This window comes from Elgaria multicarinata, chromosome 1, assembly GCF_023053635.1.
Source record: "Elgaria multicarinata webbii isolate HBS135686 ecotype San Diego chromosome 1, rElgMul1.1.pri, whole genome shotgun sequence".
In the NCBI taxonomy this organism is placed as follows: Eukaryota; Metazoa; Chordata; class Lepidosauria; order Squamata; family Anguidae; genus Elgaria; species Elgaria multicarinata.
The window spans coordinates 120,729,304-121,017,661 of record NC_086171.1 but is presented as its reverse complement, the minus strand read 5'-3'; the positions used below and the strand labels follow the sequence as shown (position 1 = coordinate 121,017,661).

The following is a 288,358-nucleotide window of genomic DNA, read 5'->3' as shown; positions in this document are numbered from 1 at the left end:
CTGTGGTTCTTCGAGTGGTCATCTGTGCAGTCACACATATGGGCTCTGCGCCTGCGCGAAGCCCCACTTCGGGAATCTTCTATAGCTAAGAGGCATTTTGGGCGGGAACCCCTCCCCCTCTACTGCACATATGCAGGGGGGTCCCCACCCAGATTCCCTCAGTTCTTCTGAGACCAGAAGGCCTCGTCTGAGGAATTTTGACACCTTTAGGTGTATCTGAAAAACTACTTGATAAAGCATTAGTAATACTTAATGGACACCAAGAGGGGAGTATGGTGGGTGGGTTGTGTGACTGCACAGATGACCACTCGAAGAACCACAGTTACAGGTAAGCAACCTGACCTTCTTCGTGGTCTCTGTGCATCACACATATGGGCGATTAGCAAGCTTTTACTCACCGGAGGAGGGTTGGTGTCCTTAGGTGAATACAGATGACAATACTGCTCTGCCAAACAAGCAGTCAGCTCTCGACCTGACATCCAGTTTATAATGTGACATGAACGTCATTGGTCGGGCTCATGTTGCTGCCTTGCATATCTCTGGGATGGTGATGCCACGATGGAAGGCAGATGATGTAGAGACAGCTCTGGTGGAATGCCCCTTGATGGATTTTGGGGGTTCCAATTTTTGCAGCTGATAGGCTAGAGTAATGGACTGGACCAGCCAGGAGGAGAGTCTCTGAGATGATACAGGCTGGCCTTTTTTGCCCTTTCCATGACAAACGAATAAACGTTGTGACTTCCGAAAAGGAGCAGTACGATCTTTGTAAAACGCTAAAGCTCTCCTCACATCTAGTGAGTGAAGAGTTCTCTCCAGTGCAGTGGAAGGAGATGGAAAGAATGCTGGTAGGACAATGTCTTGGTTGACATGGAACGCAGACACCACCTTAGGTAGGAATTGGATATGTGGACGGAGCACCACCTTGTCGTAATGAAAAACGAGGTATGGTTCGTCTATTCTCAGAGCACAGAGTTCGCTTGCTCACTTTGCGGATGTAATTGCTACTAAAAATGAGACCTTCAGTGTCAAAAGACGTAAGTCTGTTGTTGCGAGTGGTTCGAAAGGTGGCCCTGATAGAGCGTGCAGTACTACTGATAAGCTCCACGAAGGTGAAAAAAGTCTAACTGGTGGGTTTAAGTTAAGAAACATTTAACTGTTGGGTGTGAAAAAACCCTGAAACCATCAATGCAATCATGGGAATAAGAGATTGCTGCCAGATACACTTTTAAGGAAGAAACTTTCAGGCCCCTGTCAACTAGAAACAATAAAATGACAGGATCTGATTAACTGAACAAGTTTTAGGAGGGAAATGTTTTTCCAATGCAAAGGAATTGAATGCAGCCCACTTCTTATTATAGTTCAATCTTGTAGACGGTTTTAGTGCCGCATCTAGGACTGTCTTTATCTTGGTTGCTAGGTTGACTTCCGATATTGAGGGATCAGCCTCCATGCTGTCATGTGGAGCGTATGTAAATCTGGGTGATGTACTTGGCCCTGGTGCTGGAAGAGAAGGTCCCTCCTCATAGGCAGCTTTGCATAGAGACCTCGTGCCCTGTTCAGCAGTGTCGTGAACCAATTCTGCCTGGGCCACCAGGGTGTCAGAATTATGCAGTTTGCGTTGTCTTGGATTATTTTGGCTAGTACCCTTGTTATTAGGGGGAACGGAGGGAATATGTATAGGAAGGAGTGGTTCCATTTGTAGAGGAACGCGTCTCCTAGCGATCCGTTTCCTATCCCTGCCCTGCTGCAGAACAGGTTGCAAACTGTGTTCTCTTCCGTTGCGAAAAGGTCTATTCTTGGTTTCCCCCAGATCCGGAAGATTTCTACGATGATCGTGGGGTGGATTCTCCATTCGTGGACTACTGATGCATGCCTGCTGAGGGTGTCTGCTAGTTGGTTGTCCTGTCCGGCTATATGGACTGCCGTGATGAATATCCGACGTCGAGAGCACCATTCCCATATATGGATGGTAAGTTTTATCAGCGGTGGGGATTTTGTTCCCCCCTGCTTGTTGAGATAAAAGACTACTGTTGTGTTGTCTGACGTTATTTGAATATGTTGGTTGGATATTTCTGTCTCGAACGCTCTGAGGGCTTTCTGCACTGCTAGTAGCTCGAGATAGTTGATGTGTCTTGTCCTTTCTTTTGTTGTCCAGGTTCCTTGTACTGTCAGGGAGCCGAGGTGGGCTACCCAACCGTCGAGGGAGGCATCTGTTGTAATTGACCTGGTTGGAGTGGAGGGTTGGAAGGGCACCCCTCTTGTTAGATTTTGGTTGTTTGTCCACCATTTCAAGGATTTCATGACATTTGGTGGCAAGGTCAGGATAGTACGCCTGGCGTTGTTGATGGAATTGAATCGTTTGTTGAACCACATCTGCAGGGTTCTCATCTTGAGTCTCGCAAACGGCACCACCATGGTGGTTGATGCCATCAAACCTAACAGTCTTTGTATTGTATAAGCAGTTATGGTATGCTGTCTCATCACTTGGTCTGTTAGCGTTGTTATGACACCTGATCTCTCCACAGGCAGGTATGCCTTGGTAGTGTTTGAATTTAGGATAGCTCCTATATACTTTATTGCCCTGGTTGGAGAGAGAACTGATTTTTCTGTATTTATTAGGAGACCTAGTCGAGATAAGAGGTCCTGGACATAGCGAATATGACATTGGAGGGTTTTCTTTGATTCTGCTACCAACAGCCAGTTGTCTATATAGGGGTGGATCTGAATACCCTGGTTCCTGAGGTGGGCACAGACTGCTGCAATACACTTTGTGAAGACTCTTGGTACTGTCGATAGACCAAAAGGTAGTACTCGATACTGGAAGGCTTGATTGCCGATGATGAATCGGAGGTAACGCTGACTGTCGTGATGGATAGCTATATGGAAATAGGCGTCCTTTAGGTCGATGGATGCAAACCAAGAGTGCCTTGTGAGCAGTGGTAGTATATTGGGGAGGGAGACCATCCGAAACTTTCTTGGCGTAATGTAAAAATTTACATCCCTTAGATCTAAAATGGGACGAACTCCTCCGTCGCTCTTTGGGAGTAAAACCCCCGGTTTAGTTGCTGTTTCGGTACTGGCTGAATGGCTCCCTTTTTAAAAAGTGAGTGGACTTCCTCTTGTAGTGGTGATGATGGTGACGTTATTCTTTGGTGCCCTGTTGGTGGTAGGGAGTCGAATTCTATTTTGTAGCCCCCTCGATTATCGATAGGACCCATTTGTCTGATGTTATCTGGGACCATGCCTCGAATGATGTTGAGAGGCGGTTTCCGAAGGGGGGTTTCCTGATGCGGGGAAGGGTTAAGTCAAAGACGCCGGTTTTGTTGGTAGTCTGGCTTTCGGCATTGAAATTTTTGCTTTGAGGCAGGAAATTGTCTCTTTCCTTGTTGCAGTGCTGGTAGCTGCCTAGGTTGTTGCCTGTCGGGCTGATATCGTGGTACATTGGGTCCAGATCTGTACCACTTCCTCAGCTTGTAGTACTGTCCTTGTTGTCCTGCTCCAATTCCCATCTTCCTGGCAGTCATCCTCGCTTTATGCACAGTATCCATTGCCTCATCGGTAGTCGAATTGAAGAGGCCTACGCCGTCGAACGGGAGACTTTCTATGCACGTCCTGGCTTCCTGCGAAAGACTTGCAGATCTGAGCCAGGCGTGCCTACGTAAGGCCACTGAGCCGACCATTGTTTTCGCCCCGCAATCTGACTGATGTTTAGCCGTTGCGATTTGTTGGCATGCCATGCATGTAGCTTCAGCGTGAAACACTCTAGCCAGCTCTCTGTGGTCCTCTCCTAAGTTCTCATATAGGGACATCATCTTTTCCCAAAGAAAAAGCTGGTACCTTGACATTGTAGCCTGGTAGTTGGCTATCTTTAGACTTAAAGCGGCTGTGGAATAAAGTCTGCGTCCCATCAGGTCTAAACGCCTGCCTTCTCTATCAACTGGTGCTGTGTGCACCCTTTGGGAGCGTCCTTGGGCTGACTCGACTATTATTGAGTTTGGTTGGGGGTGCATGAAATTCCGCGTCCTTTTTGAAAACTCTATACATATTATCGAGCCGCTTTGAGGAAGGTTGGAGTGTTGCGGGGTCCTTCCAGTGCTCCTTAACAGTTTTAGCCAATGTCGGGAGGAAAGGTATGGCTACCGGCGTTGTAGCTTCTGTGTATATAGCTTCAAATACCGGGTCAGTTAGTTTCTCTAAATCCTGGCTTGTTTCAATGCCTAGGGATTGCGCCATTCTCTGTACAATGTCGGCGAAGTGTCCCAGTCCTTCTGATGGTGAGACGGCTCCTTGCGACTCGACTATCGAGTCGGGTGATGGTAGAGATGGTGCTACTGATGCTATCGATATTGAATCAGAGCAGTAGTCTTCCACCGATTGTGGAGAAGATGGAATTTGAACAGTTTGAATCTCCATTTGCTGAGTTGCTATAGGTTGTGACTGTCTTGCCATATTCTCATGTTGTGTCGTCGCTTGATTTGAGAGTACGGCCACCGTTGGTTCGGGCGCCGATAATGACGCCGAAGGTCGACGTCGAGTCGGAGAGCTTCGATATTGGTCATCAAGCTTGCCCCAGTCTGCATAATGGTATGAATGCCTAGGGGGCAATGACCACTGCGAGTCCCTTTCCCAGTCTCTTAACGGAGACCTGGACCGATGTTGTGCTCGATAATAAGGGTAAGATGCACGATATCGAGAGTCAAATGATCGGACCGATTCTGGAGATTGCTGGCAGCTTGATATACGGTCTCGATATTCGGGTCCACGCCGGTCTGAGACAGGTAAATCGATCGATGGTGGGGCGATCGTTTGGTCTGTCGGCAGTGGAAGCAGGTCCGTGTTACGGGCCGATGATGAGTCCCTGATTTCTCCCTCCGATAACGAAGTTGTCGTTATGGGGTTGATCATCGGAACAGATTGGGTAGTTAACCGACAGGGTGTCGGCTGTGGTTCCAATATAGATGGCTGCAACGATGTCGACGGTCGTCTCTCGATATCGTGGCCCTGAGTTTTAGGCTTCTTCTTATGTTTCGTCTTGTCAGAAGACTTAGGTGTTCTTGCCTTTTTGGACAGCGTTTTGGCTACTGAGGTAGCTAAGGTACGCCCTGGCGTAGCAGGGGTGTCTTGTCGGGGCTGGTCAGCTCGACTCGTTGTCGGCTGGACGGGAGCTGGAGGCACGATTGGCTGTTCTTGTGCCATGGCAGATTTGTCCACTGCTCTAAGTGCCCTTTCCCACAGCTCAGCCCTTAGTTTGTCTGCTCTGTGGCACCTCGTCAGCTTGGAGAAAGCCTGACAATGGGGGCAGACGTCCACTTTGTGCCCTTCTCCTAGGCAGATCACACAAAAGTTGTGTCCGTCGGAAGGTGGTAGTTTCGTGCCACAGCGGGCACACTTTTTAAACAGGGCCTTGGGGCCCATGCGGACCAGGTTGAGAGGGAAAGATATTTGAGGTAAAGTATGAAAGAAATAACTTTTTTTTTTTAGAAGGAAACAGAGCAAGGAAGATAAAAAGAAGAAGAAGAGGAAGAAAAACAAAGTTCTTAGCTATATATTTTGTATAGACGGAAGCGTTCTTGACGAGGCTGTCGCTAAGACGGTCCAAGAAGAACTGAGGGAATCTGGGCAGGAACCCCCCTGCATATGCACAGTAGAGGGGGAGGGGTTCCCGCCCAAAATGCCTCTTAGCTATAGAAGATTCCCGAAGCGGGGCTTCGCGCAGGCGCAGAGCCCATATGTGTGATGCACAGAGACCACGAAGAAGAATGCCCCAGATAGGCCCTGCTAGGAGTACTTCTTGACTCCAGTGTAAATGCGTCCACTCCACATGGATATAAGGAGCCAGGTGCTGCTTCCCTTCGGTTCACCAAATAGTAAGTATTGAAGGAAATCTGAGTTGCTGCTTCTCTTATTGAAGGGGGCTGGGGAGGAGGAAAACCACAGAAAACCACGGATGGTCCCTCAAAAATGCTGCTGCTTCCGTACTCTGTTTTAAAAATCCCCCACCCTCAACTATACATATTCCTTTGATTTTAAATATTAAGTGTGGCCTGCACAAAATACCCAGAGACACTAAAATGAGGAATGGGGAAAGAAGTGAAACCTTTCCGTCTTTTACTTCTCCTTCCCACCCACGCTCCTTCCCCCTTATCTGGTAAATGAGATCAGTTTGTTTATCATTTGCTCCCTCAGGAACCATGGGCATTGGGCACATATTGGATATGCATTCAAATCTGTATTGCAGGGTGGTGGATATGATCTACTCATACTGCTTTGCTTTCAGTGGGATGAACTTTTGGAGGTACATTCATGTGTGTGCACAGCAGGGGTACAGAACTTAAGGGCCAGGTGCCAAATCTGGCATTCCAGGATTCCCCAGAAGGCCACGGCCCCATCCACAGGCCCCAATCCCCTTCCTCCAACCACTGATCATTCAGTGGTTTCTCCCTGGCATACAGACTGGGAATGCACATTCAACTGCACATCCCACTGAAAGCAGTGCAGAGAAGGTAGACCACATCTAATTTCAGATGAATAATAATAATAATAATAATTTCTTACCCGCCTCTCGATTTTGATCAAGGCGGGGAACAACAGTAAATATAAAATACATAAAACTCAATTAAGAACATAATATACATTGTTAAAACATCCTAAAAACATTCTAAAAACATCCTAAAATTCCACTGGATAGGCCTGCCGGAAAAGATCAGTCTTGATAGCTTTCTTGAATGCTAATAGACTGTCAAGTTGATGAGTCTCCTCTGCCGGGCCATTCCACAGTCTGGAAGCAGCAGAAGAGAAGGTCTTCTGGGTAATACCCGTCAGCCTAACTTTGACTGACTAAAGTAGATTCTTCCCAGAGGACCTGAGTGTGTAGGGCAGATCGTATGGGAGAAGGCGATCTCACAGGTAGCCTGGACCCAAACCATGTAGGGCTTTAAAAGTGATAACCAGCACTTTATACTTCATCCAGAAACTAATTGGCAGCCAATAAAGAGATTTTAAAACTGGTGTAATGTGGTCACCCCTAGGTGTACTGGTGACCAGCCTGGCTGCCATATTTTCAACTAGTTGAAGTTTCTGGACTAGGCACTTTTTACATGTGTATCCAGTATATTCCTGGTGCCTGATGCAGAATACTATATCTTACTGTCTCTAACTGTCTTCCTGTCAGCTCAGACTCTCTATATAAAGAGCTACATTTCTCCAGCTCCTCCCACTCTCACACAGCCAACTAATCCAAGCATGGAGCAGGGGGTTGGACTCAATGGCCTTGTAGGCCCCTTCCAACTCTGCTATTCTATGATTTTATGATTCTCCCATCCTCCAATCAGCACTCAGGCATTCAACCCCCCCCCTTACGTACCCAACCTGTGAATACAAATGGTAAGTACATTGAGTTACTTCCTCAAACTTTATGCCTAATATAACCAATAACCTTGCAAATATATACATTTACGGCATATAAGGCAGCAGAAGATCACAGTGACCCTCAGTTTTGCTTCTATATCTAACAAGCACTTTCAGTGAGGATTGTTTTTTTAGAGCAGAGAAAATACAATATTTAATTGTGAAGGCGAAAGACACAGCTTTTTTCATGGGTGTATTCTGATTTATCACAGTGCCACCTAGAGGTTATGCAGTGGAAAAGCAGGAAAGAAAATGCTCTTGTGCAGTGCTCTGCAACGGAATAGGTATGTAGACACGGTGGATTATCAGCCTCATATAGAAAAGCTCATAGATAGATAGTGAAGAACAGCAGGATATAAATTTAAATAAGAGATAGATTATGATAGATAGATAAATAGATGGATAGATGCTATGATGGATGGATAAGCAGGCACATGTCCAGTGGTGCTGATGGCCAGATTTACATTTCAATCTTTCAGAGCTTCCTCTTATGCCGGCAGGCGTGAAAGGTCACTTCTGAGCAAAGGAAAGACATTGTCTGTTTGAAAACCAGCATCTTCTGTTATAAAGGCCCTTGAGTCCCTGAAGATATTTGCACTGGATGCAACACCCATGGAATAATAAACAGCTCGGAAGTTCCCAGGGCAGGGGACAGAATGGCAAAAATTTGGACTATTTCCATGTTTTTCTCTTCTCTTTGTAGTTCCAGCTGAGAAGTTCCCTAAAAGATGTCGCTCACTTTCTGCTTCCCTGCTCCGTTCCCTCAATTCTAACGCTTGCCTTCTTGGGCTGTTTCAGACATGCAGAGCAAAGGCAGGCCAACCACTGAGCCAGCCCTGCTGTCCTAGTGTACCTGCATGATATGCTTGTCTGCAGTAAAATATATTTGCTACATTCACCCTTCACATTTTAGAGCACTTTAAAGCAGGGCTGGAGGCCAAATCCAGGTCTCCTCTTATCCCGATCTGGCCCTCTGGGATTCCCTAGAAGGCAACACCCTCTTCCCCTTCCTCCCAACCAAGGATCAGTAAAGGCTTTAAGCCACAATATGCAGGTATTTTTGGCCTCACCCCCTTTTACCTTTAGTCCTGCTCACCACTGGAATTTGGTGTCCACACAGCTTCTCTGAAACTGAATTTGGCTCTTCAGCTCAAAGAGGTGCTTTAAAATACCACATGAGTTCACCTAGTTCATATGCCTTGATTTCAGAAACACTAGACGTGGAGGTGTTAGTCCCGTGAAGGGGATCACTGTGTAGAAAGGGGGGTAGTGGGTCCATGCTGCTGGCTTCTCCCCTTCATATGGGATTCTCCTGTCTCGATACCTGCACTTTAGGTGTGGACATCGGATCTTGGGAAGCCTAGAAAAGCTTAGCCATTTGAGGAAGGCCCATAAGGCTAAGTCTGGGGTAATAAAGCATGTTTTGCAGTACCAGGTTCAACCACTGACATGTCCACATAGGGCTGAGGTAGACTCCTGTCTCACACCCAAATGCAAAATAGTGGCTCCTAGGTTAGGGTGACCATATGAAAAGGAGGACAGGGCTCCTGTTTCTTAACAGTTGTATTGAAAAGGAAATTTCCGCAGGAAGCAATCTACACTAGTACATGAAACGTTTTTACAGTCATTGAACGTTTTGTTTTTGAATGATTTAAAACGTAGCAGTTTTTAAAACGTTTGCTTACTTTTCTCTTTCCGTGGGAATGCATTTCTTTTGGTCACACTAAGAAAACAAATCCATTTGTTCTCCCCCCACCCCCATCTGCCAATTTCCCCTCCCACTTCCTCTTCTCTCCACCAGCAAACAAACCAGGAAGTAGCCTCTCAAAACTGAAACTAAAAAAAGGCTGCAAAAAAGAGGCTAAAAACAACAACAGCTCCAAGTTTGGGCACGGAAATTACATAAACATGCCCCCAGGAATGTGATTGGCTAATTAAGAATTACAGGAAACCCATTTAATACGATAAAATCGGCCACATCATACCAAATAGAACGACTTATTTCAGAGAAGTTCAAAATAAAAAACAGAGAACAGACAACAATAAAATGTCTCAAACTGAACGTCATGTGGCGAAATACTACCAAATCCACACGTAAAAACGGTAAGACACGTTTTAACTTGACTAGTGTAGATCCCCTCCAGGTGTCATTTGTATATATGGGGAACCTGGTGAAATTTCCTCTTCATCACAACAGTTAAAGCTGCAGGTGCCCTGCCCTCTTTTAAATCTGGTCACTCTAGTACAGCTCCTGCAGCTTTAACTGTTGTGATGAAGAGGAAATTTCACCAGGTTTTCCATATATACAAATGACACCTGCTGAAATTCGCTTTTCTATGCAACTGTTAAAGATACAGGAGCTCTGTCCTCCTTCTCATATGGTCACCCTATCCTAGGTAGACCAAGGTGCAAAATATTGGCTCAGGAAGGCAGGATATAGAATCATGGAACAAGGTGCCTCTGAACATATTCTTGGCTCAGGATGGGATGGCCAGTTATGAATCACCCCAAAGGAGGAAATGCATCACTGAAAAACAAGACAATGATTTGCCGATGTGAAGGTTTGAGGCCTTCTGAGGCAAGGTAATAAAGACAGGCCTTAGAGGCCTGGGTTTTTTCTGTTGGAAGGGGGTATTTCTGAGAAGAATAGTTTCATTTCTCCAGTTAAGATTCATTCCCTGGTTGTTTCATTTCCCCAGTTAAGTTCCATTTCTTTGAAGTGGGAACCGTTCAGACCAGGGCTGAAGAAAGACCAGAGCATATAGAAGGAGCAGAAAGTGCAGCTTGAAGAAAACTAGATGCAGCTTAGGGTAAAAGAACTTGTGTCTTTGCAACTTTTATTTTCTTTTAATGCCTTTTGTATCACTCAGCTGTATTGACTAAATACCTTTAGTTATAAGTTGTTTGTTTTATTTTACTAGTAAACTGTTGTTAAATCTAAAGTGTCTGGAGTATCACTCACCCCACGTCTACAGCCTAAACCCCACATAACTGGGATGGGGAAGGTAAAAAGAAGGAAAGTGGGATTCTTAAGGAGACAAGAGATCCTTAGGGAGTTGCTCAGGAGGTCCAGGTCATAGAAAGAACCCTGACAGCCTGAAATGTGTATTTTCTAATTAATGTGTAAGCAAATTTAGGGAAAAAATTATAATTTAAATAGAAATAAAGCAAATCTCAAGATAGTGCAGAAGACTGTCACCAGGTGACCATGTGCTCACCTGTTCAATCTGCTATCCAAGTGCTAACTTCTTTATCTTTAAACTGAAATTGGATGGGACAGTTCTTCAAACAGAGGACTGTCCCCTGTAAAAGAGGACACATGACCACCCTAATAGGAATTTGTTTTCAGTAGCAGGACTGGAACTTGCATACCAATCCTTGGCTGGCTATTTACTTGTCCCAACATCTTTGTTTCAATTTCCTTGCTTATGGCAATGTTTTGAATCTATCTGTGGCAATTGCAGAAACGCCCCATTTCTCTACTGTACTTTCAGTGACCACTGATCATGAGGATGCTGGCTGTTTTTATGTTCTAGGTGGCCACAGTTGGTGAGCATCAGGGACAGCCCATGTGTCTGCAAATGAGCTAGCTATTCTTTGGATACCTCCTCTACAGTCCTACAGCCTGCAGTTTGGGTCAATCACTGAATTTTGCCATGTTCTCAGTCTGTCCGGTTTATTTGTTGGACTGGGTGATTTGGCTCAAGATGTGTATCCATACCACCTTTTATCTCCGTCCTTCCAATTGCTGGGTTCTTGGTTTTATTTCCTCATTAGCAGTAAGTCAGAGTTTCTTTTTGAATATTTTTTGTTCTCCTCTGTAGTTTCTTGATATATACAATGTGGCATTTTTAGAAACCTAAAAGTCAATTTATTCCGTACTTATAGTAGGAATTTATGCTATACTTATAGTAATAAAAAACAGTCTTAATGCGGGATTGCATGCACACACACACACAGAATCTCATAGTGCAAAATGTATAAACTGTCAGTCTCCAAAGAGTGGTGATTTGGGGCAGGAGCCAACATTGCCACGGCTCTAGCAGAAACAAACGCTAGCACAATGGGAAGCTAGCACTTGCTAGCAGAGCTAGAAGCTAGCCCAAATTAGCACTTTCATAATGGGACAACTCAGTAGAGCTCATGGAAGGGAGCTTTGTAGACTTGCCCCATTTGAAAGTACTTATTTGGGCTACCTCCTGGGGTCATGCTAGCAAGCACTAGCCCCCTGTCGCGCTAGTGCTTTGCCACTGATCTCTGCTAGCGCAGCATGTTTAGCAATGACAAAGCATTGGATACTGCCCAGTATGGGGTCATACATGATATTTTTGCTGGTGGAATAGTACTTGCATCCCATCTTTGGGACGGGGCAAACTAGAATTCAAAAGAAATAAACCTGGTCTTTTCCAACGTCCATTTGTCTCACTTCGATGTGAGAAGTCTCTGCTGAATGGTGTCCAGTATAACTTCTCATCAGATTAATAATACCTGCTTCTTGTTTTGAATCCTAGCTCCTCTTCATGTTTAGGGTTCAAGAATTGTAATTTACTTTTGTTTGGCAGGAGAGAACTTGCATCCTTCACATTGGGGGCCTGAAAAATGGGTCAGGTAATGGTGCGGACCTTAAAAACAGAAGATGTGACTTAGTGCAGACAGAGCTTAATTTTCAAAGTGTTGCTTAGGTTGAACTATGACACAGAGAAATATGGGAAAATATAGCCAGTGACCTCCTATCTATATTCTGCATCTGGCTGTCAAGCCCCTGGAACACAGATGCTCTGGGTAGCAATTACAGATCAGAAATATGAGGAATGATACCATATCATTCACCAGTGACACTTTCCTGCTCTCTCTGGCTCTTCTGACATTATGGAATTGAACCTTTAACTAAAACTCAGCTGAACACGTTCAGCAGTCCTAAAAATCATCTCTCTTTCCCAACAATTGTTGCCAATGCCTTTGTGAAAATGTTAACTTATACACTGTACTTTCTCTCAGTGAGGTCATCACACAGCCAGATCCTATTGGTTATGTGACATTGTGAGATCATCCCATTCACTATGTGATCCTTGACTGGTGGGATCACCCATGTGATTAATCTAGAAAGGGGGAAGCAGCAGCATCTGAAGGGAAATGATGACACTGAAATGGCAACATGAACAAGCAGCCCCCAATGGCACGAAACAGGACTGAATGCAATCTAATGATTGATATTACGTACTATAGTAAGACTAGCCATACTATATTGTCTGACTTCCTATATTATTACAGCAGCCTTCCCTTCCTATATTATTACAGCAGTCTTCCAGATGTGTTGGACTACAACTCACATAATCTTGTCCACTAACCATGCTGATTGGGGCTGGTGGGAGTTTAGTCCAACACATTGGGAGGACACCAGTTTGGGGAAGGCTGCCATAGAGGAAGCTGCATCCTGAGGGGTAATGCGGCCAAATTCTGAACAGAAGCGGAGGCAGCCAAGATTGACCTAAGATGGCCAGAGGGCTGTCTTCATGGTGCCGAGTTGGTGCTGCTCCTCCGCCAAACCCCTCAGTATCACTGGTGCGGGGTGGCAATGAGCAGTACAGATTAAGAGAGGCAGTGTGGGATTTCTGGCAGCCATTAGGCTCACTGGCTGCTCTCTGCCTGGGTGGATGGTGACCAATCAGAGGTTGCCATCCGCCCGGCCATGCCTCCGCTGCAACTCCAGAGTGAGGCTAGATGGCAGATATGATGAATTGCTGTTTCGCCAACTTGAAGCTAATAAATTCTTAGCCGGGGCAAAAGAGAATTCCTGTAGAAGGCAGGCGTCGGATAATTAAAAGGAGATTTGGACTTGCCATCTCCAGCCAACACCCCTACGGCTTCTGCTCGTACATGGTGACTCTTAATGATGGTATATCTGAGGAAATAGCACGAAACGGGATGCTAATCCGGACTCCTGTTATTTTTGTTGTCATTGTAATGTTTGTGAAGTCATTTTTGACTCCCTGTTCTACGTTGTTTGATTGAACCACTTTATAATTGACGTTACTGATTTGTTTGATTGAACTGCCTTATAATCGTTGTTATTATAAAATGTCACTGTTTTGAAATTTGATATAAATATTGTTTGATTCAACTATTATGCGGTTGTGTGCCTAGGGGCAATCCTTACCAACTTGTGATTACCAACTGCAGCCTTCGTGTTTATTAAATATGCCGTAGTCACCTTGCTCTGGAGAAAAAAAGTCAGTAATTCCCTGACATTTTCCCTCTGCAGCTTTGCCAGAAAAACCCAGGGTGGGTGCACGGTGGCTGCTGCATCGTATAATCAATGCAGTGCCACCGTGCACTCACCCTGGGGCTTTCCGTGCGCCCCCAGATCTCAGATAAGCAAGAATGACAGAATCCGTACCCCAGGAGGTGCAGAATATCAGGTGCAGGGGGCAAATCTGCTCTGCCTGGAGTCCCAGCACAGCCTTCTGGGACTTCCTCAATGGCCCCTCCCCCTTCCCATGGCCCCTTCCCCTTTGCCCAATCACCAATCGTGTTTTCCAAGCTTTTGTGAAGTTTCCCCCTCATTCTGAAAGGTTGAAATGCCTCTCCTAAGGCTCAGTTACTGGCAGTAAGATCTTTAAGCTAAAATGTGCTGTCATGGTTGCGTTTTTGACCCCTCTATTTTTGGCTTTGGCCCTGCCCACAGCCCCCAAGTGCTTCTCCGAAATGGAATTTGGCTCCCAGGCTGAAAGAGGGTCAAGACCCCCTGCCATACCCTGAAAATGTTCCAGGCCACGGCAGAGGGCAAGGTTGTGGCCTCACCATCAAAATGTCACCCCCCCTCTGGAACACCCCCCCCTCCGTGTGTTCAGGAGGCAGAAAATGTGACATCTTTCAAACACCTCCTAAAAATGCACCTTTCCCCTGGGCTGTAATGTAAACTAATCATGCTGCTCCAGTTTGCTGCTCCTCAAACAGCTTTTACCACAGGTTTTTTTTAGTGTCATGCTTTTAATGTGGTATTTTTAATGTTGTGTTTTGAATATTATATCTAAATGTATTTTCATATTGGGAGGGATTTTAATATATTCAGTGGTATATAAATACCACAAATAAATAAATAAAGAAAGAAAGAAAGAAAGAAAGAAAGAAAGAAAGTTGGGTGCCAGCAGGTTGGCTCAGCTTACAGAGCTATGGACTCTGCAGAGACCTAGGAGAAAGCCTTGACGCTGTGCTTTGAAGAGAAGAGGGTGCAGCTAGTGTAGATGGGGAAGTAAAGACGGACTGGGAGGGGGTGTGAAACATGCTCCTCTTGGTTGTTATTACTTCTTTATTTTACTCCATAGCAAATCCAGGGAGGGAAGGAAGGAAGGAAGGGAAAAAAGGCCGTGCTCTGCCATTCTATCCCCTTGGTTTCATTGGGCCCATCCGCCAACTCGTTAATAGCGCTATCTTATACATGTCTCCTCAAAGGTAAGCCACACTGAGTTCAATGGGACTTACTCCAAGGTAAGTGGGTATAGGACTGTAGCCTACTTAACACATCAGTCATGAACTGACTAGGTGGCAATAGGCAAGCCCCTCTCTCTCTCTCTCTCTCTCTCTCTCTCTCTCTCTCTCTTTCTCTCAGGCCCAGAGCTCCATTTGTCATATGGAGATAATAATATTGATCTCCCTTGCAGGATTGTCATTAAGCATTACTAAGGAAATCTACATGAAATATGTTGAACACTGAAAAATGAGATACATGCAAAGTATTTATTTGTTCATTTCTGTTATACATATTCTTACCTGTATCATGGTTCCCTCTCCACTTTTCCTTCACCATACACACAAGAGCAAGGCTTTAGGTCAAATGGAACACCAGTGGCACAAGAACGAAAGGGACTCAGCAGGTCCTGGCTCCTGCAAGCAGCTGCCAGGCTCCTCCTTTGTGAGCCCTTCATGTCCCATTTAGGGCAGGAATGGTGAGTGGAGGGAATTCCCATGTTATCTCTGACTGTGATCGGAGATAACAAAGGGGCTCCTCTATGTGCTGTTCACTTCCATCACAGGTCAGAGCAAACACGGGGATTCCTCTCCCCTCCCAGGAAATGAGGGTTAGGGAAGGGGAGGGTGGTTCCTGTAGAGGGTGCCCAATCCTTCATGGACTGGATTGGGAACTTCTTTGGGCCTGATTATGTCCACTGGCTGGAAGTTCCCTGTTCCTGCTTTAGGATATAGGTTAGTTTTTCCTCATTGCTTTATTTCTGCTAGAAATCCCACTATATAAATCCATCTAGACCCTGCCATTTGTGCTTACCATAAAATTCTCTTTTATTTCTAAATTTGCAATCAAGTACTACAGAAAATCCTGTTTTGGCAACAGTCCCATCGTTTTTGAGCTTTAAACGCCCCCCCCTCAAGCATCAACTTTATCCCATTTTGATTTGAACTGCCCCCAAAGTCACCGTACAGAATTGGATCTCAACCCGTTAAAGGTTGATGGAGGGGAAAAAAACTAGATCAGTGCAACCGAGTGGTGATGAAAAGTATAGGGTCTTTTCTTCTCCTACATTTCCCCCCCTTTTAACAGTAAAGTAGTCCTGTTGATGTTGCCACAAACTGAAGACAATTATTCTTTAATGGCATGTATTTGCTAGACCGGGACAGGAATAGGATTCATAGCCTATTTCACTCAATTACTGCTCCCAGCAATATTCGTACCAGGATATTGCTTTACTGGCACTAAAGCAAACCGAAATAAGATTGGGTTGTTTGAAAGGTGGATGGTAAAGGGGAGGGGGAATGGTTATTAGCTGCTTCTTTTTTTAAAACCCATAAACTGACAGCATAATGCTTTCTATCCAAAACCCTGCTTCACAAACCAGTTAAGCTGGAGTGCTTGGATTTTACTGGATAGGTATTTAATCATAAACATTGGCTTTGGTGTTTCTGCCTGTCACAGAGGGTGTAAGATGACACAGGGAAGCTGGAATCCTGTCATGTTTTGTGAAGCCACACTTGTACATGTCCTCTGGAGTCAGAGCTGCGCAACATGTTAACCACCAAACTGAAAGAAGACCACGGCCCACTAACTGTAATTTATTATGACAGTCAGGTGCTTGACAACACCAGTGGCATTACGAGGTGTGGAATTTGGGCCCCACAACTAGGGCTCTATTGCTTCCACTCAGGGCTGGGCCTGGGATAAATAGGACCCTGGGTGAGGGGTGCTTTTGGAGCCTTGCCCGCCATGCTCAGTTTTGCAGGACCACCCAGAGGATTTCTGGGTCCTGGTGCAGGGGTGATGTCCCTCGAGAACAACACTGATCAAAACCTTGATCTCTCAGCCACTGTGCTACAGTTTGCACTAGCCAAAATTCGAAAAGCCACGTTCTGAGCAGTAGCAGTGTGCTATGCAGCACAGCAGAGCTATCGCATGTTTTCCTTCTCATTTTTTTTTTTTTGGTAGCAGTTCCTATCTTTTAGTGAGCATTCTTTGTTTTAGAACATCCATGATTTTATCTTTAAAAATAATAAAGAAAAGATAGAAATAAAAAAGGTATCCGACTGACCTCTTACGACTTATAGCTTTATTTTATTATTATTTCTATAGTGCTTATAGTGTTTACATAATGTTTGCCTCAAAGTGAAAAAGAAATATGCTTTAAAGCTAATTGAAGGAAGATAATTGTTGTAGTTAGTTCCCACAAGAACCTGTTGAACCTTGAAAGGAAGGTTACAGATGCTTGCTTTTTGCAGACAGTAAAAACACACACCCCGAGCCACTGAACTCTGCTAGGCACCTGGTTCCTGCCCAGGTTCCCCCCTCTCCAGTTTCTACCTCAGAAACTGAGAAGCCAACCCCTCAGGAACACCTGCTTTCACTTGAATCAGTTGTCCCCACTGACACCCAAGCTTCAGCCCTTTCTCTCTCTTACTCTGGGTTCCAGAGAAATCCAATATATCTTATTGCTGCCCTCAACCCAGTACAAGTAATGTAACAAGGGGCGGATCTACACTAGTGTGTATTACGTCTTTTCCTACCACTGGTAACGTTTTAATTTGAGTCGTTTTTAAATGTCAAGGGGCACACTCCAGTAATGTTGCATTACTAACCTTGTGCTTTCCTGGTATTCATTGATTAGAGCAGGATACACTGTTTGTTTGATCGCTGTAGCTTGGTATTTCTCATCGTCGCTCGTCTCTTTGCTCCGCCCACTTCTGGATCTCCCGGCTTTGCCTCCTCCCTCATTTCCTATGTAGAACACGAGGACAAACGCAGGAAAAGCTGTTGTTTTAGGTGCTGAAAGGAAGTATACCTGCCCCCAGGAAAGCGATTGGCTGTCCATCGACGTTTCAAAACTCAGTGACATAAAACAATTACACCGTAAGGGGGGCACATACGAAGACTTGCAATGCTATTTAAACGTAACAATGGAAGAAGTACAACGAAAGAAGGAAGGTAAATACAACGACGATAAAACGTCAGAAACATCGCGTCATGTTTCTGTGATCGAAACCCTTCCTTAACGTTTTAAACCATAAGTGTAGATCCCACCAGGGAAATAGATTTACTAATGGTAGCATAATAAGTCAGTCAACATGTGGAAATTTTGTTTTTGAAAAAAACAAAAACAAATAAAGATTTATTTAAAATTCAAAGAGATGTATATTATTAATATTAATAAATGTTTGGTCCTAAATTCTCTATTTGGGGGCTAGGGTCCAGCACCTTGAATATCTCCTTTAAGAGTTCTAACTGAAACCCAGAGCAGATTTAAGCCCCACTGACATCACAGCCACCAGCCTCCACTGCTCCTCTGCCCTTACTGAATATCTCAGGAGGAATCCCTGATGAGCTTATTAGAAAAAATCTCTCTCTATATATTACTCAGTTAGGAGTTATATGTGACATATAGAAAGATAGCAGAGACAGAATATACTTGACCAGATGATATATACACATTAAAGTGTTTCTTTATGTTGAGTTTGAAGAAAATAGTAACAACAAATAATGAGAGACTACAAAACACAGTCTACCCTTTCCTTAATACCGACAACACACACCATAGAACAGCAGTTAACTGCCTTTTTCAACTGCAATGGAACAGAGCAGAAAACCCCCTCCCACCTTATACTGTTAGAATGTCTAGAATCAGACTATGCTTAACGTAATATTTCTAACAGTTCTAAGGAACTAAGGGAATCTCTGTCACACAGGTTGCAAACCTTGGGTTATGCGACTTCCTTCAGATGCTTGATTACAAGTTGGTTCAGTCTTGGGCCGGATCTACACTACTGCTTTAAAGTGCTCTAAAGCGCTTTATAACAGTTTTGAAAATGGTATATGGAGTGTGTCCTGGGCCCCAACACTTGTCAAAACTGTTATAAAATGCTTTCAAGCAGCAGTGCCTTGGTCTACAGCTGCAGCAGAATTGTTAGAAAACATGTTCTTTCTCTTGTGGGCAAGACTGATTGAAGCCCCAAGGAATCAGCCAGCATGCAAGAGTGGAGGCAAAACATAGATTTATTTAACTGCTTGCAAGCACGGTGCGGGGGGAGCAAGTAGCAGACCAGCAATAGACGCGGGGCACGGTCACCTTTTATACCTTGGAGTAAACAAAACTCTGGTGGTCAGTATTTTTCTACTTTCACACTTTTCTACTTTCTCATCTAGCTCAACATGTTTCTTTTCTTCATGCCTTGTTTCTTAGTCTATGCTGCTGACTTGTCGTTCTTCCATGAAGAACAATAGATCTATTCTATGTATGTGTCTTCTCTGCTACGTGCCTTCCTCGCTTAGAGCTAATGGCGTTACTCTGGCTCTTGCAGTTCCCTCCTTAGCTTTTCTCATTCTTTAAGCTGTGCATATTGCCCTGTATCTTGTTGTTGCAACTCCATATATGTGGCAAGCATTTGTCTATGTGTAAAGCTTTCTTGCATATGTTTTATAAGCGCCATTAAACAAGGTAAACAACATGGTACTACTAAACAAGCTATTAGCATTACAGCAATTACCATAACAATTCCTCTTAACCATATAACATTCGGCAGCCAAGATGTTAACCAACTTGTGTCCCATCTGGCAGAATGAGGTGGTACAGTTCCAAGGAGGGCCAGAATCTCTTCTCAATCATCCCAGAGTGCAGGACACAGAATAATGGGCTCAAGTTACAGGAAGCCAGATTCCAGCTGGACATCAGGAAAAACATCCTGATTGTTAGAGCAGTATGACAATGGAACCAGTTACCTAGGGAGGTTGTGGGCTCTCCCACACTAGAGGCCTTCAAGAGGCAGCTGGACAGCCATCTGTCAGATATGCTTTAAGGTGGATTCCTGCATCGAGGAGGGGGTTGGACTCGATGGCCTAAAGGCCCCTTCCAACTCTACTATTCTATGATACTATGAACATGAGAGAATCAATTATAGAGCTTCACGCTGCAGGAGGGGGATGAATAACTTTTTTGAATGTTCCCTAGTGTAAACGAAACCTTTGCAAATAGGAAATGAACGCAGCAAGAAGCAGGCTAGCATAGAACCTTTCTCCCTTGTATCTTATGTTGTTGCTTTTAGTTGTAGGGAATTTTTCATAGGAGGGGTGCATTCTAAAATGACATCCCTAATTGCAGTCCATAATTGTACAGTCCTCGCGGTCACCTCAGGAATCTCTCCCCTCGCTCTGTTGCATGCCCAGACCAAGCCCCTTGTTTAACCTGATTGTAGATCACATATACATTTGTGGAAGGAATAGGCTGCCTCCAACAACACCGCTTGAAAGCTCTTGTGCAATGTCAAACTCATTAAACTGCACGGAAATGGCTTTTCATGTATTTCCAAACACAGATGTGTTTTTTTTAGATTAAGAACAGATTAATCCCATTTGTTCTTAAGCACTGCAGAAACTCTTGGGTAACAAACAAACAAACAAACCCTACTTCTGCTATGATTTACATTAATTTCCGCTGTAGAGATTGTACACATTGGTGTCTTACTGTTCAGAAAACAATGCTTCCTTCCTAGATGAAAGATGCAAATTAGATGTTATCAGCATTACACGCTGATAGCATAACGCACTCCCCTGAAAAGCCTGTAGCTCTCCAATGAGATTATTATGGTTAATCATATATTCAAAACTCAGATGTCCAGCAATATAAGCAGCAGGAGATAATAAAGACTGTGTAAATCTTTTATGCTACATCATTGCCTGAAACTGGAATAAGCTAAGGCCTTTGCTAGACCAGGCTATATCCCGGGGTGATACCTGGGATCATCCCTGTGCGTCCAGATGACGCACAGGGGATCCCGAGCTTGGGCAGGGATCAACCCTGCCTGGCCCTGGGATATAGCCTACCCCTTTGGGCCCGCTTTTTCCCACGGTCTTGGGCTGAGCCCGAGACCACGAGTATGTGGCCCGTTTTTGTGGCTTTTCCTGGCTCCATGTGAGAAAAGCTGCAGAGCCGGGAGCTGCGCATGGGGCGCAAGGGGGGGGGGAGTGGGGAAACCCTTTAAAAAGAAAAAAAACCCCACTTACCTTGGTGCACGAGCGTTTGTACACTTTGTTCCTTTTTAAAAAAATGGCGGACGCGATGGGTCTCTCCTTGAGCTCGTCGCGCCTGACGTGTAGACTAGGGCGACATCCCACGATACTTGCATCGTGGGGTCTCCCCTCGTCCGGCGCGGATTTACTGGTAGGTCTAGGAAAGACCTTAGAGGCTACTGGAGTTGGTGAGAGTGTGCCATTGATAACAGTACAGCCAGAATCAAGTATCTATTTTATCTGGAGCAAGTTTAATTTCCAAAAGATGGCCTTCCAAGTAGTATGCCACAATTATCTGGGATCATTCTCTTCCCATTTCCGCAACTCAGCTTAACTGATATTAGCCAATGTATGCAATTATGCTATTGATTGCAGATGTTCACTATGCTTAGTTAACTATCTGACAGAATTGCTATGGCATTGTACCAGTGATACTTTATGCAGATGCTAACATCCATAAAAGATCATTTGCTTAATATTAAAATAGATAGCAACCTGGTTTGCACATAATGCTGACCCATGGTTTATTTATTTATTTAGCCCCAACCAGGGTTTATCTGGCAACATTTTCTCAGTCCCTGGGATATTTCTTTCCCTCCTCTTTCGCCCTCCCCCTCCCTCAATCCCAAACACTTTGTCATAATAGTAGTGGCATAAAAAACAGCTGGTTTTTCTTTCTTTTTTCTTTTAATTATTCTTCTCCAGCATCTCCATACTCTGACGAAACAACCCATGGTTCTGGGTTCACACATAATGATAGTCCATGGTTTATATAACCAAGAGTTTACAACCCAACAACGGACCATGGGTTCTCTTTCTGAGTTGTTTGTAGCTAACAACCATAGTTTGCTAGCATGGCTGGGTTCACACATCACAACAATTCAGAATTTAACAACCTATCAGTTAAATAAACCATGTGCAAACCAGGTTAATCTCTTAAGCGGTCTGGCATTTAATTGGGTAGACCTCATTATCTTTGAATTATGCATCTCTAAATGCATTCTACTGCTCTATATAGTTTACATAAATAAAGTAATTTAAGCATGTGATCCAACCACATTTAACCACCTCTAAGACCCATAACTACTTTAGGGCTCCATTGGCTATAGAACAATGACATCTATCTATCTATCTATCTATCTATCTATCTATCTATCTATCTATCTATCTTGAACTGTTTTGAACTGTGGTGTTGGAGAAAAATTCTGAGAGTGCCTTGGACTGCAAGAAGATAAAACCAGTCCATACTCCAGGAAATAAAGCCAGACTGCTCACTTGAGGGAATGACATTAAAGGCAAAACTGAAGTACCTTGGCCACATAATGAGAAGACAGGATACCCTGGCGAAGATGCTGATGCTAGGGAAAGTGGAAGAGGGGAAAGGAAGAGGGGCCGACCAAGGGCAAGATGGATGGATGATATTCTGGAGGTGATGGACTCGACCTTAGGGGAGCTAGGGGTGGCGCTGGCCGATAGAAAACTCTGGTGTGGGCTGGTCCATGAAGTCACGAAGAGTCGGAAGCAACTTAACAAATAAATATCATCTAATACAGAGGTGCAGAACTTCAGGACTGAGAGCCAAATCCACCTTATATGGGCTCCAAATCTAGCCTTCTGTTGTTCCCCAATGGCCAAGCCCCCTTCCCCCTGGCTCGACCTCCTTTCCCCCCACTGCTTATTGTTTGATGGCTTCCTAGTTTTCATAGAATCCTAGAATACTAGAGTTGGAAGGGGCCTACAAGGCCATCGAGTCCAACCCCCTGCTCAATGCAGGAATCCACCTTAAAGCATACCTGACAGATGGCTGTCCAGCTACCTCCTGAATGCCCCTAGTGTGGGAGAGCCCACCACTTCCCTAGGTAACTGGTTCCATTGTCGTACTGCTCTAACAGTCAGGACGTTTTCACTGATGTCCAGCTGGAATCTGGCTTCCTGTAACTTGAGCCCATTATTCTGTGTCCTGCACTCTGGGATGATCGAGAAGAGATCCTGGCCCTCCTCTGTGTGACAACCTTTTAAATATTTGAAGACTGCTATCATGTCTCCCCTCAGTCTTCTCTTCTCCAGGCTAAACATGCCCAGTTCTTTCAGCCTCTCCTCATAGGGCTTTGTTTCCAGCCCCCTGATCATCCTAGTTGCCCTTCTCTGAACTCCCTCCAGCTTGTCTGCATCCTACTTGAAGTGTGGTGCCCAGAACTGGACACAGTACTCAAGATGAGGCCTCACCAGTGCCAAATAGAGGGGAACCAGTACCTCACATGATTTGGAAGCGATACTTCTATTAATGCAGCCCAAAATAGCATTTGCTTTTTTTGCAGCCACATCACACTGTTGGCTCATATTCAGCTTGTGATCTACAACAATTTCAAGATCCTTCCCGCTTGTAGTATCACTGAGCCAATTATCCCCCATCTTGTAACTGTGCATTTGGTTTATTTTTCCCCTAGGTGTAGAATTTGGCATTTATCCCTATTAAATTTAATTCTGTTGTTTTCAGCCCAGCACTCTGGCCTATCAAGATCCCTTTGAAGTTTGTTTTTGAAGTTTGTTTCTGTCTTCTGTCTTTAAAGCAAACAGTTTGGTACAGAACTTTAAAAAAATCATCTTAAAAAATAAAACACATTTATTAGTACAAGGGGAAGCATGACGTTAACAGCAGTATTCAACAATAGCAATGTCTATTAGCAAAAGATTCTTCTGCCAGCAGGTCCAGGTTGAAGTCTAAAGGAGTCTAGCTGGGGTAGTCAAAGCTTTGCTGAAAGCTAGGGGAGTGTCCAAACACATTCAAAATAACAAATTAGTCTCTTTAGCAAAGGAAGAAAAAATAGAGTGCAAAGTTGGCTGGGAAAGAAAACAGCAAGCCCCCACACCCATCTTTCTGCTGGCAAACAAACTTTCCAGTGGAAACAGCTCTTTAACTGACAAAATGAAAGCCTCTCATAGGCAACAGGAATGGTGGCGGGGGGGGGGAGTTTTTCAGGCAGACATCCATCTTCTTCAGGAGGCAGCTAGCAGGTGGCAAACAGCAGAGCTTAAAAGCAGACTTTGTAAATCCAGGCAAAAAAGGAATTCACTGACACTTGTGAAGTAATTTACGTAGATCTCGGTGTTTTTGGAGAATGCCACTGTGATCTCTTTTCCAATTCAAGCGGGACTCCCAGCTTACAGGCTGTCTTGCAGGTTGTAGGAGAACTGGTTGCCACAGTGTGTGTGTGTGTGTGTGTGTGTGTGTGTGTGTGTGTGTGTGTGTAGGATCATACTGTCTTCCCTCCGGCATTCACACATGCTGGCAAACTGACATGGGACACTCAGTCAGTGACACTTCTATTCATGGAAATCTCATAGTGGAAAGCTTAATGGTTACACACTTCCCAAAATACTTAAAGCTGATTGATAGGGAAAAATTCCTGATACGCTCCTTTAGGCAATCTCAAAGGGGAATTCTTGAAAGGGTTAACAAACCATCCCAAGGGAGCTAGCCTAAGCGCAGCCACACGTTGGTAACTCAGGGGACATGGACAAAGTCTAAAGAAGATCGCGGGGTGGGTACAGGCATAAGAACTCCCATGCTTCTGCTTTAGCACTGGGAACTCCCTGCTATCTGAGCCCAGCAGAGGAAAAGTCCAGCAGTCAACCCCAGCCTGCTGAACGCTGAGCTGACTTCAAACACACAATCCACAGCAAACACGAGGTCAAATCTATGAAAAGCCTCATAGTACTTTTCATGGCACAGTCCTTAGAAATCCAAAGTCCAAATAGAAGAGAATCCATGTGCAGAGTACTTTCAAAATCCCAAACAATGATGGATCCAAACAGGGAGGGATTTTGGGCCATGAGTCGAAAGATGTTCCTAGCAAAGGCACCTTGCCTTTGCTCCAGCTTATGAAGGTAGGTATGGTCTGTTCACAACCACTTGACAGACAGGGGCTCAGCCCATAACTCATGCCCATGTCCAAACAGGGCAGCACTGCTCAGCCCATGAAGATGATGCTACAATCTGAGTGATTCCTTCAACAAGGGCCCTCACCTTTCAAATACACACTATCAGTTCCCAAGAGAAGTCTAACAGCTTCAAGGCTGAGACACTCCTGTGAGAACTCTGACAGAGACAAGCTTGCACAGATGTTCCAAACTAGTTCTAATTTAAATTAGGGATGTGCTCCGCTTCTAATCGGACCGGAGAAGCAGTAGCGGAGCGGGGGGCTTCGCCTGCCCTTAAGGCGGAGGCGAAGAGGATTGGGGGGCCGGCGGAGCGTGGCGAAGAGGATCGAGGTGAAGGCGGATCCTTCGCCTCGATCCGGAGCTCCGCCGGAAAGGTAAGTGGGGTTTACCGGGCCCTGCTGCTGTCGCTGTCGCCCATGCGGCGACAGCAGCAGGGCCCGGTAACGCCCCCCGCCCTCCTCTCCCTTACCTGCCTCCGTCCGCGGTCTGTCAGCGTCTCCAATTGAGCCCGTGGTTCCAGCAGGAAGTCTGGGCCGCATAGTAAGGCCCCCCTCCCCCTTCGTCCCTTACCGGGCTCTGCCGCCGTCGATGGCGGCAGGGCCCGGTAACCCCCCCTATGGGGGGGGACAGGAGCTCCGATCCGGATCCGGAGCTCCGAGCGGAGCGGAGTGGGCACAGGCTGAGTGGGGGCGGGGCGGATCCGAAAATGGCGGATCTTAAAGTGAAGCGGAGTGGGGGGTCTGTGCACACCCCTAATTAAAATCTTCCTACAGCCAGCAAAGCCTCTGGCCTTGCTGAACCTCTATACTGACAAGGCAATCCTGCCCCTTCAGCTTGTACTTCACTTTTAACTAGGGGGGTGGTCATAGACCCACTTTTGGGAGAAGACTGATTGAAAGTAGGAATTGAGCACTTCTGACTTTACTTTGTCATCTGTTATCAATTTGCCATCCTTGTTGAGTAGTTGAACCACCATTTCTTTCCTCTGTCTTGTACTATGCACATACCTGAAGAAAACTTTTTTGTTGCTTTTAGCATCCATCTCTAGCCTCAGCTCATTCTCAGCTTTAGCTTTCCTGACCCCATTCCTTCACTTCTGTGCTACATGTCTGTACTCTTCTTTTGTAGCTTGCCCTGTGTTCCACTTCCTATAGGTGTCTTTTTTGTTTTCAGGTCATCTCCAAGCTTTTTGTGGAACCACTTTGGTTTCTTCTGTTGTCTTCTATCTTTTTTCCTTGTTGGAATTGTTTGTAATTTTGCCTTTAAAATGTCTGTTTTCAAAAACTCTCACCCATTTCGTACTCCTTTTCCCATTAGAGCCACTTGCCATGGGACCTTATCATATTGAGTTTATTAAAATCAGCTTTCCTAAAATCCAGAGTACGCGTATGGCTACACTCATACTCAAGAACTCAAGTATGACATGATCGCTTTCCCCCAGAGTTCCCGTAACTGCCACTTTATCCAATAAATAATCCCTATTGGTCAGTATCAAGTCAAGGATAGCTGATCCTCAAGTTCCTTCCACCACTTATCAGCCACACATACTAGGAATTTCTTGGAGGGGCCACTTTTGGCAGAATTTATCTCTTAACAGATATCGGGGTAATTGAAGTCCCCCATTACTACTACTTTTGCATGGCTGTTTCCCATTCTAAAAGGCCGAATTGCCTCTCTCAAGGCTTAGTTGTTGGCAGGCAGAGTTTTAGGGCTTTGCTGCATTTTAAAAACACACACGCTGCCTTACCATGACTATCTGCATCCGCTTTCTTTCTTGGATGTGATCGGCAGCATCATGTGGACAGCCATGTGGTTTGAAATTAAATACTTCCTCTGTCTGCTTGCTCCATGTGCTTAATTGACTTGACTGATATAGCGCCACCTGGTGGTGTAATTATAACACAATGCCGAGATTACACACCGGGAGATTTCCCGGATAGTCCCACATTATCTCTGGGTTTTTTAAACCCACAATTTCCAGGGGATGGTATGGGAGGGTCCTTGGATGCTGATATCATGAAATGAACCCACAAATGTCCGAGACTGGCCAATCATGAGCATACTATAAAGAGCTCATTTAGAGAAGCTCTTAAGCTACAAGATGCTGGTGTTTTTAGTATTTTGGTCCTACCACATTTTGCCTTCAGTCCCACCCACCACTGCAATGCGGCTCCCAAGAGATTCTCTGAAGTTGAATTTGTCCCTTGGACAGAAACACCCCTGATCTAAAATAATTGTTTTCTGGGGGTGGGGGTGGGGAATTAAGTATGTGCTTAACCTACCTCTTAAAACCACTGGACACAGAACTTGCCTAACTTAGCAGCTAGCCTAAGGCTATCCAGTGAGTGCATGGCTGAAGTAACAACTGCATCTCATGCTCTTCTTTAATTGCTATGCTACACCAGCTCTTCATACTAAGCCTCTACTGTGCAGGGCTTCTTTTAAACATCCATTTTATGTTAGTGGCTGTAATACTAATGACATACTTAACCAAACACTAAAATGGTTATAGGTCACAGTTATAATATCATTTAGAGGGAGTTATTGCCACCAGTGGTCCAAGAATAGCGCCATGTACACAAATGCTACTGGTGCTATGATTACATTTTTTTGCTGTTGACGTCTCCAAGTGCCCATGAGTTTGAGTGGTGGTAATCTTAATGCTTTGCATCTGGTAGATTTATAACTCCCATCAATTACTTCAGTACAAGTTTACACACAACCAATGGGGGAAAATACCACTGATATACTCTTACCCACTGTAGATATTTGATCATATATTGGAGTTCAAGAAGGAAATCACAAAGGGCCAAGTCAGCTGCTCCATGTTTTGTTTTGCTTTGATCCGCTATATCCCAGAAATATCCCATTGCTTTATGCAATGGCAGTCTGACCACCACATTAGGGGGCTGTCTACACACCCGGTCTACCCCATGGTGGCTGTGCAGTGGCGCTGTGTAGTTTATACTATGCAGCTGCCAACTCACACCCACCTTGGGCTTTTCCTCTGAAAGTGCGCACTTAAAAAACCACTCACTTACTGCTACTTTTTCATTTACTCCGAGGTTACCACATTCTTTGCTCATCTGTTGGCGGTGACCTCACTTTGTATCGAGGCTGGGGGCATTCTGGAAGTAGATTGAGGCCCAAGTTAAGTCAGGGGGATGTGCAGGAAGGCCACTGGCGTTGCCAGAAAGTCCTTCTGCTGTGGGGATTTGACTCTCCCCCCTCGCAGCTGTGATGCTACGGGGTTTTGAAGGAACAAGCAGCAAAGTGATGCCATGAAGACACCCCTAAATCTCATCTCTTCTGTGCTTCTGCAGATGCTTATCTTGATCTAACATCAAGAATAGCCAAGTGGGAGATGTCCCTTCTGCACTCTCAGTACAGCCGCTCTTTCTGTTCCCCTGTTTCCATTTATAATTGTGTACTTATATAGGAGTTTCACCCAGCACGTGCCAAACATTACCAGAGTATCTCTCCAGATCAAGAAATTCAAGATTCCAGCTCCTCGTTGCCAAAACAAAGACACATTGACTGGCAGAATTTATTTCCACATCAGGTAGACCAATAAGAAATGGCATAATATGCTTTGAGTTCCCCAAAGGAGGGAAACCAGGGAGGTGATCCATTAGCCTCATGCACTGACATTCATCTTAACAAGTGGGGTCTGAAATACTCCTATGGAAGGCCAATTGGGTATGATGCTTGCTGCCCACAGCACTGCCTTTATGTGGTTATTGCCATAGTGAAAAGTTTCTGAACCCATGCACAGGCTCAGCTGTGTGCAATGTCTGCATCAGGCCAGTATTCTGGCCCAGTTGCTTAAGCGATGCGCTGTTACCTGTCTGCCTTTATTTACAGTACAGTTCTGAGAACATGCATATTCCATAACATGATGTGTCAGTTTAGAATACTAAAAAACAGTACCTTTTTTGGGATTGTTCACAGAAGAAGTTCACAATTATGGGACCATAGACATTTCCGTGAAGGGGGGAGTTTGCATGTCACAAGTCAAGCTCCTCTATGAATAAAGGCTTTTCAGTGATGCTCTATGCAGCCAGAATCATGTCTAAACTGACTTGGGTTGTGTGTGTTGCGGGGGGATAGGGTTGGCACAGGTCTTATACCCTTCTTTTTTGGGGGGGAAGATGATATCAGTTTATGTGGGAGTGTTGATGCCTTTTGCTTTATTGTGAAGATATTATAAAGTTTTCATTTTGGAAATGAAGGTTGCTTGTAAGTATGAAAAATGAAGAAAGGATGAACCATGGGCAGGGCCGGTGCCAGACTATTTTGCGCCCTAGGCAAGGTGAGCTACTTTCATCCACCCAACCCCAAAATGCCAACTTTGATTTTTAAGAACATATGTTTCCTGGAAAAAATAAGAAGCACAAAACTTGAAACTGCTAAATTTATTTTAAAGTGCAAGAAATACGTCATGCCAGTTATAGCAAACAAATTGCAAAGGAACGTCTATTGGTCTAAAATGCATTATTTAATAGGAATATCACCTCCAAGTCATCCACCCTAACTCACACATGCACACACACACACACACACTCAGCATCACTCACTCCAAACAAAGACACACATGAACACATGCATTCACTCAAAGACCCCATGCACCCCATTCACCCATACATCCTCTCTCTCTCTCTCTCTCTCTCTCTCTCTTCCGGGTGCGTTCTGGAAGTCCGAACATGGAGCCAGCCCCCCACCCCTCCAGCGTCCCTGGCTTCGCTTCAGCTGGGCGGGTGCGGGGCGCCATCTCGCCCACCCAGGCCCAGCTGAATCCTCAGGCCGGGCCGGCTCACAGCCAACGCGCGTGAGTGCTGTGCTGCGCCCGGCACCCCTCTTAGCTTGGCGCTCTAGGCGGCTACCTGAGTGGCCTCTATGGTAGCACCAGCCCTGACTGTGGGCCTAATCTGGCCTGCAGGGCACCCCAGTCCGGCCTGGGCAACCTGTTAGGGTTCCTCTAGGAATGGGGCTTAGGCTTCAAGCCCACACCCTGGAGGAATCCCCTTGGAAGGAACAGCCTGCTGTTATCTCCAGGAGATAACAGTGGGGATTCCCCTGTTGGCATGCCCCACCAGTGGAATTCCTCCTGTTATCTCCAGTTGGAGATAGTAGCAGGAATGTAGTCCCTGGACAATGGGACTTGCCTGTGCAGGGAAGAGAGCTCAGTCTCCCCTGCACAGGCAAACTACAGTGCCCCCCCCTCCGCATCTCTGTTGCTGTCTCCAATCCCCGATCAGACATAGCAACAGGAATGTGGGGCAGTCCCTTTCTCCAGGCTGTTCTGGCACAAAGAAAAAAATAAACGTGGAGAGTGACATCAGGGTCGGGGCCACACCCCATGGTATCATTTATTTATTTATTTATTACATTTTTATACCGCCCAATAGCCGAAGCTCTCTGGGCGGTTTACAAAAATTAAAAACCATGAAGAGCATAAAAACAACCAACAAATTTAAAACACACATACAAAATACAATATAAAAAGCGCAACCAGAAGAAAACCACACAGCAAAAATTAATAGGTTAAAATATGAGATGAAAACAGCAAAGTTTAAATTTAAGTTAAATTAGGTGTTAAAATACTGAGAAAATAAAAAGGTCTTCAGCTGGCGATGGAAAGAAAACAATGTAGGTGCCAAGTGACCTCTCTGGGGAGCTTGTTCCACAACCAGGGTGCCACAGCAGAGAAAGCCCTCCTCCTAGTAGCCACCTGGCCTGTGGTAGGCCTAGTGGTGGGCAAGTTACTCTCCCCCCCTGCAAAACATTTCTGCACCCCTACTTTACCACCTTGCATGCTCTCTCAGAGGCAGAAGTGAATGCAGCATATTGAGTAGGAATGTGCTTGTTCACTTGTTAGCAAATATCTTGGGAGGGGGTGCACCCTCACATATGTTTGAGTCAGAGCTGGGCCAGAGCTTCTGAGAGAGGGAGAGAGATTGAGAGAGGGGGAGAGATAGAGACTATTGAATGGATTAATTTTGTGTAGCATTCCAGATCCAGAAAACTATTAATGAATTTGAGAATAGTAGGAGGTGAAACTCTAATTGTCGTGAGTGGGCAGATGACTGTTCTGTATGTATCTGTGATGAAGTGCATTTATCCTTCTGTTGTGTACTTAGCCATTTCTCCTGTTCACTAGATAATGGCATGGATTTACTTTAAGCTACTCTAATGTGAGTTTTAAGGCATTCTTAGTAGTGACTCAAATTGCTTCTTGGAATATAATGTACCAATTCGGGGAGGCTATATTGAACCGCATGGCCTTCTTGCCCTTTCTTGTCTTGCTTCAGTGATTGTCAGTCTGCTGGGCAGTAATATACTTAAAATGGCCTGATAATCACACACCAGCCAGCATCAGCATGAGAGAGCAAGTCAGTTGCAATATATATATATACTGACCAAAGCATTTTGCTTTTCTTGCGGAATAGGTAAGAAATTATGGGAAATGAGGCCAAAAAAATCAAGAAATGAATGCAATTTAGGGTTTTGTTCAGAAATGTTTAGAAGCGAAAATGGGAGAGAGCACAGCTCAATCGTAGATCCCAGGCTCCGTCTCCCAGAACCCAGGGGTGCTCGAGCTCATCAAAATTCTCCAAATATCACTTCAACTCTCCCTTTGACTTGCTCTCATTCTCGTTTGCAACCTGTTTTCTTTTTTTGGGGGGGGGGGCGTTGTTTGAAGGGAGAAAGTGCACAGTTCAAATGGAAAATGTGTGCATTTTTCAGACGTGTGCATTTTCCTAAAGGATGAAAATGCAGATTTTTAAAAGTGCATTTTTTAAAGTGTGCATTTTAGAAACTGTGCAGTTTAAAAATTGGGTGTTTTTAAAATTACGCCCTTTGCCTTCATTGACAAGAGGCTTTTCTACATTAGGCTTTTAACCCACCACTTGACTGAGGCTTCTGCTTCTGGATTCTTTGTGGGATTAAGATTGACTCCTTTACACATTCCCCCCCCCCCCCGGGGTTTCTTTCTCTATCTTTCTCTATTTTCCATTGCACAATCACTAGGTGGCGCTGTGGTATAGCAGAATTGCACAAATACATTGCGTTTTCATGCTACCATTCATGGAAATACCAGGATTTCTTCATTAGAAACCCATACCCCCTCTGCTAAAATGGTTCCAATGGACAGGAGAGGCCCAGGAGGAGGAGGAGGAAGAGAAGGTTATGTAAAGCACCAGCAAACTACTGTGAGTGAGGAATCATGAGTGCACAAGCACGAAAATGTGAAATGTCTAAAGTATACATTTTTAAAAGTGCATTTCCTAGTGTGTACATTTTTAAAAGTGTGCATTTTGCAGACACCAACACATTTGTGGTTGCAAATGGTACATTTTCAAGTGATTTGCAACTGAACAGATATTCTAGTACATCCCTCCTTAAAAACATCAGGTAGCAGGAAAGATGCCTCTGTGGGATCATGGACAGCTGCTATCAGTCAGAGGAGACACAATTGGGCTAGAAGGGCCAACAGACTCACCTGGTAGTGGGCAGCTTCCTACGTACTTATGGCAGGGGTGTGGAAGCTCTTTCAGCCCAAGGGCTGAAAGCTCTTGACAGCCAGATTCCAGTAGTGGGTGGGGTTGAAGGCAAAGGGGGTGGTTCCAAAAAATACCAGCATATTTTAGGTTAAAGCTCTTACTGCCAGTCACTAAGCCTTAGGAGAGGCATTTCGACCTTTTAGAATGGAGAAAAACTGCACAAAAACCAGGAAACCCCCAAATGATGGATGGTTGGGGAAAAGGGAGTGGGCTCAGGGAAAGGCACATGGCTACCTGGCAACCCCCAGAAGATGGTTCTGGCCCTTGGGCCTGGGGGTTCTACACTGCGGACCTATAGATTATTATGCTTTTCATGGTTTTAACTTTTGTGAACCGCTCAGAGAGCTTCGGCTATTGGCGGCATAAAAATGTAATAATTAATTAATTAAACTAACTGAATTTTGTTGTTAGATCCAAACCTAGAACTGTAGCTAGTTTAAATGATATTTATTTGAACAAGCCAGGCTCAGAAAACATATGCTGATTTTGGTTTGTTCCAATTAACTATAGTTTGTTGTCAGACTTGATGAACTGCAGTTAGTTTAAACCCTGAAGTGGAAACTTCTGATCTCTTCCCCATGACTGCACCATGGGATGTAGGCTCACTCCGGGTCATTCACATAGCATGTGATTTTCTGTAGGGCTGCTTGAAGAGTTCAGTCTTTGTGAATTCTGACATGATTAGACCACCATCATCATCATTTTATTATGCGGTCACAGACCAAATAGAAACAACCATAAAATCACAATCATTAATTTAAAACCATAAATTCACAATATTAATTTAAAACCATAAAATCACAGTCATTAATTCATTATACGAACAGGCTAAAAGACTTATTAAGATATACACATATTTTAAATATGTAAGCATAGTTAGAACACCTGGTACAAAAGATAAACAACAACAGCATGGGATAGAAGTTACAATTAGGATGAAGTCGATTTATGAGACCTTTGTACGAAGAAGAGAAACTTAGCCACTGACTCTATTGTTAACTTGTTTGTACCTGCCAAAAAGTATTCCAAATACTGTTTGGATGGCCTTCCAGGGCATTTTCTCATAAGAGGGCCAAGAAATCTATTTCACTCCTCCCTGTGGAAGCTATATTCGGAAAAAAACGTGCTCTAATGTTTCAACTGCTTTGTCACCACAGGGACACAAGCGATCCTCATATGGGATGCCCTGATAATGCCCTTCCAAGATTGCAGAAGAAAGGCAGTTAAATCTAGCCCTTGCAAAAGCATGTTGGTACTTGGGGATGGTCAATAGACCTTATCCATGCATCATGAGCAGGATCTACACTATTCATTACACCGTTGTTTAAGTGCATTGTTATGTCCTCCCTTGCTACGTTACAAAATGCAACTTGAGCCCAGTCAATCGAAATACCTTTTCTTCTATCGTTTTACCCGGACACACTCTTCTTTAGAACGTTCTTCATTATGCTCATACCGGCTCTGAAGTAAACCTCCTTCTTCCGGTGACTCTGAGCTAGACCTGCTGGGATAAGCCGGCAGGGAGGCGGGGCGACGCGTAGGGACGAGGGAAGCCCTGCAGCGTCTTAAAGGGGCCACGTGCGCCGCAAAAAATAAGCGGTTTTTTTAAAAAATTAAGCCTCTGTCCCCTCTTTCACCGCCCTCCCTCCCCCTCCCCCTCCCCCTCGTTGCGTTGTGCCAGCTCTCCCTCCCCTAGAAAAGCCCTCACTTGTCCTAATCAGGAAGCAAAGACCATGGTCACGAGACATGACTTTGAAAGACAGCATTGAATACAATGAAAGGTTGGGGCACATTGTTAGTTTTAAAACGATTTTAACAGAAAGTGGAACGGTTTTAAAAGTCAGAAGAAACGTAACAACAACAGCATCACATGACTGCTGACGTCATTTCTGCCAACTTGTTACGTTTCATCTAGACAAGTGTAGACGGGCTCATGGACTAATGTACAACCAGAAGGTAGCTATCCATCAGGTGATGCACTTTTCTAAATGTCGTCGTGCATTTGTTAGCATGGACATTGTATGAAAATTATATTTTCAGAAAAAATACACATAGAACTGCATTTTGAGAGAAAATACTTTAAAATATGTATTTAGATGCAAATTTTTGTACAGATTTTTTTTTTATAAAATCACATTTTAAAGCAAAAAATAGGACTGAAGGGTCTTACAAGTGAACACGTGTGAAAGTGACATGGACTGGAAGTTAAATCATCCCCAGTTTAGCATTGTATCCAATCTGGGCTAATGTGAACAATACCAGACAGCCTAACCAGACAAACTGGACTTGAAAATCTGGATTTAAGTATAAAAGTTCTAGAATCTGGAGCTAAGCATATTAACTTACCTTTGTGCATACTGGATATAAACAGGTTTTACAAGTAGATTTACAAGCTATTTACCTGTAGTACATGGAAGACAAGGTGATATCCTTGTAATAGTTTGTTAAAGATTCAACTCCCTTTCTCTTGCCTTTCCTTAAGGGAAGACATTTATCCCGAGGTTTGCAGCTATTCCCATTATACGAGTATCTAACTTTTCATTCAGTTATGCAAACTAAGAAGGGATGAATAAACATTATCTATGAATGAAAAAGATATTTTGCATTATCGTATTAGGCATGGAGGAGGCATAAAACGTTCCTATAATTATTGTTGGCATCTGTGGAATTATAGGAAGGATGAAAATGGGAGGAAATGAGAAAGTACTGAATAGAGAGTTTCCTGGGGGGTTTAAAAACAGTGATTATGAATGCTTCTAACCCTTAAATAAAAATAAATTGGTATATAATCTTACAGTTAAAAGTTTCCCTCCCCTCTGTGAAACAGACAAATGAAAGGTCTAAATTAATGAAACTGTCATGTAATTTGGAGATTTTGAATGTTTACACCCTTTTTAGAAAAACAATTCTTGGCAGACATCTGAGTATAAACACGTTCAAATTGCTGAACTATTTTTTTAATTCTTTGACAGACTTTGAATTAATTGGATGCCATTAAATTGTGAGAACTAGAAATGTTGATCGCAGAGTTTCCTAGTCCAGATTTGTTTTCCATTTTTATTTTTACAAATGGTCAAGAATAATCTTTAATTCAATGGGATGAAGGTGAAGAAAGGATGCGAATAGCTTTAGAGAGATTATTCTGTAAGGATAACTGCATTTAGTGTGGCTAAATTGATGTTACACTTGTGAAAAGATTGAGACCATATTACACGATCAATAATTAGTTGAGGGCCAGAACCATTAATTTATTGAATGAGTAGCTCAATAAACTATAGCTCTGTTGATAATTTGGAAACCATTTTTCTAGGCATGTGCTGTGAATTCAGGGCACACTTGTTTATTTTGATTAAGTTATTTTGATCCTGGTGATCTAAACTGCCAGGTCCAGACTGAAACATATTTGGTGGATATGCACTTGTGTAGTATTTGTAGGGAGGGAAGAATATTGTTAATAAAATTAAAAGGGAGCCAGTGTGGTGTAGTGGCTAGTGTGACTGGGAGTCGGGAGATCAGAGTTCTAGTCTCCACTCAGCCATGGAAGCTCACTGGGTGACTTTGGGCTCTCAGCCCAGCCTACCTCAAAAGGTTGTTATTGTTGTTAGGATAAAATGGAGAGGAGGAGGATTATATATGCCACCTTGGGTTCCTTGGAGGAAAACAAGTGGGACATAAATGTAATAAATGAATAAATTTAATAAATAAAATTAGCTGTTAACGTATGTGGACAATGTGGTACCAAATGGGATGGCGGGGGCAGTCAAAATAGCAAGTATTAAACCGTTGAGTCGGATCTAGACTTTGCATCCTGCAAATGAAAAGTTGCCTTCAAGCCCTGGAAACTTTCTGATCCAGTGGAGGAAATCCAATGCAGAATGGGGGAGGAGCCCCCTATTCCCCCTCCCCTATCTGCTTGGATTTCTGATTTTTGCTTCTTTTTAAATTTTGTTTTAACTGTTTTATTCTGTTTTTATTTTCATTTTACCTTGTACACCGCTCCGATATTTTTTAATGGGGAGCGGTATATAAATATTCTAAATAATAAATAAATAAATAAATAAATAAACAATGCTTTCCACTGGTGGGATTTTTCTGTGTGAAAGAGTTTTTCTGCATGAGACATGCTTAGGATTCCTCCCTCACAGTAATTTGCGGGTGCTTTAGAAAATATTGTTATCTGCCATAATTTTCAACAATTTTTGCAGTTTTTAATCGTCGTCGTCATCATCATCATCATCAGGGTAAGTTGGTATTTGGGGGAGTGGCTGAATGAAACTCTAGTATACTTGAGCAATTCTGCTGTACCACAGTGCCACCTAGAGTCTATGTAGCAGAACATTTAGAAAGGCAGAGAAGGAAAAAACCTGGGGTGGGGGAAACCTATGTAGAGGATCAGAACTTAAGAATCTGGAAGCAGAAGTAAAGTGGCGGATTAAAAGCCTCATCTAGAAAAGCTTGAACTTTCGGCATGAGATGCTAATGCTGGCAGAAGGAAACTCTGGATGATTCACTACATTAATTTCTGTAGGTAGCCAACTACGGAAACAGTCAAAATGTGTCTTGGTTGAGTAGGGTTTAGGAAAATTTGCCATCCCCTATATATATATGATAAAAGATGATAGGGGAAAGGGATAGCCAGTTTGGATTCTTTCTTGAAACTGTGGAAACTCTGTAGCAATTGCAGTGTAATTAAAGTTAAACTGCAAGGAAAACTGAAACAAATATTAGCTGCTGTATGTTTGAAACCCCTTGGGCTTTGAATGGCACTCTTGGGAAAAAAGCCTAAAGGGGAGGGACCCTAAACAACCAATCAAGACTAAACATGCTTAGTGGGCACAAAATGCGAAGTGTCTATGGGGAGGGAGAATGGAATGGAGTATCTTTGAAAAGGGCTTGGCTGGCTAGAACTCTGAATTCAACTCTGAACTTTATTGAATAACATTGTTGGATACCTTCTGTCCTCTGTAGAGATGGGGAGAACTTTGTTCAGTTCGCATTTTAATACCAAACTTACCTAATTTTGCACTTTCAAACCAATACACAAACTAAAAGTTATCCTTGAAATTTGCAATTCTCTGAATTTTGCAGTGGAGTTTTCCATTAAAAAAAGAAAAGAAAAAAGCATACCAAAAGCATATATTAGGGGAAGTCCAATTTTCCAAATATAATGCATTTTAACATTAATTTCACTTAAAAATAACATTGAAATGCATTATATCAGGATGATTGCTTGCAAAAAGTGTAAATTAATCAAAATGGCAAAGAAATATACACTTACAAGGAGAAATGTGCATAAAAATGCAACACCTATTTTCATGTAGATTTTAGGGGGGGAAAAATCTCTTAAAGTTCGGAATGAACCAAATTTAAGATTGGAAAAATTCTCCCAGTTTAGGACAATCCAAACTTAAGACTGAAGATGTCAGCCAATTTGGGAGAAATCAAATTGAAGATTGGAAAAACAAGAAACTCAGGCCATAGCTAGACCTAAGGTTTCTCCCTGGATCGTCCAGGGGTCAAACCTGTTCATCTAGGTGACACACAGGGGATCCAGTGCTCAGGCAGGGGTGAACCCTGGATGATCCTGGGATAAACCTTAGGTCTAGCTGTGGCCTCAGAGAAACAAAAATGGAAAGATTTATTCATGTTTGGTGGGGAGCGGTATGTGAAGATTTCCACCTGTGCTTTGGTTTTGTGACAGACTAGCTGATGGGAAAGATCCAGATCTGATGGAGTAGCCCAGAATAGGAGCAAGATGAAATCTGCAAGAACCAAGTCAATTTCTGCAGAAATGTGTAGCCAGCAAAAGGCAACCAGCGAGACAGTGTACACATCAATTTATATCTCCCATTTAAAATCATAGGGCTTTACAGTGTGTAATTTTGGCTGGCTTGAACAAGGGATAATGTTCCGGCACTCTGAGAATACACCTTGAGGCTGCTGCCCTTGATGGGTGCCTCTTTGTTGTAGTTTGTGCCAATTCTTTCCTTGATGCTTTTACCCTTTCAAATCAGCAGCAGGGCCGCCCCAGTCAATGGCCTTAAGCAAAAGAGGAAAAGAATCAAAAGGTGCTGCTAACACATTCATTGTGCAAATCCAAAGCAGTTCAAAGCACAGATGCTCTGTCTCTTTCCCTGAGGAAGTGTCTGCATGGCTTGAAATGTGTTGGATTTATTTTGACACTTCGGTGGCATCTTTGGGATTCTTTTCCTCTTGTGTTGGAATGCTCTCTCATGTGAAAACCCACAAGCTCCCTGAAATCAGAAAACTAGGATCTCAGGAAGAGAGGCTCCCTCCTTTCTTTTCAGTACTGTTTTCTAAGTCTGCAATCCTACGTAGGAGTAAGTCCCATTGAATTCATGGGGGCTCACTTCTGGCTAACATGTATTGTACAGGATTGCACTGGGTCATTAATTAATTTATTTTTTACTCAGGAGGAGGAATGAGGGGTGGGTGGGTTCAAAAGTATGCCTTAGCTAGACCTAAGGTTTATCCAGGGATCGTCCCAGGGTCACCCCTGTTCATGTAAATGACACACATGATATCCCAGGAGCAGGCAGGGATGACCCCGGGATAAACCTTAGGTCTAGCTAAGTCCTAAATATATATAGGGCTCTGTCATATACTCTGCACCAAACACACACACAAAAACAAATTTCAGAACCTGGATAATCAAAATTCTGTTCCAAGAAAAGTGGTACAAATTACAAGATTTTCTTACTTTGCACAACGTGCTATGCGATGCTATATAATTTATTTTTCTTAGGGAACAGCCAGAAACTATGCAAGGCACTGATGCCCCTACCTTCCCGCCCCAAGAAGTATTATTTAACAGCCGTTAAGGTTTCTTGGATTTCGTAAACAATTATTTGTTTACCTGTGGATTCAATGAATAAGTAGAAAATTTTAAGACTGGAGAAAGAGGGGAACTTGGAATTCTGTAATTATAGAGCAAGGGAAAATATGGTTACTTATTTTTACAGTGGAGAAAATCAGAAGTCCATCTTAATTTTATATGTTTTCTTTGGGGGGGTTTCTGTGTGTGTGCGTGTGTGTGCTTTTTTTAGTCTTCTTTTGAATTATATGTTCGCTAGTTGGTTGTGAAACTAATAAAAAGATTAAAATGGATAACTGCTAGAAACTTGATTGTTGTTTTTAACACCACCTCCAACAACAAAAACAATATCTTTCTGAGATGCTCAGGAAGTTGAATCCGGTACGTAGTATCACATTTTGTGCTTTTTGCGTGTCCTTGGACCAAACTGTGCCATACACTCAGCCCTGTCTATATCCTTTAATCTAGCCGAATAAGAGAAGGACAAAGACACCTTCACCTCTCTTACAGCTATGAAGAATCTCTGTCTGAATATGTGTGTATTGTACAACATCTTTATATTGAAGAAAACAATTTGCAGTGGCAGACTAGATTTGCAGGAAAATCCAGTTAATTAGAAATGGATTTCCTTTAGATAAAATAGTGGCTGAAGCAGGATTTTCCTGTGACATGTACCATTATAATTGAAGCTTAGTTCCCAAAGTATCAAAAGAGTTAAAATATATTCTTTTTCAGTTTGATTGTTTACAGAGACTGCAGAAACTTTTCTTTAATGTCCCAGTATAATGTTTAAATGTATGATCTAGAAATTGAAGAAAAGGTACCTTTTCTCTTATGTACACAGCCCGAATATATCTTTTATTCTATTGATGGAATATGACAGCTAATGGTCTCTACTTCTTCCCCCCTACCCTACCCCTCCAAATAGTTTTTCAAAACAACTTATAAATCACAGCACGTATATTTTTGTGATGTGAAGTTTCTGTTCTCATTTTGGTTTAGAGGAGACAAAAATAGAGATAGACCAAAGTGTGTTCTCCCCCCGCCTCTATTCTTAATAAATTAAATTTTACTTCATTTCTTCCAATTCACCCTTGGAAAAATCTATGGGCACTTTTTCTCATAAATGTTTTATAAGGATACACAATGGCAAAGTACATTTATGGGAAGCGATGCTATATAGGCCTTTAAAACATAGACCTGGTTTGGGGAGAAAAGTCAGGTTTTCTATAATCACAGTCAGAAATGATTTTTCTCTTCTTAATTAAAATTTACTATACCTTCCTAGATAGTAATTAAAAGAACAACAACTAGATGCCCCACAAAACCAATTTACTATACGAATAGCACATATAAAAAAATCAGAGCTGATGGCTACACTGACTAAAATCCTTACTAGCATTCAGGAGTACTAGCACTTATCTTTTAATTTCTTTCTTAATGATAACTAAAATTTCCTTGCATATTGTCTCAGATATTGTAGGTCTTTAATAGGCCTGAGCTAAAATGGAGGTGGAGCATCTTTTGTGGGGTGAAAAAACATCATCCACGCGAAACTGCCTCCTATTTCAGTGATAACTTTGGGGACTCGCAAAACAAGGTAAACATTCAGAGGTAAACTCTATTTAGAGTGAGAACAAGAAATGTTGCCGTCACTCTGAACCATCTTTGTGATCCAAACCACCTAGGATTACATCATGGAAAAGCTGCTCCTATGTGACGGCAGTTGTGTGTGAAGGGTTTATTGCGTATAAGCGTAAGAATACACTTTTACGCTGCCAAATAAAATGGTTTACTAGGAAGTAAGTCCCGATGAGATCAGTGTGGTTGACTTCACATGCGTAGGACTGGGCTTCTAGTTGCACATTTCAACATTCATCTCCCCAAACTTTTTAACACAGTTTGATCCTGCTAAAGTTCTTCTGTAAGGCATTAACATGAACTTTTATGAAAAGCAGCTTTGTCAATATCCTCTTGACACGGGAAGCTTAAGGCGAACTTTTTAAAGAATCAGCAAGTTATTTTGCTGGTAACGGATGAACTGAGGAGGATAGCTTAGGGTTCTTTCCCCAAGCATAATCCCTTATAGCATTATTTCTATCTATATATGCACAGAGCTACTGATGACTGAGTGAAAATAGGATTTAACGGGATTTAGTGACACTTTAAATAAAAGGCTTGAACTTAATGCAAGAATTCTAGAGGGAATGTCTTTCCAAAAGACATTTCCAGCAAGCATTTACACTTGGAGTATCTGGCATACAAAATAAAATAAAAATAAAGAGTGGCCTGCCTGCAGGCTGAGAAGACAAAACCCAGAAATGTATTCTACAAATTAATTGTCATGTCTACCTTTGTAAAAGAGCAGGTTCTGAATTCAGAGTAAGCATGTGAGGGTGTGCTTACGTGCCTTCATCCTTTGAAGTGTCTTCTCTCTCTCTCTCTCTCTCCTGTTATTGACTTGTTAAAATATGTTCCATGAATGTACGCTTAAAGGACCTGACAAAGCAAAATATAATTAACCATTATTTAGGTCAGTTGTCAAGAAGGGTAAAATGCCTGTAAGGTGTAGGAGGTTTGTAAGCCACAAAGGACTAGTTTCCCAGAAGCCTTTATACTTAACTCTAAACCAGTATCCAGGCAACTGTATTCTGCACCAACTGAAGTTGCGGAACCATCTCCAAAGGCAGTAGTGCACCCTGGAAGTCACTAGAGCATGAATAACCTAGGCCATGTCCTTCTTCTCCAGATAGGGTTGCAACTGGCATACCAACCTAACCTGGTAAAAAGTACTCTGGGACACCGCCACTGTCTGAGCTTCTGCCATTAGTATCAAGTCCCGGGTCAGAGCCAGGGTGCACTTGGTCATCCAAGTGGGAGTGCAAACCCATCTAAGACCAGATGTAATCTAGGGTGGCCATATGAAAAGGAGGACAGGGCTCCTGTATCTTTAACAGTTGTATTGAAAAGGGAATTTCAGCAGGTGTCATTTGTATATATGGAGAACCTGGTGAAATTTCCTCTTCATCACAGCAGTTAAAGCTGCAGGAGCTATACTAGATTTAAAAGAGGGCAGGGCACCTGCAGCTTTAACTATTGTGATGAACAGTCATCTACTAGGGTGACTAAGGTTGATTCCGGCTCCAAACCAAGGTTGAAGCTGGATAAGAATGGATCCAAATAAGTACGAATTTCTCTGTGTGGGGAAAAATACGTAGCTCGCGTGGGACCAAGATGGAATGACCTTAGCAGTGGAAAAACTAGAACCTCAATAATACTGTGCTTGATAGATTCACTCATTCCTAAATGAGGATGGGTGTCATAAGAACATAAAAAGACCCATGCTGGATACGGCCAACAGCCCATCTAGTCCAGCATTCTATTCACACAGTGGCCAACCAGCTGCCCACAGGAAACCCACAAGAAGAACATGAGTCCAATGGCATCCTCCTCCAACCCATGTTCCCCAGCAACTGGCATACATAGACATAATGCCTCTGATACTAGAGGTAGCATATATCCATCAGGACTAGTAGCCATTGATTGCCTTCTCCTCTAGGAGTTTGTCTAACTCCCTTTTAAAGCCACCCAGATTGGTGGCCATCACTACATCTTGTGGTAAAGCATGGAGATTTAAATGTGAAATGTATGATTATGGCCATGCCCGAAGAAAGAAATCTCTTCCAATAATTCTTTGTGACCATGTGATGGCCATGCCCGAAGAAGCTTCATTTGTCTAATATTTGTGTGTCAAGATGCAGTTAACGGCACAGGAGCAGGACCAGTAAGACAGCTGGCAATCCTAGTTTCAGATCAAGGGACGGGAATTTCAGAATCGTGGGCAAAATCTCTCTGTTCAACTCAGCGACTCATACATTTCCCCAAATTAACTGCAGGTATTTAAATCTCCATGCTTTACAGCTTTTCCCTGCCTAGTTACCAACCAGAATATAATGTATCTTTCTGCTCAAAAGACAAATGGCTTGTTTGCCGCACTAAGTGTTTGTAATCGTGATGCATGCCATGCTTGTAAATAAGAGTTACTGACAGGAGGGAAGCTGGCCTTTAATTATCCCAAGTAGGTTATTTGGCTGAGAAATTTCAAAAGCTTAACCACTAATGACTTATGTGGAAAGGCCAAACAGTGAGAAAGTGATTAACTATTGAAATCTTGCCCTCATAATCAAAAAGGCAGACCATAAAATAACCATTTACTTTGAAATCAGACGCATCCGGCTTTTGAAAAACTCTAGGCAATGAACGGCTCTTCAATAAAAGGTCCTGCACAAAAAGCCCACTCCACTTGAAGAGGCAGTGTTGCTACCCACTAATTGGAGAAGAGGTCACCATGTCGTTTTTGTTTTTAATCTTTGGGGTGCTTCCTCTTCTGTTTTGAAGGCTGAGTGGGATGATAATGGGAGATAGAAAACGCCAACGGCTGGTTTCCATGGTAGTGGTCTGTGGGTTTCCAGGCACCTGATACTTGGGGCACAGTTCTTTTCTGGATTAATACTGCAAAATGACTTTATAGGACATTCAAACTGATATATATATATATAGTAGTTTCTCATTCAGCTTCTGGACGGATAGACAAGCATCCTGTGGGATAACCCAATTAACATTCCTTCCTGGTGGCCTGCTTTCCTCTTTGCCCAGTCAATCGGGGTCCAGAGATGGGACTGGGCTCCCTGATCAGAAGGTGATACTTCAAAGGATTCACCCTACAGCAGGGGTGCAGACTGTCAGGCACGGGGCCAAATCCGGCCCTCCTTGAGTCCCATTCTGACCCTCTGGGGTTCTAAAAGTGGCCACTCCCCCTTCCCCTGGCTCCGCCCCTTCCCTCCCGCTCCAAACCACCACTAGTATGATTTCCCAACTATTGTGCCATTGCCCCCCCCCCCCACATTCTAAAAGGTTAAAATGCCTCCCTTAAGGCTAAGCTACTGCTGGTATGAGCTTTCAACTGTAGGCAATGCCCTTCATCCCCAGACAGCATTGCCAATGGTGTTTGTAGTCCAAAACTTTTGGAGGGCCCTGAGTTGGGAAAGGTGGCCTTACACCTGCCAGCTATGATGGTGGGTGCATCAGAGCATTCTGCTGTGTCACTTTTCTCTCTTTCAAGGTTATCACCGCCCATGTATCAGCAGAGGGGGAGGGGGGAGGGGTTCTCTCCCTGTTCTGAGGGGCACCCAGCATAACAAATTACCTTTTCAACTTGTTGAGAATCCCCTCTCTGCCTGTTGAGGCTGATGCTAATAGCTGCAAGATGCCAGTCCATCAGAAATATGTATGAGCACATCTGGGACAGAAACACACAGGGGAGGGCCAGAGGCTGACGGAGTGTTGGGGTTCATATGGTACATTGTGTGAAATGATTAGTTTCATCCAACTTGACTGTTTAATTTGCAACGAACAACATCTCCACAGGGCCTCCTGGTCTGGTTCAGGACTGTGGTGCATATAGGGAGGGTTTAGTTTTTAGTTTTGTTTTTTTTTAAAAAAAAACTTTTATGGCACAATCCTATTCATGTTTAGACCAAAAAAATCCTACAACCCTAGGTTGACCATATGAAAAGGAGGACAGGGCTCCTGTATCTTTAACAGTTGCATAGAAATTTCAGCAGGTGTCATTTGTATATATGGCGAATCTGGTGAAATTTCCTCTTCATCACAACAGTTAAAGCTGGTAGGTGCCCTGCCCTCTTTTAAATATGTTCACTCTAGCTTTAACTGTTGTAATGAAGAGGGAATTTCACCAGGTTCTCCATATATACAAATGACACCTGCTGAAATTCCCTTTTCTATGCAACTGTTAAAGATACAGGAGCCCTATCCTCCTTTTCACCCTAAACTGTCTCTAATGTTGTTCTGAAACCACTGCTTTGGCAAAGAAATCCTGAAAATGACCAGAGCTTTGGGGAAATGTTCTACTCTTAATTTGAACAATGAAAAAAAAAGACATATTAGTTGAATTCAGGCTTAATCATACTTAGAGTAGACCCATTGAAAACAATGGGACAAGTCCCCACTCCACCATGATGCTCACTGGGTGACTTTGGGCCACTGGGCCAGTCACTAATTAAGGACAATAGATTACTAATTTCCTAGGCATGCTGAACATGAAGCAATAAAATGGGGGTGAACCTGGAAGAAGGAAGTATCTTATTAAAGGCACAGAAGCCCTTAAAAATCTCAGTGACACTTCATCCATACCCATACAGGCTAATACTGTAATTACTTTTTATTCCATCCCCTCCAAATCAGTAAAGATCAGATCGGGGGGGGGGGAACACAGGACAGAACTGAAAACACTGGAGCAGAACAATCTGGCAACAAGATAGTCTGAATTCTAAAGGAAAAAAATGATTGAACCAAGGATTGTTATATCAGAGAAAAGGGTAATGTAGACGCAACTGGAGGTGGCAGAAATCAAAAGGGAAAAAATGAAAGCAAAGATTCTTAAAGTCAAATTCCACATCATGTTTCAGGTTCTGTTCCCGATAGATACATATAGATCTGATGGTTTCATCATTAAATCTTTTCTCTCCCTTTTTGGCCTTCATTTAATAGGAATAATTAATCTTTTACCAAATAGTTCTTTAAACTACAAGGATCAGAATGGTGAAGCTTAGTTTATTAGCTGTTGATTCATTAGAATCAGGTATTTGCTTTGTTTGGATGTGGACCACCTGTGTTTACTATTGACTGAAGCACTTGATCCCAACACTAGCCAGGAAGACCAAAATGAACCACTCCGGCAGCTCACTGGAGTTAGAAAAGATCACAGGCAAGCATGCCAGTGAGTCCAATTTACATAAATGTATGCAGATGTATGCTAATTGAAATGAGTTATTTGGCAGGCCACAGGAATACCAGTTTAGCAGCAAATGAGCAAGGAATCCCCAGAGAATACAAACTAGAATAAAATTATGCAATAGCTGCTTTTAATTTTTGGGAGAATAGGTTTGATATGGCCACTTGCTCGTTTATCAAAATTGTCACTGTGATTCATGGGCTTTGTTTCCCATCCTCCTAATCTACTGGCAGGTCAGATGATGACCATTTGCTGCCTAAGCCATGAATAGAGCTACAACTACCGCATGTATGTTGGGGAAAGCAAGCTGAATCTTTGGCACACAATCACAGGAACCGGTCACTTTTGGGATCTGTATGGATATTGATTATGTTTGCATGCAGAAGAAATTTAGAGTGTCTCTACATTAAGAAAAACTCCTGCACTGTTACCATTTCTTCTTCTTCTGGATCTTTCCATGTTGACTACGGCTCCTTTAGGCAATGATCAACCGTGACCACATGATTTGTAATTGAAAACTTACGCTTTTGGCAATGGTCCATAAAGTTAAATGAAACCATCCCACCTAGTGGCCAACGACATCCCATGATAATTTTAAATAGTGCATTATCTCTGATTTTTTTAAAAGTGAGATTACTGGGGGAAGGTGCGGGAGACATCCTGGAGGTTGATGGTACCATATAAAGGACTCCCAAATGTCTATGAGTGGCCAATCATGAGTGTGCAATAAATCACTCATGTAGAGAAGCTCTTAGGGTTGCTACTGCGCAACACAGACAACGGCAATGAGCCCTGAAGTTCTCCCATTAAATTGGGTGGAAGATAAGTCATGGCTTCATAGTGCCCACTCCCCAACCCCAATTTTGTTGTCTGGGTTCTTCCTGGCATGCCCTGCCTGGCAAGACTTCACATATGCCACTCAGTGGATGAGGGAAGGATAAGCTGAAAAGAGTGGATGGTGATAGGCATTTTGCTAATGGATTTGGGGCCCTCCAAGTCTTGGGGCATAATCACAGGCATGTTTAGTTTTAAGCCAGCAGTATATTACATGTATGTATCTCCCCTTCCTTAGGAGCAGGGAAGTAGCAGTGAGAGGGGAATACATAACCCATTTCTTGCCCAGCACTTTTCTGCTTCAAACAGCTCTCCCCTTTGCCTTTGCCATCTGCACGGGGTTCCAAAGGCAGGTCTCCCTTTTCAAATACGTGTTTAGGATGGGAATGGGAAATGTGAGGCTCTCCCGATATTGAGGACTGCAACTCCCACCACCCACCACAATGGGTTATGCTGGGTGTGAGTATTTATTTATTGTTAAAATTCATAATTTAAATTAAATCAAAAATGCAAATTATAATATTTGTATGGGACCATCGTTTAGTGGTAGAGCACTTGGCATGTAGAAGGTCCCAGGTTTGCTCCCTGGCATCTCAAGGAAGGGCAAGAAAAAACTCCTGCCGAAAGCCCTGGGGAGCTGCTGCCAGTCAGTGTCGACAGTACTGGGCTAGATGGACCTGTGGCCTGATTCTCTATAAGGTCGCTTCCTATGTTTCCTATGCTTCCTATGTTTTCCTAGGTGTCCCTAAAACAAAAAAGGGGGGTGAGACTGCAAACACCACCACTAATAGCAGAAACATAACAAAAATGCTGCCTATGGCAGATGGGAATTGCAGTCCAGCAACATCTGGAGCACCAGATGTTACCCACCCCCAGTTTAGAACCATAAAGTGTTGAGAGATCAAAGCACTGATAGGAAAAAGGAGGAGAAGCCTAACAATGGCTACTAGTCCTGATGGCTATGTGCTGCCTCCAGTACTGAGGCAGTATGTTTATGTACACCAGTTGCTGGGGAACATGGGCAGCGGTTTTTTCTTGTGAGCAGCTGGTAGGCCGCTGTGTGAACAGAATGCTGGACCAGGGAGGGGCATGTCCACATGTCGTACTGAGGCTGCTTCCATGCGGCCCCAGTGCGACCCCAAAGCGATCGTGTAGCTTGCCTGTAAAAGAGACAAGGAAGAGGTGTCCTTGCCGCCGGCGCCACCCACCTCCCTCCTCGACGGCCGGGACGGAGAGCTCGGTGGAAGAAGGCGGGGTGGAGAGAAGCTCTCCACCCCGCCTTCTTCTGCCGAGCTCTCCGAGCCGGCCGGCGAGGAGGGAGGTGGGTGGCGCCGGCGGCAAGGACGCCTCTTCCTCGTCTCTTTTACCGGCAAGTTACATGATCGTTTTCAGGGTGCACTGGGGCCGCATGGAAGCGCCCTGAGAACGACGTGTGGACGTGCCCCAGATGGATCCAGCAGAGCTCCTCTCAAGTCCTTAAAAAAGTAGCTGGTAAGGAAACAGTTAACTGCCCCTCCCTTCCCCCCTCCCTTTGAAAATTGTCTGCTTCTGGACTAAAGCTGAATTGTATTTTATCCTCTTGACTATTTGTATTGTTCACTGCCAGTCTGTTTCCATTTCAAAGTGCTGGTATTAACTTCCAAAGCCATTAATGGCTTGGGGACAGGCTACTGAAGGGTCAGCTCCTCCGATATATACCTGCCTGGACCCTAAAATCACCTCCGGAGGCTGTCCTCCAGGTGGCCCCACCAAATCAAGTGAAGGGAGGGGCTACTGAGTAGAGGGCCTTTTCCACGGTGGCATATGCCTGTCCCAGACAGGTTCACCTGGTGCAAATGTTCTGGTCTTTTGGGCAGCAGATGAAGCCCTTATTTTTCTAGGCATTTTAGACTGTCAGCTCCTTACAGATCTTTTAAAATCTGCTTTTGTATTTTAAATATTTACACTGCTGCTGGTTTTCACTTTTGTTTTAAACTACACACACAAACACACACACAGTCTTTCTCATGTTTTATCGTGCTGTATTTTATGGTTTTATTTGCTGAGAACTGCCCAGAGAGATTGGGCTATTGAGCAGTATAGAAAGGTAATCAATAATACATAAATAAACTTCATTTACTCCACTAGCACAGAAGACAAGCATAAGCTGTTGCAGACTAAAGCTGCAATCCTAGGCACATTTACTGGGGTGAAAGCACCCTTGGACTCAGTAGGACATACCTCTCAGCCTGCATGGCTGATAGTTCCTTATGTCTGATATTCATTGGTGCCTAGTCGATGCACCCTTTAAATCCTGGTCTTCTGGATACGTCATATCTCAGATGTGTAGACTTACCCCTCCAGCCCCATGTGTCTAAGGCAAATCTAGGTTTGCAATTCATCTCTTTAGTTCCTTGGCCATTTCTCAGTCTGAGCCTTCAGCTCTCTAACATGTGTTTACATCTGGGCTAATTAACCGGCTATCCAAGTGACAGGACCATAACTCTCTCACTGGGCTATGCCTTGCCCCATACAAAGTAGCTTTATTTCCCTAATGGTACCAGCTTGCCAAAAGGCAGGGAGGTGCAAATCCATGGTCAATAATAGAGTGCCAAAGCAGATAATGGAGTAGAAAATGGTTTCAAAAGGGCCGACAGTTTTTGAGCTGCATCCAGCCCCTCCATTGGAGGAAATGCTACAAAAATGAACGATAACACGAAAGTCATTAAAAAAAATGCAAAACGAAACCTTTAATGACCACACAAAAGGGCAATGGGCCTATCTATCAAAAGCTTCCAGAAGGAATCAAAACTCGATCTTGGTCATTGTTCTGCTTCAAAACAAAGAAAAGGTTAGCAACTGTATCTGGAGTCTTTATTTATTTAAAGAGGTTTTACCCTGCACTTTACAGAAAAAAGATCTCAGGGCAGCTCACAGTGATAAGTTAGTCCTTGCCCTCAAGCTTACAATCTAAGTGACATAACACGAAAGGAAAGGGGATTCGGAAGGAGGAGGAAAAAGGCAAACGTAGGTGCTAGTTCTTATTACAAAGTTCTTATACCAATTCTTGCTGACAGGGAAGGGCCACTTGGAAATGGTTCTCCGGAAATTCTTATATCTTCTCTTAACCTTAACTGACAGTTGCCTTGGGATGGCAGAGCTGAAGGACAGCAGATTCTGGCCTCATCCATCAGCCAGGGGATCAAAGGCCACTGGGAAGCTGCACCTCCCAAGAACATGTTAGCTGGGGGATTCAGCTTTTCAATGGACCTTGGTCTCCTGGCTGATGGATGAAGCCGGAATGTGCTGTCATTCAGCTCTGCCATCCCAGGATGAAGAGAAGGTATAAGAATGTCTGGGGAACACACAGACACATTTTTTGGAATGGGAAAAAGTTTTAAGGGCAGAGCATTTTTGTAAAAAAATTGAAAAGGAACTTTCTTATAACAGATCAGGCTACTAGGCCATCTAGCCCGGTATGGCTTACTCTGGCTGGCAATGGCTCGTTGTGCTCGGGCAGAGAGAGGTCCTTAACAAAGACCCTGTTCAGATGACATGCTAAGCCATGATGGTTAAGCATTTTGAGCTAAACATTCTGGGTTAGCGTGTCAAGTGAACCATGACATAATGTGTCGGGTGACTCATTCCTAGCCATGGTGGCTACATAACCACAGTTTAAACAAGCTCACTAACCATTTGCTGCCAAAGGGTTAGCGGCCTAACCATGGCTTAGTGTGTTGTCTGAACAGACCTATCACCTGCTAACTATGGATGCTGGCATGGGGAGGGCCCCTCCACTAGCAACCAGGATGCCCTTGTGCAGCTGTTCTGCCTTTTCCTCCTTAACAGATTTTCTGCTCTAAGGAAAAAGTTGGAAGAAGCGGTGGGAAAACACAGGAGGGTCACGAATAGAAGGAGATGAGATCTGGACCCCGTATATATTTCGGTGAATGAAGTCAGGTGATGGTGCCATAAAAGCCTCACCCAGAAGGGCCCACAAGGCCTTTTAATTGGATATGCCAGGGATTGAACCTGGCACCTTCATCATTCAGGGTACGTGTACTTCCACTGAGCTAAAGTCTCTCCCCACTTACGCAAAAGTATATGCCTTGATACAGATTTCAAGCCGCTTCAGTATCTCTCATGAGATTCCATAAATTGGCATTCAGGTCAATGCCAACAAGCAGAGGAATAATATCTATTCGCCTATTTAAAATGTTGGTGATACATTAACTATCCTAATTGGCGTGACCCATTTTCTCAGAGTACAGTGATGATCCGAACCCACCAGCAGCTATCAATGGAATCGTTTCGAGATTCTACGGCGCCTTTCATTTTAACCCTGCTATCGATCCAATAGTGTTTTCTTCCCCTCTTCCAAACTGTTCTAGATATAGATTTTCTCAGTGCTGCATTGACAGTGCTGAAGCGGCAGGTGTTACACATTGATTTTGGTAAAGCCCTTCATTGTGAGCTCAGCAGCTGCAATGTTCTTTACTGCGAAATGAATCGCTCATGCTGAAGTAAATTCAGTGGTTTCTTTACGTACAGTCCTACCATTAAGGCAACATCCTTTACCCCTTAGTCCAGAGCAGTCACCCTGAGTTTAATGGCACTTTGTGAGGTTAAGAAACGTAGTCATTCCCAAGAGTTCAGTGGGTAGCTTGCTGTACAAAGCAAGAACTTGGATTTATTGGCTGTAAATCAAAGTTTCTGAAAAACTGCTGCAGGTTAAGACAAGGAGCATAGCTAGATGAGGGGGGTTGAAAGGGGTGATCTTGCAATTTTATTATTGCAAGATCGTCCCTTTCGTCTACACGCAGCGCGTGACGTCCCAGGAGGAAGAGGACGGTGTGCCCGCCATTTTGGTTTTTTTTTTTTAAAGGGAAATGAGCGCATGAGTGCTCAAACAAAATTATACGTTTTTTTTTTTAAAAAAAATCCTCCTGCTCCCCCCTCCCCCATGGGCACAGAACTCCAGTCAGCTTCTGTGAATAGAATGGGGAGGGGGTGCTATCTTGTCCGTTTGCCTCAGGCAGCAAAATGTTTTGGGCCAGTCCTGATTATGTGGGAAGTTCCCACGTCAACACAGCATATGGCAGAGCTAGGGATGGCAGCGCTAATATGGACATTTCTTGCGTGATCCACCCATCTCATATGATTAAGTTTTAAAGATGTGTCAACTACAACGCACTAGTAACCAGGCCTGGTGTCATCATCCAGCATGGTGGGGCAAATGCTGGTTCCCCTCCCACCCCCAGCCTACTGGGGTTGACACACTAATTACTCTTTTTTTCTTTTCTTTCTTTCTTGTTTTTTTTGGGGGGCACCATCCAGTGCTGATTAGAGATGTGCCATCATTATTGCCCCACAATTATTGCCCCTGAGGCATTCTGGAGTAATGAAGGTGGTGGTGGCTCTTGTCACTTTGCCCAGTGCTTCCCTTTTCAGCACTAAGCTAAATGCCTCCACCAATGCCTGCACTGGGAAGCTTACTGGAGGTGCAGCAGCAGTGGGGTCTGGGTAGTAGTGTTCAGCCTGATGCTGTGAAGGGAACCCTTCATTATTATTTCCCTGGAGGGGGCCACCAGGCCGGTGCTTGGACATTTTGGAGGGCACCTTGCCCACCTCAAACCTGGCATTGACCCCGCCAGTCACATATGAACTAGCTCTAAGTCTCCGTGGTGAAGAGGACATCACTGATGAAAACAGCCTGAAATGTTCATCTTGGCCAGATACCACCTGCTAATTAAAGCAACTCATTTGCAGCAGTGCTCCATTCGTCTCCAAACCAAAGCAGTGTAACAGAGTTGTCCGGAGCTAGACACAAATTAAGAGAAAAATGAATTGGGAGTCACCCACACCTGTTCAGTATGCAGCACCGTGGCTTTGATATGAAAGAAGAGAAGGAGAAATGCAGGTAAAATGGAAAGTGCTGGGGGATTAAAGAACAAGATGTTTCTTGACTGAATTGGAAAGGAGCGGGGAAATGATATAGCCTGCAGCTTCTTGTTTATAGAGTCTGCTGGTGACACATGGCTGCAGTCTACGAGGTGACTGCATGCAATTCCCCATCCTTCTGTATTTTCAGAATGCCAATTAATGTGGACTGTGGAGGAAGTCATTAATGAGCAGTGAGAAATCCATAGCCAGTTCAGCCATACTTAATGGGCATCACTGTGTCAACACATCTGGCTATTTTGTAAAATGCTTCCTCATTACAAGATGCTGGAGATTTTTTTTTTTTTAAACACTCCTTCTTCAAATGCAGGAAATAACATGCATTGTGTTTGATGGATACAACATTAGGAATTCATAACATGCAACTTAGGTTATGATCCTGAACATGCTTACTGGGCATAAGCTCCATTTAATACAGTGGAACTACTTACTTTTGTGTAAACTTGCTTAAGGGTGCACCGTCCAATTGCTTTCATTAGCCCTCTTCAAGTATCCAGTTTGAATTCATGAAGGGGCAGCTTGTACTGCATGGGGCTAGCCCCACACCTTCATAATGATGGCTGCTCTGGCCATGCTCCCCAGCTGATACATGATTGTCTGAAGGGGGCTGCAATCTACAAGTTTTTCTCCGTGGGGATTGGAAGCCTGATTGACCAGACTGTGTCAATCATTCACTAGCTGGGAAGCAAGGCTGTTGCGTGTCTCGTTTTTGAGGGGGCGCAAATAGCCCTGCATATTTCTGTTTACCTCTTCACCTATTCAGTCGCCACAGATACTGTATGCCTGGTAGGACTAGTGTCTTTCTTTGACCATGATTGAAACTTTCTCCAACTAAAATCCTTCTACACTGTCTCCAAAAAATCTTTCACCAAATAAATCCCTGTACACTGTCACCTGGGATGCCCAGTTTTATTAAAATGAAGAGTACTGAATCATGAAAGAAGAGCAAAATGTCTTGGTTTGTGTGAATCCTGATCCTTCCAGTCCACACCTTCTGACATACTGACACTGGACACCCAAATCAAGGAGTCTTCTTTATTGCAGGAAATCCCACAGCAAAAGATTGATGGTTACACTCTTCAGAAAAATAATAATAATAATAATAATAATAATAATAATAATAATAATAATAATAATAACCCGCCTCTCCCTCCAGATCGAGGCGGGCTACAACACAAATGCAAACACCATAAAATAAATATAATTAAAACATTTAAAACTAATACATTAATAAAATAGCTGATGGTCAGGAGCTATAGGCTCTGTCAAAAGCTAAAATTACAGCCATGACAGAGATCCCTCCAGCAGGTTTCCCCATTGAAATCTCTGAGGCTCAAAACATAGGGGAAAGGGCTAAAGATTCCTGGGGTCATCCTTCTCAGGCAATCGAGGACATGTGTCAGTAACCTGAATGACTCCTGGGAGTCAGCCTTCCCAGGCAAGCAAAGACATGAAACCCTACAAACAGCACAAAGAACAGGAATGATTCCTGGGGTTAACCTTTCTAGGCAATCAAAGGCAACCAATCCATTCACAAGGAGACTTCATCCAACTTTGATCCTTTGTTGGGATCTCTGCCCTACGTGGGTGAGGCCTATTAAGTCCAAGAGTAAGTCCACACAAGCAGAGAGTTCTATGCCATAGCTTTCGCCTCAGTAACTCTAGCTGCTTGAGTGCAGATAGAGGAAAGTCCTAGAGTCAAGATCAAACCCAGCTTGAAGGCATTCTGGGCTGATAACAAGGAAGACACACAATCCACAGCAAGTTGAGAGTTCAAAGCCTGTGTAAAACATCACAGTACTTTTCATGGGAAGTCCTTAGCAATCTAAAGTTCCAAGTAGGAGAGTCCATGTGCAGAGTGCCTCCAGAGCCACAGACGATGATGGATCCAAACAGAGAGGGCTTCAGGCAATGCAGATGAGATGTTTGTAGCAAAGGCTCCTCACCTTTGTCTCAAGGGAAAGACATGACTGTAAGACACCTCCTCCAGACCACTTGGCAGACAAGGGCTTTTGGCCTTGCAGCAAGACTCCTGTCCAAACGGGGTGCTACTGCTCAGCCCTCCAGCGATGATGCTTCAACCGGGGTGACCCTTCTCCAGCCCCAACCTCAAATCTGTCAGGTTCTCACAGTCCCGCCCCCTCCCTTGTGTGCCCTGATTGGCCTCCTCCATCCCCTTTCTCCTCCTCGCTGGCATCATCAATCTAACTGCATGACTCCACACAGATTTGCTGAGCAGGGCTGTCTGACATCCCGCTGATGGAGGGGCTGCCCTGCCTGTTCAGCACGGAGAAAATTAATTGCTATTAAAGCTTGAGCTTTGAGCTTTTTTAAAGTTTCAATTTTTTCCTGCACATCTACATTGCTCAAGCTTCAGTTTAAAACAAAACTGAGAAAAATCAGTCTGGTAGACCTCGAGTAATAAGCCTTACACTACCGTATTCTTATATAAAATTGAGATATTGCAGAATTTCCTGGGATATTTTTCCCATATCCTTTACTGCTTAAAATTGGTACATTTATTAGTACTAAGCAAATTACGATTACTGGAAGGTTATGTGATTCATGATGTTTTGGGAATACTTAGAGTCTTGCTCATCCTCTTTGAAGTGAGAGGCAGGCTGGTCTTTTTTTCCAATTTACTGAAGCCTGATGAAAGTAAGTATTGAAGGCTGCTAGCTTGGTTCAGTAATTTATCTCTGTTGCTTTCTTGGCCACTGCTTAAGAACCCTAAGGTGCGTGTGTGTATAATAAAATTATACCCCTACTACTACTACTACTAGACCTGCTGGATCAGTTCCTTCTGGAACAGCATCCTGCATCTCACAGTGGGACCATCATGACTGAGAGCTTTTGACAGATAGACATACATCGCACATGAATATGTCTAATCCACTTTTAAAGCCACCCAAACCAGTGGCCATCACCACCTCTTGTGGTAGTGAGTCAATAAATTAATGATGTGTACTTTTATTTTGTCTAACCAGAATATACTTCTAATCAACTTCATTGGATGACTATGAATTCTAGTTATTTGGAGAGAAGAAGAAAAACTATCCCCACCCCCTGAAAAAAGGCACACAATTGTTTGATGGCTTCCCAGCTTTTGTGGCTTCTACCCATTCTCAAAGGTTGAAATGTATCTCCTAGTGCTGAGATCCAAACTTACTGTACATGTTACACTAACACAGTGTAACATGTACACACTAACACACAGCATATAGCTGACGCTTTAAAAAAATCTTTTTACTCTTGTGTAACCATGCATCGCCTCAATTCAGATCAGGACTATGGCAGTCCATGAGGGAAGGGTTAAAACTCCCTCCTCTTGCCCATTTTTTCTCTGAAATCCATCCCCACAGAGAGAAGTTAAAAAATAAAATAAAAAGTATCCATTGGAGAGAATGGATGCTCCCTCCTTTCCTTTTTTCCTTAAAAAAAGGCATCTTCTCCAGGTTTGGGTGGAAAGGAGATTTCAGGAAAAAGTGGCTGGGGTGAAGGTTTAACCCTCCCAACTTGGAGTGCCATGGTCCCAATCCAAACTGGGGCTGTGCATGCTTACACGAGAGTTAAATGTAAGGCAAGTCTCAGCTACATAGTACGTGATTAGTGTAGTGTTTAGACTGGCCCTTATAGTTACTGGCACTCTTTAAGCTAAAATACGCTGGTCTCTTTGAAACGTTGGCTCTGGCCCTTTTTGCCATCAGCCCCACCGACCATTGAAATGTGGCCTCCAAGAGCTTCTCCAAAATTGAATTCAACCCTGAATTCAGGATGAAAAAGATTCACCACCCTTGCTATATGTGAAAGATGGGTTATCTATGTATTTTGTACTTTGTTCTGTACAGCCAAGTACAAAAAGTGAAAATTGGGTTTGTGTGTACTGTGTGTCTCCTCACCTTCTAAAACTGAGCTATGAATACATACTTTCTACCAAATTGTATGTTAAATTGACACGTTCATCTTTGACCGAACTTTCTAATTACTGGCATGCAGTTCGAAAGTATCTATAGCTTATTGTTCCCCTATTTTGTATTGTGAATGCTCTACCAGTTTTGTAGCATGCGGTTTCATTTTATTTTGTATTTCCAGGGGGATGGGGTGGGTAATTTTATAAAACCATAAAAAAAAACCCACCTAGCAAGCTTTGTAATTTGTCCATTGTTTAAGTACATGCACCTCCATGTGGTGAAACCACACATTTCAGGCATTTCCTGCCAAAAATTTGTGGCTGTGCCTCCGTTTCATACATTGTGGCTCGAATAAAAGCTTTAACACTGACAGAACGCTTTTATCCTCTCGCATAAGAATGACAGTGTAGCCTCACCCTACGACTCAGTTCAGCAGGGTTTGCAGAATCAATCCAATGTCCTCAGATGGCAGACTCTGCTCAGAAGTCGGTTTGTGGTCGTGTGTTTTCTCTAAGCAGCAGAGAATGAATTAATGCCGGTTTCCTCCAGAATGTTTCGTGTCCTTTCAAGTGGGTCCGTGACAGTGACGCTTCCAAGCAACCATTAATCAATACTGTTCTCCAAGGTTGCAATAAGGCTGGTTTGCTTGGATGAGGCACGTCTGAATAATTGGGTTGTCTGCGTGACATGACACAGAAGTCTGACTTAACAAGAGAGAGAGAGAGAGAGAGAGAGAGAGAGAGAGAGAGAGAGAGAGAGAGGTGAGTGTGTGTGTGTGTGTGTGTGTCTGGAGAGGCTTTGACAGGCTCCTGTCCAGCAAAGTTGTGTGAGACAAGAGAAGGAGTGATTGGCAATGGAATCCTATGCAAGTCTCCTGTTTATTTCATTTCATTTCTATGCCATCCAATAGCCAAAACCTTCTGGGCAGTTCAGAACAATTTGCAAAATTAAAATACACCATAAATGTACAAAATATGTTTAAATATACAAAACTGAAAAACAATTTAAACAGCTAAAAACAACGGCAATAAAATACTAGAGCTGTTCAAAGAGCTGGCATAAATGCCTCGTCGTATGCCATTAAATGCCTGGGAGTAAAGGACAGTGTTAACCTGGCACTGAAAAGATGACAGTGCTGGTGCCAGGTGGGCCTTGGTTCAATGGGACTCACTTCCAAATGGATTGCAGCCTGATATTATTTGTCTAAAGCAGAGATGAGGCACTTGTGGTCCTCTAGATGTTTCTGGCCTACAACACACCCATCAGCCCTAGGCAGCACATCCAATGGTGAGGCATGATGGGAGTTGTAGGCCAAGAGAGACTATGAGCTTTATCACACCAGCGTTATACTGTGCAATCACTGAGAATTGCGTGCAAAGAACTCAGAAGTTTTCCACCTTATAATCTCCTTTGATTGTGAAGTACTCCCATGCATCCTGCCTTAATTGTGCTATAAAGCCAAAAGACTCGCTGTATTTAGCCACTACTTTTTGAGTGTATCTTCCAAGCCGCTGCTGGGGTACAGGAGCAGGATTTTAAAGAAATGCTTACATCTGTGTAAGCTTTAAAGATAAAGACACCAAAATTGGCACAGTAATAGATATTAGGGAGAGCTTTAAGCATACCAAATTTGAACTAGATTGGGTCAGCTGTTGATTTTTTATGATTTTTTTTACATTTCCCCCCTTAAACTCACTTCCTGGTATGCAAAGGATCGCTACCGCCCGGTAGTAAAAACAATAACAACAACAACAACGATGAAAGCTTCATGCTATGGGGATAATTCAAGGGAAGCAGGTACGTGGGATGAAGCTTTACATGGGTCTCAATAGGCCAAGGCATAATTAGAACAATCCACAAATGAAGCAAATGCAATGTTGAAAGCAATAAAGTAATATAAGCAGTCATTTATCATGCCAATAGTGACATCAATCCCATGACCCCTAGACAGCATCTGAGGGGCCACAGAATGTTGCAGCTCTTCTCCTTCCTGGCTAGAGATGGAGCTCCAGTGACAGGGGAAGACGTCCGATCGTGGATCTCTCAGCCTCCCAGCTGCCCTGGAAAGCTCTGCTAACCTCAGAAGGGGAGGCAGTGGAAGTTTTGGGTGTGTGGAGGAGAGAGGATGTGGATCTGCTGGATCCACAGGATTCTCAGTTCCCCTCCCCACTCAGTTCCCCTCCCCAATGGCAGGGAGTTAGACAGATTCAGAGGTCTGAATAATTTAAAATGCATTTAAGGAGGAATGGGAGGTAGAAAAGTTTGTCATCCTTCCACCCCACAAGAGACTTGCCAACTGGGCATAAGGTAGATTGGAGCTCTCAGTTGAATGGGCATCTAATCCACAGGATTGCACCTGAAACCACTGCTGGTAGCCCTTGTTGGTAGCCCCATTTCCATTTTTGTTGATTAGTCCAAAGGGACATCTCCTGGAACCAAAGGAGTATCAGTGTTCAAGATCTAATTAGATAGTTACTTAAGTTCCCAGAGAAATGTTTCAGATCCAGTGCAGTTGGTGTGTCAATCAGACCAGGGCTGGGAGGGACCCATGGTCAACCGCCCCCCTCTTGCCACAACGTTGCCTGCATGACTATAGGTCAGTCACCATTTCTCAGTGAAACCTAATGCATGGGGTTATTGCAAGGATAAAATATGGGGAAATACTCACCATGTATGTCCCTTCGAGATCCTCAGAGGAAAGATGAGATATACTTATCAGAAATACAGAACTATATAATCACAATTTGTATTGTTTAACTAGCTGATATACCCGGCATGGCTCGGGCCCCTGAAAAATGTTTATTTAAAAAATAAGATACATGAATTCGAGGTAATTTTTTTGATTCCAATTCATGCTGTGCTGAGTGTGTGTGTGTGTGTGTGTGTGTGTGTGTGTGTGTGTGTGTATCTGGGTGCATGGCTATTTGGGCCCGCACGTGAGGGACCATTTCATTTGTGTGGAGGAAGGAGGAAGAAGGCAGGCAGAGCTTCCGCTCCATGCCCCAAACAACACTCCGGCCCGACCATAGGATCCTCCTCAGGGGCACTCCTACCTGCTCGAAGCTGCCATCCAAAGCCCAGCACTGTGTCACGGGAAGCCTGAGTGAAGCGGGTTTTACTACCTGGTGCAGTTTCCGCAGGCCATGGCATGTAAACGGGCATGTTGGGGGCTGCTGACTTTAGCCCCTGCTAACTGCTCCAGGGCGGCGAACAGCAGAGCCACGTCCCATGCAGGAGCAGAGGGAAGTAGATCTTAGTGGACGCCGGCAGCTCTGTCCAAGACATGCTGGGATGTGTAGCTGTTAAAGAGATCTCGTGAGATCGGCCACATGGCCGAGTGCAATCCCTCAAGATATGTGAAATGACTACACCTCCCAGCATTTCTTCAGAGTTGCTGGGAGTTGTAGGCATGCTGGGAGTTGTAGGCATCAACCTAGGATTTGTTTTTAATCAGTTAAAATTAGTTAAACCACAGAGATTCTTGTTTTTGAATTTTTTGGGTACATTGAACATAAAGACTTTTCAACACCCCCAATTTTAAGGCTGTAGCTCATCTGGAAGTGGATAAACATTTCTGGACATAAAAACCCACAAACATACTTTCAGCTTTATAGGTAGAGATACCATGAAGCCAATTTTTCACACGTAATGACTGCGTTTTGTGGTATTTCTAATTCAAGAGATTCGTAATAGTCACAACCAAGGCCTTAGCTAGACCTACCTAATAGTCCACGATGGAGGAGAGATCTCGCGTTGCAATTAATGCGAGATCCCTTCTCCATTTACATGTGAGGTGCAATGACCTCAGGAAGAGAGGCGTCACGCCTGCCATTTTTTTTTAATTTTTAAAGGAAGAGGAGCGCATGAATGCTCATGCGCTAAAGGTAGGTGCTTTTTTTAAAAAAAACCATTTCCCTGCTCCCCCCACCCTACCCCTGATGGGTGCAGCTGCTCCTGGCTCTGTGTGAATAATTGCGCGGAGCCGAGTCAAACCGTGGCAATGGGCCACATGTGACCATGGAAAAACTGGGCCCAATGGGGAGGTCTCTATCCTGGGGCAAGGGAGGAATGATCCCTTCCTGATCCCGGGATCCCCTGTGCATCATGTGGACATACAGGGACGATCCCGGGGTTCACCCCATGATAAAGCCTGGTCTAGCTAAGGCCCAAGTTCCATGTAGAGATGCCATAGTTCAGTTCCCTGGAACTGGGTGGTTTAATTTGCATATTGTCCAAAATGCTGGCTGATTATGCAAATTGTACTCTGACTTTGCATGGAATATGTACCTTTTGAGTTAATAAACATTTAAAAATGCCTTGCATCTGCATGGATCTTAAGTCTGCAGGGTTGGATCCAGAATCTGCCTTCCATAGGGCTCCACTCCCAAAAGTGTCTGTTGCCCAATTTTGGGGGTTCCCCCTTCTCCCTGTACTGCAGCTCAGCCCATTCATCATCATCCCCAACCCTCTGCATACCATTTTTAGAGGGCTGGATGGGCTGCCATGGGGAGGAGGAAGCGGGGAAGTCCACTCTCACTTGCGCAGGTTTATTTATTTATTATATTTCTACCTCTTCCACTATAATCAAGGCTTTCTGGATGGTGGCATGTGCTTAAACCTCATGATGGCTAACCTGTCCTATTACTTTCACTGGGACATAAACCTTGATGTTTACTCTACAGTAAGTCCCCTGAATTCCATGGATGTAATCCCAAGGAGGTGTACAAGCAACCTTTGCTAGACTGGAACCTCTTGTTCCATTGTTGCTGAAGTTTCCAGGGAAGGAAGCGCTGTGGCCCCATCCTGTGACATTGTTGGACTGGAGGCAGGATTCCAGGAGAGGAAAAAAAATGGTAACTAGCTCAGGTGAAAGATGATTCTAATCTAATTTTGTGCTGCCAAGGGAACAAAATATTTCCTAAAAAAAAAATTAAATAAAAGAGACTGGAGGGAAAAGTCCTCTTAAATCTGCCTTAAATCATTCCTATAGACCAGCCAGTGAAATACATTCATTGTTGCTTCCAGGCAGTTTTACAGGCATTGCTAGAGCTAAATTTTACATAACTGGGAAAATAAATTAAGTCCTCCTCCAAGCGATGCTCCCCTTGTGTTATAAATCTCTGTTGTGGTTTCTAATTCTATCCTGAGAAGCCCCACATTAAAATTCATTTGGCAAGATAAGCTGGGCAAGAGCAGGTGTGAGCGGCGATCAAGAAGATTAATACAAAAAAAAAAAGCAGAGAAAGAAAACTAATGAAAATCAAAAGCGAGACTTGGTGCCTGGTTTTAGGAGACACGGTGTGGGAGAAACTAGGGCCATGATTTATTTAAAGAGCTAAGTGAATTGGAAGGAGTTATAAAAGTGCTGATTGTACAGCAGGGTGCATTTTGGTTTCAGGTCACTTAAGTACATACTTCTTCAGTAAAACATTTGAGGTCATATCTACACTACAGACTTAAAAACTGGTTTAACAGTACCCCCCTCTCTTCCCATAAACCTTGGGAATTATAGTTCTGTGAACTGGGTGGGGGATATCTTTGATTTTGAATTCTTAGTTCTTACCAAACTATAATTCCCAAAGTTCTTTGCAGCGTAGGGTAGTCGTAAAAGTTAAATATAAGTTTGTAGCTCAGATGGCATCTGAAAGTAAATGTGGTCTTGCTTGCGGAAATGCTTTGGTGGTGCAGAGGGTGACCATATGGAAAGGAGGACAGGGCTCCTGTATCTTTAACAATTGTATAGAAAAGGGGATTTCAGCAGGTGTTATTTGTATGCATGCAGCACTGGGTGAAATTCCCTCTTCACAACAGTTAAAGCTGCAGGAGCCCTGCCCTCTTTTGTATCTGGTCACTCTAGCTATACTCTTTGTGAACGATGGCCAGGCACAAGGGACCATTTCTCAAACTGAAGAGATAGCTGGCAAATTTGACTTTTATATGGACATGAATAATTTCTAGCACTTTAAGGCTGTGATCCTCAACATATTAAACTAGAAGCAAGTTTCCCTTAAATCATCTCTTAGGAAATGTATTTAGCATTTAAGGTAGAAGGCTTTTTTCATGGGAAAAATACTGAAATCATAGAATGTTAAGGAGCTAGAATAATATATTTCTAATCTAATGCTCTACTCTCTGGTGGGATTGCCCATTCCTAACAATCTAACTGTGGGGATTAAGGAGATGTTCACCTCAGTCTTTCTTTATTATATCTCCCATTACCAGGTGGTGCTGAGGATATAAATAGGGGCTATCAAAGCAGGACATATGTCCTTTGAATTTCTACATTGAAGGGCTGTCTTAGGCCTTAGCTAGATACGGCTTTAGTACGGGGTGAACCCTGGGATCGTTTCTGTGCGTCCACATGATGCACAGGGGATCCTGGGATCAGGGAGGGATCATCCCTTCCTTGCTCCGGGATAGAGCCCTCCCCTTTGGGCCCACTTTTCCACGGGCTGAGCCGGAGACTGTGGAACATGTGGCCCGTTGCCGTGGTTTGACCCAGCTCTGCTGCGCCCATCGGGGGTAGAGTGAGGGGAGTGGGGAAATTAAGTTAAATAATAATAAAAAAGACCTAACTTAAGCGCACGAGGGTTCGTGCGCTGCTTCTCCTTTTAAAAAAAAAAGGTGGGTGCGACGCCTCTCTTCCTGAGGTTGTTGCGCCTCACATGTAAACGGAGGAGGGATCTCACGTTAATTGCAACACGAGATCTTCCCTCCTCTATCCTGGATTATAAGGTAGGTCTAGCTAAGGCCTTAGAAAACGGTTTGGAAGCTTGAGCTAGTACAGAATGCAGTGTTGAGTTGTGAAGTAACTTTGAACTGGAGATAGTTACCCTTAAAAATATTTAAAACAATAGCCAGAATGATTCAGGGCTAACTCTGCCATTGGGCAGAATGAGGAGACTGCCTGAGGCAGCTGAGTTTGGGTGTCATGAAAGGCCAGCAAATTGTTAGTTACACTGCTGTATTTATCTTGGTTGTGCTTTTATATTGTATTTTATATTATGGTTTTATACTGTTGTTTTATACTTTGAATTGTCTTAATTTTGTAAACCGCCCAGAGAGCTTCGGCTATTGGGCGACATAGAAATTCAATAAATAAATAAATAATTTTTGTTGCTTTTTTTTACTTCGAGGGAGAGGTGCTTGTGTGATATTCTGCCACAGGTACCAAAATAACTAGGCCAGGCTTGGGTGCTATGCACTTAAACTTGGGTGGTGGGTGAGTGGGCTGCAGCGGGCAGGGCATTTGCTTTCTGTCCTCAGGCAGCAAAATGTATTGGGTGGGCCTGCAAATTGGTTGTTTTCCCCCCACTTTGAACAGCATTCCCCCAACTCCATCCCATATCAAAAACTGTTATTGAAAAGCCCCCTTAATGTCAATTTGTTATGAGGTACGGAAAACTGCAGTTTGAGATAAAGAAGGCTGGAGCTTTCCCGGGGGCAGGAACTTGTGTTATTCTTTGGATACTGGCCCCAACTCTGCCATGAGGCAGCCACTCCTTTGTGACAGGAATCTCATCTAGTCAAAAATCATTCCCATTTCTCCAAAATCACTTTCAAATGTTGCCTTCCTTCCCTGATCATATTATCCCGTTACGAACTGAGTTTTTCATACAAGGTTTATATGAACAATTCCGTTCCTAATGGAATAATCCTAAATCTGCGATGACTTAATTAGTGCAAAATAATTCTACGTTATTATACATTAATTGAATCGCTCAAGTAAATAAATGATCCTATCACATTCATTAAGGAAGTTACAATTCCTGCAGAGGAACACCTAATCAAACATTAATTGGAACTGTTTATTATGAAGTGATTTAATCCAATGGTTGAAAACAGTTTAATTCAATTGAAAACAATTAAGTTCATTAATTCAATGTGCTAATAAATCATTTAATTGAATTATAGCTTTTAATAGGAGAATGATCACTGTTCATTCAAGGTATGTCTATCTTTATAAAATTGACAACTGTCTATCATATTGCTTAAGCAGGTATTCAATTACTCGTTAATAAATTACAGATCAAATGGTAACCACATGGAAAGGAGGACAGGGCTCCTGTATCTTTAACAGCTGTATTGAAAGGGGATTTCAGCAGGTGTCATTTGTATGCATGCAACAAGTGGTGAAATGTCATCTCCATCACAATAGTTAAAGCTGCAGGAGCAATATTAGAGTGACCAGATACAAAAGATGGCAGGGCTCCTGCAGCTTTAACTGTTGTGATGAAGAGGGAATTTCACCAGGTGCAGCATGCATACAAATGACACCTGCTGAAATTCCCTTTTCTATGCAACTGTTAAAGATACAGGAGCCCTGTCCTCCTTTTCATATGGTAACCCTATCAAAATACAAAACATATTCCCCAGAAAAGGTATTCAGTTCATTGAGTTTTGAAGGTTATGGGCATTAGCGGAATGAATATCAGGTGCAACAGGAACTAGAGGTTCCTGGGAGGAAAATGGAAATGTGGAGCAACACTGATTTCCAGATAAAGGTAGGTTGGGGTGTAGCTCAAAGAAGAGAGTTCCGCTGATTTTGCCCATCCTGGAAATGAACATTATTGCTTGTTTCCATGCTTATTTTCAGAACTTCAGCCTGTTTTGTTAGCACAAAAGAACTGGTGGAGATGCAGCGGCAGTTTAGAATTCTGCCCAATGGGTTGGATCCAGACTTAATTCATTAAACAAAAACCCTATGGTTTACAAAGCAACGTTAAAGCTCTACTGTTTTCAACAGAGCAACAACAAAAAAAAGGGAAATTTGGAGTTAAGGCTCACAAGCTTTAACACCACATCCTCCTGAAGGAGGCAGCAAGTGCAAGTGAAATTCTCATCACATAAGTAGTGGGGGGTGCTTGTGCAGCTCTATCTCTGGGGCGGTAGAGCATTGGTGGGTGTGTAAGCATCCCATTGGATTCTGCCCCGTGATGTTCATTAATATCCAAAGAGCCATCCAGCCTGTGTTGGCTGTGCATGCGTCAACAAGAAATCTCCCATGAATTGTTCACCTGCTCTTTGTTCCTAGCTTCTCTTTTGTAGGAATAGCAATTATCTAGTGTTCTGTCTGAAATAGTGATTGTGGCATGAACTTGATTACACTTGTGGATCTGGGCTACTGAGCTGAATGGCATTTAGCAGCACCAGGCTGGCCTGGAAATAAATATTCTCTGAAGAGAGAAGCAATCAAGGATTAAGACAGTATAGTGTTACACTGCTCCACTCAACCCTTTGGGGAATTGATTATTGTCTTCAGTTTGGAGTGACTTTAGTGTCAAGAAGATTCAGGAAGCATCTCTTCCAATGGTTGGCTTGGCATGCCATGACAGATGACATCTGTGGAACAACAACGATAATCCAGAGTATCTCAAGCAAGAACTGCCAAAAGGACTTACGCTAAGAGTTGGCACAGAGAGAGCATTTCCATTTCATGAAGAGAATTTACAAATGTGATCCCTGTAATAGATATTTGGCTTTGAATTCCCATTGACACTTGGGTGCTTTTATATTGTTGTGAATTATTGACTCCCCAAATATGAGGAGAATGTTTCTAGGGCTACATATGCATGTGTAGAGGGGGAAAGAAAACATTTGGGTGGGAAGATGTAAACTTCCCCTGCACATGCTTACATGAAGGTAAAAAAGTAGTTAGGATCACCTGCACATTACATATTTATTGTACTGTGTGTAGTCTTAACCTTAGTTTCCAGCCTAAATTCACAGATCTGGGTCTCATTTTAAAGGCCTAAAGAGTGTGGGTCCAAAACATTTAATGGACTGTCTTCTTCCACATGAGATTCTACACAGTGAGAAGAAGTAATGAGGCTATACTAGGGCTCCCATTATTGAGGGAGGCATAATTGTCATCTAAAAGAAGTATTGCCATCTCAGAATATCTGCTGGATCCACACCCTTGACCCATTTAGAGTGCAATTCCATAAAGATGTAACTGGGAGTAAGCCCCCCACTGCACTCAATGGGACTTACTTCAAAGTAGACATGTGTGGGCTTGCCCTGTTAGAAATGTAGTTAATTGTTTTTTTTAACTTCAATAGGTCTTTTGAATGGTTGTAGCCTCTAGTTTTTATGTTGTCTTGACTTGAAGTTTTAATGCATTTTATTCTATTGACATTTTTGAACCAGGAATTCAGAAAGATCAAGGGAAACCAGCTGAAAATTGGACCTGTGCTTGAATTATAGGTGAAAGGTGGTAGTGATGGGGTCTTAGTAGAATCCACAAGCCCCATCTTTTGGTTCCTCCCAAATTAGAGTCAAATTATGCCCTTGTAGACTTCTAAAAACAGCTGCAGGGCCGTCTCAAAAGGTACCTGCCACGTGTCCCCTGCTCCCCAACCCCATAATTCAAGTGTTTTAATGGGGTTTCCCCATAGACATTTGCCACTGAAGCCAACAGTCAAATACATCTCCTTGTCCCCAACCCAAATCTGTATTCTAGTCCATTCTGTAACCATTTGAAAAGACATAAAATAGAATGAATAAATCACATTAATATTGCAGTAGTGAGAATGCCCCCAACAGGTGAAAGTGTTTGAATTCTGCAGCACAGTCCCACTTGCCAATGAAAGGTCAGAATCTTCAAAGGCATTGGTCTACTGGCTGCTGATGTCACAATGGTCTTTCACTCTGCATTGATAGAGTCTTTTAATGCCTTGGGGAAGTGCCATTTGGAAGGCTCCCTCCCAAGCAAAATGTCAGAGGTTTCCCAAACAGTCGATGGTTACCTTCCCCTCCCACTCAGCTTACTGATGTGATCGCTCTCTTCTGCATTGATGAAGCAGTGTTCAGGAAGTCAGAGGATCTATCTCACAACCATCTGGAAGATTCTGATTCTGATTTCCTTCATGCTTATTATATGCAATAGACACATCTTGAGATCAAAGGGGTGCGGGGGCACTCTCATTACTGTAATGTCAGGTACAACTCTGTTATGCATCACCATGTCATGCACGGATCTGCCTTCAGGCTGGTTTATCACTTAAATTCCTTGCTCATGATTATGTATCCTGGCTGCCTGGCAACTGAATGTGGGCACTGACTCCATTGAACAGCCCTGGAAAAATCTGCCTCCCCAGAGTACATGAGTACATTGCAGAACTGCGGAAGGGAGCTGCTACATTTCAAATCTAATTTGCATGTCTGCATTCAAAATTTATATAATGCTCACCATTGTGAAAGATGTAAGAACATAAGAAGAGCCTTGCTGGATCACGCTAAGTGTCCATCTACTCCAACATTCTATTCACACAGTGGCCAACCAGCTGTTGACCTGGAACCCACAAGCAGGACACAAGTGCAACAGCACCCTCCCACCCATGTTCCCCAGCAACTGGTGCACATAGGCCTACTGCCTCTGATACTGAAGGCAGCACATAGCTATCAGAACCAGTAGTCATTGATAGCCATTTCCTCCAGGACACATCATATGGGTATGCTTAATGTTAGAACACTGATTATTTCTCCCTAACTGGCCCTGCCAGGCACCACTTTCCATGCCTCCTCAAGCCTGCCAACACTTGAACAAGCAGTTGGGCCTTCATCGGACATAGGCTTCTTTTACTCTTCTGTGGGATGCTTGAGGGACAATAATGGATGTGTTGGAAGTTTAGTCCACTTGATAATATATCTGAAAGAAAGGTTGCTACAGTGTATGAATGCTTGCTGACTTTAACTAAGACATGCTTGTGTAAATGAACCAGCCTTTCCAAAGGCTGGCTAGGACAAGTCGAGATGTGTGGCCCTACACATCTGGAGGAATCAGGTCAGGCAAGGCTGAAATAAAAGAACTGAAACATGTCATTTTTATCCTCCACCCCCACTGGCCAACCTAATTGATACTTAGAGGGCTACATCAAGACGATTTCTTAGAGATATTGCTTCCATTTAAGAAGAACAGCGTAAAATGTTTGTAGACCAACATGTGTACATTTCTTGCAGACAACATTCCTCATTATTTATTTATTTATTTATTATTTTATTACATTTATATACCGCCCCACAGCTGAAGCTCTCTGGGCGGTTTACAACAATTTTTCTATGTAGAAGTGATATGTTCGGGGGAAAAGGGACATGTGTGAAGTGAACCTTGGAGAATTGGATGCTCCTAGGCCTCATCTATGCCAAGCTGGATATTGCATTATGAAAGCGGTATATAAAAGGCAGGAGCCACACTACTGCTTTATAGTGGTATTGAAGTGCACTGACAACTGTTGGGGCCCATTGACACAGACCATAGACCGCTTTCATACTGCTATATCCTGCTTAGTGTGGCTCCTGCCTTTTATATACCACTTTCATAGTGCAATATCCTGCCGGGTGTAGATGAGGCCCTAGTAGGAGGAGAGGGAAAGAAATCATGGCTACCCATTCCATTCTGATTTGGGGGAAAAAACCTGTTGGCTGTGTAGCTTCCTGCCAGCACTGCTCAACCCCCTGCTCTTTTTCCTGCCTCCTAGAAGATGACGTCTTACTGTCCTTTATGGGGCAGGGGACTCCTCCATGCAAAGCCTATGCTGCTGCTAAGGTCTGTGTGCAGATAGCAGTGCAACAGAAACCGTGTGGGCGAAAGCAAAACACTTTTCAGCAAAGCAAAAGCAGCAGAGGCAGAGCTTCTGCCCTCAGTGGTTTGTTTCAGGGAACGAGTGAGCCCTTGCTCACTGCTACCGATGGGAAGTCTATTCGAGTGATGCTCCTGCTGAGATGGGGAGACTGACCTCTGCCCTTAGGTCTGATGGGAATGGCATGACCATAGGCCAAAGCTGGCCCGCCATGTTTCCAGGGTAGGGCCTACTCCTCACTGTTGTCAGTGCTTCCTCCCTCCCACTGGAAAATGAAAAGGTGTAACTAGTAACAACCCAAGAAACCAACATTTCTTTTCCGTCTGTGCTTTCTATTTTGTTGTCTTGTGCTGTTCTTCCTCACTGCTTCAGGCAACTTCAACCCCCAACCCTCTTCTCTGCCATTTTGCAAGTCTTTTCTCTTTCTCACATTTGTTGTGCTTACCCCACCTTCATTCCCCCCCCAATAAAGTTCATTTCTTTCCCTAGGTTATTTGCATTTTGCAAAGCTCCGATGGCTTAGAATATAAAGCTATCTTTCTGGAGAAGAGACCGAGTTACATCTGGACAGAAAGAAGGGGAAGGTAGAGCAGGAAGAGCCCAGAACCAGCAGTCACCTGGTGGTGGAAGTAGCTTGATGCATCATGTTTTGGCATTCACTTGCTTGTACCATGTACACCACCACCATCAACTCCAGCTAGACCAAGATGTCATAGTTAGGGGAGCAAGCTCTTGCCCTGTTTTGCTTGGGCCACAACTCATGAGCTCCTAAGCTCATGCAAGCTGTCGCTCTTCTGCTGCTGCACACTGCCAAACTGGATCCTTCTATATATACCATGTTTCCCCCCAGCTGGGAGCCTGCCAGCCATTCCCCCTAACCCAAGAAACCTATCACTGTTAGGCACAGTCCAGAGGTTGTGGGCCTACCCAGCAACACAAATAAGATTTTATCCTGCTCGTTGGTATCACATTTAAAAGGTTTCTAGCCTATATATGAAGTTTGCATGTCAGCAATCCTTGATGAGCCAGCTAGTGGAAATGTTTAAATATGTCAATGACCATACAGAGATGCTATATTCAGAAGGGCTTTTGGGTGGCACCGTGTGTATGTCCATCATTGTGGCTAAATTTGTTTTAAGACTAGTCCCTCAGGGCAAAATTTTAAAGAGACCACCCTTTTGGTTTTCATGGTGTTGTTGACAAGAACTCAGTTTGGGCACAGACAAATATGGTGGGCATTCAGGAAAGTAATTTTAGTACTCTGTTCTTAAAGGCAGCTCTGACAAGAGGGGGACGTCCAAGACCATAATCGTGCAAAGTGATCAATCAAACTACATAAACCTGGAAGTGAAGACCTTGATGACTGTAGATTTTTTATATCCACGCCATTCCAAAATGGACCCATAATCAGACCTGTGATTAAACTTCAATTATATTTTATAAAAAATAGTTGACTTTCACAGAAGTGAAGAGATACAATTGCACAATGGTGGACACAATGGTATAAATACAGATCATTGAGAAATTACTTGCGAGAGGTTTAAAAACAGACTGTACAGCACCGCATCTGAAATTGTGTAACAGCCAATGGAATTTAACGTTTTTCACCCCTAAAGAAATCAAACTCTTAAATATTTGACTTTGGAACAGTGTTTTTGAAATAAAAACAACAACACCCAAAGAATATTGATGCACATTCTGTTTCAGATTATTGTCCAAATGTATTTCGATGTTGAGCAGTCAGACATTTTTATTTTTTAAAAAATGATGTATGGTAGAAAAAGACATTCATGCAGTTAAGCCACCATTAGTCTCTGACTCTAATATAAGGCAGATCAATAATCTTTTTAAATTTGTTTAAAACAATGTCTTTAGCCACTGAAATCAACTTGAGTGCTATCCATGACAAAGTCATGGCAGGCCTTGTGTAGAGTTAAGAAAGATACCTGCAATTCCAACCAGGTCATGTTAAACAAAGGCTCTGCCATATTTGGAATACATTATACGGTAGAAAAAGCTTCCCCACCCCCCTTAATTCTTACTGGAAAAAAGAACTTAAAAGAAACCCGGCAGGATGCTTTTGAGTTCAGCACAAAATGACACTGCTTTTGGGTGGCCCAAATAATGTTGGACCAACGTTTATGTGTCATCTTCTGTCTTAATTATGTGGAAAAGAGTGACGTTGAACAGGACTTGGTGTCCATTATTCCAGGCATACAGAGCGCGATCTCTGGCATTGTAGTCAAGCATGGATATATGAAAGTACTGATTATGAAAGGGGATGTCTGTGTATTCATACGTGGAGGTTTTTGTGGAATATGAGTAGTAGACCTTGGCTCCGGTTAAGTGTGAATTGGTGACGTACAAGGTGCCACAGATCATGAAGGATTCCCCAGCACTTCTCTTTGGGTATCCAGTGCTCCAGCTTTTCATCACTTCTAATGTATCCGGATTCAGCTGACTGATGACGATGTTTCCCGCATTCTGATTGGTTGCGTATACGGCCCACAAGCCAATTTCGTCTGCCATCAGGTCGATATCTGAGAAGCCGCCCCAGGTGTATGGGTAGACATTGTGAAAGCCCGCATACTCCAGGCTACGCTGAGCAAGCACCCGTCCGGTATCAAAGCTGTACTTGATGATAATGTTGCTCTGGTATTTGTTGAAGTAGAGAGAACCATTGTAGACCACGTGGTTGGTGCCTGCCCATTTGAAAGGGAGGTTGTATGTCCTTGACTCAGCACCACTGACAAAGTCTGCTATGGATTTGTATTCACGGACAATTTTGTTGTTGGTGTAGCTGTCCATGTACCAAACCTAAAAGCAAAACAAAAGGAAAATCAAACGTGATCTGCTCACGCTCAAGGATGAATATGGAAAGTTGCTCAACCACACACAAGGCCTGCAATTCCATAGACCAGCCTTCCCCAACCTGGTGCCCTCCTGACATGCTAGATACAACTCCCATTATCCCTAGCAAGCATGACCTTTGATGGGATGATGGAAATTGTAGTTCATAGAATCATAGACTAGTAGAGTTGGAAGGGGCCTATAAGGCCATCCCCCTGATCAATGCAGGAATCCACCCTAAAGCATACCTGACAGATGGTTGTCCAGCTGCCTCTTGAAGGTCTCTAGTGTGGGAGAGCCCCCAACCTCCCTAGGTAACTGGTTCCATTGTCGTACTGCTCTAACAGGAAGTTTTTTCTGATGTCCAGCCAGAATCTGGCTTCCTGTAACTTGAGGTCATTATTCTGTGTCCTGCACTCTGGGATGATCGAGAAGAGATCCTGGCCTTCCTCTGTGTATTCAATACTTGAATACTTCCTCTTCAAGTATTTGAAGAGTGCTATCATGTCTCCCCTCAACCTTCTCTTCTTCAGGCTAAACATGCCCAGTTGTTTCAGTTTCTCTTCATAGGGCTTTGTTTCCAGACCCCTGATCTTCCTGGTTGCCCTCCTCTGAACCCACTCCAGCTTGTCTGCATCCTTCTTGAAGTGTGGTGCCCAGAACTGGACACAGTACTCAAGATGAAGCCTAACCAGGGCCAACTAGAGAGGAACCAGTACCGCACGCGATTTGGAAGCTATACTTCTATTAATGCAGCCCCAAATAACATTTGCTTTTTTTGCAGCCACATCACACTGTTGGCTCATATTTAGCTTGTGATCTACAACAATTCCAAGATCCTTCTTGTTTGTAGTATTGCTGAGCCAAGTATCCCCCATCTTGTAACGGTGCATCTGGTTTCTATTTCCTACATTTAGAACTTGGCATTTATCCCTATTAAATTTCATTCTGTTGTTTTCAGCCCAGCACTCCAGCCTATCAAGATCAGTGGGGAGGGCAACAGCTCTGTTTCAGAGTACAAGCTTTGCATGCAGAAGCCTGAAGACACCTCCAGTCAGAAGGATCTCAGGTAGTTGATACTCAGAAAGACCTTTGCTGAGGACTTGGGAAGTCACTGCCGGTCAATGTAAACAGTACTTCAAGATGGACTCATGTCCTGACTCAGTATAATGTAACATCCCAGGTCTGTATGTTTATGTATTTTAAACATTTTTTAAAAACTCGTTTTATTCTCTTTAGAATTTCAGTGTTCACTGACCAACCAGGAGAAATAACAGAAGCCACATACTCTGTTGTTTTTCTCTGATGCTAATGGATCTGTCATCCAAGCTCCGAAGCGGGTTCCAGATGTCTTGACTGTAATAGGCCCAGTGATTTTCATCAACTTGCCACATGCTGAAATGATAAGATAACGAAGTAATTTTGTGGAAATCCTCAACAAACCGTCTCAAATGCTGAATGCACTCTTCTCCCAGCTATAAGTGGGGGTACCGAATATAGGAGGGGGGAAAACCATTAAAAAAAGGGTGATGTAGTCCCTTTGCTTTTTGTCCCAGTCAAAAGAAAAGGGAGTTCACTAAGCTTCTTTAACCAGAAGTAAGTTTATCTGAACACTGTCACGACGCAAACAAAACGTGTCGTAAGAAATAGAGGCATCTCACCCTTTAATGCAGGGGTGCAGAGCCTCAGGCCTGGAGGACAAATCTTGCTCTGTGGGGTTCCTCAGATGACCACGCCCCCTTCATGTGACCCCACCCTGCTCTCCCAACCACCAATCATTGGATGGTTTCCTGGCTTTTGTATTGTCCCCTTCCCCCATCCCTGCCTGCCATTCTGAAGGGTTGAAACTCTTCTCTGAAGGCTTAGTGACTGACAGAGCTTTAAACTAAAAAAATGCTGGGCGTTTTTGGAAAGTTGGTTCCTCCCCATTTTGCCTTGAGAGCTCCTCTGAAATTAAATTCAGCCCTCAGGCCGAAAGAGGTGCAACACGTTTGCTTTAATGGTACATGTCTCCTAATAATAAAAAAGTAAACAATTCTTTGGGTTTGGATCCAGTTTTAGTCCTACTTACAGTAGACCCATTGAAATAAATGGGACTTAACGAACTTAAGTCCAATGGTTTTCAGTGGAGGCCTTGCTAGACCTACCCATGTAGGAGGAGGGGCCAGGCTGCGGTAGTAGTAGCACGGCCTGTAGGCCCCATCCACACGTAAGACACGACGGGGCTGAGGGAAGCCCCGTCGCGTCCTCCATTTTTTTCCTTAAAGGGCCATGTGCGCAGGAGCGCACCAACGGAACAGTAAGTGTTTTTTTTAAAAAAATAAAGGGTTCCCCGCTCCCCCCGCCCCTGATTTACCCCCCACAATGCCTGATGCCCCCCTGCCTGCTCGCTCGCCCGTTCTCCCCCCGCTCGCCATGCCCATCCCCGCTTGCCATGCCCATCCTCAGTCCCCGCTTGCCATGCCCTGTCCCCGTCCGCCATACCCGTCCCCGCTCACCATGTCCGTCGCCCATCCCCGCTTGCCATGCCCTGTCCCCATCTGCCATGCCCGTCCCCGTTCTTCTTCCCCCCGTCCGCCATGCCCGTCCCCATTCTTCTTCCCCCCCGTCCGCCATGCCCTGTCCCTGTCCGCCATGCCCTTCCCCGTTCTTCTTCCCTCCCCCATCTCTCCTGCCGGGTCCGCTCTTTCCCCATGTCCCCATCTCCCCCCCATGATTCCCCCCCCGGCCCGATGGGCACAGCACTCCTATGGAATGCTGTGCCCAGTGCGTGGCTTCTCCCAGCTACTCGCAAGTAAGTGAGCAGCCGGGAAAAGCCACGGAAGTCGCTAGACCTTCCGCAGCCCCGGCCTCAGCCCAGGGCTGTGGAAAAGCCGGGCCATAAGTGGATCCGCTTATCCCGGGTCAAGGGAGGACTTAGCCCGGCCTGACCCCGGGATCCCCTGTGTGTCATCTGGATGCATAGCAGGGAGCCCGGGCCTCACACCGGGCTAACTCCTCGTCTAGCAATGGCCTGGGTCTACCTTAAGAACAACTACGTCTGGATCCAACCCTTTGTTTTTTAAAGAGCATGTTGGGTGAGTGATTAGCTATTTTGCTGGGTAACGCTGTTGGTTCTTTGCTGTTCAAATTGGAAGTTTTTGAAACATTGCCTTATTTTATTGCTGTTTAATTATGCATTAGGGTTTTATCTCGCTGCTGGCTATACACCTTGAGGATCCTTATGGACCAAAAGGCAGGGTATAAATATCATAAATAAATAAAATTCAAATGAAAATTTATGTATTTGTATGTGATGCCTGAGTACAAAGGCTCCCTAACTGGGAAGCCTTTGCTGTACTCCTGCAGCTTGTCCTCTTCTATGCTACTCAGTTTGTACTGCAAAATATGTTTCTGGCCTCCAGAACCCTGGCTGAAGAATAGAACAGACCCTATCCTGAAATCAGAAAAGCCAGCCATGCCTGCTGTAGGCAATGAAAGGGATACTGAAGAAAGTATAACAGACATTTTCCATTTGCAGAATTCACATCTCAAGAAGAAGAGGAAGACAACGCTGCCTCAATAATTTGCATTGATTGTTATGTTCAGCTGCCAAATAAACTCCCAAATAACTTACGCTTCAAGGGTCTGTCTTTCGAGTTCTGTTTTCGAGTCATGGTATGACTCTTGCTAATCCCACTCGTGTCATGTCTGCAGAGACTTGGAAAGGCCTCGTCTGTTTGCAGGGATGGATTGGGAAGCCTTTTCCTGCCTGAGAGGGAACCAAGGAAGAATGCCCCTCTTTTGCTGCCGTTACAGGTCTTAACTTCCCCTAAAATGTTTGTCTCTGGTTCAGATTAAATGTGGCTGACTTCTAAGAATATGCAATTTGGAACAGGGACTAAATGTTAACCACACTTACTTGGTAGTGGAGGCTGGTGACTCTGATGCTAGTGAAGTGGTGAATCTGCTCCGGGTTTCAGTCAGAACTAGTCAGAACTCTAAAGGAGCTATCCAAGGGTGTTTGGTTCTTGTATAGCTCTTTTAGGGTTCTGACTGGAGTTAACTGAAACCAGGAGCGGATTCGCTCCCCACTCATGTAGGAGCCACCAGCCTCTACTACTACTTAGGAATGTCTGAGGAATTTTATCTTATATTATGATTTTATCCTGTACATGTTGACTTCATCCTGGACTAATGTCATTATCTACTGGCTTTCACACTTCTTGCATGCTCTGATGCCATTCTTGGCTCAAAATCATTTCAACATACATGTTAAGATGTGGATTTTGAGAGAAAATGTGTTTAAAAGTACGCATTTTTGAGAGAGAATACATTTAAAATATGTATTTAAGGGCATGCTCAAAAGGATATTTTCATGCAAGTTTCTTTTTTAATCGCAGGTGAATGTATATACAGAATGGAATGGAGTGATGGTATTTTAACACCTAAATTTAAACTTTGCTATTTTAATTCTGTATTTTAATCCTATATCAATTTTTGCTGTGTGGTTTTATCCTGGTTGTGTTTTTTATATTGTAGTTTGTATTTGGGTTTTTAGATTGTTGGATGTTTTATTATGTTCTTAATGGTTTTAATTTTTGTGAACCGCCCAGAGAGCTTCGGCTATTGGGCGGTATAAAAATGTAATAAATAAATAAATAAACCAAAAAAAAGTGAGATGGGCTGAAAATACACGGATTTCTCTTTCCCTAGAGTCAAAGGCTGCTCTATATTTTTGATAAAATGATAAATGCTACAGTGTATATTTTAAAAAGCATTTGTTGTAATTTCTTAAATTCTTTATACCTCTATAGACACATTGAAATCAATGAGATGTAAGTTAGTCATGACTAATGTATGTAACTAACCTGGGTCCAATTGATTTCAGTGGGTTTACCCTATGTCTGACTAAGTCTGGATCCAACCCTAGCAGTGCAGGACAAACAGGAAAAAAAACTAGTTGCCCTTTTTCTTTGTAAGATAAGGGGTTTTGGGCATGCACATCAGGTAGACAAGCCTATTCATCAGTTAATACATTCAATGCAGAATACAAATCAACTGGATATATAGGAATTTATATATCATCTGCCCCTTGCCTCCCAAAATAGCACCCCAAACACGACATTTTAAAATAATGCATTTATGGTTTTCTTTTGCAGGAAACTTTTTTTAACCCACCTTATTTTCATGAAAGACACTGGAATTCTATTGGGTAAAGTTTATGGGGTTGAATGGTTCATGGATGGTAAATAGAGAAATCTCAGCGAGACATGCAGATGAATATAGATGCCGATAAATGCAAGAATTGTGCCATTGTTTTAGAAATCTAGCAAATCAACTAAGTAGGTCAGGTTGAAGAAAAACAGGATAGCGTGTGTGATTTTGATTGCATTGGCCCAGTTATGACTTCATTTCTTAACCTTAAGTTACTGGTAATGAACGCACTGTATCAACTGAGTCTATTTCATTCAGTTATAATGGGACAAATGCTCTGATAAGCTGCCTTAAGGCATTCAATCCATTGCCAGGGAAAATGGATATAATGCAAATGCATATGAAATGAAATGAATAAACACTAAAGCCTGTGGACTACATAGGAGGTATCTACGTGCCACAGGACTTAAGTGTGCCTCCCCCTCCCTTCCTCAGAAACATCTAGCACTACAGAATCATGTGGTGGGATGTCATCGTATGGGAAGTTAATGAAGTTGAGCAGAGACAGGCAAAACTGTAGCACGGTCATGCATTTTGTGGTACTAGATGTGGGGAGGGTGGGAAGAGGAGAAGATTCTACTTTGGTGGCAACTACACAACCTCCATAATATTTAGTTCTAGCCAGATCCTGAGGAATTAAGAGAGCAAACTGAGTATGTTTAATGACCAACCCTAGCTGAAGACCCAGGAATGGGTGAGATAACTAGGGGCATGGCTAGACGGAGCGATATCCTGGGGATCGCCCTGGGATCATCCCTGTGCATCCATATACGCAACATTACATTTCCGGAAAACCCCAAACTGCCATTTTTAAACAAAATGGCGGCTTGCTAAGGGGATTGGCGGTCCCTTGGTGCTTGCTCGGCCAACCAGCCGCTTGCACGGTGCAGCAAGTGGGGACATGTGGTGGCAGTGGCTCGGTGAGAACCCAGCAAGAATGGACAGAGTTGAGTCCACCCATCTCTAAAGCCAGTCAATTAATTCTTCATCCAATCTAAAAAAATAATAATTCTTGAATTAATTTGCACCCTGCACCAGTTCATCTCAAACCAATGGGAAACTTTCCTCCCAAAGCTCTATTGCAACATTGGGAGAGATTTTTTTTTGGGGGGGGGGAGAGGGGGTGCTGCAGCCTGTGGGGAGGATCGAGTTCCCTCCCTAGCTGCAATCCCCCATACGAAATTGCCCCCTGCGTGGCAATTAAGCTAAGAACAAAAGCTTCCATTGGCACCAATGGACACTCAGGGCTGCAGCCCCATTGACCTCAGGCCTAACAATGCCCCTGCAGCCCAATAAACACACTCCTTGCATTTCGAATTTAGCAGACAAGTGCCACACTTTTGAAGCTGCCTTCTTGATGGGCCCTGCCAGGATGCTTCTTCTACAACGGAGTTTAGAAAAGCATTCTCCTATGTAGTAGGGGATAGGAGGCCTGTTCTTACTAAATGCTTTGGTTGACATCAACCGGGGTGGTGGTGGTGGTGGGGACCAGAAAAGAAAGTGAATGTGATTAATGAGCCTTCACAGCTATCCAGTTTCCAACAGCTGCACCCCGCTGCATTTGCATGCAGGAAAGGCCTCGGAACGACACGGTGGGCCCTGAAGCATGTCTTCGCGTGAGTGGCGAGCATGATGGATCAGGCTGTACAATTTTGAGCCACTTAAGCCCCCACAGGAAACTGCCGGAAGGGGAAATTACTCCGAGAATAACACACATCAACTGGCCCCGTAAGTACTGACCTTGGGAACAGAGCGAGCGAGATTCTGCACTGATGGATGGCTCAGGCAGCAACCGTAAGATCAGGGCAGGGAAGTACCAGAGGAAAGACAGACCTCCATCTGGTCATCACTGAAATCCTCCCCCAGGATTGACTTCTTCCTCAGAGGTTACACAACCAGTAATCCATGTCAATTATCTTCTTTCCCCATTATTGCTTTCATTGAATAGCCAATCAAAGTGACTTAGGAGTAGTGCTGTACCAAATGTTCTAAAAGGGGACTTCTCCATAGGGTTGGGGTGGGGCAAAGAAACCTGTGGGCTAACAAAATTCTCTATCATCTATCTATCTATCTATCTATCTATCTATCTATCTATCTATCTCATCTATCATCTATGTAAGCACTCTCCTACCCCTAAAATGTATAACAGTCAGTAGCAGAAGCTTTTCTTCCACTACCCCTTCCTTTAAACTGGTTTTGCCACTGCAGGAAAATGATGGCAGCGCCCCTACTCCAATTCATTTGTGCCACCATCAGGGACCATTTTGCTCTTTCTCATCATTGCTACCACTTGTATGCTTGCCAGTGAGCATCTCCTCCTCCTCGTTCTCACCACCACTGTTGTCTGGTCCAGAGCAAGAGCCAAGTGAATGAGCAGGTTGCCATGGTGAAGAGGAAGAGCTAGGCCAGAGGACTCTCTTCTTTGGGCCCCTGCTGGGGTTTGGCCCTTGGCAGGTGGCCTACCCTGCCTACCCTTGACACCAGCCCTAGTCCTGCCCTACAATATATTGGTGAAGGAGACTATATATTATGACGTAGAGTCCTTCCAGATGTACTGCTAGAAAAGACATGGCTGCCCCCATTGCACTACTGGAATGAACACTATGGGCGTTACTAGACGAGGCTCTAGCGCGCGTTACCTTCCGCAGTCACGTCGAGGCTTCCAGATGACGTTCACGAGGATCCGCCGTTATCCCGCGGTGAAGCCTCTTTCTCCCGACTTTAAAAAAGTGAGTTTTAGGGCGCCTTTTCCTGCTGTCCCGCGGTAATTCGGAGTACGTGTGGGAGGATGTGAGGTCACTGCGGTCGGCACTGGTCAGGAAAAGGCGTGCTAAGGGGGAGTGGCCAGCGGCTTCGGTCAAGCCGCCTCCGCCATTTGCGCGCAGTCCGCCAGCTGGGGCAGCGCGGCGGAGCGGCTTTTTTTTTTTATTTCCCCAGTGACAGTTTGCGCAGGACCGGAGGACCGGAAAAGTGGCTGGTGACTCCTTGCGGTGGGCAGCTACCGTGGCCGCATAATGGCGGTGCTGTACGCTGCCTGTTAGTGTGGGTACCAGGCTGGCAGAGGGCAGAGCTGTTTGTGGGCTGCTGCCATGGCTACGGCCAGATGTGGGTTGGCTCCTTGGGATGGGGCAGAGGGCACAGAGGCGATCATCGCCGCCGACACCTCAGAGGCATGATGGGAGATGTAGGCACAGAGTGGCCATGCAGACGATTGACCTCGGGTCATATGACACCCGCCACGACCCCCATCAGGAAGTGAGCGCATCAATGTTGACCCTCAACAGCACCAGCAGCACTTCAGCTGGCACTGGCACTGCCGCCGCTGCCGCCGCCAGGGCCGGCGGCGGCATCGCTGACGGCTGCGCAAGTTTGCGGTCTTTCGGACGTGCGCAAACCGTGCAGCGAGCGAAAAAAAAAGCCGCGGCAATCAGGCCGGTGTGGCTGCGCAACCGTTCTCGCGGCGGCAGCAGCACAACCGGCGCAAACTTCCGCCACAAATCGAAGGCAGGTGTGGAGCATGAGGCGTCACGGCTGAACGGGAAAAGCCGCTTTCACCGCTCCTCAACGACGGAACACCCGGTAGGTCTAGCAACGCCCTATGTTATGATGGAGCATCCTTCAGCTGAGGCACCATGAGGCAGGATGGCTCCAGACTGGAAGAGGAGCAGTGTCGTCACTGCTTGCCTTTAAGGAAGGGGGAAGAAAAGAAGAAAACTCTCTGCTACTCACTACGGCAAATGCAAGTCCTCTGCCCACAAAAAGAATTTCGACTGCCTAACACAGAAAATTCAGGAAGTACCGCTGGAGCCCCTGTTGGCTGCTGCCCTGCTGTGGCAATGCTGCAGCAGTCAGAGACCATGTGGCAAGGTAGAAGGGCAGCTGCTGTGGCGGCCTGGCAATGATGGGACGGCAAAGGGTGGCTGCAGTGGCCTGGTGGTAATGCAGGGAGGGAAGGCTGGCCTCTTTTACAAAGGACAGTCCCCCATTTGAAGGCCTAGTTTGAAGGTGTCCTCTATTCGAAGGGCTGTCCCGTCCAAGTCTGTTTAAAGATAAAGAACCACCAGAAGGAAGAGCTAAAGGGCCTTGAAGTGGCCCACCTGGGCAGCAGACTGAGCAAGGCACACAGGTCACCTGGTCAGTCTTCCGCACTATGGTAAGAGCTACCGTATTTCTATTTAAATTATAATAATTAATGCCTAAATGTGCATATATACACACAAATTAGCTCATGGAAATGTTATGCAAAATGGTGTCCTCTTTTTTTGGGTGATTCACAAGTGGCAAAGCTAGGGGAGAATGAGGACTGGCCCAGTGGTGATTCAAGCCAATCCACTGCCTCAGGCAAGCGTCCCACCCTGCCTTTGGGGAGCGCTGGCCCTGTTTCCTCTGTTGGTTGGCACATATTGTAGCTATTTTTATCTGTAGAATAACTGTTAATATTTGCAATTTTTTTTTTGCTTTTAGCATAATAGAAGAAAGGAAGGAAGAAAAGAAGCCAGTGGAACATGTTAGTTGTCAGTGACTACATTAAGTGCCATCGCTTGCAATGGAAATTGCTCACCACTGGTGTTAGCTGAATTGGAACCAACGTTCTATCTTTTATTAACCTGTCAGTTTACATTAGTTTTGAGCTGATTTTTTAAAATGAGGCATAGTAGTTAACGAAACAAGCCAGATAGTGGAAGTGACTTCACGTTTCCCTCTGTGGAAACAGCAAAACTACTCAGTCCTGAAATTGTTCTGCATGTGGATAGTACTCCCTGAGAGGTAATGGTCAAGTGTGAGGTGTGAAATCCCTGGTGCCTGAATATTTATCTCAGCCATGAATTCATTAGGTGGCATTTCACAGGGCTGGTGTCAATACCTGGCATTCTTGGGCAGCTGACAGGGTACCAGCATTCTGCCAGGGTCATCTACTAATTCCTGCCCTGAGGGGCCTCTTAATCCTCCCCCCCCCCCAGTTTGATGCTCTGAGTAGCACCAGGGTCCTAGACTGTGCTACATTTTTCATTTCCCACAATGCTCCTGGTCTAGCATTGCTCTAGAGTATTGTGGGGAATTTAAATGACGGCCAGACCCAGCAACCCAGTGCTGCTTGTGGTGCTGCCATCAGAGCCAGGTAAACCTGCCAGGGTCCCATGATAGTGGAAAGGACCCACCAGCGGACACATCACCCAGGTGCTTTTCAAATCTCGAGCTGGCCCTGTGGAAAGTTGCTGTTTCCTCAGGCCTCCTCTGCAGTGTACTGTATGAACAACGTAGCCTGCCTTATTGGAAGATTACTGGTTGCCTTTGAGGAGATATCTGACAGCTAAGTAGGATGAAGAAAACCATGTCTCAGTTCCCCTGGGTAACAAATAGAAAGAGAAGGCTTTAAAGGCAGTAGAAGGCTGCCATCTTGGCAGGGGTGATGGCAACAGAGGAGATGAAGGGATCCTCCCCTTGCCACCCCCCTGTCACCCCTGAAATGAACTGCAAACCTGAGTAACTGTGAATGCATTAGGGCATCCATGGCTTTTCTTCTGGTGCTTGCTGAAAACACCTCTTTGAATGGTACTAATAAGCGCCTCTTAACAACGTTTCAATAGCGAAGGATTGTCAGTAAGACAAATGTCTCCTCTACCTGCGTCTATTAGGGCTATAATGCAGGACGTGCAGCTACGGCTTGAAAAAGATCAGTGTGGGCCATAAAAGCCATCTGCCTGGATACATTTTCCACAACAGTGGCGATGGCAGGCGTTCACCGGAGCCAGGGCTGAGCTTCGCAATGCGTTTAAATGCCAGCTCAGGCTTAAGAGCACGCAGGGTAGGAATGTGCTGGCATTTCATTCCCCTACTAAAGCAGGGAAGTTCCTGTGAGCATCTTCGCCAGACCCTGCTAGAATATAGAATAGAAACTACTTTTTCTACATGGTGCTCCGATCCCTGGGGGACCTAACTAGGTTTGTGCAGCTCCCTCATTTTCACAGCAGGAGGAACAGAAGCACAAGGTTTAACACTGAAATTTACTGAAGGCTCAGGCAGTGCTGTCAGGCCCAGCATCTGCTCAATGTTTTCATCCCCGACAGCATATATCTCAGCCTTCCCCAACCTGGTGCCCTCCAGTTGTGTTGCACTGCAATTCCCATAATTCCCAGCCAGTATGGCCAATGGTCCAACACATCTGGCGGGCACCAGGTTGGGGAAGGCTGATGTACATGATAGCTATTCTAGATACCAGAGTGATTGCCTCATAGTTGCAGTTCTTATGTGTGAACATGCATTAGCACGCATACAGCTTCTTTTGTCAATTCTGCATAATCTATTACCTATTTATCCCATTTGTAATCAGGATGTTGAGAGATATTTTTTTTTTGTCTCTGCCTTCATGTCGCTTTCGTCAATGCAATGGCATGCGAGTAAGTATTTGTAGTGACAAGAGAAACCAAAAAAAAGGATTTCACTCAGAGAATTCCTTTCCTGTACTTCTGCCCTTCATCTCTGTGCTATTGATAGTATCAAACGGAGGTGCTAGGGGATTAATTATTTAAAAAGATAGCTGAATTTAGATGTCATATTTAATGTCTGATTCAGTATATTGCCTCCAGGAAACCTGACATGTATGATATTGGGAAATTCTCTTTGTCTATATAAAAATGTTCGTTTAGCAGCCCAGTTTGCTGGAATAGCACTTGGTAAGAGAGTGACAATCTATAAGTCTGGGTGTGGATAATTTTTGTATTTCCTGTTTTTGATTGAATGGTTTGCTTATGATTTAATTGAGTTCTGTTTAAAGATGCTTGGGGCTTTGCTAGACCTGCTGGCTTATCCCGGCAGGGAGGTGGGGCCAAGGCGGGCTAACATTAGCGCGCGCCACCCAGGGTTCCACACGCCGGACGCACAGGGACGACGCAAGCCCTGCAGCGTCCGCCATTTTTTTTTTAGTTTAAAGGGGCTGCGTGCGGCCCGAAGACTCCGGAGAAGGTAAGGGTTTTTTTTAAAATGGGGGGGGGAAGGATGGCAAGGGGGGATGGCAAGGGGGGAGGGCGGGTGAGAGAGCGCCGCGCGCCGCCGCCTGAGCAAGCAGGCGAGCGGCGCTTGCCCAGGCAAGGCCTGGCATGGGGTGGCATTGCCCGGGCAAGCGCCGCTCGCCTGCTTGCTCGGGCGGCGGCGCGCGGCGCTCTCTCACCTGCCCTCCCCCCTTGCCATCCCCCCTTGCCATCCTTCCCCCTGCCCCTCTCTCCCCCCCCCCGGGCTGATGGGCACAGCGCTCGTATGAGTGCTGTGCCAGGTCCGCAGCTTTTCGTGGCTACTCGCGAGTAAGCCGCGGACCTTCCCAGACGGTGCGCCATAAGCGACTTTGCTTATGGCGCGTTGGAGGAGGCCTCAGTGCGGCCTGGGCCCGGATTCCCCTGTGCGTCATCTGGACGCACAGCAGGGAAACCGGGTCTCAAGGCGCGCTAAGGCCTCGTCTAGCAAGGCCCTTGGTTGACAGGAATAAGGGATGAAAGTTTGTGATCTTCTTCTTCTTCATCTTCATCATCATCAATTGCTTTGGAAGCAAATTATTATTCACTTGTATTTTTGTGAATTTAGTACACATATCACCCACCCCTGTTAATTATTTTACTAGGTACTTTGAACTGTTAAAAACTGCACTCCCTTTTATCTTGGATGTGTTCTATCCATACGCGACATGTGTTCAAAAGTGGGAGAGCCTACATTGATGTGAGAGAGCCCTTCTTTGGAAATAATGAGTACCCCTTTAAATACTAGATGACTGAGAATGAAGATAGCTCAGACTGCAGTCCTATAAACATGCGTGCTTCGAAGTAAGGTCCACGAGAATCAGTAAGAGTTATTTTAGCATAAAGGAGTTTAGAGCCATAATTTACAGCCCACGGATTTGAAGCAATCCTTTTGATTTTTATAGAGCTACTCTGGTATATAGGCGCTGTGGATTGCAAATATCTTGAGTGCGTTTTAGAGTAGAAAGGCAACATGTAGGTTTCTCAAATGTTTACAAATGAAGGAAACACATTGAAGGACTGGGTCACAAACAGCTAATACAGAAATAATTAGAATTACGCTGATTTACAGATGTTTCCGGCATTATAAGATTTGCTGACAAGTGCAGTCACAGAGTCCTTATACTTGAGCGTACACCTTGTATTCACCCCACAACTGCTGATGAAAACAGAAATGGAAAAACATTAACTAAGGGCGCAGCGTAGTTGGCTGGGGAATGCTGGGAGTTACAGGACTTTTTCTGTCTGAACAGGCATAGGATTGCACCCGAAATAATGTTATGTTTATCTCTATTTTCTCAGAAAGCAATCCTACCTACAGTGAAGTGAGGGTGGGTTGAGGGAGATACACTGGCAGAGCATCCGCCAGATCCACTGCCCTGTTGTTTTGCAGTGGCCAGGCCACGAGGTGCGGTTGTAGCTGGCCAGGGTGGAAATTGCAGGGGCAGTTATTTCGTTTATCCTCCCATTGACTACAGCACCCCAAGCTGGCATAGCATCTCATCGATTCCATGGTTGTGTTGAGGGAGCAGTGGATGTAGTCCATCCCCCGCAAAACTAGGGTGACCGTATGGAAAAGAGGACCGGGCTCCTGTATCTTTAACAGTTGTATAGAAAAGGGAATTTCAGCAGGTGTCACTTGTATGCCTGCAGCACTTGGTGAAATTCCCCCTTCATCACAATACTAAAGTTGCAGGAGCCCTGCCATCTTTCACTCTAGTATATTTCACTCTGTCACTCTAGTATAGCTCCTGCAGCTTTAACTGTTGTGATGAAGAGGGAATTTCATTAGGTGAAATGCAAACGATATGATGGTTTTATGATGGTTTTAATTTTTGTGAACCGCCCAGAGAGCTTCGGCTATTGGGCGGTATAAAAATGTAATAAATAAATAAATAAATAAATAAACGATACCTGCTGAAATTTCCTTTTCTATACAACTATTAAAGATCAGGATCCCTGTCCTCCTTTCCATATGGTCACCCTACCCAAAACACCTGGAATATTCCATCAGTGTACTAGGGGTTTAAGTAACATCCCACGAGCAGACCTCCATCATTGTTGATGGAACAGCATACATACTGCTTCCAGGGCCCTCCAGCCAGCCTCTCAGACTGAGCCCTCGAATAATTGTTTAAATATATAATTCCTTTGACCTCCATGCTGCACTGAATGCACTATTTAATGTTTCACTATATCACATACATACATACATACATATGAACTGGAAGATGCAAGGCACTTACACATTTAAAGTGATATGATACCTACTATGTGGAGAGTTAGTCTTTGAAATTATGATCCTCTACCCAGCAGACATAACCACTGTCACCATTTACAGCACAGGTTGGTAAGCTGGTGGCCTCCAGATGTGAGACTACAAACTCCATCATCCCTGACAATTGCCCATGCTTACTGGGGCTAATGGGAGTTAGAGTCCAACAACAAAGGAAGGCCACCAGTTCCCCACTTCTGGTCTAAAGCCTATAGTGTACATTATTAAGCTGAAAGAGGAGAATCAAAACTCTCAGATTTTCCAAGGGGCTACTGAGTCCAAATTCACTTCAGCGTCTGAGGCCTTAGCTAGACCTAAGGTTTATCCCGGGATCATCCCGGGGTTGTCCCTGCCTGCTCCCGGGATGTCCTGTGTGTCATTTACATGAACAGGGATGACCCCGGGACGATCACGGGATAAACCTTAGGTCTAGCTAAGGCCTGATTCAGTACATTTTTAAATATCAGATTTTTATTTTATTGTACCTGGTACATTTATATCCTGCCTTTCTTCCAACATGTTTCTCCAGGTGGCAAATTTATACATGGCCAAAATGGCCTAGATGCTGCCATAATATCCCTCCCTTCTGGTTTGGCTTCATGTTGCCTAAATAACACATGGAAGGTTAGATCCCTTCCCACCAAACCTCTAACATTGATATTTCGATGATAATGTGATTCAGGGAAAACCCATGTGATTTGACTTTCTGTATGCCACAGAGGCATCATGGAACTAGACCGGAGATGGAGGTGGGAACACTGTTTTGTTGGCTACCAATATGAATATATCCCCAGCCTGCTGTGTAGGCAACAACCCCAGTCCTTCAGGACAAAGTCTGTGGGCATAAGGAGAGCCATTAGGAGGACAATACACTTGAGGCTGTTCCTTTTTTTATCATCTGCACCTAGGAAAACCTGGAGTGGTAAATTCCAGATGGTTGGAAACGCCATCAAACTTGTATGCAAGAAAATAAATGTGGCATGAAACTGTGAACTTACTCAGTTTTTTCATGCAGTCTCGTAGCCTGGTTTCCAAGCTGAGCACGCGCTGGTGTAGTTCCTCATAATCGTAGGCACCAATTTCCTCTTGGATCCCAGTGAGGACTGAAGACAGATTTCTAATTTCCTCTTTGAACTGGGTGATTAACTTGGCATCAGTTTTGTACTGTTCCAGAACTGGAATGAGTGGCAGGAGCTCATCCATCTTTTCCTTCAATTCCTATGGAAAAAAAAGCAGCGAATGTGCATTAGGGAAGCATAAAAATCTTTTGCCCTCTAAATTCTCTAATAAGATCCTTTTAGACTTATTATAAAATCTACTCCTAAAATCCTCATTGATCTTGGTATCAAAACTATGATTAATGTCCCAAGAGAGATTTGAGAAGCTGAAGATGAATGGCTTGAAGCTTTGGATAAAGCATATGCAGTGCTGAGTTTTGATTGTTCCTAAAAATAAATCATTTTCTTTTAAACCAAACCTTTCTCAGTACTAGAATAAAATAACCAGTTGTTTTTTTTAAAAAAAGAAGTTCTGATCAGAAACAGACCATTTAGTCCACACAATGGCTGAACACTAATAATAATAATAATAATAATAATAATAATAATAATAATAATTTATTTCTTACCCGCCTTTCCCTTTGGATCGAGGCAGGGAACAACATTAGTACAAGAATCAACACATCTTTAAAATTCTTTATTTTACATTGATCTGGGTAGGCCTACTGGAAAAGGCTAGTCTTCAAATCTGTCTTAAAATCACAGAGAGAGTTAATTTTACATATCTCCTCCAGCAGGCTGTTCCACAATCTGGGGGAAATCTATACATTCAAGTTATGTTGTTGTTGTTGTTGTTGTTGTTGTTGTTGTTGTTACTGTTACAGAATCACCTTTCCAAAAAGACTACCCCTTTCCATTCCACAAATGGGGTTGGATCCAGACTGAGTCATAACTAGACCCATAGAAATCAGTGGGACTAAAACTAGTCATGACCAACCAAGTTCCATTGATTTTACTGTAGGTATGACTAATCTGGATTAAACCCATGCTCAAAGGTTTGGTGAGGAGGAAGGAGATCCTTGTCCGCATGAGACTCTCTAGAACTAGGCCAGTGATTTTATAATTTTTGCCTTAAGTTTAACTTTACCCTTAACAGGTTGTATCTATCATTCTACCAAAAGACAACTAATATTAGGAGGGTACTAGTACCTCTGAAATTGCTCATAAGGCTTTTCCCCTGAGGATTTAGTTTGTTGGGTACAGTCCTCCTCCACCTGGAAAGTGATTCTATAACAATTCTCCTAGTGCTTGAAGCTACTTTTCCTGTGTTTCTGAACCTTCCATTTAATGAGTTTCATCTATCATGTGGTGAGTCAGTCTTCTGTTTTTGAAGGTTGAAATATTTTCTGTTTCTGCATAATCTGAGGACTTTGTCATCCTCAATTTCCATCCTCCAAGCTGAAATCCTGAAGAAGTGTGTTATGAACCTCCACCTACTTCCCATGCCTTAGGAACGGCAAGTGAGGTTTCTTCTCAGGGTAGCACATTTTGTGGATGCAAGATTAGAATCCATTAGGTCAGGGGTGGGCAATTTATGGCCCTCCAGATGCTTGGCTTACAACTCCCATCAGCCTAACCAGCATAGAGGGAAGATGGGAATTATAGGTCAAAATATCTGGAGGGCCACAAGTTGCCCAACCTGTATTGGAAGAAAGGCCTTTTCAGTAGCTGCTCCAGTATTGTAAAATGCCATAAAAGGTATGTTTAGAACTGTCAACATCCTTCTCAAAACTCTATCAGCAGTAGCATTTTTAATTGCATTTAGTTTTAAGCATGTGGGTAGTATTTCATATTGGGGTATTTGAGACCCACAAGAAGAGCGAAGAGTACAGGAAGAAAGCATTGTAATACAGTTGCCAATAAAGTTTGCTGAAAGTGAAGTTTTGCGGAGAAGTGGAAGATTCACAGTGAAACATCTCAAGAATTTCAAAAGAAGCAAAACAAGAAAAAAAAAAGGAATCTGTATATCACTAGCAACATTTCTCAGCCCACCCATCCCTAACTTATCCCATCCCTGACATCAAATTGTGTTACAGCTAAAGGTTGACGGAAGTGCTTAGGTTCTGGCTGAGGAGAAAGAGTGGAGGACTTCTAAGAGAACCTAAAAATAAGAATTTCAATAAGTCTAGCATCTCTGTGAGTGGTTGAGCAGCAGCACAGAGCTCCTCATATCTCTAGTACATTAAGAAAAGATCTTGGCGTTCAAGTACTCAGAGAGAAAATGGAATGGGCAGCTCTTCTGGGTAGGAGGGAAATGCAGAGGGATAAAAAGAACACCAAAATCCATGCATTGCTTATGGACTGATGACAGGGCCAGCCCAGGCATTAGGCAAAGTGAGGCAGCAGATGCTAGAAAGCGTGTGGGGAAAAAGAGAGGTGTGTGTCTGCATCCTGCCCTGCATCCCCCAAACTGAGATGAACAACTTTGAGGGTGTGTCCATCCAAGGGCAATTCCCCACCCTACTCCCAAGCATCTAAATGGCAGATGGATTTCATTGTAAGCAAGGGTAAAATGATGTACATTGGGACAAAAAAACCCAACTTCAAGTATAGCCTGATGGGATCTGAGCTAGCAGTGACTGACCAAGAAACAAATCTTGGGGTTGTGGTGGACAGTTTGATGAAAATGTCAACAGAGGCCTTAGCTAGACCTAAGGTTTATCCCGGTATCATCCTGGGGTCATCCCTGTTCATGTAAATGACACACAGGGGATCCCGGGAGCTGGCAGAGACGACCCCGGGATGACCCCAGGAAAAACCTTAGGTCTAGCTAAGGCCCCAGTGTGCAGCTGCTATATATATATATATATATATATATATATATATATATATATAAGGCAAACTCCATGTTAGGCATAATTAGAAAAGGAATTGAGTATAAAACTGCCAATACCATACTGTCTTGGAATTGTTTAGCTTGGAAAAAGGAGGCTAAGGGGAAGTCATGGTAGAGGTGTACAAAATGTGTGGAGAATGTGGATAGTGAAATGTTTTTCTCTCTCTCTCATAATACTAGAACCCGGGGTCATCCCATGAAGCTGATTGGGAATCCTAGGAGTTGTAGGCCTTCTTTCTATCTAAACATGCATAGGATTGCACTAAATGGGTTAATTCAGAGAATTGAAGCTGATTTCCTTCTAGTGGCCTTAGCTAGACCTAAGGTTTATCCTGGGATTGTCCCGGGGTCATCCCTGTTCATGTAAATGACACACAGGATATCCTGGGCGCAGGCAGAGATGACCCCGGGATAAACCTTAGGTCTAGCTAAGGCCACTGATTACAGCAGGAGTAAATAAAGGGCCCTGTCTGTATGGATTAGTCATAAGGTGATGATGGCATTTGTCATGTACTCCTTTGTAGCCAAGGTTCACTACATCTTACAATACATAGCTTCAATCGTTCTAACTGTGAAGCTTCACCTTGGATGATTAGAGTATCCCCATGATGTTAAGAGAAAGGAGCAGATATTGCAAAATCAGATTTATGCTCACTGAAGAGGTTTATCCTTGGAGGGGTTTTGTTAACACTCCACCATATTGTGTAATGATAGTCGTGACAATGTTTTAATAAAAGGCGCATTTAAATTAATTATATTTACTACTTTACCATAATGAAATTTGAATATTTTAAAAAATTCAGCAGGGAAATATTAACTCCAGGGGTGGTGGGAGGAGGGAAATCCATAGGCAATGTTGAAATGCATGTATTACACATGCCTAATTTAAACAGATGGAAATTGCATTGTTAAATTACATGCGGAAATGTTATTACCATAAACGCATTAGAGTAACCTGAGTTCCCTTTGTAGCTCTCGTATGTAATTTTATACTCATGAGAAAAAAATCCATTTACTGTAGATGCCCAGAAATCTTGGAACAAGAGCAGTTTGGAAAGGATGAGCTGAGGGAAAATTTTATTAGAAACAACACTATAAACTCACACAGACCTTTGCAAATAGACATTAAATCTGCTTTCTGTTCCAGAGATCTTAATTTATGGATGCAAGGGCCATGACGACATAAGCCAATGAGATTCCTTTCAGTGTTGGTTTCAATATACTTGCATGACTTTTGTACAGACAAAAGGAAAAAAATACAGATTTGTATCTAAGTTCTTTGATACCATTTTCTGAAGCAAAGTTATGGCATTCCCATACTTTGTTTTTCCCACAACATGAAAAATATGGACAATATGTATACATGAACACCAATCTTTAATCACCCACGTACATGTGGCTACTATCAACCATGCAATCAAGGAGAAGATGAAGTTGAAACTTTTGAAAAGCAAATTGTCGTTGTTTCAAGGAAGTGTGATGTAGTATTAATGGGGGATTTCAATTACACCAATATCTCTTGGGAGACAAATACTGCCAAAAGTGGCCCTTCCAGGAACTTTCTGACATGTATGGCTGATAACTTCCTCCTACAGAAAGTAGAGGAAGAAACTAGAGGATTGGCTATCCGTGACTTGATACTGACTAATAGAGATGAGCTAGTGGATAAAGTGGCAGTTACGGGAACTCTGGGGGAAAGCGACCATGTCATATTTGAGTTCTTCATTTTAAAAGAAACAAAAGCTGAGTATAGCCATATGCGTACTCTGGATTTTAGGAAAGCCGATTTTAATAAACTCAGAACAATGAAAAGTTGTCTCAAACCCATGGCAAGTGACCCTAATAAGAAAAGGAGATGGGTGAGGATTTTTTTAAAAAGGAGATTTTAAAGGCACAATTACAAACAATTCCAACAAGGAAAAAAAGATAGAAGACAACAGAAGAAACCAATGTGGCTCCACAAAAAGCTTAGAGATGACCTGAAAACAAAAAGGACACCTATACGAAGTGGAACACAGGGCAAGCTGCAAAAGAAGAGTACAGACAGGTAGCACACAAGTGCAAGAATGGTGTCAGAAAGGCTAAAGCTGAGAATGAGCTGAGGGATACTAAAAGCAACAAAAAAAGCTTTCTTCAGGTATGTGTATAGTAAAAGACAGAGGAAAGAAATGGTGGTTCAACTACTCAATGAGAACGGCAAATTGATAATAGATGACAAAGAAAAGGCAGAAATGCTCAATTCCTACTTTGGCTCAGTCTTCTTCCAAAAGCGGATCTATGACCCCCCGGTAAAAGCGAAGTACAAGTACAAGTTGAAGGGGCAGGATTGCAGCTTGAGATTGATAAACAAATGGTCAAGGGACATCTAATTTCTTTGAATGAGTTCAAATCTCCTGGGCCTGATGAACTGCATCCAAGAGTAATAAAGGAGTTGGCAGAAGAATTCAGAACCACTGTCTATTATCTTTGCAAAATCATAGAAGATGGGTGAAGTACCGGATGACTGGAGGAGGGCTAATGTTGTCCCTATCTTCAGAAAGGGCAAAAAAGGAGGAACCTGGGAACTACAGCCCGGTTAGTCTGACATCAATTCTGGGGAAATTTTTGGAGCAGATTATTAGTGATTACTAGAAGCCAGCATTGATTTGTCAAGAACAAATCCTGCCAGACTAATCTGATCTCATTTTTGGATCAGTTAACTTCCCTTGTGGACTGTGAGAATGCTGTGGACAAAATATAGCTGGACTTCAGCAAAGCTTTTGACAAAGTGCCTGTGGCGTTACCCACATTTCTATTCCCTTAGGTATGTCTGATGCGTATGTCTAGAGAGTACGGAATATTGGACTGAGTGGGTGTGGCTGGTGATGCTGTGGAAACGGGGAAGGAATATATATATATATATATATATATATATATGGGAGCTAAGTGGTCTGAGGTGTTTGGTTGGTGATTGGGTTTAAAGGGTAGACGTGTGTGATTTCTTGTCAGGAGTTGTGCGAGGAATGAGTGAAAATAAGAACATAAGGACTAAGGATTGTTATTCTTAGATTTGTTGCTGGCAGTATTCTTAAGAATAGGCAGGATTTGAATAGAATTTGAAGAAACTAAGAACTGTAAACAACAATCAACATTTTCTTTATTTTGCTACCAAAACCACATGTCAGGTTGTGTCTCCTGCTCTATTGGTTCATAAATAAACACATTAGATTAAACCTTCAGCCTGCTATATTCACAGAAAAGCCTTTTCCAAATCCCCTTACCTTTTCCCTCTGCTATAAGGGAAAGGTTATACTTTTCTTTTTACCCCTTCCTCAGGTATTTAAGTGGTGGTGCTTAGCCTGAGGGAGGTGTGCGTGTCAAAGCCTTGCGTGTGAGGTGATGGCGTCACAGTGCCCCATGACATTCTGATTAGCAAACTAGCTAAAAGTGGGCTAGATGGAACAACTATTAGGTGGATCCACTGTTGGCTATAGAATCAGACTCAAAGAGTTCTTATCAATGGAACCTTCTCAAACTGGGGGGAGCTAATGTATGGGGGTACTGCAGGGCTTAGTCCTGGGTCCAGTGCTCTTCAACATTTTTATTAATGATTTGGATGAGGAGGTGCAGGGAATGCTTCTCAAATTTGACACAAAATTGGGTGGGATAGCTAATACTCTGGAAGACATAAACAAACTTCAAAGTGATCTTGATAGGCTGGAGTGCAGGGATGAAAACAACAGAATGAAATTTAATAGGGAATATGCCAAGTCCTACACCTGAGAAAAAGAAACCAAAGGCACAGTTACAAGATGGGGGATACTTGGCTCAGAAATACTACAAGTGAGAAGGATCCTGGAATTGTTGTAGATCACAAACTGAATATGAGCCAACAGTGTGATGTGGCTGCAGAAAAAGCAAATGCTATTTTCGGTTGCATTAACAGAAGTATCACTTCCAAACCATGTGAGGCACTGGTTCCCCTGTATTCGGCACTGGTTAGGCCTCATCTTGAGTACTGCATCCAGTTCTGAGCACCACACTTCAAGAAGGATGCAGACAAGAGGAGGGCAACAAGGATGATCAGGGGTCTGGAAACAAAGCTCTATGAGGAGAGACTGAAAGAATTGGGCAAGTTTAGCCTTGAGAAGAGAAGATTGAGGGGAGACACGATAACACTCTTCAAGTATTTGAAAGGTTGTCACACAGAGGAGGGCCACGATCTCTTCTCAATCATCCCAGAGTGCAGGACACAGAATAATGGGCTGAAGTTACAGGAAGCCAGATTCCAGCTGGACATCAGGAAAAACTTCCTGACTGTTATGACTGTTAGTCATAGGGAACCAATGTCAAGGGAACCAATTACCCAGGGTGATTGGTCAAGGGAACCTTGATTAGTCAAGGGAACCAATTACCCAGGGTGGTTGTGGGCTCTCCCACCCTAGAAGCATTTAAGAAGCAGCTAGACAGCCATCTGTCAGGTATGCTTTAAGGATGATTCCTGCATTGAACAGGGGGTTGGACTCGATGGCCTTATAGGCGCCTCCCAACTCTACTTTTCTATGATTCTGCGATTCTATGAAATTTGGGAGAGCCAACTCAATTGTTTCATTTGCCTGATGCAGCATGCATCAGTAAAGGAAGACTAGATCATTAATGTTGAAAAGGGTATTATTCTTTGAGTGGCGTCTTGAATTACGATAGTTTAAAAAACAGGGCCTTACTAGTCAAGGCTAGAGACGAGAAATGTATTCATAAAAGAAGCAGGTGTAGGAGATTGTACCTGGGCCTTTTTTGCATTCAAAGCTTTGTCCCTGCCACTGACCAATAAACCACCTCCCGCCCCCCTGCCCATTCTGTCATCTTTGCGCATGAAGTTCATGGTCTGAATTCTGGCGGAGGAGTGTTCTGAAAGAAAGCAGCACAGTCTATTATTCTGACCTTTGAAATTACTGAGGGATGCCTTGCATCCTTTTAAAATGCCGGCCGAACGATTGTATCAAATCTGTAGGGCTGGCCAATCCAAATATCAAGCCTCTAAAAGGTTACAGTGTCGGAACACGCTGTTGCTTTTGACAGCTCATATCGAACTGCTGGACGCTGACCTTACGCCCAGCCGACGAAAAGTGGAATGACAATACAAAATACATGAATGGCATGAGACACGTTTGTCATGATGGTCAATGATGATGAAAATCATTGCTGAGTTGGAATCTAGTCCAATTATCTACCCTGCCATGGGGATAACCTTTATTGACACTACCTGAGCCTTTCTTGACCGGTCAGAAAGGGAGGCTTTCGCCTGGCCAGACAGCTCGTTCCATTTCCAAATCGCTCTGATCTGTAGGTTAGACCAGGGGTAGGTGACATGTGTGGTCCCCAGTGGTTATTAGACAACTCCCATCAGCCCTCACCTATACTGTGCTGGGAAGAGCTGTGCTGGCAAAGGCTGATGGGAACTGTGGTCCAACAAGAAAGGCTCAGGTTAGTTAATCATGACCATGTCTTTAGCAGGGGAGATAAGTGGCACAGAAAGTAGGAGAGGAGCTTGGGCTTCTCTCAAAAAGGCAGGCTGCTTTGACTGACCATCGAGACCGTGGGCATACAAAAGGTGGCCCACCTTTCTGTTAGCGATGCTTAGAATCCAGCAGGGTGCCTCACTAATTCTGTTCTGCAAGTGGCCCTCACCGCTTGTGCAATAGTGATTTAACACTTTCCGGGCAGCCTGAAACGAGAGGAAATGCTCATTTCTGGAAGGAGGCAGGTCAGAACTCACACAAGGGAGCCCTGCCAACCTGTTCTTCCAGCAATGAAGGAGCTTCGCCTAGGAAGCACAAAATCTCCCTTGCATAAGTGGTGCGTCCCACTTGCACATTAGAACTGGCAGGACCCCCTCACTTGCAGAAGAGAATCAGCAGGGTGGAAAGGATTGGCGGGAGCATAAATACCCCGTTGGATTCTGCCCTCAGACTCTATGGCAAAGTTATAGCAGGAAGGGTTTTCTTTGGTTGAGAACACATGTGCTCAGAATAATAACAGATTTGAGCCACTATGGGGCCACATCAAATCCTATTGGCTGCTTTGTGCCATCTGACCCCTGCTGAGATAGTAACGACAACATCATTCTCTGGGCCTTGGCACTAGTGGCACCTGAGTGTTGCAGAGGGTAGGCCAGAAGCTCCCCTTTCTGCCAACTGTCATAGCAGTGTAGCGAGTGAGGCAGCTGGGTGTGTTGGCCTCCCAGAATCCCTGGCTCAAGCTCTCTTGCTTAAGAATGAGCAGATTGCCTGTGTTCCAATCCTTTATTGTTCTGCAGGTTCACTCTGCCCTGTATTCCACCCCTTGGTGGTAACAGGAGACTTTATAAAATCTATTCCCAAACTGGAGGATGTGCTACCAATTTGCTCCCACTTCCATTCTTTTAGGGCGTTGCTAGACGTACCGGGTGTTCCGTCGTTGAGGAGCGGTGAAAGCGGCTTTTCCCGTTCAGCCGTGACGCCTCATCATCCACACCTGCCTTCGATTTGTGGCGGAAGTTTGCGCCGGTTGTGCTGCTGCCGCCGCGAGAACGGTTGCGCAGCCACACCGGCCTGATTGCCGCGGCTTTTTTTTTCGCTCGCTGCACGGTTTGCGCACGTCCGAAAGACCGCAAACTTGCGCAGCCGTCAGCGATGCCGCCGCCGGCCCTGGCGGCGGCAGCGGCGGCAGTGCCAGTGCCAGCCGAAGTGCTGCTGGTGCTGTTGAGGGTCAACATTGATGCGCTCACTTCCTGATGGGGGTCGTGGCGGGTGTCATATGACCCGAGGTCAATCGTCTGCATGGCCACTCTGTGCCTACATCTCCCATCATGCCTCTGAGGTGTCGGCGGCGATGATCGCCTCTGTGCCCTCTGCCCCATCCCAAGGAGCCAACCCACATCTGGCCGTAGCCATGGCAGCAGCCCACAAACAGCTCTGCCCTCTGCCAGCCTGGTACCCACACTAACAGGCAGCGTACAGCACCGCCATTATGCGGCCACGGTAGCTGCCCACCGCAAGGAGTCACCAGCCACTTTTCCGGTCCTCCGTTCCTGCGCAAACTGTCACTGGGGAAATAAAAAAAAAAGCCGCTCCGCCGCGCTGCCCCAGCTGGCGGACTGCGCGCAAATGGCGGAGGCGGCTTGACCGAAGCCGCTGACCACTCCCCCTTAGCACGCCTTTTCCTGCCCAGTGCGGACCGCAGTGACCTCACATCCTCCCACACGTACTCCGAATTACCGCGGGACAGCAGGAAAAGGCGCCCTAAAACTCACTTTTTTAAAGTCGGGAGAAAGAGGCTTCACCGCGGGATAACGGCGGATCCTCGTGAACGTCATCTGGAAGCCTCGACGTGACTGCGGAAGGTAACGCGCGCTAGAGCCTCGTCTAGTAACGCCCTTAGTGCATTTGCATCTCTCTCTCTCCCTGACAACTTCTTGATGAGTATGTATACATTGATAAAGCACTCCCATCCCACCCCACCCCCAAAAGAAAAAAAAAACAATATGGAAAGTTATCATATGTGGTTTTGCTTCAGGATACTTTTTGTGTAGTGTTTTTACTAATGCTGGCATTAGTTCCTGCGCATTAGTAAAACACCACACAAAAAGAATCTTAGAATCACAGGATCCAGTTTTAGTCATGCTTAGGGCAGACCCATTGAAAGAAACGGTCCTGATTAACTAACTTAAGTTGCATTGATTGAACTGGGTCTACTCCTAGTATGATTAAGTCTGAATCCAGGGATCTCAAAGGTAATTTAGCCGAAACCCCGGCCAATGAAGGGAATCCGGCACTACAGCCTCTGCTTAAAAAGCTCCAGAGAAGCAATCATATATACAGTCACAATGAGACTGGTTGTGTTGTTTTTTTTGCAGTGATATGTCAATGGGCACATATGGATTGATAAGCGGGGCAGTATCTCATTGGGGCTTAATTCTGATATCTGTAGGCTTGCAGTGTTAACCACATCCCTTCATTTTGCATCCCTTCCTTTTCATCTCGGTGCTCAAATTAGAAACCAACACCACCGCCAAAACCTTCAGTACTCCTAATTAAAGCAACATGATCCGCTCTTCTTATAAGCTGTTCCATCTTGGATAGTGAAAAATGTCATTCGAGTTTAAGAGGACATGGTGCCTTGTTCTTTTCTTATTCATTCTGCTGGGTGCTTCATTTATCACATCCAGAGCTCGGCTGCATATAAATCTCCTGGTGGGAACTCCACCGTGGACGCGGGCAAAAACAGGACGCGGTTTTCGCGATGACATTTTTCCATTGTTGCAGTAATTAACGGTCACTTCCCATCACAGCGAAACCGCACAGTGAGAGGGACGACTGCAGTGGAAACAAGGGCTCATTATACGCCTACTGACAAGCATTTGAAGTCGATGGCTTAGGCAGCCACACGTTACTCCTCAGAAGCAGATCGCTTCTGGCTGCCATTCAAAGCAATCACTAAAATATATACATACATATACATATATATAAAAATCAAATCTTACTTGAAAATGCTTTGTCATTAGAGTCTTCCGGTCATCTTCAATTTGCCGGAACTTGGCCTTTAGCCCTTTCATTTGCGTTTCCATTCTTAAAACGTACTGGAAATCTCTCTGAGTCCGTAGGTTTAAAACTTCAATGGACTGAGACATATTCTGAACCTGTCAAAGAACACACACAGAGCACATGCTCATTTTTAAATCTCTCTCTCTCTCTTTCTCATATAGAAATGCAATTCAAAGATAGAGTGATATGCTGGCATGTATCAGTACTTGGATCGTTAGACTTTTTTTCTTTTTTTAAAAAAACAACAGCTCTTCAAAGCGATGAGCTCTCAAATGTACAAGAACAGAGAATTGGAAATGCATCCTAGATCCCACTCTTGTCTTGGTGCATGTGCAACCTCTCCAAAGCTAATGAGATCGTGGCAATATAGAATTTGACTCGATGCCTTTATCCGTCGTACAACACCCTGGCAAAGAACGTATCATTACAACTCAGCCAAGATGCTTCAAGAGGAGCATTGCTTCTGAGGCACAGCCGCATATTCATGCACATGGGCATACAATGCAGTGGCAGCCTGTCCCAAGGAGGCCACGTTCATTTTTGTCAAAACCGTCTCTTAAGAGCTGCTCTATACCTTATATTTTTAAAAAAGGTAAGATGTCTTAAGAAAAAGTCAACCTGAGTGCAACGAATCTGTGCTTTTATACATAGGTCAAACCCACACACGGCGAATCCATAATGTATAAAGTGGCCCTCCTGGGTGTGCACCAAATGCTTGCTAGTTGGTTTTTACCAGCACAACACCATTAGTGCTAGTGGATAGACACCATTGGATACTGGTCTTCATTTTGTTCCTGGCATCTTCTCGTGACTCTGCATTATTGCCATAGTTACTTAGAGCTTTAGATACATGCAGCTCATTGAGGAGTGCCAGGAACTATGCTCGGAAGAGTGGGGCAGCCCCACAGCTCTAGACACAATGCTCTCTGCACTGCATTCAGCAGGCCAACAGCCTTCTTCATTTATTTTGAAGGGGCAAAATCCACATGCTTCATTTTTTTTTTCATGCAGAGAGGGATATCTCTGAAGTATTTCCCAACTAAATCCCCCCCAACCTGCAGGCATGCCTAGAGAATTAACAGAGATTGGTTTAAATACCAAGCCATCATTTTCACCAAAGAATTGGCACACACATCTCTGTAGACATCTGAACCCCACTTTTCCATGTTCAGAGAAGAGGCCATTCTGGAACTCAGATGACTGCAATGAATGAGTCTGGTCCTAGGGGAAACCTCTTCCCTCTGTGGACCTGGATCTATTCTGTCAGAGGACAGGCTGCTCTCAGCCCAGTCAAACCGGCTTGGAAACTAGAACGTTTTATCAAATACACAGTGTGGGTAAAATTAGCACTTTGGTCTAGGTAGCAGAATGTTCCCATAAAGCTGGGATGAGCAATCTTGGAGGGTCTGGAGGCCAATTTCCCTCCACTCTGGAACCCAATTTGGGCTCCCCACCCCATCAAAATTGCTATGGTGCAAATAGCAATGGCAAAAAGACCATTCTCCCCCTTTAAAACAAGACACACACCCAGACTGCACCTTGTTTTAAGGCATAATAGTGCTCCCTATGTGTGGACGTGCATTAACATTTACATTACAATTTGTTACCCCCATGCCTTGATTTAAAGTGCAAAACTTGCTTCTTCTTCTTTTTTTGGCCACTGCTGCCCTGCTGAAATCCGGTAACAATTTTGGAGGTGGCGGCAACTTGGAGTGGTGGTGAGGGTCATAAAAGGGCTGGGGGATGCATGTTGTCCACCACTGCCATAAGGTACCGGGGATGGAGTAACAGAGATGAGGCCAAGTCTTTTCAAGTTAATGGACGGCTTATTGATAAAGCAAAATAGAAGAGAACTTGCCAGGCAAATTACTGAAAGCTTTCCCAGAAAACACGAGGGATGAGTGTGTGAGAGGGGGAAGAGTGAGGAGAAAGATGAGGTGGTCATAAGCCAAAGGCAGCTTGGAGTACTGGAAGCCAGAGTTACTGATAAAAGAGAGAAAGAAAGTGAAGGAAGATTGAGAGCATTTCTACCGGAGGCTTTTATTGCATGTTTGTGACTGGTCACTCACAGAAGTTTGTGGGTCCTTTACATGACATTGTCAGCCTCCAGAATGTCTCCCATGCCTTTTGAGTTTTATTCCACTTTAAAAAAGATTGGAGATAAAGCGATAAGTAAGGTTAATGTGAGATATCAGCAGTGCAAAATGACGCTGTTGCACTGTAATTCAGCAATTAAATGGTGCTGTGTAATGAAACAGATAGAACAGTGCTGAGAAAGGAAGTTTTCAATTCAATTCAATTCACATGTCCACCATGCAAAGAGGCCCATTGTAATCCCAAAAAGAAACCGGAAGCAGAAAGCCCCAGTAAGGATGTGGGATTCCAGCCTCATGAGATGAACCTCTGAGATATTTTACGTGCCTTTCCTTTTATGATCTGCAAGAAGCACATCAGAGGGAGGGGTAGGGATGCTAGCAATGTTAGGGTAAATTCAAAATTGAGACAAAAGCCAGCATTCAGGAGGCCACTGCAAGGTCGGATTGTGGAATCCGAGGGTACAAGCAGGTACCCAAAGCAGGGCTTACAGGAGCACATCAGACAGAGCCCAGAAAAGGGGACACAGTGGACGCCTTGGCCAGAATCTTCAGGGAAGAGGGAGAACTGTGAGCAAAGTGAATGCCATCAGGAACTCTACCAAGTGGAGAGGAAGGAAGAAGACTAAAGAATTGAGAAGTGCAGGACCAGTTATACTTTAGGGAAAAACAAAACAAAACAGGATGACTTCTGAAAGTGTGATTTTTCAGGGAAACCAATGGGGATGGAGATTGTACTTTTATAAATAGCAGGGCACTTGGCTTAGGATGGGTGTGTGTTCGATGCTAGTTGGAGGTCACGCAAGCCTCAGGGCTCTCAAAAGCCAATTAATAAGTTGCAAGGTATGATCTTGATTGCATTAGGATACAGGGACATTTGGGATTTTGTGTGCCCAAGAGCTCCTTTAGCCCAAAGCATGGAAAGCCAAGATGCTCCCTTGTCTTGCCCATATCAGTGGAGACTGGTCTTGCAAACACACACTCTCCTGGCTTGCCAGCCCTTGCAGCTAGAGACAAGATGGAGGCCTAAGAGGCAGGTTGAATGTGCGGGGACAAAATGGAGATGAGCTGGTGCTCTTGGGAAACAGAATTGTAGTTTGGTGATGCTGCTGAGCATTCTCTGTTGGGGACCCATAGTCCCTCACCAAGCTACAGTTCTCAGGATTCCCTGAGAAGAAGGAACATGCCTGTTCAACCCAACCACACCTTTTGAGTCATTGAGCCTCTTCTCCATGCATACAATAAAACTGTGGATGGTGAGAGGCCCTGCTCCTTGCAAACCATGTTTTGAAATGGTGGTGACCAGTCAAGAAAGAGATCTTGGGGTGGTGGTGAAGGACAGCTTGGTGAAAATGTCATCCAGTGTGCGGCCACTATAAAGAAGGCAAACTCCATGTTAGGCGTTATTAGAAAAGGAATTGAGAATCAAACTGCCAGTATCGTACTGCCTTTTTACAAACCTGTGGTGCGACCACACTTGGAGTACTGTGTGTACAGTTCTGGTCACCACACCATAGAAAAGATTGTAGAGATGGAAAGGGTCCAAAAAGGGCAACTAAAATGATCAAGGGGCTGGAGCATCTCCCCTTTCAGGGAAAGTTACAACAGCTGGGATTGTTTAGCTTTGAATAAAGGGGGTGGGAAGGGAAGACGTGGTAGAGGTGTACAGTATGATGCATGGTGTGGAGAATGTGGATAGGGAGACATTTTTCTCCCTCTCCCATAATACTAGAACCAGGGGGTCATCCCATGAAGCTGATTGGTGGGAGATTCAAGACCGAAAAAAGGAAGTTCTTCACACAGCACATACTTAAGCTATGGAATTCACTACCACAAGATATGGTGATGGTCACTAGTTTGGAATGCTTTAAAAGGGGGTTGGATAAATTCTTGGTTACTAGTCCTGATGGCTATGTGCTGCCTCCAGTATCAGGCCGTGGGCCTGTGTGCGCCACTTTCTGGGAGGGAGGAGCATGGGTGGCAGGGTAATGTTGCACTGTGTCCTGCTTGTGGGTCCCTGGTCAACAGCTGGTTGGCCACCATGTGAACAGAGTACTGGACTGGATGGATCCTTGGGCTGATCCAGCACGGCTCTTCTTATGTTCTTAAATGAATATCTGTAATGGGTAGCTATAAGTCTCAGCATACAGGTTGGATCCGGGATCTACCTTCTGTGAGATGAAGGGCTTCCTGTGAGTGGAGTCTGTGCTCTCACAGAAGGCAGATTCCAGTCCAACCCAAGCCCTTCTGCATTGTGAGGTAGAACTCATGGGCTGCTGGCAAAATGGCCACCCCATGTCACATTCACCCCACCCCCAGCCCGCTAATTAGGCAGACTTACCTGCGCTGTGCCATCACCATGTCATGCATTTCTCCCACCCCCATTCTGCATCACTGACTTTTGCTGACAGAGAGGGCCGCTGAAGTACAGGGAACGAATACCGTCATCCAGATCTACCCCTCTTGTCATATTGATATGACCCCATCATGGTGGCGCCAAATCCTTCTTGCGCATTTCATATCTCGTAGTTCATACAAGAACGCCTCTTGCGGTATTTTGAAAAAATGCAGCCGAACAGGTGGGGAGTGATGCTAGAAAAATGGAATGCAGAATGGGTCATGTGTCCCAGTGGTTATCAGTACACTTCAATGTCGATAAAAAGCACTAGTGTAGATGAGCCAAAGTGACGAGGGCAGAATTTGAGACCGGCCTGTGGTCTCAGTTCTGCCCTGGCTCTTGATTCATGGGAGTGTTTTTTGCCAAATAAATAAAGAAAAAGACCTTTTTTTCCCTTTCTTTTTTACAGTTTCCTGCTACACTCATTTAAATGTCAGCACTTTGGAGAATGGATGGTGGTGATATTTGTTCAAGGAAGGGGTGGGGGCTGTGCTGCTGTTTTCTGCAAGTAGTTAAAAATACGGTCTCCAGGCTTGAGCGCCCTCCGACTGAAATAAAAGGAGAAACATGCAATAAATGCCAGGTGCCTGGGCAATGCTGGTGACTTCCACCTGTCCTTTCCCAATGGTCCTTCCTCCTTCTCTGCTGGAAGACCAGGGGCCAAATCAGACATTACTTTAATCCTGTGACTACTAGCAACATCTTTCCCTCCTTTTAACTCTGGAGTAGGCACTGGACCCCCGGATCTGGGAGTCCAGTTCCTACTCTAACGTGGGGGTGTTTAGAGGGGAGGATTTTAAGATCTGAATTGGGTTCGCTATGCCTACTCCAGAGTAAAAAATGAAAAACAACGTAGGTGCTAGACAGAGATGTTTGCTTTGGCCCTGGCTTGCTGGGATGTCAACTAGAAAGAGCAGAGCCTTGATGCCCACATGAACATCCTTCTGTGATGCTTTGATGCCAGCACTTATTTGTGCTATTTGGAATTTGGCTTCATGTGAGCAAATGGTAATTTTGCTTGTTGGGTGCTCCACGCTGAAATGCAGCATAGCTCCAGAGCTTGGATGATGGAGAAAACAACAAAGGAAAACTGTTACTTTCATGACTTCCTTGTGAGCTTCCAGTGGCATCTGGCCAGTGGTGCTGTGAAGGGTGGAACACAAGGGAGTGCAGCTCTAGGACTTTGTTCAGAGTAGGAGCAATGACATCATCTTCAGCAGTGCCAGGGTAATTGACGGATCCTCCTTGCTCTGGCAAGTGAATGAGGTGATAACAAGGCTTTCAAGTTTGCCTATCATTTATGGCAGAGTAGTACACAGAAAGTCAGGGGATGAGGGAAAATAACCCAAAAGTGGCTGGCTCTTTCTTTCCTTTCCTTTAATGGGATTCCTATTTCACACCAGCAGTTTAAATGGTAGCACATCTTTGTAAAACAGTTTCTAGTGAAAAGCAGAAGTTTGCATTTTAGCTGGTTGAAAATCTTTTTTTTTTTTTTTAAAGCCGTGTCCACTTTTTGCAAGTTGAATCAATGCAGCCAGAAGAAGCATGGCTGAATTCAATGGAGCTTGCCCCGAGGTAACTATGGAAAGGATGGCAGTCGTACCCTGTAAACTTAATTGAATTGTGAGATTTTATTAGTGTTTTTTTTGTTTTGGATGGCTGTGTTTTATGATGGCCATTTAAAGCTGCTTTGAATATAAGTAATAGAAAAGCTGTTTTTGCGTGTAAGGGTGTATGTATCTATCTATAGTCCCATTCAGGCACTAAAGAATAAGGGAAACTCCTAACATGAGTGGTGAGTGGAGCCCTCCCCTAATGTCCGTGCGTACAGGGTGGATGTCTACAGGGAGTGAAGGCCCCAACCCTACAGCCGTTTGTAGATATATGCATCAATGTTATGGGAGGGACTGCATGATCTACATGTTATCAGTGGGTGGGGCTACTTGGCATGGTCCCATGCACCACTCAAGTAGTGAGTTCTCCTTATAGTTTATTGCCTGAATAGGACTTATCTCTATATGTCTAAATGTCTGAATTGGGCTTTTACTGGTATATGTCCACTTCTAAATTTAGCATTTCACCGCTGCATCTGGCTGGTTCCTGGACTACATGGAACTCTGGCCCGATTCAAAAAAGCCATTTTTTAAACTTTTTATGGATATGCCAGTCTTCCCTTGCCTGGTGCCCCTTATGTTGGATTACTGCCCAGATGTGGTGTAGTCCACCACATCTGGACTGCACCAGGCTGGGGGTAAATCATCTGAGCCCTAAGGGATGGGATGGGGTGGAAATGAAAAGGAACCCTGTGGAGTTGCACAATCGTTTAATCTTCCCTCACCTCACTTCTGGTTTGAAAAAGATGGTAACGCTGGTATTTCATCAGAATGCAGATTTGCTACTTAGCGAGCTCTTCGCACGTTCTGAGAAAGTGCTTGTAATAATAGCAAATCCACATTTTTTATTATCCCTGTCGCTATGGAAGTCGAGAGCAAATAAAATACCCTCAGAAGTGTGACAAAATCAGGACTGTTTGTTTTGCCCTGGTTGCATTTGCTCTGAATCTGTAATAAGTCTCAATGCATGGATTTATAGAAGCAGAAGCAGAAAAAGGAATTTCCTCAATGTGATTCAATTTAAATAGTTTTTACTGTACTGAATATTATCCAGGCTTGATTTTTATGAGTGAAAATACTACTTAGACCGGTGTGTGTGTGTGTGTGGGAAGAGTTCCTGAACAGACACTTTTTCCAGTATTCAAGACATTGACCTGTTTCACATGACTAAACAACTCACCATTGGTAGCCAGGCATGTTGGGTTGTCATGTTGTTGGTGGCTTAATCTTCAGGAACAAAAATAAGAACCCATGACTTGTTTTAGGGTTGATACCCATAATGGCTTGTTGTGTCATCTGAATATGGCAGGGCGATTTTATCTTGGATTGCTAGAGAGCTGTCGGGCAAAAAACTCTGCAACTCATTGTGATTTTGCTTGTATGCCCAAACAGCCCTTTGGAGGGACTGTCACTTGTTCATCACATGCCCCACCCAGTACTTGGGGTACACAAATGGGGCTGTATTTATTTAACTTCCCCTCACCCAGTGTTTCCAAATGTGCAAGAGCACAGATTTGGGTGTCTGATATGTGTAGCCTTGCCTAGTCAATTTCCTTGTATGTTTCAGCTGTCAACAAGCACTGAGAAAGCAAAAACATGTGAATGTAGTAGGTGCAGCAAAGTGGTAATGGAAACCATCCACTATTACTTCTCAGTGTTCTCCTCCCTTTCAACACTCTGCCAAGACTCCGCCAAGCCCAGAAAGGGGAGCTACTGGTTCCCCTCCTTTTTGGATTAGTTACTACAATTGTGCAAATTTTCCCTCCGTTTTTTGGCCCCTAAAGGTCTCTTCAGACAGGGTGGGGAGGGGGGTGGAATCATATTTCCTTACTGTTGTTCTCTTCTTGGTTCTCTTCCTTGTTTGAAATGAGCTCAATTACACAGAGAAGAGAGCAGCAACCCTGTGGCCTGCACATTTCAATGGGACAGCGCCCTCTAATGGGCATTTTATAGTGCAACCTCAGAAGGGTTTAGTGTCAGAAGGGTGACACTAAAACTGAGAAAAGGAGCGGGTGACATGCAAGTATTACTACTCATGCAGGAGGCTGACTGCATCGTCAAAATGACCCCGCGAACATCCGTGAGTAGCCAGTAAAGCGCATGCTATAAATTGCTCGTTTAAAGCAGCTCTTGATTTGTGGAAACAAAATGCTCAATGAGCCTGATCCAGCAGCCTTCTACTTATGCTTCTAAGTTCCGGGGAGTAACCTACTTTATTCCAATAGGGCTTCTCTCGAGTAAGTGGTATGTGGGTTAGATACACTTATGGGCAGCTTTTGTGCTGTGGAAGTTCCCCCAGAGCCTTGAAAGCATTTTATGCAAGAGTATAAAATGGTAGAGCCCTTTTGTCTGTAAACCAACAGGCTCAGGATGGGAGCAACTGCAGACATATCCCCTGTTATCTTAGGACTGAAGGAGGTCCCCTCCCCCACACCACTATCCATGGCTCATGAATTCTTTCATGCTGAAAGACGGATTGCTTTTATTTCTGAATGCCTCCTCCAACAGCCAAGCCAATGAAAGATGGGAGACTTCTAGGAACAGTGACACACACACACACACACACCAGCGGTACAGAAAAGGCTTGAGGCAATGTGCTCCTATTATGCAGGATAGTGAAAGACGTTCTGCCAGATATTGAATTCGATTTATCCTGGTTTGCACTCTTATTGTGATGTCTTAGCATTTGTTCACACATATCTGCACCTTGCTGGCTGTTTCTGCATTTGATTGCTGTACATTTTAATGATGACTGGCCTCAAATCACAACCCGTCTGGAGAGCATAGGTGTGCACAGCTCATTTCATTAGGGTGTGCACCTTAAAGGCCCCGATTGGAGCAGTGGGGGTGAGAAAGCAAATTTTGGGGGGCTCCTGGAAAGTGTGTAGTTCCCCCAGGGATGCTAATGGCAGCCACCATTAGCATGCCTGGGGGAATTATGAACTTTCCGGAAGCTCCAGAAAGCGCTTTCCCATCCTCTTTAAAAGCTGCGATTCAAGCAGTGGCGGGCATGGTGTGGAAAAGTGGAGGTGGACCCAGGAACATTAGGGTATGCTTGGGCACACCCAGCACACCCTGTGCGCATGCCTATGCTGGAGAGCCAGGTGAAGGTTTCCCTGATCTTGGGAGAAATCCCAGGGCATCAAAACAAAGGCTATATTTAAAGTGGATCACATCCCTTTATTCTGGATGGGTTCTTTTAGATGAGTTATTTAAACTAAAATAACTAGCACCCCTACCTATAATCAGGAAGCATTTCGAATCATATTTTCTGTAGACACGGCCCCTCCACAGGAATAATGCATCTCTTGAAAATGAAGCAATGCATTCTTTTTTTACAACATTTATACTGCCCTGGTCACAAATACAACAGGCTGTCTGAAGTGCACTCGCACATAGCTAATTCGCACAAGGTGATGGAGGCTGAGTCCCTAAATGGAGGCTCTTTTGCAAATTGATCTCCAGGCGCGTTTACTTTTAGCACGACGTTGCTACACTAACGGGCAGCTATTAAGCCAAATCCAGTCCTCAGGGATGCCGTTTGGCTGTCCAAATGCTCAGCGTCAGAAACGAGTGAAAGATGAGGATGAGCAGCATCTGTAGAGACAGAACCTGGGAGCAGGGTTTTTCTTTCATGGGGATGGAGGATAGGATTTTATACCACTCTCCTTTACTCCAGGGGAGCGGAACTTCAGGCTCTGGGGAGAAATCCAGCCACCCGGAGGGTCCCCAAAAGCCCATGGCCCCTTCCGCCCTCTTTCCCTGAATCACCAATTTTGGGGTGGGTTCCATGGCTTTTGTGCAGCCCCCCTCCCCATTCCAAAGGGTCAAAATGCCTCTCCAAAGCTTAGGGCTCATCTACACCAAGCAGGATATTCCACTATAGAAGTGGTATGAAAGCGGTATATAAAAGGCAGGAGCCACACTACTGCTTTATAGCGGTATTGAAGTGGACTGACAACTGTTGTGGTTATATCCTGCTTTGTGTAGTTGTGTCATGGGCCCCAACAGTTGTCAGTGCACTTTGGTACCACTGTAAAGCCTTAGTGTAGATCCTGCTGTGCACTTCAATAGCGCTATAAAGCAGTAGTGTAGCTCTTGCCTTTTATATACCACTTCCTTAGTGGAATATCCTGCTTGGTGTAGATGAGCCCGTAGTTACAGGCAGAAAGTGTTTCAAGCTAAAATATTGTAGTATTTTTTATTTTTTTGGGGGGGTCTACGACCCTTTTGTAGGGCCCCACCCACTGTGGAATGCGGCCCCCGAGTGCTTCTGCAAAATGGGATTTGGCCCTTGGGCCAAAAGTGGTTCTGCACCCCTGCTTTACTCCAGCAAAGCTAGTTGTTCAGCACTGTTCTCAGTGCCTGGGTGCCCTGGAAGCTGTAAGCAGCAAGCAGAGTAAAAGAAGGGAAGGCCTGGACTGCTGGGGCTCCCTTGGGGATTCAGCCTCATATATGCATTCCCCACCCGCTTCCTCTATTATTACACAGCATATCTGTGCAATTCCACCAAGCAAACAAAACACTACCAGCAAATGTATATTTGTCACTGAATGCTTTGGGATATACATCTGTGTTTAATATTCCAGCATGTTTTCACAGGCTCTGGGGAGGAGAAGCAGCAACTCTTTTATGGCAAACGTCGCTAAGTTGTTGATGCTACAGTTGCTAAACAAGTGCTACTTTGGGTTTGCTTTTGTTTTGTTTTGCATTTTTATTTCATTTCGCTTTTCCTACGAGAGAAGCAATATCTTACTAATTTGGTGCATGGGAGAGAATCCCTGTGTGCAGCAGGATTCATGTCTGTTCATTTAAGGAGAAACCGAGAAATGGGGAAGAAAAATGGAATTTATATACGGCACGTACAGCCCTGGCATGAATTGCTTTATCTTTCTTGAAAGCTGCTGATGCGGTTCAATAGTCTGAGCCTCTAGATCTTCAGCAGATTGGGATAAAACTGTAGCCGGGATTTTCAAGCTACCGGCTGAATTGAACCGCGACACGTACCTTTTAGATTCTGCCTAGATCAGTCTTCCCTGCTCTTGCACCCTCCAGATGCATTGGACTACAACTCACATCATCCCCAACAGCATGCTTGCTGCCTGGGGATGATAGGAGTTGTAGGTCAACACATCTGGAAGGTGCCAGGTTGACGTTTGACCTTCAACTGGTCAATGAAACAAGGCCTTCCCTTATAATAGGACAAAGGCTGTTAATGATGGAGAGAAGGCCGTAGGTACGCCATCTTTGAACACGGCAAATTATGGACAGTTCAGTCACTTACCACGTCATGCCAGCACGACTGCACAAGTATAATAATGGCAGACGGATGGCTTGAATTAGCCAATGCTGCCCCCAAAGCAAAGCAATTCCTCCACAGAGGAGCACAATCCCCCTTGTGACTGTTTGAATCATCGTTCTAGCCCTGTGCATCTTGGTTGGAAGGGAGCAACCCTGGATCAGGGAGTCATGCAAAGGCTCAACATGCAGCCTCCTCTGAAGGCTAATTTTTTTGGTAACATCTCTGCCATGCCCCATCACTTTCGCGTCAAGGCCAGTTCTGAATGACCTCCTCCTTCTCAGACTGTATTGCCATCCTAAGCACCTAGAGCGGGTGTGGGCAACTCGTAGCTCCCTAGATGTTTTGGCTTACAACTCCCATCAGCCCTAGCTAGCATAGCTAACAGTGAGGGATTATGGGAATTGTAGGCCAAAGTATCTGGAGGGCCACAAGTTGCCCACCCCTGACCTACAAGATTCAAAGGAGATCAATGGACACTGAATGACCCCAACGCCCCGGACCACCCATTCAGGGGAAGATACAGGTTCTAAATTGCAACCAGATTGGTCCCACCTGCAACTCCAGAACCTCCACGATCTCAATTTCAGGAGCAGAGGCAGCGGTGAATCTGAACAGGAGCCCACAACTGAAGAAACAGTGCTTCCCATCCCTGAGCCCTGCTTGGGTTGAGAGGTTGACTCCAGGCACGAGGAGTGAGACAGCAGGGCCCGTGATAAAGCGGTTCAATTGGTGCCCAGCCGTTGTTGCTGCAACCTCCCGTTCAGCTCAGCCTTCAGCAATTGCTTGTCTGGACAGCTCCCCTGCTCACATGAAAACCTTGCTGGACTCCCTGAGAAGCCAGCGATCTGAGACACACCAGCCCCGGTGGTGGGAATGGCGCTCTCTCCCCATTAGCAGAGACAGGTCTGATTGGAAGCACACAAGGTCAGACCGATGAATCATTCTGAGGTGCAGCAGGCTTCTGTATGGGTGGGTAATTGGGGCACAGAATGTGCCTTTAATGATTTAATAAATTCATTTCCTACAGCACAGCGACAGTTCTTTCATGGCACAAAGTACAACTGTATAGCATTGAATACCGTCGTTTTATTTTTGATGATTAAAACTAGAGCTGAAAACTGGTCACCAATGCCTAATCATCATTAGAGTCCTTTATTATTCCACATAACAACTGTTTCTACTATGACGCATAAAACTACGTACATTACAAAGCTACAAAACATATTCGCAGTGCCATCCTACAGCCGTATCTACTCAAGAGTAAGCCCTAGTGAATACCACAGGTCTTACGCCTATGTCAGTGTTTATAGGATTGCACCATAGCAATAATAATAATAATAATAATAATAATAATAATAATAATAATAATGTTTTTCCGCTGCTTCCAGGAGCGCTTTCTCATTAACACTTGTTTGGAAGACTGAAGGCATCACTAATTGCAGTTCATGCGGAAACGCAAATTCTGCCTTCACAGAAATTACAGTCAGACTTCGTCCACAATACATTTTCTGCTTCTTATTATCCAGCACACTTGGGGAAGCATTCATTGCCACACTGCATATTATTAAAAAGAGAAAGTGGCTAAGTAAAATTGGTTTTGAATGGGAAATAAACATATGATTTAAAAGAGAGAAAGCAAGAGAAAGAAATGTTTCCAGGGGCACCTTAATGGCCAAAGCAAAGAAAGGCATCATACACGCTCACCTTCTCTAGCAGTTGTCTAAGCTGCCGGCTTTTGGCATCCCTGGAGCAGAGATTTTGTTCTGGTGCAACCACAGTGCAAATGCATCGCCCGTCAGGGTCCTGGGCAGAGCTGTAGACTTGCCACCCTTCTTTGGGACTAATTTGAGTCTGTGAACAAAAGAATGAGGGACAATAATCAAGAGACACTGAACAGAGAAAGAAAATGGGGTTCTAAAGACAAACAACTATTTTGCAAAATTTTCATAAGAACATAAGAAGAGCAGTGCGGAATCAGACAGAAGGCTTAGCCAGTCCAGTGTTCTGCTCCCAGAATGGCTGCCCAGATACCCCCATGGGAAGCCCACGAGCACGATAGGAGGCCTTGTGTTTCTGGGGAACCCAAGCAGGGAGGGAGCTGTAGCGAAATGGCATTCAGAGGCACGAGGCCTCCTATACTGGAGGTAGCATATAGCCATCGTGACTGACAGCTGTATCCTCCATGAATCATGAAAAAATTCATGGCACCGAAATGTATGAAGATGTACAGGTTTTTGTAAATGTAAACTCCATTATAACAAATTGCTCTTGGAAAGACATATGTCAGTGACATATTGCACTTCCTCGGTGAGTTCAGTGAATATGTAAAAGCGGAGCAGAATTGTTCCTGCTGGTGACGGCCTTTCTTCACTAGACCCTCTGGCTGTGCCCCCCCCACCCCACCCTGTGTACAAAGGGGGCAATACTATGCGTGTTTAGACAGAAAAAAGTCCTACAACTCCCAGAATGCCCCAGCCACTTGGGTGAGCTGGGAGTTGTAGGACTATTGGTGGCTCTTTCCATGCATTCAGCTGAACACATGAACATCGGGGTGTGTGGCCAGAGGGTGTACCAAACTCAGGGCCATGGCTAGCAGGTACAGAGTTGTGCTCCTCCCCCACATCAGTGGTGCGGCTCACAGCCATAGCCCCACCCCCTTGTCCACACCTGTGAAGAACATGCCGAAGGCTTTTCTGAAAAAGGCCTACTCTCTTCCTTCAAAGGGAGAGACAGTGTGGTGTAGTGGTTAAGATGGCTGGACTTGGACCAGGGTGGTCTCTGTTCATGTCACATCCACGCTCAGCCATCCTGATTGCTTGGACTGTTCACTATTCGTCCACCTATCCTAAATCACAGGGTTGTTCGGTATTTTAGGATACTTTTAGTATGCTTTTAGGATGTTTTTTTAACAGTGTATAAAATGTTTTTAATCAGCATTTATGTATTTTATGCTTGCTGTTGTTCCCCGCCTCGATCCAACTGGAGAGGCAGGTAAGAAATAAATTATTATTATTATTGAAAAAAGTAGGCAAACCACCTACTTAGAAATGTGGGATATACGGTAATTGCAATGAAGGAAAAAAAGAATTTCCCTCTTGCTTAACCCGTGCTTGCCATTCCCAGCCACAGCAAAGTCTAAGTACACTTACAGTCAGTTGCTCACACACAATTTTTTGTTTTCCTTGTTTCTCCCTTTGCCCCTAATTTCAAACCTGAGTTTGTAAATTCCTTGGGGGCAGGGACCTGTCTCCTGATGAATTAATGGACAGTTGCAGTGTTATCTTTTGATTGCAGATTTATTTTCTGTTTTGATTGTATTGATTGTTGTTTTACTTGTTTTATTTTTTGTAAGCAACGTTGAAATTATTCATAAAAGGAAATCTATTAGTGTTTTAAACAAACAAACAAACAAACAGTCTACTTCACAACTCCTCCTATTATCAGCCATTATCGCCCACTTTCTGAATTTTTCTTTCACATGTAGCCCCTGCTTAATCGGCCTTTGAAAATTAGGGGACAAAACATCCGTTGTATGAAAGGCATGTCCCTCCCAGGGCAAAATGAAGGCCACCAAAGTTTTTGCATGGAGTTCCACAGGCGATTCAAAAGTAGTTAATCCACTTAATTTCCCTCCTTACAGATGTGCCTTCTGCTTTGCCTGGGACAAAGAACATATACATCTGCCTCGGTCTGGATGAGTAAAAGAAAAAAGAAAGTGAAATAAAATAAATAAATAAATAAATAAATAAATGCAGGGTTTCTGAGGGCGGCACACTCTGACTCATATTAGAAGAGATCCTTGAAATGACTCACTGATCTATGAAAGAGGCTTCCCTCATTTCCCCCCCTTGAAGTTGCATTACATAACATTCTGCCTTTTAACAAACAGGGAGGGAGGGAGAGAGAGAGAGAGAGAGAGAGAGAGAGAGACAGACAGACAGACAGACTCCACATAGAAACTTAGGAGGTTGCTTTCTATCAAATGAGACTAGCTGGGAATCATAGGCATTGGAGTTCCTCACACATGGAAGTCAACAGGTTGGGCAAGCACGGTACAGGGCACCACTGATCTAGATGGCTCAATTTTTAGAGCGCACATCTGCCTCAGCTTAGCTGGCCACCCTTCCCCAATGCCGTCCAGATGTGTTTGACTGTATCTCCCTTGAAGACATCTGGAGAGCACCAGGTTGGGATGGGGTGGGCTATAATGACTCATCGTGTCTCTTCAGGGTCTCAGGTGATGAAATATTCCTGTCTTTCCTCTTACCTGCTATCTGATTCTTTTCTAAAACCAAAAGAGGGATGCCAGGGATTGAAGCTGAGAGCCTCTGCATGCAGATCAAATGCTCTCTTGAACGTGGTCCCTCTATCAGAGGAAGTTGATGACCACAGAAAGCCCAGAAGAGAGATTTGGCCTGAAGGAGTGAAGCTGCAAAGCTTGGATGCAGAATGGAAATGTCTGTCCCCGCCACCCTCCACAACAGCTGTCAAAAGAAAAGTAAGCAATTCTCCTTTGTGTCTTCATTTTTCTCACGAGGTCAGAGGCCCCCATCCGGCAAAAGAGATCTGCATGCAGAACGCTTATTCACGGCCTGTTTAGGTGGGTGCTGATGTGCTTCCCCCACCTCCGCATTAGCTGTTGCATCATGTCAGCAGCAGTGAGGAGGACGAGGTAGCTCCACATGGGAAGTGACTCACCTGTTCCTCTGGGCCAAGACTACCCTGCCCATCTGTCTCTCTATAATATGCACATATACAGAGACAAGGCACTGGAAGTCACTGTTGAGAGAAAAGATGCAACAGCGAGGAGGAGAAGCAGCAGCCTGGGCCAGGAAGTTCCAGCGATTGGCGATGGTCCCCCTACTGCACTTTAGGCCATAGCATGTGCCTGATTATGCCAACCCTAAAGCTGGATAGGGCAGCTATGCATTTTGTAGTTTCCACAGGTCAAATAGGCATATCAGCATCTGGATATGGACAAGCCCAAATATGGACAATGAAGATCTGCCTCGTTTGCCTGTGTACGCATGCACAGCCCAGTCTCCCAAACTGCAATGACGGGTGGAGTAACAGTTACCCTCAGTAGTTGGCATTAACACGGCTAGGGGCTGCAGGCACTTGTCATCTTGTGCCACCCTTCCCCAGTGGCCTGGTGAACATAACTGGAGGCCACACGCCTTGCACAAGGCTACCCCTGCCTGCAGCCTTTGACTGACACTGGTGGGAGCTCACATATACCCACCCGAGAGGCGAGGTGCACCTCTTTCTAAACACAGAAAAGATCTCACGGGTGTCCTCTTTTCTGAAGCTACTGCATGAGTGCCATTCATTTCTCACAGGTAATCCTATTCAGGAAAAGGCTGGACCCATTCCCAGACGTGAAAAAACGCAAGAAAGACAGCATAGGTTACAGCCTACCAACTTCCTATCAACTTCCACGATTTGTGGCAGCAATACTTAATACAACAAAACTCCTGGTATGAATCTACCTGTATGATTGTCACCTGTGGCCCTCCTCTGAGGGAGGTTTGGAGGATGGAACAAGGAAGAGGGCCTCTTCGGTGGTGCCCCCCTGATTGTGGAATGTTCTTACCACTAAGGTCTACCTGGTGCCAACATTGTCATCATTTTGGGGCCAAATTAAGACTTTCCTCTATCCTAAGAATTTGACAGCTTTTTAAGGGGGCCTGGGATATTTTTGTATGTAAATACTATTATTATTTTTGAGATCTTTTGCTATAGGGTGATATAGAAATGTAATAAATGAATGAATGAACTTCACACCCACTCCCCCCCGCCCACAACGGCATAACAGCATACCCCTCAAACCAAACTCGCCACTACATAGGGCAAAGATAGATACACATCCAGTCCCTCCAATAATCAATTTCACCCAAAAGCACAATAAACAAAGCACACGTCTGCTAAAAGTGAGCTCTAAAGTTACACAGAAGCCTTTTTTCTCACATAGGAACTCAATCCATTTTTTTAAAAAACAAAAAAGGGAGCGATGGTATTGACATCTGGAGTTAACCAGGTAGAGCTTTCATTTCCTTTAACATAAAGGAGAAGAGGAGGTTCAAAAGATGTGTGTGTGTGTACAATCAGTGGCTGGCAGGCAGCCTGGCTTTTCTGCAGGAATCATCTTACACAAACCCCCCAGAAAACAAGGCAGCAAGAGCTTTGAACAAGATATGGAGGGGTGGGGTGGGATACATTGAGGAATCAGAAAGAAATGAGACTGCCAGGCATTTTTCCACCTTCAGTACCATTCAAGCCTCACAGGAATTTGTGAGGTAAACAATAGATATTGCAAAACAGACTTGCCATTAGTAGAGATGAAAATAGATTTGGGTAGCATGCTAAATTAGTCAGTATGTGTCCAATTCAAATGTCTTTCTTAGGCTAGATATAGCAGTGTGTGTTGAATGGTGTGTGTGTGTGTGTGTGTGTGTGTGTGTGTGTGTGTGTGTGTAGTGGGTGGGTAGCCTCCTGTGGGAGTAGAATGGATACTACTTTACATTGCAGTGCTAGTCACATCTTTAAATGTTCCTCTACATTAAAAGCAAAAAAGAAAAGAAAAAAAGAGCACACCTCCCTTCTAACAGAAAACTAGCTCAGTACCGAAGGGCCCTTTAGCCCTGAAGGAGCAGTTATCTACTTGCAGGGAGTTTTTACATGGGGGAACATTCCAGGGCTACTGGACACGCAAAGGGGCTAACAAGACCACATAAGCTAGCCCTGCTCCATACGAATGTGCTTGCCATGCGCCCACTGATGCATGATCACTGCATACATGTAGGACCCTATGTCAGCCCTATGTAGGGTGACCATATGAAAAGGAGGACAGGGCTCCTGTATCTTTAATAGTTGTATTGAAAAGGGAATTTCAGCAGGTGTCATTTGTATATATGGGAACCCGGTGAAATGTCCTCTTCATCACACCAGTTAAAGCTGTAGGCGCCCTGCTGTCTTTTAAATCTGGTCACTCTAGTATAGCTCCTGCAGCTTTAACTGCTGTGATGAAGAGGGAATTTCACCAGGTTCTCCATATATACAAATGATACCTGCTGAAATTCTCTTTTCTATGCAACTGTTAAAGATACAGGAGCCCTGTCCTCCTTTTCATATGGTCACCCTAGCCCTATGTGAATCCAGCTGTACTTGTATAGGCCTCCTTCAGACTATCGTAGTCTGAGTGTGGCCAGTACTGAGCTAGCCCACTGTCAGTTCCCATGTTTGGGTACCAATGGGCATTGAACACTTGAGTAGGGCTTAGCTGGTGTTTGCATTATATCTCAGTGCTTCTAGAACATATAATCTAATCAGTCAAGCCTATATGGTCAATATGGCCTTACGAACCCGTGTTTCCTTGTAGCAGGTAGTTCTGGCCTGACTCAACAGCAGAGAAGTGTAATTGACAAGGCAGCGTTTGCCTTTACTTCCAAAGCCAGTCCTGCAAAATCCCTTTGTGAGCCCTGAACTCTATCAAGAGGGAAATGGCAAGAGGTTCATTCTACAACCTTTGCTGGGAGGCTTTAGGGACTTCATGTAGAAGCAAAGAGAAAAGTGTTCTGTGAATGAACTAGCATGGTTCTGGGACAAACTTTGTCAGTTTCACCTTTATTCATCTGCTTACTACAAAATGACTATTCATATTCCCTGGTGCCTCTGCCTGTGCATGTGTGTGGGTGAGGATGTTTATAGGTTAAAACATACCTTTTTATGCTCAACCAATAGGATCCAGACTAAATTAATTGAATTTAAGATTGGACAGAAAGTGGGGATTTTCCTGCTGGCATGCAGGGGAGCACCCACTCTTATGTCCAATCAAACAGTGGAGATGCTCTCTGAGAGGATTCATCCAGGGGGTGTGGCTTGAAAGACAAGCTCCACCCCCTGGATGAATGCTGCGAGGCTCCCCTGTGTGGAGTGGGGTTACCCACTTGCAATCTGGCCCACTGGTCAGAGGTTCTGCATTCTTGGCATAAGTGATGATTAACAGAGACTTTAGTGTATATCACCTCCAAAGATGTTGACGGTGTCATTTGGAAAAACAGAAGAAACTCTTTCCACAGAGAAAAAAGCTAACTCATAAGAAATAATCAAGTGAATTATAAAATAATAATATTAATAATAATAATAATGATGATGATGCATTTTATTAAAATGGTAAAGTCAAGAGAACTGCATATTTTGAATGTCAGACATACAAATCACAATTCTTGGACCTTGTTTTTAATACACTGTCTGACTCAATAGAAGCTGCAACTTTTAAGCCTTTGCCTTTACTTCCATAGCTTACTTCCATAGCCCAAAGATACTACCATAGCAAAATATTTAAGGGGAAAAAAATCCCTAAGAGGGAGAAACAATCTCCAAAACATCCCAAAGAGGAATGAGCAGGCTCAGGGGTCACAGAACACTGAGGGCTCATCTACACCAACAGGATATTCCACTATGGAAGTGGTATGAAAGCGGTATATGAAAGGCAGGAGCCACACAACTGCTTTATAGTGGTATTGAAGTCCATTGACAACTGTTGGGCCCCACTGACAAATACCATATACTGCTTTCATACCACTTTCACAGTGGAATATCCTGCTTCATGTAGATGTGTCATGGGCCCCAACAGTTGATAGTGCACTTCAGTACCATTATAAAACAGTAGATCCTGCAGTGCACTTCAATACTGCTATAAAGCTGTAGTGTGGCTCCTGCCTTTTATATACTGCTTTCATACCACTTTCATAGTGGAATATCCTGCTTGGTGTAGATGAGCTCTGAGAGTCTGTTGAGATCCAGAGAAGTAAAAAAATATGGGGGGGGGAGAGAATGGGAGTATCCTGGAAGAGGGCATGGCTAGATTGCTGCCTTTAACACCTTAAGGAAGCAATAGAGTATCTTAGAAAGGGGCATGTCTGGCTGGCACATTGAACAGAAGCATTTCACACTACAACATTTTGTTGCAGGTCCCAGGACACTAACAAAATAAGACTGTCTCAGAGCATTCCAATGAATTTTCAATTTTCTGAAAGCCATGCTTGATATCCAAGGTTTAAAAGCTAACACATACAATGCTTTTGTCACAAAACCCAGGCACACTTAAGAAAGACATCCAAAACATATCATGCATGACAACTGCACTACCACCAATTTCATTGTCTGTGTCAAGAAGGGCTATAGTTTCGCCAGTAACAAAACTGAATCCTGGAAAAGGTCTACACCCCACCAGAGAAAGGTGCAGCAGCGAGGGAAGATATCTGGATCTTCCATGAAAAGGAGCACGAACGGTGCATTTGCCGTTTAGAACGATCCACCAGAGAAAGACTTGCCTTAAGGCCAGCTCAAAAAGTTTTAGAGCTGAATTATTCGAGGTCTGCAATGTTCTTCTGTCCATTGTATTTATTATCGTAAAGGTAGAGGGGATCTGATTTAATAGGAACAATAAAAGCAAAGCAAAACAGAGCCGGAAAGACCAATTTTGACTGGTTGTGAATAGCTGGAAGCATTGTAAGCTGGAACGAGTCCGGCTTATTCAAAGAGATGACGGCTTGTAACGCAAGTCTGATCTGGGTCAGCGTTTGATACCTGTGTTTCCTTACGTCCTATTCCATAAAACTGACGGCACGGAGTACGCCCAGAAGCCAAATGTAGCTCACTGGTGCTTGACAGTTCCACCTCTCCAGACTCCCCTGCTACCTTTGCAGTCCCAAGCAAGGCAATGTTTTATTTTGAAATGATTGTTGCTGTATTTATATTATTTTAATGTCTTTTATTGTATTTGCTTGTTTTATTATGTATGTTGCCTTGAGCACTTCAGCTATAGAGCAAATCATACGTTGAATAATAATCACACAATGAAATAACAATAATAACCAGGTGGTTATTATCTAGCCAGGGTGAGCATCCAAGATGAACACAAAAAAGGAGCCCAGTCTCAGGATGTTATAAACGAATTTATTGGAGAAGAGTCTGACGGGTTTTGGCTTCTCACTGTTTATTAGGGCCCGATCTACACCAAGCAGGATATAACACTTTAAAAACGTTATGAAAATGGTATATGTAATGTGTCCTGGGCCTGAACAGTTGTCATAACCATTATAAACTGTCATAAGCAGTAGTGTAGATCCTGCCTCAGCCTTCTTCAAGGGACTGTAACAATACATATACAAAACATGAATGAGACAACACAGAACTAAGGGAAAAAATCAATTAGAAAAGCACACTGCAAGTAAGGCCTGTGCATATGTTTTAAATAGTATGAAACAGTTAAAATATTACATACTCACCCGTAACTATTTCTGCAGAAATTATTAGCAACAAATTGTCTTGTAATGGCGACTAAAAGGGATGTGTTGAAGGTTAGGTTTTTTTAAATATTGTTAGACAAGTTTTTTTCTTAGACAAGAAGAAGGGCTAAAGAAAAGCAAGAGCCTGAAACACATCAGGATTTTCTCCAATAAATTCATTTATAGCATTCTGAGACTATTCTCTTTTTGGGGGTTTATCTTGCCAGTGTACATGGCTGCTGCTGCATTGCATTCCTCTTTGGAAGTCACAAGTTGTGCAGGGCTATTCTAATATTTAAGTTAAATATAAGAAATAGCAAAGTGGTTCTGTTTAGGGTAGGGTGACCATATGAAAAGGAGGACAGGGCTCCTGTAACTTTAACAGTTGCATAGAAAAGGGAATTTCAGCAGGTGTCATTTGTATATATGGAGAACCTGGTGAAATTCCCTCTTCATTATTAATATTATTATTATTATTTATTTATATAGCACCATCAATGTACATGGTGCTGTACAGAGTAAAACAGTAAATATCAAGACAGCAGTTAAAGTGCAGGAGCTATACTAGACTGACCAGATTTAAAAGAGGGCAGGGCACCTGCAGCTTTAACTGTTGCAATGAAGAGGGAATTTCACCAGGTTCCCATATATACAAATGACACCTGCTGAAATTCCCTTTTCAATACAACTGTTAAAGATACAGGAGCCCTGTCCTCCTTTTCATATGGTCACCCTAGTTTAGGGTGGCCATTTATGAGTCACTAAAACAGAGGAATGCATCAGTTAAAAAAAAAAGACAGAGGACATCGTTTTTGTATAAAATAGGCATAACATATGCATATGCTAATTTATATCTCTAGATGCAAATGTAGAAATATTTATTACAAGTGAAATAGAAATACAGTATATATACAGTATTTCACTGCATGGAAGACTGTGGGCCTACCTGTTCAGTCAGCTCTCCAGGTGCTAACTGTGGATGGGCAACAGTTCTTATATTTCTTTATCTTTAAACCAGAATTGGACTGAACAGCCTTTCAAGCAGAGGACTGTCCTTTGTAAAAGAGGACACCTGCTCACCCCTGTTGGGGAGCCTGTGCTACAAAATTTTGGCTCCATTTTCTTGGGATTTACACAGAGTCAAGAGAATTCATCTTGTTTTAGCGAGACCAGAAATCAGCAGTGTCCTAAGTCATCCAAACACCTTGAGGTGTCTATGGTACTATTAATTTTGCAGAATTTATTGTGCTTTGGCTAGCCATATTTATTTATTTATTTTTATTTTATTACATTTATGTACCGCCCCACAGCCGAAGCTCTCTAGGCGGTTTACAACAATTAAAAATAGTAAACATTAAAAGTATACAAAATTTAAAAACCATCAAAAACATAAAAAACAGTATAAAAACAACAGTATCCATTTAAAAACATAGAGAGAAGGAGCTACACAGATGGCTGATGTCTCCTCCCTTCATAACTATAACTTGGAATGTGTATTTAGAAGCCCTTTTTGGTTTCTGAGTTTCCATGAGGAATCTTGTCTTTACTCCTACACGAGCAAAATAATAATAATAATAATCCACTTTTAAAAACTATCTGGAACTCTCCAAATTCAGGAGAAGTGCTATTTTGGAAGTGTGAATATAAGCAGCACTGAAAGAATGTAAAAGCCTTTCACGCATTCCATTTTGAAGATGTACACTGAAGAGGTTGCTTATTTATTCATGACGTTGGGATGCTGCCCCAAAACATAGAAAAATCTCTGAACAGCTTACAGTAAACACACACTCACTCAATCAAACACACACACACAGAATACAAAAGAAGATATAAGACCATCACATCAAAAGCAGCATAAATATATGTCGTTATAACAGAAGCTGAAGATGAGGTGTCCAGCAGCTCTGTGAGTAGGATTATACTGGATCAGTTTCAGTTGGTGAGTACTGAGGATGTGGACAAGCTGCTTGGACGAGTAAGGAGGACAACCTGTCCTCTCGATCCCTGTCCTTCTTGGCTGGTCGCCCAGGGAGGAGATGCAGTTAGACTACAACTACAAAATATGATTAATGCATCTCTCAAGGAGGGGAGTTTTCCATCATGTTTAAAAGAAGCAGTGGTACGGCCTCTTCTAAAAAAGCCCTCCCTGGATCCCCTGGTCCTTAATAATTACAGACCGGTATCAAATCTTCCATTTTGGGGCAAGGTGATTGAGAGGGCAGTTGCCTTCCAACTCCAAGCAGTCTTGGATGATACAGATTTTCTAGACCCATTTCAAACCGGCTTTAGGGCAGGATACGGAGTTGAGACAGCTATGGTCACCTTAGTGGATGATCTCCGCATGAGTATTGACAGGGGGAGTGTATCCCTGCTGGTACTTTTGGACTTTCAGCAGCTTTCGATACCATCGACCATGGTATCCTTCTGGAATGCCTGGGGGGTTTGGGAATCGGGGGCGCTGTGCTGCAATGGTTCCGGTCCTACCTCTCAGGTAGATTCCAGATGGTGATGCTTGGGGATAGTTGCTCCTCAAAAAAGGAGCTGTTGTATGGCGTACCACAAGGTGCCATCCTCTCCCCAATGTTGTTTAACATCTACATGAAACCGCTGGGAGAGATCATCTGGAGGCATGGGGTGGGGTGCTATCAGTATGCTGATGACACCCAAATATATTTCTCTATGCCTTCAATAACAGCATCAGCTATGGATAGTGTGTCACCTCTGAATGAATGCTTGGAGGCGGTAATGGGCTGGATGAGGAAAAACAAACTGAAGCTGAATCCAGACGAAACAGAGGTGCTTGCTGTCAAGGGCTCTGACCTAGGTTTGGAGGTGTGTCAACCGGTTCTGGATGGGGCTACACTCCCCCTGAAAGACTGTGTTCGCAGTTTGGGGGTGCTCCTGGATTCGTCACTCCAAATGACAGCCCAGATAGATGCGACGGCCAGGAGTGCCTACTATCAGCTTTGGCTGATACGCCAGCTGCACCCCTTCTTAGAGTCAGAAGACCTAAAGTTGGTTGTGCACATGCTGGTAACCTCAAGGCTTGACTTCTGCAATGCGCTCTACATAGGGCTACCATTGTACCTAGTTCGGAAACTTCAACTAGTTCAAAATATGGCAGCCAGGTTGGTCACCAGTACATCTAGGGGTGAGCATATTACCTCAACATTAAAACCACTCCACTAGCTGCCGATTAGTTTTCGGGCAAAGTACAAAGTGTTGGTCATTACTTTTAAAGCCCTAAATGGTTTGGGTCCAGGTTACCTGCGGGATCGCCTTCTCCCATGTAGTCCGCCCTGCACACTCAGGTCCTCTGGGAAGAATTTACTCCAGTCAGCCAAGACTAGGCTGACATCAGTTTCCCAGAGGACCTTTTCTTCTGTCGCCCCCAGATTGTGGAATGGCCTGCCAGAGGAGATTCGTAATATTAACTCCCTCTGTGATTTTAAGGCAGCTTTGAAGACTAGCCTTTTCCGGCAGGCCTACCCAGATTAATGTAAAATCAAGAATTTTAAAGATGTGTTGATTCCTGTACTAATGTTGTTCCCCGCCGCGATCCAAAGGGAGAGGCGGGTAATAAATAACATTATTATTATTATTATTATTATTATTATTATTATTAAATACAAGAAACAGCACTCACAGTATTTAGTTCCTTAAGGCTTAAATCCAGCATTTTACACTGGTACCAGAAATGGACCGGGAGCCAGGGCAGCTGATGAATGGTTAATTTATTCAGACCCTTGTAGCAGACCTGTTTTGGGACAACTGCAGCTTCATCACTGTTTTTAAAAGTAGCCCCACCCAAAATGCAACAGAAATGCATGCATCATACAGACAAACTGATCAGGAAGCCCTGATTCGCTGCAATTCCTTGTCAAGAGGAGATGTGGTGGCAATCTTGGGTTTGCCACCAAATATTGACCCTGTTCAGAGGACACACTAAGCCATGGTTTGGCTGCTAACCCCTTTGCAGCAAATGGTTAGTGAGCCTGGTTATGTAGCCACCATGGTTAGGAATGGTTCACACAACATGCTGGGCCTGTTCAGACAATACGCTAAGTCATGGTTAGGCCGCTAACCCTTTCACAGCAAGTGGTTAGTGAGCATGTTTGAACCATGGTTATGTAGCCACCATGGTTAGGAATGGTTCGCACGACACGGTAAAACCATTAAAATACATTATATAAAGTATAAAATGATTCACACAAAGAAAACAGCACACACAACAACATATACCTAAAACAATTAAAAACCATCAGCCAAAGATGACCCAAGTCCTAATTTATAACTCCGCGTGTGCTGCAAAATGCTTGAGAGAAGAGGGCAGTTTTAACCTGTCATGAAAAGTTGACAATGTTGGCGCCAGGGAGATCATTCCATAAGTGAGGAGCCACAACCGAGAAGGCCCTCTCTCTTGTTGCCTCCCTCTGAGCCTCTCTTGGAGGAGGTTCCTGGAGGAGGGCCTTCGATGCAGAGTGTAGTGTATGGGTTGGTTCATTCTGGGAGAGGCATTCTATCAAGTACTGTGGTCCTGAGTTGGGTAAGTCAAATCCAGCACCTTGATTCAGACTCTCTCGTGTCTGGACCACTTCCTGAGCAATGTGCAACCTTTGAAATGTGGGTTGTTTATTTATGACTTTTATGTATCACCTTTCTGCCAAAGCACTTAAAGGCAGTTTACATTTTATAATAACAGTAATGGATTACAAGTTTGCTGTGTGGCTGGCAAGGCCAAGCCATGGAATGGAAAGGTGGTTCTCAGAGAAAAATACAGGAGGAATAGGTAAATAATGAATAACTCTGCTGCAGATGTAAGGAAATTCTGCTACTGGAAAACAGATTTGTTTTTCATTCCTACAGGTCTAAGGTACACTAGGGTGAGCATAAGGAAAGAAGGACAGGACTCCTGTATCTCAACAATTTATTATTACAATTCACTGGGAAAACTCAGGGCAGAAAAATGTCGATTAGAGGAAAGGAAATAAATGCAGTTTAACAGAGAATTATCCCTGATTACTGCTGGTCTAGGGTGACCATATGGAAAGGAGGACAGAGCTCTTGTATCTTTAACAGTTGTATAGAAAAGGGAATTTCAGCAGGTGTCATTTGTATATATGCAGAACCTGGTGAAATTCCTCTTCATCACAACAGTTAAAGCTGCAGGAGCCCTGCCCTCTTTTGTTATCTGTTGTGTTGAAGAGGGAATTTCACCAGGTGCTGTATGCCTACAAATGACACCTGCTGAAATTCCCTTTATATACAACTGTTAAAGATACAGGAACCCTGTCCTCCTTTCCATATTGGAGTGAAAAAAACAAGCCGAAGGCAGGGGCGGAAAAGGGTTTAATGAAAGATACATGTTTTGGACAGAAAACGTCCTTCCTCAGGGCTTATTCAATAGGGGTGTGCACGGACCCCCCGCTCCGCTTCACTTGCAGATCCGCCATTTTTCGGAGCGGGTCGCTCCGCCCCGCCCCCGCTCCGCCCACTTCCGCTCCGCTCCGCTCGGAGCTCCGGATCCGGATCCGGAGCTCCGTTTTTGCCCCCCCATAGGGTTGCATTGAAAGCTAAAAAAGTAAACAACTTTTTTTCCGTTGAAGTTAGAAACCTCACGTTTGGCACCATGACACCTCATGGGCGTATACACACACACGCCAAGTTTCAAGGCAATCCCATCATCCCCTGATTTTTGGCGAATTTTTGAAAATCGGGCACCCCATTCACACCCCTTGGGATAGCTCCGTCAATTTGCATGTTAGAAACCTCAAACTCGGCACCAGGGCAGCTTATCCATGTGTCCACATGCACGCCAAGTCGCAAGCAAATCCCATCATCCCCTGATTTTTGGCATGGCTTAACTCACCCCAAATTGTCCCATTCTACAACTACGTCAATTTGCACGTTAGAAACCTCAAACTCAGCACCATGATAGCTTATCCACGTGTCCACATGCACGCCAAGTTTCAAGGCAATCCCATCATCCCCTGATTTTTGGGGAATTTATGAAAATCGGGCACCCCATTCACACCCCTTGGGATAGCTCCGTCAATTTGCATGTTAGAAACCTCAAACTCGGCACCATGAGAGCTTATCCATGTGTCCACATGCACGCCAAGTTGCAAGCAAATCCCATCATCCCCTGATTTTTGGCGCGGCTTAAACTTTTTAACTCACCCCAAATCAAGTCCCATTCTACAACTACGTCAATTTGCACGTTAGAAACCTATCCTTTGGTCCCATGACAGCTTACCCATGTGTCCCCATGGACACCAAGTTTCAAGGCAATCCCATCATCCCCTGATGTTAGGGGAACTTTTGAAATTTGAACACTCCAGTATGTCAGGGATTTAAAGTTGCAATTGCAGACAGCTCAATGGGGCCAGTTCCAAGGCAATCCCAACATGCCACGAGATAACCCTAAATCTTCTGGCACGTTTGAAAAAGGGATTATTGAATTTGATAAAGTCTAAGTGAGCGCAGGAAGGACTTCTCCCCTTAGTCAAAGCAAGACACATACACCATCGCTGCAAGGCGGGAAGGGGAGAAGGGAGGGAAAGCAGGCAGGCAGCATGCATTGTAGTGCCGCAAGGATGGCTTGAGCACTAACGCATAGCAAACCAACCCATAAGTGGGCGCAAAGTGAGGCAAAGATGGCTGGTTCTTTCTTTCTAAGCCAGCAGTTACGCCTTGAGGGGCACAGAGGAGGACGATTGGGAGCAAACCAGGCACCAGGCGGGCAGAGAGGCAGGCAGAGTAGGCGAGGAGTCAGTCCTGGCAGATGCCCCACCACAGCAGCACCCCGGGGGAGGCGGGCAGACAGGCAGGCAGGCATGGGTTGGCGGGCCCAGAAAAGCTGGTACCTTGCACAAGTAAGCCATAGATCTGTGGGGGAGTCAGTCCCAGCAGATCCAGCTACCTCACAAGGATGGCTCCCAGGCAGGCGGGCAGGCGCCTCCACTGTAGTGGCTGTGCTCAACTCGGCGGGCGCACTACAAGACGAGTTGAAGTGAGAGCTCACTTCTCAGGAAACGTAGTGGCTGTGCTACGGGAGATCGGTGGACTGCTGGAGCTTAGCTTTTTCTCTGAGGGGAAGTCCATGAGTTGAAGTGACAGCTTGCTTCTCAAAGACAGGGTTACAGCGGAAGAGGGGTGGGACGAGACCGGGGAGACAAGCTCGACCAGTGACTACTACTAATCCCCACATCCTGGAGGACCACAGCATCCCACACAAAGTGGCTGTGGTGAAGTCAATGGCTGTCATGAGTCGAAGTGAGTGCTGACTTCTCAGGAGGAAACTTAAACTGTCCCTAGTATGCACTAAGTGGCTGTGCTATGGGAGTTCGGTGGACTGTTGGAGTACCAGCCGCAATTGGGGAAGTGAATGAGTTTCAGTGAAAGGTTGCTTCTCAAAATCAGCACACAGATCAAGGACTCCATTTGATCCCCGAGCTATCTAAAGGGTGACCCGTGGACTGCTGGAGTTTTCCTCCGGTTCCCGGTGGCTGGGATGGGTCTCGGCTTCTCAAAGCCATGGCACTGCTGCATATGCAGTGCAGCTTCTCGAAAGAGAGCTGTCCCACGGAAAAACGGTGCATTACTGGAGCTTAGCTTTTTCTCAAAGGGGAAGTCAATGAGTTGAAGTGAAAGGTTGCTTCGGAAGTCTATGGCTTTCATGAGTTTCAGTGACAGCTTGCTTCTCAAAGAGGGCGTTACAGCGGAAGAGGGGTGGGACGAGACCAGGGAGAGGAGCTCGACCAGCTGCTGCGACTAATCCTCACCCACATCCTGGAGGACCACAGCATCCGCAGTAGTGGCTGTGGTGAAGTCAATGGCTGTCATGAGTTGAAGTGAGTGCTCACTTCTCAGGAGGAAACTTAAACTGTCCCTATGCACTAAGTGGCTGTGCTATGGGAGTTCGGTGGACTACTGGAGTACCAGCCGCAATTGGGGAAGTGAATGAGTTTCAGTGAAAGGTTGCTTCTCAAAATCAGCACACTGATCGGGTCACCCAGAGGTCCACAGCCTCTACGTAGTGGCTGTGCTGAAGTCAATGACTTCCATGAGTTTAAGTGAAAGGTTGCTTCTCAAAGGCGAGGACTTGCCTGTTTCATTTTCGCAGCGAGACAGGCAGCTGCAGTAACACTCACAACCACACACACAAGGACAGCTTTTGCACAGAGGCTCATGAGTTCAAGTGACAGCTTACTTCTCAAAACCATACTTCGGGATCAGGGAGTACGTCTTCCACTCCCAGGGCACTCCAAAGGGCGACCCGTGGACTGCTGGACTTTACCTCCCTCAGTTGGGGAAGTGAATGATGAGTTTAAGTGAAAGCTTGCTTCTCAAAGACGGGTTACAGCAGAAGGGGAAGAGGAAGAGGATGAGACTGAGGAGAGAGAGGTTGCTTCGGAAGTCTATGGCTTTCATGAGTTTCATGAGTTGAAGTGAGTGCTCACTTCTCAGGAAAATTAAACTGTCCGTACACACTAAGTGGCTGTTCTATGGGCGATCGGTCGACTGCTGGAGTACCTCCCACACATAGGGGAAGTCCATGAGTCGAAGTGAAAGCTCACTTCTCAGATAACTTGAATTGCGAGACTGGGGAGAGACGCTCGGCCAGCTGCTGCAACTAATCCTCCTCACCCACATCCTGGTGGAACAAAGCATCCACCGAGAAGTGGCTGTGGTGAAGTCAATGGCTGTCATGAGTCGAAGTGAAAGCTCACTTCTCAGGAGGAAACTTAAACTGTCCCTATGCACTAAGTGGCTGTGATATGGGCGTTCGGTGGACTGTTGGAGTACCAGCCGCAATTGGGGAAGTCCATGAGTTGAAGTGAGTGCTCACTTCTCAGGAAAATTAAACTGTCCGTACACACAAAGTGGCTGTGGTATGGGCGATCGGTGGACACCTGGAGTACCACCCGCACATAGGGGAAGTCCATGAGTTGAAGTGACAGCTTGCTTCTCAGGAGGAAACTTAAACTGTCCCTACGCACTAAGTGGCTGTGCTATGGGCGATCGGTCGACTACTGGAGTACCACCCGCACATAGGGGAAGTCCATGAGTTGAAGTGACAGCTTGCTTCTCAAAGACAGGGTTACAGCGGAAGAGGGGTGGGACGAGACCGGGGAGAGAAGCTCGACCAGCGACTGTTACTTATCCCCACATCCTGGAGGACCACAGCATCCACAGTAGTGGCTGTGGTGAAGTCAATGGCTGTCATGAGTTGAAGTGAGTGCTCACTTCTCAGGAGGAAACTTAAACTGTCCCTGTGCAGTCAGTGGTTGGGGAGAGAGGCACGGCCAGCTGTGCCTCCACCGTAGGGGCTGTGCTCAAGTGTCTGAACTTGAAGTCGAAGTGAGAGCTCAAAATTGCTCCATATGAGACTGGGGAGAGAAGCTCGACCAGCGACTGCTACTTATCCCCACATCCTGGAGGACCACAGCATCCGCAGTAGTGGCTGTGGTGAAGTCAATGGCTGTCATGAGTTGAAGTGAGTGCTCAATTCTCAGGAGGAAACTTAAACTGTCCCTATGCAGTCAGTAGTTGGGGAGAGAGGCACGGCCAGCTGCTGCAACTAATCCTCCTCACCCACATCGTGGTGGAACAAAGTATCCACCAGGAAGTGGCTGTGGTAAAGTCAACGGCTGTCATGAGTCGAAGTGAGTGCTCACTTCTCAGGAGGAAACTTAAACTGTCCCTGTGCAGTCAGTGGTTGGGGAGAGAGGCACGGCCAGCTGTGCCTCCACCGTAGGGGCTGTGCTCAAGTGTCTGAACTTGAAGTCGAAGTGAGAGCTCAAAATTGCTCCATATGAGACTGGGGAGAGAAGCTCGACCAGCGACTGCTACTTATCCCCACATCCTGGAGGACCACAGCATCCGCAGTAGTGGCTGTGGTGAAGTCAATGGCTGTCATGAGTTGAAGTGAGTGCTCACTTCTCAGGAGGAAACTTAAACTGTCCCTGTGCAGTCAGTGGTTGGGGAGAGAGGCACGGCCAGCTGTGCCTCCACCGTAGGGGCTGTGCTCAAGTGTCTGAACTTGAAGTCGAAGTGAGAGCTCAAAATTGCTCCATATGAGACTGGGGAGAGAAGCTCGACCAGCGACTGCTACTTATCCCCACATCCTGGAGGACCACAGCATCCGCAGTAGTGGCTGTGGTGAAGTCAATGGCTGTCATGAGTTGAAGTGAGTGCTCACTTCTCAGGAGGAAACTTAAACTGTCCCTATGCACTAAGTGGCTGTGCTATGGGCGTTCGGTGGACTGTTGGAGTACCAGCCGCAATTGGGGAAGTGAATGAGTTTCAGTGAAAGGTTGCTTCTCAAAATCAGCACACAGATCAAGGACTCCATTTGATCCCCGAGCTATCTAAAGGGCGACCCGTGGACTGCTGGAGTGTAACCTCCCTCACCCTCAATTGGGGAAGTGAATGAGTTTCAGTGAAAGGTTGCTTCTCAAAATCAGCACACTGATGGAGTCACCCAGAGGTCCACAGCCTCTATGTAGTGGCTGTGCTGAAGTCAATGACTTCCATGAGTTCAAGTGAAAGGTTGCTTCTCAAAGGCGAGGACTCGCCTGTTTGCTTCTCAAAAAACCATACTTCTGGATCAGGGAGTACGTCTTCCACTCCCAGGGCACTCCAAAGGGCGACCCGTGGACTGCTGGAGAGAGGCAGCCTGGCTAGTGGTGGTGGTGGTGCCAGGCATTGCCTTGCCCCCTGCTTGCACCTCACCTAAACGTGCAGTCAATCATGGACAAACGGTTGTAAACCGCCCAGAGAGCTTTGGCTGTGGGGCGGTATATAAATGTAATTAATTAAATAAATAAATAAATAAATAAATAAATAAATGGAGTCTTTTGGAACTGGGTGGAAAACTATCCGGATGAGTTGACTAAGCTGTACCGGACGCCACAGAAATGAAATGAACTCAAGTGCGGTGCTTTGCCCTCACAGTCAGTCACACACACGCACGGTGACAAACTCTGCCTAGTGCCTACAGAGAAAAAACCAGCCTGCCTGAACTGTAGTGTGCCTGCCAACCCAAGGAGGGGTGGAATTAAAGGGAGCCTGCCTGTCACTCCCACGAGGGCTTGAGGGTGGGGTATCCCAGCAGGGGGAGATTGCCCTTCAGAAAGACCAGCTGCTCCACCAAGTCCGGCTCCAAGCGAGAGCGGTGAGGGGTCACTATGTCGCCCGCCATAGAGAACACCCTCTCGCTTGGAACACTGGTGGGTGGGCAGCTGAGTCGATCCATGGCCACCCGCGCCAGGTCCGGCCAAATCTGAAAACGGGATGACCAGTAGGCCAGGGGGTCCATGGAGGAGTCCTCGATGGGCTCTGACAGGTAACGCTGCACGGTGGTTGCAGCGTCATCCTGGCTGGTGGCTGGGGAGGGTCTCTGCCCAAACACGGTGTGCAGAGCCTCTTCCCAATACCCCTCGCCTGTGCTGCTGCTGGGAGGGATGCAGGTGAGGCTGCTGCTGGTGCTGCTGGTGCTGCTGCGGGGAGGGGTGGCCTGCTCCTCTGCCTCACTCTGCCCCACCCTCTTGGCCCATGCCGCCCGCACTTCGCCCACCAGCGTTTCCACCCAGTGCTGCCTGCTATTTGGCCCACAAAGCCCATCCTTCACACGAGGGTCGCACATGGCTGCCAACATGTGGACCCTGTCGGTTTGGATGGGCTCCAGCCTCCGCGTCACGCCGTCCCTCAGCCTAGTCACCGCTTCGCGGACCTCGGGCTCGAAGCGCCTGCCGGTGACGGGATCCCTGTACTCCAGAAAGTCGCCCATCTGTTTCTGGAGATGCCTGCATACAGGGATCACCTGGCTGAGGAGGGCAGAGCTTTTGCTCAGGGTCTCGGTGGCGTTCAGGAACGGCTTGAGGACCGCCACCAGCTGGGACATGGCGTCCCACTGCTGCTTGCCCAGGTGGTGGACGCCCATGTCCCTGACCCTGAACAAGTCGTGGATGGCACGCTGTTGCTCCACCATCCGCTCCAGCATCAGGTAGGTGGAGTTCCAGCGTGTCACCACATCCTGCACTAGCCTGTGCTGCGGGAGATTCAACTCCTCCTGCTTCTCCCGCAGCAAGCGACTGCCCTTGACGCTGTGGTGGAAATGGCCTGCCACCTTTCTGCAGCTCTCCAGGAGGTTACGGATCCCGGACAGGGGACCGAGGTTGGGCTTGCTGCTGCCCATCCCAAGGCCATCCCTCACCACCAGGTTCAAGACGTGCGCGATGCAGCGGACGCCCTCGAATCCGCCGTCGCGCACCGCCTTCACCATGTTGGCTCCCCCGTCCGTGACCATGTAACCGCGGGTGACCTTCTGCCCAGCTAGCCACCCATCCACCATGCGGTTCATGGCCTCCGTAATCTCCCCTGCCGTGTGGGACTGGTCCATCACTTGCGTGTGGAGGAGGGCCCAGCAGTAGCCCTCCTTGCCAGTCCCTGTAGTGCTGGATCCTTCCTGCCCCACGGCTGCCCACCAGTGTGCCGTCAGGGACAGGTAAGCGTGCACTCCGCCCTCGCTGGACCAAATGTCCGAGGTGAAGTGCACCATCCGTGCCTCTGCCTGGCACAGACGACCCAGCACTAACTCCCTGCAGGAACGGTACAGGGAAGGCACCACCCGCCTGCTCAGGGTGGTGCGACACGGCAGCTTGTAGTATGGCACCACAAGCGCCATCAGCCTCTTGAAGCCTGCGTTGTCGACGAGGCTGAATGGCTGGTCGTCCAACGCCACCATCTCACCGATTGACGTGGTGATCTGGGAGGGCGTTGGAAAACGCCATCTTGTGGTTCCATACTTCCCCCACCCCATTTCCGGCAGGGTTGCCTGCCTAACCCTTGTGGGGATGGGAGATGGAGAGCTGAGACTGGAAGTGCCAGCAGCAGCAGCAGCAGCAGCAGCAGCAGCAGCCGCCGCCTTCGGCTTTCCCCTGGAACCAGTCGCCTTGCCCGCCTCTTTCCCCAGCAAGACCGACTGGTGCTGCCTCTTAAGATGCATCTTCATGCTGCTGGTTCCATAATGCCCTGTCGATGAACCCCTGCTTAGGCTGAGTTTGCAGTGGCGACAGACAGCAAAGCGGGGATCCGCTCCCAACTCAAAGTGGTCCCACACGATGCTTGTCTTTCGTTTCCGTGGTGACACCACCAATTGCCCGCCTGAGCTCTCTGGTGTTGCCACAGAAACAGGGGTGTGGGATGAGACTGGGGAGAGAGCCTCGGCCTGCTGCTGCTCCTCCTCAGCCCCCACATCCTGGAGGCCCACCGCCTCCTCCTCCTCCTCCCCCCCCTCCACTGTGCTGAGGACCTCGTCTAGGTCCATCATCGGGCTCGTGGGCTGAAAGGAGAATGAAGGAGTTGGGGATACTCCTCCTCCTCTAATGGCACTGCTGCCACGTGCCTCTTGCAAACGGGCACTTTTCCCATTCCCACCCTCAAAAAGAGAACGCCGGGCACAAGTTGCAGAAGAGAGTGGCTCTGCCTGCTGCTTGTCCTGCTTCTGTTTTGGAGCAGTCAGCCAAGGAGTTGCCCGTTTGAGTTTCACAGGAGGAGAGGAAGCCTGCTTACTGCTGGCAGACTGAGCCTTGCTGCTTTCAGCACGCCTGCTTCCTCTTTTCATGATGACTAACAAAATATTAATACTACTAATACTATGTATAAGGTACTACTAAGAATATGTATAAGAAGATATAATATGTTTAAATGTAGGGAAATGGGACAAGAACAATAAAATATACTACTACTAATATGTATGAGAATATACTAATATATATATATATATCTACTACTAAGAATATCTACAAGAATATAATAATATGTTTAAGAATATTACTAATAAATGTAGGGAAATGGGACAAGAAATGGGACAACCACTACTATAACAAGAACAAAATATGAATACTACTACTACTAATATGTATGAGAATGTATACTAATAGACTACTAAGACTATGTCAAAGAATATAATATAATATGTTTAAGAATAGGGAAATGGTGTGCGTATGCTTTCCCCAAAATGCTCAATCTGTGGCTGCCTGTTGAACTTGACAAAAGCAGCCCACTCCGTCGAAGTTACACAGAGAAGAAAAAGAGAATCCAATTTTTTTGGTATATTTGGTATATAGAAGATAGAAGGAAACACAATCAGGATTTAAGAGAGGGGAGGGGGGAAAAGAACCAACCACTACTATAATATGTATGAGAATGTATACTAATAGACTACTAAGACTATGTCAAAGAATATAATAATAATATGTTTAAGAATAGGGAAATGGTGTGCGTATGCTTTCCCCAAAATGCTCAATCTGTGGCTGCCTGTTGAACTTGACAAAAGCAGCCCACTCCGTCGAAGTTACACAGAGAAGAAAAAGAGAATCCAATTTTTTTGGTATATTTGGTATATAGAAGATAGAAGGAAACACAATCAGGATTTAAGAGAGGGGAGGGGGGAAAAGAACCAACCACTACTATAAGAAGAACAAAATATGAATACTAATATAATATGTATGAGAATATATACTAATGGACTATGTGAAAGAATATAATAAAATATGTTTAAGAATATAAATGTAGGGAAATGGGACAAAAACTGTGTGTATGCTTTCAAAAGAAAGCTTTCACAAAAGCAGAACAGTCAGGCTTTAATACAGGGAAGGGGGGGGCAACCAACCCAACCACACACTCCAAAATTCAAAAATAAAGTTTATATTAAATCAAAGTAAGGGGAAAACACAGGGCAAACTAAGCTACAAGTCAGAAAGAAGCAAACAAACACACACACGCGCCAAACTAAACCTATATTAAATTAATCTATCTCCAAAGCAGGAGCACTAGCTAAGTAAGTGTTCCCTCCACGAACGCCAACCCACAAAGAGACACAAAACAGAAAGTTCTCAGGGTGGGTCTGCCTTAGTCCCCCCTCCAACGCTGGGATTGGAGGAGGATGCTTTCTGAGGAGATCAATTCTCATCAGGATTGGGAGTTGAATGTGCCTGTCATCGCTTCCAAAAAAATAAAAAAAAAAAAATAAAAAAAACCCAAACCCCGATTTTTAAAAAAATATTGCACGTGAACCACAGCACGCAGAAAGTTGAGAGTGGTCTCAAAATGACCCCCATCCACGACTCTCTGTGCACAAGAATTTTCAGAACGATAGCTTAAACCCCCCCCCAGTTATCCCCGATTCTTTCCCTCAATGCAATCCTATGGGCGAAAAGCCGAAACGGAGCCCCGCGGTTGACCCGATTTTTAAAAAAATATTGCACGTGAACCACAGCACGCAGAAAGTTGAGAGTGGTCTCAAAATGACCCCCATCCACGACTCTCTGTGCACAAGAATTTTCAGAACGATAGCTTAAACCCCCCCCCAGTTATCCCCGATTCTTTCCCTCAATGCAATCCTATGGGCGAAAAGCCGAAACGCAGTTTGAGCCCCGCGGTTGACCCGATTTTTAAAAAAATATTGCACGTGAACCACAGCACGCAGAGAGGTGAGAGTGGTCTCAAAATGACCCCCATCCACGACTCTCTGTGCACAAGAATTTCCAGAACGATAGCTTCAAAAACAACGTAGTTATGCGCGATTATTTGCCGCAATGCAATCCTATGGCGAAATGTTTTCAAGATGGCGACCGGAGCGCTCCGCCTGAACTCGGAGCTCCGAAAAATGGTCGCTTCTCTTCGCCTTGCTTCTAGGGGGTCCGCGGTCCGCTCCTACTCCGCCTCTGGGTAAGGCGGAGCAGGCCAATCCGCTACTGCTTCTACGCTCCTAATCGGAGCGGAGCACATCCCTATTATTCAACAAGGTTTTTGCAGTTGTCTGCTGCAAAAACCTTGTTGAATAAGCCCTGAGGAAGGACGTTTTCTGTCCAAAACACGTAGGCATCCTTCATTAAACCCTTTTCTATATAAACATTTTGCAAGATTATCCTTGGTTCCGCCCCTGCCTTCGGCTTGTTTTTTCACTCCCTCATGGAGTTTCCCTTCTCTTCCTGCATCTCCTTTCCATATGGTCACCCTATGCTACACTTATATTGCTTAGCAATAAGCTAGTTGCTGTTTGGCCTGGGAAGTATGGGTACAAATCCTTGCTCAGCTTTAGACTCATTGTTTTGAATCTTTGGTTATCTTTAGGCTTCAGTACCCAGTTTGAAAACTGGGCACAACATTGATCTCCTTTATTTATTTATTTATTTATTTCATTTTCATACCGCCCAATAGCTGAAGCTCTCTGGGCGGTTCACAAAAATTAAAACCACAATAAAACAACCAACAGGTTAAAAGCACAATTACAAAATACAGTATAAAAAGCACAACCAGGATAAAACCACACAGCAAAATTGATAAAAGATTAAAATACAGAGTTAAAACAGTAAGATTTAAATTTAAGTTAAAATTAAGTGTTAAAATATTGAGAGAATAAAAAGGTCTTCAGCTGGTGACGAAAGCAGTACAGTGTAGGCGCCAGGCGAATTATCCTTACAATTCTAAGGATAAATGAGATCAGGAATTGATGCTACCCACCTTGAGGCTTAGAGATAGGGCAAGTGACAAATGTAAGTATTTATCATGGTGATGCTCACTCAATCTACATCTCACAACGATTATTCATTTTTTATAGGGCCATCTATACAGGAGGCTAACATAAGCAAATCAGGAAAAGTCCCCGCCCCAGGGGGCTTACTGTCTCTATTTGGATAGTGAGAGGGACAAATCTGCACAGAGGGGGAAAGGGGGTGAAAATGCAGAACGTTTCCCTGAGCCTGAAGGAGATCAAGTGTAGATGTGAGATGAGCCTAGAAGAGTCCTCACCATCTCGCACTCTAAATTTGTGCTATTCTAAAAGTAATCACTAGACGATGTTTTCAAATAAGTTCCCCATTCATTTGATGCATATTTAGCACAAAGAAAATTCCTTAGGCACCATGGAAGGTATTGTGATTGGCTATGCAGGCTTAAATGATTGATGATATTAGGCTATATTTAGGCCAACGTGTTTTAGTGCCTTCCAGTTCCTTTTTTCTTTGTAAATATTATTTACAGCCTCTTTTATGATTTTAGAAGGGAATCTGTTCATAAGAGAAATGGCACAGCAACAAAACAGGTAAAGGAGGATAAAGAAGTGTACACAGTTGTGCTGCAACAATGCCTCCTCTCCTTTGCATCTGTTATTTAATCCCAATTTCAGGCAAATGCTACCTCCCACCCCTTGAAGCATCAAGGCCAAACAAAAGCTGCCAACTTGACCCTTACAAATGCAGGCTTACTGTTGGCAGGAAGGGGGGGGGGAATGGAGGAAGCTGCAAGGAGAAAAGGATGCCTGAGACACAAAAATAAACATAAGCCTCAACACTTCATGTGCGAGACGGATGGGGACACCAAGTTATGAAACAGACAGCCTCCTCCTCTCGTGAAGATTGTAAGCTAAAACTGACAGCAAGGAAGGCCACAGAGGAAGAGGAAGGAGAGACAAAGGGATGAAAGGGAAGAAAGGCAGTTGCACCTCGGCTTGGTTAGGGTTAGAGCTGAGTGGACTTTCCCTTGACCTCAGCTTCTGTCCAATTATTTCAGAAATGCGTGGTTATTTCCTCACAAATTGGAGTAATCTCCGTTTATTTTCTGAGCCAATCTGACATTTGGAAAATAAGCTCAGCCTTCCACGATCTCCGAAAGCCTCTCCCTACCAGCCCCTGGAAATACCTTCGCCCTAAGACAGGGGTGGGCAACATACGCCCCTCCAGATGTTTGGGTCTACATGTCCCAACAGCTCTAGCCCGCACAGCCAATGAGAGTGGCAGGCCAAAACATCTGGAGGGCCCCAAGTTGCCCAACCCAGCCTTAAAGACTTACTGGCCAGTCGTGGGAACACCATTATCATGTGACAACATGGAGCACACCAGAGAAGGAGGGAAGGGACAATACTCCTCTGTCCCTACAGGGGGCTTTTGGGAATCGGGAAGTTGATGGGGTTGATATTTTGGTGACTAGGGAAAGGACGTGGACAGGGTGGGAAGGAAGATGGGAATACTTTTTGGGCTCAGATTTTAATCCATGTTGGAGAAGAATTTAGGGACTCTTCAATCTTGCTTCTCCTTGGAGGGGAGCATTACAAGCCCCTCCCAAAGCTCTTGTCTGGATGTGGCAAGTCAGAACTGACAATTAGAATTGAGAAAAGAGCCTCATGGAAAAGGTGGATTTTGAGGAGGGATTTGAAAGAAGGAAACCATCATAGCACCAAGTCCATGTTTGCATTCTTATTCTTGTTCTCAAATTTGTGAGGTGCCTTCAGGAGCCTGCCCTGGTGCTTTACAGAGGAAGGTCCCTGCACCAGGAACCTATAAATATAGCCTGAGGGATGTGGTATGAGAGTAGGGTGACCATATGAAAAGGAGGACAGGGCTCCTGTATCTTTAACAGTTGTATTGAAAAGGGAATTTCAGCAGGTGTCATTTGTATATATGGGGAACCTGGTGAAATACCCTCTTCATCACAACAGTTAAAGCTGCAGGTGCCCTGCCCTCCTTTAAATTTGGTCACTCTAGTATAGCTCCTGCACCTTTAACTGTGGTGATGAAGAGGGAATTTCACCAGGTTCTCCATATGTACAAACGACACCTGCTGAAATTCTCTTTTCTATGCAACTGTTAAAGATACAGGAGCCCTGTCCTCCTTTTCATGTGGTCACCCCATATGAGAGGGAAACAGCAGAGAAAAGGAAGAAAGAGAGGGAAGAGGAACAAAATGCTAAAAGTGGAGAGTGAGGAGAGGAGTGAGAGAGATCCGGGTAACATGATGAAAGGGGGTGAGTGGAGCTACATTTATGCTGGCTTTGTTTCAATTTCAGATGACTACTGAGGGTTCGGTACCAGGGCTATAGTCAAAAGTATTACCGTCATCTGATCACAAGTAGCATCTTTTTAGCTTCCTTGTTGCTCAGGTCTCTAAGGAGCACAGTTGACATTTTCCTGCACAGGCCCCATGGAATTGAATGGGGGCCATGCAAGAACATGACCGTCCCTTCATTTCAATTGGTGCACAGTAAATGTATGATAGCTGCTTTTTCCTTTTTCCGGCTAGAGCTTCAGATTCCTTCACCTTCAATACGACCAGCAAATGGAAAGGGAAAAACGGAGATATTTCTTCAGCTCAGCTGGGGAAAGAAAGGAAAGCAGGCTTTTTGTTCTGCCTTTTTTAATGCAATATGTGCAGCAAAGCACCCGAAAGGGTACAAACCTTTACAACAAGATGAATCTTTGCTTCTCCCGATATCTGTTACTTTCAGTTTAGCCGAGACGGATTTGTAATCAGCTTTCAGTTTAGCCGAGACGGATTTGTAATCAGCACTTAGTTTTCTTGTGCATTAGAATCACAGGCCCATAAGTTGTCTGGAGTAAATACTGACAAGACACTATTCTCTTCACCTCTATCTGCAATATGGAGGAACCATAATATTGGCCTACCTTATGTGGCTGTTGCAGGAATTAGAGATAATATAGGAGAAGGGCTTCCAATGTGCTGTAGAAATGCTGTGAGCACAGATTATTTATAGGTACTTCTGGGTATCAAGCACAGGGGCCCTGAAACATAAGTATACCCCTGCACCTGTTCTTAAAGTATGTTCTATACCTTTTTGGTAGTTTGTAGTAAGACATGAAGGCCAGACTGCTGTCTTTTTCCTCTGCCTTCTTTTACCCCTGGTGCCCCTCTCTTGTTTTACCGGCACTGCCAACCACTCTTCATTGGGGAATCCAGGTAAATCTGCTGAATTTATTGATTTATTAATCACACTTGTGTCATATTGTGCATTCTATTACTATGCAGCTTTTACAAATGGTGCCACTTCTGTCCCTTCCTTCAGCCTCTTCCCCTCAATCTTAAGTAAACCCAATTAATTTTCCATCTTAACAAAAATGAAAGCTGTAGTCAAATATTTTAAAAAATGGGGGTGGGGGAGAAAAAAGCATGCTATATACTCCCAATCCTTAATCAGATACAGCTCTACTGAAGTCAAAAGAGCTATGCTAGGGTGACCATATGACAAGGAGGACAGGGTTCCTGTATCTTTAACAGTTGCATAGAAAAGGGAATTTCAGCAGGTGTCATTTGTATATACAGAGAACCTGGTGAAATGCCCTCTTCATCACAACAGTTAAAGCTGAAGGAGCTATACTAGAGTGACCAGATTTAAAAGAGGGCAGGGCACCTGCAGCTTTAACTGTTGTGATGAAAAGGGAATTTCACCAGGATCCCCATATATACAAATGACACCTGCTGAAATTCCCTTTTCAATACAACCGTTAATGATACAGGAGCCCTGTCCTCCTTTTCATATGGTCACCCTAGCTATGCAAGTTCACCCTAGGTGAAGACCAGATCTTTCCTGGGTCACTTTTGGTCAAGCTATAGATACATGGTTCAAATAAACCCTGAACTTCAGTACCTACAAAGGTTGGGTGGTATTGAGTTGTATTTCTGAAAAATATGCAGGACCATCTTGCCTCTCTCTACCCATCTTCCCTTCATTAAACACTACATTAGAAGGTCCTTAAAAACAGCAAAACAAGCAGTCCAGAGAAACAGCACTAAAAGCTAACTGCTGTAATTATCTTCTCCTGTCCACAGGCTATCAGCAAATTCAACATTGATCCGTAAATTAAATCACATGTTTAGCTTTCCAGCGAAATTTAGCACCGGGCTGCTCTTGCCTCAATATTTGATTGCAATCACAGTGAACGTAGCAGAGGTATGCAGGAAGGAATCCTCACGGAGATTTCGTTAAGTGCTTGCTCTTCAAACTTTCATTAGCTCTCTTTCATCAAATGATATGGCAGAGGACCCAGAATTCACCCGTTCTTCCACTGAGCTATTAAGCCAATATTAAGACCACAGAATGAGACAAGAGCAATTTGGAACTGGCTGCTTTCACATTGAGCAAGGTTTACTGGCACACATCGTATATGAACAGCAAAGAGTCATAATAATGGGAGATTAAATCCATTAAGAAAAGTAGCAGGACATCTCTCTAGCCAGTAATATAGGAATAATAATGGGCTTTTTTTTCCTTAAACAGATTGCTTGCAAGTTTGTTGTGTTGGGTCTTTTTGCCACCCTGAAAAAAAACACCTCTTACTTTTAATTGTTATTCTGTAATATTTAAATGTTGCATTGAAAAGTGATTCAAGGGAGAAAAAGAAATGATTCTGCTGTGCTGCATTTGATAGATTTTATAAGAAAAGAAAACGACAACAGGAAAATAAACCTGTCTAATCTATTTTCCTCTGGATAACCACAGCAAGATTTTTTGGGGAATAAGCATCCTGCAAAATGGGGGGGGGAACCTACCAAAAGAAACAAGAAAACCTTAAATATTTTAATACTTTCCTGCCATAACAGTTTTTGTAGACAAGTATTCTGAAGTCCGCTTAAAAATCATCTCCTGCAGCTAGTCTGCAAAGATTCTTTCTGCAGTTATAGGGACTTGTTTGCAACATGCAATAGTTAAGTATTAAACCTCCCCTCCCCATCCAAGGCTCTTAAACAGATTTACAAGGATGTAAACTTCAACATCATAGACTTCGTGATCTCCTCAAGAAAAATATTAGCAGAATGTTCCCCCTCCCACCCCTGCCCTGACCCCATATGAAAGCTTTCAAGAGAATGAAGTTACTTACTAGAGTATTAGAAGTGGACAGCCTTGTGGTGTTTAGTCCTACCAGTGATGGGAGCGTTTGGGACATCCAGTTAGAGATCATTGCCATGGTACTAAGGACAGCACCAAGCTTGAGCAGTGGAGGACTCATTGCTGTGGAGGCTAATGAGTTTTCATAGTGACTGATTATCATCCTAGTGCAGGCAGGCAGGGAGAGGCGTGCCTGCAGCTCACAACATCCACAGCATGAAAGGGGATCAGCCTCCCCAGATTTAATCATCCACTAAAACACACATCCAGACAGCCTCCAAGCCTCCCCCCCTCCCAGCAGAGCTTCTAAGTCTTCTCTCTTACCACCACATGCTGAAGCACGCTGCCCACAGATACGCAATCCTTTTATGTGCCTGTGATTATTGCAGCTTTTTTTTTCTGTGGAGGGAAGGAGAGACGGGAGGGAGATGGAGGTGGGGTGGGGGGAAACCGACAGCAGAAGGTTCTAAGGAATCTGTAAGAATCTAGTTACAGTGGGAGATGATCCAATGAATCAACCAGTGGGAGATGATCCAATGGATAATGAAGCATCACCTGCCAGGGACGGGCAGAGCAAAGCTAACCTGCTATACTTAGCTGGTGGGCAGGCAACAGAACCGCATCCCCCAACCTCTGGATGTTTTGGATTACAATGCCCAGCATCCCTGGCCACTGATGGCTGAAAGAGAAAGGGAACCCTAGATAACTAGTAAGCAAAAAAGCCAAAAGGCAAGGGGAGGAACCAGGAGTGTGTCCAAAAGGATTTATTATTGGCAATAATAAATCCTTTGGGACACACTCCTGGTTCCACCCCTTGCCTTTTGGCTTTTTTGCTCACCCACTGATGGCTTAGGCTGATGTAGTCCAAACCCTTTGGAGGGCACCAGGTTGGGGGAGGCTGGGACAGAGCCTCTTCCAATTCAATGTCTGGATGGACATATAAACTATAGGAGGCAGGGGGGAGGGAGGAAGTGAGTTGCCCAAACTCCCAGCATTGCTCCAACTCAGCCTGAGCCATGGGACGCTCAGACTAGCTAGACTAGCGGCACACCCCTATTTCTAAGGCTTAGGCCCGAAACAGTAGCATTAACCAAGAAGATTCTGGATTTTACTCTGTTTTAGCAGCATTAATCAAGAAGACGACTCTGGATTTTAGAACGAAGCTCACAGACAACCAACTTTAAGAAGTAGTGAGTTTACTGGGGAAGGGGAAAGGGGGAGACTGTAGTTGAAGGCAAAAATAAGAAAGCTACCTAAAGCAGCCTCTATGTATCTAAGCACAGGTCTTCCAACAGGACAGGCCCCCAAAAAGAGATACTACAGCGAAAGCAAGACAGACAAAGACTGTGAGCAGCTGTAACACACCTCTGGCTATATGCTCAAGCTTCTGGCAAATCTAAGATGATCCCGGTTAGCCAATCACAGCCTGGCTAGAATAATTTTCTCAGGCCCCTAAAGGGAGATGAGAATTCTTACAGGAATGGAGCCGAGATCACTCAATCCAATGAACTAGGCCTTGTTCTGAGCTTCGGCCTGGAGACATCATGAGATGTACACATAGGTGGTTTACCCCTTACAAGCAGCCCCAGCCTTTGCCGAACGGGAGCTTACAGACTGCTAGAATGCAAAAAAGAAAATGGCGTTCTGGACAGGTGGCTGTGGGTTTCAGAGGACCATCGTTATCAAAAGTTGCCTTGAATGATACTGCACTATCCTTTCAGGACACTTGGGAATTGGCCCCATTGAATTCTGGGGGTCTTGCTTCCAAGTGATTTCCGTCTGTAATTTCAGGTTTCACCCATGTGCAATCCATAATGGAAGGGAGAGAACAGATGCAGTGGATTCTTTCCTGCTGCATAACTGCTGTACAACTAAATCTTACTGAATCCCACACTTCTGACAGTTGAAAACTAGCAAGTCAAGCTCCTATCTGTACTGCATTTAAATACAGGTATATACAAGTTGCAAATACAGGCAAAGTCAGCTGCTAAGGCTTCTGCTCTACGTGTGATGTGACAGCATTACAGGGCAATCCTCTTCATGTTTATTCAGAAGTAAGTCCCACTGCGTTCATTGGCACTGACTCCCAGATAAGCGAGTTTAGGATTTTTTGGCCTCAATTTCTAAATGTATGGCTGGCATCCAGGAAAGCAGGTTATCTTTATTCTTCACCCTCTACAGAAATGAAGGCCCTTTCTACACCATAAGGGTGTAGATGAACACAGGGGAGACGATCCTGGACTTACCTGCTTCCGGGATCGTTGCCCTGCATCCAAATGGCTGTGCGACATCCTGAATGTTGCACGCATCACAGCCACCATTTTAAAAAAAGAATTCCTCCAGTCCCAGCTCCTTCCCTCTACTGACCTCCACTACTCGGGGGGGAGGGGAGGGGAGGAGGGAAGAAGCCAGGATGGGTGCCCATGTGTCCTACAGTCTCGGGAAAACCCCGAGACCACAGGGAGAATCGGGTTTTCTCACGAGTTGTTTATCCCTGGGGAAACCCATGCTCATCCCCCCTTGCCCCCGGGAGCCCCTCTGCATCATTTGGGTACACAGAGACTCAAACGTGACCAGCCTGGATTTTCAGGCTGGTGTAGAAACAGCCGACGGCTCAGTACATGGAACTGCTTGCCCACATATCCTTTCCCTCTTACTTTTCCCTCCCTGTTGAAATTTATACTGTAATCCTCTCTTGTATCTGGCCACTCTACTATAGCTCCTGCAGTTTTTAACTGTTGTGATGAAGAGTGAATTTCACCGGGTGCTGCATGCATCCAAATGACACCTGCTGGAATTCCCTTTTCTATATAACTGTTAAAGATACAGGAGCCCAGTCCTCCCTTTAATCTGGTCACCCTAGACCAGCAGTAATCACAGAGAATTCTCAGTTAAACTGCACTTATTCCCTTCCTGCAATCCACATTTTTCTGTCCTGAGTTTTCCCAGTGAGTTGTAATAATAAATAGCTGAGAGTGTTTTTTTTTAAAAAAAGAAGGGCTGTTGTTCTCATATATACAATAGTGGCCATGGGCAACTAGTCGCACAGGACAGTTGGTGGCCCTTGAACATAAGAATCCTGCTGGATCAGTCTGAAGGTCTTTCTAGTCCTTCATTCTGCTTCTGCAGTGACCAGCCAGATGCCTCTTGGAAAGCCCACAAGCTCTTGCTGCAGTTATACCCCCCTGAACGTAGCCAGAGATACATCCAATCAATTCAGCAAGGCTTGGATGAATGTAGCAGTTTGTATAGCAGATACGATGCACACCGGAAACTGCATCAGCAAAATGCATGGAAGGATGTTTCCCCCTGCACATGGCTGTTTATGCATGTAGATCTCTCCTGCTGGAGTAGGACATTCGTTCTCAAGAGCAATGGGGTCAGATGTTGCTCATGGTAGTTGGAGATTGGATGCTGAACAAAGCAGGAATGCATTGTGCGTGTGTCAAATGTGCTATTTCCAAAGAGAATTTTTGAAAATAGCAAAGACAGACAGACAGACAGACAGACAGACAGACAGGCAAGATTTGGCACAGCCCTACTAGTCAGACCCTCTGTTTGTGCTCCAAATGCTAGCCAAGCTCCTCTTTCCCCCAATGCATATCAAATTATTTCAAGCAACCTCTCTGATTTAACTAAGAGGTACGTGGGCGTTGGTTCAACCGGCTGTATAATTTGATGAGGGAATGGAGCCTTGAACACATGTATACAAAAGAGATCCCTTGCTCCCAAATATTGAATTCTCTTTGGGAAATACCTTATGTGGTAGAGTATTATTTTGCTGAAAAATATACAATTCCCTGGCTAAGTCTTAGTCCACTGGCAAATGAAGAAAGCCATAATTCTATTTGAAATGTGTAGCTCAACTCCATGGAATATAAACAAGTTGCAGAGATACTAGAGATACTATTCATGGTTTAATTTGTTTTTAGCTGTATATATTGTTTTATACTGTATGCTTTTATCTGTATGCCACCTTGAGATCCTAATGATATTGGGTGGGATACAAATGTTTTAAATAAGTAAATATGTTAAATAGGATAAGATTCTAAACTAATAGCGCTTAGAAGAAGTTTTCAATGAGGTGAGATTTGCTCTTCAAGTCAATGGACAGAAATGGTACATCTCTAATGTATACAGACTTCCATTTGCCAAACAATAACTTATCACAGTGCACACATACCTGTTTTCTAAGCTATCACTCTGGTCTAGTCCACAACATACAGCAGAGGAGACAGCAAAACTGTTTCTGGGTTAAACCACTTCCAACTGCAGGTGGGGGAATCACATAATCGAATATTTCCCTGTTTAGAGAGCCAATGTGGGCAAGTGGTTAGAATGCTGGACTGGGACAGGAGATCCAGGTTCTAGTTCCCACTTGGTGACTTTGGGCCAGTCACTGACTCTTAGCCTAACCTACCTCACAGGGTTGTTATGAGGTAGGGTGACCAACTGTCAGGATTTCCCCGGATTTGTCCTGGTTTTTGTTCTTTCCATGGTGTCAGGGGGGATTTTCTATAATTTTCAATAATGTCCTGGAATGACACACCTTCCCCTTTAAGGCTGCCATTAGCATGGCAGGAGGGAATGACATGCTTTCTTGAGGCACATCATTCCCCCACCCCGAGCTCCAATTGAGGTCTTAAAGGGGAAAGTGGGTCATTCGTGGACATTATAGAAAAGGCCCCAATTGGAGTGGATGGTGGTGGTGCAGAATGAAATCCTTTCCCCTCCTCCACTCCAACTGGGTTCTTTAAGGTGGCGGGGGAATAACGTACTTTCTGCAGGACTCAGAAAGCTGCTTCCCCACACACACACACTAGGTGTCCTCTTTTTTGGTTTCCCAAATATGGTCACCCTATTATGAGGATAAAATGGAGAGGATGATGATCATGTAAGCCACCTGGGGTCCCTTCAAAGAAAAAAAGTGGGGGATATAAATGTAATAATAAATAAAAATATATAAATGTATTTTATAAATCTCCCTAAATCTATAAATCTAGGTATCAAGGAGAAAGGTACTAGCCTAGCCTTCTCACGGATAGGATAGCTTTGTATGTACCGCGATTTTTAGTTTGTTTATCTGTTATCGTTTAGCTAGAGAAGAACATTCATTCATGTGACAACTCTCCCCCTGAGGTGTAGTCTGGAATGGTACAACCTAGGAACAGTTTAAGCATTTCATTTGTGCTCAGTATTTTGCTAAGGGTGAGGAGAATTTCATTTATTCATTTCATTTGTACCCCCACCTTTCTATCAAGAAAATGGTATTCAAGATGGCTGACAACTAAAAAATAAAATAAAATAAAAAATTGAGAAAAAACAATAATAAAATACATTAAAAACACAATTAAAAACACAACAGTACAATAAAAGCAGCACCCAACCCAACAGACAAGCTTACATGCCTAAGGCCTGCTTATTTTTTTTTTAAAAAAGTCTTTAACTGCTGCTGGAAAGACAGCTGAGAGGAAGCCAACTTAGCCTCCCTCAGCAGGGAGTTCCACAGAATTTTGCTGCACATCAGTTGCAGATGTCCGGTAAAAATGTGTAGCAAGATGGTCTTTCATACCTAACTTCTGATTTTACACCATTCATTGCTCATGTTTTATGTAACTAGGGCAGGCAGGCAACTGGCCCAAAATATGGCTATCCGTGGCATCTTGCCAAGTGGATAAGGAAAATGTGATCACATATCACCTCTGTTCAGATGACATTCTAAGCCATGGTGGTTAAGCATTTTGAAATAAACATTATGACTTAGCGGCGTAGTTCAGAAGATACTTTAAACCACAGCTTCAACCATGGTGAATAATGCAAAAAACCATATTCACCATAGTTTAAGGTGTCTTCTGAACAGGGCCAATGTGTCATGTGAACCATGATGTAGTATGTCATTTGAACCATTCCTAACCATGGTGGATGTTTACCCACAGTTTAAGCAGGCTCACTAACCATTCGCTGCAAAAGGGTTACTGGCCTAACCATGGCTTAGCATGTTGTCTGAACAGGCCCACTGAGTACAGTTGTATGATTAAAATGGGTGTTTGGATCCATGCTATGATGGTATCTAACCAGGGCTGGCATTGACTCTTGGCATCCTTGGACAACTATCGCCCTCCCTTCTCCCTAACACTTTGGCAGAGCCAACCATTGATATAGGGTGACCGTATGAAAAGGAGGACAGGGCTCCTGTATCTTTAACAGTTTAAATCTGGTCACTCTAGTATAGCTCCTGCAGCTTTAACTGTGGTGATGAAGAGGGAATTTCACCAGGTTCTCCATATATACAAATGACACCTGCTGAAATTCCCTTTTCTATGCAACTGTTAAAAATACAGGAGCCCTGTCCTCCTTTTCATATGGTCACTCTAATTGATACCTACCTTGGGTCCCCCTTCAGAGCAGCACCAGGTAGCCCAGAGAAGCACCAGGTACCAGAGTCTAGTTGCCTTCCTAATTTCCCATCTTGTTCCCAACATAGCATTGTTTAAGGGCAACCCAGCACCATCCATATAGCTTGGACTACAATGCCCATCATCCCCAGCCAGCATGGAAATAGAACACAGATCTCCCAAGTTCTGGCTTGACATTCTAACCACTACACCATGCTTTATGTCCTCCCTCGCTATGTTTCTGGTGCCTTCAATAAGCTAAGGGCACACAAAGCCCATTTCTGCACCCACCCAAAAATGCAGGCTGGTCACGGCAAATCCCTGTGTGTCCAACTGATGCACAGCGACTCCCAGGAGGAAGGTTGGACAAGAATGGGTTTTCCCCAGGGATAAGTACTCCCTGGTAAAATCTGATTCTTCCTGCGGTCTTGGAATTGTCCAGAGTCCACAGGAGGTGTGGCCTTCTGTTCCCTCCTCCCACAAGTAGCAGGGGTTAGTAGAGGGAAGGAATCGAGCCAGGAGGAATTGGGGGTGGGGGGTAGCGGGGTCCGGGCTTTTTTTTAAAAAAACTCACTGTTTGTTGGAGCACACCTGTGCTCAGTGCCTTTAAAAAAATAAATAGAAAAAATGGCAGCCTTGACACGCTCCTTCCTCTTGGGATGTCGCACCCACATTTAGACTAAAGGGAGGATATTGTGACATCCTCCCCCCTCCCTCCCTCTACACTGGGCTGGTGTAGAAATGGCCAAAGAGACAGGGGAAATCATGGGACACTTCAAGATAGAGGTAGAAATACTTCTCCTTTGTAATCCACAAACCCCATAACCCTAGCACAGTTTCCCTTTAGACTACTAGTATTCATTTATTTAAAAATATTTGTATCCTGCCTTACTGCTCAATGAGCCTTCAATGGAGGCAGCATGAGCAATTAAACACAAGATCCTAAAGTCCAGCTAGAAAACCAACCAACCCCCCTCCCCAATAAATAAACAAGCAATAAAAACAGACAGGCGAAGAGCAGTGAAAACGTATCAGCAATGAAATGCTTCGTATATAAAACCAGTGATGGGCGAGACACCCCTGGCTCGTGTCAGATTGGTTTGGAGATAGGCCAAGCAGCTTTCTTGACATTTGGGAAGTACCTTGGGTTCTTTCTGAGCCAACCTGAATTAGCCCTTCAAATCCCCAAATCCCCATCCTCCTAATCGTTTTCCCTCCATCAATCCAAGAACACCCTCTTTTTCTCCTTCCTGCCTGTCCGCTTATTGCGCTGGAGTGGTACTGGCACTCTAACAGTGGCCGCAAACATGCATCAGGTGACAGGGGATGAGGAAGGACCAAGCTAGGCCAAAGCAAACCTTGGGAAATACAGTTTAGCTTTTGGGAAAACTACATTTCCCAACGGGGCTACTTAAGCCTGACCTTGCGTACTGGGTGTCCCAAGTGTGGGCAGAGACCTCCCTCTTTTCCTTCCCTCTCCCTTTAGCTTGTTACCACCGTTGGAACTGGAGAGCTGCTTGTCAGAGAAAGGGGGATTGATGGATCAGCGGAGGCTGAGTTGGTGGTACAGACATTGGGTTAGGCTGAGTGAGTGAGAGGGGAATTCTTGTCCTTCTTACCCTGTTTCAAGCCTGGGCTCCCTCTTCTGATCCTGGGAGTACAGGCTTCAGTGAATGAAACTATTTTCACTGGGCACTGGAATGATAACACACATCATTCTGGAGAGGATATAAGACCGTAAGAAGAGCCCTGCTGAATCAGACCAAATACATATCTAGCCCAGCATTCGGTCCACAGTGGCCAAACAGCTGGCCATGGAGAACCCACAAGCAGGACATGAGTGCAACAGCTCATGTTCCCCAGCAATTGGTGTCCTCAGGCATACTGCCTCTGATAGTGGAAGTAGTATATAGACATCAGGACTAGCAGCCATTGATAGCCTTCTCCTCCGTGTATTGGTATGCCACAAGCAGGCCACTGCAACCCCAATGGGCCTGTCCTCACCACTAGCCATCCTAACTTTTGATGGCAAAAGCACCAGGAGAAGATGAGCAAGGCTTAGGCTGGTTCAGAGTGGAGTTGGCAGTCCCGTCAGACACCCCATTTCCAATCCATTCAAAGCTTTCTAAATCAAAAATACCAACTTGAATTGTCCCCCTGATCAAATTGGAAACCGATGAAACTCTTTTAATACCGGAAGAACATTTCCTGCATGGTGAGTGCAACCAAATACCATGACTGCCATGTTCTGGAAATGTCTGGGGTCAAGAAAGAATGAAACGGATTTGAACATCACTTGAAATCTAAGACTTGGGCCCTTTTACACCATGGATTTTTCCCGGGTAGTCCCTGGGAAATAATGCACAGGGGACGACCCCTCCATTTTCCCGGGATAACCGAGACCTCGGTTATCCTGATTCTACCTGTGGTCCCGGGATGATCCTGAGGACCGTGAGTGGTGTGGGCACCTGTCCTGGCTTCTTCCTTCCTCCCAGCGAGTAGCGGGGGTCAGCAGAGGGAAGGAGCCAGGCTGGGGGTGTCCAGGGACATCGAGGGGGGAGCGATGTCAGGGCTTTTTTTTTTTAACTCACGTTCCACTGGAGCGCAATTGCACTCCTGGCTCCTGCCTCTTTTTTTAAAAAAGTCAGGTGCGATAGGTGCTATGTCCCTCTTCCTTTTCGGGACGTCGTGCTTCCATTTGGATTCCCAGGGAGGATCGTGGAAACAGGTAATTCTGTGATCCTCCCCCTCCCTCCCTCTTAGTTGTAGAAAGGGCCTTGGTGGAGGCGGGGGTGCCTTCTTCCACAATGAATTTGGCCTGGAGGACTCCGAGGTTCTACGTTAGCTCGGAATATATCACCCAAGGGTATGTTCTGCTAGTCCTCTGGAGAGAGCAGCTATTTTGACATTACCCAGAGTCAGAATACTTCAAAATCTGCTCTGCCACAGACTCCCTCAATGGTCTCTGTAGAAAAGCTAACCTCATAAAATTTGGGAGAAGCAGCACATCTAACTGTGTCTGAATGCCGGGAGGATTAATTAGTCAGTGTTTGTAAAGACTATTGAAGATGAAAAGAGCCATATATCAGTACTAACCCGGGGCGATATGAGTGGTGTGAAGCCAAATTCAAATCCTGCCTTCTTTTGTCATGCATTTGTTTCAGTTGGGGAGGTTTAAAAAGTTGCCTGAACTTATCTCTCTTGTTTTTTGCTTAAAAAACTCTCCCAGCTACTTTGCTCACTCCATCTGACAAAGGATTTATGGTGAGCCACACAACCTCCCTCTAAGGGGAGATGGAAAACTGGCAGCACTACAATAAGGAAAAATGCCTGAACATGTTAAACTATATTAAATTTCCTTACCTACCTACCTCTCTCTCTGTCTCATAGCTAAGCCAAATAAATAACGGTGAGTTGTTGCTGCAATACACAAAGTGAGCTTTAATAACTTGCTAGTGTTGTTGACATGCATCTGCCTATTTTTTTTTTTAACCTGTCATTGTTTCTGCTCAGTGATCCAGGTGGAAATTTCCACATGGGCAGAATAAAGAAAGCCTAGCTAAGGTCTGGTGGATTCTCAAGCAGACTTTGAATTACAAGAGGCTGGGTTTTGCTTTCTCGATAAAGCAACTGGCTCTTTTAAACCTTCAGAGACGATATTCAAAGGACACACCATGCATCGAAAATCAATTACATCCACACAAGCCACAGCAAAAGAGCACCTCTCTCTTTGTTCAGATGCAAGACAAACATATTCAGTGTAGCAGTATCTGCTCCAGTCAGTGACCTATGCAATAGTGACTGTGGCAGAAAGTGTGTGTATGTGGGTAAGTGTTTGGGGTGGATCCATCTTCATTTTCATGTGATAAGCACAGGTAACTACACCATTGTTTCCCCCCCCCCCCCAGGGTCACTCTAGAGTTGTCCCTGTGCATTCAAATGATGAGCAGGGGATCCCAGGGTCAACTGGGGAAACCCCAGGAAAACGGAAAACAAAGATGTCCTGGTTTTTCTGTGGTCCCGGGACTATCCTGGGACCTTGGGAGATGTGTGGGTGCCTGCCCCTGCTTTGTCCCTCCTCCTCGTTAGTAAACGGGCATGGGGCACAGAGCTCTTCAGGCGCTTCATGCCCATTGGCAGTAGGAGGGGAGCGGGGTCAGGTTTTTAAAAAAGACTTACATTTTTGTTAGGAGTTCAATTGCACTCATCTCCCCTATTTTAAAAAAAAAACGTAAAAAAATGGCGGCCGTGACATCCCTCCTTCCTCCTGGGATGTCGCATGCACATATGGATCCAGGGGGAGGATCTCATGAGCAGAATATCATGGGATCCTCCCCCCTCCCTCCCGGAAGGCTGGGAGATGTAGGAAGGTTGCAGTTGTAGGACTGCAACCTTGAGCAGCTCATTAGATACCGTACAGTTCACCTGCATCAATCCTAGTTGAACAACCACCCTGAGCAAAATATCCTACTCCAACCATCTTCCATCCTTCTCTTCCCGCCACCCCAGTCAACATTCCAGTTCTTCAAAACAAAAACAAACCAAGGTACCGTATTTCTTCGATTCTAAGATGCACTTTCCCCCCTAAACAGCTCTAGAAATGGGGTGCGCCTTAGAATCGATGGCGTCTTAGAATTGAAGAAATACGGTAATAATCGCCTCTAACCCTTCCCCGCACAGCAACATACATTCGCAAGAGAGATAAAAGGAAGAAAAAAGGGGAGCGGCTTAATCCTTAGCCCCCGCCTCAGGGCAATCACAGCAAGCAAGCAACGGTTTGTTGGTGTGGGGTTAAGCACACACCACTTCCCGCGTCCTGTGGAGAAAAAGGGTGGTGGTGGGGAGACAGCAGCAGCAACCATCTACCGCCCTTTGTGCCCTGCCTGCTCTGTCTCGCCTGCGAATTGCACTGACCTTCCCAGCTCACCGGAGCCGGCGCGAGACGGGAAGCAAGAGAGCAAAAGCCTGGCGCGAGGCCCCAGCCAAATGGGCGGGGCGCGAACCCTCCAGCAACCCAGAATTGGAGAGAGAGAGAGAGAGATCGGATGGGATCGCAAAACAAAACACACACACACACAAATCCTGTCTAGGTAGAAATAGCGGAGGAGGCCACGAGATGAGGAGCCGCTCTCGCCTCTTTCCAAGAGAGGGGGCGGGAGAGGGTCTTGAGCACGTGACGGTCCTCGGATGGCGCCTATTGCTCTGCGCTCCAGCCGCTCTCCCCACCCCGCGCACAATCGTGCAGGGGCAGGCTCGGCGCTTTTGGGAGAGATTAGCGCGGGGAAATTGGGCTGTATGTTACCGACCTTTTTCTGTAAGGCTAGAGTAGGAAAGTGGCTGTGAGGAATGCTTAAGGAGGAAGCCAGTTATGTTGGTAAAGTGTGTGTCTTTGTTCGTATTTCTTCGATTCTAAGATGCCCTTTTTCCCCAAATAAACATCTCTAAAAATGGGGTGCGCCTTAGAATCGGCGTCTTAGAATCGAAGAAATACGGTACCTGTGTTGACCACAAGGGGAAAAAAACCCTATTAAGCCAACTAAAAGATCACCAACAGTTTGCAAGCTTTCGAGATCTTCAGATCTTTTTGTCAGACAAGATGTACATTGATGGTGCTATATAAATAAATAATAATAATAAAAAGCAGTGTTGGGGTGCCGAGGGTGGGGCGGACAGAAAAAGACCCTAACTTGATGGTGAAGTCACATTGTTTGCATGTTCAGAGTCCCAAGATGGTTGGAGAAAAGTGGTCTGTAATTATTCAGACTAGGCCCTGCAGGTCTTGTGATGATTACAATGTTGGGCCTGCCCCTAGGGTCACTGGGAAGGGGAAAGTAGTTTTTGCTGCCCTAAAGAGGGAGAGAGAGCTCCTCCAGGTGACCATCCTTCATGAACGATCCTTCTGGGGTTGTACCCTGGACTGCTTTGGGGAACCTCTGCCAGGGAAGCTTCCCCATCTCATAGTATGGAGCAGATGCTGGACTCACCCATGCTCTGCTCCCCCACTCCACTTCCATTTTGTACCTCTCCCTCCAAAGTCATGACAGGGTCAAAGAGTTGCCCTTCCCTAGTTCCTCATCTCACTCTCCTGGGCACTCTTCCCCTATTTCTGCCCAGAGCTCACCCTGCAGCCCTAGGATGCTCCTGAATGATGCCACTCTCGGGTTGGTGGTGGTGGTGGTAACCACCTGTATGGACAGAGGGGTGTATGTGGCACAGTGTTGTGAGCCAGCTGCTGGCTGGAAGGTAGTGACAACCACATTGGCATGAGGAAAGGAATTGGCTACCTTATGATGTGCCACCTGACAACTCAGTAGCAGATGCTGGAAGATTCTCCAGTACTCATGTTTTAAAGATGCTCCCTAAAGTGTGTTTAGAACAGGGCCTGGCAGGTCTCAGAGTTCTTCTTAGAGCCCGTCTGATCCGGATGTTTCAAGGCCCTGGTGATGATCACCCAGAAATTAAGGATGTAATCCGATATACCAACTTCCCCTAACCTGGTGCCCTCCAGATATCTTTGGACTACAACTTCCATCAGCCCTAGCCAGCATGGCCAGGGATGATGGGAGTTGTCTAGCCTATCTGGAGGGCACCAGCGTGGGGAAGCCTGCAATACACACTGACCTGGGAGATAAGTTCCTTTGAACTACACAGGGCTTTCTCTTGCGTGGACACACACTGAGGTGCTTTGTAAATCCCTTTTCAGCTATGCCCAACGTACTTTACGGAGCATCTTTCCCTGATGTGAAATTGTCTGGATGTTGAAACCTTAGGGAGATACACTCACTAGGGTGACCATGTGAAAAGGAGGACAGGGCTCCTGTATCTTTAACAGTTATATAGAAAAGGGGATTTCAGCAGGTGTCATTTGTATATATGCAGCAACTGGTGAAATTCCCTCTTCATCACAGCAGATACAAAAGAGGGCAGGGCTCCTGCAGCTTTAACTGTTGTGATGAAGAGGAATTTCACCAGGTTCTGCATATATACAAATGACACCTGCTGAAATGTCCTTTTCAATGCAACTGTTAAAGAAACAGGAACTCTGACCTCCTTTTCAAATGTTCAACCTATCTCTTTCTGCCACACCTCCCTCCCTCTCTCTCTCTCTCTCTCTCTCTCTTCCCTGCCCAGTGATCCGCTGGGAGAGGGGAAGATTGGTCTACTCTTGCCAGAGGACTGAATTGATTGCTTTCAGAGGGCTTTTGAAATTAGTCTGAGTGGCCATAGATTGTCCACCTGTGCTGTAAGGCAAGACCTTAATTAGACAATTTGAATATGCTAATTAAAATAGATGGATGGATAGATAGATGGATTATAGGATGTACAAAATCTCCTGTAAAAATTCCTCTGGTTTTATCAAAACTCTCCCAGTTTCCCTCAAGGTTCTTCAAATCTTTCCCCTGAGGAACCTTGCTTTCAATTTTGCTGCCAAAATCTTCTGACCATCAAAGACAACCTCTCCTCCCCTGCCCCAATCCTTGAAACATTTCATTAATCTCACCAATGCTCTTTTGGCTTTTTCCGGTGTTGTGCTTGAACTTGCTTTAAATTTTGCTGGAGGTGAATTAGAGCTGTGCACAAGTGGCCCCTCAAAATTCTCCATCCTACTTGTGGATCCAGAAATTGGGGGGGGGGACACAATTTCCCTGAATTTTGCCAGGGGGAGGAGAAATTCTCATGGGGGGGGGCATCATCATTGGCAAGGGTTATAGAACAGCTTTTTTCTTTTTTCCCCTAAGCATTTTTGGGGGTTTTGCACTGTCAGTGCAAGTGGCAACAGCATCAACTGTATTGGCAGCCTGCCCCCCCTTTTCTATCTTCCACAGTGCCCCACATGCCTAGCATCATTCCAGGGAAGGGAATGCAGCCACTGCCAAAAAAATAAAATAAAAAAAAGATGAAGAAAATGTGAGAAAATTCTGAAAAAGTGTCCTTTTATTTCTGGGGGTAAGAAACGAAAAATCTCAGGAATTTCTTGAATGTCTTCTTTCCCCATGAAATGGGCTTCCACTTTTCTGCCTCATTCTCAGGGCGTTTTATAATTTATTTTGAGACTGCTTTTTCCACTGTCTCGGGCTGATCCAGAGACTGTGGAATGTGTGTGCGGGCGTCGCAGTTTGTCCCAGTTCCTCACGGTTCCTTGCGAGGACCCGGGACCCGCACAGGGGCTGGGGTGGGGGGAGTGGGGAAATTAATTTAAAATTTAAAAAACCTCATCTTTTGCACATGACTGTTCGTGCGCCCTTCTTCTTTAACAACAACAACAACAACAAAAATGGTGGTCACAACGTCCTCTCCTTCCAAGGCCGCCATGTGTAAACAAAGGGGGAGATTTCGCAATAAAAATATTGCGAGATCCTCACCCCTCCATTGAGGACCCAGCAAGGGGAGGAATAAATTTATGATGTCTTCCCTTGTGGGAAATGTGGGAAGCCAAGGAGTCTACAGGCTGTCAGAGAGAAGAATGTACGATGAAAGACAGGACCCTCACACATACTCCTCAGTCATCTCATAAGTAAAGTAAGCACACGAACCCTGAACTGAACCTTTGAGAATTTCTCCAAATTTTCTTCTCCTTTGAATTTATTTTCGAAAGCAATTTCTCTTCCATCAAACTGAATGAGAATGGTTGAAATTTTTGTGGGAGAAATTTTCGGTGCAGCACTAAGGTGAATGTTGTCATTAACTTTTACCTATTGCAGTGAAGGAGCAAGCCAGCCCAAAATCCACTCCTGATCTCACACTACATACAAACCTGGGGAATAAAGTATTATGTGCATAGACTGTTTTGTTTGTATGGTGTCCACTAATATCAGTGGCAAAGGAGGAGGCAAGCTCCGTGCTCAGGACAGAAATAAATTTATAATGCTCTATGTATTTCGGAGGGATTAACTCCTTCTTCGGGAGCTATAAAATTATTATTATTTTAAAAATTTAAAATATGCTTACGTTTTGAAAAGAGTAAAAACTATTAAAAAAAATAGAGAAGCTGGAAGGAGACACATGACTAGCCACTGAAAATAAAGTGCAAATTCAACTGTGTGAACACAGCCCAATTAAAAAAAAAATAAAGTTCTTTTTAAAGTTGTCTAAGAAAATGTAGTATTCTTTTGTTGAAAAGCCCCTTAAAACTTTGTTAAAAGAATGGTGTTGTCCACAAGATACTACTCTTATGGTTAATTTGTTTGTTTTATAGCTCCTGAAGAAGGAGGAAATCCCTCTGAAACACGTAGAGCATAATAAATTTATTTCTGTTCTGAGCACCGAGTTTGCTTCCTTCTTTGTCATCGATCTATGGTGTCTTTCCCTCCACATTTCTGCAGTCCACTAATATCAATCATTGAATCAAACAAAAATCACAGATAGAATAAGGGTATCAAGATGAAAGACTAAACCACCTAGTCTAAAAGAACAGAAGATGCTGCTTCCCAGTTTGCTACATCTGAAATTTCGTACGGCAGAGCTGAAAATTTCAATGCCACAACTGGTATATTAGGCACTTACTCTTATGAGGATGAGCTAGGCAAAATTTCACCAAGTATTATGGTAGATAACTCTGTTAATTATCCCAAGAGAACAGTTGCAAAACATGTGCAGAAAAAGAATGATAACACTTTAAAAGGTTGTTCAGTGAAATACATTCCCAACATCTTATATACCAGCAAAAGGAGATGGCATTGCAGTGCAATCCTACACACATCCACTCAGAAACCAGCCCCACTGAGTTGAATAAGGCTTACTCCCAGGTAGGTGCTTATGACATTTCAGTCTTCTTGGTGTATTAACTGGTTGAGCTCTGTAGATCAGGTGCGATGAATCAATGGCCCTCCAGCTGTTTTTGGCCCTAACCTCTGTCAACCCTGGGGCTGAAGTCCAATAACACTTGTAGTTCAACTGCATTCATAGTTCAACAACATTCTCCTGCTATGAATGACAAGTTCCAATATATTATAAAGTGGTAGTAGGAAGAGAAAGTAATGACTGCTCACCGCTTTGTATATAGTGTGATGGTTTGGAGAAATAGGCAATTTAGGGGAGACTTCCATTTGTGGATCTGCAGACTATAAACAAACAATAATCTGTAGGGATGGTGCTTTAAGATGTAAGTGGGTTTTGTAAAGATGTTATAGTCATTATTCACAGTTTGCACATATCAGTGTACCAGGTGATATAAGAAAGATGCATGATAAGATGCTAGAAAGTTTTGGATTCCTTATTGTAAAGCAGCATCACACAAACTAGGTGCAAGACGTTGTAAAGAATGGTCTGGTAACAATGACTGTGCCTAAAAACTACGAAAGAAAAAAAGGGGCAAGATCAAAAGAACCATGAATATGAGCACAAGGCAGTTTTAGACTTGTTCTTTCTTGAGTATTAGCCTTGTATCCTATTTGGCTAACATTTTTTTTTTAAATTACAGGCATTTCAGAAGCAAGTTTTTTTTTAATATGGCAGCATTCCTCCAACTTGATGCCATCCAGGTGTGTTGGACTGCAACTCCCATCATTCCCAGACAGAATGGTGAGAAATGATTGGAATTGCAGTCCAATACAGCTGGAGGAAGGCTGTTATATGGCATATAGGTATCAGCTGGTAGAACAAGGCAAGAAAGAAACAGAACCTTGGATAGCTCCAAGTGGGACTTGCTAGCTGAAACTCCTCTTCCTACAACAACAACAACAACAGGAGAATGTTGTCTCAGCAAGGATCTAAAACCAACCGAACCCTTATATAGGCCAATTAGACATGTAGTATGATCTGCTCTGCCCCTTCTGAAGGATCTGGCTGGGCTGTTAAAGAGTCTTCTCATGATTTTGTAGTCTGATACTTCTGCAAAGCTGAGGAGATGGAGGTCCTGCCAGGGACTGAGCCAGAGTTTGATGGCAGAGAGGTGTTCTCTAGCTAGGAGGGTCTGAATAAGGCACTAAGTGTCCTCCCCATGAGGAAGTACTCTGCCTTGTCCTCATCAGAATCCTCTACTACACACCAGAAGGTCAAGGTGTGGGAGTTATGAGAGGGTTCAGAGTGAGCACCAGAGGGCATCTTACCCATGCCTCCCCACAAAAATCCCTGGATCTGGCCCTGAACTGTTCACTCACTGGCAAGGAAGAAGAGGGGTAAGTTGGCACCAGAATGGAGGGCATCCTGCCCAAGACCTCTCCCCCAGAAATGGAGCTGGCCCTCAACAAGAAGGTGGAGGAGTCAAGAATTCCATTGGGCTAACACAAGCCACTTGTGTGAATCTAAGCTGTAGTTTGGATCCTGGCCAATGAAGGATATTTTTTTAAGGAAATAGAAGACAGTGAAGAAGACATATAAAGGCATGCTGCTGGGAAAGAGGAGAGCTAATGCAGTGTGAAAGCAGTCCAAGGCCAGGTCTACACCAAGCAGGATATTGCAGTATGAAAGTGGTATGAAAGTGGTATATAAAAGGCAGGAGCCATGCCAAGCAGGATATAGCAGTATGAAAGCAATATATGGTACATGTCAATGGGCCCCAACAGTTGTCAGTGCACTTCAATACTGCTATAAAGCAGTAGTGTGGCTCCTGCCTTTTATATAGCACTTCCATACTCTTTCATAGTGCAATATCCTGCTTGGTGTAGATTAGGCCTAAGAGTATTAACCTGCACTCATTGAGATAAACCTGCCATTTCAGTTGTTGTAATGGAGCCTGTGGAATGCTCCTTCATTTCCTCTCCTAATTAAGTAAATGGATGTTTCCTTTCCTCTTCTTCACTGGCCAGGTCCAAACGTCTGTGGTGAACGTAGTGCTCAGAATAAGACAGAAAGACACAGTGCAGTCGTCCCACCATCTGTCTCTTTCCAGAGTTGTGAAAACGAAAACAGTGTGCGAGTGGAAGGCCACCATGCAGAGTGCTATAATAATCAAGCGTGCTTGCCACACAAAAAATTTGGAGGATTCGTGATTGAGGCCAAAACAGACATGACGCTATTCACACAGCTAGCAATTGCAGGAATGATTAAAAGAAGACGCAAACAGGAACCACCCGGAGGGGATTCAAACCATGCTGTGGCAGAGGAATTTTTGCCTCTACCACAGTCCCAAACTGGACTGAGCCTCTGTGGTTGCTGTTTGCATTGGTAGGAATGTTTCCACTGAAACTAGGCAACTTTTCCCCCCAGCTTCAGGGCCTGGTTTATCAATGGGAAGGATCTAAACTGGAGCCCTTATTGTTTGGGAAGCACCGCTGTGCCAGTATTTTCCCCCAAATGTAATTGCTGCTCCAGAGGGACGCATTACTGAATACAGTGCAGAACCCTCTGTGTTTATAGCATGTATAGCATATAGCCCAAAGCCACAGCAACCATAGGTGGTCATGCTGCTGTTCCAGATGTTTCTTCTTCTTTTAAGTCTGGTAACTGCATGCATGCCTTTCCAGCTGCAAATGACTGAATACAGGGGCGGGGGATCCTTTGTAGCTGTGCATCTTCGTCATTGCACATTGAAAAATGCTCAAAAACTAATGATCCTGGATTTCTTGCCTGCAAATACCATGCGAGGAAAGATGAGGGAAAAGATATGTAGGGGCAGGGGAGCAGCAGGTGGGAAAGCCAAGCTGCAATTTCAAGTTCCTTCCCCCAGTCCTGGCTATTCCCAGCTGGGTAGCTCTGTAGATGCACAGAGAAAAAGAGCCTTAATGGATTTCCTGTCTGCAAAACCAGTCAAAAACTATGTGAGGGGGGCTCCAAGGAAGGGAAGGAAAAGGCAGAAGATATGGAAAGGGGGGAATGTTGGAAAACAGGCTCATCTTCAATTCTGTTTTGATTCCATTTCTGGCTTTGTACGTGACATATGCCATCTATACATCATCTTATAAAAATTCTCTGTAGGTCTTGAACACAATGTAAATTTCAAACCCTTTCCCCACATATTCTCCCATGGTTCCATTGAAATGTTATATCCAAAGTTTTGAGCCCATTTTATCCTACAATTTTTTACCTGCTCCTCTTCAGTTTCATACTTTAATAAAAGGTTATACATCTTTGTGATCAAATCCTCGTCTTTTGTACACAGTGCCATTTCAAACTCAGATTTCGATTGCGCAAACCCACAATTCTTTTTGTCTATTTTAAACCTTTCCATAATTTGTACATACCAAAACCACTGACATATATGACTTTCTTTCAACAACTCCTCCCTTGGTTTTAATTTACATTCATCTTGTGACATTTCTAATACATCATTATATGTTAATAATTTATGCATTGATGTCAATTCCCTCCTATGAATAGACACCCGCAGTGGTATTTTCTGGCCAAACCTTGGTTTGTATATATTCCATACTCTTAGGATAGCATGTCTCACATAATGATTATTGAATTCTACATTAACTTTAGCTTTGTCATACCACAAATAACCATGCCATCCATATCTCAGTTCATGTCCTTCCAGTTGCAACAGTCTCCTATTTTTCAACAACATTCAATCTTTTATCCGCACTAAGCAGCAGGCAGAGCAATATGCCTTCAGGTCTGGTAAACCTAGTCCTCCTCTTTCTTTTGCATCTTGCAATATTTTGATTTTAACTCTTGCTTTTTTTTGCTTGCCACATAAACTTGATTCCATTTCAAAAGTGTTCTGCAAGGCATTGCACAAGCTGTTCCACAAGGTGTTGGTGTTCCAGAAGCAGTTGAAAAAGGCATCCTACAAATTATTCCACAAGGTGTTGTAGAAGCTGATGTGCAAAGTATTAACATGCACTAGATGTGCGAATTGTTTTGCTAGTTGTGCTAATTGTTTGTGCTACTGCTAGCGGAACAATGCCAACTCTTGCAATTTTTCTGCTAGCATAATCTTGGATATAACCCATTAAATTACAAACATAAAACAATAAAATGGGGCACTTAATGGGAATTCCATCAATAAACCTATAAGACTTGGAGATGTGCTCTGCATTTCTGATACTGAATTCAATGGGATTTACTACTATAGATAAATTTGTTGAGGACGGAGATGAAATGAGCAGAAATCTTAGCCATAAATTCCCCCCCTCCAATGGAAAACAGATAAAGGGGCAGTTCATATATATAGTGTCACGTGTGTGATCATCTCTGTGCTGGGATTGTATGGAGTGTTCATTGATTGACTTGCTTGCTTACTTATTTTAAGTATTTATTTAAAGAGATTTACAGAACAATCCTGTGGTCCCTAGGCAGCATCCCAGGAAGAACGAGATTGTCTAGAAACCCACCTCGGGGGATTAGTGCTCTGATATTACAGGTGCTTTTCTGAAGTTGGAGCCCCATTGGCCGCCATCATGGAAGTTTCCATGGTGTCCTTATCTATGAGGTCAGAACTTGCAGATGGGGAAAATGGATGTTCCAGGAGCAAAGAAGAAGTGGTTGAAGATTGGGCGATCTTAATCCCCCAGCTTCTCTACCCTAAGGGGAAATTGCATTGCTTATCCGGGGCTTTTGTGCTTCCTGCTTTTTGGTGTGATCATTATGGGCTGTATTATATGGGCAGAGAGGGGTGACCATGTGGATTGAATTGAATTGAATACTTCCCCTCCATTTGCTTCAATGAGACAGTGCCATCTAGTGGTGGGAGATCCTGCTTTTTTCCGGCTGTTACCATTTCAAAAGAGTTTCTTTTCATAGCAGAATTTCCAGGAGATACCACAGGAGACGTCCTGGTCATTCATGATGTCACGATGGCCAATCGTGAGTGTGGAATAAATTGCACGTCTAGAGGAGCCCATACTTTCTGACGTCCATCTAGCAGAAGTTATTTAGGAGGGGACTGAGAGTTAAAAAAATGCCTCCACTGTTCCTCCTGCCCTATTGGCAAGATTAGAGCTCTGAGTCATTTCAGAGCTCCTCACCCATATGATTACACTGTAACACTGCAATCCTATGCATGTCTACTTGGGGGTAAGGCTCACTTGATATCTAACAGTATCTCGGGCAATATGTCTTTTCTCCCCCTTCTTTTTCTTTCCTTAGATTTTCCATAGAGTTCTACTGGATTCAAAGGCACCTTAGGTCCAGTTTAATTGTGTTGCTTGGCATTTAAAAACAAATCTTTACCCACACAGGGATCCATACGGACACCATCATACCTAAATGAGGTTGGCAGCCAGGTTTGGATGTGATGATTCCTCCACGATTGTAAATTGTGTTTATCTGACCAAATGCACATTGAAACTAGATCTTATTCTACATAATGTACAGAACCGCTCTTACACTCATTCCAGAGCTAAATGCCATATCCATGTAATGAATGCAGTGGAGGCAGCCTTGCTCTGGGTATGGAGAAATCAGTTTATTTCTCATCCTATTTCACAAAATCACTTTCAACATCAGCCTGCAATAATTTTTTAAATTAAAAAATGCATGGAAATTTGCATTTATTTTCATATGCAACTTTCCCTAATATGCACATTTTTTTTAATGTAACTTACCCTTGGAGATAGGAATTTTTGTATGCAATTTTTGAGCCAAGAATGGTGTCGCAAAATTCAGAAAGGAGCACAGTCCAGTCTTAGTCTACCATTTGTACGACAAGAGAAATGATACAGGATATTTGAGCAATTACCAAGAGAAAGTGTGTGAAGTGATCTAAACACAGGAGAACGGAACCTGTGGAGCTCCAGATGTTGTTGTATTACAACATCCACCAGCCTGTATGACCAACTGTCAGGAATAATGGGAGCTGTAGTCCACATTTTCCCCATCCCTGCAGTAGAAAGCTGTAATTATTACTATTTTTACTATTGATGGTACTGACTGATCATGAATAAGGGGAGACATGATAGCACTCTTCAAATACTTGAAAGGTTATCACACAGAGGAGAGCCAGGATCTCTTCTTGATCCTCCCAGAGTGCAGGACACGGAATAATGGGCTCAAGTTACAGGAAGCCAGATTCCGGCTGGACATCAGGAAAAACTTCCTGACTGTTAGAGCAGTATGACAATGGAACCAATTACCTAGAGAGGTTGTGGGCTCTCCCACACTAGAGGCATTCAAGAGGCAGGTGGACAACTACCTGTTGGGTATGCTTTAAGGTGGATTCCTGCATTGAGCAGGGGGTTGGACTAGATGGCCTTATAGGACCTTCCAACTCTACTATTATATGATTCTATGATTCTAAGTGCCATATGAAGGAATTCTCCCCTCTTTCTTCTTCTAGCATTATATCAACTAGCTGTGATTAGATATTACCTTTTAAATGGCATTTGGAAGGAACTGAATTCTTCTTTAAAGCTGCAAACCTATACTGACCTAAGTCCTATGTAGCTCAGTCAGGATTACTTTCTGAGTAGGCATGTACAGGGTGGACAGCTACCCTCCTAGTTCTGGTTTTGAGAACTTCAGATTGAGAGCAAAGCAGAAACTTGCAAACGGTTTAGAGAATAGTTTGGATTTGTATGGTAAGGGTTACAATGCCAGCTTAGAAATTACCTTTCTGAACTTGCTAAATATATGTATGTTTGGGGCGGGATTACAGATGTGAAGGCCAGGGAAAAAAACCAGAAAAAATTGGAAAAAAACTGGTTTTTTTCCGTTTCCCCCCCCCAAAGCCTTTTTCCCCCCCGAAAAATTGAAAAAAAATGAAGAAAAAACGGATTACAGGATTTTATTTTAGCATGATGAATAAAACGTTTAAGACAAGGTGTTCAGATATTTACTTCTCCAAATGATTTCTAAAAACTGTACAGTATCAGATTATTACAATGTCTGTGTTCCAAGGACAAGCAAGTCCTAGGTTTCAAACCGAGACTACAACTCTCAAATGCAAGAGGAAGATGCATTTTTGCCTCTAGGGGGCACTTCCATGGAAGCAGAGACTGAAACTAATACTGATACCTATAGGTCAGAAAATGAGTCTGATTAAATTTCATTGAATCTTGGTTCCCCCCCCCCCGCCATTTTTCTCAGTTCTTTTTATGGGAAAGGGGGCTTTATGTCTTGACACTGAAGGACTAGCGGAGACATAAATAATTTTCTTTGTTACTAATGGTGGTTTCTTCAGTTGTTGTTTTTTAAAATGTTTTTTTGCCTGCTCCTCATAAACTGGCAGAACCAAAGAGGTTCCTTACAGTTCAGGTGTTCCTAACAGTTCAGGAGCTTGTAGCTCCATTTGTTACCAAAAAAAAGTAAAAAAAGTAAATTAAATTTGTAATAATTGTTTGAATACACTACTTTTAATATACCAAATGTAATAATCTTATGCCAAACCAATTTGGACATAATTATATTTTATGTTCCTAAAGTAACAAAGTGACTTTCAATCTGTAAAAAGTGCTAATATTCCATTATTTCAATTTTCCCAAAAATTTCCATTTCCCCCCGAAAAAAATGGAAAAAAACCGTTTTTTTCCAAGGTTTCAAAATTTCTGGAAATTTTACATCTCTAGGCAGGATGAGGATATGTTACTATGCAGCAAGTGCAGAACATGTGTATATGGCGTGTGTATGTGGCGTCACCAGGAAGAAACTATTCTTTCAGGCATTTCAATAAAGTACGTAATTCATTTTGTAGGCACTAAATTCAATTTGCTCTTCACTGAAATGCTACTCACAAGTTATCTGGATTATGTTCATTTTGGACGTATATTACCATTTAAATAATTCAATGTGAAAATGATAATTTGTGCCTTCCCTTGCAAAATGAAATCTCCTTTTGAACAATCCTTACGTAGACCGGGCTGCATTGACGTAATGAACTTAATTCAATGCACTCATTCATTATGTAGATACATTAATATTCCACCACTAGAGAGCACTTCAACAGAAACAATATGTATGGAAATAAGAATCTGGCTTCAATTATAGACCTATATGTTAAAGAACAAAAAGCGAAACTCCACGTAGCCTTTTCTCACAACTCCCAAACTCTCTCATTAAATATTGGATGGAATACAAATTACTGTTGTAAGGATGTCCTGAAAAGAAAGGGAATTGGTGTACTTGCCGGGGGGGGGGGGATTTTTTTTACTACTTTCTTGTAAACTTCTTAAGAATAATTCCCAGTCATTCCATTCAGTTTATGATACAGAGCTAGGTTGACTTTCTTGCCCTAAGGTACATTTGTGGTTGATAGGGGATCCGTATTGGACACAAAAGCTCCAAGGTGATGCCTCCTGGAGGCGGGGCTTGGTACCTAAGTCCCACCCCCTGGAGGAACCCCAAGAGGTTGTGCAGGCTGGATTGGGATACTCTGCAGGCTGGATTAGGTCTATGGGCTGGAGGTCCTGCACCCATGTCTTACACTCTGGAGATATGCAGACACATGATGAATGTAGAATTATCCACATCTTTGTAGACTACAAATGAAAAAAAATATGAAATGGTTTGTATTGCCCACGTAGAATTGTGAAAAATAACACGGCGCACAATACATTAAAACAAGACTGTTGACATTATACATAACACCGCTGTTGATGGACTGCAAATTGAGAAGATGTTCAGCTATCTCCAGAAATGTGCCTCTTTCTATTTCGTTACAGCTCTTCTGACATGATGCTAAGCCTGTATCAATTGGGGAACCTGGCCGTGACATTAAGTGCAAGAGAGAAGCTGTAAACCGTTTTAACGAGATGTTACAGCTTCTTCAGGCTGGCTTCTGTGGTGATGGGACAAGGTTTGTGAAGGTAGAAAAAGATGTATTTTATTCCTCTGAAAAAATAGAAGTAGAACCGAGTGTTCTCTCTCTCTGTGAGTGTGTGTGAAGATACTAAGGTAATGGAGATTTTAAACCTGTCTACAAAAAAATATTTTATTGAACCAGAAGGACCCAAAGTAATGTGCCCAGTAATTCAGAGAAAGAAGCAGCAAAGCAATCTGACAAGTCTCATGGGACAATAAAAATGATATTTTCTTCCTTCTTCCTGTCTCCTATTACATTGGAATATACTCCCAATAACCACTGACTGTAGTTACCAGATGCTTTTCTGAAGCAAGTAACCCACCTTAAAAGTTATTGCTTTGTGTGTTTTGCTACCAGGAATATAATTTCAAATAGAATTGACTTTAAAAAAAGGAAAAACAAAAGCAAACCCAGTTTTCCGTCACAGATCAGTTGCCAAGGCTCTAACTTCTTTTCAAGTAATGTTTGATACAAGAGATAGGCTAACCCCTCTTCATTCAGTTCTGAATTGGTTCAGTATTTATTGGTATTCCAGGAAAATTCTTGGGAAAAGCTCATAATGTTGGTGTTTGTCCCAGGGATCAGTCTATTTCTGCCTCCCCTATCAGTTTAGCATGTGTTCATTCTGAAGTTGGTTCCATTCCATTTATGCATCAATTTGCAAATTAATTTTTAAAAATACACAAACATTTCCTTTATTTTGAACATTTTTTTTCTCAACAAATACATTTTTGGACTCATTTTATCCAAAAATATGCATTTTGTATGCATATTAACCCCAAATATGGTTTTTGGGTTGGTATGCATTTTAACCCCCAATACTCAATTTTTATATGAAATTTGGTACTTTTTTGAGCTGGGGAGGGTGAATTAGGCCTGTTCACTTAAAATTGCAGAGCGGATGGAATCCGTGTGCCTGCCTAGTCCATGATGATGGTACCAAGCACAAGCACATTATTGTATTGGAAACTGCACTTTAGATTCACCTGCCCCACACTCCATTGCACCATCCATGGTGGAGAGCGGGGAGAGCATCAAGGATCAGGCTGGACACATGCTGAGGGCCCACACCCCATCAGGGGTCCAATGAGAAGAGCCCTCTGGAGTTGCTCCTCCTTTTCACCATAGCAACCTGCACTAGCCCAGATAATGGTGGCAGTGAGGAGGACCAGCAGTAGATGCCACTGTCTACCTGCTCACTGGCTCCCTGCCTGGCAAGCAAGCAAGTGGTAGCTATGATGAGAAAGACGATATGGAGCAATAGCAGCTGGTAAGCATGGTGGTGAGAAGGTAGATTCACTGAGGGAGGGCCCCCATTCAAGGTGTCTCGCCCAAGGCCACTCCAAAACCTCGAGCTGGCATTGGTGGAAAGCTACCTGAAAACCAAACCATTCTAACTCTCCCCAAACCCAAATACACACAGAAATGATAGGATTTTAGGAACCACTCTGTAAGATGTTGGCAAGAAACAAGTCAAGGTTGACCCTCAAATGGAGAACATATTCCCCGAAGAAAAGGTCTCTTGGTTACTTTTATGTGAACAAAAGCTACTAGAGTTTCCAACTGACCCCCTCTTCCCCTACCCCAGCCTGGTCTGATCTTGAACCTTGAATGACACTTTGATGTACAGAAGTCAGAAAGTGAATTTTTCACAGCTTGGAGATAAATATGATCAAATGCTAACATCTGCACACCACACTGCTGTTAAAGACACAATTACAGGGGGCAATTGGAAAGCTGGCAATCTTATTACTAGCTCAGATCTCAGATGAAGTTCTTAGGCTACTTAACATTTCAAAGAAGGCACTTAAATCATACTTTGTTTCCTACCATTAACTATTAGTATTTGCAGTTCCAAAGCATTTCCATCCATCTGCCCAAAAATATGGCCAGATGAAAACATTTATTTGAAATGAATGAAAACTGTGCATTTGAAGAGTAATTCCTTAACTGCTGTGTATCTGATTACAATGATACATGCTATAGACTATGGTTGGATTCAGAGTCAGGAAAGAATACCGGATTAGACCACAGGTACAATCTACAGCTGCCTCAATAACAGGGCCTAAGATACCCCATGCCTGCCATGTTCCATCCAGATGGTGGGCTGCATACATTCTTCGGGGCAAAGGGAGTTACAACATTTTAAGCAGGGCATAAGTGGTTTGAACACACACATCTTCACTACCCTGCTTTCAATGGTGTGTTCAGACTACAATGGCCACGTACACATCACCCAAAAAGAAGAGATTAAAAAAAATCAAAATAGGCTATCATACAAACCAAGGGTTAAGCTGGCTCCTGTTCCCTGAAGGAAAGCCAGAGCCATGTCATGAGAAGATCACGGGCCTGTTCAGACAACACGTTAAGCCAGGGTTAGGCTGCTGACCCTTTTGCAGGAAATGGTTAGTGAGCATGTTTAAAACGTGGTTTTGCAGCCACCATTGTTAGGAATGGTTCCCATGACGTGCTAAGTCATGGATCTCACAACACGCTAAGTCGTAATGTTTAGCTCAAAATGCTTAACCACCGTGGCTTAGCATGTGGTCTGAACAGGGTTAATGCTTTGATTAAATACCAACCAAGTGCAGTTGCCTATTTTTTTCCTGACGAATTCGCACATCCGCACAAAATGACATACACTTGTACACGCTCCTTTTATAAGTTGCATAATTTGCATTTTTTTACTTTTATTAGGAATTGAGCACTTAGGCCATTTTATTGCAGATGTTCCATATGCATATCGTTTATAGAATAAGGTATATGATTACCCACCTGTTTAGTTTTTAATCAGTTTTTAATGCTTTATGTGTGTATGTTCTGTGTTTTAGAGTTTTAAATTTTGTATACTTGTTTTTACCTCAATTTTAGAATTTCTGTAAACCGCCCAGAGAGCCCTGGCTATGGGAGCGGTATATAAGTTTAATAAATAAATAATAAATAATAATAAATAAATAAATAAATATGATTAGTGAATTTCTATGTTTCTTTAGCGATTTTAATTTATTATTATGTATGTTCTTTTTGTTGCCTTTATTTGCTTAATCTTATTTCAAAATAAAATAAAATCTCATGATTAAAACAAAAGAGAGAAGAGCTGGAGGTCGGAGTCAAACATTTTGGACCTGTGTCCTGTAAAGGTCTTTTGCCAAGCCCTGACTCATCATTGCTGAAGGTGAGCAGCACTACTGCCTTTGCCCCCAGCACTGCTGCCGCAGCTGCTGCCACCCCCCCCCCCCGTCTCTCTTTCTCTCTCTTTCTTTTCTTTTTTAAATTATGGGATTTCATTTCATTTTGAAATGAAGTTAAAAATACTAGCAACAAAAAAGAAGAACACACATTACCCAGGAACCAGATCAGTAGTGGAATAAAGAAACTCACTGCTTAGAATCATCGCTATATCGTGGATGTACTCGTGGGGCAACTGGAGTGGGGTACAGAACCTCCTTCAGCCCGAGGGCTGAATTCCATTTCAGAGAAGCTCTTGGGGGCCACATCGAGGGCTGGGCGGGACCTCAGGCAGTGGGTGGGACCAAATAGGCTAGCTTCTTTGAGCTTCAATCTCTCACTGCTAGCAACTAAGTCTTAGGAGAGGTATTTCAAGCATTTAGAACGGGGAGAAAACTCTGCAAATGCCAGGAAACCACTAAACACTTTGGTGTTTGAGGGAAGGGGGATAAGGCCAGGGAAGGGAGCATGGCCACCTGGGAAATACTGGAAGGCCCAATTTGGAATCCCATAGGGCCAGATTCGGCCCCAGAGTTTGAGGTTCTGCGCCCCTGAACTTCTCTATCGAAAGAGTATCAGGATGCAGGTATAAAGGATGCACATATAAGTTACAGAGCATCTAAATAAGGGGTGCATAACTCTATAACTCTTCCTGGGTAGCAGTAAGAACTGGGTCCCCTAGGAGGAGCGGGACCTCTCTACTCCCCACACAATAGGGAGTAGGGAGTAGCAGTAGGGAGTCCTCCTCACCCACTCCCATAACCCCTTGGTTGCTCATCTGTCCTGGTGAGCGAGCAACTGAATAGTGCAGCGACAAGGACCAGGGGCCCATTGCTACATCCTCACCTGTACAGGTGGGCAAGTGAACAATTGGCAAGGAGGGTGGGAAGGAGTCCAAGCTTACCTTTGCCCTCTTTGGATCAAGAATCAATAGAATTTCAGAACCTTGACGGGAGCATCGTCAGTGTTTCAAATTTTCTGTTGCTTCTCCCCTACCTTTTTTGTTGATGTTCTTGCAAAAGTCCATCATTTGACATTTGAATCAGCCAAACCGGATGAACTGTTTTACTCTGTACAGCACCATGTACATTGATGGTGCTATATAAATAAATAAATAATAATAATAATAATAATAACTTGACATTTCTCGACAAATATATGCTTTGACATTAGGTTTGCTTCAAAGCTGGGAAATGCTGGAAATGCCTTCGTCGACCAAACCATGTGATGGTCTAAGTAAATCGGATACATTTAAATATTTCTCCCCTTTTCTTAACAAGCGTCAAGAAGAATAAATGTTTCCTGTCCCTAATGACCCTCTTTGGGTTCTGATTAAATCTTACTGAATTCAAAAGCTCGACTATAAACATGACATCACGAGGATTGGTATTTATTTTCTCGATCAGTGATATGCACATCAAATATGCTTGAGGAAGTATTTCTTAAATAGTCAAATATGCTCAAAGAAATCAAGCACATTTCCTCAATTCTTTGAATACTGCCTGTTGCTGCACTCAAAACAAACAAACAGAGGAAGCTGCCTTCCTGATGTAAAGGCTATCCCCTTGCTGCGCCTGTGCCCACATTGGCAGTGTCCACACTGCCTATAATGCAATGGATTGAAGACTTAGCATCTTGCAATGGATTGAAGACTTAACATTAGCAACATTTGAAAGAGTGGTATACAGGCGCCATTTATGAATGGATTTCTACTCAGACATTTGATCTGCCTTCACGGATGTTTTGTGTAATTTATGCTATTTTCCCTTTTTTCTTTTCCCATTCTGAACGTTGGGATATTTGAAACTGAGGCATTTGAAGTATGTAGTTGCACACACCCATTTTTTTCTTATTTTCTTTTATGGTTTTTATTTTGTTAAAATACATAATAAAAAAATGATTAAAAATCAACATTGGCCATGTGCCCCCAAAGGCAGCATCTTATTGGTTCTGATTGCTGCTACTCAAAGATGGGAGGGGGGGAGAGTTCTTTTAAAATGGCATGCCAAAAGGTTTCCAGGCTCAACTGAGTGGGAGCTTTCTTTAGCCAGTGTGGCTGGCTGGGCTAGGAGAAGGAGGAGAAGAAAGAGGAGCCATTGCTGGTATTGCACAACAGCCAACATATAAAAAAAGAGGGAGGGTTAGCTAGCAAGGCAGCAGTAGAGGAAGTCTGATGTGCAAATGGAAGGCCTGTCAGTAGACTATGCTGAGTGCCCACTGGAGTACGGCTCCAGCCCTGAGCCCAATGAGGACCATACCTGCTTAGTGGCAGCAGCATGCTGACTTGACTATTGAGGAGAGGAATGGAGAACCAGGTAAGAAGGCGAATGGAATGGAGTATCATGGAGGAGGGCATGACTTTCTGACTGAAACCCTGAGTAGGAGCACTCCACGCTGCAACATTCTGTTGCAGGTCCTACTTGGCAAACCATTTAGATAAAATTAGAATCAGGGCTCCGGTCAGTCAGCCAGGCCTCCTTCCAAAATACTCCAGTTCCCTCTCCCACACAATTTTCTATTTTCTCCTTCCCCCAGTTAGCCACCATTCCACAATCACTTAGTTTAGCCCTCACTGAATTGCTTTCTTGCACACTGCCCCAGACCCCCTTTAGGTTTTTCCCCTAAAGATTTTTCGTAGAGCTGTGCACAGCCCCCTGATTTGACTCGGAGACCAATTTGGGGCTTTGCAATTGACCCCGATACAACTTGGGGCACCTCGGTCCCAGGACGCCTCACTTTGGATTCGATGGCTATTTCCAGCTGCCGTAGTTTACCACACTAAATCTACAGCAGTCCAGAGTAGAGGCTAGCGGGTTGCTGGCATGTGTGGAGGCAGGGGACATTGAGTGGCCATTAGGCTGAATTAGCCTGCAGTGCTTCAGCTGCTTCAGGTTGAGGCAACCCAATCTGGTCCTGAACCAGATTCGGGCTGAGGCGGGCTGAATAGGCTTGGTTCAACTTGGATTTGGGCTTTGGGACTGAGGTGAAGCATAGCCCTAATTTTTTTTTGTATATCTGCAAATGCTGGAGTTTCCCCAAATCTGTTGTTATCAACCTCTTGTGTGTGGATGGTGCAGTATTAAGCTACATAAGGATTGGGACTCAGATAACGAGTTTGTAATATATATTATTTAAAACATTTGTATCCCGCCCTATATCATTAAGATCTCAGGGCAGCGTACAGATAAAAGGAAAAAAAGGAAAGGAACCTCTCGTGCAAGCACTGAGTCATTGCTGACTCTTGGAGGGATGCCAGCTTTCGCTGACGTTTTCTTGGCAGGCCTTATAGCGGGGTGGTTTGCCGTTGCCTTCCCCGGCCGTTATTACCTTTCCCCCAGCTAACCGGGTACTCATTTTACCGACCTCGGGAGGATGGAAGGCTGAGTCGACCTGAGCCGGCTGCATGAAACCAGCTTCCGCTGGGATCGAACTCAGGCCGTGGGGAGAGTTTCAGCTGCAGAAACTGCTGCTTTACCGCTCTGTGCCACACAAGGCTCTCAGATAAAAGCATACAGTATAAAACAATAAATAAGCACAGTTAAAAACAAATTAAACCATGAGCCAAGTATATAGGGTATCAGTAGTGAAAAAGAAGAAAGTTTCTGGGGGAGTTGTACAGAAAAGGCAAAGTTGACAGGCACACACACACATACACAGAAATGAGGATTAATTATGACAATTGATTTAAAACCGAATAAAAACAACAGGCAGAAATTTAAGCTCTGGCTCCTTAACCTGCCTATTTGCATGTAAATGGTACGTCAACAAATTAGGAGAATCCTACCCCTTTGCCAGCTTTCAGAATTACACCAGCAAGACCAAAATTCATTGCCGTAATTTGGGTAAGTGCTGCAAAATTGATTTCATTTGCATAGCAAAATGATTTAGCTTGGCTTGAAGCACAATTTATCAACTACTCTATAGGCCATTTGCATAAATGACTACATTTCACACCGGCAGAAACCAAATCTATCAGAGCCCTACACAGCAGAGAACAATTCTGCGGAATTTATTAGGAAGAAAGGCCTAAATAGGAGCGTAATGCACGAAGATTATGTAACAACGTATGCTCAGATTTCCCCTTCCCTCTCTCCTCACCCAGAAAATATGTTAGCAGCAACACATGCTTTCTGAAAATCTTTTTGGCACTTCCAAACATTCAACCCCTTTGGTCAATATGCGGCTAAATCTGATTGGCTCCTTAGTATTGCAGCAACAGCCAGGGGGAAAAATGCGACCGTGCAGGATCAAGAAACGTGACTATTTGCATGGCTTAAATGGATTCTGCAAAGAATTGCTAGTTTCTACCCTAAAATCAAAACTGGAGAAGAGCTGACGCAGCAGCACAATGGCTGCAACCCTGATGTGGATTTCCAATATATTAGGTTTAACAACAAGTATTTAATTTTCTGCTACATGAAGATGATGCAACAATACTCTATCAGCCCAAAATATATTAGAGAGCCATCCTATGATTCTTGATAGAGCATCCCAGGGACCATAGGATGTGTCAGAGAAACCCTCTGAGGTTGGAGACAGTGCTCGGAATTCAGAACGGGGAGTCAGAGATCCTACACCAGATCCCTCCCCTTTGGAACCAGTGGCTTCTCTGAGGAAAGGAAAGTGACCTTGGAGCCTCAGGAAAGGGGGTGTTCCAGTAAGCAGAGAGGGGAGGAGACCAGGCGAGGCCAGGATACAATTTATCCTGAGCCTCCTCCAGCCTCCTTCCTTCATCATCTGAAGCACCCTTGCTAGACAGGTTGAAAAGTAAAAATAGAGGCAGTTGGAGGAAGTGAAGATGAAGAAAGACCTCAGGGGGCATTCTGGTGGGTTGGGAAGGGAGGAGACCAGAGAGGCCTCTCCAGCCTAAATCCCTCACTCACCAGAACACCCTTGTTAGATGGGCTCAAAGGACCACCTAGCAAAATCAAAATCAAAATCAAAATCAGAGGATGGCGAGGCGAAAATTGCCTCTGCTGTTCTGCTTGCCCTGTTAGCCTCAGCCTGGCAGGGCTTTAGATTCTTGGAAGCCTTTCGGAGACTGAGGGCACAATGCATAGGATAGCACCTTTAGTTTCTAAACTATTCAGGCCTGCTCCTTTTTCAATGTAACTAGATCAAATGAGATGTTCTGAGGTCATTAGAGAGAATGCTCCTGGTGGTTCGACATGGACCTATGGCCCAACTGGAATCCACCAGGAGAAGAGCCTTTAGCACGGTGGCCTCTTCTCTTTGGAACTCCCTGCCCTTGGAGGTCAAGTAGGTGCCACCACTGTGCTGCTTCTGGCACCTCCTGAAAGCAACTCTTTTCCAGGAAGCACACCTCAAGTTATCAGCCGCTGTTTTCATTGATACTTTGTTTTAAATCGAACAATTTTAATTTGCTGTTTTAATCTTTTTGCCTTTTTACTGTTTTATTCCTATGTTCATCATTCCTGAATCTGATACGGAACAGTGTATAAATACAATAAACAAAAAACCTACAGTTTACAAAACAACATTAAAGGCTCTACAGTTTTCAACCAAATTCCAAAAAGCAGGGAAATTGGGAGTTAAGGCTCACAAGCCTTAACGCCACATGCTCCCTAAGGAGGCGGAAAGTGCCAGTGAAATTCTCATTCTCCCAAAGCAGATATAAACCATGAGGACAGGATGGAGAATAGGATATGCAGAGGTAACTGTGGGGTTGTGGAAAACTGATGATGAACAACTTAGGGCCACCTACTTCTCTTTTTTTGTTTAGAGCAGCCCTTCCCCAACCTGGTGCCCTCCAAAGGTGTTGGACTACAACTCCCATCATTGCAAGTCAGTATGTCCCATGGTCAGGAAAGCTGGGACAGCAGGATAGGGAACGCTGTTCTATATCCTTCCCAAATACAGGGGCTGCACAATATTTTTTTCTCACACACATCTTGCATAGAGGAGCACGATTGATAACAGAAGGGGCACTATTTGTTGGAGATGTAGAACCAGAGCAAGGGCTGGCACTTTCAGCTTTTCGTAAATACCCTGCCCTTCAAAGAACCAATGTTTTTTCTTAAAATGTGTTCATACAAAGTATACTGTTCACTCCCCACAATCCCTCCACAATACATCATCTCATCAGAGTGACAGAGGAACAGAAAAGGATTAGTTCGGGTGTCTTGAACTTCTTTCGGATGAGATTAGTTTGCAATCCTATACCACCTGGGGGAAACCCTAGTAAACTCAGTGGCACTGGCTTGAGAAGACATGTATAGGATCTAAGTATAAACCATCCTTCTCCAGCCTAGTACTCTCCAGATGTGCTGCGCTGCAACTCCCATGTTATGGTGAGGACAAAAATCATTTTCATCAATAGTTTTTAAAATAATCCTTCCTTATTAGGTGGTCGCTCTGCCTTTGATCTCACACTGCTGAACACATAAGAAAAATCCTCTGCGGTCACAGCATTCGCAGCATTTTTGATCACTGTCCATGATGACAGAGACTTTTATGAGTTGAATGCCAAAGTATCTAGAGAGCTACATTTTGCCTGCCTTTGCTCTAGAAGAGCATTCCCCGATCAGTTTTCCAGAGCCCCACAGTCACCTCTCCACATGTTTGAGAGTACAAGTCGCAGCATTCCTGTCCATGAGACATACTGACTTGCAATGATGGGAGTTGTAATCCAACACCTTTGGAGGGCACCAGGTTGGGGAAGGGCTGCTCTAAACCACCAGAGAGCTCCAGCTATTGGGCGGTATAGAAATGTAATAAATAAATAAATAAATAAATAAATAAATAAAGAGAAGTAGGTGGCCCTACGTTGTTCGTCATCCGTTTTCCACAATTTCACTGGCACTTTCTGCCTCCTTAGGGAGGATGTGGCGTTATAGGCCTGTGAGCCTTAACTCCCAATTTCCTTGCTTTTTGGAGTTTGGTTGAAAACTGTAGAGCCTTTAACGTCGTTTTGTAAACCATAGGTTTTTTGTTTATTGAATTTCATGGTTTTGTGTAATGGATGACCACACAGGAAATAAGCCATATAAATGTATGGGATGTGGGGAAAGCTTCAGCTGTAGTGGGACCTTGAGTAGACATCAAAGAACCCACACAGGGGAGAAAAAAATATTTTTAAATAATTTCCCAATTTACACTATTTAAAAAATTTAAATTATGACACTATAGTGTAATTATTTTAAAAATTACACTAAAATTTATAATTTTTACTATATTGACACTAAAGAATCCACTTAAACCAAGCATCAGAGTATCTAGCATTTTTCATATAACTGCTTGATAACCCACATATCACATAACTTCCAGATGAAAGGCATCACCAAATGTTGCTTCCTTGCTTGTATTTTCTTGCTATGTCAATAACTTGAGATCATTGTTAACAACACATTTAGGTATTTATTGCAGAGCTTTGGCTATGGTGCAGTATATCAATGTAATAAATAAATACACCCAGGCTATGGGGCAGTATATCAATGTAATTTATTGTGAACTTTAATTTTTGTGAACTGCCCAGAGAGCTCCGGCTATTGGGCGGTATAGAAATTTAATAAATAAATAAATAGAAATAAATAATTCCTTATGCCCCCCCTTCCCGGTTTTCCCTCAGCCTACACTACCTCACAGGGTCGTTGTGAGGATAAAATGAAGAGGAGGATGAAGAGGACTACATGCCCTGGACTACTGCAACTACTGAGGGGCATTGAATTCTATAATTCTGTGAATCTAAGTCTACAGCAACTGGAGGGTCACATATCACATAACTTCCAGATGAAAGGCATCACCAAATGTTGCTTCCTTGCTCGTATTTTATTGCTATGTCAATAACTGGAGATCATTGTTAACATCACATTTAGGTATTTATTGCAGAGCTTTGGCTATGGGGCGGTATATCAATGTAATAAATAAATACACCCAGGCTATGGGGCAGTATATAAATGTAATTCCTTATGCCCTGCCCCCATTCCCAGCTTTCCCTCAGCCTACACTACCTCACAGGGTCGTTGTGAGGATAAAATGAAGAGGAGGATGAAGAGGCCTACATGCCCTGGACTACTGCAACTACTGAGGGGCACTGAATTCTATAATTCTGTGAATCTAAGTCTACAGCAACTGGAGGGTGCCAGGTTGTAGCAAAAACTAGGTCCCTTAACCATTTCTATGGTGTGAAGTAATGTTTTGGGTATAAGATTCATGGATGTACATTTTAGAAAATGTTTTCCTTTCATACAAACATAAAGCAGCAGATTTAGCTTATAAGAAGCAGGTACACAGAGAAAGGAAAATATTTTCTTCCTTCACATCAGATTTTTTTAAAGAGACCTATATCTGTGTTCAAATTCAAAATACACACACACACAAATCTATAAAAGAAAGCTTAAAATGTAGTTCAGCATCTTTTAAAGAAACAAACACTACCTGAAGAAGTTTAAACTCATGGCAGATAGGCCAGGGTTAACCTCCTCTCATTCCTAGTTTCAAAATATTTATTTCCATAAAGTTTAAACTTTAAGAGGCTTGGGTGAGGAACTGCCACCCCAAAGGAAAGTTTGCCATATATTCTTTACTTTGAATTAAGAAGCATGCACCAGCACTTCAAACACACACACACACACACACACACCTCCCTCTTCACAATCACAGACACACAACAAAGTCAATCTTTGCCAGCCAGGTTTTCTTTTTCCTTGGAGGCCAGGGAAGGGCCTCCCTCCAAGCAAGGCAGATAGTTTCTCTCTCCCTCCCTAGCCTCCACAGCACTGTGGGGAAGGAGAGGGTCCAGACAGGGCCTTGGCTTATCTGCAGAAGGAAATGGCTCCTAAATGAGCCAGGCAGCCATCTTATTTCCTACATTCCAATCTATTTGAGACAGGAGGGAGGAGGGAGGAGGCAGAGTGACGCTACTGAGCATGCTCCATTTGGGAGTTATGAGTCTGTACTCACTTTAATGGGGCAAATAAATGTTCATTAAAAAACAATGGAAGTGAATTTTGAAAAAAGAAAAGCCATTCCACCAACTAGAAGGACAGGGGGACAAGATCCCACCACTGGTTTGAAGGGTAAGGGTCCCAATTCAGAGATTTTAGTGAGCAAAAAAATCATCGCCACCCGGAAATAGAAAGCCATTTTGAGCCAGAGAGGTTTTCCCCATTTTCGTACTTTGAACTGTCAGGCTGCCCTCAATATTTCAAAAATCTTCTTGAAACACGCAGGGTATGTAAAACCAGCATTTCTTTCTGGCAGGTCTCCATTTCAGAAAGATTAGTGAAACATTTTCCATTTTATGAACGTCGGAATGACCCACCCCCAATTTCGGCCTTAACATGGTGGAATGCTCTTTTCACTGATCGCCTATAACACAGGGAAACACTCCCACGTTTCCCTGTAATATGGTAAATAAATAATAAATAATCCAGATGGCCATCAAACATACTTTTCAACTAGCATTTTTACAGCTATCCATTCCAAAGTCCTATGGCTGCAAGCTTTAACCAATTCAATCCATAGATCCATCAACTAAAACTAAAAATTCAGTTCATTAATTGGTAAGAGCCAATTTTAATTGATGAGGTGGAAAACTAATGGCATTCTTATGAATTTTGGAAACCGCTTTGGATTTCTTGCATAAGTGTAATGAGGAACAGAAAATAAAATATTAGTGAATCCATTACAAAGCAGGAGATTAATAAATCAAAACTTATTTATTCACTGAACAGCTCTATGAATTGTTTATCTTGCTATGTAGGTTCCTTAGAAAACTAACAGCCCAACCCTAATCATGTTTACTCAGAAGAAAGTTTCATACAATGTAATGGGGTTACTCCCCAGTAAGTGTGTGTATAGAATTGGGGCTTAAATCTACAGTTAGTAATCGATGATATCCAGCTTCAAATCATCCTGGACTTGGATAAATCTTTCCATGTGCAGGGATATCAGTGTTATAAAAATTGAATGCCCTACCTTAGCAAATTTATCCTCTTCACAATCTACCTCCATCCATCTTTCCAGTCTGTTTTAAAAGATTGGGTCAATTATTTAAGGCTTTTTATGGGGATGAAACAGCAGGTCAAAGATGCAATTTCCAGGCTTCAGCTAAAGGAGCTCTGAATTCTCAAAATGGCCCATTCTTTATCTTTGATATCTCAAACCACCATTGGGAAAGGGCAGGTACTGTCATGGATCAATCACCTGACTTGATTCATCACTGCTCAACTGCTAGTGGGCTAGTCCATTTTAAGTTCTATGTTCTGTAGCTCTGAGTTATTCATTATCCCACAGTCACTGATAACACTGTTCTTGAACTGTATCATATTGGACTGCAGGTGGAAATTTCATGCTTTCATTCCATGCTTCTCTGTTGTTGTTGTTGTTGTTGTTGTTTATATCTCTTTGTACCTAGAAAAATTAGATGTCAGGAAGCAGAAAAATAATATTGCTTTCCCACCCCTGACATACTAGCTTTGAACATACAGGTGTGTTTTAGCCAGTCTGGAGGAACTGAGGGTTGGTTCTCATGTGCACAATACTTCATTCTTGCACACTTGACCAGTGCAACTGAATCTGTGAACACCCTCCATTAATAAGGGTCCCATCAAAGTGGCGAGAGGTGAAGCATCAGCTCTATCTATTGGGGTGAAATGTTATCTCGAATGCACCCTAAAATATGTCATCTTAATGTTTTTACTATTTTCAATGTTCTTGATTTTAATGTTTTGTTGTTTAAAATTCTTATACACTGCCTTGATGGTATATAAATGTTAATAAATAAATAAATGTACACCTGAAAGGCATTATTTGAGGTCCCAGTCATCAAGTGATAGTGGCCAGATCTACACCAAGCAAGAAATAGCACTGTGAAAGTGTATGAAAGCAGAATATGGAGGCAGGATCTACACACTACTGCTTTATAGTGGTATTGAAGTCACTGACGACTGTTGAGGCCCATTGACACATACTGCTTTCATATATATCCTGCTTGGTGTAGATGTGTCATGGGCCCTAATAGTTGTCAGTTCACTTCAGTACCACTATAAAGCAGTAGCGTAGATCCTGCCAGTGAGCCATGAGTAAGATTAGTCAAAGCAATACTAATCTTTTCTTGAAAATGGCTTGCCTTCATAAAAAAAGGGGCTTTTGCTCCATTTCAGAGGTTTTCTGGGAGACACATCAACACCACCATAAATGTTTTATGCCTCTTTTTAAGGGAAGCAATGTTAAAGGAGGCCATCTGCAGCCAAGATTTCACCCCCTTTCTTGGCAAATGCTTTGCCAAGAGGGTGGGAAGAAGACCATGCTGTGCCTGGCATTGCAGATCATGCTGTCCGTTGCCTCTTTTGAAGTGGCAAGTGCCATTTTAAAGGAGGTGATCCACAGTATGATTCCTAGAGAGGACCTTCCCACGCTTGGCAAGTGCCTTTTCCTGGCAAATGCCCTGCTAAGAGAAGAGGAAAGGTTTTTTTTCCCCAACAGAGCAAAAAGCATTCCTTTCCCTGCCCCAGGGAAATGATGTCCTTTTGGGAGGGAAAAATGCACACTTCAAAATAGCACCTTCCACTAGACCAGTTCGCATGTCATGATTAGCCAGTCTGAAAATAAGCCATGTGGGTTGTTCATTCACTTGCTAACCCATGTTATTCCTGACAGATGACAGGGCACTCTGCAACTGGATGGGAGTTGAAGGCTGTATTTTCCCCTTAGTCCTCCATCACTGCATGTATCGCAGTGTCCTTTGTGGCACAACATCTCTCGTATCCTTGTTCTTGAGGGGGGAAACTTTTCCGGCTTTCTGCTCCACTCAGATTGCCACCCCATTTCTCCTCAAGTTTTCCATTTGCAACCCCCCCTGCACTCATGGTTGTTTATGGGTTCTTTAGACAACGTTGTAACCCTCCAGTTTTCCTTCTGGTTTTAAAGACCAGTTTCAGTGAGTTTTTTAGAGCAGGGAAAATGTGGTATTATTTCCGAAAGCTTTGTCCACTTGGGTATTTGTGCTGTTCTGCTGCACCACAGTACCACCTAGTGGTTATGTAGTGGGAAAGCAGGAAAGGAAATGCTGTTGTGTAATGCTCGGATCTCAATTCCTTAACAATACTGGAAGTAGATAAAGCAGTTTAAGAGCCTCATGTAGAGAAACTCATAATCTAGGCCATGCATCATATGGAGATGAGTGGGCGAGGCCTAGTTGGTCACCTTTCCCATTTAATTTTAATGATTTCCTTCTTTGTCTTTTCTTTCTACAGATATAGAAGCGGGAACAGAACGTGGGGGTGGGAGAAAGGCAGAGACAGAGACATGAAGGGTTTCGACAAGACTCAATATACAGACTGTTCTCTCACGTCTTGCATGACAGAAACCTCACTAAAACTGATAACAAAAGAAATGGCATGCCCATCAACAAACTGACAGTGTTCATTTGTAACCAAAGTCAGCGGCTTGCATGCTACCATCTGTGTCAGTTATTTTCTTATAAGACCTTTACATCTGAGAGATTCGGGGCAAATAATAACACAACACAAAACCAGATGTAAAGATCAAGCCAAAGCAAAAGACAGGCATTAATCATTACCCCTAGTTTTGACATTCAGGAGAGAGTGCCGATGCTTAAGTGGCAAAACGGCACCACCCACATACATGAGAGAGGTATCCGCAGGTTTGGTAGGCCCCTAAAGTTTTCAGAAATATATTTAGGGTGCACTTCTATGCATCCTTAGACAGTCTATGCTGGCTGGGGCATGCTGGGAGTTCTTTCTGTTTAAACATGCCTGGGACTGCACCCTTAAAAAGCTGGTGAATTCGCCCTGGAGGGGAGTGACCTAAACAGCCCAATGAGGCCTGAGCATGCTCAGTAGCCATGGAATGCTTGCTAACTGTTGGGGGGGGGAATGGAAAACCAGGTGGAGTATCTGAAGGCATACTGGAACACTATGCCTTCTAGGTGACTGAAACACTAAATAGGAGCACTCCACACCCCCATGTATAAGCACCAAGAGCCTCCTCCACAAAGAATAATTAACATTTAATACTGTTTCACATACACCCCTGACATCAAGGGTTATAACCCTTAATTGCAAGCATGGGAATTATTATTATCCCCATATTGTAGTGTGGGCTGATTCGAGGAAACAATGGCTTTGCTAAAGTCACCTAGGCCGGGCCTACAACTTTGCTGCATTTGGACACCACAATAGTCAATGGTGGGTTAATAGTCAAATCACAGTTGGTTATTTTGCAGGAACTCCCCACACAATCAGAGAAATAACCAACTGTGAGTTGGTTATAAGTAGGGGTGTGATCCGCTCCGATTAGGAGCGTAGAAGCAGTAGCGGATTGGCCTGCTCCGCCTTACCCAGAGGCGGAGTAGGAGCGGACCGCGGACCCCTAGAAGCAAGGCGAAGAGAAGCGACCATTTTTCGGAGCTCCTAGTTCAGGCGGAGCGCTCCGGTCGCCATCTTGAAAACATTTCGCCATAGGATTGCATTGCGGCAAATAATCGCGGATAACTACGTTCTTTTTGAAGCTATCGTTCTGGAAATTCTTGTGCTCAGAGAGTCGTGGATGGGGGTAATTTTGAGACCACTCTCACCTCTCTGCGTTGTGCGGGTCGTGTGCTATATTTTTTTGAAAATCGGGTCAACCGCGCGGCTCAAACGGCGTTTTCGGCTTTTCGCCCATAGGATTGCATTGAGGGAAAGACTCGGGCATATCTGGGTTGGTTTTTAAGCTATCGTTCTGAAAATTCTTGTGCACAGAGAGTCGTGGATGGGGGTCATTTTGAGACTACTCTCAACTTTCTGCGTCGTGCGGGTCACGCGCTAGAAGTTTTTAAAAAATCGGCGGGAAAAATACCTTTTTCAAAGGGCTGAGGGGCAGAGTCAGCTCCCGGTCATGATCACATGATCCCAAAGTTAGAGGAGGGCATAGGCAAAACGGGTAACTTGGGATTCTGGGAAACTTCTCTTTCTTCATCTGAACGGGCTTTTCCCAGTGTTTTTTAAAACAGTAGCCCCACCAAATGCACAAACACAACCTGAAATCATATACTAAGCCAAGAATAAGAGATAGAAACACAGCACTGCTACCCACCCTAACTTTGGGGAACAACTGAAAAGATGTGGTGCAAGGGGATGAGCTCCCCTAGGGCATCTCATCGTGGACGTGCCCCCACTCTCTCCTGCACTGGAAGGCCATTAGAGCCTTCCAAAGAGAGTAAAATGGTGGAGCAATGCCTATTATGAGTCAAAGTGAGCGTTTACTTCTTAGTGGTGGAGCGATGCCTGTTATGAGTTGAAGTGAGCGTTTACTTCTTAATCTCAGAGCTGTTGGTGGCTGTCTTGAGTTGAACTGGCAGCTGCTTCCCCCTCCCCCGGGCACGTCCCCCTATTGCTGGTAAAAGACAGATATAGCCTTTTTAAAAAAATTCTTCTGGCTGTTTATTGAGCAACACTGCTGCTTTTAATTCCACCCCTCCTTTGTTTATTTATTGATTTATTCCATTTTATATGCATTACTGGCTTATCCTTGGCTCACTTCCTTATGCCCCCAGAAATGCCAGCTGCATGCCTGCCTGCCTTCCCTCCCTCCTCCCCTGCCCACCTCGCAAGGATGTTGTGTGTGTGTGGCTTTGACTCAGGGGAGAAGTCCTTCCTGCGCTCACTTGGAGTTTTGGAAGTTCCAAATTTTGCAGGTTTAAGCCCCGCCAAAAAACAGGGGATGATGGGACTGCCTTGAGTCTCGGCGTGCGGCGTATGTATCCCTGGATAAGCTGTCATGGTGGTGAGTTTGAGGTTTTTTTTTAACGTGCAAAATTGACGGAGCTATGGAAAGGGGTGTTGGATTTTCATAAATTCCCCAAAAATCAGGGGATGATGGGACTGCCTTGAGTCTCGGCGTGCGTATGTATCCCTGGATAAGCTTTCATGGTGCCGTGTTTGAGGTTTCTAACGTGCAAATTGATGGAGCTATGGAAAGGGGTGTGAATGGGGTGCCCGATTTTCAAAAATTCCTCAAAAATCAGGGGATGATGGGATTGCTTTGAAACTTGGCGTGCATTTGTATACCCCCATGAGGTGTCATGGTGCCAAACGTGAGGTTTCTAACTTGAACAGAAAAAAAGTTGTATAATTTTTTAGCTTTCAATGCAAGCCTATGGGGGAAAAAAAAATGGAGCTCCGATCCGGATCCGGAGCTCCGAGCGGAGCGGAGCAGAAGTGGGCGGAGCGGGGGCGGGGCGGAGCGGCCCGATTCGGAAAATGGCGGATCTGCAAGTGAAGCGGAGCGGGGGTCCGTGCACACCCCTAGTTATAAGCAACTGTGAGTGGATTAGTAATCCACAGTGTGTTGGTTATCTCATGCCCCGCCCTCCTTCTTCCTCTCAGTCCTCCTGCTTGCACCCCAGTATCCCTTGCTGCTAAAAATAGAGTTCTGCTGGCTTGAGTGGCAGCCACCATTTTGGCTGCTCTTGCCTAGTGACTCTGTAGCTGACATAAATAACTAATGGTGCCCTCCACACGACATGATAACCAACACTTGTTTAAATAACCCGGTCTGCACATCATTGGTTATTTGCATGAGTTTTTTCACCTTGGGTTAAAAATCTCATCACATGGCACAATAACCCATCATGGGGTTATCATGTTGTCCAAACCCAGTCCTTGTGTCAAATCATTACAATTCCATCATAGTAACACTATATCCCTCTTGCACATTTATACTTTGTAGGACACACAATGACATTTGTTGTGGTATTTTGGATAATGTGGAATAAAAAGCTGGAAATAACACCATGAAAGTGGTACATGCAATGTGCAATGTGCTCCAACAGTTATCAGTGCGCTTCAATACTGCTATAAAGCCATAGTGTAGATCTAGCCCTGGTGATGTTATTGCTGAGATGCAATTCAAACTGGGGAAGAATTCCTGATGTATAGCTTAGGTGTAGCTCAGATTACACATATGAGCCATGGGCTTTCATGGTCCCTTCTCCTCCTCTTGCATGCCCCAACTTCTTAATGTACTTCTGGGCTCTCAGAAATCATAGGTTGCTGAAGATGGCATTTTAGTTACACTGGAACAAGTTGTTGTTCATATATGTTACATCACCATGTAACATCTAGTAAGGTGTGCTTATAATGAGAAACACTGCACTTAATAGTTTTTCCATACTGTGATTATTCCATTTTTCCACTTCTGGTGTTTCCATTATATCAGGACAGGTTCTCCTATGCACATTCTCCTGCTGAAGAAGTTAACCAAGACGTGCTCCTTAATGTAAGGGATATCTTGCAGTAATTGCCCATTTTAGGATAGGGTTCAGAACTTTGGATAGCTCCTTCAACCAGTTCTGGCGGGTTCTTATTGAAACTGAGAACGGATCAAAATCAGAGCCACCAGCCTCCACTGATTGAATGTATTTTTAAGGGACCTGTAGTAGAACAGTCCAGTTGCACCTCTGATCCTTGCTTGGTGTGGTGTAATCCCACTGGGTTTGGCTTTTCTTTGTTCCACCTCTTTTTGTGCGCAGTGGAGTGAATGTAAAGCTGTATGGCCTGCTCAGCCTTGCTGCAAGACAACTATATTTCTGTATGCTGAACAAGGAAGTTGTTCATAAGGTGGTCATGTGCCCCACTTTACAGAAGGCAGTCATCAATGTGAAGGGCTATCGGAGGACGGTCTTCCCTTTTTAATGTGTCTTCTCCCTCAAGAGCTGATTGTCCAATTCTGGTTTGAAGAGAGAGAACCCTAAGACGGGAGAGCAGAGCAGGGACCTTGAATTGGTCCTTCAACAGTTAGTACCTGGACAGCAGACTGAGCAGGCAGGCACACTGTTCACCTGGTCACACTTCTCCACGAAGTATTTCTACCTATGTACTGTGTTGTATTAGTACTTAATAGAAATCCATAGAAATTATTTCTAAATTTGCATCAATGCGTGTAAATTAGTGATCCTAGGGATGTATGGATTTTGTTAAACCCATTAGAACATAAGAACATTAGAAGAGCCATGCTGGATCAGACCAAAGGTCCATCTAGTCCAGCACTCTGTTCGCACAGTGGCCAACCAGCTGTCGACCAGGGATCAACAAAGCAGGACATGGTGCAACAGCACCCTCCCACCCATGTTCCCCAGCAACTGGTGCACACAGGCTTCTGTCTCGAATACTGGAGATAGCATGTTCTGCCTGGGTTTTGTGGATTGCCAGGTGTTTTTCATTCTGTCATCCGCCCATTGACGGAATTGATTTTTTTTTAATGAGAATTTCATTCTACTTGCACTAATTCTCATTAGTACTAATGCATATTAGTTAATGCAAATCAACACTAATAGGAAATATCACAAATCCCACCCCAAGAGTGAAAAACTAGTCCACAAGTCTGCTGTATCCACATGACTCAGAAAAAGGCTGTGGAATCCCTGTCTTGGGTTCATAGAAATGTGAACTCATTTGAACTTGTTGGGTATTCCTCTGACATCCCTAACATACCCATTTATGGAAATTGATATGCTCTTTTGGGAAGATTAGTTTTCTTATTTTTGGTGATGCTTAAGTGGCCAGCCTAGCTGCTTATCAACCTGTCTGTTTCTGCTGGGTGTAACCTAAGAGGAGAACCTATTAGGGTATGGAACCTATAGGAGCATGGAGTAAGAACTCCACCTCTCGAAAGCACAGACAAAGAGAACACATTTATAACAGTTTTAAAACAGTGAAGCAAACATGGGATTGCCCTTGGAAGGTAGGGTGGCCACTTGTGAATCACCAAAAATGAGGTTACACATCACCCAAAGGAGAGGACAAAAGAGAGCACCAATCTGCATAATATTTGCATATTCTGATTTATATATGTAGATGTAAATTTTGAAATTAATTCTAATTTAAATGGAAATATGGTACACCTCACCACAGTGTGGAAGACTGTGACCAGGGGACCTGTATGTCTTGCTTAGTCTGCTGTCCAGTTGCCGTTGATGGACAACTTCAAGGCACATCCCTTCAAATAGAGGATGCCTTCCAAATAGAGGACGCTTTTCACTAAAAGAGGACTCACAGCCCCCTGGGAGACAGAATGTAATGATTGCAGGAACCAAAACATTCCCTGAGTAGGTACTTAGAAAGAAGCAGTTCTGAGAATTATTCCAACTGAGAACTAACGCCTCAGGAAGCAGCCATTTTGAGATCAACTGTCACAGTAAGAATGGCACCACAGTATGGGTTTGTTCTAGGCATGTGCTCTGCTCCGATTAGGAGCGGAGAAGCAGTAGCGAATTGGCCTGCTCCGCCTTACCCAGAGGCGGAGTAGAAGCGGACCGCGGACCCCTAGAAGCAAGGCGAAGAGAAGCGGCCATTTTTCGGAGCTCCTAGTTCAGGCGGAGCGCTCCGATCGCCATCTTGAAAACATTTCACCCATAGGATTGCATTGCGGGAAATAATCGCAGATAACTGGGTTGTTTTTGAAGCTATCGTTCTGAAAATTCTTGTGCTCAGAGAGTCGTGGATGGGGGTCATTTTGAGACTACTCTCACCTCTCTGCGTCATGCAGGTCACGTGCTAGAATTTTTTTAAAATCGGGTAAACAAACGGACAGCGCGGGTCAAACGGCGGTTTTCGCCCATAGGATTGCATTGAGGAAAAGAATTGGGGATAACTGCGTTGTTTTTGAAGCTATTGTTCTGAAAATTCTTGTGCACAGAGAGTCGTGGATGGGGGTCATTTTGAGACTACTCTCACCTCTCTGCGTGGTGCGGGTCGCGCGCTAGAATTTTTTAAAAAATCAGCGGGAAAAATACCTTTTTCAAGGCTGAGGGGCAGAGTCAGCTCCCGGTCATGATGATCCCAAAGTTGGAGGAGGGCATAGGCAAAACGGGTAACTTGGGATTCTGGGAAACTTCTCTTTCTTAATCTGAACGGACTTTTCCCAGTGTTTTTTTAACACAGTAGCCCCACCAAATGCACAAACACAACCTGAAATCATATACTAAGCCAAGAATAAGAGATAAAAACACAGCACTGCTATCCACCCTAACTTTGGGGAACAACTGAAAAGATGTGGTGCAAGGGGATGAGCTCCCCTAGGGCATCTCATTGTGGACGTGCCCCCACTCTCTCCTGTTCTGGAAGGCCATCAGAGCCTTCCAAAGAGAGTAACCCGGTGGAGCAATGCCTATCATGAGTCGAAGTGAGCGTTCTACTTCTCTTAGTGGTGGAGCAATGCCTATTATGAGTTGAAGTGAGCGTTTATTTCTCAGAGCTGTTGGTGAAGCAATGGCTTTCATGAGCTGAACTGGCAGCTGCTTCCCTCTCCCCCGGGCACGTCCCCCTATTACTGGTAAAAGACAGATATAGCCTTTTTTTAAAAGTTCTTCTTGTTGTTTATTCAGCAACACTGCTGCTCAGCAACCACCCCTCCTTTGTTTATTTATTCCATTTTATATGCATTACTGGCTTATCCTTGGCTCACTTCCTTATGCTCCCAGAAATGCCAGCTGCATGCCTGCCTGCTTTCCCTCCCTCCTCCCCTGCCCACCTCGCAGGGATGTTGTGTGTGTCTGGCTTTGACTCAGGGGAGAAGTCCTTCCTGCGCTCACTTGGAGTTTTGGAAGTTCCAAATTTTGCAGGTTTAAGCCCCGCCAAAAAACAGGGGATGATGGGACTGCCTTGAGTCTCGGCGTGCGGCGTATGTATCCCTGGATAAGCTTTCATGGTGGTGAGTTTGAGGGGTTTTTTTAACGTGCAAATTGACGGAGCTATTGGAAAGGGGTGTGAATGGGTGTTGGATTTTCATAAATTCCCCAAAAATCAGGGGATGATGGGACTGCCTTGAGTCTCGGCGTGCGTATGTATCCCTGGATAAGCTTTCATGGTGGCGAGTTTGAGGTTTCTAACGTGCAAATTGATGGAGCTATTTAAAGGGGTGAGAATGGGGTGTTGGATTTTCATAAATTCCCCAAAAATCAGGGGATGATGGGACTGCCTTGAGTCTGGGCGTGCGTGTGTATCCCTGGATAAGCTATTATGGTGGCAAGTTTGAGGTTTCTAACGTGCAAATTGACGGAGCTATGGAAAGGGGTGTGAATGGGGTGCCCGATTTTCAAAAATTCCCCAAAAATCAGGGGATGGTGGGATTGCCTTGAAACTTGGTGTCCATGTGGACACATGGATAAGCTATCATGGTGCCAAGTTTGAGGTTTCTAACGTGCAAATTGACGGAGCTATCGAAAGGGGGGTTATGGGTGGTGCGTTAGAGGTTAGAGCCACGCCAAAAATCAGGGGATGATGGGATTGCCTTGAGTCTGGGTGTCCATGTGGACACATGGATAAGCTTTCATGGTGCCGAGTTTGAGGTTTCTAACATGCAAATTGACGGAGCTATCCCAAGGGGTCTGAATGGGGTGCCCGATTTTCAAAAATTCCCCAAAAATCAGGGGATGATGGGATTGCCTTGAAACTTGGCATGCATGTGTATACGTCCATGAGGTGTTATGGTGCCAAACGTGAGGTTTCTAACTTGAACAGAAAAAAAGTTGTATAATTTTTTAGCTTTCAATGCAACCCTATGGGGGGGGGAAAACGGAGCTCTGATCCGGATCCGGAGCTCCGAGCGGAGCGGAGCAGAGCGGAAGTGGGCGGAGCGGGGGTGGGACAAAGCAGCCCGCTCTGAAAATCGTGGATCTGCAAGTGAAGCGGAGCGGGGGGTCCGTGCACACCCCTAGTTTGTTCCATGCTTCAACCTCCTGTGGCATCCTTCTACAAGGTTTGCAGCAGCAAAGATTACATGGCACTTTCTTCTTGACCGTTAGGTCTGCAATGTATTGACTCATGAATGAAACAGAAACACATTTATAGAAATGGAGCCCAGGGCTTTGCCACTTCCGAGATTGCTTACAGCTAATAGAAGCATAATTCAAAGGGGGACTGGAGCCATGGTTGTCTAAAGTGAAAAGCTTTTGTTTTCAATTAGGTCCTGCAGCTTCCCTTTCTCATTACATGCAACATCAGAGTCTCAATAAACTCCCCAACTTTTTTCTCCTATTCTAGCCATTGAATCGGTGCACAAAATGACTTATTAATCCTCCTAATTGGAAAAATAAAATCATTTAGTAGAATTAGCCTTCCTACCTCCCAGCATCTTTTATTTCTTTGACAAGATTTGCAGTCGGCCTGAGCCATAGGAAGAGTATCATTTCATTGAAGCAAGATGTGTGTGCCTATAAAAATCTGCTTGTCTTTTCTTAGCCTTTTAAAGTAGATTGTAAACTCTGGTAAGGCAATGCAAACTTGTCAGTTTTGCCAGTGAGGCTGCTTCAGACGTAGGCCTCTCAGGCTGTTTACTTGCTTTACTACCTGGAATGAGCATTTGACTGTGGATTCTATGGAGGTTTCTATGGAGGTTTCTATGGAGGTGAATTCTATGAAGGTTTCTATGGAAATGGATTCTATGGAGGTTACCTGATGTATTGAATTATTCCAGTCCGATGTGGGCCAATCACCCATCACAGGTGGGAACACGGGAGAGGGCCATCTCTGTGGCTCCTCCAAGGCTCTGGAACTCCATTCCCAGGGAAGCTAAACTGGCTACCTCCCTGCTATACTTTTTAACTTGTGTATGTTTCTATTTATACATTTTAACTGTATATGTTTTAATTTTGTAAAGTCGGCTTGAGTCCCAGTATTGAGAAAAAGGCAGGATACAAATAAATGTAATTAATTAATTAATTAATAAAGAAAGAAAGGCATAAATGTTACCTTCTGTGTTTCCAAAAGACCATTTATTGCCATTAACAGTCTCTTAGTTCCATCACACATGGGAAAACACGCTCCCTACCACCGCTTCTCCACTCCTGATTTTGTTGCTCAGTTACTTCCTATTTCAAAACAGGAAGTAAACAACGAGCATGAGGCCCATTCAGTCGGGCGTTCTAATCACACTGCTTCTTCTGCACACAGCAGGAGAGAGCAGCAACTTCTGGTTTTAAAAATATTTCGGACTATCTGTGTTTTTTCTTGTGGTGCAAGGAAGGCCAGAGGGGGTGGAAAGCGCGGGCGAGGTAGACAATGTCATGTGAGTGCCCAGTAACAAGTGTGCAATAAAACACTTGTCAGATGGAGCTCTTAGTAACATGGATTTTTGGAGGATTCATAGCTCAATGCATCACCTGCAGCTAGTCATATATGACATGTGAATTTGGTAGGGTGACCAAATGACTGGATTCCCCCAGACAAGTCCGGAAATTGGGGGGTGGGGACTGGAGTCCGAGGGGAAATTCAATTATTTCATACTTATCCGGAAAATCAGGCTGTCCAAGCCTGTCCCGTTGCCATCCGGGCCTTCTCTTGGCTGGCACAATGTCACCGGCCAAGAAAAGACCTGGATCGTCATGCTGGGAGGGGGTGCATTTCTGCACAGGCATCAGCAGCTGCTGCACAAAAGGAAGAGCCAGCAACAGCGTGTTTCCCTGCTGAAGAGAAAAATGCTGGCCGGCTAGGCAGGCGGCGTCAGCAGCAGTAGGAACATGAAGGAGCCAGGGCTTGCAGCAGTGCACCCCCATCCCTCCCAGGCCCTGGGTGGTGGTCAGCAGCAGCGCTGTTTCTGGATAGTTTTCCAAAAGGTTCCATCTGGCTTTGCACATGGCTTTGCACATTCACAAACCTTTCTATATAATTGCAGAGACAGACACTCAGTCAAATAACAGTAAGAACTAAATTTAAATTCATTTATTTACACCTGCTATACTTCAAGTTAATTAACATTTTTCTCAAATTTTAATCTATTTCATGCCTGTTCCTTTTTGTTTCTATCCCTACATGCTTGAGTTATTTCATTATTCAGTTCCAGAGTGTTATATCCTTCTGTCTGGCTTCAATACATTTTCTTTAAATGGAGGAGCATCCAAAGTATTTTATTAATACGTCTTACAGTGCAATCCTATACATGCCTACTCAAAAGTAACCCCCTTTAAGTTCAACGGGGCTTACTCCCAGGTGTGTAAAATTGCAGTTTTCTTTGGGAAGGAGCAATTCCTGAATTAAGCCCAAGAAGGCCTCCCCCCTTTCATGACTATGAGGGTAGGAATCCAGCATTTCAGACCAGTGGTCTTCCTCAAAATGCCCTGTAATGCAAGCAAAGGGAAAAGGGCTACACTGAACGCTATAGCCTAAAACCCAAATAGGTATAATTCGGCTTGAAGTTTAAACCCACATAATCTCAAAACACTTGAGAGAGAGAAAAATGAGGCATTTGTTGTTGTTCTGTCATTTTTAGAGATTTATACCCCTAGAGCATTTTGTCTTGTTCAGAGATTTCTGCTTAATTTACTAGATTCAGAGTATCTGAACTGGTGTTGAGCTAATGGGCTGCACAGTGAATTAGGGCAGTTATAGCATGTTACCTGACCTGAGAGGTGTAATTCATCACAGTAAGTGCTATAAAGTGCCCTCTGCAAAAGGGATAGGAGGGCTGGGCAGCTTTTTGCCCTCTGCAAGAAGCTGCCCAGCCCTGATACCTCCTGTCCTCTTTTCCCCTTAGTGTTAGGAGGTTTCAGGGCTGGGCAGCTTTTGGCAGAATTGGTTTCTTGGTGGTTTTGTAACATGTTTTTTTAAAGTGACAAATATCAGTCTTGAAATAGCATATCCCCCAAGATGTACAGTGCAACTAGCTGGAAAACCGAGACTTTTTCCTTTCCTTTTTCTCTCATCAGAATATAATGGTGCAGCTTGGAAGGCTCCTTTAAAGTTCTGACTGAAACCCAGCTGGAGTCAGGATAGAATGTGTAGAACACTGGCTTTTCAATATATGCAGATTCAATTACTGTTAATGTCCAGTGTGTTCTATAATATGTACAGCTTTTTGCCAAATTGCATGATATTCATTAAACTGTGCAAGGCAGAGGCTTCTTTGACTTAAGATGGTAGTTTAATAGTTTCAGGACATTTTTATTTATTTATTTATTTATTATTTTTATATGGGCATGGACATTTTTGATATGGACATTTTTCGCTCATTGATCAAGAAAATAAGGATATTTTGGAATGAAGATCTGAACTTAGGTTACATGCTATCTACTAGATCACATTTTATTTCCTTTAGTTTTTTACTTAAGGCTTGCTTTCTCCAGGACAGTCTTTGAATAATGCTGTCGAAGTATCACTTTGTTGGAAAGAGGCCTTTTTGAGTTTTCACTTACAAACAAAATGCATTCAGTTCTTTCTTTGTATATTGAAAATAGTGTATGCTAAACTCTGGACTTCCTTGCCAGTTCTTTTTCATGTTGCCTGCAAGTATTTACATGTATTTATCAAAATGTATACCGTCTTGATGTGTAACATATGCCCCTGCATCTTTTACAGTTACTCAATGTTCCTACACAGCTTTTCAAGCAAGGGAATAACTTTGGGTCATTTCACTTTCATGTGATACAGTTGTCGTGTAAAATGTCCTTGAGTCCTAAATCTAATCTGCTTCTGGGAAAAAATCATGCTGAGAATCCCTATACTACTGCTGTACTGTGTTGTGGCAGTCTTGAGAAAGCTCTTCAATATAATTGTTCTTCTGTTATATTACTGGGAGAGGACCAGGTGATGAAAATCTCAATAAATCTGAAATAAGCAAAGTGTTTGTGATTGCACTTAAAAGGAACTTGCCTGTGAATTTTGTGATAGGTTTAGCTAATTGCTCTGAGAGTGGTTTTATTTTAGTGTGTTGAAGATAGTAATACACTTGAGGGGATATTTTTTATGTTCAATGCAATTGAACTTTAAAATTAAGAATTAGAGTATGTCCAGATTCTCTTTGTCTGGGACCAGTAGTTATATGGGAAATTAAGAGATGTTGTGTGCTGGCAGCAGTTAAATTATTAAAAAATATTAGAAGGGAATATTTTGAAAGGGAAATAATGGCTTAAATCCAATTGCTACTCCCAACTGGAGTAGACACAGTGAATCAATGGGAACTTGATAAGTCCACACTTATCTAAGTGCTATTTCTTCAATGTGTCTGCTCTGCTGGAGACTAGCAATTGGACTGGTGATCTGACCTGTGTCTGTAATAGCCAGAAGTGCAGAATGAGATACTGCTGAACCCAGAGTTCAGCCAATTTCACCTGGTGAAATTCCCTCTTCACCCCGACAGTTAAAGCTGCAGGCGCTATGCCCTCTTTTGTACCTGGTCACTCTAGTAGAGCTCCTGCAGCTTTAACTGTCAGGATGAAGAGGGAATTCCTGCAGGTGCTGCATGCCTACAAATGACACCTGCTGAAATCCCCTTTTCTATACAACTGTTAAAGATACAGGAGAATGTCCTCCATTTCACATGGTCACCCTGCTATGATCCAAAGAAGAACTGTCATTAGCATATGTACCATATGCTAAAAAGTTGTTAAGAACTTAAGAACATGTCCATTTAAAAAAAGATCATTTACCATTTCTTGAAGTTTGAGGTTGAAAATACGTGATGTAAGATTTTCTCTCTCTTCTCCCTCTGCTGTCCTTTCAGCTCTCTCTCTCCTCAGCTTCACTTCCTCCTCCTCCAACTATCTCCAACTGACTTTTCTTCAGTCCCTTTTGCAACATTCTGTGCCTGTCCTTTCATTGGCTCAGCTCTCTAAGACCTCACAAGAGTACGCATTATGACACGTTCAGACACACACTGTGTCACCTGTTACATTACATGCACAGTGTGGGGCATATACATTAACCTCCCTTTTGTGAGCTGCCCAAAGCTCAAGCTTTGACGTTTTTCAAACTTTCAAATTTCTTTACATGTCCACACTGCTCAAGCTTCAGTTTAAAACAAAAATGAGCAAAATCGGTCCAGTAAATCTTTAGCAATAAACCGCACACTACCATATTATGTAAGATGATATCCCTTGATTAAATGACAATATTTCAAAGGAGTAGCCAGACAGGCCACAAGTTACAGTTATTAGCGTGGATGGCTGTAAAAGCAGGTTCGACAAATACATAATGGCTCTATAAATCGCTATTAGCAATGATGGCTCAATGGTACCTCCATTTTTAGAAGCAGTATATTTTTAAGTAGCAGATGCTGGGGACAGATAGCAGGGTGAGGTCTGCCAAAGCTTGGTGTGATAGAGCTTCTTCAGGTAGGCTGAGGAAAAGAATCTTGCCTGAAACCCTGCAGAGCTGCTGCCAGTCAGTGTCAGCAATACTGGGCTAGATGGACCAAGGTAGGGTGACTATATGGAAAGAAGGACAGGGCTCCTGTATCTTTAACACTTGTATAGAAAAGGGAATTTCAAGAGGTATCATTTGTGTGCATGTAGCACCAGGTGAAATTCCCTCTTCATCACTACAGTTAAAGCTGCAGGAGCTATACTAGAGTGACCAGATACAAAAGAGGGAAGGGCTCCTGCAGATTTAACGGTTGTGAGGAAGAGGGAATTTCAACAGGTGCTGTATACATACAAATGACACCTGCTGGTGAAATTCCCTCTCCATCACAACAGTTACAGCTGCAGGAGCCCTGACCTCCTTTTCATAAAGTCACCCTAGACCAATGTTGTGACTCAGTATGAGGCAGATTCCTATGTTCCTATGATCATGGTGCAGTTCGGTAAGTATAGAATCTGGACCTAACTGGGTTGGGGTGAGGTGGGGAATGCACTTCAGATGGCAGTGTGCATCACTTACTTCAACTTGTGGCAGGTCAGCCAATCTTGCTGTGCTCATTCTGCTGAGTGGCCCCCTGGATGTCTGCCCCCAGACTTGATGGCACCACTGAGGGCTGATGCCTCCCTGACCAGCTTATAAGCTTCCCACTATTGGAGACAGAATGCTGGTGTAGATGGATCTTTGGTTTGAGTCAGCACCTTCTGTGTTCCAAATACCATGAAACATAAAGCATGTGTATTCATTCATCAAGGAATGCTTCAGAAGGCTTTTCCTTGGGTAGGAGACACTGGAGACAAGTAATTACATGATTCATCTGTCATCTAGTTGAAGAAAACTTCGATTAATTGTATGAGTTTTAGTTGATTGATTGGCTTATTCAATGGGTATAAATGTGTATATATCTGCATATGTATATAATCAATAGTTCTGAAGAAAAAAGAATAGGTTTTCTAAATCAGGCTACTGAGAAGGAAGTCACACTGCTGGTTTCAATGGTGCTTCCACCCAAGGAAATCTGAAGAACTGGAGCCCAACAACCTGCTTTGGAGGTATCCTTCTGTGCAATATCTTAACTTGTCTTTCCTTGGCAAACCAACTCTTATTATTATTATTATTATTTATTTATATAGCACCATCAATGTACACTGATTCCAGAAGTTGTGGCAAGGCCCAGCAATAGTGTTGGCACGGGAGAGAGCTTTGAGCCTGTATTTATCTCCTTCCCATCATCCAAGCATAGAGGGGAGCAGGGGGTGGGGGAATCGCAGGCATCTATTTAGAAGCAGAGAAGGGGAGAAATCTCTTCTAAAATGGTGCCTCGTTCATTGGAGACACTTTAAAAATGTTTGGGAAGCCATTGAGCAATTAGATGGTGTGTTTAATCGATTCAACATTGCAGCCTTCCTTTATCACCTCCCAAGTTTCATCTGGGTGCTAACCAAAGACTTGCCTTAATGATCGAACGCTAACGTTCTGAACTGCTTGCGCCCACGGTTCTCAATGAAATGCAGCCCTTCAGAATGAAAGGTGAAATAAGATCTGTGGTTTTCTGTCCTAAATTTCAAAAAATCGTCATCTTGGGAGAGCTAACCCTGGCCAAAGCAAAGCACAGTCACTATAGAGGCAGCCATTGAGACAGCTCTTCATTAAGAATAACGAATGTTCCCAGGAGATGTTAATCATGCCCCCATTTGCGGTTCCCCACCACATAATGCATTAACAACCTTTTACATGTTTCCTCAATGAGACAATATCCTTTTGCTTGAGACCTTGGCCCTCCAATGGAGAATAAACGATTCTTCAGCCATCACTGAAATCTAGGCGAGTGCAGGAGTTGCACAGGCACATGGAAATAATGTGATCAGGTGTTGTGTCGCTCGATAGAGCCACGGTGAAGTCTCCAATATTTTATGCTATGGTAATAGAGCAGAGCAAACCTTTTATATCATGGTAAACAGTTCTGATATCAAGCTGATGGTTCATCTCTCTCCCCCCCCCCAAGAAAAGGGCTCACAGCTTTCAAATGCAAATGAGTCTAGCAACCACAGAGCACATTATGTCATATTAGAAGCGTTCATCCAAAGGAACATCTTATAAACAAGGGAAGGAAACAAGTTATTTCCCCTCTTACAAAGGGGGTTGGGCTTGTGAGAAACATGAGGCAAGCTCAGAAAAACCATATAATCTGGTGCAGGGTGGTGGCCTGAATAGGGAATCCTTGAGTGCCAATCTTTTAAAGGAGGAAGGGAAAACAATGGCCACACGTTGTCACATTTGTCTGCATTTCAAGCATTCTCACAGAAGATTTGGGCTGCAATGCTTAGGCTGCAAGTCTGTTTCCACTTAGCTGGGAGCCTGATCCAGATTAAGACACTAGCATGGAGTGGGGTGGGATTTACACCTTTCCCCTCAAGCTGTGGGCTTGATCCTGGTTGAGTCCCCATACCTAGGGTGACCATGTGAAAAGGAGGACAGGGCTCCTGTATCTTTAACAGTTGCATAGAAAAGAGAATTTCAGGAGGTGTCATTTGTATATATGAAGAACCTGGTGAAATTCCCTCTTCATCACAACAGTTAAAGCTGCAGGACAGTTAAAGTTGGGGCAGCTGGTGGAAAACAGAATGGTGGGGGGGGGGGAGCCAATGAAAACTCATTGAGCTCCTCCCCCCTCCCAACTGGATTAATCTGACATCCTTAATAGGGGTTTGCTTCATCTCTACTGGCAACCCTCCTCCTTGTCCCCTGCATTTTTCCCTTCTCCCAAATCAACTTGGCAGTGGTAGCAGGGCAGGGTCATCAGGGTCTCTCTGAAAGCACTTGTGTTACTTCTCTGTAACAGCAGTATCCCAGGTGCAAGGAGCCCTGGGAATCATAGTTCCCCAGGCAGCCTGAGTCCATAGTATGTACTCGGAATGGACACAAGCACCACAGAAAACTATGTTTCTCCAGCAGCCTTGTACCAAAGATCCGCACTGAGGCAGCCAGAGAGATCTTGCTGTTGCCGCACTGGACATTTAGGGGAAAGGAAGAGGGTGATGGGGGCAGAGTTAAGGAGCTCATGGGGGTGAGAGTTAAGTTAGGATTGGGGCAAAGCAATGCATGCTATTTTATTATTGGTTTATTATAATTTAGTAGCAATATTTATATTGCACTTCTAATTTGAAACAAAACCATTGTCTGATTTCTTCTCAAAAGAGCTCAGTTTGTCAAGCCCTATTCCATCTTGAGCTAAGGAGAGCTTGGCCATCACTAAGCAGTAGCCTGAGGCCCCCCTGCTTTTTTTTTACAAGAAAAGACTCTTTGGGAGGTGTGATTTTTGGAAGAGGAAAAGCGGTGTGGAGAGGAGGCACATAACCCTTTCTCCACCTGCCATTTCATTGCTCCAAATCACCCTGAAAGTGACTTTTCTCTCCCTTCCTTTTCTGGTTTTTTCAAATGCAGGTATGTGGGTTGGGATCCACACATTTAGAGTTAAAAGCCGATGAGGTTGATTTGGAGCAACACAAAGGTGGTTGGGAAAGGCATCAGCATCCCCTCCTGCCACTGTTCCTTGGCACCCCATTTCTCCATTACAAACAGCCTTTCATGTAACTAAGGGCCATCAGGACATGTGAACAGTCTGAATATAATAATGATGATAATAATAACAATAACAATAATATGTTTATTTCTTACCTGCTTCCCACTGGATCAAGGCAGGGAACAACCTTGAATATGTCACTTGCCTCCACATAATTAGACTAAATTCCATGTTGCACACAAGCACACACCCATTGGGATGTTCACGTAGCTTGGTCCAATTTTCTGCAGGCAACTTACCTTTTCGGATTATTCCCTTCTAAAGGCAGGAGGGCTTTGAATGGATTGTAACCTTAATTTGATTGAAAACAACGGTATCTGCAGCCTACGATAGTCAGTTTATAATGTGTGCTTTTAGAGTTAATGTTAAAACTGTTATTGTTATATGATAAGCAATAAAGTCATTTACTAGAGCAAAGGCTCTCTTTTTTTTTTACTGGGCTTCCTAGCACGGGTTCAGGTTTTACAATAACAATTTGCAATGAACACCATTCAAAAATGGAGAATGAAATTTATCTGCTCCCGGAGTCTGCAAATCTTTTGGTATCTCACCTAATCCAGTGGCATAGAAAAGAATACATCTTGGAGGACATCCAGATGCCATTTTAGATATAAATGTTAGGAATGTTAGAAACTCGGGAAATGAAAGGCAAAGTGAAGCTTCTTAATGTCAAATATTCTGCTATGGTTTGAAAGAAGTGGAAACTCACTGTTTGCTTCAAATCTGTTACTGACACAGTCAAGTATTAATTCACTTCTGTTGAGCTTATATACCAGGTATAGCCAATTTCTGTATTAATTTGGGCTATGTCTATAGGCTGCAGAGTCTATGGTCTCTTAGAATAGTTGGTGTGTGTAAATACACACATACATACACGTAGTTAGTGATCCCCTTTATATACTCTTTATATTCATAAACTATGGGGAAATATAAATGTAGAAGACCTGTTGCTTTATTTGGATACATCTGTCTGTGAATGAACAAAAATGTTATGGTTAATTTAGCTAAAATATAGTTTGAACCAAATCTTGAACTAATATAGCCTTGCAAGGTAGCTTATATTGGGGTCTAGAAAATTGCCCAATGACCACCACCAAATAGTTTGGAACATGGTTCCGTACCCAGTGCTCCGTCCACGATATCGTGAATGCTGTAGTTCCAGGGTACCAATAAAACAGTGGGTGAGAAGCCAACCAGAATAACTATCCAGTTCACAACTGAACTTAAAGGAAGCTTTGCTTTTCCAGTGCAACCAACACCGAAAAGTGATAATTCCTTCAAATAGTGATGGAGGTAGTTTAATGAGCTGTTCAGTCCATGTCCAAGTTTGAAGATCAAGAATCATAAGGAGGGACAGCAGGGCCCCCATCAGCATTAGTGAGAGATATTATATTTCTGTAAATTGTCATTATGCATAAAAGTGAATCTATCCATCCATCCATCCATCTATCATCTATCTATCTTTAGTGTATGAAAACTTTATGTAAATCTTGGACCTCTTCTGCCCTCTTTAGGGGAAATGTTATTCTTCTTGTGGGGGGGGCAGCATGTAAGTGGCCTCAACATATCAGTAGGATTTGGGAGTAAACTGGCTGGGGTGGAATGGAGGAAGCCCTCCCCACAACAATGACTTTGTTTTCGCAAAGGGGGCTTATTCTGCTAATTTGGGGGGGGGGCTTGCAGCCTTTCTTTCTGTCAAATGTCCCAGTCTACTCATTCAGAGCCTTCTTTCCCCGCTCAGGCAGTCAGCACAAACCGGGAGTGCTTTGCAGGCGCCTATCAAGGCAGCTGTCAGGTCCTCTTTCACTTTTGGAGCTAGTTTTTTAATGCAAAGAAACTCTTAAAAGCCACGACAAATAAACCAAATGGAAATAAATGGCAAAAGAGACACTCGAAAGAATAAATATTTTCATTCATACTTAGTTTAGACAAAGGTTAATTTGCAATTATTAAATCTGAATAAAATATGAATGGGGCGCTGATGTATATATATATTTTATCTTTCAGGTAAATGAATGTACATTGCTAGTCAGTGGGCAGTAGGAACACTGCCCATTCATCACACTGGAAGCTTGGGGCATGCCAAGAGGCCTTTTAGAGCAGCCTTCCCATTTCCCCTCCCTTTGTTTTGGAGCACCACTCCCATCATCCTCAACCACCATACTTAGGGATGTTGGAAGTTGTATTCCAAAGCATCTGGATGGCACCAGGTTGGGGAAGACTGTCCTAGAGCATCCCAGGGCATCCCAAGCAGTTCTAGACCAAGAAGCATGTCACAATCCCATCCAGTATGCTGAACAGATGTTGATGACACCACCTACTCACTGCGCTGGAGGCTCAGGGCATGTGAGGCAGCCTCTCAGACCACCAGTGTGATGTGCTTGGATTCCCTAAGTGGCCGTTTTGCATGCCTGTATTCTGTGGTTCAAAACCTTTTTAGACCCGTGGGCATATTTGGGAATTTGAGAAACTTCTGTGGGCACCACCACAAAATGCCTCATCAATGGATCGCCATTTTGGTGTCTATTTGTTGTGACTATGGGTTTTTTGTGGAGTCTCATTCAGCAAAAGCCTTTGTTTCATGTCTATTGGATACTACAATGTCTCTTTAACAAGGGATTGTCTAATTTAGCAAATTACTGATGGTGCAATCCAGCTAATGCTTCTTTGAAGCATGTGTTTTTGCAATGTCCAGTATTTGATGCTTTTTGGAGGGATGTTATTACACAGATAAATTTTGTACTGGAACAGTCTGAAATACTCACTGATTTACACACTCTTTTAAATTACTTACCTGCTTCATGGAAATTAACAAATGGTCTGTGTGAATAGACTCTCTGTGCCCTTTTGTCAGCTGGAAGACTTATATTACACCATTGGAAGGATCAACACTCACCTCCTATATTGCAATGGATTGAGAACCTTGCAACGCTTTCAATATTTGAGTAGGTGGCATAAGGATGTCACCTTCAAATGGATACTTATTTGGATATAGGGTCCACTTTTGCTGAAGCCTATGTATAATTGCTAGAAAGCTGTATGCATTTCATACAAATCCGAATATGCATATTTAAAAAATGGGGGAAATAGTATTTTTGGGGACCCCTTTGGAACCCCCTTCCAGGAGCCACTCGAGGTGGCTGCGGGCACTGCGTTGGGGACCCCTGCCCTAACCATTTCCAGTACAGTGACAAGATGGTGTGTTGACTGCCTGTTGGCTGAAGCAGAAGCTTGGAGCATGCCAGATAGATTCCTAGAATAGCCTCACTACATATGCTCAGCAGGTGATGTGCAAAGAGGTTCGAGAGCATGTCCAAAGTGAATTGCTGAAGACATTCTGGCATCCACAATCCATTCTGGTGGTGTGGGACAGATGCATTGCACCCTCTGATAAAGTACTGTGTAGAGTGAAACTATTTGGTTCTGTTCACTCCTAGTAATAGCTTGAAGTAGAAAAATCGATATAAACTTAGCCAAGTTGTCAATGCGTTTAAGACTGTTAGGGCCATTAAAAAGTAATTTCAAACAATAATTCACATCATTATCATCGTCATTATCACTGTTAATGATTGAAATCAGTTTGAGATTTGTATCTGGGGATGTAGTGGTGTAAAACCTGTATATGGACAGGTGATTGAAATACCAAAATGATAATAATAATGTAGTGTTCAAAACAGAATCTTAACAAGCTGCATTCCAGTGACATTTATTCTCCTGCTTTTCCTTTCCATATCAGTTGTTGACAGGTGAACATAATTAGAAACTTGTTTCCTTGTTGCATTACAAAACATGTTTCAGGCAGCCCAACGTAGAGCTAGACTACTGTGTAGCGAAAGCAACAAAAGGATAAAACCAATGGGTAAAGATCAGATCGCTTCCTCTGGAAAAGGGGGCATGGCAAAGGTAACCCTGAGTGCCAGAATCCGTGGTTCAGAACTGGGAACAAACTCTGAGAGCCAGGTAACATATGTCGCTGTGGTGTGATGAACTTTAAAAATATAACAATTGGAAGGAAACTAAAAACACTTCAGAAGGAGCAATTGACAGCTGGGAAACAGTGAGAAAGAATTTTAATGTTTTCCATTTGCTAAATCACCCTCCAAGTGACTCCCCTACCATTATTTCAAATATTTATTAATAGATATTAGATATTGTTATTGAAATAATAATAATAATAATAATAATAATAATAATAATAATAATAATAATAGGTTGGCCACTGTGTGAACAGAGTGCTGGACTAGATGGACTCTTGGCCTGATCCAGCATGGCAATAATAATAATAATAATAATAATAATAATAATAATAATAATTTCTAGATTGCCCAATGGCCAAAGCTCTTTGGGCAGTTTACAATAGATATACAATACAATAGCAAACAATGAAAAAGAATTGCTTTGTTAATATAAAGCCTTTCTAGTTGATCACCAGTTGATCTCTGATTTCCACTAACCAAGGAACCTGTCCCTGTTCACCATGGATGTTGACAGTTTTGAGTCAACAGCTGGATTTTATAATTTCAAAAATGCAGAGTCTACAATTGTCTGAGATTTTCTTCCACCCAGTGGTGCTAGGGGCCCTGCTAACTACACGCCCTGAAGCTATCACCACACCTTGTGGAGCCAATTTTGAATGTGTACAATCTCTCCTCTCCATATCATCTTGAGACTTAGATCATAGAGCCATCCTGGCTACAACATCCAGTCAGACTCCCCCGTTCTTATCCACTCACCACTACTACCACAGCCAAACTACTTTTCGTAACATGTCACCGGAGGAAGAGATTTGGAGATCTCATCAGCTTGCACATTCTTTGGAGTTGGCCTAATAATGCTATTACGCTATATGGATATTGGAACGAAAGAATAAGCACTTAAAAAACACCCCCCCAAACAATCAATGAGTTTTAAATCCCTACACTGGCTTCCTGCCTACTCCTAGGTCCTGCAAAAGTTACTTTCAAAATACTACATGGTCTCTCTCCCGCCCGCATCTTGCCACTCTTATATCTGATCATATCCTTTTCTGTGATTCTTGCTCATCCAGATTCCACTTTCAGTGATCCAAAGGTCTTCTGTTCCCTGAAACGATTCCATCCTTTCTCCCTCACAATGTCGCATGCTTAGAACTAGTTTTCAGAACACCACCCTTATATCCTTCGATTTCCTCCTCAACCTCAGCCTTTACAGCAGGGGTGAGCAACGCGCGACGTGTGAGTATACGTCTACAATCTTTTGGCTTTCAGGGCAGCCTTTAGCCCTTCCCTTAGTGTGAGGTGTATTTGTTGCTTGCCAGACCTGACATGAAGCTATGGACTGCTATAAAGCAGGAGTGTGTGGCTTGTGGCTCTCCAGATGTTTTGGCCTACAATTCCCATCAGCCATAGCCAGCATAGCCAATGGTGGGGGAGGGTGGGAGTCGTAGGCCAAAACTATGTACACTGATGGTGCTATATAAATAAATAAATAATATAAATAAATACCATGTATTTATTTATAAATACTATATAAATAAATACCATGATAGGATTTACGTAGAGCTTTAGCCATACCAAATTTGAAACAGATCCATTCATCCATTGATTTTTTAGGAATTTTTTTAAAAATTGAGGTTTTAAAATTATTATTTTTGAAATCGTCATTTTTAAAGATAAACAGATGAAATTTTGTACCATGATAGCTTTTAGGTAGAGCTTTAGCCGTACCAAATTTGAAACAGATCTGGGGGCAGTAGCAAACCCTGTTAACAACAACAGCAACTTGCAATGAGTGAAGATACAGTCAGGAAAGATCTTTGAGGGAAGGGGAGAATGTAACACACAGAGTATAGCAAAAGCTACAAAGTACAGCAAAACCTACAAAAGTAGGCATGAGTGAAGTTAATTTCAGATACATTGAATCTCTCACTTGTTCTTTATTTCAGTGATTTTAACATTAAGAAGTTATGTAGAACAGATTTGTCTTAAATGTGTGCTGTAAAATCAGACATGTGACCAATGTTTGGGTGGGCACGCCCCCTTGGTGCTGGACACGCCCCCTTGGGGGCGACCATGTTGTCCTCCTTTTTGGTTTACAAAATATGGTCACCCTACACACATTCTTGCTCGTTTGTCCCCTGCTGCCATTCCCACTCCTCTGTTGTTCCCCTGTGGCAGGATCTACACTACTGCTTTAAAACAGTTTATAACAGTAGTGAGAACTGTTGGGGCCCAGGACACACTTCATAGACAGTTTTCAAACCATTTTCAAAATGTCATATCCTGCTTGGTGTAGATCTGGCCTAGGGTGACCATATGAAAAGGAGGACAGGACTCCTGTATCTTTAACACCTGCATAGAAAAGGGAATTTCAGCAGGTGTCATTTTTATATATGGAGAACCTGGTGAAATTCCGCCTTCATCACAACAGTTAAAGGTGCAGGAGCTATACTAGAGTGACCAGATTTAAAAGAGGCCAGGGCACCTTCAGCTTTAACTGTTGTGACGAAGAGGAAATTTCTCCAGATTCTCCATATATACAAATGTCACCAGCTGAAATTCTCTTTTCAGTGCAACTGTTAAAGATACAGGAGCCCTGTCCTCCTTTTCATATGGTCACCCTAATCTGGCCTGTGTCTTCCTTTAGATTGTAAGCCTCTTGAGGTGGGCCCCTCTCAAACCTGTTGTCTTGGCGCCAGTGGGGGAGTTTCTCCCAATGCAAATACCACATTCAAAAGAGGGATTTTCCTCAGGAGCATAGCCAGGGAGGAAAAGGTTTAAATCCTCCTCCCTGCTTGTTGTGTTCCCCAATGATTATTAGCAACTCACAAGCTGGTGCTATTTGCATTTTTTTTTAAAAAAAAAACTTGAGCATTAGAGCTTTAGACAGAAAAAAGTCCTGCAACTCCCAGCATTGCTGGGAGAATGCTGGCTGGAGAATGCTGGGAGTTGCAGGACTTTTGCCCTAAATATCATGTCTAATTTATACCTAAAAGAGAAGTGACTCTAAAAGCGAATCACACACACACACACACACACACACACACACACACACACACATCCCGAACTTTCAAAATATTACAAAAGGCCTATAGCCTGTTCTTCAGTATTCTACAAGGATAGTGTTAAATTAGATTGCATACATTATTGGTGTGCCTTGCTGTTTCCGCGGTTATGGATTTTTCATAAGCCTTGAAGATTTTTAAACTTGACAAGTGGAAAACTAATGGGAAATTGGCAGAGTGACAATTGAGCCTCCAAGTTAGAGCAGAAAAGTTTTAATCCGAGTGAACTCTTTCCCCTGCCCCCCTTGGCCAAGGAGGACTGTTCATTGTGCTGTTTTTACATTTCCCCCACTGGGAGACCCCCTTGCTCCTACACCCACACAAACCTACTTTTTCCTCTCTTGCAGATGGCAAGTCTCCTGCTACAGAAGGCTTCAACAAAACTCAAGCTGACACATCTGTGCACCACTCCTTTTCTTTTGGAAAAGATGTTGACTGAATTTTAAGTTAATGGACCAAATTCATCTGTGATGCAAATCCTTTAGAGGAGCTATTAACTTCAGTGGAATCGAGTCAGGGGAGATATGATTATTTCTATTTAAATAATCAGATTCCATTCGTATGCAAGGAGTGACTTGCATCTAAAGAGAAATTAACAGATTTTCTATTGTGTCAGCTTAATTTATCTGCTCCCCCCTCCCCACTCCCCTGACAGACAAGCCCTCACTGTGGACCACAAAACCCTTCATTTATATCTAATTGGTATTCATGCACAGAGCACACTGTCATTTAGTAAAATTTGTAGCCCAGACAATCTCGAAGGTTTGGAGTGGGTAACAATAATTTTAAACATGCTTATATAAACAGTTGGTATCATATGGCACAGTAAATGGCTCCTCTTTCCCATTATGGTTCCCCACCTAAAGACTGCACTGTCAACTGCACTGAGAGCCCCCTCCCTCCTGTTACCAACTGTCACTGCTGAACTTTGCAACTAAGGGCATGTCTATACCTCCTGGCATTCCGGGAGGGATGGGGGAGGATCTCATGAAATGCTGATTGTGAGATCCCACCCCCCTGAGTTCACACGTGGCGCGCGACGTCCAGGGAGGAAAGAGGACGTCACACCCGCCACTTTTTTATTATAAAAAAAGGCATGAGTAAAAAAGTAAGCCCTTCCCTAAAAGCCCCTCTCCCCACCCCCGATGGCCCTGGACTCATCCTATCCCAGCTCCTTCCCTTTGATAACCCCTGCTACTTGCGGGGAAGAGGGAGGAAGCTGGGATGGGTGGCCACACCACCCGCGATCCCGGGACTGCGGGAAAAGCCACGAAGAAAGGGTATAGAGATATCCCGGGGAAATGCAGGGATCTTCCCTCCTTGCTCCCGGGATCCCCTGTGCGTCAGGTGGACGCACAGGGACAATCCCGGGATGATCCCTGGGATATCGCCCAGTGAATCTAGCACCTGAATTTGCTTTGCTTTTCCCCCTCCCTCCCAATCCCCTTTCCTTTCGTGTCATGTTTTTTTAGATTGTAAGCCTGTGGGCAGGGACTGTCATAAGAAATATTTTTGTAAGCTGCCTTGAGAGCCTTTTTGGCTAAAGGGTGGGATAAAAATGCTAAATAACTATAGGGTGGGCATTACGCACTGCCAAAAAAGAAGACAGAAGAGGACACAAATTTGCATAAACTGTGCACATGCTAACTGATAGATAGATAGATAGATAGACAGACATTGGGAAATAATTACTAGAATTTCAATAAATTGATAACTTGGTGAAGATAAACATATTCTTCTTGTAAATCCTACCAAAGGTGTTTTCCTCTGAGCATTCAAATGAGTAATGAAAACAAACTCTTCCCAATCTACATGCTAGGTTTAAAAAATCATTTTATTGTTCTTACCCTTCCAAGTTGGTAAATGTTTGGGTTGTAAACACAGGATACCAACAGCCTAAGTTGCTTCACTAAAACATTAAAGAAAGAAGCTCCTAAGAAGCCTCCAGTATCCAACTACAGAGTTTAGCAATAAGTGCACAGAGTTAACACAATACCACCACTGCTTAACCACTTACAAGCACACACAAAGCTCACATTCGCTCACATTCATATAACACTTAATTCACAGATCTAAGTGCCTGGATCAGTTCTTCTTTTACATTCGCACCAGGCTTTATCTTCTCAATATACATAGCTTCCTTGTTTAACTCATCTGCAAAAATAGTCCTCTTTACTTTTGATTATTTTGCCCACATGTTCTTCTATTGTGTGCTGCGCTCATGGTTTGTTTCTACTGCTGTTATATTAGGTATCTGCCAGATGTTCTTTCATCCAACGTATAAGCGGTCTGCCTGTCTCTCCCACATAACATGCCAAACATTTCCCACACTCCATCTACACATGATTGAACTAATATCTGTTTTAAAGTCCAGGGGCATGGTTACTACATTGACCTCAGTGTTACAGGCCACAAAGATCTTATTACCATCCCTTGAGAAATTATCAGTAATGAAAAGAATTTTAAGTGCCAGAACTCCCTCTCTATATTTATCAGCATTATGTGCTCTAATTCTCATCACTGGAAGCTCTTGTCCCGCCCATTCTTCACCTTTATGTTTGGATGTTTCAACGTGTTCTTGGGTGGGCGATGGGTGAACATGCGAACATGTAAAAATGGGCAGACAGGCAATGCTTGAATTCAGTGAGGTTCTCCAAATTCTTCCTCGATGCTCATTTTGTCTCATTTGCATTCCTTAATGTTAGCATTTTTTTTTAAATCAGGGAAATGTGCATATTTTAGTTTGTGATTTTTCCAAATTGTAAAATTATGCTTTTTTTTAAGTGACTTTTTCCTGACCCCAAAATGTGCATTTTCTATCATATGCTAAAGCATGAAAATTATTTATTTATTTATTTATTTATTTATTTATTTATTTATATAGCACCAACAATGTACTTGGTGCTGTACAAAATATACAAATAAAACAGCGATACCCTGCCTAGAGGATTACAATCTAAAATCACATTAAAACATATGAAGGGGGGAAGGGGTTCACAAAGCAGAGATAAGAGAATAATCATAGTAATAAGAACAGTGTGACTTTGTGAATTTGCTGGGGGGAGGGGGATTTCCACAAGTGCGCATTTCCACAACTGAGCATATGAAGATGTGTTCATATGCACAAATGTACATTTTCAGATATGCGCATTTGCACAAGTGGATACTTTTGAGTTTGCATGCAAGTTTGGGAAGTTGTAAACATTTCCTGAGAATTGCGTTCCTACTTGCATTCACATTCAGCACTGCGAATATACATGTTAATGTGATTTGAGAACAGGAACAAAATTCTAATACATCCATAATAGAACGATGGCTCTGGTTAGTGTACTCAGTGCCAGTTGATTTTTCACGTTCCATGGATTGATTATGTAGCACAATGACCCTGTTCAGACAGCACGCTAAGCCAGGGCGGGTAAGCATTTTGAGCTAAATATTATGGCTTAGTGTATTGTGTGAACCATGACTTAGTGTGTCATGTGATCCATTCCTAACCATGGTGGCTACATAACAATGATTTAAACACGCTCACTAACCATTTGCTGCTAAAGGGTTCTTGGTCGAACCATGGCTTAGTGCATTGTCTGAACAAGCCCATCGTCTTTCTTAACAGCTTTTCAAAACCATCATGTTTCAATGCCCTTCTGTCCCATTCAGACCACTATATCCAAGAAAGCCAATCACCTTTCCTTCTCTGGTTTATTTATTTATTTATTTATTAGATTTTTATACCACCCAATAGCCGAAGCTCTGTTTTTCTGTAGTCAGTGTAAAACTGCCTTTTTAATTTAATAATGCAAACTTTTCTTTCACTGTTTCTCTACTTTTTGTGATAATAATCATATCATCCACATATCTTTTGTAGGCTGTCATATCATTTCAAATGCAGTTCTTTTCCAACAAGTGCATTTAGGATGTAGACAGAAGAGGGTGCCAATCTGTTCCCCATGGCCAATCCCTTACATAGTTCATAAATATTCCAGCAAACATAAAAGTATTGCATTTCAAGCAGACATAATCACCATATTCCATCTATTTGGTACCAATCATCCATAACCATTTTCTTTTTTCCAATGCACATTGAGCAATTCAACGAGCTTGCTCTCACTGTCACATTATCTACATTAGTATATAGGGCATCCACATCAAAATCATGTTGCGCTAACATAAAGGACATCTATTGTGATGGCAACTGCTTTAGCTGGCCCAACAGAGTTCCTTGCTATTGGCGTTGTGCTAAAGGTCCCTTCTGCTAGCACAACGTAAGCTACTGCTAGTGTTGCATCGGACACTGCCCTTGGGACTCATAATCTCCTATGATGTGACATCAGCAAGGAAATAGTAAGGCCTTTACTGTCAAAGCTTACCTCAACCTGGTGTCCTCCAGCTGTTTTGGACTACAGTTGCCATCATCCCTAACCATTGGCTGAGGCTGTTGGAAGTTGTAGTCCCAAACTTCTGAAAGACATTAGTTTGGGGAAAGTTGGTTTAAAGGCTCCGGTATCGCTTCACCAAACAAACCCATCAGTATGCAACACTTCTAGCCAATACTCTCTCCCTCTCTCTCTCTTCCTCTCTCTCCTGGTGTGTGTTGACACCTGTTTTACCAGTTGGATGCTGTTTTACTTTGTTTTACCAGTGTGATGTAGTGGCTAAAGTGTTGGACTGGGAGTTGGGAGATCTGGGTTCTAGTCCCCACTCAGCCATGGAAACCCACTGCATGACTTTCGGCCAGTCATACTCTCAGCCCAATGTACCTCACAAGACTGTTGTTGTGCGGATAAAAATGGAAAGGAGGAGGATTATGTATGCCTTCTTGGGTTCCTTGGTGGAAAAAAGGCAGGATATAAATGTGATAAATAAATAAAACACACATGTAGCATTGTTCGATTCTTTAGACATTATCATTCATTCATTTATTGATTCATTTTCAATCATATTCTATCCTATCTTTGCATCCCAAAGGAAGCTCACAATAAAACAAGAGCTATGGATTGTAAAATAGAAAACCATAAACACAAACCAACAACAAAATGGTAAAAAGGTAGCAAAGAAAACACTGCTGTGATGTTTCCCTAGGTGCCTCCTACAAGGACCTAGCTCCTAGAAGTCACTGGTAAGTCACTCAGTTGGGCTACTGAGCCTAATAACCTCCAAAATAATCTGCTGCCAGTACCTACTGAGTTACCTTTTATAGACTTGGTTGTGTAGTTCAAAGCCAACATGTGGGTTGAAATATGCTGATCTTAGAATCCAGCCAGTTCATGACACAGCTAAATATACGTTTATTTATGAAACATAACATCCACAATCACATCATGATGATGATGATGATGATGATGATGATGAACCATGGTTCTAATAACCTAACCCAACATGTGTGATCTCACTAACTCCTCTCTCCCTTTTCGAAGCAACTAATCCTGTCAGCTCTTACATTTTGGCTCTCACAAGTCCTCTCAGTTTCACACAATATTCCCCTTCTTAAAAATCAAGCTTTATGACAAGATAGACATTATACTTTGCCAAGGAGAGACCCCAAAGTCATTTTTTATATCTGGAATTTGTATTGCAGAATTAAAATCAAATTTTCTTTTTTTAAAAAAGTGTTGACAACATATATCTTGGATATTTTTTAAAAAAAGAAAAGAAAATGTACATCTTGCATGAAAATGTACAGAGAAACAGATGTGCAAATGCACAAGGCAGTACACAAAGTAGCTCAATTAATCTTCCAATGAGAGAACATGTTCTAACTATGATTGTAACTGAATCCAGTGAAGATAAAATAGCATCTTGCCTGTGGCAAATTCCCAGGGTGGATTTTGATCACATGGAATAGGAAGGAGTATTGATTCACTGAAGATCCTTACTAAATAGGCAGATCCAAAATAGAAAAAGACATTTTGGAAAAGCTACCTTTTCACTGCTAATGTGCTTTTTAAAGAGGAAAGCCCTATGGCAGGCAAGAACCTTTTGATCTGCAGAAGGGCTGTGAAGACAACAGTAATCAGAATGGATCTTCCAGGCTGCAAGACTGATCCTTTTAGGATAAATACCAGACATCTTAATTGTTTGTGGAGAACTTTTTAATGACTTGGAACAAGCTTAGTTAATTGCTAACCAATGTGCTGAGTCTTGGATGTTTCTGGACTTTGAAATAAGACAGGAATCGATAGCAAACTGATTTAAGATCATGGCGTACAGGCTATAAAAGTCATAGTCAAATAGGAAAATGAGCTATTTTATTGGATTACATAATCTTGTCTTCTCTTCCATTCCTCCAAGGAGCTGAGAGCTGTGTGCAAGGTCCTTTCCTCTATTTTCTTTTAATCACAATAACGTGGTTAGGCAGGTTAGGCTGAGTGACAGTGACAGGCCCAGAGTCACCCATGAGTTTCAGCATGGCTTAATGAGAGTTTGAGCCCAGATCTCCACCGTTTTAGACTGACTGACAAATTCTGGATGTTTCCAGCTTTCCATGCGGAGCAGGCAGGGACGATCCCTCCATTTGCCTGGGGTAGTCCTTAGGTCTAGCTAAGGCCTAAGTGTTAACAAAGGCATAAGATACTAAAAATGTTGAAGCCAACAAGAGCCAAAAGTCAAAATGATGTTCTCCTTCCTTCCTTCCTTCCTTCCTTCCTTTTTTTTCTTTAAGAGGGCAGACAAAAGGGGGCAGAAGGAAGTAATTGGTAATTTCTATGGAAACTTCTAGAAAGTCCCTGCTTCACCTTGCTTCCAGGTAAAGCTGACCCGGCATGGATGTACATATTCCATCAGAGGGAGGGCTGAGGCAGCAGGACCATGCTGTTGGTTCTCCTGAGAGTCCAGTTCCCCCTCAACTGTCATCATGTTGCAGCCATTGCTTTAGGCTACAGCAGAGGGTGATGGGATACAGGGCTACTCTCTTGTTTCTGCTAAGAGACCAGCTACACGGGCAGGTCTCTTCCTCTCCCTCAACTGCTTCAGTTCAAGCTGGCCATTATAAGAACATTGTTACTTTAAGAACTGGTGCCTGAGTTCACTTCCTGCCCCTTTCCTTGCCTTCCCATTGCTTTCCCCCCTTTTGTCTTTAAGATTATAAGCCTGTGGGCAGGACTATCTTGTTTTTATTGATCTGTAAACCACTCTGGGAGCCTTTCTGGCTGAATAGTGGGGTAGAAATGCTTTTAATATAATATAATATGATATGTAATAAAATGAAATGTAATGTAATATAATATAATAATTTATTTTATAGTATAATTTAATTATAATGAAGTCTGTGGGAGGGTGAAAGAAGGGAGCATTCTCAGGCGTGGTCTCATGAAGGAACTGGGCATGCTTAGCCTGGATAAGAGAAGATTGAGAGGAGACGTGATAGCACTCTTCAAATACTTGAAAGGTTGTCACACAGAGGAAGGCCAGGATCTCTTCTCGATCATCCCAGAGTGCAGGGCACAGAATAATGGGCTCAAGTTACAGGAAGCCAGATTCTGGCTGGACATCAGAAAAAACTTCGGCCATAGCTAGACCTAAGGTTTATCCCAGGATTGTCCTGGGGTCAAACCTGTTCATCTAAGTGCCACACAGGGCATCCAGCGCTCAGGCAGGGACAAACCCAGGATGATCCTGGGATAAACCTTAGGTCTAGCTACGGCCTTCCTGACTGTTAGAGCAGTACGACAATGGAACCAGTTACCTTGGGAGGTTGTGGGCTCTCCCACACTAGAGGCCTTCAAGAGGCAGCTGGAAAATCATCTGTCACGTATGCTTTAAGGTAGATTCCTGCATTGAGCAGGGGGTTGGCTTTGATAGTCTATAGGCTCCTTCCAACTCTACTATTCAATGATTCTATGATTCTGTAAGGAACCTTACCAAAATACTAGCAAAAAGAGCACAGAGGAACTGCGGCAGATTGATCTTCCATTTTGTTACAATACTCATTTGAAAACCTCTCCAGAGACATCACAGCATCAGTGGAAGGGACAGGACTGCACCTCAGTGTTGTCTAGCCCCTACCAGGCCTAGCATCAAGATGATAGCGATGATTTATTAGACACCTTTATCTTAAAACAAACCCAAGGTGACTTGGCACATCATTAAAAACATAAAAAGTATAAAACAGCTAAAAACAATTTTCATTAAAATACCAAAACATGGTGAGAAAACTAAAACATCAGTAAGAGTATAACCAAAACAATGGATGCATAACAAGCCATCATATGCCTTCAGATGCCTGGGAGTAGAGGAAAGTCTTGACCTTGTGCCACAGTCAGGGAGCCACCACTAAAAAGGTCCTCTCCCTTGTTGCCATCCTCTGAACCTCACTTGGAGGAGGTGCACTGAAGGTAGGCATGTCTAGGCACCTGCTGAAGATCCACACCCCAGCAGGGAACCACTGACAACAGCACCCTAGACTTGCTTTTCCTCTCCACCATTGGAACCTACTTGTTCATCTTCCTCTTGTCCAGAAAATGGTGGGAGTGAGTGCAAGGAGCTATCATCATCATCATCATCATCATCATCATCATCATCATCATCATCATCTATTGTGGCACCTTCGCTATGGTATGTCTGTATTGATTCTGAGTTCATTTTATCACCAGGCTACATGTGGCTCTTGAAGTTGACATCTATACTGATGGTGATTTTATTCCATCTTTTCTGCTGCTGTTTTTTGTTTGTTATTACTACTGGGAGGGGGGTATTATTATATTCTAAGATTCTTTGGATTTCTTTGGACAGAAAAGCGAGGTACACATTTTTGAAGTGATGAAAATATATACATCTCAAACTAATACAGGTGTATTCATCTCCTAAAATCTATCTTCTAGGGGTGGATGGATCATTTGGGTGGACTGCATATATGGTGCAATGTAAGAGGGCAGGCATTGTGACTGTGCATTGTGTTCCACACATGGGAAGGCCCATTCAAATCTGCGGCATACTCCAGCCCCCCATAATATGATGATTTCTCATGTGTGTGAAGCTGCTGTAAGCATGAAGGAACTTGCCCTTAGCTTTCATTATGGCGTGCAAAGAGGACTTTCATGATTGTTCATTGGCCAAGCCCAACATTTATATTACAAAACATATTTTACAAATAGAAAGAAAGAAAGAAATTGCTCAGAAGGAAATTAGACAGTACGAAACTGTCATCTGAAAGTCAGAGCAATGAAAAGTATCTTGGAAAACAACCAAAATCAATGTGGGCAAACCTGATACATCATGAGCAGATGACAAATTGCAGTCTACCTTGCTCAAAACAATTCTTTTAAGATGAAAGAGAATGGGCATGCAATCCCCTGCATGCAGACGTGTGCATGCACGCACACATTCATAGAATGCACATAAAAACAGGGTAAATCGAAAGAGACATAAGAAGAGCCATGCTGGATCAGACCAAGGGCCTTGCTAGACCTACCTGATAATCTGTGTGGGAGGAGGGGCCAGCCTGCGCTACAAGTAGTGCGGGCTGTCAATTCAGTCTACACGTCAGACGTGACAGGCTGCAGGAAGGACCTGTTGCGTCCGCCATTTTTTATTTTTAAAGGGCCAGGTGCGCAGGAGCGCACCATCGACCGGCAAGTGTGTGTGTTTTTTTTAAAAGGGTTTGCTGCTCCCCCTGGCTCCGAGTTCCCCCCCCCCGCAATCTCCGATTTCCCCACCCTGGCCATGATTCCCCCCATCTCTGGTCCCCCCCAGCGATTTCCTCATCCCGATCTCTCCCCCTGCTCCGATGGGCCCAGCGCTTCTGCGGAGCGCTGCACCCCATCCACCACTTTTCATGGCTACTCATGAGTAATTGCGGTAGCCGGGAAAAGCGGCGGACCGGTCTACATGCCTGCGGTCTCGGGCTGAGACCGAGACTGCAGGAAATACCGGGCCACAAGCGGTGTTGGTTATCCCGGGCCAAGGGAGGGTTACCCCTACCTGAGCCTGGGATCTCCTGTGCGTCATTTAGACACACAGGGGCGAGCCCAGGGCTTGCACCGGGCTAACCCATTGTCTAGCAACAGCCCAAGGGTCCATTTAGTCCAGCATTCTGTTCATACAGTGGCCAACCAGCTGTCGACAGCATCAATAGCTGTAAATAGATTGCCTCCAAAGTCAAACAGTTAACTAGTCTAACATACTAAGTCAATCTGTTTACCTTTAGAAATCCAAAAGCAATCTTGCAAATCAAGCAATTGCAGTTCACTGTAACTTTACTGATGTCTGTATTTGTTTCAGAAAGTAGTAAAGCAGGCAGCCCAGTTACCTGGTATGTTTGTCTTTTCCATTACTAGGAGAAAGAGGCAGCGAGAACCTGCTTCTAGCAGCAAGCACACATCTGCTTGAAATTCCCCCTCCCTTAACTTACACCTGGTGCCTCCCACCCTCTCTGCAGATTTCACTGTGAAGCTTTTGTCCCAACCCTTAGCCTGTATACCGAATTATATCCAACCAAATGATGTATGATTGCATTTGCCCAGCTTGTGGCCATTCGCAAGTGCCTTCACTCGGTCACCGAATGTGTAGAGGGGAGTATGGCTCCGCTCCCTTCAGGATAGGTGCAGCAGTTTACATGGGAGGAGAGTCCTCAAATTTGGGGTGTGTGTATGTGAGTGAGTGATTCACTTCTCCTTTTCGCCTCTCCCACTGTTATTTTTTTTTACCTATTTGTATGAAATTGGATTACATCATAAAGGTGTCTCTAGGCAAGAAACCCTCATAGTTTCAGAAGGATAGGTCTTGGGACTAGGAAGCTATGATGACTGAAACTAGTTAAGGCTTTTTTTTTCATAATGAAGCCTGGTGGTCCCATCCTTGTCCTCCCCAAAACCACAGTGATTAGAGAGTCCCTGGTAAAAAATGCCATATGATTAGAAGGTGGACTTGTCAGAGACTCAACCTCACTCCTTCCTCCCCATCAGCATTTAGAGAAACAAAGGCCAAAGATTCCATTTCTAGAGATTTGTAGTGTGTCTTTCTGAAGCCGAATTGTGGATGAAGGCTTGTGCAAGGTCCAGCTTCAGTTCTGGTTGCTTTGGATGGGAGCCTACTTCACCTCAGGAAGCACCAGACATTATTTCAAGGGCTAAAGCCTATACACACCCCTAACTATAAACTGCCATTTAAAATTGCCCACAATACCACAGAGCTCCCAATGTTATGCCCTTTTTCTAGGCATTCTGGGAAATTTAAAATGGTGCCTCATAGTCACCGAGCAGGCATTATCACCGGTCGGCCTTGCTAGGGAATTGGGACCCTGGCAGTTGCCCAAGGATTCAGTACTTGAAGCAGTAAGACTGTGTGCTCCATTTGCTGGGGAACATGGGTGGGAGGTTGCTGTTGCACCGTGTCCTGTTTTGTTGGTCCCTGGTCAATAGTTAGTTGGCCACTGTGTGAACAGAGTGCTGGACTAGATGGACCCTTGGTCTGATCTCGCATGTCACTTCTTATGTTCTTATGCTGGGTTTTGAAGCTGGGCCTGGAACCAGCAGCTAAGGGCCTTGACAGACAGAGGTTTAGCCCAGTACTCGCCCCGGGCTTGCCCCTGTGCATCCAGATGACGCACAGGGGATTCCAGGGTCAGGCAGGGGTGAAACGTCCCTGGACGCAGGGTAAGTGAAACCTCATTTAGCCTGGTTCTTCCCACGGTCCCTGCCTTAGGTCGGGCTGAGGCTGGGACCGTGGGCGTGTGGACTGTTCTGCCGCTTTTCCCGACTACTGCACTTACGCGTGAATACCCGGGAAAAGTAGCGGATGGGCCGTAGCGCTCCCACTCCCCCTTCCCCCGATTCCCCCCTACGACCTCCCCTGGCCTCCGATCCCCCCGTCCCCACATCCATGTCTCGTCACCCCTCCTGTCCCCACCTCCTGTGTCTTGCCGCCGCCACCGCCACTGTCCCCAGCCGCTCTGTTCCGCCACCGCTGCCACTGCCCCTATCCGGCGTTTCCTGTTGTTGCCATGTCCGGCGACAGCAGGCATCACAGGTCGGACATGGCGACAACAGGAAATGCCGGCTGGGGACAGTGGCGGTGGCAGTGGGACAGAGTGGCTGTGGACATTGGCGGCGGAAGGACACAGCAGGTGGGGACGTGGGGTGGTGGCGAGACATGGACATGGGTACAGGGGGGGATTGGAGGCCAGGGGAGGTCGTGGGGGGGAATCGGGGGCAGGGGGCAGGGGTCCCTATTTTTTTTTTTAAAAAAATACTTACCTTTCCCGGTGGTGCGCTACTGCACACACGGCCGCTTTAAGTAAAAAGAAAATGGCGGACGCGCCGGGGCTTCCCTTGGCCCCGTCGTGCCTCAGGTGTAGATGGGGCCTACAGGCTGCAGTACTTCTAGTGCGGCCTGGTCCCTCCTCACCACTGGGTTCGATGGTAGGTCTAGCAAGGCCCTCAGCCTCTATGGCCCAATTTATAACATTGTGTGAGAGCTTTTTCAGTGGTGGCACCCCAGCTCTAGAATGTTTTCCCTAGGGAAAGCTTGGTCGAATTGGGATCCCAGGCAGGCCAAAGTTGGTCTATGAGCCTGAGGTTCAACACACCTGACTGAGAGCCTCCAGATGAATAAATTCTGCGTGGAATGGGGAGGTTGAGTCATGATACCTTCAGAGGCAATATCTTTTACTTAACTCGAGGAAAGCTGAATTATGGCACTCTCTGCTCCAAGGAAATCACCGTGGCAAAGAATACAGCAATTCTGAAAGGTCAATTAGGTATCAATTAAAAAATTATGTCAATAATTGCCAGTTGGTAATGCCAAACTCTACCTTCATCCACTGCCATTTTGTGACTGGTGAGCCTCAAGCATTTTCAGCTCTCTCAAGGGGGCCCTGAGGACAGAAAGTCTGAAAACTGCTGCATTGCGTTATATATTTTTTTATAATGACTCAGTTAATCCTTATAAATGGTAGCACCATGAGCCTGGATGGTGAGTTTACATTTCTCCACCTCTGCCCCATTGCAATGATTTTCTTCTTCTTCTTTGAATTACCACTGAAACAGGTTCTTGTTATCTTGTCCCATGCATTCTTGCCTTGTCTCTGATCACTGTGCACATGGAAAGCTTAAAAAATGTTCCGGGGAGTAGAATCTCTCATATTTCAATTCTGGTTTCTTTCCTGCCTCATACTGCATGTCATCGGAGCTGCCAGTAAAAGTGCTTGTATCTGCTGATGCTTTTTGATAGATTTAGTTCCAGGTGAGAATTAAATTAAGGACCCTACACATGTCTTGGACGGGTTTAGTATCACAGAGTCACAATAGAATTTAAATACGAATAACAGCGACAACTGTTTTCTGTGCAATCAACAACTGTCAAGAAAATCCAGCTGTGATTCTACTGCATTTCATTAATCAAATTAGGACTGAAAAAACATTTCTCTCACCATATGGAGTCACCTATTATAATGCCACTTGGTCTTAACATGGCTCCCCGCCCCATGCCCCCATCCCTGCCGCTTTTACAAATTCAGGAATACATTAGAATTAATAGAATGTGTCCAAGCATGTAAATTCCCCATTTTTTGTTTCCAACTGCAAAGTGGTTTCAGAATTGGTTGGCTGCTAGGTGACAAAAGAGACTGAAGCACCCTTCAAATGCAAGGAACTGCTTAAAAGCTGCCAGGTTTATGGGAATGGGTTTTAACAAAATAACCTTGTGTATCCTTCGCTGGTGACTTCAAAAACATCTTTTTTTCAGAATGTACTGCCCACACTTTGAAGGCTTTTCAGTTATCAGAGATGGCCAAAGACATTTTGCTGCCTGAAGCTAAAAACAAGATGGTGTTGCCTCCAGGCCCATGTGCAAAAGCTAACTGGCCTGGCCACTGAATCTTTCTCCAACACTGATGATGGGACAGCATCTGACACCGCACCTGAAAGCAGCAGGCAAGTTTAGGGGCACAGGGCAACCTGGTTTGCACACACCCCTCTCTTCTCCCACACCTTACTGCCGCCTTCCAGCATCTGCTGCCTGAGGCGATCCCTTTACACTGCCTGATGGTAGGGCAGGTCCAGCCATTACTGTGCCACATGGTGGAAGGTGAGGACAGATTGGGAGTACTGAAGCCTGGAGTGAAAATTATGGGCCATACTACACATGATGCGGGCTCCTGATATATTTCCAAAAAGCAGCCACCCTGTGTATGCCTGTGTGGGACCAATCTAGATTGAGGCCATGACACTAGTGTAGGGGGTTTAATCTGTTCTCCCATGCTGATTCTCTGATGCAAATCCCCACCACCTCCAACTGGTATATTATAGAAGGGAAAACAGATAGGTGTTCCTATTGTGCATATATGGTTTCCCATAAATTGGGGCGTTGTTGAAATCTCTCTCCCTTGCACACCATAGTCTTTGTGGCTGTTTTTAAAAAGACATGTCAGGAGATCGAATCACAGATTTCCTGCATCGCATACAGTGTGGCCATTTAGAGCTGAGATATCTCGCTGTCCTCAGATAATGGCAGCCTTGACTCCGACCATCTCGGTCAACTTGTTTTCGTGGGAGGCCAGATGGAAAGTAATTGACATGTTATTGTGCTTGCACAGTGGTCAAGCCACATAAGTGAATGTACTCAGGACTATGGTAGGTATTTGTCTATCTATACCAATGGACACTACTTTTCAAACTAGCATTCCTCCTACAGGGGGCCCTTTTCACATCAAGCTCTCTGTATGAATTGTCCTGCCCTTATTCACTGTCCTATGAGCACTTTGGGCATTGTGTTGTAAATACTTGCTTAAAGAAAGATCCTTAAATACATCACTGCAAGTCACTGAAGCTGCTCCCATTGTAGAATATGTCTGAACTTCAAGATTCTTCACAGAACAGAATATGGTAACATCCAAAATAATAATGAAGCAATAAAAGTATAATCTAGTAGGGGTGTGCACTCCACCCCGGAATTATCTGGTAACTATGAACATCAGCGGAGCATTCGGTCTTCCAGAGCGGAGATTGGCTGCTTCCAAATCCATTGATAAATATCAGAGCACCAAAGTTAGCTTAGTTAGTGAAGGATTCTTACTACTGCATTTATTTATTTTAAAAGATTTATATCCCAACTTTTGGGCCCCATCGGTTCCCCTCCCTAAGGTGGCTAACAATGTAAGTTTAAAGGTATTATACAATCCAAACAAAAAATTAAATAAAAACTGTCAAAACATAAATCAGAAATAATATATATCAATATATATTAAACCGCTCAGAGAGCTTTGGCTCTGGGGCGGAATATTAAATAAATAAATAAATAAAGAGAGAAACATAATTTCATTTACCATTTACAGTGAAATCTGGGAACTCCTCGTTACATTTCAGGGATCACATATCTGAACTGTAGTGTTAGATCCACTTATCTGGAAATGAGTCCCATGGAACCCAATGGGACTTACTTTTGAGAAGTCATGGAGAGGACTGCACTATTAGAACACCTTTAAATTTAACAGCCCCCCATAACCCCCCTCCCATCTGACTGAAAACAAAGAGGGAATAATAACCCACTTTAGACCTGGGAAGATAAAAAGCTTCATCCCACGTACCTGCTTCCCTCGGATTATCCCCATAGCACTAAGCTTTCGCGATTGTTGTTGTTTTTGCTACCGGGCGACAGCGATCCTTTGCATACCAGGAAGTGAGTTTAAGGGGGGAAATGTAAAAAATCATAAAAAATCAACGGATGACCCAATTCAATTCAAATTTGGTATGCTTAAAGCTCTCTCTAATAACTATTACTGTGCCCATTTTGGTGTCTTTATCTTTAAAGCTTACGCAGATGTAAGCATTTCTTTAAAATCCTGCTCCTGCACCCCAGCGGCGGCTCGGAAGATACGCTGAAAAAGTAGGGGCTAAATACGGTGAATCTTTTTGCTTTATTGCACAATTAAGGCAGGATGCATGGGAGTACTTCACAATCAAAGCAGATTATAAGGCGGAAAACTTCTGAGTCCTTTGCATGCAATTCGCAGTGATTATACAGTATAACGCTGGTGTGATAAAGCTCAAAACGTCTACTGTATAAGATGTCAATGGCCCCTCACCCCCAGGGCTGGCTCTGCCATAAGGCAGAGTGTGGCATTATGAATGTTAGATTTCGGGTGTCATGAAAGGACACAAAATGGTTAGATTATATGATGATGATGATGATGATGATGATGATGATGATGATGATGCTAATACTACTATGGTGCCGCTGCTGCTGCAGCTAGCATTACAGCTACAGAGCAGGACTTATTGGCTGTCCTGCCTCAGTTGCAAAAATAGTTTTACTGGCTTTGGGAACTATACACCTTGACTTGCTGTGGGAGACAGGGAAGAGGTGCCGCTTCCTGCTCCTCCTCAGGCCAAAATGTCTTGGGCCAAGTCTGCTCACTTTTATTACCAATTTCTACTCTTGTCTTTTCCATTTCCACCGATTCAAAGAAACTGCAAAACCTCAGGAGACAGCTTTGTTGCCTAAATTGGCTGAAAATAGCCAGTTTTTCCTTTCCTTTTTTAACCGGGGTAGAAAAATCTGTCTCCTATTTCTTTCCTTCAATTGTATCTGGAAAGAACCATGCTATTTGTAAGATATTATTATTATTATTATTATTATTATTATTATTATTATTATTATTATTAACCATTTTTATGGCTACCGTTTACACAATGGGGGAAATGCGCAATTTCCAGAACATCACACAATGGAGTGTTCGCACTTTTACTCTTGCATATATGGGGCCTTTACAGCCACCATTTACACAGTGGGGGAAATTACATAACGTCTGGAGCTTCCATTGCCATGCACAATGGAGGCTCTGGACTAGCGCAGACAGCCGTCGGGCATTCATCAGGCCACGTGAGTGCTCAACCCATGGGCCTGTGAATGCACCGCAGGTACCCAACTGGGCGGCTTCTTCTTCTTCTTCTTCTTCTTCTTCTTCTTCTTCTTCTTCTTCTTCTTCTTCTTCTTCTTATTATTATTATTATTATTATTATTATTATTATCCCACCTTTTGCCCAATACTGGGCCTCAAGGCGGCCATATCTAAAATAGGCAGGCCTAATAAGTCCAACTGCAATGCACAGTCATGTACTGTGGTCTCCCCTACCCCGCTGCCTCAAGTTGAAGGCAGAGATGTATGAGAATTTTGTTTCAGTTCACACTACATTAAAAAAAATAATCCCAAATGTTAACGTGATCGGGAGCTCATGTTCTACGAAAATGTTTGTAAATTCCCAAACTTGCACTCAGCAGTTCCAGCACTGCAGTGGGCCCTGACAAAGAGTGTTCATCGTGGGCTAGCCTTCACATCTTTTATATAAGTTTCCTAAAGTGGCAGTTTTACCACTGAAAAGGTGCTTTACAAGTAGGATGTCCGCTTATGCATCGCCCAAACAGACAAAATGCATCACCCAAAAATGAAATTATTATAATTTCAATAGAAATGTGATACTTCTCACCAAAGGGGTGATAGAGAAGACCTTTGTTCCCCGAAGGACTGGTAAGCACTTGCACGGAATGCTACTCTGTCGTTGGCCTTGTCCATGTGGTTTCTCCATCTTGGTGTTACTAGAGAGCTGTGGAGATGGAACTGGACCACAAGCAGGGCCAACCCTACTATCAGGCAGAATGAAGTGGCTGTTTCAGAAGGTTAAGGGCAGAGCGCCAACTCCCCCTCCCACTGTTCTCCTTCAGTAGACTAAACTAGGCTGCCCTGAACCTCCTAAGATAGCTTGCTACCCAGAGCCAGCCCAAGACATTTTGCTGTTCTAGTCAAAAGGAGATGGAGCCCCCTCTCCATTCCATACACAGAAGCTGACTAGACTATCGGTTGATGGGATGACAAACTTCACCACATCTGGGGCAGCAGGATAGATTAGGGCAATCAGGAGGCCATGTGGCATATACCGCTCTGCCCTCCACCAGAGGGCAACACTTGAGGAGCTCAGGAGGAAAAGCCATGAGGCTTTCACTGCTGCCTCCCAGCATCTGCCTCACTCTACCTAATGGAAGGGCTGGGTCTGCTGCTATGGTGGAGGACACTGTTCCTGTCACCTGTGTTCAAGCAAGATTAAACTGCCACTCCAGTCAGCTTTTGTAAGTGGAATGTGGGGTGGGGGGTGGAAGGCACCACTTTGTCTTTCAGCTCAGGAATCAAAATGTCTTGGGCCAGGTCAAGGAAGTTAGGCAGCAAGCAGAGATATCCCAGAAGCATCTGGCTAGGGTAGGATGGAAATGGATCATTTTTTTATAGTTGCATCAATGTAATGTAATTGAGTTATCTAGGGAAATTAATTAAGCTTTATTTTACATTCACATTTTTTAAAAAAATGTCCCTCTCGTCTCACCCTAAGCAGAGACTGTGCATTGTTTTATCAATTTTTTGGAACATTTTCAGAGAAATAAAAGAAAATGCTTGATTTTTGTTTTTGTTTTGTTTGGAAAACACTAAGCTGAATGAAGATTTGCTAAGCCCTCAAGAATACAGGGCTATGTTGATTCAGCTCATGCAGGAAAAGTATCTTCCAATCTCATCTCATTAATGGAATGGTTTTCTTTGTTATTTTGTACAGAACAGTATTATATCTATCTCATTCCAATGTGACAACTTTTGGGCGGCGGGGGAAGAAGTCAGGTGAAAGCCCTCTATTGTCTCTTTCGCGGCTGTTAGGAGTAGAGGCAAGGCATGAATAGAAGCAAGGAAAGAAGACGTGCTTCTGAAGCTATCGTTTCCCCGTACCTCATTTCAACTAGCCCATGCCTGCAAATCAGACATTCAAGAAGATGGTACTGATGGAGGAACTCAGTAAAATATCGTATTCCTATCTCAACTTGGTGCTCCCCCCCACTTCCGTAATTCTAACCCTTTGTCATAATACAGCTCTATCCAGGCCTGAACGATCTTTTAATTAAACAGCTATGTACCCTTACAGCCATGGAGACAGGAAAAATAATAATATGCGAGGTTTAAGTTACTGACCCATCTTCATCGACTAAATCTGTGGAAGATGATAAGAAAACTACCTGTGTCGCGAATCCAAAACCATAAGAAGACAAAGCTTTTCAGGCCCAGGCAAGGTGGTTGGAGCCATCTATTTTAGATACCAGATTAAGGCTGCACGACTATGCACCTTTACTTGGGAGAAAGCCTCATTAGTGGGACTTGTTTCTTAAGTAACAGACATAGAGCCAGGCTGCACATTTCTTATAGTTGAATTGTTGGATGTACTGAGCATTCTTAAGGATATGCTGAACAAAAGTTGCAGCACCTCACCTTTTCAATTGGATTTATTATTTGTGGCATATGTGATGGATCTATTCTTTGATCATAACCAGAACTCTAGAAGAATCTGATTGGAGGCTAGGGGCCTTGCTAGACCTGCCGGATAAGCTGGCAGGGAGGAGGGGCGACGGCGCGCTAGAGCCAGCGCGCGCTGTCGCCGGCTTCTACACGGAAGATGCGAAGGGGCAACGGGAAGCCCCATAGCGTCGGCCATTTTTTTTCTTAGTTAAAGGGGCCATGTGCGCCGGAGAGCCGCCGGAGAAGGTAAGTGGTTTTTTTTAAAAAAGATATGATTCCCCCCAATGCTGATGACCCCCTTCCCCCTCGCTCGCCCGTCCTCCCCCATGTCCCGTGCCTTCTTCCCCCCTCGCTCCTGCTGGGTCCAGCCTTCCCCCCCGCCCCTCTCTCCCCCCCCCAGGATGTGCCCAGTCCGTGGCTTTTCCTGGCTACTCGTGAGTAAGTGAGCAGCTGCAAAAAGGCATGGACCCTGCTGCATGTTCCGCAGCCCCGGCCTAAGGCCGGGGCTGTGGAAAAGCCGGACCATAAGCGAATTCGCTTATGCTGGCTTAAGGCAGGTTTTAGCATGGCCTGACCCCGGATTCCCCTGTGTGTCATCTGGATGCACAGGAGGGAAACCAGGCCTCAAACCACGCTAACGCCTGGTCTAGCAAGGCCCTAGGCCTTGCTAGGTCTACTGCTGAATGAGCTGGACAGGGGCCAGCGGGGGAAGAACTTTTGGCTGCTTATATGTCATTCTTTTGTTTGTACTTCTATGTATTTTCTATGTCCTCGAATGTGCTTTTCCCTATATGCTTTCTATGTGCTTCATTTGCTATGTGCTTGTATGGAACTGGGAATGTTATTTGCCTGAATGGAACCATGTTTGTCTCACCTTGATGGTATTTAAGAGAGGTGAGAACTATTTTTTTTGGATACTCAGCGATATAACATTGTTCAAGTACAATAGTTATTCAGTGTTCTTTTTTCTCTCTCCAGGGGCACCATTTCAGTTTCCAGCTTGCATGTGGGAAAGATGTAAGATTTCTTGGCAAAGTTTAAATGCCTGTTCTTGGAAGCATTCACTAAATCACACCCCCTCCAAATATTGTGAGTATTTTCTTCCTTAAAAGGGCATGTCTAGACCTCCCAGCGTTCCTGGAAGGAGTGGGGAGGATCTTGGTGTTCTGCTTGTGAGATCCTCCCGCTCAGTCCACATGGGCTGCGTGACATTCCGGGCATCACGCCTGTCGCGGTGACCATTTTTAAAAAAAGACAGAGCAGCTGGAGCACATGAGCACTCCAGTGAAAAAACAAAAGGTAAACCACCACCCCAAAAATGACCGTGCCCACTCCTCACCCCCAATGGGCACAGAGCACCTGAAGAGCTCTGTGCCCCATGCCCGGTTCCCCGTGTTTACTCACGAGGAGCTGGGATGAAACCAGGATGGCTGTCTACACATCCGAAACCATGGGAAAAGTCGGGATTAAAGTCATCCTGGTTATCTGAGGGAAATGGAGAGATCATCGCTTCCTGCCCCCGGGATCCCTTGTGTCATGTGGATGCACAGGGATGATCCTGGGGCAATCCCCAGGATAAGGCATGGTGCAGACATGCCCAAAGTTACCAAGACTGTGAAAGAGTTGCCCACTCTCCCAGCCAGAGGGAGAGTGACTATTCTAACAGTAGTTACTCTTACTCAGAGTCAAGCAAGATGTTATAAAGCAGCCTTCCCAACCTCGTGGATTACAACTCCTAGTAACCTCCAACCAGCAATGCTGGCTAGAGGATGCTGGGAGTTGCAGTGCAATACATCTGTAGGACACAGGTTGAGAAAGATGGCTATTGAGTTGTTATTTAACTGAAAATCTGTGTTCGTGGCAGAACTGCAGTGGGGAGTGGACAGTTTTACTATTGACCTTCCTATCATTTGTCCACTCAAAACTGGCTTCCTTAGTTGCTGGGGGAAAGAGATGGGGTCTTTCTATCTTTCAGTTCAGTTCAAAATGGCATGGGGAAAGCCATTTTGAGTGAACAAATGGTGCCTGGGAGACAAGAAATAAAAGAAGAATGTAGAAGCTCAAGCACACTATTAATTAAGCCATGTTTCATGTTACCAGGGCGAGTCACAAATGGCTCAGGATAGACTTCAACTTACAGTAAGATAAATGCATGTAAATGAATGAGTGATTTTGTTCTTTTTTTTTAATTGACCCCTAAATCTTATTAAATTATTTTCCCCAAAGAATGAATCACAAGGGCAACAAATCATCCTTGGCGTTCCTCAGTACCCTTTAAAACTGTCATGTTCCTATACTCCTGGGAGACCCTTAAGTATATTGCTCTGTGATATGCTCAGTGTTTTGACAAGGGAAGATAAAAAGGATAAACTATTCTCCATCATCTACTCTTTCAAGTACCACTATCAGATTTATAGATACACCTTTTCACCCTTCTCTGCTAGCTTTGCAAGCTCTCATATGCACTGACCTTTAGATCCTATTAGTACCAGATCCTCTAGAGGACCAGATAAGAGTTTCTCAAAAACTGTGCATCTTTCACAACTGTGCACCTGCTGCCTCTCCATTTTAGCCATGAGGCAGGTTAGGCGGATAGTTGATGACAGGTCCAAAGTCACCTAGTGAGCTTTATGGTCAACTGAGGACTAGAACCCACATCTCCCAAGTCCCAGTCCAACATTCTAACTATGACACCACAACAGCTCTCATGACATACAATAGTAAAATATAAACTTGTCATTGAGAACAGAATTGAGAACTCATGAGGGAATTATGTGGGTGAGATGAGTTGTAATTTTTCCATTTTGAGTTCAACTGATATAGAGTAAACTCTATCTCTCTATCCATCCGTCTATCAATCAACAAATTTGTATCCTATCCTTCCTCCAAACAGCTCACAATGGCAAAAATGGGACTTACCATAGAAGCCATGGTTTGTTGTTGGCTTACAAAGTCTGGCTTATTTAAACCATGGTTTGTTGTATTGTCTGAACCTAGAACTGTGGCTTATTCCTAGCTTGTTTGTGCTGCTGTCCACCTTGACACATGGATGTCCAGAAAGAGCAACGTGAAAATGAAACCACTCTAAAAGCTGGCAAAATGTATGGGAGAGAAACAAACCAGATAATGTTGTAAACCGCCCAGAGAGCTTCGGCTGTGGGGCGGTATATAAATGTGATAAAATAATTAAATTAAATAAAGGGAACACAATGGCTTGTTTACTCATCTTCAATTAACGGTTAGCATTACATGTGAACACAGCCTCTTTCTCAGGCACACAAAGGGTATGTCTGTCATGATAAGCCAGGGTCTGCCTGATTACTCCTGTTGCAAGATTTAACTGAGATCTTGAATTTGCAACAGATGTACTCTATTCCTGAGCTCTGGCTCTTCCTAAATTCTTAGCTGATAAAGTGAAATAAAATGACTTGTGGGGCTCTCGGAACAGCAGTAAAGTAAGAGCTGAGAGCACTGAAATCTGTATTCAGTTTGAAACTGCTTTTGTTCATTTCCAGTGGACAAAGATGTCCCTTTTTGTAATGCAGTGCTGAGAGGCTGGGCATTTATTACAAGCTGCCCTCTATGGACTTGATCCTTTAAAAATAGATCTCAAATGAACTCTAGTCTCCCAAGATTTATGGTTTCCAGAAAGTTACCAATTTCAGGAAATAAATATATTCCTTTAGCAAAAACTAACTCTCAGAAGAAGAAAAAAAATCTTGCGGCCTCCTCCAAAACCTAGAATAGATGGTTCCTCCAATGCTACCTAGAAGCTTCACCTCATGTGGTGGTGTTAATAGTACTTCTTTAAAAGAGTGTTATAGTCAAAGATTACCCTGTTAGTTCAAATCAGCAAGTGAAATTCAGCCACATATCCTGCATTGTAATCTCACCACCTCCATGTCTCTTTGCTGGTCCCTCAGTACCCAAAAGGCTTGTAGCTGGACTCAGTATTATGTTTTGCCTGGCCCTTTCTTTTGGAGCTCCCTGTCCCTCTTTCTCTCAGGCCTCTCTTCCCACCACCCTTTTCTTCACTGAGGCCTTAGCTAGACCTAAGGTTTATCCCGGGATCATCCCGGGGTCGTCCCTGCCTGCTCCCGGGATCCCCTGTGTGTCATTTACATGAACAGCGATGACCCCGGGATGATCCTGGGATAAACCTTAGGTCTAGCTAAGGCCTTAGTTCCCTGCTTTTTGCGCTCCTGCCTACTCTACCCAATTTTACCTTGGACTTCTCTTTTCACTCTTTAATGAAGGGGAACCACAAGCCTGCATGCCAAATCCAGCCCACCTGAGGTACCAAACTGGCCCTCCAGGGTTTGCCATATGGATATGCCCCCTTTCCCAGCTTCCCCCCCCCTTTCCCCCCAACCAGCCTCTCTTGACCAGTTGCTTGGAAATATTCCATTATGTCACAGTAGCTCAGCCAGTGGTTCGGAAGGGGCCCACAAGTTTTTAGCCTTATAATGGTGCAAGGCCCGTAGCATTACCCAGGCCTTAGCTAGACCTAAGGTTTATCCCGGGATCGTCCCGGGGTCATCCCTGTTCATGTAAATGACACACAGGATATTATTATTATTATTATTTATTTATATAGCACCATCAATGTACATATCCCGGGAGCAGGCAGGGATGATCCCGAGATAAACCTTAGGTCTAGCTAAGGCCCAGTCCCATTTTGAATTTCACTGACCCTTACTAAGCAAATATAAAGACACAGAACTGTCACAGTGCAACTGAAGAGAAATTTGCTAAATATACTTATGTAGAGGGTCTTTTCTTTTTTAGTGTATGCATTAGCAATGGGGAGGTTGTGGTATTGAGCTTCCTAAGAAATTGAAAACCAAGAGGGAAATTCAGCAGCAAAGTATGGTTTTTCGAGAACCAAACATGATTTTGACAACAAACATCAAAGGGAAGATGGTGACTTTTTTGTGACTGCCAGGAGACTCTACTGCAGCTACATTTCCAGTGATGTTCTCTTTGATCTTACTTTATCTTCATGCTGCCTGATTTCTATTCACTAAGTCTGTGGACTCAATCAATATCCTTGTGCCTGACAGCTCTTACCATTTCCTATATCAATAATAAAAGCAAAGTATGGGAGGAAGGAGGAGAATGGACAAAGGAGTAAATTGGATACGGTTATACTGTTTTGAAATGAAATCCCCAAAGGGAATACAGTCATGCTTATCAGTAAATGATTGTGATGAAATTAGGGTTGCCACCTAACCAAACCCTGGCTCCTAATTCTGAGCAACTGGTCCAGGCAGGGACTGAGCTTTCCTTGGGATGCAAATCCCTTGCTTGACTGACCCCCTTTCCAATATCAGCCTTCTTAATCTTTGTAGCCTCAGCATATGTATTGATCATTGATGTTTTTCAAGACCATCTCTCCTTGAGTTCACTGAAGTCATAGAAGGAGATCATGCCCATTGGCCCAACCTACCAACTCAGCACTCCCAATGGCCTTGACATGTTTGGTAAAAGGTCTGAAGTGGACCTTGACAGTGGACCTTGCATCTTGGGTCAGAAACCCTGATTGATCAACTGATGTCTAGGCTGGCCATATACACATTGCTGAAAAGGGAGAAACACATCCCCAAAACAGAGGATACCAATTTGCATAACATTTGCATATGCAAATTTATAAGTACAAATTTAGAAATTATTTAGATGAAATGCAAGACCTCACTATAGGAGAAACAACTTCACTTCCTCCTTAGGGACTGTGGACTGTGAATGGCTCCTCTCTGTCTCTTCCTATGGTTCTTTGACTTTAAACCTGTCTTGGACTGGTCAGCTCATCAAATAAGGGCACAAAATAGAGGACTGTCATTTGCTAGCTTGCTAAAATAAATGTATGTCCTCTGGAAAGTAGGACCCTCTAAATTGTTGGACCCTATGTGCATGCAATAGGAGGGCCAGGGTTCTCTATGCTCCTGACCTCCACATGTTGATTCAGCTCTTCTGCACATGGCTTATATATGCACACATTGGCACATTTAGGCTCTGTATGAGCAACCTGAAATACTGCAAAATGCAAACTCACCAATCTAGCATCAACAGCTGACAGACATTCAGCCTTTACATGCCTGGGTTCTATGCAGAAGAGGCCAATCGGTGCATGGAGTTCAGGGGAGTTCAGGGCTAGCATGCAATATCCTGACCCCACAACACATCTCCTCTTTTGTGGGACACAATGAGGCATTTCTCTACTAGACTCAAAATTTCCCCCAGACAGAAATCAGGTTGTAACAATCTGTCCTCCTTTGCGGCTTGTCCTTGGTAATACAAAGAATATTGGTTCTTTTATGACTAAAATATTATCTGTGGGAACATTACAATTTGCATACTAGGTATAATTTATAACGCTCCTGGTGCCATTTCGCTCCATCTTTTCTTTTTTACATGAGTTGTAAAATAGACAGCCAATTATGCAATGCAATGTCGTAATATAAGCGTATAAATGTATTGCACATTAATGGCACTACATTAGCAACAATAACAACAAGCTGCATTCTTCAGACCACATAGGACTTGCCAGCATGACATGTTTACTGCAGGTCAACATTGAGTTGGAGCTGATTTGACCTCCAGCAGATGAAAACATCTGGGAATTGCTATAGTGACTGCCAAATATTGTGTCTTCACTATAGAGGCTGCTGAATCTTATTGGGGCAGAGAAACATATGTCGATGGATGTCTGAGTTAATCCCATTGTTTATGGATAGCCTAGCCACTGGTAAACGCAAGATTAGACTACTGTATATGGGGCTGCCCTTGTGCTTGGTTTGGAAGCTGCAGCTAGTGCAGAATGCAGTAACTTGGATGCTCAGTGGAGCACCTCTGAAATGCTGCCACTTGATCCAAAACATGGTTCAAATGGCAGAAATAGTGGCAAGCTTCAAATGCCTCTTGAGAAAGTATTTGTTCACACTAGGGACATTGCAGGTGCCCGACTGGATCTGGGAGTCTGACGGACTCCCCCGTGTCTGCTACCCTGGACCCAGTTGGGCACCTGCGGTGCATTTGCAGGCCCATGGGTTGAGCACTCATGTGGCCTGATGAGTGCCCGATGGCCGTCTGCACTAGTCGAGAGCCTCCATTGTGCATGACAATGGAAGCTCCAGACATTATGTAATTTCCCCCACTGTGTAAATGGTGGCTGTAAAAGCCCCATATATGCAAGAGTAAAAGTGCGAACACTCCATTGTGTGATGCTCTGGAAATTGTGCATTTCCCCCACTGTGTAAATGGTAACCATAAAGTCCTCATTTATACAAGAGTAAAGGTGTGAATGATCCATTCATGCCTTTACTCTTGCATAAATGGGGCCGTGATGGCCGCCATTTAAACAACAGGAGAAATTTCATAATTTCTGGAGCCTCCATTGTTGCGCACAAGGGAGGCTCCAGACAAGGGCAGATGGGCTCACATCATCATCAGATGCTCAACAAGCCAGAACAGAACCTTGTGCAGCACTGCAAGCAGGGGTGAATGGTGGCGGCGGCAGCAGGGCAAGCATCCGACAAATCAGATGTGGGTGAGTTCGCCCATCCCTAGTTTACACAGGCTTTCCCTGATGTGTAAGAGACTACAACACTGCTCTGTTTTATTGTTGCCTTGCTGTAATGTTTTAAATTATGTATTACTTTTATATTGTTTTTATATTGTATTCTATATGCATTTTATTATGAACCGAATAGATATTTCATTATATTAAGCAGTAGAGGTTATAAATAAATATATAAATAAAGTTTGATGGTGTCTGTCCTGGAGCTTTCCTTGCATGGCTTATGCTTCTGTGAGGCTGAATGGGGTGGCGGACTTCTAAAGGCCACGGGAGTCAGGTAGATTGTGAAGAATCATATTCATTGTTATATTATTTCCAGTGAAGGATGAAGGAACAAAAGGTTATCTTGTCAACATAGTAAGGAAAGAAACTGACTTTGCCAGGTATGAGCTGGCAGTTACCAACCAAGAAAGAAATCTTAGGGTTGTGGTGGACAGCTCGATGAAAATGTCAACCCAGTGTGCGGCAACTGTAAAGAAGGCAAATGTTGTGCCTCCATTTGTGATAGAGAATAGCTGTACCTGAGAGAGTTTGGGGGGGAACCCTTCACAGGAGCTAGCTGCATCAGCAACACAATATAAGTAAAGCTTTAGATGCTGGGTTTTTTCTGGAAGCAGTTGTCTTGTTTGGTGCTCTGTTTCAGTTGCTTACCTACCAGTTCCTTGACTTTGTTGGATGACATCTGACTTTGGAAAGACCTCAACTATTCTTCTGCACATTCCTGAAACCTGTACTGTTTACCACCCCCGATATTGCATCCACCAGCTTTCACTGGAGTGCAGGATTGAACATGCTATCTCTGCCCATCTTTGTTAACCTCCATGCATAGAGGGCAGCTGTTTGCAGTGGGAAGCCCTGGAGGGTGTCTTTCCCCACTCTTCCTCCTCATGTGTAGATGCAATGTATTTTAATGATGCCTGAATAGGGCCTTAATAAGCTTGATATTGGGTGTGTGAACTTCTATATTTGTCTCTCCCCCGCCCCAAACCTGCTCTCTGCTGCACCTGCTTCTTTTTCTCCTCTCTTACTACCAAGATCTGAAAACTGGCAAGTCGCCACATGGTGAATGGTAAAGTGAAAGTTAATGGAGCTCTGAGATTGAGTTAATTCACATGAATTAGAAATAACACACTAAAGTGCAGCAATTTCAACAAAAATCAAATCTAAAATACTCCATGCAGAGTTCAGGGCATGCTAAATCAAACTTCTAAGAGTTCTTGGGAAATAGCTTGTCACGCTGTAATGAAATACATTACATGTCAGTGCCATGAAATAAAAGGGTTTTTTTGGGGGAGGTGGGGGGAGAGATCCATCATTCCTTCATTCTTTTTTCTTCCTTTCTTTCTAAATTGAGACATATTTCTACCAATATATCATTTTAGGTTGCCACAAAGACTAGAGAGCTGGTGAAGGACTTTCTGTCCTCCTATCCAAACTTGCAGTGTGTGTTCTCCAGTGTAAAGCTCTTGTGATCAGTTGTGATGTATGAGCATAGAATGCAATAAGCAGAATATGAACCTGCTTTGCTATTTATAACCAGGCCTGGACAATCCACAGGATTCATACTGCCTACCAATCATAGGCTGCGATGTTACACACCCTGTTTCCCTTATCTGCCTAAAGAGGACTCTGAGGTCTAAGCACACATAGTCCCAGGAAGATAACTAGAATACATCCCATTCTCAGACCTAGTTCTTCCCCACAAAGTCCCTGATGTTGCCCAAGTTCCTTGCACTCCCTGTTCCTTCACAACAGTAGGTCTGTTCAAAAAACCTCTTCACACGTTCGCGAGGGGGTAGAGAGAGATCCTGCCTAAAAGTCACACACACACACACCTCACCAATGTGCATGCCAGCCACACACCCAGGCACTCTTCATTGGAAGTGTGAAGAGGAACCCATGAACCTGGAGGTACATGTGAGATGATGATGACGATGATGATTTCTTACCCACCTCTCCCTCTGGATCTAGGTGGGGAACAACATTGAATAAAAAATATATAAAATACATAAAACTGATTAAAAACAAAAAAACAATGCATTATTAAAATCTTAAAATCTTTTAAGACATCTTAAAATTCGACTGGGTAGGCCTGCGAGAAGAGATCCATCTTTACAGCTTTTTTAAATTCAGAAAGACTATTAAGCTGGTGGATCTCTCCCGGTAGGCCATTCCATAGTCTGGGGGCTTTGCTAGACCTACCGGGTGTTCCGTCGTTGAGGAGCGGTGAAAGCAGATTTCCCCGTTCAGCCGTGATGCCTCATGATCCACACCTTCCTTAGATTTGTGGCGGAAGTTTGCGCCGGTTGTGCTGCTGCCGCCTCGAGCACGGTTGCGCAGCCACACCGGCCTGATTTCCGCGGGGTTTTTTTCCGCTCGCCGCACGGTTTGCGCAAGTCTGAAAGACCGCAAACAGCGTAGATCGCTTGCGCAGCCATCAGTGATGCCGCCGCGGCACCGGCAGTGGCAGTGGCAGCTGAAGTGCTGCTGCTGCTGCTGCTGCTGCTGCATACCAGCCCCCTCAGGCACCAGCGAGTGCCGATGTTGAGGGTCAACATTGATGTGGTCACTTCCTGATGGGGGTTGTGGCGGGTGTCATATGACCCAAGGTCAGTCGTCTGCATGGGCACTCTGTGCCTACATCTCCCATCATGCCTCTGAAGTGTCGGTGGCGATGACTGCCTCTGTGGCCTCCCCCCCATCCCACGGAGCCAACCCACATCTGGGCGTAGGCATGGCAGCAGCCCAGAAACAGCTGTGCCCTCTTCCAGCCGCGTACCCACACCAACAGGCACACAGCCCTTCATGCCTGGACCATCCCCCTCAGTCCCCGCTGGCCTTTACATCTTCGGCGCAGCGTACAGCACCGCCATTATGCGGCCGCTGTGGCTGCCCACCCGAGGAGTCACCAACTTCCCATGACTGTGGGATGCCCGCCTTTCTGAAAAGTGACCCACGCAGAGGTTGAAATAGAAAAAACAGGCGCACATCCCCCACCCATCCCCCCCCACCCCCAGCAGCACACCAGCCACTTTTCCGGTCCTCCATTCCTGCGCAAACTGCCACTGTGGGAATAAAAAAAAAAGCCGCTTCGCTGCGCTGCCCCAGCTGGCGGACTGGGCGCTAATGGCGGAGGCGGCTTGACCGAAGCTGCTGGCCACTCCCCTTAGCACACCTTTTCCTGCCCAGTGCGGACCGCAGTGACCTCACATCCTCCCACACCTACTCCGAATTAGCGCGGGCCGGCAGGAAAAGGCGCACCAGAACTCACTTTTTTAAAGACGGGAGAAAGAGGCTTCACCGCAGGATAACGACGGATCCTCGTGAACGTCATCTGGAAGCCTCGATGCGACTGCGGAAGGTAACGCGTGCTACAGCCTCGTCTAGTAACGCCCTGGGTGTGGCAAAAGTGAAGGTCCTCTGGGTAATGGTTGTCAGCCTAGTTTTTTGCTGACTGAAGTAAACTCTTCCCAGAGGATCTGAGTGTGCGGGATGGATTGTATTGGAGAAGGCGATCCTGCAGGTAACCTGGACCCAAACCATGTAGGGCTTTAAAAGTAATAACCAACACTTTATATTTAGCCCAGAAACTAATTGACAGCCAGTGAAGTGATTTTAAAGTTGAAGATCCCAGTGATATAGGGCGAGAGACAAATATTTTAATAAAATAAATAAATATGCATAGGGCTTCTCCATGTGAGTCAGAGCCCTGGTCAATCAGGACTTCCAGACATGTGAAAAAGCCCATTATATGATGGAATTGTCCTTGTCTAAGGATTTCATGAGACGGGATTTCAGTATTTAGTTTGCTTCTGGATCAGCAGGTAATACACGCCATGCCATGTCCCAAGAACAAAGTGGCAGCAAGAATGCAGGCATTGCCAACTTCTGGGGTGGGTTCACAGACAATTCAAAAAGGATTCTGAGCCCATTCATGTCTTTCAAATCTCAAGCAGTTCTTACATTATTAAAATATGATATAAAAACACAGACCAAACGTAACATACATAAACGTTACAAACAAAACACATTTCAAATAGCATTTTAGGCTTAGTTTCAGGAGCATGCCCTTCTTTGTAAAGATTAAAGTTTCTCACCCAATAACATTTTTGAGCTGAAGCAAAAAGGAGCGGAGACTATGGCCGTGGCTAGACCAGGCCTATAACCCGGGATTGTCCCCGGATCATCCCTGTACATCCAAATGACACACAGGGGATCCTGGGAGCAGGCAGGGATGACCCCTCCATTTGACTGGGATAATCCTTAGGTCTAGCTAAGGCCTCAGTCAATGAGGACTGGTGTCACTGCCCTCCCATGAGATGTTGTGTCCTGAAGTTTCTATGTTTTGCCTTTTGTATTTAGATAATTTCTTTTTCTGCTGCTTATGTGACACTTCTTTAAAAAAAGAAATGGAACTTCAGTTCAGCGTTTTAACAATGAATTATCCCCCTCCCCCCAAAAAAATCCCAACAATGACTTGGAGTGATACATTTACTTCATTTTATCAGCTTTGCTGCCACACATTTCCATAAGTACCCCCCCAAAAGAATACCATCTGCTTCTCTTTCATAGGTCTATTGTGTTTCTATTTTAAGTCTTTTAGTTCAGTTTACTTCTCACAATATTTGTTGCCATCTTTTACTTCTTTGCACCATAACAATACTACATGTAAGCAGACATCTTTCCCCCCAACTTTCTTATCTAAAGCACCTGCTGGCCTATTCTGCTTTTAGATGGGAAAATTTTCTCTATCCTATAGCAGGCTCAGAAGTCAGTGAAAAGTTACTGCATGTCAGCATGAATACCTCTGTTAGAATCAAATTTTCAAACTTGATATAGGAATATATTTTAATATATATTTGTTTCTTTATGAAAGTTATAAACTTATGAGAAAGTTAAGCTTATGAGAGATCTGTGGAAGACCAATAGCTTTTCAGTTAGGATAAATATTTGCATGGTAGCCTATTATGCATGTTGGTACAGGAGTCTTGCCAGATCCTTATTTATTTATTATTTATTTATTGCATTTATATACTGCCCCATAGCTGAAGTTCTCTGGGCGGTTAGATCCTTAGGCAAGTGCAAAGGCTTCTGGGATAAATACTGGCCACAATCTGTGTGCATCTAGGCCTTCTACATAGTGATACTTCTATATGTACATTGGTGTGTATATCAGCTTGGACAGGACAGGACTAGAGGGAGCAATCCCATTACCCCCTCACATGCTCATTTACTGTGTGTGAGGCATTCTTCTCAGCACCTCTGACGTCACATCCAAAATATAATGTTTGCATCTCTGTCTCTAAAAGGATGCCAAGACAGCTTGCACATCTTCTGAGTGAAGGAGATACAAAGGATGCTGTATTATGGACATGACATTGTGGAGGAAGAGGACATGATGTTGTGGAAACACATGAATGATCTAAAAGTGTCATGTTCTGCCCCCTGGCAGCAAGGTAGAGCCTAAAGCTCTTCTAAACTTCACTGGAATATCTGTTGTGAAAAGAGATGTTCCGGTTCCATATAGTAGGGTGGCTACTTATGAACTGTCAAAAAAGAGGACAGTGATTATTTGTGGTATTATTCGTAAAAGTGAAAGGAAACATTTGTGAAATTGCTTGTGCAGTTGTGCTATTCAGCTGTACCACAGTGCCAGCTAGAGGTTATGTAATGGAAAAGCAGGGAAGAAAATGCTCTTTGTTTAGTGCCCAGATCTCAATTTTGCGTCAAAACCGAAAGTAGATACAGCGGATTAACGGCCTTGTATTGAAAAGCTCTATATGATGGAAAGTTTTGGATTTTATCATATTTATATATTGTATATTGTACACTACCTGGAAAAGGTAAGGTAACAGGTAGTATATAAATATTGAAATAAATAAATTTAAATAAATAAAATCTATTCTTATCAATAGGGCTGCTTCAGTGTGCAGGTTATAGAAAGGGTTGGCTGATGTAAAGTGGGTAAAAGTCTATTGAAATCATTACGTTAAAAATAAACCTTTGATTTGTCCTTGAGATTAAAGGCATAATCTCCTTATAAAAGCCAATGGAATTTTACAATGAAAATATTTCCCACAGTTACAAGTGCATAGCCATGGAATAATGCCACAAAGGCCACTAGGTGTTATTCAGCCACATGCGACATTAATGCTACTATGAGGGCAAGGCATCACTTTGACACCCCTCAACCTGCCCATTGGGTCACAACCAGACTGATAAAATAAAATCTCATAGCACAATCTGTCCTTGCTGAAGTGTAACAGCTGTGCTTATTGTTTAGGGAACGAAGAACATTTTACAAGCTTGATCACCTCAGAGCAAGCCATAATAATGGACAAGTGTTTGTCAGAGTATGTTGATTTTATTTCAGTATGAAGGGCTTGCTGCAATGAAATATTTATGTGGCACTTTTATTTTGCTAATGATGAATGGGGTGTAAACAGCAACATGGTCGCCTTCCTTAAAAATCTCTCAGGCAGAAAAGGAACGTGAGCCCTCAATTTTCCTGTGCCTAGCTCACATAGACGACCCTTTAGCAATAGCTTTGCCAAGACTTGAAATAATAATAATTAAAAAATGCTGGTACTTTGAAAGGGTCTTGGGGTGAAACCTTCTGAGTTTGGGGGTGGGACCCATCTGAAAAGCTGAAGTATACAGCTTTTTAAAAATATTATTTTAAAGGGAAATGGATTTGCCCATTGTACTTCTGGAAACAAGCTGAAAGCAATCCTCCCACCATCACCAAAAAAACCCATGGCCAGGCTATTTCCACTAGCAGGACCATATGAAAAGGAGGACAGGGCTCCTGTATCTTTAACAGCTGTAGAGAAAAGGGAATTTCAGCAGGTGTCATTTGTATGCATGCAGCACCTGGTGAAATTCCTTCTTCATCACAACAGTTAAAGCTGCAGGAGCCCTGCCTTCTTTTGTATCTGGTCACTCTAGTACAGCTCCTGAACCTTTAACTCTTGTGATGAAGAGGGAATTTCACCAGGTTCTCCGTATATTCAAATGACACCTGCTGGAATTCCCTTTTCTATGCAACTGTTAAAGATACAGGAGTCCTGTCCTCCTTTTCATATGGTCACCCTCATTTCCACCCACCCAACTGATGGCACCATGTTCAACAATGAAATCAGAGTACTAGTCTGATCTCTTTAGACTAGACGTCCCCAAATTGGTTCTTGACCCTAACGTGATTCAGTGTTAGTATGATGGAGGCCTACCTACATCCACCACGTTAGATTGTGTTGTGTTGTTGTTTTTGTTGTTGTTTTAAGTAGCTTTCAAATGTATGCATTCAAAATACATTGTTACAGCCTCTCTGGGAGTTTCTGGGAAGTCCAATGCAGATTCCTCTGCTCTGCCCCTCTCTGCCCCTGCCAGAAGATAAATATGGCTTTGTAACTTTGTAGCATGAATAAATAAAGGGGGTAAAATAGCCGTGGCTCTCACTCCCCTCCGGCTGATTGCTCTTTTAAGAACACTTTCATTTGTGCTACACATTGATCATACGACTACGGCTCGCCAGCTTCCTGGCTCTGCCTGTGCTGCAGCGTTGAAAATAACAGAGTGATAACTGCACTGAGCCAAGAGAAAACCTGGACATTTTAGACTATGTAAGGATGCTTGTTTAATTTGCCTTCATCACGCAAGACTGCCACTGAAAGCAGCTCCTTTGCCATGTGTCAGAGGCTGGAGTTGCGACCTGAAAGTGTATGTGTTGGGGAATGCTGGAAATTTCCTCCGCAACAGGAATATCTTTCTGTAGCCTTCAATGAGATATTTTTTCTTGAGAGGAATAAGGGGACATAGCTGGAAGGGACATAAGGGGTGATGTGTGTGTGTGTGTGTGTGTGTGTGTGTGTGTGTGTGTTGGGCTTCCTTCCTGCAGAAGCCCCAAAGATTTAGCAAACGCAGTGCCAAAAACACACATTCATACCCTTTTCCTTATCATAGGTTGAATGTTCATCATCACCATGAAGATCAGCTTGCATGGAGGGAAAGGGTTTGCATTGCAGAAGGTGGGGGAGCGCAATTTGTAGCACTCCAGGATATATTGGCCTACAACTCCCATGATCCCTCACCACTGGCCATCCGGGCAAGGGCTGATGGGAACTGAAGGCCAAAACATCAGTAGGGCCACAATTTGCCCATCCTTGGGCTGAACATAATGACACTGAGAGCAATGAAACTGCCTACGAGCAGAGACTATTTAAAGCAAATAATTAATTCAACTCTTGTATGTTTAGAAGAAGCCCAGAAGTGGGTTCATTTTGTCTGGGGATAATGGAAATTGTAGTCCAACACATCTGGAGGCTACCAGGTTGGAGTTGGCTACTCTGAATAATAACCTTTATTTTTTCTGAAGAGTTCATTTTTTTAGGATTTCCAATGGAGACGTTAATAATGTTGGGGGTGGGGTTCAGATGACCCCACCACAAAGTGTGTGTGAGGCAGCTATGGGGACAGCCTTGCCCCCATGCCAAGATACACTTGGCACCCATAATCCCTGCACCAATGGCCAAAAAGGGAATGGACCTTAAGCATGTATTGATGTACGTGCACACAAGAGAGGGGATTCTGGGCCAAGCAAGATTCCGCCCCTATCGCCGCCCCATGGAGGGGCTCCATACACATATTTTGGTATGGGCATAGGGCCCTTTTGAATGCATTGAGGGTGGAGGATGTGGCTGATGAATGCTTCAGGGTCAGGGCTGGTGGCTACTTCCATGCTCCCCCTCCTAATGCATGCAGGGTGTTCATTTGAAAAGCCTTAAAACCTTTGACAACAGACTGTGGAATGGGGAAAGTTTCAATGAAACAAAAGCAAAGTATAGGAGTGATTCCTCAATAACTAAGAATGTTCAATAAACTCTTTCAACACAGAGAGAAGTGTCCTCCTTGCATCGTATCTTTCTGGGCACCAGCCTTTTGGTAGAACTGCCAGGAATGCCCTAAGTGGTGAGTAATGGCCCTGGCTTATGTCCTGGGCTGAAGCAGCTGCAAGATACAAGTTGCAGGATGCTCTAGTGAAAGAAGGAGAGACAAGCAGGGAGCCTATCTGGAGGGCCCCCATGCTTCATGTTCCACTTGTGGGCTTCTCCCACAGGCAGCTGATTGATGACTATGTGAACAGAATACTGGACTAGATGGGCCTTGGGTCTGATCCAGCAGGGCTTTTCTTATGCTCTTAGGCTAGATGCAAGTTGTGCCCTGCCTGCCAGATGTGCTTACTTGGGCTATCATGGGCAGTACTTCCAGGCCTTAGCTAGACCTACCTTTTGTTCCGGGAGAGAGGAGGGGAGATCTTGCGTTGGGATTAACGTGAGACCTCTCCCTCGTTTACACGTAAGGTGAGATGACCTCAGGAAGAGAGGCGTTGCGCCCACCATTTTAAATTTTTTTTAAGAGGACGCAGCACACAAACGCGCGTGCGCAAAATGTCTTTTTTAAAATTTAATTTGGTTTCCCCGCTCCCCCCACCCTAACCCCGATGGGCGCAGCGCTCCTGAGGAGCGCTGAGCCCCGTGCATGGCTCACGGCTCTGCAACACCTCCACAAACATCTCATCGTGTCAGAGAGAAAAGCTGAGCCTTGATCACTCAAAATTTCATGGGGGAAACCCAAGCGACAAAAGATTTTTAATAGGGCTTCTGCTACTCACAAGGCATCAACATTTCGAAGGGCTTCAGCATCTGGGAACCTCGTGGCAAAGTCTATAATGGTCAATAGAAACCTTTTCCTGTCCATGTAGGTCTAGGGAAGGGTCCTACTAGGTCTAGTCCTATCCTAACAAAGGGTTGGTTGATAAGTGGTAGGGGATAAGTGGTAGGGGAGCCTTGACCTTGTCTCCACTTTTCCCCACCCTCTGGCAACTTTCACAGGACTTGCAAAACTCTGTGACCTCCCTAGAAATGTTTGGCCAGTAATAATTAGCCATCAACCTTTTCCAGGTTTTACCTATCCCCATGTGGCCTGCCAAAAAGGAGTCGTGAGCTAATTTCAGCAGCTGGTCCCCATATGGTTTTGGTACTACAAGCTGCTTTTTGGCCCCCAACTTCCTGGTTTCTTCCTGGGCAACCACTTTCGGTATAGGAGTCCCCAATCCCAGAAAACCTGCTATTTCTGAGTGTCACTAAAAGAGCTTTCTTGTGCTTCAGCCTTGGATCTTAAAGCCTCCAAGCTGGGATCATTTCCTGTGTGTAAGGCAAACGTGGTATCAGTTTTGGCAACTATGTGTCCTAGCTCAGTAGTCCCTTCAGCTGGGTTGCTAGGCAATGGCAGAGACATGCCCTCAGTGTCTCTAGATTCGCAACAATTGCTTGACAGGCTCTCAGCTGCTGTATGTGAGCGTGTAATAATAAAAACTTTTCGACCTTCTAAACCCATGATATCAGTACCTAGGATTAAAGGTTCTTCTTGACACGAATTAATGCCCAAAATACATTTCCCTGTGACTCCCCTCCATGTAACTTCCATCTCAGCTACAGGAATTTCAATTATGGGCCCTGTCACAGGTTTGATGTTAATTTTTCTGTGAGGAATAATTTCCTTACTATTTACAAGATCTTCTCTAATTAGAGATAAATGAGCTCCAGTATCTAGAATAGCTTTATGCTTTCTTCCATTTACTAGAACATCTTCCCACAAAGATTGATCTGATTCTTTCATTTCCCCCCACATCAATGTGTAACACTGAGAACTTTGGGTATGTTCACCATCCTTATTTATATCTACTCTACTCACTGAGGCATTTTTTTCTTTCTCTTCTCTCAGCCGGGGACATTGAGGTCTTATATGCCCCACTACCCCACAATGATGACATGTGAGGTCTGTTTTGCCAAACAAAGGTTTGATAGTGTTTCCCGCCTTTTCTGTTGGCAACTGACTTTCATTTACTTCAGCTTCCTTTTTAACCTTATTAGGCTTATACCCTGGTTTAATATTATTCTCTTTAGTAGACTTGCTGGTCATATAACAGACCCGATTTAATGAAAATTGATCAGCCAGGGAAGCTACATCTTGATAAGTTTTAGGGTCTCTATCTCTCACCAGCAATCTTATATCCTGAGGGATTTAAAAAATTAATTGATCTTTAATCATCAGATTGACTAAATCTTGTTTGGTTTTTATCTCAGTGCAGGTGATCCATTTCTCAAAATGATACGCTAACTTGTGTCCCAACTCCACAAAAGATTTGGATGACACAGCATTAAGGCTTCTAAATTTCTTCCGGAAATATTCAGGCCCATAGTGAAATCTTTTATAAACTGCTGCTTTAAATGAGGCAAAATCTAAAGCCTCTCCCACAGGAAAACTATTATAAATTTCAGCCAGGTCTCCCTTGATCAAGTTAGGGATAAACTTCATGTAATCTTGTGGCTTTACTTCCCACATCATGGCTGTCTTTTCAAAGGTATTAAAGAAAATTTGGGGATCTTGTCCCTCAATATAAGGGATAAAGTTTTTAGGAGATAATTTGGGAGGTCTAGCCCCTTCCTCAATTCTCCCCTGATCTTCCTGCTCAAATTACCTCTTTTCCAAAGCAATTCATTCTAGCTCTATTTCTCAATCTTTCTCTCTTAATCTTATTTCCGCCTCACAATCTTTTCCCCTCAGCCTTCCTTGTTGTTCCAACTCAGCTCTCTTCAACTCTCTATCAGCCTCCTGCTGTTTTAATTCTCTATCTCTTTGTCTTATTCTTTCTAATTCAGGTTCTCTATCAGCTTCTCGTTATTTCAATTTCTCCCTTTCTAGCTCAATGAATTGAGGAGACATTTCTACAGGCACTTGCCTCAGAGGATTTACCTCAGTTTCACCCACAGCATAAACTCTGTAATATTCTATAAGAGTCCATTTCATTTCATCAACTGACTTTCCTTCAGTTGGCAAATTTAAACTTTTACATCTGTCTGTCAGGGCCTCCTTCTTCAACCCTAAAACCTCCATGGTTATCAGACAGAGACTTAATCTTAATAAATAAAATGGTACTGCGAATTATCAGTTGAGGTCAGGAGTGTTAAACTTGATATTGTATAATATGTATCTCACCACAGACAAAAATATCCTGTCAGAGAATTGTATCAGCTCAACCTCTGACTTTGATATTATGTAACTTTCACAGTTAAGGACCTCAGCAGTGCTTCACAGTAACCACCTAGACTCCTGTTCACAAATAAAAATCCTTTTTGACTTCTGTCACTATAACTGAACAGAGTCCACTTCGTATCCCACAGCTACCACCACTTTATGTGCCACGATTGTTTAATATACACCAACTGACTATCTGCACACTACACTCAAAAGACAACCTTCTTTACCCTGATCCTCTAATTCTCCCCTTGAACCAAAGTACTTTAAAAACACCCCCCCCTTATCACCTCAGTCATTCCCTTATATATATCCTCCTCCCCCCTCCTAAGTTATTCAATCTCCACCCACTCAGGTCAACATTCTAAACACAATAGACTTTAAAAAAATTATTCAGTTTGTTTTACTACCACAAAAATTCCACGTGTCTCCTTAGCATTTATCATCTGCAGTTATATACATTTAACACCCGTTCTGACATTAATTCACCATCAGCACATATAATTCACAGCACATTATTTTATTCCTGAAATTATTCCTGTTTAACCCCTTTCTTCACATAATTTGTAGAAAGGTGGTGTTTGTCCCTCACCTCAGGCTCATAAAGTGGTGGTGCTTAACTTGAGCAGGGAGTGGATAGGCCTGTTGTAAAGAGCCTGTGTCGTGGCACCGGGTTTTAGTCAGAACCAAAAAGAAGAGAAACAAGTTCTCAGGATGCAAAATATTTATTTTCAAGAAGCCCGACACATTTGTTCTTTATTCTAGGCCTTTCTTGGGGGTGGGGGGTGTTGTTAGAAGGTAATGTCTGCAGAATTTCCTCTAGCCATAGTCACCATAGAATACCACAGGATACCATTATTTTGCTAGAGGAAATTCAGGAGACATTACCTTTTAACAACCCCAGAGAAAGGCCTAGAATAAAGAACAGGCCAAAATGTGTTAGGCTACTTGAATATAATTATTTTGCATCCTGGGAACTCATTTCTCTTCATTTTGATCAGTTTTGGGTGCATACCTCCTTTTTGTTTTGTTTTTGGTCAGAACCAGCCACTAAAGGAGCTATCCAAGGTGCCAAACCCTATCCTCTAAATAGGGTTTGGCATCTTGGATAGGTCCTTTAGTGGTCTGGATGGTTCTGATGAAATTGGAGCCCCACCAAAACCAGAGCCAGCAGTCTCTACTGGACTCTACAGAAAGGCGGCTGGTGGGGGAGGTTACTTGTGAATGGGAGGACAACTGGCTCTTAAAATGGTAGGGGAGAGGATAAAATAAAGAATGAATTAAATTAGTGAATTAAATTTGCATGGCAATGAACAAAAAAGAACCCATCTAAATTATAATTTTAAAAACATCTAAAATGTAATGTTTGAATTATCTATCATTGCAAATGTCAAATGAATATTTTCAAACTTTTGCAGCACCAGAGTTTAAATAAAGAGATTAGATTACCCATATCTGCCTTTAAAAATAGAAAAGATGGCATTTGAATAAGCGGTGGTCTCAGGGGAATGTAGCTGGGTAATTAAGTGAATGGATAACATCTTTTGGTTCTTAAAATGTTACAGGCCATTAAAACTGACAAATCACCAGGTTCTAATAGTATACCTATCAAAACTAAGGGAAGGTAGAGAGGAAAGATTTGCTGATAGCTTCCTGACCGCCAATCCTCCAGCACAAGGAAAAAGAAGAGAAAACAAGAGAGCAGTGAAATGTTTCTATGAAATAAGAAATGCCTGGGCACTTAGTATTCATTGGGAAGCTGTTCAAGAACAACACAGTCCAGAAAATTATCCATGTGGCCAATTGAAGACACATTAATGTATTCTGTTTCTTGGCAAAAAGAACGAGATAGCTGCAATCGGTTATTTTTCATCTCTAATTGTAATTGCATCTGTGTTGCAATGGGATTGTGGGGCGGGGGATGAGTTGCACACAGAAACATATTTTTTTAAAAAAGGTTTTGGGTTTTGTTTTTTGTTTTTTTTAAGGAAAGTTGCCAGTTATCAACTTCTTGCCAATAATCAGCCATATATCATATCTGAAGGCTGTGTCCATTTGGAAGTTACAGGGGTGGGGGTGGATATCTGAAAACGTTAGTAAAATGAGATGGGGGAAATATAGAAAAATCATGCTGAATTTGCTATGGCAAGTTGCAAGTATACAGGATACATCAGCAATAAAGGGTAATCAAAGAGGGGGAACCCCGGTCGCCAATTACTGATGGAAAGATGAGTGAAGCCCCCTTCCCATGTTATTGTAGTAGTATGGAACTCACTTGCCCATGTCATCTCCCTGTTCCATGGTAATGTCTGAAAGCCTAAAGACACATCGATGGGGCCAATTGTGTGGGCCTTTCACACCTAATTATTGTCCTTCCTCCTGGCCAAGTGGTGATCAGGTTGGAAGGTCCTGCATGACCACAATTATTATTATTATTATTATTATTATTATTATTATTATTATTATTATTATTATTATTTTATTTATTTATATAGCACCATCAATGTACATGGTGCTGTACAGAGTAAAACAGTAAATAGCAAGGCCCTGCCGCATAGGCTTACAATCTAATAAGATTCTGAGCTTCCAAATATTATTCCAAAGGAAGTAGTTCCAGAGCCATGACCTTAATGCATGAAAGGGTCCCAAGGGAACACAGTTTTAAGAGGAGAAAACTAGGGTTGTGCACAGCTTTGGCGCTGGATCCAAATTCCAAGCTGAAGTGGGCCAATTTGGACCAGATCAGCCTGGTCTGGAAGTGGTCTGGGACTAGACTGAAGTGGATAGGGCTGATCCAGACAGCTGCCTGCCCACCTGCACAAGCACCCTGCTCCTTAACTGGACAATGGGAGCCATAAGGTCATCATATACAAATGTTACAGGTATAAATGGGCCATTTACAGCTGTAACGTTGAGTACACGATGGCCTTATGGCCACCATGAACTCAACGTTTCATTTCCAGGAAAAAAATAGTGACAGCTATGGCTGCGGGTCCTCCTGCTAGGTCCAGGGGGCTTGTGTGGCTAGACTGGGGGCTTGCATGGCTGGGTTGGGGGGCAGGGCAGGCCGATTTGGATGTCCAAATCTTGCTTCAGATCCAGAGTCTGAAGTGGGTCGGACTGGGTCCAAATCAGCCTCCAAAGAATGTTGGAGGTCCTGTGCACAGCCCTAGAGAAAACACTTCTTTGGAAATAGTCTTCTTTGGTGTATGTCTTTCTCTGTGTGTGTGTTTAGCCTGTGTGCATTATATCTTTTGCTAGTCCCGCTGGAGATGTGCAGAAGAACAAATGACAAAAGGGAGTTGTGGTGAATGAAGAGTATCATGGGGAACATAAGAGTCAGACAAAGGTCCATCTAGTCCAGCATTCTGTTCAACACAGTGGCCAACCACCTGCCTGTGGGAAACGCACAAGTAGGACATGAGTGCAACAGCACCCTCCTGCCCATGTTCCCCAGCGACTGGTGTACATAGGCATATTGCTTCTGTTACTGAAGGATTAATTGTTATTGATAGCCTTATCTTCCATGCATTTGTCCAATCCCCTTTTAAAGCCATCCAAATCAGTGGCCATCTCTACATCTTGTGGTAGCAAATTCCATAGTTTAAATAAATGCTTCCTTTTGTCTGTCCTAAATTTCACACTATTTGGCTTCATGGGATGATCCCTAGATGTAGTATTATGAGGGAGGGGAAAAACACAGCATAGAACATCTGACTGTGTTCCTTTAGTGCTAGATTGGAAGACCTCAGAGTGAAGAGAACTTGTATTGTTATGAACCCGTCCTTCCTGAGTTTGAGATGGTGGGTTAATGGGGCCACTCTGCTATTTGGTAAGTAATATAATCATTTACCATTGTTGGTCTGTTGGGCTGATACTCTTCTGTCAACAGCCATTTCCACTGTTACTTGGGATGAAGGGTGATCTGTATATAGTTTGAAATACATGGGGTTGATTCTGATCTAACTAAAGCAAGACATTTCTCAATTCCATTGAAATCCATGGCACAAAGTTAGTCACAACTAACTTTAGCCTCACTGACATCAGTGGGACTTAAGTAATTATAGCTGAATTAGGAGTGTTATTTCTTACAATGGCCCTGTTCAGAAGACACTTTAAACCACGGCTTTAACCATGGTGAATAAAGGAAAAAGCCTTTATTGTCTTCTGAACACGGCCAGCTTTCTGACTTAACCAACATGGTTAAAGGTAGGGTGACCATATGAAAAGGAGGACAGGGCTCTTGTATCTTTAACAGTTGTATTGAAAAGGGAAGTTCAGCAGGTGTCATTTGTATATATGGGGAACCTGGTGTAATTCCCTCTTCATCACAACAGTTAAAGCTGCAGGTGCCCTGCCCTCTTTTAAATCTGGTCACAGTATAGCTGCAGTATAGCTCCTGCAGCCTTAACTGTTGTGATGAAGAGGAAATTACACAAGGTGCGACATGCATACTAATGACACCTGCTGAAACTCCCTTTTCTATGCAACTGTTAAAGATACAGGAGCCCTGTCCTCCTTTTCATATGGTCACCAGGTGTCTTCTAAACATGCCCAATAAAGTTTATCTTCACACTCAGTCATTGGCAGTGGGTCATATCTAACGTTAGACATACTTAGAGTAGACCCATTGAAATCAATGGGAGTGAAGTTAGGCATGACTAACTTAACTCCTGATTTCAAGGGATCTTCTCTCTAAGTATGACTAACTTTACTCCCATGGATTTCAATATTTATTCTCTAAGTACGACGAAGTTTGGATCCAACCCTATGCCTGATACTTTACCTTGCATCAAGCTGGCAGAACAGCATCCTCTATTCCTGCTTCCCTTCTCATCCACTGTCTGCAGAGTTGGGCAAGAGACCCATGCAGGATCAGTGTAAACCATTTAATAATCTTCAATTGCATTCTCTGTACATGTAATAGGATATGTCCATGGCTTCTAGGGCCACAGCTAGACCTAAGGTTTATCCTGGGATCATCCAGGGTTCACCCCTGCCTGAGCCCTGGATCCCCTGTGTGTCACCTAGATGAACAGGTTTGACCCCTGGACGATCCAGGGATAAACCTTAGGTCTAGCTATGGCCTAGGATTCTGATATGTTCAAGGAGGGCAGCTCTTGAAGGATGTATCCAACAGAAAAGTGCATACAGAAATGTCTTAACTTGAACATTAGTTGGCACCAGTGCCTTGAATGTGCATGGCTCATGAACCTTAAGAGGCCATTTAAAATCTGAAGGAAACCTCTGAAGAGAGCTCTGAGAATTATAGTGGCATCGATAATCCTTTGAAGAAGGAAGGGATGACAATTGTTGAGAGGCCACTGGGGTGCCATAGTGGAATATAAGCCTGGTAATTGGAATCTCTCCAGTTGCATTTTTGCATTAATAATCTTCAAATGCATTCTCTGTACATGTAATAGGATACGAACATGGCCTAATAAGAAAATAAGCCTAGCGGGGAGAAATACATCAGGAAAGAATTACGCCTAAGGCACATAAACGTGAATCCTTCACATTGCAGAATGTATGCGGGAAGTGTTGAAAGATGGTTTTCAGTACCTACTATCTCAGGAAATCCTATTTATTTTATTTATTTCATTGTTTCTGTATAATAAAATTGCTATCCTTCCCTTCTCTGTAATGCAGGCACAAGGCAACCACCACTATCAAATAGAGTAATATAACATCATAACAGTAAAAGAAAAAATAATAATATTTATATAATGTTTTATATCCTGCCTTTCTTCCATCATGGAATTCAAGGTGGTGTATATTCAGTTGCCAGACAGTCTCCTATCCAGGCAGGAACAAGACCTGCTTAGTTTCAGCAATGAGGTTGCATCATATGTCCTTAGATCATATCCCGCTTACATCTAAGGGCTCATCTACAGCAAGCAGGATATTCCACTATGAAAGTGGTATACAAGAGGCAGGAGCCACAGTACGGCTTTATAGCAGTATTGAAATTCACTGTGAACCGTTGGGGCCCATTGACACATACCACATACTGCTTTCATACCATTTTCATAGTGTTATATCTTGCTTGGTTTAGATGTGTCATGGGCTCCAACAGTTGTCAGTGCACTTCAGTACCACTATAAAGCAGTAGTGTAGATCCTGAAGTGCACTTCAATGCTTCTATAAAGCAGTAGTGTGGCTCCTGCCTTTTATATACCACTTTCATAGCAGTTTCATAACGGAATATCCTGCTTGGTGTAGATGAGTCCTAAGTTTACATGAAGAGGCTTCATGTTTGGGGTGCTAAGTGATTCAGTCCTGCTTACTTTGAAGTAAACATGCAGAGGAAGCCAGATTCCAGCTGGACATCAGGAAAAACGTCCTGACTGTTAGAGCAGTGCGACAATGGAATCAGTTACCTAGGGAGGTTGTGGGCTCTCCCACACTAGAGGCGTTCAAGAGGCAGCTGGACAACCATCTGTCAGGGATTCTTTAGGGTGGATTCCTGCATTGAGCAGGGGGTTGGAGTTGATGGCCTTGTAGGCCCCTTCCAACTCTGCTATTCTATGATTCTTACTTCTGAGTAGGATTAAAATCAGTGAGAATCCCATTATGGCCCCACCCATGCTGTCTTTGTCCATTCTCACCCACAGAATGAATGTGGCCATTTAACTGAAGATTTCCAGTCAACTGGCCACTACTCTACAATGTATGCAAAACATTGCCTACAAAAACACATGAAAGGGAAGGAATCTTTTTTAACCCCACCTCCCCAAAATCAAAGGTAGCTAGGACAATGCCCACACACCTATCCTTCAGAAATTGTGAAGCTTTATTCTCTAGACACAGATGTGTGTTGTTTTCATGTGGATTCTCTCCCTCCCCTGCAAACTCAGGCAGGGTAATCAAATCCCTTTTTGAAAACCCGCAAAGTAAAAAGTCTGCACCTGAGCAAAAGATCCTGCATCTTTCAAATCTGGTAGGATTCATCCCCTCAGAAGAGTCAACGATGCCTGAAAATTTCATGCAATTATGATATAAAGTTACCACTGGTTCCAGTTTTACGAAACACTAACATTTAAAGGTAGCTAGCACAAAGCCCCCCTTCACCTATTTGTCTGAAATTTAGCAGGCTCTATCCCCTCAGGAGGGACTACTATACACATACATTTCATCAGCATCTGTGAAAAAGCAAAGCTATTATAGTCATTTGTTTATTTTCAATGACAGTCAGCAGGGAGACATGAAGCTTTGGATTTTTAAAGCAAGGGTATGGCCTGTGCCTGAGTTGAATCAGAAGGTCTCTAAAGCTGTCTGGGATGAACTGGGCTATTTTCCAGATCACCAAATTGGATGCTCAAATCAAATGTTCTGATTGGTGCATACCCCTAGTGAATATCAAAAATAATTAAATAGGTCCCATTGTTTCTATTATTCCCAGATAAGTGTATATAGCACCTTTCCCTAACCTGGTGTTATAGACTACAAGCCCCATCATTCATGACCATTGGCCATGCTGGCTGAGGCTGGTGGGAGTTGGAATCCAAAAATCTGGAGGTCACCAAGGTGGAGGAGGCACCACGTATATGGATTTTGCAGCCTAAATCTTGGAACTAGGTTGTTTCACCCCAAGTTATCAATTTCATGGTAACTTCCAGCTTTTTAAAATAAAAATAAAAATTGGGCAACTTTGACATTATACTCCATGATTAGCACCTCAGCAGCACAGAGCAAATTAGGAAATACGAATTAATCTCTTAATGGCTATAGGATATGAATTCCTGAGGCAGAAAAATCAATACCATCACTTCAAGCCCCTGATAATGAAACAAATAATAAGATTATCTCTCCTGAGCTTCAGCTGTCTGCCGTTATTCACAACAGCATGGCACTGTGCAGACATGTAGAAAATTCAGAAAATGGCTTTAAGTGCTTACATTTCCATATTGAAAACTTCACAATATTTCTTCACACAGAAGTCAATTGCCTATTGTCTCTGAATGTTTAACAGGGATCTGAGGGAATCTGAAGAACAAGGGTAAGCATGTTTCCAAAACTGGAAAAAACTCTCGAGTCTTTACCCAGAGTGCCTAACGCTGATACATTGTCTAACATTAGAGTTCTTTTGATTCCTCTTACTAGGCCTCAGTCCTAATCCAGTATATGGATCATGCAGCAGACTGAGGTAAGAAAAACCTGAGGTAGTACAATGGACCGTACCACAAGTAGGGAGGTGCCAATTTTAAATGGTGCCCCTTCTAAACAATGACTCCCTGCAAATTAAAAATAACAACACTACTTCAGAAAGTTATAGCCTAGCCTGCTCCCTATTTGTTAGTTTTCTAATTGCAGGTTGTTGTTGTTGTTGACGACGTAAGAGAGTATTGAAAAATCTGATCCTCCACCTGCAATCTGAAGAGGAATATGCATTCTACAGCCTCAAGACTCTACCACTTCATAGGGTGGCCAAGTGTCTTGCTCTACGAAGGACAGCCCTCTATTTTTGAGAGTCCAGTTCTCTATTTGAAGAAGTGATGGGTCCAAGACTGGTTTAAAGTCAAAGAACCGTAAGCAGGGGTCTTGAAGTTAGCAACTGGGCAGCATTATGAGCAGACACACAGGCCACCTATGGTGGAATGGTGAGATGTTTTGTATTTCCATTTATATCATAGTAATGATTTCTAAATTTGTCCTATACATAAATGTGCATATGCAAATGTTATGCAAATTGGTGCCCTCCTTTTTGGTGACACAGTCCCTCTTTTTTGATGATGCTTAAGTGACCATCCTACCACCTCATCCTGCTGCACGTGTGAGCCTGGCCAGACTGTGTCATGACACCTGGCCTTATCTAGGTGTTGCCTATTAACATACATTGTTCTCTGGATTACAAGCTAGTTTGTCTACTACAACCCCTGTAGTCTAACGTTCAGATCTTCAGCTTATGTCATATAGGAGACATTAAATTAATGATGCTTTCCCCCAGTACAAATATCATTCATTTGAGCTTGCAAATTCCTTTATTTTTTTGCAATATGTATTGTATATATATCACATCTCAAAACGTAGGGCAAAGACATCTCAATTGGTGCAATGCATAAGAGGGGGAAAATACATCAGTCCTATTTAGTATGTGCTGGCAAAACAAATATAAAGAAAAACAACGCCTCCTCTCTCCCAAGCCTCTTTGCCTGGTTTTCATCTCAGTAATCAAATCTCTGGTGGGGTGACAATCACAGTCTTACACATATAGGCATTAAGTTGTATCCAATGTTACTCCTACTTAAATAAACCAGATTTAGGGCACAATCCTATGGATGTTTAGATAGGAAAAAAAGTCCTACAACTCCCAGCATGCCAGCATGGACTGAGACTAACATTGGTGCAACCCATTATCTGGAAACTGTTAGGAGTAATTTGTACCACTCTTGATGTCATTAATATTTTCCCATTCACTGAGGATAGATGAGTTGATGAACAAGTAGCACAAAACTCTGGAAGTGGTGAATTCTATGCACACATTAGCTGCACATGCCTATCCTGGTTTATCAGAATACTTAGTTTCAATATCGACCAATACTATGCATATACATCTGTCTGGTTCCTTTTATAATTTCAAAGGAAAAGATAGCTGTGTCTGAATGACTGGAATAGCTACTAAATCCATCAACTTCCATGTAATGGTAACATTAAAAACACAAACACACCACCTCATTATTTCTAGAGCCAAGTATTTTCTTTTAAATAGCCTCCTTATGGTTTGGAACAAGTCTAATATCAAACCTTTGGCTTTAGGGAACAAAATTTCAGCTTATCTCATCTACACAATTCAAACAGCTGATATTAAGAATGATTCTAATGTTGCCCCATTGAGCAGCAAGTGCCAAATCCTCTTGGTTAGTACATACAACAGGTTATAGCCAATTGTGGCTTTGTACTGGTGGAAAACAAATAGTGCAAAGTTACCATTGGATACAACCCACCATATTTATATGGATTAGATAAATGTAAATTAGCTTAAACATAAATTGTTCAGCCTGAGTAGTTGACAGAGCTGTAAGTGATGGAATAAAATATATCAGTTGTAATCTAATAGTTCACAATGTGCACATATGTAGTTTCCTTATATGGATACATGTGACAAAATACAAACTTACAGTGCCCCCATCTGCTGGTGAGTGGGTATGCACATTTTCCCCTCTCGACCTGGCCACACCCATTTAGGAAAAATGAATCTAACTGGCTTGCATATTAAAATCAAAGCTAACATTATGCAAGATCCTTCAGAGTAAAAACTGAAAGTTTTGATAGATGCATTGTGTTTAATCAAACAAAATGATGGAAGCATAGAACATTGATGTGCAAAACCGAGATGCAAGAGAAGCAAGAATTTATCACTTCTTACACAGAGGATTACTGATGAGTAGAACCACTGTCTTATGAGTGGAGCCACCACTTTTGGAGTAATGAAGGATGGCATTATAGAAAAAATATGGAATGACTGAACACCACCATAGTATACAGTCAGCACCATGGAGAGAGCTCTGAACACTATGTGTCTTCCCCAGCCTGGGGCAGAATTCAATTCTCTTGTGTTCAGCAGAGTCCATTGCACGACAGAGATTTAATGCTCTTAAATTTAATTTAATGAGCAGAAACACTCCTCTCTGGGTTGAGATGGGTTGGCAGAACTCTGTGAAGTTCCAGAAAAAAATGTTTTTGCTCATTTCTGGTTTTCCCTTAGTGCTAAATCTCCGCTCCGCAAGTGGTGGGTGCTGCTTGTGAATGGGAAATGGTGGGGTGCAAGAAAATTGACATTTCTTGTTGCCTCTGGAAGCACTACAGCTCTGTTCTGCAAGTGATGGGTGCTGCCTGTGAATGAGAACTGGAGGAATGCATAAAGCCATAAGTGCCCCATTGGATTTGGCCCTTTATGGCCTCAAAATGTGTTTGTTGGACTACAGGACTCACCATGAACAGCCAGCATGGCCAATGCTGTTGTCTGACACATCTGGAGGGCCCTATGTGCAGCGAAGGCTGCTATGCGCTAAGGGTGTTGTGTTCGAGCAGTAAGTACAGCAGGAAATGTGCAATTTAGCCACAGCTGTCACAAAATAATTAAGGGGCTGGAACAACTGTAGAAAGGCAACTTTCCACAGGCACATAAAACAGCATCTCTGTTTGAAGTTTGACTGAATAGCTGTCTGATTATAATGTTTGATGACAGAAACATTCAGCTTAGTAAATAACACACTGAAAATGAAGTGCTTTGGTTTAGGCTGATTTCAGATGAAGGTTGTTGAGGTACATAATCATAAATCAAAGGACTCCATCTTAACTGGGGTGTGTGGATTGTGCTGCGAGTGCTCAGTTAGGAACAGGCAATTAAAAATGATGCAAAGCTTGTTAATATGAGAACATCATGAGGGATATATGCTATGGCCAGTCCGACATTTAGGGTGCAGTCCTATCCATGTTTAGACAGAAAAGAAGGCCTACAGCATCTAGTAAGGCCTAGCCAGCCCTGCTGACTGGGTATTGCTGGGAATTGTGGGCCTTTTTCCTGTCAAAGCATGCATAGGTCTGTGCCTTTAACAATCCATTTTCAGAAAGAAAGGTTCCCCACCATCGCCATTATCTTTTTTTTTAAGCTTATAAAAATGAAAAAATAATAATACTGCTCATCACCCTTGACAAGTAATCAACAACAATGGCAACATTTTCTCCAAGCTTTTGTGTGTGCGTGAATCTGAGTTTTCAAATGGGCTATGATAACAGCAACAGCATTTCATCTTTTCAAAGAATAGCTTTTTATGGTTTGCAAGCTTACTCTGCCTCTTTCTCAGGTGTAAGAGCCTCTTAACTCAGTCCCCCCATTCATTGGAGAAGGTGCATGGAAGGCGGCAGCATTAATTCATTTGGTGGCTGCAGCACTCATACAAATATCACCATAGGGCATATCCAAGATCTACCAATGTGAGTTAGTTCTTTTCTAGCACATTTTAATTACCCATTTGTATCCACTAGTGAGATGTATCTCATTGTGGTGTAGGGTGTGGATGGGAGAAGAGCCTGTGGATTGTAGAGCAATATAGAGAATATACAGAGCGCAGACAAAAGTATTACATTAACATTATATAACCATGACATACAGTGGATTTCGTTCATTTCCTTTCACAAAATGCTTCCACCAACAGCACTCCTAGTCCTAAAAAATAATAATCACCATTGCTCTTATGCATCTGAAAGCAACACAGGAAAACAATGCTACAGTGCCAGAGAAATATCATATTTGGTGACGTTATCGTAAAAATAATGTTCTCTCCTTCACTTCCATTATGTATCATTGACTTTGTTATAGATAATTTTTTTATATACAAAATACTAGGGCTGTGCACGGACCCCCCGATCCTCTTCACTCCTGATCCGCCTCGATCCGCCTAGGATCCGCTCTGCTGCGGAGCTCTGGCTCTGAATCGGAGCTCTGCTGCAGCGGGGAGCAGCGCTAGGTAAGGCCCCCTCCCTCCTCCCCCTTACCTGTGTCCGTCCCGTCCCATCCCAGATTCACTAGAGCCCGCGGCTCAACCAGGAACTGTAGGCCCCACTTGCGGCCTACACTTCCTGGTTGAGCTGCGGGCTCTAGTGAAGCTGGCGATGGGCCGTGACAGATGCAGGTAAGACCCCCCTCCGTGGCCTAGTCTTCCTGTTTGAGTCCTCGGGCTCAGTTGAAGTAGCCGTGGGACCACGGACGGATGCAGGTAAGACCTCCTCCCCCTTACCTGGCTATGCCGCCATTGCCGCATGGGTGGCAGCGACAGCGGCAGGGCCAAGTAAACCTCCCTTACTTTTTTTGTAGAGCTCCGGATCGAGGCGAAGGATCCGCCTTCACCTCGATCCGCTCCGCAACGCTCCGCTGCTCCCCCGATCCTCTTTGCCTCTGCCTTAAGGGGAGGCGAAGCCCCCCAATCCGCTTCTGCTTCTCCGGTCCAAGGAGAAGTGGAGCACAGCCCTACAAAATACATGGAAATATAAAACAAATAGTAGTGTGCATAAATGGAATATAAACCAAACAGTAGCATGCATATGTTTTTAATAATACATAATAAAGTGAATCATATTTATGTGATTTTACCCATATTTAATATCACATACAATTCATCACTAAATATACATCAACAGCAAGAAATGCTCTTATCAGGCCCACTTAATCATATAAATACAAATGTATTTGAGTGGTATGCAATTAGCTCAGGAGTAGGCAACTACTGTATTTGGTGGCTCTGGGCACATTTGGCAATTTGAGGAATTATTGTGGGCACTACCACAAAATGGCTGCCAAGTGAGGCATGGCTAGAAACAAAGGAGAATTCACTTGCTGAAATGACTGTGAACAAGGCTAAGGTGGTGTCTGATACACAGCACACTAAAGAGCTCCTTTGCACCCAGCATTAAACACTCTTTTATTTTCTCTGTCTCATCTTTTTCTTGGTGGCTGGGTGTGAAGGAGAGGGAAGCATCAGCCTGCAGCCAACCACCATCTTCATTTCCTAAGAATGTATCTGAGCCCCATCATGTAGCCTAGAGGCATTCCTGAGAAATTAAGATGGTAGCAGCTAGGGGCCCTCACTTTGCTTAGAAGTGTTCCCAGCTTCAGGTAAGAAAATGTGAAAATTTAAAGAGGGGGAAGGCACCTTGGCAGGTGCCAAGAAAGCTGTCCAGAGGCACATTGGTGCCCATGGGCACAATGTTGCCTACACCTGAATTAACCCCTCCCATTGATAGGATGGCATATGTCTCCATGGAAAGGAGATGGACACGATCCCCCTGAAGCTTCCTGTGTGCCCTGAAAATGGCAAATGGAAGGCCAGGGGACCCTCGATGAGGCTACCATCTTCCTCCTCCACACGTGGCATTTTCAACCCAGCTCGTATTCCTAACACCCATCTGCCTAAGGGCAGCAGTCAGGAAGAGTCTCAAAGTGCACAGTGCAGGAGCACTGTGAGCTCAGCAGCTGACATCCTCCCGTCATTTGTATGTTTGACCATTCTGAAGTCTGAAATGGCAAGCTGGGCCCCATTGTACAGATTACAACATTTTGCAGCTATTGTACTTCCACCCGTCATGCAGGTCTTCAAGGCACAAGAGGCCTACCAAAATACAAAGGTAATGGACCTGGGGTCCTCCAACCTTTCTGGGTTGGTAGGCACATTTGGAATTTTGAGGGTGTGTCGAAGGCACTCTCATAAAATGGCTGCCATGACAGGCTTGCCTGTTCATAAAATGGCTGCCATGGTGGGCATGACAAAAACACTCACTTCCTAAGTACAAGGCAGAGGTGGGAGCTGAGCTCCAAAACACAAAAACACTCCTTTGAACCCAAATAAAGATGGCACTGGAGGACAGCACTTTGCTTTGCAGCATGCCTGCCTCCCAGTTGAAAACGAATTAATTAAGAAATGAAATAAAAATCATAACGGGCAAGGAGCCTGGAAGGCACTAAGAGAGGTGTCTACAGGACTCCATGTTGGAGCATCCTCCCCCAAAGTGATGCCCTCCAGAAGTTTTGGAGTTTAACTCCCATCAGCCCCAGCCAGCATGGCCAATGCTGAGATAAAAATGGCCACATTTTTGCAACCATTCCCACCATTTGATATCATATACACATCTGAAAAACTGAAATAATCATATAAGAGAAATGGATGACTGATGAATAAAATAGCCCAATCCCAATCAGCTGTGGCTTTCCACATCTGATGAGTCATGTGGAAAACAAAATCCCATATGGTAGTCTGGAGATAACAGAGGAGTTCTCCTGAAGAGGAAATTATACTGTATGCACGAGCAAGCATTAATGTAAGTAAGTGTAATCTAAGCAAACTATAAAGAATGTTTCTAGAGAGTTGATGGAATCTAAAACAAATGCCCTATAACCATTGATGCAATATTAAATAATCATTTGGTATTAAATCTTTTTTATTATTTATGCCAAAGAAAAAAATGTTTTTTTAAAAATACCTCGAATTCCCAAGTGCACAATAAAAGCCTTTTGAAATTAAAACATCAGCTGTAAAATAACTCTCCTAAATGCCCCAAATGAGTCTAGCCAGCCATGATTCAAGAAAAAGTCATTACTGAGGACAGCACTTGAAGCCATGCCAAGAGCAAGTACATATTTGAAGAGCTGTCCAGAAGACCGTTGGACCTAAATGCAAAGGATCTCCCTTTCCTGCACTTTTAAGAAGCATCTCCCTGCATTTTTTGCTAGTATTTTTCCATTTATCTGTCAAATGTAAGAGTATTTTTTTCTACTGTCATAGCCCAAGACCCAAACATGTCTACAACAGTAGAGGTGTCCTGGAATTTTGAGGATGGGGGCTCACCTCTTCCTGGACCATCTCAGGAAACAGGAGCCACTGAGGCAGCTCTTCTGCCAAGATTTCCACAGGAGAGGAAGAAGAACTTGGTCAGAGATTATGGGGACCTGAGATTGAGAATGGTTGTACTTCCTTTATATCCCATGCCCAAGGAGGTTACCTTGCCCAGATCCTAAGATACCAGTGATTCCTCCCCAAAAACTACCACAACTCCGGAGAACCAGCCTTCACCACCACACCAGTAGCAGAAGGTGCAGGAGACATCACAGACACACTGGAATGTTCGTTTCAAGAAAAGAACAACCCCCCCCCTTTCACTGAGAACAGATCTCCATCAGGGCGGTTGGAGCTAGGCCACACAGTACCTTAAGACATGGCTGCCCCTTCCATTAGGCAGAGTGAAGCAATTGCTTCAGGTGGCATATGGAGGAAAGCAGCAGTGGCAGCCCCATGGCAGCAAAACGTTGGATACAGACAAGCATGAGAACAACACTTGAGATCATTGACTCTCTGAGCAAAGAAGTAGAAACATAGGATGTTGTTTTATACTGAGGCCGTAGCTTGACCTAAGGTTTATCCCAGGATTGTCCTGGGGTCAAACCTGTTCATCTAAGTGCCACACAGGGCATCCAGTGCTCAGGCAGGGATGGACCCGGGATGATCCTGGGATAAATCTTAGGTCTAGCTACAGCCCCAGTCAAACCATTGGTCCATCAAGCCCAGCACTGTCGACACTGATTGGCGGCATCTATCTAGGGTTCCAGGCAGGAGGTTTTCCAGTCCTACCTGGTGATGCCAGGCATTGAAACCGGGACCTTCTGCATGCAAACCTTGTACTCTACCACTGAGCTACAACCCCTCCATTAACCTTTGGAAGCCTTGGCCAGATCTACACCAAGCAGGATATAGCACTATGCAAGTGTCATGAAAGCAGTATATAAAAGGCAGGATCTATACTACTGCTTTATAGTGGTATTGAAGAGCACTGACAACTATTGGGGCCCATTGACACATACCATATACTGCTTTCATACAGCTTTCATAGTGTAAGCCTATGCGGCAGGGTCTTGTTATTTACTGTGTTATCTGTACAGCACCATGTACATTGATGGTGCTATATAAATAAATAATAATAATAATAATAATAATACTATAAAGTGCACTTCAATAGTACTATAAAACAGTAGTGTAGATCCTGCTCTTGTCTCCATCTTAAACAATGCACAGACAGAGAGGCTGACTTTGGACTTCCACTTCATGTTCCTCTATTGTATACCTGCCAAACCATGTGGTCTGCTCCTACTTGGAACTGCAGGTACCTTCCAGACTGAACCCCCTGCAGCCCTGGGAAATGGTTCCTCCATGGGCCTCAGAGGAAGGGTTGGACTATAGCTTAGTGGTTAAAGTGCTGGTTTTACATGCTGAAGGTCCCAGGTTCAATCACCAGTTTAAAAGAAGGAGCAGGTGAAGTGAAAGATCCTCTGCCTGAAACTTTGTAGGGCTGCTGCCAGCCAGTGTAGATAATATTGGGTTGGATGGACAAACACTAGACAATGGAATCATGCAACTTCCTATGCTCCTATGTCAGTCCCGAACAGGAGATCTTAGGATGGCCACTTATAAATCACCCCCCCCCAAAGAGGAAATGCATGAACAAACAAGAGGGCAGTGATTTGCATGAAATTTGCATGTGCTAATATATGTGCAAAGTTAGAAATCATTATGATAGTTTGAGTAAAAATATAGTACATCTCACCGTAGTGTGGAAGACTATGTCCTGTATGCCTTGCTCATTCTGCTGTCCCGGTGCCGTTGATGGGCAACATTGAAGCCCAACTCTTCCTTCTGATGGTTCGCTATCTTTAAACTGGACTGGACTAGACAGCCCTTGAAATAGAGGGCACCTTAAAAACATAGAGGGCAGTCCTTTGGCAGTCCCTGAAACAGAGGACTGATTTCTGTAAAAAAAGGACACATGGCCACTCTAGGAGATCTACACACAATAAACACCCAAAGGTCTGGCTGTCCATTAGGCAGAATGAGGATTTCAAAGCCAGAGGCTGACTGGGCATGGATGGGAATTTTTACTCCAACCTATCTGGAGGGCACCCAGTTAGGGAAAGCTTTACTAATGACTGAAAGTGTTTACATGGTGCCCATTCAAACGACTTTCACAAAATGAGCACTGCTTCCTGAGATTCTTTTGCCTGGCAATCCCATGAATGAAACCTGGGACTTCCTTCACAACAAGCATGTGCTATAACCGACTCCTCTTAGTCCCTTGGCTTCAATGAACCTCTCTTTCTTAGTCCAGCTTCAATACTGGGTAGGGATGTCTGGACTTTGTGAAATCCTTCCTGGGTATGTTTTGTGGATTGTGCAGTGCCATTCGTTCTGGCGTCTGTTCATAGACAGATTAGATTTTTCCCCATTATGGGAAAAATACATAAATGATTCTGTAAGAAAGTTCACGCAATTTACATAATTCCTGTTAGTACCTAACTTTTAGTATACTGTACCCCATTCCATTCAATTTTTCTTTGTGTATATTTTCCAGCATGTCATATATCTCAATAGAAATGTGCATATTTTCCTGCAAATGAATTTGGGTAAATTTCAAGAAAGTAAAACAAAAAATCTAGAAGTCTGCGGACTTTGTGCAGCCTGGGGAAACCGGTCCACAATGGCTTCCACAGGTCAGATTCTTCAAAATCCAAACTGATTTTAGTCTGTCTTGAATTTATTCAGCATCCCTAGTACTGGGGACTGTCTTTATAGAGTGCCTATGTGTCCAAATTTATATATGACAATACTCTATTTGAAGAGCTGACAGAGGACAGATCCCTATTTGAAGCACTGTCCTGTCTAATTCCAGTAAAAAGATAAAGAACCATCAGAAAAGGAAAAAGAAAAGCTGGGCATTGAAGTTGCCCATCAACAGCACCTGGACAGCAGATCATGTGCTAATAGAGCTCTTCTACACGAGGCTATTAATTGCTTTCTTTACTTTCAGGGTTTTCCCCCAGCATTGAGATTTGAGCTCTCTACACAAAGAGCTTTTCCTGTCCTGCTTTTCCACCACATAAACTATTGATGGAGTGGTGCTATAACAGAATAGCTCAAAATCACAAGGAGAAACAGGGTGGTCAGGAATAATACCCCATTTTCCTTGTTCTAAAAAACCAACAAACCCTGGGAAAACACTCTGAAAAACAGAAGTGAAACTGGAGGATCACATCATCTAAAGCAGTGGTTCTCAACCTTCCTAATGCCGCGACCCTTTAATACAGTTCCTCATGTTGTGGTGACCCCCAACCATAAAATTATTTTCGTTCTTCTCTACACGATCCATTGTCATGGGATGGTTTGCTAATGAAAATAATACATAACAATAGCTTTCATAATACAAAAGATGATACATTACATAGTTCAGTCAATACAGTTTCCTAAAACCGTCGGAAATATGTGTTTTCCGATGGTCTTAGGCGACCCCTGTGAAAGGGTCATTCGACCCCCAAAGGGGTCCCGACCCACAGGTTGAGAACCGCTGATCTAAAGGGTCCATAAACAACCATGAGTAAAGAATCACAAGTGCACAATAAAGCTCACAGATCACCTTGTCAGGGTCTTCCCCATTATGAGCAGTTATCTTGCTTTTTAAATTCTAGACATTATTTCTAAAATTGGATCAATACATATATATTAGCATATGCAAATGTTATGCAAATTGGTACTCTCTTTTGTCCTCTTTTGAGGTGATGCATAAGTGGGCATCCTGTGCCACACAGGGGCTTAGAGTGAACATAGGGCTCATCTACACCAAGCAGGATATTGCACTATGAAAGAGGTATATAAAAGGCAGGAGTGACACCAAGCAGGATATAGCAGTATGAAAGTGGTATATGGTCTGTGTCAATGGGCCCCAACAGTTGTCAGTGCACTTCAATACCCCTATAAAGCAGTAGTGTGGCTCCTGCCTTTTATATACTGCTTTCATAGTGGAATATACTGCTTGGTGTAGATGTGCCCATAGTCTTCACCTTTAGCCATGTGGCATAAGGATTTTACTTACAGGATCACTGCATCAAAGGAGGCAAACATTAGTTAAAAATGGTCTACAAGAATCTTGTGGCTCACAAAGCCACGTATTGTGACTTACCAGATGTTTCATAACCACCTTTTTATTCAGAAAGAAACAAGGGCTTATTTAACCCCTAACGGCTCCAGACATGGCTGGTTATTGTTATGGAATGGTAAAAATGTGGAGGGAAAGGCACTGGAGTCCGATGGCAAAGGAGGAGGCAAAGCTCAGGCCAGAGATAATTTTATTATCCTCTACGTGTTTTGGAGGGATTACCTCCTTCTTCAGGAGGAGGTAATCTTATTAACCATAAGAGTAGTACCTTGTGGAAGAGTAGTATCTTGTGGACAACACCTTCATTCTTTTAAACAAAGTTTTAAGGGGCTTTTCAACAAAAGAATACTACATTTCCTTAGACAACTTTAAAAAGAATTTTTAAAATTTAATAATAATAATAATAATAATAATAATAATGACATAATATAAAATTGTAATTATTTCTGTATAAACATATGAGAAGCAGGGCTGAGCAAAACATTGTGATGGAGTGTTTCTCATAAAAACTTTCATCTGGTCTGAAAAATACCCTCCCTGTTAGTGATCAGGGGACTTGAAAGAGGACATAATTGTTCCCAGGTATGATGGCGGTGTTCCATTCAGAGCAGGGCAATGTGATGAAGGTGCTCTGAATTGGCTTCACAATGTTGTCACATAGCCAGATCTGTTTAGCTATGTGGTATCCTGATTATCACACTCACAACTTGATTCCCAATGGACTGCAATCACTATTCTTAGGAAGAAAATGTGGTTTTTTTTTGTGAAGGTGGGAGGAAATGACTGTGAATTCATCCAGCATTTGCAGAGTAATTATTAAATTATTACGATCCTCTGATCTTTGATTGATGCATATTGGAGGAAGAAGCCACAATCTGAGGGGGCGTAGGAGTGACACCAAATGCAATGGGTGCATCATTCACAATTTGCACAGTGATTATTCACTGATTACCATGTGCTAATCTTTGACTGCTGCATACTGAAGGGAAGAGAGGAAAACCCCTTCTGCGACAGCCAATATATGATGAATGTTTTAGATCCGTCAGATATCGTACGATACTTGCAATCCCCACTTGATCAATATAGCCACATCAATCCACCATATAGAAAATGTCCATCAAACAAGCATAAAAGGTGACATTTCAAACTTCTGCTGGGAGGAGAAGGAGTTGTTGCCAGACTTTTGTATTAACAGCAGAAAGTACTTGTATGACTGTATCTGTTTCTCATAGTTAATTATTCAATGGCTGATGCGGGTGCATTTTTCTGACAAGAGGAAGCCACCTATTTTGAAAAATTGCCCAGTACAAAGCAGTCTGCCTATCTCAGCCAGAACCTACCTGACTCTCAAAAAGAATGGCCTCATATGTCATGCAATGCAATGACAACCTAAGCAGACATTCTCTCATGCTTCTCAACACACACGTTCCCGTGGCACTGCACAAAACGTTCAGTAGCCAGCAATATTATGGCCTCCCTGGCACCCCATCAGGAAAGTAAGGTGAGTGAGCCAAATTAAAGATATCCTTCAATCAAACAAATTCTGGTCAGTTTCTAAAAAAAAGAAAAGAAAAGAAAAAGCCAATTTCAAAACAAGGGTTACGAAGATGGCTTGTTTAACCAGTTACTCTTAAAACTCACAATCTCCGGTTTATACGGAATGATAAAACTAAATGCTACCAAAGTTCTCCTAGCAACGTGAAAGGTGGATGGGTGTGTGAGCCTTTTGCTTTGCTCTGGCTTGTGCACATAATGCTAGACCAGCATTCCCCAACCTAGTGCCTTCCAGATGTTCTCGCTGGAGGTACTGGGAGTTATAGCCCAACACCTCCGGAGGGCACCATGCTCCAGTAGTACATCATGGTTGAATTAATGCTTATTCCTACAAGAATTGATCACATGTAGGAATTTTGCCACATGCCTCAGAAGGTCCCAGTTGCTTGGGTCCAGGTCATCATTTTGCAAAAAAGATTAAAGCCTAGTCCAGAAACCTAGGTGATGTTGCAACACTGCATCCCAGCCTGCCCCAACATTATGCTCTCCAGATGTGTCAGAGTACAATTCCTACTCCCAGTCAGCATAGTTGATGCTGCCTGGGGATGATCGGCATCTCCATACACATATACATTTGTGCGCATGGAATTAGCCCTTCAGTGAATGGGAAAGTCCTTGCAGGGGAATTCCATGTATGCCCTAGAGTCCTCTCATCTGCATGGGATCTTGGACTGGGATGACTGTATGAAACCTTCTATCAGGAGATTCTTATCTTCACTTTCAGTCTGCTGTTACTCAACATGGTGATGGTTCATTCTGTTCTTCTGCAGTGACGATTTAGTTATGATTGAATGACATCTTTGTAGCACAAGCCTACCTACAGTATATAGAGCACCAAGGTCAGCAGAAGCATTATCCTTCTGCAAAAAATAGTACAGAGATGCCATCTAGCAGTGATGCTTAGGAATTCTCCAGATTTTGAACATTTCACTCTTTCGAGTTATCAGAATTAGAGTCTAATGGTCAGTATATCTTTTTATGTTTCTCCTTGCAATCCTTTGAATCCAGTTTGGCTTTATGCCCAAGATCTCAGCAATAGGCTGAGAAAAAGAATATCCCTGAAGCATATTATTATAATGAGATTTCCCCCCACCCTTACATATTATTCTAAAAATGGAAATTCTAATCAGAGGCTAATTAATACATGTGACATTTCAGCAGGAGCATTGAAATAAAACTGCACATTAATCAGCATTTAAAACTTGCAGAATTAATTAGTGCTACGTTTTCATTAATGTCTAAGTGCAGTCAATACTCTGCTATATTGAAATGGGAGGGGAGGAATTTAACCCATTCCTGAATTTATTCCTCTGTAGAAGATGACTTAATAATCATGCAACCAGTGTAAAAGCCCCTTAATTAGGGTTTCTCACCCACCCCAGTAACATAGATCACCATGAGGTGGCGATACATAAACACTTTGCCACTGTTAGCTGTAAAAGACTTCATGCCATCCTAGCATCTAAGGATTCAGATGGTTTAGATTTCCAGATCTTTAGAAATCACCTATGGATTCTGAGAATCTATTTGAGGCCTCTTAACAAAAGAAATTATGATGTATTCAGAGCAACGTTTGTGTACCTACTTGATGCATCTTAAAGAGCAATGTTATCCATCAAAGTATGTATATTCTACGGTGATGTGTAGTTTATCTGGGTAAAGCTGTAAATGGATACGACAGATATAAGTAGGGCATCTATGATTGCAGATAAGCACAAGTTTATCAGACAGTTTGACAGTCTTTTGAGAATATATGCATTATCATCACTACCGCCATTACTATCACGACCTCCTCTTTTTCCATGTTACTGTAAAGCACCCTTTCCCAACCTGGTGGACTCCAGATGTGTTGGAGTGCAGTCCCCATCCTCTCTTGACCATGTTGATGGGGATGATGGGGATTGTAATCCAACACATCTGGAGGGCACTAGGTTAGGGAAGGCTGCTGTAAAGTATAATAACCCCTAAGTGATCCAGAAATAAATGTGATGCGATGCGTTCCTAACTGTTGGGTTTAGGTTACCTACTTTAAAAAAGGCAAACCCACAATTCTCAATTCTATTTATTTGATATGTTTGTATATATAATAGATAGATAGATAGATAGATAGATAGACTTAAGAAGAACCCTGTTGGATCAGACCAAAAGTCCATCTAGTCCAGCAGTTTGTTGGAAGCTGCTCACAAAAAACCCACACGCAGGATATGAGTGCAACAGCAACCTCCCATCCATGTTCCCCAGCAACTGCGCATGTGCGCACACACACATGCACAGAAACATTCTTGACAAACATGCCTGAAACTACTTCTTACTGAAGTTTCTAATTTTGTTCTTGTCATTCTCTGCTTAAGTTTACAAAATTTTAATCTTAGGAATTCTTCAGAGTTCTTAATTTGATTTCTATCCTGACGTTTAATCCGGAAGGATCCCCCAGGGCGGCTTACATAAAACCATACACTACAGTAAAATTGGGATTGCTTTAGCCCCTTTTGCAATGTTAAAACAGCCTTCCCCTGACCTTTTGACATCTTCTGAAGTGCCGCAGACAGAACGAGAGGCCACTGCCCTGTGTTGCAAAAAGCACTGCCGCAAATGCTTGAAGCAGTCAGACACAAAGTGTATCTGTTCCTTTTCTGTGTCTCAGCTCTACCACTGGCTTACCAGCATGTGGAGGCTTTTCTGTCATGGTGTACATGGGGCGTTATCATAGATAATTAAGGACCAAACTAGACATTCGGGCAAACACAAATAACAGTGTGTCTGTTTTGTTTTGTTTTAAAAATACAATGAAAATTAGTGGTGGAAGCCTGCCATGAATAGCAGGCAAATGTTAACTGGAAAAGAGCTGTTTTCTCCTCCTACTCAACTACCCACCCAACTCTTTTTCTCCTCAAAATGGTTCATACTTGCTTTTCCACCTGTGGAATGAGAGATGTGGGTACCAGTTTCTTTTTCCCTGTGGGTGAAAAAGTAGTCTGTGTGTGTGTGTGAAATTCTGAGGAGAAAATTACAGCCAGACACAGCAGCCCCTCCCACCGCTCAAAATAGTAACCGCCCATGGCTGTTTTTCATTGAAAATCAACATGTCGGGAGACTGGACATTTCCACTCATCTGTAAGGCAGTACGTAGTCTGACCTTGTTCTGACGGGAACTTGAATTCATCTAGGTGCTGCATAGATTAGGATACACCTACTTCTAATCATTGTATTTCCTTGCCATTTTTTCCTTGGCATTTTTCCCTCACAGTTTTAACATTCTCTCCCCCACACACACCTCCCCACCTTTCTCTCATATAATATAGGAGGGAGCAAAAAACAGAGAAACTTTCTTAGACTTAAACTTTCATTAGTCTGATGAAATGGGCTGTAGTCCGTGAACGAGCTTATGGCACAATAATTGTGTTAGTTTTCAAGTTTCAACAGAACTTTTTGGTTTGGGTTTTGGTGTTTGTGTTTGCTACAAAAGATTAACACAATTACTGGAAGTAACTTTAGAACTTCTTTATTTATGATATATTTATTTATTTATTATAGCAGTTAGTACTGTTTTATTCTAGGACAAACCTCTTATTCTAGGGCAGCCTTCTTCAACCTGGGACCCTCCAGATGTTTTGGACTTCAAATCCCATCAGTCCCAGCCAGCATGCCCAAGCACCAGGAATGATGGAAATTGTAGTCCAAAACAGCTGAGTGGACTCTTTTTGGAGGCTGTTCTAGGATAATCCTTTAAGTTGTCATTATTCTTTACTATTTACAGCAGCAAATTTAATTTTTTTAAGTATGTTATATCTTCTCCAAAAAAGCATGCAAGGTAGAAAATTTATAATCAACATCTATTTTACAGATGAGGAAACTGAGAGCAACTGGCTCAAATAAAGATACACCACTCCCAAATCAGGCATCTGATAGGTGTGTATATAACTTCTGTCCATATAGTGGCTATCTGTAAGACACTCATCCAGGCTGAACCCCCAAACACGTTTTCAGTACTAAGGTTCAGCTATGTCTCATGTTTTGAGCTCTGCTCCCTTTTCAACCTTAAGCATAAAATGCATCCACAATAGGTCTTTCATCAAAATGGTTTTGACAAATTATTGTTCAGCAAAAAGGGCAAAACTTCCATGAAATCAACACCCCCTCAAGCACAAATTTCCCCCAGTAAAGATTTACTCAGTATCTGCAATGTATGGGTTCACCCCTACCCCAATATCTAAATGTTGATTCCCAGTACACTGTTTTGTCATTTTAGCTCAATTGCCAGTTTGAAGACCGTTGCTATATTTATTCCACACAACCCACATTTCACGATTTCGATGTGAGCAAATCTGACATCTAACGAGACACAAAACACTGTTTACAAGTGCTGAAAAAGTCCACACTCTTTGTCTGGCACTTCAAATGCCTCAGTAAAGCATATGCCAAGCATACCATGTGGAGACCACACACAATCTGGAGGGCCAGCGACAGCTAGTATTTTTTCACATGCATTTTCTATCAGTCTCGTCACCCAGAGATTTCACACAGTGCCAATCGTCCAGTCATAGACTTGGGGTTAATGTTGAGCAGAGCACGCACATCATCTGGCCTACAGCACTTCAGGCATCCCTTCCTAATGGCTTTAGACAAGTCTCATTTTCAGGGTCTGATGGAATGGTTTTCAAATTCCCAGCTAAGCCAGACAGCAGCATTGTGCCATATATTCTCATCATTCAACTCTGGAGCAAATCTCATTTGATTGTAGAATCACAACTTAAAAATAATAATAATGACGCTCTTGTGTAACTTGGGGGCAAGCATGATTGCACATGACCAGAAGCAAGGGGAAGCCCAGCGTTTTCCTTCCCGGTGATATAAAAAGGCACATGCCTTTGACTCCCCCCTCCCCGCCCCAGCAGCTTTGGAAGGCTGCTGCTGCTACTACCCTTGCTTGGAAGGGCTGAATCTTTGATGCATTCCCTGTTCACTATAAATAACCTTCCTCTTGTCCATTGCTGGGCTGTTCTAGTGTCAATCCCAGCTAGGAGTGGGACAGTGTCCAGAGTTCAACAGATATGGCATTGTCTCCATGGGGGAAACCAATAGCATCCTAGTGTTCTAACCTATCCATCACCTGCCTCATTTCTATGTCGTTAATTCCACCCACCCCCACCAAAAAACGTGAATAGTAAGACTGGGAACGGCGAAGGAGGGAATCCCAACAACATTCCTAGAGCATGGCAAGTTACAGTGTCTGCTTGGTTGTCAGGCTGTTTTTGTTTTAAAAAAAGAAGAAAAAGGTTTCAAAAAGAAAAGAAAAGAGCACCATCATCGTTCCAGCTTTGGGGCAGATAAGCTGCAATCTCTCAGCGCTGTTAGCATTATTGCCCAGTTTCCAACATCGCGCAAGGTGACAAACACGCTCACGCACGTAGCGTTTTCAAACAAATAAACCCAAGCCAGGCTCAATGCGTGTTTGCAGAATCAGACGACCCAGGGTTCCTCCCCTTCTGGCAAAACTACAGGGCATGGTGGATCAGATGACAAAAGGATGCACGCGGGGCGGGTGGGGGTTGGCTTCTAATCTTTCTTTTCTTTTCTTTCCCCTCTGGCCACCTCAAAAGCGAACATCTCCCCAGAGATCCGCATTGCTTACTCCATCCCAACAGTGCGGATGGCGACAACTTGCCGCCGAGGTTTATTCCGAAGGGTTAGGCGTGGTAGCGGGGGACGAGGGGGACTAGTTCCACAGACATCCAGGCAAAGGATGGAGGAGAGAGAGAGAGAGAGAGAGAGAGAGAGAGAGAGAGAGAGAGAGAGAGAGAGAGAGAGACCGAACGAGACTTGAGCCTAAAGACCATTTCTGGGGGTGCGGTGGGGGGGGGGCGGAGATCCCGGCTCCTCCATCTCCTACCTTGGAAGGCTCCAGCCCGGCCAGGAGAGCCAGCAGCAAGAGGTTGAGGAGGCTGGCGAAAGGCTGCATGCTGATCCCGGAGCTGGCGGCGGCAGCGGCGGCGGCGGCTCTTCTCCTCCTCCTCCTCCTCCTCCCTTGGACTCTCCTTCATTCAGTCACTGCAGGGACCACTCTTACACTTTCTGCACGCCCGCCTGCCACAGCCAGAATGCTGGGAGCAGCAGCAGCAGCAGCGCGGCGGCGGCGGCGGCGGCGGCCCGGGGGACGCTCATTCATTCCGCAGGCATCCTTCTTAGCGCGAGGAGGGAGGAGGAGGAGGAGGAGCAGGCGGGGGCGCCCAGTCGAGGCGAGCGGGCTGGCTGGCCCTGGCGCACGCCCCGCCGGCGACCCCTCCCCTTCTTCGTCACAGCAGCCAGCCCAGCCCAGCCCAGCCCGAAGAAAAGTTTGCCCGGACCCCGAGGAGAGCGCGCGCCCGGGAGCCCAACGCCGAGGTGACGTCGCCGCTCCCGCGCCGCCCGGAAGGGGTGGGTTGGCAGTGGGGAGGGGAGGCATGATGGTGTGGAGAACGCGGAGACCATTTTTCTCCCTCTCTCCTAATACTAGGACCCAGGGTCATCCCATGAAGCTGATTGGTGGGAGATTCAGGTGAGATCAACGGAAGGGCACCTTCCCACAGCACATCCTTAAACTATGGCATTCACAACCACAAGATGTAGGGATGGCCACCAATTTGGATGGCCTTAAAAGGGGGTTGGATAAATTCCGGGAGGAGAAGGCTGTCAATGGCTACTAGTCCTGATAGCTGTGTGCTGCCTCCAGTAGTGGAGGCAGCAAATGTATGTACACCAGTTGCTGAGGAACATGGGTGGGAGGGTGCTGTTGCCCCTGTGTCCAGCTTGTGGGTCCCTTGTCAACAACTGATTGACCACTCTGATCAGAGTGCTGGACTAGATGGACCCTTGGCCTGCTCCAGTATAACTCTTCCTATTATCATCTTAAGGCAAATCTCTCTGGTGGCTAAGTGAGGCGAATGAGCTGGCTGCAGAAGCTCAGCATGGCAGGCCAGAGGAGAAATGAATTCCCAGAAGACAGTTCAGAGAGAGGCCCTGCTAGGTTTTGGGCATCCCTGACCTTGTCTTAGCCCAACTGCATCGAGGCAGCTGACAAGATAAAAAGTGATAAAGTTATAATGAAAACATTAAAACATCCATTAAAATGCATCCAATAAAGACATAAAAAAACACACAAATAGAAACAAGACAAATCAAAAGACATCAATAAGAAAGAAAGTAACATCCACCTGATTAAAAAGGGAATTTGGCAGCAAATCAGTTCAGATGCTCAAAGCCTGCCTGAATAAAAACATCTTTGCCTACTGGCAGCAGGTTAACGAAGATGGAGCTATTTTGACCTTCTTTGGCAGGAAGCTCCAGAATTGAGGAGCAGTCACCAAGAAGTCCATCAAGTGTGCCCCTGATAATGGAAGGATTGACAGAAGGGCCTCTTGCAGGGATTGTAAAACCCAGACAGGCTCATGTGGGAGAGTGTGGTCTTCTAAATAGTCTGATGCTAAGTCATATAGGGTTTTAGAGGTTATAACCCACTCTTTGAATTGTGCCTGAGAATGGACCAGTAGCCAGTGACACTGCTGCTACATGATCCCTATAGCAGGTCCCAATCAACAATCTGGCTGCAGCATTCTGAACCAATTGCACTTAATCAATGAAATTTTATGGGCAAATAAGCACCAAGAAAAACATTGAGGGGATTTTATCATATTGAACCTCTTAGGTAGGTTGCAGCTATGCCGAAGAAGCCTGTACACCGATGTTGCATGAAGAAAGCTTTCTACCACTTTTCTACTACAGCAAAAGTGCTCTGTGCTACAATGCACAGTCTGCTGAAGTGTGAGCAGAAATACACTCAGCTCTCTGCTGTCACTTCTTGTTTGAGGGGCTGCTTGTTAAGAGTAAAAAACACACACCCTGTTTTTCCGGGATGCCTGTCTGCCATTACACATCCTCTCACTGAGGAATCACTGACAACCTTCCAAGGAACCCCAGAAAAACCCGCAAACAAAATTTGAAACCACTGATCTAGTGGGAATGCTGGCTTTCATCCATCTAATGGAAATGGCATTAAGAACACACACACCTGGGTATGTCAATATCCTCTGAACAATTTTAAGGTGCTATAAAGCAGAACCAGTAAAATGCTTAGCCCAGGATACCAGACTGAAAGCATATAACAAATGATCATGATTAGTTTCCCCAAATTTAATTTTAAAGATTCAAAACTGTATTAGTGTTTAGATGTGTAATAAGTCCACAGCCAAAGTTCTACCACATTAGAAAGCCATTTGTTAAAACTGCATGGGTAGACCTGGTAAAAGAAAATGTAGGGAGCTGAATATGAATGAAATGTGTTTAATTTAAAACAAGATCAAAGTTGAGTCAGTAAAAACTTGCAAATTGTTTAATGAAGCCAGGTCCAGATCAGACTGGTCAAATCAAACCATAATGACAAGTCTCTGGAAAAAATAATACAATTGACAGAGGGACATGGGTTAAAATGTTATATGTAAAATACAAGGACGATACCTAGTGGGACTTCCTCCGTGAAAAGTGGAGTGTTAAAGTGGAGAATAACTATTTCCGCAGAGACAGGGTGTGAGTAAAGATGTTCCTTTGAGGAAAGGAGAAAAGAATGGCCAAGGCTAAAGGTCAAGGAACCCTAAAGGAAAAATATAAGTCTTGAATTCTTTTTCATATACGGTAGAATCTACAGATGGAAAGCTCTGCTCTTCCTTGTGCTTGCTGGTGAAGGTTGTAACCTTAGCTGAATAAATCACATTCTTGTGTCTGCAGCTGTATATATCAGGACTCTTATGGGATGTCCTACCGTATTACCAAAAATTTCTTTTTAAAGTGTAAAATGAAATGAAATGAGGATTGTGTGACACGAGATACCCTACGATCAGCGTTCTTTTGGACACTATGGCAACACTGACACCATTTTAAAGTGTACATTGCACAAATCTGTTCAGTGTGCAACCAAACTGCCAAACAGTTATGATCACAAGCACTAGTTACACTCCTGACTTGACTACGTATCTCCTGTGTACCCGACCTTGCAGATTTGTTCAGGACTGAGCTTTCTTCTCATTTCCTGTAAGTTGTTTTGCTTGTAGAACAGCAAGAAACCCAACTCTGCTATTGTGTATGCACTCAACAGGGAACCCCAGGTAATCTAATTCTCTTTTGGATGTATCTGTATAGCCCAGTCTTCCCCAACTTGGTGCACTTCAGTTGTTTTGGACTACAGCTGTCAGCATTCCTGTCCATTGGCCATGCTGGCTGGGGCTGATGGGAACTGAAGTCCAAAACCTCTGGAGGACCCCTGGTGGGGGAAGGCTGGTATAGCCCATATGTTTCTAGTCACCTGTTTGACACAGAGACATTCAGCAAACCTAACCAAAAACCCCCCAAAATACTTCTTCATACAATGCATCATCAATCTATGGCATTCATTCTCACAGGATGTGATGAGGACTAGCAGCTTAGATAACTTTACGAAATGATTAAACATATTCTTGGAGGAGAGCTCTGATAATGTCAGCCACGATAGAACTACCATGTTTTGAGGCATTACGCCTTCGAATGCAAGGTGCTGGAGACAGCCAAACGGAAAGAACAAGGCCTTCATGAAGTATCTGTCTGGCCACTGGTGGAAGCAGAAAACTGAGCTAAATGGACTTTGGTCTGAGCCAGCAAGGCAGGAGTGATTTTCACATTAATGCAGCACTCTGCAGCACTCTTAACTATCAAGTTTCCCTACAGGCCAGGAGACGGCAACCCTAGTAAATGGGAATATGCTCCTTTGAAATGACACATAAATTAATTTGTTCAGTTCTCAGATTTGTTAGCATTGCATAAAACATGCTGTTTCAACCAGAATGTTTGATATTTATAGCCAGAACATATACTCATAGAGATAAGCTAAACTACAATGATGATAATGTATTTGTATTGGGGATGTTATCTGCATTTCAGTGTCAGTAAATATAATTGCAAGTCTGGGGAAGTGGGGGGGGGGGAAGGGGGAGACAGCTTGGGAGATGCTTATTGCTATGCTCCACAAAGAGATAGATGCATTCTTTATCATTTTGAATCTGAGCACTTTTTGGGTACACCAGCAAAGAAATGTCAAGTATGCTTTAAGGTAGATTCCTGCAATGAGCAGGGGGTTGGACTTGATGGCCTTGTAGGCCCCTTCCAACTCTACTATTCTATGATTATGATTCTATTCTATGAACTGAAATCTCTGGCTGCCGTCACTCCAAGTTTAGCTGTAATTAGAGTTGCATGGTATTAAGTAAAGTTTGTTTGTTCTATACTTCATCCTCTTGTGGTATCTTTCATAACATTTGTAGCAACAAATATTACATGGTATCAGAAGAGAAACTGAAACTAACATGTAAAAACAAAAACAACCCCAAACCCGAAAGCAGAGTAAAGAAAATAATTTAAAATAGACCAGCTAAAGCCTCCAGGAAGGCCTTTGAAGCAATGGCACAGAGACCCGGAGAAGGGGTGGGCAGAGGGGAAACAAGGATCTGAGTTGTACTGAGTTATTTATTTGGTTTATATATTTATACTCCTACCTCTTAGAATAACTACAAGGCATGTTACAAAAGAGTAGTCTTGAACTATGGTTGGCCAGAACAAGAGGCCGGTGGTTCAAAAGTCAGTGGGCAGGGAATCCACTCCAGGTTTCATTCAGAATCCTAAAGGAGCTAATCCAAGGTGTAAAGCTGCCGCATGGACATCAGAGCCACCAGCCTCCACTGGCCTTTACAGTCGTGGTATCCAAATTATAGAACAGCCTCCCAAAAGAGGTTGACTGTTCCTCTCATTACCTGTTTTTAAATTGGTCTCTTAAGATCCTTTTACTGGGGGTATTGATATTGTTGTCGTCGTCGTTGTCATTATAGCCTACGATGCTTTAGCTGCATCTTAAGATGTTTTAGGATACCCATGCTGCCACTATGTTTGTCTTTGTGATTCTAGTGGTGCTTTGGCAGTGCAACTTTAGAGAAGTAAGTTCTGTTGTTGCACCTGGCAAAGCTGTCATACTTGGCCAATGGGCTGCATTTGGGTTGGTGGGTTACCAGCTGTATAGGCTTGCAGAGCAGATGTTTACTTATGGTTGCCTTGTTTGTTTGATTGATTGATTGTTTAACTTGAAAGCCAACCTCCAGCCTTAAGCCTTTAAATCTCCTGCTGGAGACAAGGCAACCGTCGTTCCTCCATCCCATCTCTCTACAGCAGGGGTGGGCAACTTGTGGCCCTCCAGATGGTTTGGCCTCCAATTCCCATGATCCCTCACCATTGGCCACGCAGGCTAGGGCTGATGGGAGCTGTAGGCCAAAACATCTGGGGTGGGGCACAGGTTGCACACTCTTGCTCTTGTCTTATCATCTGCTCCTTCTAGCAACCAGGTCTTCAGGTCTACCACTCAGCAGGTGAGAGATTGAAGCAAACAATACAATTGTGGAGGGACTGGATAAGAGATGTTTTAGCTACCTCATCTCCTTCCTCCACAGGAGATTTAAGGGGCTATATGGCCATGGATGGGATTGTGAGGGCACAACCCTATATATGATGGATGATGGAAACAGGTATGATGGATTTTATAAGCAGCTGCTACTGCACAGGAGAACAGGTGGTTGGGCTCTGGAGGAAGTTCTATGATTGCGTTTAGATGCATGTACAAGTAACCCAGAGGCCAATGAAGCACTCTTGTGGCTGTGGGCAGGGTTCTCATGCTACCCCAAAACCAGGTGGGCTTTTGAAGCCCACACAAAGCTACCCTGGCCATTATTGATAAGTAAGGGTAATCAGGGTTTCTTAAGATGCTGGTTGACAGCTGAATGCCTTGGTCTGATCCAGCATGACTCTTTTTTATGTTCTTAAGACAAGCAGAATCAACCAGCCCAGACACATTAAGATCCAGTATACCAATATCCATGTTGTTGCTGTTGCTGCAGCATCATATAAAGTACTCAGCAAAATGAAACAAAAATATTCTTCAATGACGTCTTCTCCCCCCCCCCTTTTTAAGGAAACACTATAAATGGAATACTCATAAACTGAGACGACACATCTTGCTTGTATTTTCAATGCATTGTTGAGCAGGGTTGATCAATGTATGTTTATTGGATGTTCACCATCACACCCTAAAAAGAAAATTATGATGTATTGATATGCAAAGTGGATTTCTCTGGATGCTTGCAGAGAACAGCTTTTATTGTGCCCTCCGCCAGCCTCAAACATGGAATTTTACAGGGGTTCCAGACATAATTTCCTTCCATTTATAACCCCCCCCATTTTTTCTCTTCTCTTCTTCCATCTTTTTTTTAACCACTAAGTAAATAAATAAATTAGTAAGGGTGCCATTCTGTCCATGTTTAGACAGAAAAAAGTTCTACAACTCCCGTCATCCCTCAGCCAGCCATGTTTTTTTCATCCTTGCTGGGGAATGCTGGAAATTGTAGGACTTTTTTTCTATCTAAATGTGCATAGGATTACACCTTTAAAGGAGAAAATATGAATTCAAGGAGAAAATATGCAGAATGCCTTTTGATTGGTAACACTAGTAGCTGACCATCTGGAAGTTGTGCTTTTCATCCATCTAATTTGATTTAGAAACTAATATGACAACGTGTAACTTTTTTCTAGGATTGCCAGCTGGCCAGAAAAATACTGACCTACCCTCTTCTTTTACTTCTTGTAACAGATCTTCACTTAGCTGAAATCTACAGTTGACCTATAGGAAATAGGTTTAGGCTAAGGCAGAACATCAATCTCTCTAGCACAATGTTTTTCACTATAACTGACTCCAAGGCCTCAATGGTGTCAAGACATTTGCTCTACCACCGTGAGGCTTCGCACAGCAGTGAGAAAAAACATCATCTACTAATGACTGAAACAGACTGCTCTTAAAGACATAGGAACAATGTCAGTGAAAATGTTGGCTTCCTATTTTATACTGTTTAATAAAATCTCTCTAGAATACACAAGAGAGAGAGAAAGAGAGATGTTACCATCCACCCCACCTCCTCTCTCTTTTCAAACTAAACTATTAAATGTTATCTTTTAAGAATTCTAGGTTTTGACTGTGCCTGAAGTCTAATATTCCAATCAGGTCTAAAATAAGCTAGATCAAAGTGTTATCAAAGCAGCTGCAATAGATATAAAATCAAACAGAAACAGCAGGGAATTTTTCAAATGGCACTTGCTCCAGTTTAGTAAGACAAAATAATAACAATTTAAAAATAGCAATAGTGGCAGAATTACATCGGCTGATAAAATGGAGCATATTGTCATTCGAATAACAACAACCAATGGCTCTGTTCCAAGGGCCACCAGGAGTTCTAATAAACAAATGGAACCCCCCAAAGTGCCCAGGACTCCCCACTGATGTTCGCATTGCAGGAAACACTGTGCACACAATGGGATGTGTGCCAGAGTCGCCCATGCCATTGTAAGGAATACAGAAGCTTTTCCATGTGTAGATTCCCATGTACTCCCAAATGCTTCTGTGCATTAGCAAAACTATTGGATTGGGGTTAATTCCCATAGCCCAGAAGAACCCCAGGTTAACCTTTCTCATCTGAATGAAAAAGATGGGAACCTTTCCTTTCTCAGGCCGTCGCTAGACCTAAGGTTTATCCCAGGCTTGTCCTGGGGGTCAAACCTGTTCATCTAAGTGCCGCACAGGGCATCCAGCGCTCAGGCAGGGGCGATCCTGGGATAAACCTTAGGTCTATCTACGGCCTCAGTGAAGATATGGGGAAAGTCCTGCACACACGAGGATCCAGGCTCAAACAGAGACTTACCACATCATTGCCATTTTCAAACATTATGAAAACTGTAACCAAGTGGACATGACATTCTTGTCATCTCTCGACCAAGGCACAGCGTAGTGGTGAATTTTAAAATGCAGGTGCTTATCATGATCCCCATAGCCCTGCCCAAAAAAGAGTCCAAAAATGCAGGTGGCTGTGTTGATTCCCCCCCTCTCATGTCTTTTTTAGGTCTTTTGTAAAGCAAATGGTCTTAATTATCAATTCAAGACTAAGGCACCCTAATCTAATTTGCATTGCATCAGGGATAGTTCACAACAATATATAGTTGCTCTTCTCGTTTCTTTCTGCTCTTAGACAAGGAGTGACCATGCACCTTTTTTTTCTTTTTCTTTTTGCAATGGACAGAGGACAACCTATTTTGTGTTAATTGGGAAATAACTATTTCAGATTATTTTAGTGGCTATTAGGATGGACAGAGTAGCCATATTGCAGAGGCCACCAGTGAGGGAGGAAGCAGCACCCAGGCACCTCTCCACCATGCCTGGGTCCAGCTCCAGCTGAGAGCCCCCTCCCTCCTGCTACCAACTGTCACTGCAGAGGCCACCAGTGAGGGAGGAAGCAGCAGCCAGGCACCTCTCCACCGTGCCTGGGTCCAGCTCCAGCTGAGAGCCCCCTCCCTCCTGCTACCAACTGTCTCTGCAGAGGCCACCAGTGAGGGAAGCAGCAGCAGCCAGGCACCTTTCCACCGTGCCTGGGTCCAGCTCCAGCTGAGAGCCCCCTCCCTCCTGCTACCAACTGTCTCTGGAGAGGCCATCAATGAGGAAGGAAGCAGCAGCCAGGCACCACTCCACCGTGCCTGGGTCCAGCTCCAGCTGAGAGCCCCCTCCCTCCTGCTGTCACCTGTAACTGCTGAACTTTCCAACTAAGATTGTAGTGCCTGAATTTGCTTTCCTTTTCCCCCTCCTCCTCCTCCCTCCCTATCCCCTTTCCTTTTGTGTCATGTCTTTTAGATTGTAAGCCTGTGGGCAGGGACTGTCAAGAAATACTTTTGTAAGCTGCCGTGAGAGCCTTTTTTGGCTGAATGGCGGCATAAAAATCCTTAAATAAATAAAAATAAAACAAATAAAATAACTTGCTGCTCCATTTTCCTCCTGAGTTGCTTCTATTTTTCCTTTGCATCTTTTTTATTTTAAAAGCTGAAAAAAATACTATAGACAGGAAAAGAATATCCAAAGCATATTTCCATTTGTGTAAAACAGACATATGTATTTCAGTGTCCACCTTCAGAATGAATTTCCTTAGCCATGTTGCAAAGCCGTCTGTGCCTTAATTGGCAATTCAATATTTGCTCACATCATTATTGATTCATCCTTTCAGTACTTTATTTTTTTTAAAAAATCTATAAGACATTTAGCATTTAAACACATGGAGAGAGAATTATAAAAAATCAACACAATGGATGACGTTAATTCTAAAATAACAAATGATTACATACAACAATGAAGAAGTGCTAAACGTTGAAAGAGTTGACGAAATAAATGACAAATATCAGGTGAATAAGAGAGAGCAGTCCTGTGCTCTCAGAGTGAAGCTTCCAATATTGGTGAGTCCACTCCTTCCTTTGCCTTTTTGGCTCTTGCCAGCAGAGCAGGTCAGGAAGAAGTCATTGATGGGGAGGGGAGGGGACAATCTCTCCCAAATGCTAGCAGAAATGGGAGAGAAACATTAATGTTATTCTACAATAAGAAAAAAACTCTGCATCCTTACCAGGGTTTCTTGTTCTGGAGTCTTTCTGCAATTTCAACTGGCGCCTTTAGATGGCAACCGTGTAAATTCAAATTGAAAACTCCCCCTCTTGGCAATGCTATTATGTTCAATAGAACATCTCCATCTAGTGGCAGAACTATAGCACTAAGCTGGCTTTACACACAGGGGACATCCCATGATAATTTAAATACTGTATTATCTATTTTTTTAAAAAAAGCAAGATAAACAGAGGAAAACACGGGAGATGACCAGGGGGTTGAAGGCATTGTGTAAAGGACTGCAGACTTCCATATCTGGTCAATCACGAGTGTGCAATAAATTGCTCATGTAGAGAAGCTCTAAGACACACTGTTGATTGTATCCAAACGTTTCTCTGGGTCAGGGAGATTAGTTGAGCCTGGTGGCTCCGATTTCATTGGGACTGTGATCCATTCCTGGTTTCAGTCACAACCAGCCTTTCCACCTGGTGCTGCATGCATACAAGTGGCACCTGATGAAATTCCCTTTTCTATTCAACTGTTAAAGACACAGGAGCCCTGTTCTCCTTTTCATATGGTCACCCTATTTGAATGCATATTTGAACTTTTATTTGCAGGCTTGATGTACTTTAACATATCCTTTCTTCTACAGTAGGGTGACCATATGAAAAGGAGGACAGGGCTCATGTTTCTTTAACAATTGCATAGAAAAGGGAATTTCAACAGGTGTCATTTGAATGCATGTAGCACCTGGTGAAATTCCCTCTTCATCACAACAGTTAAAGGTGCAGGAGCTATACTAGATTGACCAGATTTAAAGGGGGGCAGAGCACCTGCAGCTTTAACTGTTGTGATAAAGAGGAAATTTCACCAGGTTCCCCATAAATAAATATATACCTGCTGAAATTTCATTTTCAATATAATTGTTAAAGATACAGGAGTCCTGTCCTCCTTTTCATATGGCCACCCTATTCTACCGGCAATGCTAAGTTGGTGGGGGGAGGGAGTTAGAATGTTTAGTTTTTGAATGGTGTCTTCTGATTGGCTGTTCCTTTTTCAGTTGCGAGTGAGAGAGAGTTAACTGTGAGAGGGTTTTCTTTGTTAGGTAGATAAGGACTGGCTTTCAGAGGGATAGGAACTGGGGTCTAGATTTGGTTGGTGGTTAGATTTCCCTGGGAGGTACTGTATATTTCTTTTCATTTTAAAGTCTGATTATTAGAAGGGATACAGTAAGTAAGGAAATGTTTTAAAAGTTGAAACATTAATTTAACACCATAAAAACTGAGCTGTACTGAAACATCTTAAACCTAGTAAATAAAGTTTTAATTTTCTTTTGTTCTTTTAAACCATACATTTCTCAGTCTTGTTTTTTTTTTATCAACAAAAGGGTAAATGAAATCGTAGAAGAATTAAGCCAAATGCTATCAATCTACACTCACACACATAAAGAAGTTGAAGGTTCTCTCTTCCTAAGGAGGAGGGTGGGGCTGTGTCAAAATAAAGGTATATGAAAGGTTATAGTCGATGTATTCCTTCCACACAAACTCACTTAGGGTGAACTTATGAAAAGGAGGACAGGGCTTCTGTATCTTTAACATTTGCATAGAAAAGAGAATTTCAGCAGGTGTCATTTGTATAGATGGAGAACCTGGTGAAATTCCCTCTTCATCACAGAAGTTAAAGCTGCAGGTGCTATACTAGAATGACCAGATTTAAAAGAGGGCAGGGCACCTGCAGCTTTAACTGTTGTGATGAAGAGGGAATTTCACCAGGTTCTCCATATATACAAATGACACCTGCTGAAATTTCCTTTTCAATACAACTGTTAAAGATACAGGAGCCCTGTCCTCCTTTTCATATGGTCTCCCTAACTCACTCTAAGATATTGCCTCAAGGAGGAGGTTAATTGAAGAACGGTACTGCAATTCTGGAGATAGAATTTGTACTTGGTAGTGTATAAATATTAAAGAGGAGTGGTGATTATAGAATAATCACAAGTGGGGGGAGGGTAATACGTTACAGTCCCTTTGAACTCACCTTCCGAGTAGACATGTACAGGATTGCACCGTAAGACTTTATTTTCTAAAGGAGTAGTGATACATGGATTTGGTAACATCATGGACTTGGTAATGTCCTTGTACACTTTTTGAACTCTGCTAGGGATTTTCAGATCACTGAATATATTGTACATATAACGGTAGAGGAAATAGATGTGTTCCATACTAATAACCTTCCATCAAATGTTTTGTGAGTGGGAGTGCAGAAAACTAGGGAAATGAGTTTGGATCAGAGGCAGCATTTGTTTGAAAATCGTATTAAGCTTGTCCCCAAGTAGTGGCTTGTGTACATGTCATTGCTAGTAGTACACTGTGTCCTGCTTCTTCAGAATATAGGATCTGCCCTGCTGGATAGAAATGAGGCCCCTGTGATCTTCTGGCCACCCCCACTATTCTGCCTTTGAACAGGCAATTCCACTTAACTATTATAGTAAGCTTATCCCCCATGTTTTTTCCAGGGGAAATTGCCTACCAACCAAATCTATGGACCCGTTTAAGCTGCAGTAGTACATGACTTCCTGTGTAATAGAAGGACTGATGGGTTCTTTCTGGGTAGCTGTGAGCAAGTCCTGCGACCAAGGGCTTTGCTAGACCTACCAGGTGTTCTGTCGTTGAGGAGCGGTGAAAGCGGATTTTCCCGTTCAGCCGTGACGCCTCATGATCCACACCTGCCTTCGATTTGTGGTGGAAGTTTGCGCCGGTTGTGCTGCTGCCGCCGCGAGCACGGTTGCGCAGCCACACCGGCCTGATTGCCACGGCTTTTTTTTCCGCTCGCTGCACGGTTTGCGCAAGTCCGAAAGACCGCAAACTTGCACAGCCGTCAGCGAGCCGGCGGCGGCGGCGGCAGTGCCAGCTGAAGTGCTGCTGGTGCTGTTGAGGGTCAACATTGATGCGCTCACTTCCTGATGGGGGTCGTGGCGGGTGTAATATGACCCGAGGTCAATCATCTGCATGGGCACTCTGTGCTTACATCTCCCATCATGCCTCTGAGGTGTCGGCGCCGATGATCGCCTCTGTGCCCTGTGCCCCATCCCTAGGAGCCAACCCACATCTGGCCGTAACCATGGCAGCAGCCCACAAACAGCTCTGCCCTCTGCCAGCCTGGTACCCACACTAACAGGCAGCGTACAGCACCGCCATTATGCGGCCACGGTAGCTGCCCACCGCAAGGAGTCACCAGCCACTTTTCCGTTCCTCCGTTCCTGCGCAAACTGTCACTGGGGGAATAAAAAAAAAAGCCGCTCTGCCGCCCTGCCCCAGCTGGCGGACTGCGCGCAAATGGCGGAGGCGGCTTGACCGAAGCCGCTGACCACTCCCCCTTAGCACGCCTTTTCCTGCCCAGTGCGGACCGCAGTGACCTCACATCCTCCCACACGTACTCCGAATTACCACGGGACGGCAGGAAAAGGCGCACTAGAACTCACTTTTTTAAAGTCGGGAGAAAGAGGCTTCACCGCAGGATAACGGCGGATCCTCGTGAACGTCATCTGGAAGCCTCGACGTGACTGTGGAAGGTAACGCGCGCTAGAGCCTCGTCTAGTAACGCCCCTAGTGCCCTCCAGATATGTTGGACTGCAACTCCCATCACCCCAGCCAGCATGGCCAATGGGTGGCTGGGATTCATGGGAGCTGCAGGCCAATGCATCTGGGGGGTTCCAGGTTTGAGAAGGTTGCCATAATGTGTGATATGGTCCATCAACAGACCACATTTAGCACAAAAAACTGTTGTGTCATGCTGTTTGCTCCTTCTGAGTCCTTGGGGCAGCTTATGATACAAATCAAAGTAAGGGGCATTTGGAATATCAGCTACCAAACCAAATCATTTTTGTCTGAGCTGTTTGTGCATGTCCTACAAATAGAAAGTCTCAGGCTGGGTCTCTTTCACTTGCACTAGGCAGTTGCAGTTGTGACAGATGCCATGGAATCAGTGCTTGTAATTAATGACTTCAAGGAATGGCTTTAATCATTGTAGAAGATCTATACAAGCTTAAGATAAGTAAGCCAAGTTCTGAGCATGTCTGATGTGTACGTTTAGTGCTGATGAATTTCCTGGCAGTCATCCAGTAGGGATGTTTGAGGAATTTGATCTCTACAAAATGACTTGATCTGCTCCTTCTAAGACCAAGGTGCGGATCAGAACATTGTCAATAATAATAATAATAATAATAATAATAATAATAATAATAATAATAATAATTTTGCATGGATCTGAATATTGCAACACAACAGTTCTCAATAGACTAAACTTATCATTTAAACATGTCTTTGGATAGAAAATATACACTTGTAAATATACAAATATAAGTGGAACATAGATGGATATATTTTCTAGAACTCAAGAGCATCATTTCTTAAATATGGCTTGCTCTGTGTGTGTGTGTGTGTGTGTTTAATAGCCATGCGCCTGAACAGGAGGCAGCGGGGCATTCCCTGACTTGCTTGCCCCTCCCAGAAGTCTCAAGAGACTTCCAGGATGAGGTGTCGGAACTCTCATGAGACGTCAGACACCTCATCCCGGAAGTCTCATGAGACACAAGACTCCTGTTCCATTCCACTGCCTCCTGTTTCATCTAGTAGCCGGAACAGGAAGCCGCATGATGAAGGTAACTCCACTGCTGGCTGCCCAGGCAGGCAGTCTGGGTGGGTGAGAGGCATGTGGGTGGGCAGCTGGAGCAAGATTTCTTCTCCCATATTTATTTATTTATTGCATTTCTATACCACCCAATAGCCGAAGCTCCTGTTTGAATGTCCTGTTTGCTGAGGTCCTTAAGGAAGAAAGGCCCTGCTTCAGTTCATATCCCATCTCCTGGGACAGTGGTGTTGAACCTCTTTCAGCCTCAGGGCCAATTTCCATTTGGGAGAAGCTCTCGGGGGCTGCATTCCAGTGGTGGGTGGAACAGAAGGAAAAAGAAACAGGGCCCAACAATACCAGCATATTTTGCTTAAAGCTGTTATGGACAGTAACTAAGCCTTAGGTGAGGCATTTCAACCTTTCAGGATGGGGAGAAACTATATAAAAGCTGGGAAAGCACCAAATGATCAGTGTTGGGGGAAGTGGGTGGGGCCCTCTGGGAAATCCCAGAGGTCTAATTGGGACCCCTGGAAGATCAGTTTAGGAGCCCAGGCCTGAGGTTCTGCCCCATCCTAGGAGGTGAAGCTATGGAATATCCAGAGCGGATGGTTCTACTTCCCTGGTTAGCATTAGGGAACTGCTGCTGCACGGTTCATTGGGTTCAGTCTGCCTTTTGGTCAGTGCTGGATTTTTAAATCTACTGTTGCCGATTTCCAGGGAAGGCTGGAAAGTCTAAAGCTCCTTTAGACTTTTGACTCGTAACTAAAACCCAGAATGGAATCTCCACCCCATCAAAATTGCGGCCACC

The 288,358-nt window shown here is 43.9% G+C and overlaps 1 protein-coding gene across 2 annotated transcripts; it reads right to left on the bottom strand.

Annotated features, from left to right (window-relative positions):
• Nucleotides 1-70,760: 70,760 nt before the first annotated feature.
• Nucleotides 70,761-273,590, bottom strand: OLFM3 (olfactomedin 3). 2 transcript variants are annotated; one of them, XM_063135636.1, is made up of 6 exons: nt 273,307-273,590; nt 112,224-112,370; nt 99,053-99,208; nt 87,657-87,876; nt 73,469-73,575; nt 70,761-72,147 (listed from the first exon to the last, which is right to left on the bottom strand). In XM_063135636.1, exons 1-6 carry the CDS (start codon nt 273,373-273,375, stop codon nt 71,470-71,472), a joined length of 1,377 nt encoding a protein of 458 aa, XP_062991706.1. In that variant the 5' UTR covers nt 273,376-273,590; the 3' UTR covers nt 70,761-71,469. The 2 variants fall into 2 exon arrangements, with proteins under 2 accessions (XP_062991706.1, XP_062991696.1); XM_063135626.1 differs by lacking the exon at nt 273,307-273,590 and adding an exon at nt 142,492-142,680.
• Nucleotides 273,591-288,358: the final 14,768 nt, after the last annotated feature.

Bases quoted from the DNA above. Each gene is read 5' to 3' on its own strand.
- OLFM3 (XM_063135626.1), bottom strand. From the start codon at position 142,662: ATGATAATCAGTCACTATGAAAACTCATTAGCCTCCACAGCAATGAGT. The intron at 112,371-142,491 runs GTAAGTAACTTC...TTTTGTTCACAG, and splicing joins TGTCCACTTCTAATACTCTA to ACTCAAATTAGTCCCAAAGA. The intron at 72,148-73,468 runs GTATGTGGCTTC...TTTTGCTTTTAG, and splicing joins CATCAGAGAAAAACAACAGA to GTTTGGTACATGGACAGCTA.